General features: G+C 44.6%; 1 long non-coding RNA gene across 1 annotated transcript; it reads right to left on the bottom strand.

Moving 5' to 3' along the window:
• Positions 1-106,898: 106,898 nt before the first annotated feature.
• LOC134911277 (uncharacterized) lies at positions 106,899-222,259 on the bottom strand. Its single transcript, XR_010176440.1, has 4 exons — positions 222,065-222,259; positions 176,565-176,675; positions 154,093-154,202; positions 106,899-107,104 (listed from the first exon to the last, which is right to left on the bottom strand). It is a non-coding gene; the product is annotated as an uncharacterized LOC134911277 (long non-coding RNA).
• Between the last annotated feature and the right edge of the window lie 66,099 nt (positions 222,260-288,358).

The raw sequence follows: 288,358 nt of genomic DNA, 5'->3' as shown, positions 1-288,358 counted from the left end.
GGCAGTGTCTGAACTGACTTCACGTGTGGCAAGTTCAAAGGGCATCAGAACCTTGCACAACGTTGAAATCATTCTCCACTGCACTTGAGACAGGTGCATTCCACCTACTATATCGTGCTCAATTGTATAGGCTTGAATGGCCTTTTGCTGCTCCTCCAACCTCTGAAGCATATAGAGGGTTGAATTCCACCTCGTTACCACTTCTTGCTTCAGATGATGGCAGGGCAGGTTCAGTAGTTTTTGGTGGTGCTCCAGTTTTCTGTACGTGGTGCCTGTACGCCGAAAGTGTCCCGCAATTCTTCTGGCCACCGACAGCATCTCTTGCACGGCCCTGTCGTTTTTTAAAAAATTCTGCACCACCAAATTCAAGGTATGTGCAAAACATGGGACGTGCTGGAATTGGCCCAGATTTAATGCACACACAATATTGCTGGCGTTGTCCGATGCCACAAATCCACAGGAGAGTCCAATTGGGGTAAGCCATTCCGCGATGATCTTCCTCAGTTGCCGTAAGAGGTTTTCAGCTGTGTGCGTATTCTGGAAAGCGGTGATACAAAGCGTAGCCTGCCTAGGAAAGAGTTGGCGTTTGCGAGATGCTGCTACTGGTGCCGCCGCTGCTGTTCTTGCGGCGGGAGTCCATACATCTACCCAGTGGGCTGTCACAGTCATATAGTCCTGACCCTGCCCTGCTCCACTTGTCCACATGTCCGTGGTTAAGTGGACATTGGGTACAGCTGCATTTTTTAGGACACTGGTGACTCTTTTTCTGAGGTCTGTGTACATTTTCGGTATCGCCTGCCTAGAGAAATGGAACCTAGATGGTATTTGGTACCGGGGACACAGTACCTCCAACAAGTCTCTAGTTGGCTCTGCAGTAATGATGGATACCGGAACCACGTTTCTCACCACCCAGGATGCCAAGGCCTCAGTTATCCGCTTTGCAGTAGGATGACTGCTGTGATATTTCATCTTCCTCGCAAAGGACTGTTGAACAGTCAATTGCTTACTGGAAGTAGTACAAGTGGGCTTACGACTTCCCCTCTGGGATGACCATCGACTCCCAGCGGCAACAACAGCAGCGCCAGCAGCAGTAGGCGTTACACGCAAGGATGCATCGGAGGAATCCCAGGCAGGAGAGGACTCGTCAGACTTGCCAGTGACATGGCCTGCAGGACTATTGGCATTCCTGGGGAAGGAGGAAATTGACACTGAGGGAGTTGGTGGGGTGGTTTGCGTGAGCTTGGTTACAAGAGGAAGGGATTTACTGGTCAGTGGACTGCTTCCGCTGTCACCCAAAGTTTTTGAACTTGTCACTGACTTATTATGAATGCGCTGCAGGTGACGTATAAGGGAGGATGTTCCGAGGTGGTTAACGTCCTTACCCCTACTTATTACAGCTTGACAAAGGGAACACACGGCTTGACACCTGTTGTCCGCATTTGTGGTGAAATACCTCCACACCGAAGAGCTGATTTTTTTGGTATTTTCACCTGGCATGTCAACGGCCATATTCCTCCCACGGACAACAGGTGTCTCCCCGGGTGCCTGACTTAAACAAACCACCTCACCATCAGAATCCTCCTGGTCAATTTCCTCCCCAGCGCCAGCAACACCCATATCCTCCTCATCCTGGTGTACTTCAACACTGACATCTTCAATCTGACTATCAGGAACTGGACTGCGGGTGCTCCTTCCAGCACTTGCAGGGGGCATGCAAATAGTGGAAGGCGCATGCTCTTCACGTCCAGTGTTGGGAAGGTCAGGCATCGCAAACGACACAATTGGACTCTCCTTGTGGATTTGGGATTTCAAAGAACGCACAGTTCTTTGCGGTGCTTTTGCCAGCTTGAGTCTTTTCAGTTTTCTAGCGAGAGGCTGAGTGCTTCCATCCTCATGTGAAGCTGAACCACTAGCCATGAACATAGGCCAGGGCCTCAGCCGTTCCTTGCCACTCCGTGTGGTAAATGGCATATTGGCAAGTTTACGCTTCTCCTCCGACAATTTTATTTTAGGTTTTGGAGTCCTTTTTTTTCTGATATTTGGTGTTTTGGATTTGACATGCTCTGTACTATGACATTGGGCATCGGCCTTGGCAGACGACGTTGCTGGCATTTCATCGTCTCGGCCATGACTAGTGGCAGCAGCTTCAGCACGAGGTGGAAGTGGATCTTGATCTTTCCCTAATTTTGGAACCTCAACTTTTTTGTTCTCCATATTTTATAGGCAGAACTAAAAGGCACCTCAGGTAAACAATGGAGATGGATGGATTGGATACTAGTATACAATTATGGACGGACTGCCACGGTTAGGTGGTATAAAAAAACCACGGTTAGGTGGTATATATTATAATAATAATACAATTATGGATGGACGGACTGCCTGCCGACTGCCGACACAGAGGTAGCCACAGCCGTGAACTACCGCACTGTACACTGGTTGATAAAGAGATAGTAGTATACTCGTAACAATTAGGATGACACTATGACGGTATAAAGAATGAAAAAAAAACCACGGTTAGGTGGTAGGTATATAATAATAAATAATACAATTCTGGTCGGACGGACTGCCTGCCGTGTGCCGACACAGAGGTAGCCACAGCCGTGAACTACCGCACTGTACACTGGTTGATAAAGAGATAGTAGTATACTCGTAACAATTAGGATGACACTATGACGGTATAAAGAATGAAAAAAAAAACCACGGTTAGGTGGTAGGTATATAATAATAAATAATACAATTCTGGTCGGACGGACTGCCTGCCGTGTGCCGACACAGAGGTAGCCACAGCCGTGAACTACCGCACTGTACACTGGTTGATAAAGAGATAGTAGTATACTCGTAACAATTAGGATGACACTATGACGGTATAAAGAATGAAAAAAAAACCACGGTTAGGTGGTAGGTATATAATAATAAATAATACAATTCTGGTCGGACGGACTGCCTGCCGTGTGCCGACACAGAGGTAGCCACAGCCGTGAACTACCGCACTGTACACTGGTTGATAAAGAGATAGTAGTATACTCGTAACAATTAGGATGACACTATGACGGTATAAAGAATGAAAAAAAAACCACGGTTAGGTGGTAGGTATATAATAATAAATAATACAATTCTGGTCGGACGGACTGCCTGCCGTGTGCCGACACAGAGGTAGCCACAGCCGTGAACTACCGCACTGTACTGTGTCTGCTGCTAATATAGACTGGTTGATATTTAAAGAGATATTAGTAGTATACAACAATACTATACTGGTGGTCAGGCACTGGTCACCACTCCTGCAGCAAAAGTGTGCACTGTTAATTAATATAATTGTACTCCTGGCTCCTGCTAACAACCTGCAGTGCTCCCCAGTCTCCCCCACAATTAATTATAAGCTTTTAATTTATACATTGATGACTGTGCAGCACACTGGGCTGAGCTGAGTGCACACAGACTGAGTCACACTGTGTGACTGACTGTGCTGTGTATCGTTTTTTTTTTCAGGCAGAGAACGGATATAGCAGAGAGAAGTGAACGGATATATTATATTAAATAAAAGTTAACTAGCAACTGCACTGGTCACTGACTGTGGTAAACTAACTCTGTCTGCGACTCTGCACAATCTCTCTCTCTCTATCTAATCTATCTCTATTCTAATGGAGAGGACGCCAGACACGTCCTCTCCCTATCAATCTCAATGCACGAGTGAAAATGGCGGCGACGCGCGGCTCCTTATATAGAATCCGAGTCTCGCGATAGAATCCGAGCCTCGCGAGAATCCGACAGCGTCATGATGACGTTCGGGCGCGCTCGGGTTAACCGAGCAAGGCGGGAAGATCCGAGTCGCTCGGACCCGTGAAAAAAAACATGAAGTTCGGGCGGGTTCGGATTCCGAGGAACCGAACCCGCTCATCTCTAGTAGTCACTACACCTTACAAATCACACCCTCTTTATTATAGATACACTGGAAGCAGATACCTTACTGATGAAGCTATTTGCTCCTATAAAGGTAGCATGAGAATTCTAACTATATGAAGTTATTTCTCTGACAATTACATGTAACTTCATATAGTTAGAATTCTCATACTTCCTATGCAAGAGCAAATATCTCCATCAGTAAGATGCATCCTTCCAGTGTAATAGGTTGTGGGTTCTAATCCTGGATATGACACTTGCAAATTAATTGTCAAAGAAATAATCAGCATTGTGAGTGACTGAGCAGATCTATGTAGTGTGTGGCTGGACCCCTACAAAGATCTGCCCAGTTGCAACGATTTTGTAGTAGCTTCATAAAGTTAGAATCTGCAGGCTTGCTATATATACAGTATATATATATATATAGGGGGGTCACCAATATTTTTCTTGTCTCCGGGCAACTGGGACAAATTTACGCCACTGTGTGCTGCATTGTAGTATATAGTAGGAGGACAGTGCAGAATGTTGCTGTGACCACCAGTATATATATATAGCAGTACGGTACAGTAGTCCACTGCTCTACCTCTGTGTCGTCAAGTATACTATGCATCCATACCTGTGCGGCATTTTAGTTGTGCGCAGTATATAGTAGGAGGGGACAGTACCGAATGTTGCTGTGACCACCAGTATATATATAGCAGTAAGATACAGTAGTCCACTGCACTACCTCTGTGTCGTCAAGTATACTATGCATCCATACCTGTGCTGCATTTTAGTTGTGTGCAGTATATAGTAGGAGGGGACAGTGCAGAATGTTGCTGTGACCACCAGTATATATATAGCAGTACGGTACAGTAGTCCACTGCTCTACCTCTGTGTCGTCAAGTATACTATGCATCCATACCTGTGCTGCATTTTAGTTGTGCGCAGTATATAGTAGGAGGGGACAGTGCAGAATGTTGCTGTGACCACCAGTATATATATAGCAGTACGGTACAGTAGTCCACTGCTCTACCTCTGTGTCGTCAAGTATACTATGCATCCATACCTGTGCTGCATTTTAGTTGTGCGCAGTATATAGTAGGAGGGGACAGTGCAGAATGTTGCTGTGACCACCAGTATATATATAGCAGTACGGTACAGTAGTCCATTGCTCTACCTCTGTGTCGTCAAGTATACTACAAAAGTTCAGTAAAATGACCCAAAAATCTAAATTAAAAGTGTCTGATGAGAAGCGTAACCTTGCCAATATGCCATTTACGACACGGAGTGGCAAGGAACGGCTGAGGCCCTGGCCTATGTTCATGGCTAGTGGTTAAGATTCACATGAGGATGGAAGCACTCATCCTCTCACTAGAAAACTGCAGTGCCACTCCTTGATGGGCCAGGTGTTTGTGTCGGCCACTTGGCAGTGGCGGATTTAGCAGGGGGCGATTAGGGCGAACGCCCCCCCTACATATACCGGCACCGGGATGGAGGCCGGGTCCCGGCGCGGTATTGGGAACGGGGTGGAGAGCGGTTCAGCGCGGCGGGGTACGAGGAGAGAGAGGAGCGTCCTGACGCGCGTACAGCGACCTCTGTTCTGACCACGCCCCCTCCTTCCTGTACGCGCGTCAGGACGCTCTCTCTCTGTCTTCGTCCTCCGCCGCGCTGCACCGCTCTGCACCCCGTTCCCAATACCGCGGCGGGACCCGGCCTCCATCTATGAGGTGGGATTGTGTGTGAGTGTGAGTGTGTGAGTGTGAGTGTGTGTGTGTGTGTGTGTGTGAGTGTGTGTGTGTCTCCCATTTCTCTCCCCCCCCCCCTCTTCTCCCTGCATTATTTGGCTGAATTTTGCCTCATTCTGTGTTCTATGTCATTTTTGCCTCATACAGTGTGCTATAATGTGATTTTTCCCTCATTCTGCGTGCTATCATGTGAATTTTGTCTCATTCTGCGTGCTATAATGTCAATTTCGGCACATTCTGCGTGCTATCATGTGAATTTTGCCTCATTCTGCGTGCTATCATGTGAATTTTGCCTCATTCTGCGTGCTATCATGTGAATTTTGCCTCATTCTGCGTGCTATAATGTCAATTTCAGCTCATTCTGCGTGCTATCATGTGAATTTTGCCTCATTCTGCGTGCTATCATGTGAATTTTGCCTCATTCTGCGTGCTATCATGTGAATTTTGCCTCATTCTGCGTGCTGTAATGTCAATTTCGGCTCATTCTGCGTGCTATCATGTGAATTTTGCCTCATTCTGCGTGCTGTCATGTGAATTTTGCCTCATTCTGCGTGCTATCATGTGAATTTTGCCTCATTCTGCGTGCTATAATGTCAATTTCGGCTCATTCTGCGTGCTATCATGTGAATTTTACCTCATTCTGCGTGCTATCATGTGAATTTTGCCTCATTCTGCGTGCTATAATGTCAATTTCGGCTCATTCTGCGTGCTATCTTGTGAATTTTGCCTCATTCTGCGTGCTATCATGTAATTTTTGCCTCATACAGTGTGCTATAATGTGATTTTTTCCTCATTCTGCGTGCTATCATGTGAATTTTGCCTCATTCTGTGTGCTATAATGTCAATTTCGGCTCATTCTGCGTGCCATCATGTGAATTTTGCCTCATTCTGCGTGCTATAATGTCAATTTCGGCTCATTCTGCATGCTATCATGTGAATTTTGCCTCATTCTGCGTGCTATCATGTCATTTTTGCCTCATACAGTGTGCTATAATGTGATTTTTCCCTCATTCTGCGTGCTATCATGTGAATTTTGCCTCATTCTGCGTGCTATAATGTGAATTTTCCCTCATTCTGCGTGCTATCATGTGAATTTTCCCTCATTCTGCGTGCTATCATGTGAATTTTGGCTCATTCAGTGTGCTACAATGTGAATTTCGGCTCATTCAGTGTGCTATAATGTGAATTTCGGCTCATTCAGTGTGCTACAATGTAAACTTCGGCTCATTCAGTGTGCTATGATGTGAATTTCGGCTCATTCAGTGTGCTATAATGTGAATTTCGGATCATACTGTGTGCTATAATGTGAATTTTAGCTCATTCTGTGTGCTATAATGTGAATTTCGGCTCATAAAGTGTGCTACAATGTGAATTTCGGCTCATTCAGTGTGCTATAATGTGAATTTTGGATCATACTGTGTACTATAATGTGAATTTTAGCTCATTCTGTGTGCTATAATGTGAATTTCGGCTCATTCAGTGTGCTATGATGTGAATTTCAGCTCATACAGTGTGCTATAATGTGAATGTCGGCTCATTCAGTGTGCTATAATGTGAATTTCGGCTCATTCTGTGTGCTGTAGAAACAGAATTTGTCGGCAGATAAGACCCACTTGGCCCATCTAGTCTGCCCCTTTTTTTTTTACATTATTTTTATCTCTAACCTTATCTGATCCTTATTTCTTTGTAAGAATATCCTTATGTCTATCCCATGCATGTTTAAATTGCCCTACTGTCTTATCCTCTACCACCCCTGATGGAAGGAATGGCGATTCGCCAGTCTGTATCACCAGTGCGCAGGGTTCTCTCCACTAACTGGCAACATTTTATTAGTAATGGCAACAATAGGAAATTTTAGAAGCGAACGGGAAGGGCATTACTAAGTGGGAGGGGCTATGATTAGGGAGAGGAGTCATCATTCTTAAACCGCCCCCCCTAAAAGTTAAGTCTAGATCTGCCACTGCCACTTGGGTCGCTTAGCTTAGCCACACAGCTACCTCATTGCACCTCTTTTTTTCTTTGCATCATGTGCTGTTTGGGGACTATTTCTTAAATCTGCCATCCTGTCTGACACTGCAGTGCCACTCCTAGATGGGCCAGGTGTTTGTGTCGGCCACTTGGGTCGCTTAGCTTAGTCACATAGCTACCTCATTGCACCTCTTTTTTTCTTTGCATCATGTGCTGTTTGGGGACTATTTTTTTAATTGCCATCCTGTTTGATACTGCAGTGCCACTCCTAGATGGGCCAGGTGTTTATGTCGGCCACTTGGGTCGCTTAGCTTAGCCATCCAGCGACCTCGGTGCAAATTTTAGGACTAAAAATAATATTGTGAGGTGTGATGTGTTCAGAATAGACTGGAAATGAGTGGAAATTATGGTTATTGAGGTTAATAATACTATGGGATCAAAATGACCCCCAAATTCTATGATTTAAGCTGTTTTTGAGGGTTTTTTGTAAAAAAAAACACCCGAATCCAAAACACACCCGAATCCGACAAAAAATGTTCAGGGAGGTTTTGCCAAAACGCGTCCGAATCCAAAACACGGCCGTGGAACCGAATCCAAAGCCAAAACACAAAACACGAAAAATTTCTGGTGCACATCACTACTAGAAAGGCTTTTTATTATGCAATGAGGCTAAATGCAAGTGGAAACATCTGTGACTCTGTAGCGCCGTGTGTCTTTTCCTGCAACTTTTTCGTTTCATTGTGTACTGTATCACCCTGATGATAAGAAGATCGCTCGCTCAGGTTCCATACTTGGTTTGACTCTTTGTTTAAGCTGATTGATCTCCTAGAACAAATCCAGCATTTAAAAATAAAAAAAATGCACAAAACTAATGTACTTTTATCCAAAGTGTTGAACGGCTCCAGAAGCATTCTGCTTGTCGGGTGGCACACAGAGGTTTTACAAGGACTGCATGCCAGGGCTTCTCATTAGCTTAATGAGCTGCAAAGATTCCCACTTTCTGCAGGCAAATACAACAACGGTTTTGCTTTAGTTATCATTCATAAAAACCAGCAATGTGTCATTTCTCAAAAGACTTCAGATGTCATTGAATAAACAAATACACAAAGACCAAGTATGATGGCAGTAATCATGGCAAGTTTCTATATCCCTAACAAGCACAATTGTACAGTTGCTATCTCGTACGTATTTTGAGCCGGACAAAGTAATTAATATCGATTTAGACAATTAATCGGGATAACTTCAAAGTAGATGGGTCTTGTAATTAGTGCTGGATCGTTGCTCTTTACTGTGTATTAGCTTGTATGATGCCACAACATCTCTTGCATATTAAATAATCACCACTGCTCTAAGCACTTAAATTCAGGAAGAGACTATTAGTGAGATATAACAAAGATATGCTGTTTTTTCATGTGCAAATATTCAATTGGCAAAACCAGTCTGCTGTGTTGGTTTGAAGATATCATAGTTGCAAAAATGAAAACTTGATGAAAAAGTTATTTACTTTTCAGATTTGCTTTTTCTTTGGGGGGCTGGGGGGGGGGGGTTCCATACATTAGGAACTATATATTATTTTTGCATTCAAGACTTTTTTATATATATACAGGTTGAGTATCCCTTATCCAAAATGCTTGGGACCAGAGGTATTTTGGATATGGGATTTTTCCGTATTTTGGAATAATTGCATACCTTAATGAGATATCATGGTGATGGGACCTAAATCTAAGCACAGAATGCATTTATGTTACATATACACCTTATACACACAGCCTGAAGGTCATTTTTGCCAATTTTAGCCAATATTTTTTATAACTTTGTGCATTAAACAAAGTGTGTTTACATTCACACAATTAATTTATGTTTCATATACACACAGCCTGAAGGTCATTTAATACAATATTTTTAATAACTTTGTGTATTAAACAAAATTTGTGTACATTGAGCCATCAGAAAACAAAGGTTTCACTATCTCACTCTCACTCAAAAAAGTCAGTATTTCGGAATATTCCGTATTTCGGAATATTTGGATATGGGATACTCAACCTGTATGTATATATATATATATACTGTATATTTGTGGTTTTATATTTTTTGTGAATCACTTCACAGTTGTTAACATTATGAGCTGCAGTGAACTGGCTGGTTGAAATATCTTACACACAACCTAATATTTAATTGATTTATGTGACAAGTTTGGTAGTCTTTCTACGGACCTACTAGTTGTAAAATAAGAATCCTACAGACCGACTAATTGTAATTAGAGATGTGCACCGGGTTTTGTGTTTTGGTTTTGGATTCGGTTCCGCGGCCGTGTTTTGGATTCAGACACGTTTTGGCAAAACCTCCCTTAAAATGTTTTGTCGGATTCGGGTGTTCTGGATTCGGGTGGTTTTTTTTTCAAAAAACCCTCAAAAACAGCTTAAATCATAGAATTTATGGGTAATTTTGATCCTATAGTATTATTAACTAGAGATGAGCGGGTTCGGTTTCTTTGAATCCGAACCCGCACGAACTTCACTTTTTTTTCCACGGGTCCGAGCGACTCGGATCTTCCCGCCTTGCTCGGTTAACCCGAGCGCGCCCGAACGTCATCATGACGCTGTCGGATTCTCGCGAGGCTCGGATTCTATCGCGAGACTCGGATTCTATATAAGGAGCCGCGCGTCGCCGCCATTTTCACTCGTGCATTGAGATTGATAGGGAGAGGACGTGTCTGGCGTCCTCTCCATTAGAATAGAGATAGATAGATTAGATAGAGAGAGATTGTGCAGAGTCGCAGACAGAGTTAGTTTACCACAGTCAGTGACCAGTGCAGTTGCTAGTTAACTTTTATTTAATATAATATATCCGTTCAGTTCTCTCTGCTATATCCGTTCTCTGCCTGAAAAAAAAAACGATACACAGCACAGTCAGTCACACAGTGTGACTCAGTCTGTGTGCACTCAGCTCAGCCCAGTGTGCTGCACAGTCATCAATGTATAAATTAAAAGCTTATAATTAATTGTGGGGGAGACTGGGGAGCACTGCAGGTTGTTAGCAGGAGCCAGGAGTACAATTATATTAATTAACAGTGCACACTTTTGCTGCAGGAGTGGTGACCAGTGCCTGACCACCAGTATAGTATTGTTGTATACTACTAATATCTCTTTAAATATCAACCAGTCTATATTAGCAGCAGACACAGTACAGTGCGGTAGTTCACGGCTGTGGCTACCTCTGTGTCGGCACACGGCAGGCAGTCCGTCCGACCAGAATTGTATTATTTATTATTATATACCTACCACCTAACCGTGGTTTTTTTTTCATTCTTTATACCGTCATAGTGTCATCCTAATTGTTACGAGTATACTACTATCTCTTTATCAACCAGTGTACAGTGCGGTAGTTCACGGCTGTGGCTACCTCTGTGTCGGCACACGGCAGGCAGTCCGTCCGACCAGAATTGTATTATTTATTATTATATACCTACCACCTAACCGTGGTTTTTTTTTCATTCTTTATACCGTCATAGTGTCATCCTAATTGTTACGAGTATACTACTATCTCTTTATCAACCAGTGTACAGTGCGGTAGTTCACGGCTGTGGCTACCTCTGTGTCGGCACACGGCAGGCAGTCCGTCCGACCAGAATTGTATTATTTATTATTATATACCTACCACCTAACCGTGGTTTTTTTTTCATTCTTTATACCGTCATAGTGTCATCCTAATTGTTACGAGTATACTACTATCTCTTTATCAACCAGTGTACAGTGCGGTAGTTCACGGCTGTGGCTACCTCTTTGTCGGCACACGGCAGGCAGTCCGTCCGACCAGAATTGTATTATTTATTATTATATACCTACCACCTAACCGTGGTTTTTTTTTCATTCTTTATACCGTCATAGTGTCATCCTAATTGTTACGAGTATACTACTATCTCTTTATCAACCAGTGTACAGTGCGGTAGTTCACGGCTGTGGCTACCTCTGTGTCGGCACACGGCAGGCAGTCCGTCCGACCAGAATTGTATTATTTATTATTATATACCTACCACCTAACCGTGGTTTTTTTTTTCATTCTTTATACCGTCATAGTGTCATCCTAATTGTTACGAGTATACTACTATCTCTTTATCAACCAGTGTACAGTGCGGTAGTTCACGGCTGTGGCTACCTCTGTGTCGGCACACGGCAGGCAGTCCGTCCGACCAGAATTGTATTATTTATTATTATATACCTACCACCTAACCGTGGTTTTTTTTTCATTATTTATACCGTCATAGTGTCATCCTAATTGTTACGAGTATACTACTATCTCTTTATCAACCAGTGTACAGTGCGGTAGTTCACGGCTGTGGCTACCTCTGTGTCGGCACACGGCAGGCAGTCCGTCCGACCAGAATTGTATTATTTATTATTATATACCTACCACCTAACCGTGGTTTTTTTTTCATTCTTTATACCGTCATAGTGTCATCCTAATTGTTACGAGTATACTACTATCTCTTTATCAACCAGTGTACAGTGCGGTAGTTCACGGCTGTGGCTACCTCTGTGTCGGCAGTCGGCAGGCAGTCCGTCCATCCATAATTGTATTATTATTATAATATATACCACCTAACCGTGGTTTTTTTTTCATTCTTTATACCGTCGTCATAGTGTCATACTAGTTGTTACGAGTATACTACTATCTCTTTATCAACCAGTGTACAGTGCGGTAGTTCACGGCTGTGGCTACCTCTGTGTCGGCAGTCGGCAGGCAGTCCGTCCATCCATAATTGTATTATTATTATAATATATACCACCTAACCGTGGTTTTTTTTGCATTCTTTATACCGTCGTCATAGTGTCATACTAGTTGTTACGAGTATACTACTATCTCTTTATCAACCAGTGTACAGTGCGGTAGTTCACGGCTGTGGCTACCTCTGTGTCGGCAGTCGGCAGGCAGTCCGTCCATCCATAATTGTATTATTATTATAATATATACCACCTAACCGTGGTTTTTTTTTCATTCTTTATACCGTCGTCATAGTGTCATACTAGTTGTTACGAGTATACTACTATCTCTTTATCAACCAGTGTACAGTGCGGTAGTTCACGGCTGTGGCTACCTCTGTGTCGGCAGTCGGCAGGCAGTCCGTCCATCCATAATTGTATTATTATTATAATATATACCACCTAACCGTGGTTTTTTTTGCATTCTTTATACCGTCGTCATAGTGTCATACTAGTTGTTACGAGTATACTACTATCTCTTTATCAACCAGTGTACAGTGCGGTAGTTCATGGCTGTGGCTACCTCTGTGTCGGCAGTCGGCAGGCAGTCCGTCCATCCATAATTGTATTATTATTATAATATATACCACCTAACCGTGGTTTTTTTTCCATTCTTTATACCGTCGTCATAGTGTCATACTAGTTGTTACGAGTATACTACTATCTCTTTATCAACCAGTGTACAGTGCGGTAGTTCACGGCTGTGGCTACCTCTGTGTCGGCAGTCGGCAGGCAGTCCGTCCATCCATAATTGTATTATTATTATAATATATACCACCTAACCGTGGTTTTTTTATACCACCTAACCGTGGCAGTCCGTCCATAATTGTATACTAGTAAACTATCCAATCCATCCATCTCCATTGTTTACCTGAGGTGCCTTTTAGTTCTGCCTATAAAATATGGAGAACAAAAAAGTTGAGGTTCCAAAATTAGGGAAAGATCAAGATCCACTTCCACCTCGTGCTGAAGCTGCTGCCACTAGTCATGGCCGAGACGATGAAATGCCAGCAACGTCGTCTGCCAAGGCCGATGCCCAATGTCATAGTACAGAGCATGTCAAATCCAAAACACCAAATATCAGAAAAAAAAGGACTCCAAAACCTAAAATAAAATTGTCGGAGGAGAAGCGTAAACTTGCCAATATGCCATTTACCACACGGAGTGGCAAGGAACGGCTGAGGCCCTGGCCTATGTTCATGGCTAGTGGTTCAGCTTCACATGAGGATGGAAGCACTCAGCCTCTCGCTAGAAAACTGAAAAGACTCAAGCTGGCAAAAGCACCGCAAAGAACTGTGCGTTCTTTGAAATCCCAAATCCACAAGGAGAGTCCAATTGTGTCGTTTGCGATGCCTGACCTTCCCAACACTGGACGTGAAGAGCATGCGCCTTCCACTATTTTTCATGCCCCCTGCAAGTGCTGGAAGGAGCACCCGCAGTCCAGTTCCTGATAGTCAGATTGAAGATGTCAGTGTTGAAGTACACCAGGATGAGGAGGATATGGGTGTTGCTGGCGCTGGGGAGGAAATTGACCAGGAGGATTCTGATGGTGAGGTGGTTTGTTTAAGTCAGGCACCCGGGGAGACACCTGTTGTCCGTGGGAGGAATATGGCCGTTGACATGCCAGGTGAAAATACCAAAAAAATCAGCTCTTCGGTGTGGAGGTATTTCACCAGAAATGCGGACAACAGGTGTCAAGCCGTGTGTTCCCTTTGTCAAGCTGTAATAAGTAGGGGTAAGGACGTTAACCACCTCGGAACATCCTCCCTTATACGTCACCTGCAGCGCATTCATAATAAGTCAGTGACAAGTTCAAAAACTTTGGGTGACAGCGGAAGCAGTCCACTGACCAGTAAATCCCTTCCTCTTGTAACCAAGCTCACGCAAACCACCCCACCAACTCCCTCAGTGTCAATTTCCTCCTTCCCCAGGAATGCCAATAGTCCTGCAGGCCATGTCACTGGCAAGTCTGACGAGTCCTTTCCTGCCTGGGATTCCTCCGATGCATCCTTGCGTGTAACGCCTACTGCTGCTGGCGCTGCTGTTGTTGCCGCTGGGAGTCGATGGTCATCCCAGAGGGGAAGTCGTAAGCCCACTTGTACTACTTCCAGTAAGCAATTGACTGTTCAACAGTCCTTTGCGAGGAAGATGAAATATCACAGCAGTCATCCTACTGCAAAGCGGATAACTGAGTCCTTGACAACTATGTTGGTGTTAGACGTGCGTCCGGTATCCGCCGTTAGTTCACAGGGAACTAGACAATTTATTGAGGCAGTGTGCCCCCGTTACCAAATACCATCTAGGTTCCACTTCTCTAGGCAGGCGATACCGAGAATGTACACGGACGTCAGAAAAAGACTCACCAGTGTCCTAAAAAATGCAGTTGTACCCAATGTCCACTTAACCACGGACATGTGGACAAGTGGAGCAGGGCAGGGTCAGGACTATATGACTGTGACAGCCCACTGGGTAGATGTATGGACTCCCGCCGCAAGAACAGCAGCGGCGGCACCAGTAGCAGCATCTCGCAAACGCCAACTCTTTCCTAGGCAGGCTACGCTTTGTATCACTGCTTTCCAGAATACGCACACAGCTGAAAACCTCTTACGGCAACTGAGGAAGATCATCGCGGAATGGCTTACCCCAATTGGACTCTCCTGTGGATTTGTGGCATCGGACAACGCCAGCAATATTGTGTGTGCATTAAATATGGGCAAATTCCAGCACGTCCCATGTTTTGCACATACCTTGAATTTGGTGGTGCAGAATTTTTTAAAAAACGACAGGGGCGTGCAAGAGATGCTGTCGGTGGCCAGAAAAATTGCGGGACACTTTCGGCGTACAGGCACCACGTACAGAAGACTGGAGCACCACCAAAAACTACTGAACCTGCCCTGCCATCATCTGAAGCAAGAAGTGGTAACGAGGTGGAATTCAACCCTCTATATGCTTCAGAGGTTGGAGGAGCAGCAAAAGGCCATTCAAGCCTATACAATTGAGCACGATATAGGAGATGGAATGCACCTGTCTCAAGTGCAGTGGAGAATGATTTCAACGTTGTGCAAGGTTCTGATGCCCTTTGAACTTGCCACACGTGAAGTCAGTTCAGACACTGCCAGCCTGAGTCAGGTCATTCCCCTCATCAGGCTTTTGCAGAAGAAGCTGGAGGCATTGAAGAAGGAGCTAACATGGAGCGATTCCGCTAGGCATGTGGGACTTGTGGATGCAGCCCTTAATTCGCTTAACAAGGATTCACGGGTGGTCAATCTGTTGAAATCAGAGCACTACATTTTGGCCACCGTGCTCGATCCTAGATTTAAAGCCTACCTTGGATCTCTCTTTCCGGCAGACACAGGTCTGCTGGGGTTGAAAGACCTGCTGGTGACAAAATTGTCAAGTCAAGCGGAACGCGACCTGTCAACATCTCCTCCTTCACATTCTCCCGCAACTGGGGGTGCGAGGAAAAGGCTCAGAATTCCGAGCCCACCCGCTGGCGGTGATGCAGGGCAGTCTGGAGCGACTGCTGATGCTGACATCTGGTCCGGACTGAAGGACCTGACAACGATTACGGACATGTCGTCTACTGTCACTGCATATGATTCTCTCAACATTGATAGAATGGTGGAGGATTATATGAGTGACCGCATCCAAGTAGGCACGTCACACAGTCCGTACTTATACTGGCAGGAAAAAGAGGCAATTTGGAGGCCCTTGCACAAACTGGCTTTATTCTACCTAAGTTGCCCTCCCACAAGTGTGTACTCCGAAAGAGTGTTTAGTGCCGCCGCTCACCTTGTCAGCAATCGGCGTACGAGGTTACATCCAGAAAATGTGGAGAAGATGATGTTCATTAAAATGAATTATAATCAATTCCTCCGCGGAGACATTGACCAGCAGCAATTGCCTCCACAAAGTACACAGGGAGCTGAGATGGTGGATTCCAGTGGGGACGAATTGATAATCTGTGAGGAGGGGGATGTACACGGTGATATATCGGAGGGTGAAGATGAGGTGGACATCTTGCCTCTGTAGAGCCAGTTTGTGCAAGGAGAGATTAATTGCTTCTTTTTTGGGGGGGGTCCAAACCAACCCGTCATATCAGTCACAGTCGTGTGGCAGACCCTGTCACTGAAATGATGGGTTGGTTAAAGTGTGCATGTCCTGTTTTGTTTATACAACATAAGGGTGGGTGGGAGGGCCCAAGGATAATTCCATCTTGCACCTCTTTTTTCTTTTCTTTTTCTTTGCATCATGTGCTGATTGGGGAGGGTTTTTTGGAAGGGACATCCTGCGTGACACTGCAGTGCCACTCCTAGATGGGCCCGGTGTTTGTGTCGGCCACTAGGGTCGCTAATCTTACTCACACAGCTACCTCATTGCGCCTCTTTTTTTCTTTGCGTCATGTGCTGTTTGGGGAGGGTTTTTTGGAAGGGACATCCTGCGTGACACTGCAGTGCCACTCCTAGATGTGCCCGGTGTTTGTGTCGGCCACTAGGGTCGCTAATCTTACTCACACAGTCAGCTACCTCATTGCGCCTCTTTTTTTCTTTGCGTCATGTGCTGTTTGGGGAGGGTTTTTTGGAAGGGCCATCCTGCGTGACACTGCAGTGCCACTCCTAGATGGGCCCGGTGTTTGTGTCGGCCACTAGGGTCGCTAATCTTACTCACACAGCTACCTCATTGCGCCTCTTTTTTTCTTTGCGTCATGTGCTGTTTGGGGAGGGTTTTTTGGAAGGGCCATCCTGCGTGACACTGCAGTGCCACTCCTAGATGGGCCCGGTGTTTGTGTCGGCCACTAGGGTCGCTAATCTTACTCACACAGCTACCTCATTGCGCCTCTTTTTTTCTTTGCGTCATGTGCTGTTTGGGGAGGGTTTTTTGGAAGGGACATCCTGCGTGACACTGCAGTGCCACTCCTAGATGGGCCCGGTGTTTGTGTCGGCCACTAGGGTCGCTTATCTTACTCACACAGCGACCTCGGTGCAAATTTTAGGACTAAAAATAATATTGTGAGGTGTGATGTGTTCAGAATAGGCTGAAAATGAGTGTAAATTATGTTTTTTGAGGTTAATAATACTTTGGGATCAAAATTACCCCCAAATTCTATGATTTAAGCTGTTTTTTAGGGTTTTTTGAAAAAAACACCCGAATCCAAAACACACCCGAATCCGACAAAAATAATTCGGTGAGGTTTTGCCAAAACGCGTTCGAACCCAAAACACGGCCGCGGAACCGAACCCAAAACCAAAACACAAAACCCGAAAAATTTCAGGCGCTCATCTCTATTATTAACCTCAATAACCATAATTTCCACTAATTTCCAGTCTATTCTGAACACCTCACACCTCACAATATTATTTTTAGTCCTAAAATTTGCACCGAGGTCGCTGGATGACTAAGCTAAGCGACCCAAGAGGGCGGCACAAACACCTGGCCCATCTAGGAGTGGCACTGCAGTGTCAGACAGGATGGCACTTCAAAAAATAGTCCCCAAACATCACATGATGCAAAGAAAAATAAAAAAAGAGGTGCAAGATGGAATTGTCCTTGGGCCCTTCCACCCACTCTTACGTTGTATAAACAGGACATGCACACTTTAACAAACCCATCATTTCAGCCACAGGGTCTGCCACACGACTGTGGCTGAAATGACTGGTTGGTTTGGGTCCCCACCAAAAAAAAGAAGCAATCAATCTCTCCTTGCTCAAACTGGTTTTACAGAGGCAAGATGTCCACCTCATCATCATCCTCCGATTCCTCACCCCTTTCACTGTGTACATCCCCCTCTTCACAGAGTATTAATTCATCCCCACTGGAATCCACCATCTCAGGTCCCTGTGTACTTTCTGGAGGCAATTGCTGGTGAATGTCTCCACAAAGGAATTGATTATAATTTATTTTGATGAACATCATCTTCTCCACATTTTGTGGAAGTAACCTCGTACGCCGATCGCTGACAAGGTGACAAGCTGCATTAAACACTCTTTCGGAGTACACACTAGAGGGGGGGCAACTTAGATAAAATAAAGCCAGTTTGTGCAAGGGCCTCCAAATTGCCTCTTTTTCCTGCCAGTATACGTACGGACTGTCTGACGTGCCTACTTGGATGCTGTCACTCATATAATCCTCCACCATTCTTTCAATGGTGACAGAATCATATGCAGTGACAGTAGATGACATGTCAGTAATCGTTGGCAGGTCCTTCAGTCCGGACCAGATGTCAGTTTTCGCTCCTGACTGCCCTGCATCACCGCCAGTGAGTGGTTTGGGAAATCTGATCCTTTTCCTGGCAGCTCCAGTGGCGGTAGAAAATGAAGGAGGAGCTGTTCGCGGGTCACGTTCCGCTTGACTTGACAAGTGTCTCACCAGCAGGTCTTTGAACATGTGCAGACTTGTGTCTGCCAGAAAGAGAGATACAACGTAGGCTTTAAACCTAGAATCGAGCACGGTGGCCAAAATGTAGCGCTCTGATTTCAACAGTTTGACCACCCGTGAATCCTGGTTAAGCGAATGAAGGGCTCCATCCACAAGTCCCACATGCCTAGCAAAATAGCTCCGTTTTAGCTCCTCCTTCAATCTCTCCAGCTGCTTCTGCAAAAGCCTAATGATGGGAATGACCTGACTCAGGCTGGCAGTGTCTGAACTGACTTCACGTGTGGCAAGTTCAAAGGGTTGCAGAACCTTGCACAATGTTGAAATCATTCTCCACTGTGCTTGAGTCAGGTGCATTCCCCCTCCTTTGCCTATATTGTAGGCAGATTTATAGGCTTGAATGGCCTTTTGCTGCTCCTCCATCCTCTGAAACATATAGAGGGTTGAATTCCACCTCGTTACCACCTCTTGCTTCAGCTGATGGCTGGCAGGTTCAGGAGTGTTTTCTGGTGCTCCAGTCTTCGGCACGCGGTGGCTGAATGCCGTAAGTGGCCTGCAATTCTTCGGGCCACTGACAGCATCTCTTGCACGCCCCTGTCGTTTAAAAAAAAAATCTGCACCAAATTCAAAACATGGGACGTGCTGGAATTTGCCCACATGTAATGCACGCACAATATTGGTGGCGTTGTCCGATGTCACAAATCCCCAGGAGAGTCCAAATGGGGTAAGCCAATCTGCGATGATTTTCCTCAGTTTCCGTAAGAGGTTGTCAGCTGTGTGCCTCTTATGGAAAGCGGTGATACAAAGGGAATCCTGCCTAGGAATGAGTTGGCATTTGCGAGATGCTGCTACTGGTGCCGCTGCTGCTGCTGTTGTTGCTGCGGGAGGCAATACATGTACCCAGTGGGCTGTCACAGTCATATAGTCCTGAGTCTGCCCTGCTCCACTTGTCCACATGTCCGTGGTTAAGTGGACATTGGGTACAACTGCATTTTTTTGGACACTGGTGACTCTTTTTCTGACGTCTGTGTATATTCTCGGTATCGCCTGCCTAGAGAAGTGGAACCTAGATGGTATTTGGTATCGGGGACACACTACCTCAAGAAATTCTCTAAGTCCCTGTGAACTAACGCTGGATACCGGACGCACGTCTAACACCAACACAGCTGCCAAGGCCTGAGTTATCCACTTTGCAACAGGATGACTGCTGTGATATTTCATCTTCCTCGCAAAGGACTGTTGGACAGTACATTGCTTACTGGAAGTAGTATAAGTGGTCTTCCAATTTCCCCTCTGGGATGATGATCGACTCCCAGCAGCAACAACAGCAGCGCCAGCAGCAGTAGACATTACACTCAAGGATCCATCGTAGGAATCCCAGTCAGGAGAGGACTCGTCAGACTTGCCTGTGACATGGCCTGCAGGACTATTGGCTTTCCTGTCTAAGGAGGAAATTGACACTGAGGGAGTTGGTGGTGTGGTTTGCAGGAGCTTGGGTACAAGAGGAAGGGATTTAGTTGTCAGTGGACTGCTTCCACTGTCACCCAAAGTTTTTGAACTTGTCAATGACTTCTGATGAATGTTCTCCAGGTGACGTATAAGGGAGGATGTTCCTAGGTGGTTAACGTCCTTACCCCTACTTATTACAGCTTGACAAAGGCAACACACAGCTGACACCAGTTGTCCGCATTTCTGTTGAAATAATTCCACATCGAAGCGGTGATTTTTTTTTGTATTTTGACCAGGTATGTCAATGGCCTTAATCATCCCATGGACAACAGGTGTCTTCCCGGGTGCCTGACTTAAACAAACCACCTCACCATCAGAATCCTCCTTGTCAATTTCCTCCTCAGCGCCAGCAACACCCATGTCCTCATCCTGGTGTATTTCAACAGTGACATCTTCACTTTGACTATCAGGAACTGGACTGTTGGTGCTCCTTCCAGCACTTGCAGGGGGCGTGCAAATGGTGGAAGGAGCCATCTCTTCCCGTCCAGTGTTTTGGAAGGTCAGGCATCGCACCCAGCACAATAGGACTCTCCTTGGGGATTTGTGATTTAGAAGAACGCACAGTTCTTTGCTGTGATTTTGCCAGCTTAACTCTTTTCATTTTTCTAGCGGGATAAGTGCTTCCATTCTCATGTGAAGCTGAACCACTAGCCAAGAACGCAGGCCAGGGCCTCAGCCATTCCTTGTCACTCCGTGTCATAAATGGCACATTGGCAAGTTTACGCTTCTCCTCAGATGCTTTTAATTTAGATTTTTGGGTCATCATTTTACTGAACTTTTGCTTTTTGGATTTAACACGCTCTCAACTATGACATTGGGCATCGGCCTTGGCAGACGACGTTGATGGCATTTCATCGTCTCTGCCATGACTAGTGGCAGCAGCTTCAGCACTAGGTGGAAGTGGATCTTGATCTTTCCCTATTTTACCATCCACATTTTTGTTCTCCATTTTTTAATGTGTGGAATTATATGCCAGTAATATTATTATATCAATAGCAATGGCCTACTGTACTTTACTACTATATACTGCTCACAACAATGCAGCACAGATATGGACACTTGCAGTGACACAGGGCTGCAAGATACAGCACTGGCCTACTGTACTGTACAACTGTATACTGGTGGTCACCAAAATGCTGCACTGTACTACTATATATACTGCTCAAAACAATGCAGCACAGATATGGATACTTGCAGTGACACGGAGCTGCAAGATACAGCAATGGCCTACTGTACTGTACAACTATATACTGTTGGTCACCAAAATGCTGCACTGTACTACGATATATACTGCTCACAACAATGCAGCACAGATATGGATACTTGCAGTGACACAGAGCTGCAAGATACAGCAATGGCCTACTGTACTGTACAACTATATACTGGTGGTCACCAAAATGCTGCACTGTACTACTATATATACTGCTCAAAACAATGCAGCACAGATATGGATACTTGCAGTGACACGGAGCTGCAAGACACAGCAATGGCCTACTGTACTGTACAACTTTATACTGTTGGTCACCAAAATGCTGCACTGTACTACGATATATACTGCTCACAACAATGCAGCACAGACATGGATACTTGCAGTGACACGGAGCTGCAAGATACAGCAATGGCCTACTGTACTGTATAACTATGTACTGTTTTTTTTACCAAAATGCTGCACTGTACTACTATATATACTGCTCACAACAATGCAGCACAGATATGGATACTTGCAGTGACACAGAGCTGCAAGATACAGCAATGGCCTACTGTAGTATACAACTATATACTGTTGGCCACTAAAATGCTGCACTGTACTACTATATACTGCTCACAACAATGCAGCACAGATATGGATACTTTTAGTGACACAGAGCTGCAAGATACAGCAATGGCCTACTGTACTGTACAACTATATACTGTTGGTCACCAAAATCCTGCACTGTACTACTATATATACTGCTCACAATGCAGCACAGATATGGATACCTGCAGTGACACGGAGCTGTAAGATACAGCAATGGCCTCATGTAATATACAACTATATACTGTTGGTCACCAAAGTGCTGCACTGTACTACTATATACTGCTCACAACAATGCAGCACAGATATGGATACCTGCAGTGACACAGAGCTGCAAGATACAGCAATGGCCTACTGTACTGTACAACTATATACTGGTGGTCACCAAAATGCTGCACTGTACTACTACTTGTATATAGATATACACTGCTCACAACAATGTAGCACAGATATGGATACTTGAAGTGACACTGCGGAGCTGCAAGATACAGCAATGGCCTACTGTACTGTACAACTATATATTGTTGGTCACCAAAATGCTGCACTGTACTACTATATCTGATCAGGATACTGTCTAGAACTGTGTCTGACACGGAGCTGCAAGATACAGCAATGGCCTACTGTAGTATACAACTATATACTGTTGGCCACTAAAATGCTGCACTGTACTACTATATACTGCTCACAACAATGCAGCACAGATATGGATACTTTTAGTGACACAGAGCTGCAAGATACAGCAATGGCCTACTGTACTGTACAACTATATACTGTTGGTCACCAAAATCCTGCACTGTACTACTATATATACTGCTCACAATGCAGCACAGATATGGATACCTGCAGTGACACGGAGCTGTAAGATACAGCAATGGCCTCATGTAATATACAACTATATACTGTTGGTCACCAAAGTGCTGCACTGTACTACTATATACTGCTCACAACAATGCAGCACAGATATGGATACCTGCAGTGACACAGAGCTGCAAGATACAGCAATGGCCTACTGTACTGTACAACTATATACTGGTGGTCACCAAAATGCTGCACTGTACTACTACTTGTATATAGATATACACTGCTCACAACAATGTAGCACAGATATGGATACTTGAAGTGACACTGCGGAGCTGCAAGATACAGCAATGGCCTACTGTACTATACAACTATATATTGTTGGTCACCAAAATGCTGCACTGTACTACTATATCTGATCAGGATACTGTCTAGAACTGTGTCTGACACGGAGCTGCAAGATACAGCAATGGCCTACTGTACTGTACTAATATAATATACTGGTGGTCCCCACAATGCAGCACACTGAGCACAGATATTTGCAGCACACTGAGCAAAGATATGGAGCTTTTCAGGGAGAGAACGTAGCCACATCCTCTCCGTTCAATCTCCAATGCACGAGTGAAAATGGCGGCGACGCGCGGCTCTTTATCTGTAATATGAATCTCGCGAGAATCCGACAGCGGGATGATGACGTTCGGCATCGTTCGGGTTAACCAAGCAAGGCGGGAAGATCCGAGGCTGCCTCGGACCCATGTAAAATACGTGAAGTTAGGTTTGGGTGGGTTATTTTGTTTCTGTGCAGGGTAAATACTCAGAGCCGGCCATAGGCATAGGCAAACTAGGCAATTGCCTAGGGCATCTGGTATGCCTAGGGGCATCAGCAGCTTCTGCTGATTAAAATGATATACGGCATGCCTATATTCTGTGTGTAGCATTTCATATGCAGATACAGCCACAGTCTCACACAGTATATAGGCATGCCGCATATTATTTTAATCAGCAGAAGCTGCTTGTGCATCCTAGCCACATAGCAATGCAAATAAGATGCATTTTCATTTAAAAAAATGAGCCCGACGTTAGCATTGAGGCAAGATTTATGAGGACACATCTGTATTCAAGCAGAGGCAGAGGTCACAGTGTTAGTGGCAGTGTGAGTGCTGTGTGCATGTAAGTAGGTTGGTTGTGCAGTAGTGTTCGGAATATGTGTAAGGAGCATTATGTGTGTCATGTAAAAATGCATTAATAATGTGCAACATATGTGTAAGGGGCACTATGTGTGTCATTATGTGTATAAGGGCATTAATAATGTGCAGCATATGTGTAAGGGACATTACGTGTAAAAGGGCATTAATAAAGGTTGTCATAATGTGTAAGGCGCATTATGTTTATAAGGACATTAATAATGTGTCTCATATGTGTAAGGGGCATTACTGTGTGGCATTATGTGTATAAGGTGCTCTACTATGTGGCGTTGCGTATAGAAAGGGCACTACTGTGTCATCTAATGTGAATAAAGAGCAATAGGGTGTGGTGTAATGTGAATAAGGAGCAATTCAGTGTGATGTAATGTGAATAAGGGGCTCTACTGTGAGGAGTAACGTTTATAAGGTACAGTGATACTACTGTGGGATGTAATATGAATTATGGACACTATCGCATGATAAATTGTGAATAAAGTGCAGTACTGTGTGGCGTAATTGGAATTGGGGTTACTATTGTGTGGCCATGCTCCTTGCCAGCAAAAACACACCCCTTTTTGGGCTGTGCGAACTGTTCCTATTTAAAATATTGGGGGTACAAACATCAAAATAAAGACTGCTATGGGTTGATGGTGCTGGGAAAGAGGTGCAAGGTCAGAGGCGGAACCAGCGGTGGTGCTAGGGGGCACCAGGCAAAATCTTGCCTAGGGCATCATATTGGCTAGGGCCGGCTCTGTAAATACTGGCTGCTTTATTTTTACACTGCAAATTAAATTGTAGATTGAACACACCACACCCAAATCTAACTCTCTCTGCACATGTTAAATCTGCCTCCCCTGCAGTGCACATGGTTTTGCCCAACTGCTAACAAAATTCCTGCTGCGATCAACTTGGAATTACCCCCATTGTGCAATGTGAAAGCACCAGGTTGAAATAAGCCGGGTAGAGAGACCCGGCATTTAAAACCAGGTAGCGAGTAGGGTTTAATACAATTATTTTCAACCCAGCTCACATGCAGTGTGAGCAGGTAAGCTGGGTGGATGTAACCTGGTACCCGTTCACTGCATAGTAAGAGGCGGTACTTGGAGAACATATCCAAGCAGCTCCTTGGGATGCATCAGCAGTGACGTTACCAACCCACAATAATCCAATTCGGGCCGCCAGTCTGAAAGGGGTCTCAGCCAGGCAGCATAGCGGTATGAAAGGGGTATATTTCACAATAATAAACAAACTAAAGCCCTATCACACAGTGGGCGAGATGTACTAAACAGAAAATGTGGTAACCCCCCTGTTTACCGCATTTTCCTAATGTACTATCCCCCGGTCGCTGGGTCAGTGCCGCAGAGGGGATCGCCAGCTTTTGCTGGCAATACCCCATGGAAGACAATGGGCTTCTCTCCACAGCGCTGTGTGAGGAATCCAATTAGATCCCTCCCAGCATGCCTTGCGCCCGCCCCTGTCACCATGCGCATGTGCAGACTGACTCCCATGGTTGAATCCCAGAAGTCAGGCTGCTGCATCGTGGAGGACAGCTCTTACCGGAAGAGCTGTCCTCGGCAATGATGATCGCATATGTAAGTACATATGCGATAAGCATCGTGGCGCGGAGCGGCGATGTACTGTACATTAGTACATCCCGCCCTGTATAACTAAGATAGGATATAAGTTCAAACTGAAGTGACCAGGACACTCCTGTAAATTGTAAGCCTATAAAGGTGATTTGAATGTTGGTAACCCGGGTTGCATTAGGGGGATCTTTGTGTGCACAGTGGGAGCCATTCAGTAAGAAAGAGCACAAAATAAATAACATAACGTGGCAGTGCTGTTCTTCTGCTTTCTGAATAGCATAGGAAACCAGTGAACTTATAAATAACTGTATCTCACAGATTCTGAAGACATGCAGCTCCTTTTCACAACTTACCTAATTCAGGGCTGTCCATAAAACCTGATGTTTTTAGACCTGCACATTCACAGAAGCCACACTGTGCATGTGCAGATATGGGGCTGTGATGTCACTCGCAGTACCCCAAATGCCACAGTTTGAGTGACAAGCTGGTGTTTGGGGGCAGTTACAGACAGCATCACTAGCTTCAGCAATGTGTTTTAACTGGATATCCTGAGTATCCTGACATGCAGATGACCGATGTTCACATACGTGATCCAATGAAGTGACAGTGGGTGTCTTTTTAATTCATATTTTGGCACAGATGCTGCTTACAATTACAAATATGCAGTGGCTGTGCTACTATAACTGCTCCATCTCTGAATCAGGCCCTTGAGCCTACAGGTATAGAGGTACAGGAACTCTGAAATAATGTAACTCTGCAGCACTACAAATCCCAGACAAATGCCCTGCTGAGGAAGCTGCTGATTACAAATGGTGAGGCGGAGAAATGTATTAAGTATCAGTATCAGTATGTATTAAGTATCACTATGCATTGGTGCATTGATTCGAGGGGTGACTGCCAGCCGGGGATCCATTACTTACATACGGAACCTGCTGGTGACTATCATAGCACGAAACCTATTCCTCCTTAACCCTGCAGAACAGGGAATAGCAGCTGGGTGGTAAGGAACTCCAATTCATTCCACATTGTGAAGCTGGTCTGTCTAAAACACATACTGTACTATTGAACTAATTTAAATATGCATAGGATATATTGGAAATTATCATCTCAGCTTTTTACTTGGACATACTGTACTAACAACTTATTTATCTGGACAAACTAAAAATTGCTACCAGTGCCGTAACTTGGCATTTTAGCGCTGTGTGCAAGAATCGACATTGGCGCCCCCCCATGCAAGATAGGGGCAGTGCGCGCCGTAAACGAGCGAAAAATATATAGTGGTGTGGCTTCATGGGGAAGGGGCGTGGCCACAAAATAATAGCAATTCATACTACGGTGCACAGTAGTCTCCATTATTCAAATTACGCTGCACAGTAGCGCCACTACACCAGGTAGAGCCCCTTTTATACATTACAGCAGACAGCATCCCCCTTCTTACACATTACGGCAGCCAGACCCCCTTTTTACACATTGCGGCAGCCAGTCCCCCTTTTAATACATATTGCGGCAGCCAGTCCCCCTTTTTACACATTGCGGCAGCCAGGCCCCCTTTTTACACATTGCGGCAGCCAGTCCCCCTTTTTACACATTGCGGCAGCCAGTCCCCCTTTTTACACATTGCGGCAGCCAGTCCCCCTTTTTACACATTGGGGCAGCCAGGCCCCCTTTTTACACATTGCGGCAGCCAGTCCCCCTTTTTACACATTGCGGCAGCCAGTCCCCCTTTTTACACATTGCGGCAGCCAGTCCCCCTTTTTACACATTGCGGCAGCCAGTACCCCTTTTTACACATTGCGGCAGCCAGGCCCCCTTTTTACACATTGCTGCAGCCAAGCCCCCTTTTTACACATTGCGGCAGCCAGGCCCCCTTTTTACACATTGCGGCAGCCAGGACCCCTTTTTACACATTGCGGCAGCCAGTCCCCCTTTTTACACATTGCGGCAGCCAGGCCCCCTTTTTACACATTGCGGCAGCCAGGACCCCTTTTTACACATTGCAGCAGCCAGGCCCCCTTTTTACACATTGCGGCAGCCAGGACCCCTTTTTACACATTGCGGCAGCCAGGACCCCTTTTTACACAATGCGACAGCCAGTCCCCCTTTTTACACATTGCGGCAGCCAGGACCCCTTTTTACACATTGCGGCAGCCAGTCCCCCTTTTTACACATTGCGGCAGCCAGGCCCCCTTTTTACACATTGCGGCAGCCAGGCCCCCTTTTTACACATTGCGGCAGCCAGGACCCCTTTTTACACATTGCAGCAGCCAGACCCCCTTTTTACACATTGCGGCAGACGGTGTCCCCCAGAGAGAGAGAGAGAGAGAGATACTTACCTTCTCCCCGCTGACACGCTCTTCGTGCTGGCATCTCCCTCTGTGCAGGCATCGGACAAGGAGGAGGAGGGAGGGGGACTGGAGCCGCAGCAGCGCTATGTCATTGGTAGTAAGCGCCGCTGCAGCATCCCCCTCTCCTTCCGTATTGGTTGCCTGGCGCTGCTATGGATGCTGGGATGGAGGAACCGCATCCCAGCATCCACAGCAGCGCCGGGCAACCAATACGGAAGGAGAGTGGGCTGCTGCAGCGGCGCTTACCACCAATGACATAGCGCTGCTGCGGCTCCAGTCCCCCTCCCTCCTCCTCCTTCTCAGCTGCCTCCGGCGCTTCTCACTCCTCCAGCGCGGCTGCGGCGCACGGCGCAGACTTCTGAGGCGGCATGTAATGAGTCAATTTGACTCATTACATGCCGCTGGCCGTGCGCCCTCAGGGCAACTGCGCTGTGTGCCAAGCCCACTTGGCACACACGTAGTTACGGCCCTGATTGCTACATACCAGTGGTTCCCAAACGTTTTTGGATCACGGTGCCCTAGAGCAGGGGTGGGGAACCTCAGGCCCGAGGGCCGTATAAGGTCCTCAAAGCCACTTAATCCGGCCCGCCCAGGCTCACCTAAGCGAGAGGAGATGCCGAGCGCCCGCTGAGATTTTTCCACCAGATGGCGCCCATCTCCTCAGCAGCAGCCGGAGGCAGAAGCTCACTCCTGAGCTCCAGCTTCTGGCTCAGGCAGTGTACATGTGTGGCTGTGCGGCGCTATGGGAGAGACGTCATGACATCTCTCCCATAGTTTCGAGGAGAGGGAGGTGTTTTTTTTTCTTTCTTTTAATGTGTGTGTGTGTGTGTAAGCGGCACTACTAGGGGGCATATTTAATGGGGCATAACTACAGGGGGATATCTGTTATCTAATGGGGCATATTTAATGGGGCATAACAACTGACGGGGCATATCTAATGGGCCAAAACAATTGACAGTGGGCATATCTAATGGGTCATAACAACTGACTGGGGGCAAATCTAATCGGGCATAACAAGTGACTGGGGGCATAACTACTGACTGGAGGCAGGCTAATTTTTAAGTTGATAATTTTTGTATGGCCCCGAAGGATTTTATAAATATCCAAATGGCCCTTGGTAGAAAAAAGGTTCCCCACCCCTGCCCTAGAGTATCAGAATTTTATTCATGGCACCCCTAGACTTTAAAAAAAAAAAAAAATTAAGTAAATTGTGTTTTTACGTCATCATTAGGTTCAATTATATGGTGAGGGTAAGATTTGTTTCTGTTTGTTCCCCTTTTTTATGATTTGCAGCCACCAGTACTGTTTTTGCCTATTAGATTGACCATAAATAGCTTGAATTGGTCCTGGACCACCAAATCAAGGCACCCCTGTAAGTGCGTTGAGGCACCTCAGGGTGTCATGGCACACAGTTTGAGAACAACTGCTATATACTAAGGATTACCAGCATGCATAACATAATAATATACTTCGACAGTTAGCTGCTTAAACAAATTGGCTTGTAGAGTGGCCACTGTTAATAATATCAGATATGTGCTGTTTTATATATTTTTGGATTGTATGTCTTTTTTAATGTATGTCATAATATTTTTTAATATTATGTAATACATTTTATCTGGTCAAGCAGCTCTTCCTGCGGACATTTTTTCCCCCATCTTGTTTCCATCTTGTCTCTAAGCAGTTTGAATCCACAGACTATAACACTGTTGTATTTGCATAGTGGCTTGTCTCCATCTACCTCTGCGTGCTTTATTTCTATCTCTTTTTTTCCCTCCAGGTTCTCAGCAGCTTTATTTTCTTTGAAAGGGCAATTTCCTCCATTCTCTAATCACCAGCTCTCTCACTAATACCCCTTTCATGCCAAACTTATAACCTGGGTTATTGCTGGGACAACCTGGGTCAAAGTTTGGGGTGAAAAGGACCGGGTTGCCATGGCAATAACCCTGGGTTGTGTTACCTTGGAATCTGACCCTGGTAGCTACCAGGGTCGAACCTGGAAATGACCCGGGTAGCTAGCGGTGTGACCTGGATCATCCGACTTGGGTCATGCTAAAAGCATAGGGAGAGTCGGATCACCAGTGCTTGGAGATGATGTCAGCTGCACACAACTCCTCAGTCTAGTTTTCCCAGGTCCTGTTCTACCCACCTCTGTAATTTGCAGGCTTCAGACCCATATCCGTTGCCCAAGTGTCCACAGTGGAGACTGTAGTTCTTCTTCATGGCCACAGCTCCCTGTAGACACAACACCTATAACTGTACTGAACTGCTATTAAGTGATACTTTCTAAAAACACAGTACTCCTCTCATGAAATTTCAGCAAAACCCTTCTCCAGATGGTGCTCACGGGCTAATGTATGTAACGTCACAACTTGGATTCCAAAGTCACACAAATGTAGAAAGAATAGTCTGGGCATGCCGTTCTGCTTTAAATACAGTCAAGTCTTTGCCAATTTATATTCCGGCTGAATTAAGCAGCAGGTTCCACAAGCAGTTCTGGGGGTGCAACCACTTCATCAGATGTACAAATCCATGTGATCTTTGCAGATATGTATTATGTGATCTTTGCAGATATGTATTATACATACACTTGAAGGAGAATACAGTCTGAGTTGAATCAAATAATACAGTGCCAATATAAGAAGGAAATAAAAAACAACGACAGTCCAATTATGACACAAAGACTCAATAGCAATAAGTAGATTATAGTGATGCAGTGTGACTGGAATACTGCAATTAACCTATAGGCATGGTAATAATCGCCTCAGGAAATAGATGATGTAATAATATCATGTTACTTTCATTTAAGTTTTACACTCTGTAGTTATCTATAGATTTGCACTCTTTATCAAAGGATTAAATGCAAGCAACATTAGTGAGTTCTCAGGGATAATGGAAATGAGTAAATGTACATTATGTGCCACAAATGTGCTCCGATCTCAGGAAATGCAGTAACAGCAATCTCACAGCAGGTGTTAGGATAAATGTAATAGTACAGTGTAAATGGAAGTTTATGCAAAATTAATACCTTGCAAGATGTATAAAGCAATAATGAGGGTATTAGGCTAATGTGAGGACTGTTCCTATAGTATTGGCAACATGCTCCATTTGTTGAGCTATAAATGAGTGTACAGGAAGCAGTAATCCCTTAAATACTACTTGAGATATGGTAGAGATTGGATTAAGGCAAATGGGGCAGATGTGTTAAGCCTGGAGAAGTGATAAAGCAGTGATAAGTGGAAGGTGATAATGCAGCAGCCAATCAGCTCCTATCTGTCAATTTACATATGGGAGCTGATTGCCTGGTGCGTTATCACCTTGCACTTATCAATGCTTTTTCACTTCTCCAGCCTTAATACATCTGCCCCGTCCTAGCACTGTAGTCCATCACACAGGCAACTACTCCCAGCACTACTGTACAGCATGTTGAGCAAGCTGCTCACTCATGTAGAGGGCACAGACCATTTCTGAATACTAGGAATCTTCTCTGACCACAAAGCAAACACATGGTATGTCATCCAGTGACACTCCTCACCACACAGTAACGCAAAGGTAGCAACATCAATCTCGGCAGCATAAACCAGGAATAGCCACAAAGAGACATGACAAGCGGAAAACAACTGAGGAACTCTGGCACTCTTGCCAGAACTCTGGGACTATGCCTTACCTCTCCCTTGGGTATTAAGTAGCGATCACTATGAAAACAATTATGTATTTGGGAACCTCAGCTTAATGGATAGGTGGCATGTAAAAAAAACGCCTCAAACATTTCATCATCTCATGACATCTGTCTAATTTTAATTTTTCATATTTTAAATGTTGAACTTTTTGCACATTTCCCTAGTGGATTTTGGTCATGTGACCCAGTCCTGCCCTAACTACAGTAGATTCTACAGCAGATGGAATAGGTCTTGATCCTTGCTTTCATAGACTGCTAGTCCCTGGTGGACTGGTGGATGCTGGTGTCTCACAAGAAGGAAGAAGTCCCAGTACATGCCTCCCCAGGCTGCACTGGTGTCTCACATGGGCTGCACTTACTGTGGTATCATACTAGAGAATATACATTAAATGGTTCGGATTCATAGGGTCTATTTGTTCAGAAGATACAATTATGTAAAAGAAATTAAAAAAAATGTCACTTTCACTTTCAAAATGCTAGTGTTTATTCCAGAACTTGCATTTAGATTTAAATGATGCTGCCCATTGTACTTTTCATTTGTCTAGATTTGTATAGCAACCTACTTCCAAACTTGATTTACTGTAAGTAAATTAAGTGAACTTTTTAAGAGAAGGGTCATTGCATTTCAACAAAGTGCTCCACGACTCTGTAATGTAACTATTTAAATGCAGTTAAAATGGCTTTCTGATGCACACTGCTAATAATATTCATTTTTTACAACTTATTTAAAAACTTTTTTTCTGAGTAATAAACCAATTTCCGAGATATCATAAAACAAGCGAGAAATGGTTCCAGCTTCTATTTCTGGCTCAATTATGACACAGACGTTTATTGAGACATACTGGGACACCTAAATGTGATACTAGAAAAAACAAACATATTCTATCTATCTATCTATCTATCTATCTATCTATCTATCTATCTATCTATCTATCTATCTATCTATCTATCTATCTAATTTGGCATGGTGGTGTACAGTAGTATGACCAGGACTAGGTTTTTGGCTATGTTTCAACTTGTCAGGGCCATGGAGATCTACATGGTGGCCACCATCTGGGCTGTGGAGTCTTCGCTCAGGATGTCTCCCAGTGTTGAAAACTGCACTGATCTGAAGGCACAGGCTGACATGTACCAGTGGGGGCAGGCAGAGCTCCAACGGAGGAGCAGTGAGTTGGAGTATCCACTGTCACACTGCACCTGCACTGACAGTTACTGGTCATGGGGCCTAATTCAGAGTTGATCGTAGTCGTGCAAAATTTTGCACTGCCACGATCATTTACTCTGACATGCGGGGGGACGCCCCGCATGGCGGCGATGCTTTTGTACTTTACGAGTAGTTCCCTGCCAGCGCAGCTCCTACGTGCTGGCAGGGAGCTACTCATCGCTGTCCGGGTCGCAGCGGCTGCATGTGATGGCCAGACCGCGCCAGCGAACGCCTTTGCCTGTCAATCAGGCAGCATGCGCAGTTCAGACCTGATCAGCTGCTGTGTGAAAACGCACAGCAGCGATCAGGTCTGTATTAGGCCATTGGTCTCCAGTGTTGGTCTGCAGCAGAGATTTCTTATCAGCAATGGTTTCTGTTCTGCAATGATCTCTGAACCCGCAGTGATTTTGAAAGCTATACCGATTTCGGAAACATGACAGAAGCTGGTTGGCTGGTTCTTTTTCTCTGTCCACTTTATCTCCATCCAAGGCTTAGTAAATAGACCCCCTAGCCTGTAACATGGCAGTTAGGAGCTGGTTGGTTGGTACTTTGTCTCGCTCAGGGCTGCAAGTGGGCGGGTACGGGCGGGTACGGCGTACCCTTAAGAGTTTAGCCGCGGGTACGCCGCACCCACTCCGCCGGGCCGCCGCTTACAGCGTTGATGTGCGCAGCACTCACCAGTTGCTGTGGCCGGCCGGGTACTGCTACTGCCGCTGCTGCTCCTCCCCTTCCCAGTGTGCAGGGAACGTGATTGTGATGTCATCACGCTCCCGCAGCAGTGGGCGCAGAGTGGGGCTGGCTGCTGAGGCTGCTTGAGCCGCGCGCGTTAGGAGGAGGCGGAGCAGGGAGCACATCAGTTGAAGGGGACGTGGAGCAGCCTGAGTGAGGCAATGTATATCTAGCACTGTGGGCGCAATGTATATCTGGCACTGTGGGGGCATTGTAAATCTGGCACTGTGGGGGCATTGTATATCTAGCACTGTGGGGGCAATGTAAATCTGGCACTGTGGGGGCAATGTATATCTAGCACTGTAGGGGGCAATGTATATCGGGCACAGTGGGGCATTGTAAACCTGGCACTGTGGGGGCATTTTCTATCTAGCACTGTGGGGGCAATGTATATCTGGCACTGTGGGGCACTGTATATCTGGCACTGTGGGGCAACGTGTATCTGGCACTATTGGGGTCATACGTGTATTTGCCCCTCCTCCAAATGTGTATCACGCCCCCATTTTCATTGACCACGCCCCATGTGACATTTGGCCACACCCATTTCTTACCCGTAAGACATTTTTTCTACTTGCACCACTGGTCTCGCTTCACTTTATTTCTCTCCAACTCCTCGGCTTAGTAAACAGACCCCAAACTGCTTCAAACAATTCCAATAAGCATGTATGGGGATAAACTGCTGTCAGGTGGGGTTGCCTGGGAGCAGTGATGGACTAAAACATGAAGGGCCCACCAGGGGGATGCAGTGGTAGGGGCCCATGTTTACGTGTGTGGCCAGCCACCACATTGGTTTAGGGGTGTAGCCAGCCACCACATTAGAGAGTGCATGGGCTGACGCCCTTGATAAATATATATAGTTAGTGCTGCTAGTGCATGCATGATAATGTACCAGATTAATAACAGCAATGCACTGTAGAAAATACAGCACAGTCATGTGTAGAATAAGATAACATCTATATATAAGCTATAAGTCAAATGCCCAGTCTGGAACCTGATGCCTAAAAGAGGAGGTGCCAGAGCCGGCCCTAACCAATATGATGCCCTAGGCAAGATTTTGTCTGGTGCCCCCTAGCACCACCACCAGTTCTGCCTCTGACCCTTCGCCCCTTTCCCAGCACCATCACCCCTCACCCATAGCAGTCCTCATTTTGCTGCTCCTAACTCCTATATTTTAAATAGGAACAGTGAGCACATTCGGCACACAGCCCAATGTTACTCCTCGCAGTAGTTCCCCTTATTCACATTACATCACACTAAATTGCTCCTTATTCACATTACACCACACCATATTGATCTTTATTCACATTAGACCACACAGTAGTCCCTTTTTTATATGTTACGTAACACAGTAGAGCACCTTATACACATAATGCCATACTTTAGTAATGCATTTATACACTTAATACCACAGAGTAATGCCCCTTACATATATGGCACACATTATTAATGTCCACATAAACATAATGAGCTTTACACAATATGCCAACCTTTATTAATGCCCTTATACACATAATGTCCCTTACACATATGCCGAACACAATTGCTCAACCAACCCTCCCACACACAGCACTCAAACGGCTGCTAACACTGTTACCTCTGCCTCTGCTTAGATACAGATGTGTCTCGTACATCTTGCCTCAATACACCATGCAGCAGGAGATGCCTGGCGTGAGTCAGCTGGCAGCTCAGCTAATGCCGGGTGTCTTTTTTTGCCGAATAGCATCTTATTTGCATTGCTATGTGGCTAGGATGCACAAGCTGCTTCTGCTGATTAAAAGGATATGTGGCATGCCTATATTCTGTGTGCAACTGTGGCTGTATTTGCATACAAAATGCTACATTACAGTGATTTCCAGGAATACACTGTAACATAGCATTTCGTATGCAGATGCAGCCGCAGTCACACACAGAATATAGGCATGCCACATATCATTTTAATCAGCATAAGCTGCTTATTCCTCTAGGCATTCTAAATTCCCTAGGCATTTGCCTAGTTTGCCTATGCCTAAGGCCGGCTCTGGGTGGTGCGCCCTCGCGCAGTGGGGCCGACCAGGGATTTCCCCTGAACTCCCGTGAGCCAGTCCAACCCTGTCTGGGAGGTAAGCTGGCTCCTTCAGGGTGCCTCTTTCCATATTGCACTCTCAAGGAGTTCACTCACTTCCCAGACTACTGCACCACCCATCTAGTGGTCATACTGCATGTGTGAGGAGAAACACCCACTGCTTCATCATCAGGATTGTCACACCATAAGTGTTTAATGGAGATGTATGCACGTATAAAATCTCATTTTAATGTGTGTTTTCAAATGTGTTGCAATCCTGCACTTAGGACCTTATTATATGCTAATTTATCAAAACTGCAACTGCTAACACTCGCATGCTAGGGGCTGCCCAGCACAGGGCAAGGCTGCCAGGCATGCTAATGGCCACCAGCGATGCGATCGCAATTCAACTGGGATCGCATCACAGACCTGGCAAAATAAGGGAAGCCTCCTGCCTTTGCAGACTGACTGCGAAGGCAGGCGCAGCGCGGGCATTTTCCCATGGCAGTGGCCACGTGTGATGTCACGTCGCATGGCCTGGACCCGCCCGCATTTTTGTCGCTGCGTTGCTGCCCCCTAAAGCCCCGTGTATGCTTGTACCTGTCAATCAGACAGAGGCATTCGCATCACTGCGATGCGATCACATTTTCTGGGCTGCGCATGCATAGAGCAGGCCCTGCGTATGCGCACTGGGCCGAAAATCACCCAAATCCGATCGACTCACAGTAGCTATACTAGCTGCATAAGGCCCTTAGTCCACCTTCATAAAACAACACCCTAATAAATCCATCTCTGGGAGTTACATATTGCAACCTCATGTTCGCTGTCAATCTGACTTAGTAAACTACAAACTTCCTTATGCAAAAACCAAGCTTGCATTTTTGCAGCTTTGTAAATTACCTTTCATGTCTGAATTCAAAAGTGATTGCTTTGTAATAAAATGCAGAACTCTGCCTCTACATCACAATTTGGAAGGAAGATTGCACTATTCTATTGTTTTTCATGAAATTTCAATTAATCTTACAGAGCAAGCAATTTGACGGATGAAACTCACATTAATTTAATCTGATGCGCAGAGAAAATAGGTACTGTCTATATTCTAGATTGAAAAAAATGTAATTTAAATGAAATTTGCAAACAAAAAACAAAACTTTTTTCGTTGTCTGGGGCAAATTATTTTATAGCTTAGCTTAGCCCAATAAAGAGTATTTTCAACATCTTTAGATATAGTAAATGAAGCAATAGTGTTAACTGTAAAACAGATACTGTATATTTACTACTGTTGACATTATAAACTGAAGTAGAGTTTGAACTGACAAATTGTCACTCTTCATAAGTAAGGAAATCGGTTATTTTTAGCAGGTGGAAGATGTCTATTACGTTAGTCAAATTAAGCCTGTCAAAGATGCTTACCTGAAAATAGAGTTAAATCATTATATGTTCTGTCAGGTGACATATAGGAAGATATAGCTATGGACTATACATTATGCTAATGCAGGGATAGGGAATGATCGCTCGTTAAAACTGACATTTTCTATGTCATATTTGCAATAATTAGCTCTAGAACAAATTGTAAATTCATATGAATTCTACAGAATTATGTATTTTTTCTAACAACAATGAGGGATATTTAATGCAGAGTAGTGCAGTGTGTCTCTCATAGTTGTTGTGTTCCCTATCATACACAGCACAAACTTTGGTTGTGCAGCCCAATGTGCATACAATTTGCTCTGATTGCTATGGTATCGTATGAAATATGCTTAGATACAGAGATTTAAATTTTCAACTGTATTTTCTTTTAGTTACAGCTCAGTATTATTGGAATTTAGAAAAGTGTGTTGATGTGTTTATGCTTTTTTTCTTTTTAGTTTTTTAATTGGTTTTTCAGTTTCCTTTTGTAATTTTTTCATTAGCTGTTCATTAAAACTGTTTTTTTTTTTATACAGGTGTTTGCCCGCCACTTTGCTCATGTGGATGTCTTCCAATTTTTTTTTTCATTTCTATAGTTCATCATAAACAGTCCTTAGAAGAACATTTCTCCCCCAAAATTTATATTTATATACTTATAGTCATTTTGGACTTGAGGAACCTGCACATGCCGAGTGTCAAGCGTCTAGTTTTCATTTATTACTGGTCTCCCTGATGTCACATCGAGATAATACATACCTCAGTTTCTTTTTAGATCTCTAAGCTATCCAATAGTGAAAACAGCATTCAAATGAATCCAGTAATTTGTGCGTGATGTTTGTCTGTTCATTCCCGCATCATGCAAAAACTAGTGGATGAATTTGGATTGTGTTCTCACTTTTGTATAACTTAGGGACCTAGAAAGAAACTGAGGTCCGTAGGATCTCGATGTAACATCAGGGAGAGGAGCATTAAAGAAAATACCAGACACTTGACACTCATGTGTGCAGTGTGCAGGCTCAAGTACAAAATTACTATAAGTATATAAGGATAAAGCTGATTATCTTTACAGGAATGAAAGCTATACCTTAAACATACCTTAAATACACTTTAAACCTTTAGCCGCTGCGGCCGCTATACTTAATTCACACTCTACGCACCTTTTACGCTATTAGCGTACAGAGTCCCGTACAGTGTACGGACTTTGCGTACACATGCCGCGCTGACGGTACAAAGTACTCACAGTGCATACACACCCAGAGATACACTTTAAACCTTCTACAGCAATGCTATGCAATAATAATACACTTTAAACCTTAGCAGGGCAAACAGGACATGACACCAATTGTGATTTTACCGCTGGGTTCCGACACTACAGTGGATTATTTCTGAAAGGGGGTTTACAATACAAATTATACACTACAATACAAGTCAATATAACAGAATAATGGCTACAGTCAATGTACATACGCGATTGGAATCGCTTGCGCAACCCAGCCGGTCCCCGGTCATCTGATAGATAACTTTGTGAGTCTTGTGTGTGGCCAGGCTGCAGCAGGCTTTATTTATACAATTCTTCCAAAAGCAATACAATGGATACTGTAATCCCTTTGTCCATTAGACACAGGAATGCACTTTTACAGTACAGGAGAGGTCATAGGTTGATTTGAAAAGGTAGGCGATGTCTTTTCAACTGCTCTTGTGGGTGTTCTCCTCTGGATTCCCGCCGCATACATAATATACAGTAAATACAGTTTATATCTATATTCTGCTTCTGCACATAACTATCCGCAGGAACATGCGATCTTCCACAGACCAACACCGGAATGTTACCCTTAAAATACCCTACAGCTGGATACCAAATACCACCTTATAACCTTAGTCTGTCCCCTCTTATCCTGTAAAGGTGAATCCGTTTGTTCTGCAACCATTTAAACAGCTATAACTTTCTGATGTGGTGCAAGGAGACTATGTGTACATTGTGTACTATTTGGATTAAATATGTAATGTGTTTTGATGGCTCTCCATGCGTACACAAACTCTGCCGCGGGAGCGACCATACGCAAATTGCGGATATGTAAATGCACGGCAGAACAAGTGCACTCGCAGTGGGCATGTGTGTGCAGTTTTTATGTGATGTGTGTTCTGCAATATTTTTCAACTTTGACAATAAATATTAGAGCTGTGCGCCTGTCCATTTTTTGGGTGTTTTGGTTTTGTATTGATTTTGCTAAAAACTGCCCTTGTGTGTTTTGGTTCTAATTTAACAAAAAAAAAAAACCCATCAAAACTGCTAAAATCAGAATTTTGGGGGTGTTTTTGTTCCTGCAGTATTATTAACCTCAATAATATTCATTTCCACCAATTTCCAGTCTATTTTGAACACCTCACAGCTCAAAATATTGTTTTTATCCAGTTTAGGCAAAAAGGTAGCTGAATGACTAAGCTAAGTGACAGAAGTGGGTAGCACAAACACGTGGCACATCTAGGAGTGGCACTATAGTGGCAGACAGGATGGCAGTTTCATAAACTATACCCAAAGAATGCTCCAAAGAGCACATAAAGCAAAGAAATAAGGTGCAAGATTGAATTGTCCGTGGGTACTCCCACCTACCCTTATGTTGTATATATTAAACAGAACATGCACAATTTAACAAACCAATTATTTCAGTGACAGAGACCATAACTCGTGGTTGAAATGATTGGTTTATTTAGGCAACCACAAAACAATTTTTTAGAAGGACTTCCTCCGTTAAGTAATTACTCTGAGGATGTTGATGAGGAGGTGTTAATTACATTGTAATCTTGTACAATAAATTTCATGTCTTCGCCGCAAATGACGTAACATGGAGGAGGTGCCTAGATGGCTAACATTCCTATCTCTACATAATTTGGCCTCAAAAATGAAGCAGATGCTTTTAGAAACTTTGTCAGGATTGGGGTAAAAATAATTCCACACCCAAAAAAGTGGTGGCTTTTTTGGTCTTATGCCCAGGCATTGCAATATCTTTCTTTTTATCACGGTCATCAACTGCAGCGACTGGTGGCTGCCTTACACAAATAATATCATCATCAATATCCTCACTGTCAGATAGTATGCAGATATCCCCCTCATGCTGTCCCACTTCCACACACTAATCCTCAATTTGTATTATGTCCTCCTCATCAGATTCATCACCCTTCTCTTCAGATTCATCGCCATCTTTACTTGTACTGCTCCCCACAAGTGCAGATGATTCAGAAATGGTGGAAGGAGGTGAAAGAGGCTTCTCTATGAGGACATCGTGAGAAATGTCAGCTGACATGGACACCCCTAAATGTTCCTCAGGAATGTCTGATGGTTCTGATTTTGAACGCGCAGTTTGTCTTACTGCCTCTGCAGCTAACTTTCCTTTTGATTTTTTTTTCTTTACCACTCTAAAATTACATGATTTTACATACCCTGACTTAAGCCCTCTATGCCCCTGGGCATCTTCCTTAGCAGATTACATTGACGGATTTGCATTGTCAATGTCATGACTAGTGGCAGCAGCTTCAGCACTAGTAGTATCCTCCATTTCTATCAACACAAAGTGGTGTTGACCTTCACCGACAGCGTCGCACAAATGAGTCAGAAATGTATATAATAATAATTACACACTGCGGTTGACTTCACCGATAGCGTCACACAAATTAGTCAGAAATATATATATATAATAATTACGTACTGCGGTTGACTTCACCGACAGCATCGCACAATTGAGTCAGAAATATATATAATAATAATTACACACTGCAGTTGACTTCACCACCAGCATCGCACAATATGTGTATGAGTAGGAAATAATATACTGAGGTCTGACTGGCAGTATCACAGTACTTATGAAAAAATAAATTGTATAGTACACTGGGGTACAGCACAAACAAACAAAAATATAGATCATTTTTATTATTATAATTTTAGGCTTTTGTTTTTTAGCTTTTATTATTTTCATTTTACACTGAGGTAGAGCCCCTGGATGGATGGACAGATCAACCCCTTTTTCAGATGCAGCTGACAGAGAGAGCACCCTTTTTTCAGATACAGCTGACAGAGAGAGCACCCCTTTTTTAGATACCATAGACAGAGAAAGCATCCCTTTTTTAGAGAAAGCTGACAGAAAGAGCACCCCTTTTTTAAATACCTTAGACAGAGAGAGCACCCCTTTTTCAGATACAGCTGACAGAGAGAGCACTCCTTTTTCAGATATAGCAGACAGAGAGCACCCCTTTTTCAGATACAGCAGACAGAGAGATCACCCGTTTTTCAGATACAGCAGACAGAGAGCACCCCACTTTCAGATATAACACACAGGGCACCCCCACCTGCCACACACCATGCTATGCCACCCAGTACTGAAATGGACACATCTGTCCAGTACATGCTCCAATGCTGGAGTGAAAATGGAGCTGATGCACGGGGACTTATATAGAATCCAGAACCCATGAGAATCCGACAGCGGGATGATGACATTTTGCCTCAATGACGTAATCGAGGTGGGAAAACCTGAGCCAGGCTCGGATCCCGGTTTGGATCGCAAAGTTCTTGGGGGTTCGGTTAATGGGGAGCCGAACCCGCTCATCTCTAATAAATATACATTTTTGGTGAGAAATATAATAACTTTATACTCCTTAGGGGATTGTGTCGCCATACTTCAAGGGAGTGGGAGAATTTTCTTGTCACAGGAACTTAGAGCAGTTGCCTCCAGTGCGTGGGGCAATAAAATGGCAGTCTTATTTTTTCTAAAGCTCTCCATCCTGAATCCAAACTCTTGAATGTTGGGAGCTATGTATTCTGACAGTATTCAAGAGGACCAGTATAAGATTTCAGTACATTAGGGCATTTTATAATGCTTCCACTATTTCCTGTATATAAATTGCAAAACTGTATGTATTTCCATTCTGTTTTTCACCTAAAAAATGTGTGCATCATTGCAATCAATATAAATGTTTTGCATTGTTGTAGCTAGATTTTCTCCTGAGCCCTAAGAAGGCAAAAGCAAAGGTGATAGATGGGAAGTTGCAAATTATACAGAAACCCAAATATGAGCTTCTAGTGAAATGTGCGCATGACAAAATCTCTCAGCTTGGTAAATTGCAGCAATAGAAGGAATGCTGCTTTTTTCTGGATATTATATTATTTCCTTCTAGCAAGCCGACACTTTCTATGAAACAACTCGCTATCTATAAACTAAACTTAATGGTGTGATTCAGAAGAAAATATGGGCCTCGGTTTTAAGGGAAGGGCAGACTTATTACTGACAGTAATGAGTGCAGTCAGTAAATTGTAAAAACTGCCTCAGTAAGGATGCCAAAGTGTTGCCTGAGTATTTCTGCACATACATGTCTAATGCTGGCAATGACAAGTGGAGAGAAATATATTTTTCTCCAGTCAGTGTGTTAAACAAAATGCACAAATTGATAAATGTATTGTTAGGAAATTTGAATATCTATATGGAAAAACAGGTCTATAAAGTAGGGGTGTGCAAGCAGGGTGGCAGTCCACGGCACAAGACCCTGGGTGTGCCACCGTTGCTGCACCACGGCACCTGCATTGGCTTGCAATGTGTCTTAATTAGCAGTTTGCAGTCAGTAGAGCTGCTGCAGAGCTGCCCAAAGTATCCAATGGATGCTCTGGCCTCTGGACACACATCCTGCAGCCTGTAGAGCCACCCAGAACCTCATTATGATGCTCTAGGCAGTGCACCTCTTCCTAGCGCAAGAGGCCCCATCTAATTCATGTGATGTCACGTCTCCCTGCTAGGCTGCTGCTCAGAAACAATAGATTTGGGACTATCACATTACTGAATGACACATTAGCTAAATTTACAGGATTCCCCTGTAACCCTGAAGAAGGGATAACTGATGGCTGAAATAAGCCACTGTTCATCTGTGTACTTTGTTGGACTTCCGTCATCTTGCTTTGTGTGTTGTTGGAGCTATAAAGTGCAGCAAGCAGTGGTCATTATTTTTCATGTTTGATGGAGAGCACTTTGGAGTAGATAATTTTGGCAATATCATCTGCATGGGGTTTACGGATACCTCCGGAAAGGGGAATCCAAATTTGTAATCTGATGCGCAAGGGTGATTGTTATAAACCTGTTTCATTTGATGTTAGTTATTGAATCACATCATGGGCCTTTTCGCTGCTTGCTCATGCTTTGGTCTTCTACCAGTATTTTTGTTGAGCTGGTTCTCATCAGTCAATTGGGCATAATTACAGATGAAAGAAACTGTAATTATAAACAGCATTCCCAATTTTAATAACTGTTTAAAAAAAAAACTAAATTTCAATTTGCCATCTATACTTCTCCTGGTCTTTTTTTTTTACTATAATGATAAGTTATGTTTTGTGGTTGGTAAAGGTAAAATGCTGCTGGGGGTTATTAGGTGCCCTGCATATGTTCTATGCTCTTCCTCAGGCAGGTTTCTCTCCAGCGTGCACAGTAATAGACCTCTGATATACGGAGACACTAAACGTGTACTTTGTTTAGGGATTCTTTCTTTCCCACATTGATCTTGTGTCCCAAACTAGTTAAGTCCTTTGAGAATCACAGGTTATTATTAACAAATCTGCAATACATCTATTGATCTGTGCTGAAGATGCACTGTGGATGATGTAAATCAGATGTTACTTCTATAAACCATTGTGAAGAGGTGGTTATTCCAATTAGAGATGTGCAGCGGATACGTTTCAGGTTTTTTTTGTTTTTGTTTTGGATATGGACCCCTGTTCGTGTTTTGGATCTGGATTGGTTTTGCCAAAAACACCCTTTCGGGTTTTAGATCTGGATGATTTTTGAAAAAAAACAGAAAAACAGCTAAAATCACAGAATTTTGGGGTAATTTTGATCCTATAGTATTATTAACCTCAATAACATTCATTTCCACTCATTTCCAGTCTATTCTGAACACCTCATAATATTGTTTTTGTCCAGTTTAGGCAAAAAGGTAGCTGGATGACTAAGCTAAGCGACACAAGTGGGCGGCACAAACCCCTGGCCCATCTAGGAGTGGCACTGCAGTGGCAGACAGGATGGCAGTTTTAAAAACTAGGCCCCAAAGAGCACATAATTGAAAGAAAAATAGAGGTGCAACGAGGTAGCTGGATGACTAAGCTGAGCAACACAAGTGGGCGGCACAAACACCTGGCCCATCTAGGAGTGGCACTGCAGTGGCAGACAGGATGGCAGTTTTAAAAACTAGGCCCAAAAGAGCACATTATGCAAAGAAAAAAAAGAGGTGCAAGATGGAATTGTCTTGAGACCTCCCACCCACCCTTATGTTGTTTAAACAGGACATGCACAGTTTAATAAACCCATCATTTCAGCAGCAGGTGGTCACCCTGGAAAAAGCTTGCCAAGATCTCAGAATCATAGCTAGCTACAAACATACCACCTCCATATTTGATGACTTTTCACATTATGAGAAGAGGCAAGAGGAAGAGGACAGTGTAAAGAAGGTGATTAAAAATTAGGGAGGCACATGCAATCAGGAACAACTCATAGGCTTTCACCTCCACTCCTATATTGGTGTGGAACAGAAAGGACTTCAACCAAGCAAATATATAATTATTAATTATCACATTAGTGGACAAATTGAAAACTAAGGGCCAAAGTCTCCAAAATTGTACCCCCTTCTCCATTTTCAGGGATTAAGATAATTTCGGATTTAATGTTGGGATGCAAATAAACTGGTGTATACGACAGGATCAAGATTGGATATGTTACCCTCCGCGGAGTCTGGAGACTTATTTTGTGAAAATCTTGTGGGTTTATTTTTTTTCCATTTTTTTATTCCATTTTTATTTACATATTTTGTGGCAGATGCCTTATTTTTGTTTTTCACAGCTCTCAGTTACACGCATATGAGCATACCTGTGTGTCCCAGTTACACACATGTGAGCATACCTGTGTGTACTAAGCATGACTGTGCAGTAGAAATTTTTGTTATTGAGCCCCTGCCCTAGTGGAGCTTACCACTCTACAGTCCAAACTCATTTCATACTATAAGTAGGACTGTGGGAGAAAGCAAAGCTAAACTCTGTGCCCACAACATGCCTCAGCCTGGCAAGCCAGACATCTTCCTGGCTGTAAGCCACCATGAGACTCCATACTGGGCCTTTTTCAGAAACTGTTTGTGCCTCACAGGAGCTCCTGGCCCATCTAGTGCTGCAGTGCACTGGAAAGCTGATGTAATGCAAGATCACTGAAACTCTGTTCTTCTAACACCACAAAGTCTTTTGAAACCCTACGCAGTCCTTAGGAAAAGAAGTTCCCTGTACAACAAATGCTCATCTTCTAAATAAATAATCCCAAAATGTGGAACATCAATATTAAATCAAAATTAAGGTTGACTAATTGGAGCCATTCATTTGAGTGAGTACCTAACATGCAATAATTGAGAGCCTCTCTCTAATGCTCTGGCAGAAAATATCACTTTTACCCCTCCGGCAGTTGTGCTGGATTATGATTCAGTCTCTTCTAAGTCACAGTGACTTTGGCCACAAATGTGGTCTCTCCCCACTTTATTTAAAAATACTTTGGCAATTTCCATTTCCACCTTTGTGGCTAGTTTTCACAAATCTGTTTGTGATGTTGAAGCTTGTTTCATATCTGCAGTAGGCTTTCATTTAAACCTAGGATCAAATACAGCAGCACCCCTGGAATTATACGGCAGCACCCCTAAATTTATACAGCGCAGGAAGCACCCCTGGAGAATTATACAGCACAGCAGACAGGCAACAGCACCCCTGGACTTAAACGGCAGTGGGGCAGCACCCCTGAACTGTTAGGGCCTAGGGGCAGCACCCCATATAGGGCAGCACCCCTGGAATGATGTGGCAATGAAAAGATGTGCAAGATGAAAATGTCCTTGGGCCCTCCCACCCACCCTTATGTTGTATAAACAGGATATGCACACTTTAACAAACCAATCATTTCAGCGACTAGGTCTGCCACACGACTGTGGCTAAAATTATTAGTTGTTTGGGCCTCCACCGAAAAAGAAGAAATTAATCTCTCCTTGCACAAACTGGCTCTACAGTGGCAAGATATCATCCTCATCCTCAGACCCCCCCTTCAGTGTTTACATCATTATCCTCACAGAGAAATACTATTCAAACAGATCACACCATTTAGGTGTCAGTAGACTGCTTACGCTATTACCCAACGTTTCTGAACTTGACAATGACTTATGATGAATGCGCTGCAGGTGACGTATATGGGAGAATGTTGCTAGGTGGTTAACATCCTTACCACTGCTTATTATGACTTGACAAAGGCAACAGATGGCTTGACACCTGTTGTTCAGATTTGTGGATTCCACACCAAAGAGGTGGCTTTTTTGGTATTTTGCCCAGACATGATAATGGGATTTTTCATCCCATGGGCAACAGCTGTCTCCACTGGTGCCTTATTCAGAAAAAACCACATCACCATGAGAATCTTCATCATCAACTTCCTCCACAGCGCCAGCTTCAACCATATCCTCCTCATCCTGGTGTAGTTCTACAGTGACATCTTCAATCTCAATATCAGCAACTGGACTGGCAGTTCTCCCCGCAGCACTTGCAGGGGGCGTGCAAATGGTGCAGGAGCCTCCTTTTCCCATACAGTGTTGTGAAGGTCAGGCATAGACATCGCAACCGCAGACAGTGCCAGAACCCCTGTATTTTCACAACACCCCTGTAAGTTTATAGCATACAAGACAAGGCCAGTGTACATTTATTTTCACTGCACCCCTGTATATTTACAGCATACAGGACCAGTGTACTTTTATTTTAGCAACAGCACCCCTAAATTTTTACAGCATACAGGGACAGTGTACATTTATTTTCACTGCACCGCTGAATTTTTACAGAATACAAGACAGGGCCAGTGTACATTGATTTTCACTGCACCCTAGAATTATAGCAGCATACAAGACAGGGCCAGTGTACATTTTTTTCACTGTACCCCTGAATTTTTATAGCATACAGGGCCAGTGTACATTTATTTTCACTGCACCCCAGAATTTTTACAGCATACAAGACAGGCCAGTGTACATTGATTTTACTGCAACCCTGAATTTTTACAGCATATAGGGCCAGTTTAATGTAATTTTAACAGCAGAACCCCTATATTTTTACAGCATACAGGACCAGTGTGCTTTTAATTTTGAACAACTGCACCCCTAAATTTGTACAGCATACAGAGCATACAGAGCCAGTGTAATGTTATTTTAACAGCAGCACCCCTATATTTTTACAGCATATAGGACCAGTGTGCTTTTAATTTTTAACAACCGCACCCCTGAATTTTTACAGCATACAGGGCCAGTGCAATGTTATTTTAACAGCAGCACCCCTATACTTTTACAGCATACAGAACCCGGGTGCTTTTAATTTTTAACAACTGCACCCCTGATTTTTACAACATACAACATACAGGGCCAGTGTAATGTTATTTTAACAGCAGCACCCCTATATTTTTACAGCATACAGGACCAGTGTGCTTTTAATGTTTAACAACTGCACCCCTGATTTTTGCAAAATACAGGGCCAGTGTAATGTTATTTTAACAGCAGCACCCCTATATTTTACAGCATACAGGAGTAGTGTGCTTTTAATTTTTAACAACTGCACCCCTGATTTTTTACAGCATACAGGGCCAGTGTAATGTTATTTCTCTAACGTCCTAGTGGATGCTGGGACTCCGTCAGGACCATGGGGAATAGCGGGCTCCGCAGGAGACAGGGCACATCTAAAAAAGCTTTTAGGTCACATGGTGCGTACTGGCTCCTCCCCCTATGACCCTCCTCCAAGCCTCAGTTAGGTTTTTGTGCCCGTCCGAGAGGGTGCAATCTAGGTGGCTCTCCTAAAGAGCTGTTTAGAAAAGTTTTTTTTTAGGTTTCAATCTCAGTGATTCCTGCTGGCAACAGGATCACTGCATCGAGGGACTTAGGGGAGAGATTTCCAACTAACCTGCGTGCAGGATGGATTGGAGTCTTAGGCTACTGGACACTTAGCTCCAGAGGGAGTCGGAACACAGGTCAGCCTGGGGTTCGTCCCGGAGCCGCGCCGCCGATCCCCCTTACAGACGCTGAAGAGACGGCAGAACGGAGGTCCGGAAAGCAGGCGGCAGAAGACTCCTCAGTCTTCTTGAAGGTAGCGCACAGCACGGCAGCTGTGCGCCATTGTTGTCACACGGCTCACTGACTCAGTCACGGAGGGTGCAGGGCGCTGCTGGGGGCGCCCTGGGCAGCAATATAATTACCTTTAGTGGCAAAATAAATACATCACATATAGCCATTAAGGCTATATGTATGTATTTTAACCCAGGCCAGTTTCTTAAAAACCGGGGAAAAGCCCGCCGAAAAAGGGGCGGAGCTTATTCTCCTCAGCACTCAGCGCCATTTTCCTGCTCAGCTCCGCTGGTGAGGAAGGCTCCCAGGTCTCTCCCCTGCACTGCACTACAGAAACAGGGTAACAAAGAGAAGGGGGGCATAAATTGGCGATATTTATATATTAAGAGCGCATATATAGTAAACAACACCTTCTAGGGTTGTTTATATACATTTATAGCGCTTTTGGTGTGTGCTGGCAAACTCTCCCTCTGTCTCCCCAAAGGGCTAGGGGGTCCTGTCTTCGATTAGAGCATTCCCTGTGTGGCTGCTGTGTGTCGGTACGTGTGTGTCGACATGTATGAGGACGATGTTGGTGTGGAGGCAGAGCAATTGCCGATGATGGTAATGTCACCCCCTAGGGAGTCGACACCGGAATGGATGGCTTTAGTTATGGAATTACGTGATAATGTCAGCACATTACAAAAGTCAGTTGTCGAAATAAGACGCCCGGCAAACCAGTTAGTACCGGTTCAGGCGTCTCAGACACCGTCAGGGGCTGTAAAACGTCCTTTACCTCAGTCAGTCGACACGGGTACCGACACAGATGAATCTAGTGTCGACGGTGAAGAAACAAACGTATTTTCCAATAGGGCCACACGTTATATGATCACGGCAATGAAGGAGGCTTTGCAGATCTCTGATACTGCTGGTACCTCAAAAAGGGGTATTATGTGGGGGGTGAAAAAACTACCTGTATTTTTTCCAGAATCAGAGGAATTGAATGACGTGTGTGATGAAGCGTGGGTTAACCCCGATAGAAAACTGCTAATTTCCAAGAAGTTATTGGCATTATACCCTTTCCCACCAGAGGTTAGGGCGCGCTGGGAAACACCCCCTAGGGTGGATAAGGCGCTCACACGTTTATCAAAGCAAGTGGCGTTGCCGTCTCCTGATACGGCCGCCCTCAAGGATCCAGCAGATAGGAGGCTGGAAACTACACTGAAGAGTATATACACCCATACTGGTGTTATACTGCGACCGGCAATAGCCTCAGCCTGGATGTGCAGTGCTGGGGTAGTGTGGTTGGATTCTCTGACTGAAAATATTGATACCCTGGATAGGGACAGTATTTTATTGACTCTAGAGCAATTAAAGGATGCTTTCCTTTATATGCGAGATGCTCAGAGGGATGTTTGTACTCTAGCATCAAGAGTAAGCGCGATGTCCATATCTGCCAGAAGAAGTTTATGGACGCGACAGTGGTCAGGTGATGCGGATTCCAAGAGGCATATGGAAGTATTGCCATATAAAGGAGAGGAATTGTTTGGGGTCGGTCTTTCGGACCTGGTGGCCACGGCAACTGCCGGCAAATCCACTTTTTTACCTCAGACCCCCTCCCAACAGAAAAAGACACCGTCTTTTCAGCCGCAGTCCTTTCGCTCCTATAAAAAGCGACCAAAAGGACAGTCTTATCTGCCGCGAGGCAGAGGAAAGGGTAAGAAAGGGCAGCAAGCAGCCCCTGCCCAGGAACAGAAGCCCGCCCCGGCTTCTACAAAGCCATCAGCATGACGCTGGGGCTTTACAAGCGGACTCAGGAACGGTGGGGGGTCGACTCAAGATTTTCAGCAATCAATGGGTTCACTCACAAGTGGACCCGTGGGTCCTGCAGATAGTATCTCAGGGTTACATGCTGGAGTTCGAAAGGTCTCCCCCTCGCCGGTTCCTAAAGTCTGCTTTACCAACGTCTCCCTCAGAAAGGACGTCGGTTTTGGAAGCCATTCACAAGCTGTATTCTCAGCAGGTGATAGTCAAGGTACCCCTCCTACAACAGGGAAAGGGGTATTATTCCACACTATTTGTGGTACCGAAACCGGACGGTTCGGTAAGGCCTATTCTAAATCTGAAATCCTTGAACCTGTACATAAAGAAATTCAAAATATATACACAGAGGGCGAATGGCGCTCGTGTATCCGGATATTTTTAGTTGTTTGGGCTGCAACCTATGGTTGAAGTACCTCCAAAAATACTTCACTCAGGTAAGTTTAACAAAAGGTTTTCATAGGTGCGCCTGATGTGTGAAATGTATAACAATTGGTTAAATGCTTTATATAATAAGCAGTCAGAAAACTAGAACTAATAAATAAATAGCAATATAGAGAAATGGGATGAAAAAAGAAGAATATATCTTTATTTATAAAGAAATTTATGAAAAAAATATTAATAATAATAATAGAATATTCATGTAGAAAAAATGGGAGGAAAAAATCCCGGGGGAGGGGTCGGGGGATGAAACAAATGTAGTACTGATTAACTGGTGGTCAAGATATATGTTGTTTCACAGAATGCTGGTCACTCCAGAATGGTGGCGTCCCACCTCTGGGTGAATCATGAAGGTGTGCAAAAAATGAAAGTCCAGAGCTTTAAGTCAATTAATATAGAGTCAATTCTAATACTGAAAATTGTATTAAGATCCTAAAAAGGTGAAAAAAGCGAAAAAAATGAGAAAAATATTTTTGGGGTACCCCTGGATTGCCGCTGGCGATAGGGGTCGGGGTGTGGTGTGTGCTAGGTAATTAGGACTCCTGGACAGGCTGTGCCCCTCTAAGCCCGGTCCACCCCGCTGTCGCTCTAAGAGCGCAGCACGGTGCCCTGGTGAGAGGAGAACAGTCGTGAGTCTTGGAGAGGGAGGTAGGGGCTGCTTCTAGCACAGTTAGTGCTGTCCGCCGCGCCTTCTCTCCTCCTACAGGGTCCCTTACCTTAACGCTCCTGCTCCGTCTCCTCGTTCCCCCGCCAGCGGTCTCTTCCGTCTCGGCCGCGGCCCGGCGATCTCCTGCACTTCCGGGTTGGGTCACGTGACCGGTCTCGGATGCCTGTGGGTCCCGTCTATTTCTCGTCGTTCTTTCGTTCTCTCTTTCCTCCGTCCTTGGATTCACGCTCTGTCAGTTGAAATGATTGAATCAAGTAGTGTAAAAAAGCAGTGTGCGCTCCAACGCGTATCGGCCGGTATTGGCCTTCGTCAGGGACTCCCTGACGAAGGCCAATACCGGCCGATACGCGTTGGAGCGCACACTGCTTTTTTACACTACTTGATTCAATCATTTCAACTGACAGAGCGTGAATCCAAGGACGGAGGAAAGAGAGAACGAAAGAACGACGAGAAATAGACGGGACCCACAGGCATCCGAGACCGGTCACGTGACCCAACCCGGAAGTGCAGGAGATCGCCGGGCCGCGGCCGAGACGGAAGAGACCGCTGGCGGGGGAACGAGGAGACGGAGCAGGAGCGTTAAGGTAAGGGACCCTGTAGGAGGAGAGAAGGCGCGGCGGACAGCACTAACTGTGCTAGAAGCAGCCCCTACCTCCCTCTCCAAGACTCACGACTGTTCTCCTCTCACCAGGGCACCGTGCTGCGCTCTTAGAGCGACAGCGGGGTGGACCGGGCTTAGAGGGGCACAGCCTGTCCAGGAGTCCTAATTACCTAGCACACACCACACCCCGACCCCTATCGCCAGCGGCAATCCAGGGGTACCCCAAAAATATTTTTCTCATTTTTTTCGCTTTTTTCACCTTTTTAGGATCTTAATACAATTTTCAGTATTAGAATTGACTCTATATTAATTGACTTAAAGCTCTGGACTTTCATTTTTTGCACACCTTCATGATTCACCCAGAGGTGGGACGCCACCATTCTGGAGTGACCAGCATTCTGTGAAACAACATATATCTTGACCACCAGTTAATCAGTACTACATTTGTTTCATCCCCCGACCCCTCCCCCGGGATTTTTTCCTCCCATTTTTTCTACATGAATATTCTATTATTATTATTAATATTTTTTTCATAAATTTCTTTATAAATAAAGATATATTCTTCTTTTTTCATCCCATTTCTCTATATTGCTATAAAGAAATTCAAGTTCAAGATGGAGTCACTCAGAGCAGTGATAGCGAATCTGGAAGAAGGAGACTTCATGGTGTCCTTGGACATAAAAGATGCTTATCTACATGTCCCGATTTACCCCTCACACCAAGGGTATCTCAGGTTCGTGATACAAGACTGTCATTATCAGTTTCAAACGCTGCCGTTTGGGTTGTCCACGGCCCCTCGGGTCTTTACCAAGGTAATGACCGAAATGATGGTTCTTCTACGAAGAAAAGGCGTATTAATTATCCCTTACTTGGACGATCTCCTGATAAGGGCAAAGTCCAGAGAACAGCTGGAAGTCGGTGTAGCGCTAACACAAGTAGTGCTTCAGCAACACGGGTGGATTCTAAATCTTCCAAAATCTCAATTGACCCCGACAACACATCTGCTGTTCCTGGGCATGATTCTGGACACGGTTCAGAAAAAGGTATTTCTCCCGGAAGAGAAAGCAAGGGAGTTATCCGAACTTGTCAAGAACCTCCTAAAACCAGGAACTGTGTCAGTACATCAATGCACAAGAGTCCTGGGAAAGATGGTGGCTTCGTACGAAGCGATTCCATTCGGCAGATTCCATGCACGAACATTTCAGTGGGATCTGCTGGACAAATGGTCCGGATCGCATCTGCACATGCATCAGCGGATAACACTGTCACCGAGAACAAGGTTGTCTCTCCTGTGGTGGTTGCAGACTGCCCATCTGTTAGTGGGCCGCAGATTCGGCATACAGGACTGGGTCCTGGTGACTACGGATGCCAGCCTACGAGGTTGGGGAGCAGTCACAAAGGGAAGAAACTTCCAGGGCGTGTGGTCAAACCTGGAGACGTCTCTTCACATAAATATACTGGAGCTAACAGCGATCTACAATGCTCTAAGCCTGGCAAAATCGCTGCTTCAGGGTCAGCCGGTGTTGATCCAGTCCGACAACATCACGGCAGTCGCCCACGTAAACCGACAAGGCGGCACGAGAAGCAGGAGTGCAATGGCAGAAGCTGCAAGGATTCTGCGCTGGGCGGAGAATCATGTCGTAGCACTGTCAGCAGTGTTCATCCCGGGAGTGGACAACTGGGAAGCAGATTTCCTCAGCAGACACGACCTTCACCCGGGAGAGTGGGGACTTCATCCAGAAGTTTTCCACATGATTGTGAACCGTTGGGAAAAACCAAAGGTGGACATGATGGCGTCTCGCCTCAACAAAAAATTGGACAGGTATTGCGCCAGGTCAAGAGACCCTCAGGCAATAGCTGTGGACGCTCTGGTAACACCGTGGGTGTACCAGTCAGTGTATGTGTTCCCTCCTCTGCCTCTCATACCAAAGGTACTGAGAATTATACGGAAAAGAGGAGTAAGAACAATACTGGTAGCTCCGGACTGGCCAAGAAGAACTTGGTATCCGGAACTTCAAGAGATGCTCACGGAGGATCCGTGGCCTCTACCTCTAAGAAGGGATCTGCTTCAGCAGGGACCTTGTATGTTCCAAGACTTACCGCGGCTGCGTTTGACGGCATGGCGGTTGAACGCCGGATTCTAAAAGAGAAGGGCATTCCTGAGGAAGTTATTCCTACTTTAATTAAAGCCAGGAAAGAAGTGACCGCACAACATTATCACCGCATTTGGAGAAAATATGTTGCGTGGTGTGAGGCCAAGAAGGCTCCAACGGAAGAATTTCAATTGGGTCGATTCTTACATTTCCTGCAAGCAGGATTGTCTATGGGCCTCAAATTGGGGTCCATTAAAGTTCAAATTTCGGCCTTATCAATTTTCTTCCAGAAGGAATTGGCGTCAGTGCCTGAAGTACAAACTTTTGTCAAAGGTGTACTACATATACAACCCCCAATAGTGCCTCCAGTGGCACCGTGGGATTTGAACGTGGTTCTAAATTTTCTCAAATCTCATTGGTTTGAGCCTTTAAAATCGGTAGATTTAAAATACCTTACATGGAAGGTAACCATGCTGTTGGCCCTGGCTTCAGCCAGGAGAGTTTCGGAGTTGGCAGCTTTGTCATACAAAAGCCCATATCTGATATTCCATTCGGACAGGGCAGAATTGAGGACACGTCCTCAATTTCTCCCTAAGGTGGTTTCGGCATTTCACTTGAACCAGCCTATTGTGGTGCCTGCGGCTACTAGCGACTTGGAGGACTCCAAGTTACTGGACGTTGTCAGAGCATTAAAAATATATATTTCAAGGACAGCTGGAGTCAGAAAATCTGACTCGTTGTTTACATTGTATGCACCCAACAAGTTGGGTGCTCCTGCGTCTAAACAGACGATTGCACGTTGGATATGTAGTACAATCCAACTTGCACATTCTGTGGCAGGCCTGCCACAGCCTAAATCTGTAAAGGCCCATTCCACAAGGAAAGTGGGCTCATCCTGGGCGGCTGCCCGAGGAGTCTCGGCATTACAACTTTGCCGAGCAGCTACGTGGTCAGGGGAGAACACGTTTGTAAAATTTTACAAATTTGATACTCTGGCTAAAGAGGACCTGGAGTTCTCTCATTCGGTGCTGCAGAGTCATCCGCACTCTCCCGCCCGTTTGGGAGCTTTGGTATAATCCCCATGGTCCTGACGGAGTCCCAGCATCCACTAGGACGTTAGAGAAAATAAGAATTTACTTACCGATAATTCTATTTCTCATAGTCCGTAGTGGATGCTGGGCGCCCATCCCAAGTGCGGATTGTCTGCAATGCTTGTACATAGTTATTGTTACAAAAATCGGGTTATTACGGTTGTTGTGAGCCATCTGTTCAGAGGCTACTTCGTTTGTGTTATCATACTGTTAACTGGGTTCAGATCACAAGTTGTACGGTGTGATTGGTGTGGCTGGTATGAGTCTTACCCGGGATTCAAGATCCTTCCTTATTGTGTACGCTCGTCCGGGCACAGTACCTAACTGAGGCTTGGAGGAGGGTCATAGGGGGAGGAGCCAGTACGCACCATGTGACCTAAAAGCTTTTTTAGATGTGCCCTGTCTCCTGCGGAGCCCGCTATTCCCCATGGTCCTGACGGAGTCCCAGCATCCACTACGGACTATGAGAAATAGAATTATCGGTAAGTAAATTCTTATTTTTATCAGCAGCACCCCTATATTTTACAGCATACAGGAGCAATGTGCCCCTGCCTCCTGTACATCACAGTGACAGCCATGACAGCAACACCCATGTACAGCTTCAGCACCCGTAACAGCACATGAAACACCAGTGACAGCCAGGACAGCCAGAACAGCACCCCAATCACTATAATTTTCAAATTAAGAGAGCTTGGAGTAGGAAACACTATTTGTACTTGGTGAGTAATTGGCTGTACAATAGGAAACAGCAAGTGGGGATAAATGGGTTGTTCTCTGAATGGACCTCAGTGCTCAATGGCATACCGCAGGGTTCAGTACTCGGGCCATTGCTCTTTAACATATTCATTAATGACCTAGGAGAGGGACTAGAAAGCACAGTGTCAATTTTTGCAGATTATACTAAACTATGTAGAGTAATTAATTCAGACAAGGATGTGGAGTCTCTACAGAATGACTTATCTAGACTTGAGGTCTGGGCAGATAAATGGAGAATGAGGTTCAATATAGACAAATGTAAAGTTATGCACTTTGGGACTAAGAACAATCGGGCAGCATATAAACTAAATGGGAAAAATGTAGGGATTAACGGTAGTTGAAAAAGATTTGGGTGTGCTCATCGATAATAAACTTAGTAGCAGTACGCAATGTCAAAATGCAGCAACAAAAGCAAATAAGGTGTTAGCATGCATAAAATGGGGCATGGAGACAAGGGATAAGAGTGTAATCCGGCCACTGTATAAATCATTGCTAGGGCCACACCTGGAATATTGTGTACAGTTCTGGGCACCTCACTTTAAAAAAGATATCTTGGAAGTTGAAAGGGTTCAGAGGCGAGCCACCAAACTGGTTAAGGGGTTAGAGGATCGAATTATGAAGAAAGACTTAAAAGGTTAGATTTGTTTACACTGGAAAAGAGGCGATTGAGAGGGGACTTTATTAATATTTCTAAATACATAAAGGGACAATACAAGGATGTATCAAATGATTTGTTTATCAAAAACACACTACATAGGACACGAGGACACCCCGTGAGGTTAGAAATAAAAAAATTCCTACACAATGGAGAAAAGGGTTCTTCACAGTAAGAGCAGTAAGGATTTGGAATTCTCTGCCAGAGAAGGTAGTAATGGTGGATTCAATCAATAAGTTTAAAAATGGATTAGATAAATTCCTAGCTGAAAAAAATATCCAAGGATACAGCATTTAATTAATATAAAACTATAATACAGGTTGAACTCGATGGACATTTGTCTTTTTTCAACCTCAAGAACTATGTAACACAGCACAGGTACACTACGGTGACTGCAGCAGCCCCCCTACAGAGCACACACTAACTCCACCCAACGCCACCACCCACAGAGAGACAGAGGTCTGTCTCCCTCACTCTCCAAGCCTCGAGTGAAAATGGCGGCAACACGCAGCTGTTTATATGGAATCCAAAACCCACGAGAATTCGACAGCGGGATGATGACGTTTTGCCTCATTCTGGTTTCCGAGTCTGGCAGGAAGTCCCTAGCTGGGCTTGGATACCGGCTGTGAGCGTGAAGTTCGTGTGTGTTTGTGTGTGTGTGTGTGTGTGTGTGTGTGGGGGGGGGGGGGGGTTGGTTCTCAGGGAACCGAACCCGCTCATCTATAATTACAATTTCCTCAGAATTAAACGCAAATGAAAATGTTTGTGATTTTCAAAATATACAGTAGTGTTCAATGCACGTCAAGTATTGTGATGCTGGTTGTTCAGTGTAAATTTGGCTCTACAAGCTGACTTCCTCATGTAGTTCTGTGCCAGCATAACTGCTGAATCTCATGGAAAGTCTATGATTTATAGTAGACTACTACTCCATGACTTTGGGAGTCTGCATGGGTTTGGTGAATTTTGCATCCCAAGTACTGGGTCTTGTGTTTCTTGGCTCTCACGCTTCCCCAGCACAATCATTCATCTGATCATTCCTTATAGTTATTTAGATCATACCACAAATGATTCCTTGTTCTTGGAACACAACTCCGCTGCAGATTGTATGACAGCTATAAAACAAAGTTTCCATCTCATCTAAGATGTCACCATAAAACATAAGTACAGGTGTGCTCACCAGCAGCAGGAGCGTGTAACTTTCTTTCTCGCCTCCACTAGCATATTGCTTATTTGTTACACTTCTATTTGTGCTCTGGCTAACTGCACGGTATGTATGTAATTACAATAACACGAGAACCCTTTCACAAGTGCAAAACTACAGTATTTTTTTTTTATATGCACATTGTAAATGATACACCTTAGTTATTATATATAGTAATAGCTAAGTATGTGATTTATTTAAATCTGTCAGTGTAACACAATATAGACGTTTTTGAACTTGCATCTTTGTGAAAGTTGGAGCCTTGTGCAGTAAACAGGATGATTTAACCAGAGTTCCAGGATTAATAAAGGTGTCTGTGGCTACAGTGCCTATAAACAGCAATATGAGTGAATTGTGGATCAGAAAGTGTCAAAATCCTTATTTTACATGAACATTTGGTTTAAAAACAGCATAATTGGTTGCTAGAGTACAATACAGATTGCTTCTTTCATATCCAAAATGTTTGGGACCGTAAGTATTTTGGATTTTGGTTATTTCTAGAATTTTTTATATTTGCATACCATAATGAGACATCTTGGGGATGGGACCCAAGTCTAAACATGATTAAGCCTTGGGTGGGGGAGCCTGGGGCCCTTAAAACAGTGGGACCCGAGGAAGGGGGGTGTATATTAGATTGTGCATATATCCCAACATGACCCATTCCAGGAGGGAAAAATGCTATCTACTTGGACGTCCCTATTAATATGTGATTGGCGTCACCTGTGGCCATCACCTGTGTTGAACCACAGCATTTAATTGATAAGAAAGGTACAGTGTTTCAACACAGGTGATTGCAATCATAAATTAAGAGGGAAGTCCAGGCAGAGAGCATTTTGTCCCTCCTGGAATGGGCCATGTTGGGAGGGTTGGATTGTGTAAATTAAATTTAAACCAATGGTGTATATTGGATTTAAACTAATAGTTTAATAATGCCTAGGTACTGTTTATAGCTCCACCTAATTGAGCAACAACTATTTTCTAAAAAGTTTTCTTGTAGTGGAACAAAAAACTTAAAATACACATAGAAAAATAAAATCTATAATTTATCTTGTCACATGTAAGAATAGCAGCAGCCTCAGTACTACATACACACTGGGACAGGACTCAGGAGGACTCTCTGTGTGTCTCTCTCCAGACCTGAATGCTCTCATTAGGTAACAGGTTACGCAGGAGCAAGACACCCAGGCAGGGAGGAGGAGAAGCAGGGATCCCTGGGTCACTTACTGTACATCCTTGCCTCCCCGCTACTGGTCGATAGGCTCCGTCGGTAGCTCATGAAACCTGATACCCTTGTCTCTGTCCTGTAGCATTCTGAATGCCTGGTTCCGCCGCTGCACCAAAAGGATGAGCTAGTGATGTCAGTGTGCTCTGGACGGGGGGCGCCTGACAGAGGGAACTCGGGATACAGTATCAGTAAAGGTATCTCTATTCCAGTTGTGCTCAAAAAAGTTTAGATTGTGGAATATTTCAGATATCAAATTTTCGGATATGGGCTACTCAACCTTTAGTTATAATGTTTGAAAGTTTCCCTGATAAAAGTAATGTGTATTGATTACAAGGCTAATTTGTTTTCTAAATACCCGTTTTAATGCATACTGTATGTTAAATAGATCTACAATTTTGCCATTTGACATGCTGAATAAAAAGTGCATAATCCCTTCACACTTTCTTCACTGGTATTTCTAAAATGCAGAATTTAGACCAAAAATGTGTTTGCAATGAAAGTATGAAAGGGTCCTGAGAGACACAGGCTCGGATCTTATGACCCTATATAGGGGGTCATTCCGAGTTGATCGCTAGCTGCTGCTGTCTGCAGCGCGGCGATCAGACAAAAATCGGCACTTCTGCGCATGCGTGTGGTGCGTAGTGCGCACGCGTGAAGTACTTTCACAAAAGAGCCGATGCAGTTTCACACAAGGTCTAGCGACGCATTTCAGTCGCACTGCTGATCGGTGAGTGATTGACAGGAAAGGGGCATTTCTGGGAGATAACTGACCGTTTTCCGGGAGTGTGCTGAAAAACGCAGTCGTGTCTGGGGAAACGGGGGAGTGGCTGGCCAAACGCAGGGCGTGTTTGTGACGTCAAAACAGGAACTAAACAGACTGAAGTGATCGCAAGGTAAGAGTAGGTCTGCAGCTACTCTGAAACTGCTTGAAAAAAATGTGGCAGCTACTCAGAAACTGCTAAGAAATTTATTTTCGCTATTCTGCGAACCTTTCGTTCGCTATTCTGCTAAGCTAAGATACACTCCCAGAGGGCGGCGGCTTTGAGTTTGCACTGCTGCTAAAAGCAGCTAGCGAGCGATCAACTCGGAATGAGGGCCAAAGTCACTTGGTATCCAGTGGCGGATTTAGCGGGGGGCGATCAGGGCGAACGCCCCCCCTACATATACCGGCAGCGGGATGGAGGCCGGGTCCCGCTGCGGTATTGGGAACGGGTTGGAGAGCTCTGCAGCGCGGCGGGGGACGAGGAGAGAGAGGAGCGTCCTGACGCGCGTACAGTGACCTCTGATCTGAGCACGCCCCCTCCTTCCTGTACGTGCGTCAGGAGGACGCTCTCTCTCTGTCTTCGTCCTCCGCCTCGCTGCACCGCTCGGCACCCGTTCCCAATATCGCGGCGGGACCCGGCCTCCATCAATGATTAGGTGTGTGTGTGTCCCATTTCTCCCCCCTCCTCTCTTCTCCCGGCATTATGTCCCTGCATTCTGTTGCCTCATTCAGCGTGCTATAATGTGCACTTCGGCTCATACAGTGTGCTATAACGTGAATTTTGGCTCATACAGTGTGGTATAACGTGAATTTTGGCTCATACAGTGTGCTATAACGTGAATTTTGGCTCATACAGTGTGCTATAACGTGAATTTTGGCTCATACAGTGTGCTATAACATTGGCTCATACAGTGTGCTATAAAGTGAATTTTGGCTCATACAGTGTGCTATAATGTGCACTTCGGCTCATACAGTGTGCTATAACATTGGCTCATGCAGTGTGCTATAACGTTGGCTCATACAGTGTGCTATAACATTGGCTCATACAGTGTGCTATAACGTTGGCTCATACAGTGTGCTATAACATTGGCTCATACAGTGTGCTATAATGTGCACTTCGGCTCATACAGTGTGCTATAACATTGGCTCATACAGTGTGCTATAACATTGGCTCATACAGTGTGCTATAACGTTGGCTCATACAGTGTGCTATAAAGTGAATTTTGGCTCATACAATGTGCTATAAAGTGAATTTTGGCTCATACAGTGTGCTATAACGTTGGCTCATACAGTGTGCTATAACGTTGGCTCATACAGTGTGCTATAAAGTGAATTTTGGCTCATACAGTGTGCTATAAGGTTGGCTCATACAGTGTGCTATAAAGTGAATTTTGGCTCATACAGTGTGCTATAATGTTGGCTCATACAGTGTGCTATAACGTTGGCTCATACAGTGTGCTATAAAGTGAATTTTGGCTCATACAGTGTGCTATAAAGTGAATTTTGGCTCATACAGTGTGCTATAAAGTGAATTTTGGCTCATACAGTGTGCTATAAAGTGAATTTTGGCTCATACAGTGTGCTATAAAGTGAATTTTGGCTCATACAGTGTGCTATAAAGTGAATTTTGGCTCATACAGTGTGCTATAAAGTGAATTTTGGCTCATACAGTGTGCTATAAAGTGAATTTTGGCTTATACAGTGTTGTATAAAGTGAATTTTGGCTCATACAGTGTGCTATAAAGTGAATTTTGGCTCATACAGTGTGCTATAAAGTGAATTTTGGCTCATACAGTGTTGTATAAAGTGAATTTTGGCTCATACAGTGTTGTATAAAGTGAATTTTGGCTCATACGGTGTGCTATAACGTTGGCTCATACAGTGTGCTATAAAGTGAATTTTGGCTCATACAGTGTGCTATAACGTTGGCTCATACAGTGTGCTATAATGTGAATTTCAGCTCATACAGTGTGCTTCAATGTTGAATTTCTTTGTAAGAATATCCTTATGTCTATCCCATGCATGTTTAAATTGCCCTACTGTCTTATCCTCTACCACCCCTGATGGAAGGAATGGCGATTCGCCAGTCTGTATCACCAGTGCGCAGGGTTCTCTCCACTAACTGGCAACATTTTATTAGTAATGGCAACAATAGAAAATTTTAGAAGCGAACGGGAAGGGCATTACTAAGTGGGAGGGGCTATGATTAGGGGGAGGAGTCATAATTCTTAAACCGCCCCCCCTAAAAGTTAAGTCTAGATCCGCCACTGTTGGTATCCCTGTGTTTCAGGCACCAACAGTAGATTATGAGCAATATTCAATTGATGTTGGATCCTTTTCCGACTGAAAGGATCAGACAGTTCAGTATTCAATTTGAGGCTAAATCCGACAGGTTTTGGCCATTTTCGACAATGTCAGTCCGACTTTTTGTAAAGTTGGATTGACATGGTCGAGAACGGGACCAAAACCAGTCGGATTTGGCCACAAATCCGACAAAACACGTGGATCCGCAGCTAATCCGCCGCTCCAAGTGTTTTCTGACAAGTCTGAATTGCTGACAAGTCGGAAAAACGGCAGCCCCATTGAATAGGTCGAATCATGATTCGACCTAAAAAAGATGGAAACTGCCGTCTTTCCGAATAGACTTCAATTGAATACTGCCCTATAAAGTCAACTGGGAAGAGGAACAGAATCTGATGTATGTGTTTTTTTGGTATCAAGTTTGCGGTTAGAGGCAAGTAAAGGCCATAGAGAGTAACTTTTTGTTTTGTTTGTACTAAGTCCAAGTAATATCTATTTTATTGCTTTCAGGTCACACAGAGTTATCTTTTAGTATCATGGTTGAGTTTTCTTTTAAGGACTTTATAGAGGGGGAGAACATGCAAAATGTAGATGTATACTCTTTTACGGTTCTTCCTTTAGCTACTTTCAAGTCATTTTTTAAATATACTGTATAACATATACAGTATCAAACGTTTTCGCTTTTTATGGATACAACACATTTTACTTTGCTAGAGCTTCAGTCAATAATTTATACATATTTGTAAGTGCTTCAGTGTTTTTATTGTTTTACTTTTTACTTATTATCACCTAGGATTAACAATTGGTTTTTATTCTTACTTTTATTACAATACAATGTATAAGATTACTCTTCTACTAGTGTCTACTTTATTCTGTTTCCTACGCTCCCTGTCTAGTATTTATTGTCTCCTCTCACATAGAATAATTAGAATTATAGTTTCTTATTACCTCTATTTGCAGCAATAAGAATGTATACATTGCCCAGATATACAGTACTATACTTTACATGCAGGGACAGGGGCAGTCTACAGACCATTATGTACAGTACGGTGGCTATTGCAGGGTAGTTTCTGGAGGAACCATTTTCCATTAAGTTTTCTAAATTGTAGCATATAGGATACAGCAGCTGATGCCATCTGAAGATGTCATTAGCTGGCGCGGGGTTGGGGCTGCTGTCGAAAAAAGTATGGATCATGGCAGAGCAATGACATATCTGCTGTGCTCTTACCTTTATACTAGAGACAGGCCCGACAACAGGAGGGTACAAAGGGTACCTGCTCCGAGGCTTTGATGGGCCCCAAGGTGCGGAGGGTACCAGCATAATGCTTTTAATTATTGAAACTTTTATTTATTTTATGTAGGCTACCGCTGCGTTGCCCGGCCCGCATATAGAATAGTCCAGCGGCGGCATCCGGCGGCGATGGTAATGTAATTCCCAGCTCCCGGCAGACCTGCTCTGAGCCTCTGACCTCAACGTCACATGTCATGTGACGTCCGACGTTTCGCTATGCACCGCCCACCCGCCCTTTCCTGCCTACTGCTGCAGTGCTGTGGTGTCGCTGTCCGTCCTTTGAGGAACACAGGCTCAGACAGCAACTGTAGAGACGAGAGAGAGCAGCCCAGCAGCGTCCTGACAGACTGCCGGGGGGGGTGAACGGGCAGCACAAGAAAACCAGGATTGATTTGGTGGCGACTCTGGTGAGTCAGAGTCAGTTAGCAGAGCAGTGCCATGTTTTTTGTTTTTTTGTACACTTGTCTGATTAACCAGTCATTATTGTTAGTACCAATAAAGGCAAAAAGTATGTCTGAAAATATAGATGGTGTAATGGTTAGCATTACTGCTTCACAGCACTGAGGTCATAGATTTGATTCCCACCAATGCCCGAACTATGTGGAGTTTGTATATTCTCCCCGTGCTTGTGTGGATTTCTGCCTGGTGCGGTATCCTCCCAAACTCCAAAAATATAGTGTGTAAGTGATTGTTCATGTGGGTCATGTGGGAATGTATGATAGAGGCATTAAAGGGCATGTGTTAAAATTTGATGACATGGGAGTCAATTCAATTCGCCGACAGTTGAATAGCGCCGTCAATTTGGTGAGCAGGGATAGGCAGAAGAAAAGGTATGAGGGGCATGTTATTTATTTATAGGTTTATTTTTACCAACAGCGCCCTCAACATTATTTTGTGTTTGTCAGCAATCAAGCAGCCCTTTGTAACCTGTTTGTCAGTGAAGTGCTGTAATGATTTAATGATTATTAAAAGTTGATGCCCCGACACACTATGCAATCTGAAACACTATGAACGATAACGATCAGTGACTTCATTCTCCCTATCCTTGAACATGCATCCTGAACAATATAGCTGAAATTGGACTGCATGTTCAGTAGCTAAAGAGGAGCACTCATGGTGTTGGTCAGGGGGCAAGGGGGGTTTGGGCACTGGTGGAGGGTGGTATGGGGAGCCCGCAGAGATATCAGTGTACAAGGCACCAAGATTTCTGTTGCCGTCCCTGACTAGAGATGTGCGCCAACCCCCATGTTTTGGTTTTGGATCTGTTTCCCCTCCCCCCAAAAAAATCATAAAAACAGCTAAAATTACATTTGGGCCTGTTTTTGTTCCTATACTATTATTAACCTCAATATCATTAATTTCCTGTTTTTTCCATTAAAATTTTACCACCTCAAAGCTCACAATATTGTTTTCATCCAGCTTAGGCCTAAAGGTTGCACAGAGGTAGCTGGATGACTAGCAGTAGCAGACAGGGTGGCAGTTTAATAAACTCTGAAAATATTTATTGTTTGCATATGAAGACAGCAATGCTCCAGTCCAAACAGAGCATAATGCAAAGAAAAGAGGCTGAAATGATTGGTTTATTTGAGCCCCAACGCTGGCAAAGGGCTGTGGACATCCGATTCCTCACCCCCATCAGTGTGTACACTCATCTTCTTCACACAGTGGCCCTCATTCCGAGTTGTTCGCTCGCTAGCTACTTTTAGCAGAAATGCAAACACAAAGCCGCCGCCCTCTGGGAGTGTATTTTAGCATAGCAGAATTGCTAATGAAAGATTAGCAATTGTTAACGAAAGGGCCCTCATTCCGAGTCGTTCGCTCGGTAAATTTCATCGCATCGCAGTGATTTTCCGCTTAGTGCGCATGCGTAATGTCCGCACAGCGACTGCGCCAAGTAATTTTGCAATGAAGATAGTATTTTTACTCACGGCTTTTTCTTCGCTCCGGCGATCGTAATGTGATTGACAGGAAAATAAGATTTTACTTACCGATAAATCTATTTCTCGTAGTCCGTAGTGGATGCTGGGGACTCCGTCAGGACCATGCTGGGGACTCCGTCAGGACCATGCTGGGGACTCCGTCAGGACCATGGGGATATAGCGGCTCCGCAGGAGACAGGGCACAATAATAAAAGCTTTAGGATCAGGTGGTGTGCACTGGCTCCTCCCCCTATGACCCTCCTCCAAGCCTCAGTTAGGATACTGTGCCCGGACGAGCGTGCATAATAAGGAAGGATATTGAATCCCGGGTAAGACTCATACCAGCCACACCAATCACACCGTACAACCTGTGATCTGAACCCAGTTAACAGTATGATAACAACGAAGGAGCCTCTGAAAAGATGGCTCACAACAAGAATAACCCGATTTTTGTAACAATAACTATGTACAAGTATTGCAGACAATCCGCACTTGGGATGGGCGCCCAGCATCCACTACGGACTACGAGAAATAGATTTATCGGTAAGTAAAATCTTATTTTCTCTGACGTCCTAGTGGATGCTGGGGACTCCGTCAGGACCATGGGGATTATACCAAAGCTCCCAAACGGGCGGGAGAGTGCGGATGACCCTGCAGCACCGAATGAGAGAACTCCATGTCCTCCTCAGCCAGGGTATCAAATTTGTAGAATTTAGCAAACGTGTTTTTCCCTGACCAAGTAACTGCTCGGCAAAGTTGTAAAGCCGAGACCCCTCGGGCAGTCGCCCAAGATGAGCCCCCTTCCTTTTGGAATGGGCTTTTACCGATTTTGGCTGTGGCAGGCCTGCCACAGAATGTGTAAACTGAATTGTATTACAAATCCAGCGAGCAATCGTCTGCTTAGAAGCAGGAGCACCCATCTTGTTGGGTGCATACAGGCTAAACAGCGAGTCAGATTTTCTGACTCCAGCCTTCCTGGAAACATATTTTTCAGGGCCCTGACAACGTCAAGTAACTTGGAGTCCTCCAAGTCCCTAGTACCCGCAGGTACCACAATAGGTTGGTTCATGTGAAAAACAGAAAACACCTTAAGGAGAAATTGAGGACGAGTCCTCAATTCTGCCCTGTCAGAATGAAAAATTAAGTAAGGGCTTTATATATGATAAAGCCGCCAATTCTGACACACGCCTGGCTGAAGCCAGGGCTAATAGCATCGTCACCTTCCATGTGAGATATTTTAAGTCCACAGTGGTGAGTGGTTCAAACCAATGTGACTTTAGGAAACTCAAAACAACATTGAGATCCCAAGGTGCCACTGGGGCACAAAAGGAGGCTGTATATGCAGTACCCCTTTTACAAACATCTGAACGTCAGGCACTAAAGCCAGTTCTTTCTGGAAGAAATTCGACAGGGCCGAAATTTGAACCTTAATGGACCCTAATTTTAGGCCCATAGACAGTCCTGTTTTCAGGAAATGTAGGAAACGACCCAGTTGGAATTCCTCTGTAGGGGCCTTCTTGGCCTCACACCACGCAACATATCTTCGCCAAATGCGGTGAAAATGTTTTGCGGTTACATCCTTCCTGTCTTCGACCAGGGTAGGGATGACTTCATCTGGAATGCCCTTTCAGGATCCGGCGTTCAACCGCCATGCCGTCAAACGCGGCCGCGGTAAGTCTTGGAACAGACAAGGCCCCTGCTGGAGCAGGTCCTTTCTTAAAGGTAGAGGCCACGGGTCTTCCGTGAACATCTCTTGAAGTTTCGGGTACCAAGTCCTTCTTGGCCAATCCGGAACCACGAGTATCATTCTTACTCATCTCCCTCTTATGATTCTCAGTACTTTTTGTATGAGAGGCATAGGAGGGAACACATACTCTGACTGGTACATCCACAGTGTTACCAGAGCGTCCACCGCTATTGCCTGAGGGTCCCTTGACCTGGCGCAATATCTAGTTTTTTGTTCAGGCGGGACGCCATCATGTCCACCTTTGGTTTTTCACAACGGTTTACAATCATGTGGAAGACTTCCCGATGAAGTCCCCACTCTCCCGGGTGGAGGTCATGCCTGCTGAGGAAGTCTGCTTCCCAGTTTTCCACTCCCGGAATGAACACTGCTGAGAGTGTTATCACATGATTTTTCGCCCAGCGAAGAATCCTTGCAGTTTCTGCCATTTCCCTCCTGCTTCTTGTGCCGCCCTGTCTGTTTACGTGGGCGACTGCCGTGATGTTGTCCCACTGGATCAATACCGGCTGACCTTGAAGCAGAGGTCTTGCTAAGCTTAGAGCATTGTAAATTGCCCTTAGCTCCAGTATATTTATGTGGAGAGAAGTCTCCAGACTCGATCACACTCTCTGGAAATTTTTTCCTTGTGTGACTGCTCCCCAGCCACTCAGGCTGGCATCCGTGGTCACCAGGACCCAGTCCTGAATGCCGAATCTGCGGCCCTTTCATAGATGAGCACTCTGCAGCCACCGCAGAAGAAACACCCTTGTCCTTGGAGACAGGGTTATCCGCTGATGCATCTGAAGATGCGATCCGGACCATTTTTCCAGCAGATCCCACGTAAAGGTTCTTGCGTGAAATCTACCGAATGGGATCGCTTTGTAAGAAACCACCATTTTTCACAGGATCCTTGTGCAATGATGCACTGATACTTTTCCTGGTTTTAGGAGGTTCCTGACTAGCTCGGATAACTCCCTGGCTTTCTTCTCCGGGAGAAAACATCCTTTTCTGGACTGTGTCCAGAATCATCCCCGATTTTGGAATATTTAGAATCCACTCGTGCTGTCGTAGAACTACTTAAGATAGTGCTACTCCGACCTCCAACTGTTCTCTGGACCTTGCCCTTATCAGGAAAGCGTCCATATTTATTTTAAGAAGAATCATCATTTCGGCCATTACCTTGGTAAAGACCCGGGGTGCCGTGGACAATCCAAACGGCAGCGTCTGAACTGATAGTGACAGTTCTGTACCACGAACCTGAGGTACCCTTGGTGAGAAGGGCAAATTTGGACATGTAGGTAAGCGTCCCTGATATCCAGTGACACCATATCGTCCCCTTCTTCCTGGTTCGCTATCACTGCTCTGAGTGACTCCATCTTGATTTGAACGCTTGTATGTAAGTGTTCAAATATTTCAGATCTCACCTAGCCGTCTGGCTTCAGTACCACAATATAGTGTGGAATAATACCCCTTCCCTTGTTGTAGAAGGGGTACTTTGATTATCACCTGCTGGGAATACAGCCTGTGAATTGTTCCCAATACTGCCTCCCTGTCGGAGGGAGACGTTGGTAAAGCAGACTTCAGGAACTTGTGAGGGGGAGACGTCTCGAATTTCCAATGTACACCTGGGATACTACGTGTAGGATCCAGGAGTCCACTTGTGAGTGAGCCCACTGCGTGCTGAAACTCTTGAGATGACCCCCTACCGCACCTGAGTCCGCTTGTACGGCCCCAGCGTCATGCTGCGGACTTGGCAGAAGCTGTGGAGGGCTTCTGTTCCTGGGAATGGGCTGCCTGCTGCAGTCTTCTTCCCTTTCCTCTACCCCTGGGCAGATATGACTGGCCCTTTTGCCCGCCTGCCCTTATGGGGACGAAAGGACTGAGACTGAAAAGACTGTGTCCTTTTCTGCTGAGATGTGACTTGGGGTAACAAAAGGTGGATTTTTCAGCTGTTGCCATGGCCACCAGGTCCGATGGACCGCCCCTTTATACGGCAATACTTCCATGTGCCGTCTGGAATCTGCATCACCTGACCACTGTCGTCTGCCAGATATGGACATCACATTTACTCTTGATGCCAGAATGCAAATATCCCTCTGCGCATCTCGCATATATAGAAATGCATCCTTAAAATGCTCTATAGTCAATAAAATCTTGTCCCTGTCAAGGGTATCAATATTTTCAGTCAGGAAATCCGACCAAGCCCCCTCAGCGCTGCACATCCAGGCTGAGGCGATTGCTGGTCGTAGTATAACACCAGTATATGTGTATATACTTTTAGGATATTTTTCAGCTTCCTATCAGCTGGCTCCTTGAGGGCTGCCGTATCTGGAGACGGTAACGTTTTATAAGCGTGTGAGCGCCTTATTCACCCTAAGGTGTGTTTCCCAACTCGCCCTAACTTCTGGCGGGAAAGGGTATACCGCCAATAATTTTCTATCGGAGGAAACCCACGTATCATCACACACTTCATTTAATTTATCTGATTCAGGGAAAACTACAAGTAGTTTATTCACACCCTACATAATACCCTTATTTGTGGTACTTGTAGTATCAGAAATATGTAACACCTCCTTCATTGCCCTTAACATGAAACGTGTGGCCCTAAAGGAAAATACGTTTGTTTCTTCACCGTCGACACTGGAGTCAGTGTCCGTGTCTGTGTCGACCGACTGAGGTAAATGGGCGTTTTTACAAGCCCCTGATGGTGTCTGAGACGCCTGGACAGGTACTAATTTGTTTGCCGGCCGTCTCATGTCGTCAACCGACCTTACAGCGTGTTGACATTATCACGTAATTCCTAAATAAGCCATCCATTCCAGTGTCGAATCCCTAGAGAGTGACATCACCAATACAGGCAATTTGCTCCGCCTCCTCACCAACATCGTCCTCCTACATGTCGACACACACGTACCGACACACAGGGAATGCTCAGACAGAGGACAGGACCCCACTAGCCCTTTGGGGAGACAGAGGGAGAGTTTGCCAGCACACACCAAAAACGCTATAATTATACAGGGACAACCCCTTATACAAGTGTTTTCCCTTATAGCATTTTTATATATGTAATCATATCGCCAAATAAGTGCCCCCCCTCTCTGTTTTAACCCTGTTTCTGTAGTGCAGTGCAGGGGAGAGCCTGGGAGCCTTCCTCACAGCAGAGCTGAGCAGGAAAATGGCGCCGTGTGCTGAGGAGAATAGGCCCCGCCCCCTTTTCGGCGGGCTCTTCTCCCGGAGTTTGTGAGATCTGGCAGGGGTTAAATACATCCATATAGCCTCAAGGGCTATATGTGATGTATTTTAGCCATAAAAAGGTATTATACATTGCTGCCCAGGGCGCCCCCCCCAGCGCCCTGCACCCTCAGTGACAGTTGGTGACTGTTGGTGAAGTGTGCTGACAACAATGGCGCACAGCTGCAGTGCTGTGCGCTACCTTATGAAGACTGAAAGTCTTCTGCCGCCTGTTTCTGGACCTCTGGACCTCTTCAACTTCGGCATCTGCAAGGGGGGTCGGCGGCACGGCTCCGGGACGAACCCCAGGGTGAGACCTGTGTTCCGACTCCCTCTGGAGCTAATGGTGTCCAGTAGCCTAAGAAGCAAATCCATCCTGCACGCAGGTGAGTTTTCTTCTCTCCCCTAAGTCCCTCGTAGCAGTGAGCCTGTTGCCAGCAGGACTCACTGAAAATAAAAAACCTAACTTAAACTTTTATTCTAAGCAGCTCAGGAGAGCCACCTAGATTGCACCCTTCTCGTCGGGCACAAAAATCTAACTGAGGCTTGGAGGAGGGTCATAGGGGGAGGAGCCAGTGCACACCACCTGATCCTAAAGCTTTTATTATTGTGCCCTGTCTCCTGCGGAGCCGCTATATCCCCATGGTCCTGACGGAGTCCCCAGCATGGTCCTGACGGAGTCCCCAGCATGGTCCTGACGGAGTCCCCAGCATCCACTAGGACGTCAGAGAAATGGGTGTTACTGGGCGGAAACAGGCCGTTTTATGGGCGTGTGGGAAAAAACGCTACCGTTTCCGGAAAAAACGCAGGAGTGGCTGGAGAAACGGAGGAGTGTCTGGGCAAACGCTGGGAGTGTTTGTGACGTCAACCCAGGAACGACAAGCACTGAACTGATCGCAGATGCCGAGTAAGTCTGAAGCTACTCTGAAACTGCTAAGAAGTTTGTAATCGCAATATTGCGAATACATCGTTCGCAATTTTAAGAAGCTAAGATTCACTCCCAGTAGGCGGCGGCTTAGCGTGTGCAATACTGCTAAAATCGCCTTGCGAGCGAACAACTCGGAATGACCTCCAAGATTAGCAATTCTGCTAATATTAGCAGAATTGCTAACGAAAGCAATTTCCTTGCAGTTTCTGAGTAGCTCCAGACCTACTCCTAGATTGCGATCACCTCAGTCCGTTTAGCTCCTGGTTTGACGTCACAAACACGCCCAGCGTCCGAACAGCCACTTCTCCGTTTCTCAAGACACTCCTGCGTTTTTACCTGGCATGCCTGCGTTTTTTAGCACACTCCCTGAAAACGGCGAGTTTCCGCCCAGAAACTCCCACTTTCTGTCAATCAGCAGAGCGATTGAAAAGCTTTGTTTGCCTGTGAGTAAAATAGCATCGTTTTGTGTAGATTTGCTTAGCGCGTGCGCCCTGAGATGCATACGCATGTGCAGAACTGCCGGATTTTAGCCTATTAGCAATTCTGCTAAAATTAGCAGCGAGCGAACAACTCGGAATGAGGGCCAATATTAATTAGTCCCTGCTGGAATCCACCATTACAGGTGCCTCTGTATCTTCTTTTACGTAATTGACGGACTTAATTTGTAATTAATTTTGATGATCATCTTTTACATGTTTTGAGGAAGTAACCTCCTACGCCGATTGCTTACAAAGTTACTAGCTGCGCTGAAAACTCTTTCTAAGTACACACTGGATGGTGGGCAACGTAAGTAAAGCAAAGCCAGTTTGTGCAAGTACCTCCAAATTGCCTTTTTTCCTGCCAGTAGTGAAACAGACTGTCTGACATGCCTATTTGGATGATATCACTAAAATAATCAGTAACCATAAATACTACACTGCAGTACGGCCTGAAGTGTCACAGTAATTGTATGACTATTACACTGTGGCACGACCTACAGTGTCACAATACTTGTATATAAATTGGGGTACGACCTACAGCATCACAATACTTGTATTAATATTACACTGCGGTAAAACCTACAGTGTCACAATATTTTTATGAATAATACACTGTGGTCTGACCTGCAGTGTCACAATACGTGTATGAATATTATGCTGCGGTATGACCTGCAGCATCAAAATACTTGTATGAATTTGGGGATCCACCTAGAGCATCACAATACATGTATGAATATTACACTGTGGTATACCCTGCAACATCACAGTACGTGTATGAATATTACACATGGATAAAGCACAAAAAAATATATATTTATTTTTCTCATTTTGTTTACCTTATATTTGTAACTTTCTTTTACTTTTTTTTTTTACACTGGAGCAGAGATCCTGGACAGACACAGCAAAGCCCCTGGACAGACACAGCAGAACCCGTAGACAGACACAGCCAGCAGATCCTGGACAGAAACAGGCAAAAGCTCCTTGCAGTGCCGTAACTAGACATTTTAGCGCTGTGTGCAAGAAATGGCATCGGCGCCCCCCCCTTATCGAAATCGTGCAGTGCGTGCAATTTTTATAGGGGCGTGGCTTCATGGGAAGGGGTGTGGCCACACAATAATACCAGTTCATGTTACGGTGCACAGTAGTCTCCATTATTCAAATTACGTTGCACAGTAGTGCCACTACACCAGGTAGAGCCCCTTTTTACACATTACAGCAGACAGCGTCCCCCTTTTTACACATTACGGCAGACAGCGTCCCCTTTTTACACATTACAGCAGACAGCGTCCCCCTTTTTACACATTATGGCAGACAGCTTCCTCCTTTTTACACATTGCAGCAGACAGCGTCCCCCTTTTTACACATTACGGCAGACAGCATCCCCTTTTTACACATTACGGCAGACAGCGTCACTCTTTTCACACATTATGGCAGACAGCATCCCCTTTTTACACATTGCGGCAGACAGCATCCCCTTTTTACACATTGCGGCAGAAAGCGTCCCCTTTTTACACATTACGGCAGACAGCATCTCCCTTTTTACACATTACGCCAGACAGCATCCCCCTTTTTACACATTACGGCAGCTAGTCCCCCTTTTTACAGCACACAGCCACCCGTTTATCACACACACATAACCCCTGGCCTTATCCCCTAGAACCCCTGCCCCCCACATACACCATGTATTCTTCTAACCCCTCAAGCCCATTAGTCCTCCTGTCCCCCCCACATACATAGCCACGCACCTGTCTGGTGACCACCTCCAGTTTGGGCCAGAGCTCCCTCAGCAGCTGCGTGGCCCCCTCCAGCCTGGAGGCTTCAGGTAGCCCCTATGCAGCACGGTCATCTCCACACAGAAAGATCCGGGCAGGACATAGATGTAGCCATGGAGGGGAGCACATTGGAGCTGTGGCTGAGACAGCCACGGAGCAGGGAGCAAAGAAGCTCCCAGCTGGAGGTACTGCTGCTCACAGTGCCCGTCTTCCTTCTGCATGTATGAGGTACCGGAGATTAGTGTAAGGTACTGGAGGGGGGGGCGGCATTAATGCTGGCAGAGGCGCGCCGTGGCTCAGCCCATGAGGCGGCGGAGGCGGGGGGGATTCCTGCAGCTGCGCTATGAGCAGAGCCGGCCATAGGCATAGGCAAACTAGGCAATTGCCTAGGGCATTTGATATGCCTAGGGGCATCATCAGCTTCTGCTGATTAAAATGATATGCGACATGCCTATATTCTGTATGTAGCATTTCATATGCAGATACAGCCACAGTCTCACACAGTATATTGGCATGCTGCATATCAGTTTAATCAGCAGAAGCTGCTTTTGCATCCTAGCCACATAGCAATGCAAATAAGATGCATTTTCATTAAAAAAAAGTGCCCGACCTTAGCATTGATGCAAGATTTGTGAGGACACATCTGTATCCAAGCAGAGGCAGAGGTCACAGTGTTAGTGGAAGTGTGAGTGCTGTATGCATGTGAGTAGGTTGGTTGTGCAGTAGTGTTCAGAATATGTGTAAGGAGCATTATGAGTGTCATGTAAAAATGCATTAATAATGTGCAACATATGTGTAAAGGGCCACTATGTGTGTCATTATGTGTATAAGGGCATTAATAATGTGTGGCATATATGTAACAGGGTACTACTGTATGGCTGTCATTATGTGTATAGGGGCACTAATAATGTGCAGCAAATGTGTAGGGGGCACTATGTGTATCATTATGTGTATAAGGGCATTAATAATGTGCGGCATATGTGTAAGGGACATTATGTGTAAAAGGGCATTAATAAAGGTTGTCATAATGTGTAAGGTGCATTATGTTTATAAGGACATTAATGTGTCTCATATGTGTAAGGGGCATTACTGTGTGGAATTGTGTATAAATGCATTACTGTGTGGCATTATGTGTATAAGGTGCTCTACTATGTGGCATTGCAAATAGAAAGGGCACTACTGTGTCGTCTAATGTGAATAAAGAGCAATAAGGTGTGGTGTAATGTGAATAAGGGGCTCTACTGTGAGGAGTAACGTTTATAAGGTAAAGTGATACTACTGTGGGATGTAATATGAATTATGGACACTATCGCAAGATAAAATGTGAATAAAGTTGCAGCACTCTGTGGCGTAATTGGAATTGGGGTTACTATTGTGTGGCCATGTCCCTTCCCAGCAACAAGATGCCCCTTTTTGGGCTGTGCATCAAATGTGCGAACTGTTCCTATTTAAAATATAGGGGGTACAAGGACTGCTATGGGTGAGGGGTGATGGTGCTGGGAAAGAGGTGCAAGGTCAGAGGCAGAACCAGTGGTGGTGCTAGGGGGCACCAGCCAAAATCTTGCCTAGGGCATCATATTGGTTAGGGCCGGCTCTGGCTATGAGCTCCTGCTTGGGGAGGTGGAAGGCGGAGCTGACACTCAGGCACTGGCGCTGTCTAGTATAGATAGCTGCTTGTTGCGCCCCAGCTCATCCTGCGCTGTGTGCAAGGCACACAGCGCACACACCTATTTACAGCTCTGGCTCCTAGACAGACACAGCCAGCAGCGCCTGGATGAACACAGCAGCCCCTAAAGGAAAGAGGACACAGCAGCCTGGATGGACACTGCAGCCCCTAGACAGACACTGCACCCCTGGGTGGACACTGCACCCCTGGAAGAACACAGCAGTCACTTAAGAACAAAACAGCCACTGGATGGACAACACAGCACCCCTGTACAGACACAGTACCCCTGGATTGACACAACATCCCTGGGCATACTGCACTGTTGAAGCTCCACAATCGGAGTGAATTGCGTGCTGAAAACCGGGGACCTTTATGCAATACAAAACCCGCAAGAATCCAACAGCGGGAAAATGACATTTTGCCTCGTTTTGGGATCCAAATCAGGTGGGAAAACCCGAGCCGAATTCATAATGTTTGGGTGGGTCCAGTTCTCAGAGAACTGGACCCGCTCATCTCTATTTCATACATTGTGGGATCCTTGAGAACTGGTGTTTTTATATGTGAATATGATGCAAATATTCAATGATAAATAAGCCCCATAGTCACCAATATCCCTGGCTCACACCAGTTCCTTAGTGAAACAACAGAACAAAAGTGTACAATTACTGTGTGTACCACTTCCTGTGAAACGTTTGTAAATAGGTCTAGTAACTTAGACACTTCAATCACAATATAGGTTGAGTCTCCCATATCCAAATATTCCGAAATACAGAATTTTTTGAGTGAGAGTGAGATAGTGAAACCTTTGTTTTCTGATGGCTCAATGTACACAAACTTTGTTTAACACAAAAACTTATTAAAAATGTTGTATTAAATGACCTTTAGGCTATGTGTATTAGGTGGATATGAAACATATATGAATTGTGTGAATGTACACACACTTTGTTTAATGCACAAAGGCCCTCATTCCGAGTTGTTCGCTTGTTAGCTGCTTTTAGCAGCATTGCACACGCTAAGCTGCCGCCCTCTGGGAGTGTATCTTAGCTTAGCTGAATAGCGAACGAAAGGTTCGCAGAATAGCGAAAATAAATTTCTTTGCAGTTTCTGAGTAGCTCCAGACCTACTCACAAATAGCGATCAGTTCAGTCAGTTTCGTTCCTGGTTTGACGTCTCACACACACGCCCAGCGTTCGGCCAGCCACTCCCCCGTTTCTCCAGACACTCCCGCGTTTTTCCCTGAAACGCCTGCGTTTTTCCGCGTACTCCCAGAAAACGGACAGTTTCCGCCCAGAAACACCCACTTCCTGTCAATCACACTACGATCAGCAGAACAATTAAAACACTTTGTTACGCCGTGAGTAAAATACCAAACTTTTGTGCTAATTTACTTGGCGCAGGCGCGCTGCGTACATTGCGCATGCGCAGTTTGCGACTTATCGCTCGGTAGCGAAAAAAATAACGAGCGAACAACTCGGAATGACCCCCAAAGTTCTTAAAAATATTGGCTAAAATGACCTTTAGGTTGTGTGTATAAGGTGTATATGAAACATAAATGTATTCTGTGCTTAGATTTAGGTCCCATCGCCATGATATCTCATTATGGTATGCAATTATTCCAAAATACGGAAAAATCTGATATCTAAAATACCTCTGTTCCCAAGCATTTTGGGTATGAGATACTCAACCTGTACTTACGAACTTATATGATGGCATAAATTATTCTCATTACACAATAAGCTACATCTCATGCAGTCATAATTACACATATTCTAGGAGATATTTTAAGACATAGGATGAACAATCTTGAAAATAGTATAAAGTGGTAGTACTAAAGGGAAACCAACAGGCACACATGGGGGTATATTTACTAAGGTCCCGATTTTGACCGAGATGCCGTTTTTTCTTCAAAGTGTCATCTCGGTAATTTACTAAGCAAAAATCACGGCAGTGATGAGGGCATTCGTAATATTTTGGAAGTCCTTGGAAAAAATCACGAATCAATACACCATTGGTCAAATACGCCTGCAATTTAGTAGAAATCGGTCATGTACTAAAAAGTGCAAAACACAAACACTGCCGACAATAGCCAAACACTGCCGTGCTAAAATACAAATCGTGAAAAAGTGCTAAAACAAAACAGACCTGCTTTTTTATCCCGTGTTTGTATAGGCATGCACGGATCCATGAGATCCGTGCATGTTTTTCAGTGGGAAGGGGTGGGAAATGTTATAATTTTTCCGAAAAAAAATGCGTGGGGTCCCCCCTCCTAAACCAAACCAGCCTCGGGCTCTTTGAGCCGGCCCTGGTTGCAAAAATATGGGAAAAAAATTGACAGGGGTTCCCCCATATTTAAGCAACCAGCACCGGGCTCTGCGCCTGGTCCTGGTTCCAAAAATACGGGGGACAAAAAGCGTAGGGGTCCCCCGTATTTTTGAAACCAGCACCGGGCTCCACTAGCTGGACAGATAATGCCACAGCCGGGGGTCACTTTTATACAGTGCCTTGCGGCCGTGGCATCAAATATCCAACTAGTCACCCCTGGCCGGGGTACCCTGGGGGAGTGGGGACCCCTTCAATCAAGGGGTCCCCCCCCAGCCACCCAAGGGCCAGGGGTGAAGCCCGAGGCTGTCCCCCCCATCCAATGGGCTGCGGATGGGGGGCTGATAGCCTTTGTTCAAAGTGAATGATATTGTTTTTAGTAGCAGTACTACAAGGCCCAGCAAGCCTCCCCCGCAAGCTGGTACTTGGAGAACCACAAGTACCAGTATGCGGCGGAAAAACGGGCCCGCTGGTACCTGTAGTACTACTACTAAAAAAATACTCCAATAAAGACATCACACACACACCTTGACAGTATAACTTTAATACATACATGCACACCAACATACATACATACTTACCTATGTTCCCACGCAGGTCGGTCCTCTTCTCCAGTAGAATCCATGGTGTACCTGTAGAAAAAATTATACTCACATAATCCATGGTTGAAGGCTCCTCTGCTTGTAATCCTTTTGTAATCCACGTACTTGAAAAAATAAAAAAACGGATACCCGACCACGAACTGAAAGGGGACCCATGTTTTCACATGGGACCCCTTTCCCCGAATGCCAGAAACCCACTCTGACTGATGTCTAAGTGGGTTTCTTCAGCCAATCAGGGAGCGCCACGTTGTGGCACCCTCCTGATCGGCTGTGTGCTCCTGTACTGTCTGACAGGCGGCACACGGCAGTGTTACAATGTAGCGCCTATGCGCTCCATTGTAACCAATGGTGGGAACTTTCAGGTCAGCGGTGAGGTCACTTTCGGTCAACCGCTGACCTGAAAGTTCCCACCATTGGTTACAATGGAGCGCATAGGCGCTACATTGTAACACTGCCGTGTGCCGCCTGTCAGACAGTACAGGAGCACACAGCCGATCAGGAGGGTGCCACAACGTGGCGCTCCCTGATTGGCTGAAGAAACCCACTTAGACATCAGTCAGAGGGGGTTTCTGGCATTCGGGGAAAGGGGTCCCATGTGAAAACATGGGTCCCCTTTCAGTTCGTGGTCGGGTGTCCGTTTTTTTTATTTTTTCAAGTACGTGGATTACAAAAGGATTTACCGAGGAGCCTAACACACTGGATTATGTGAGTATAATTTTTTCTACAGGTACACCATGGATTCTACTGGAGAAGAGGACCGACCTGCGTGGGAACATAGGTAAGTATGTATGTATGTTGGTGTGCATGTATGTATTAAAGTTATACTTTCAAGGTGTGTGTGTGTGATGTCTTTATTGGGGTATTTTTTTAGTAGTAGTACTACAGGTACCAGCGGGCCCATTTTTCCGCCACATGCTGGTACTTGTGGTTCTCCAAGTACCAGCTTGCGGGGGAGGCTTGCTGGGCCTTGTAGTACTGCTACTAAAAACAATATCATTCACTTTGAACAAAGGCTATCAGCCCCCCATCCGCAGCCCATTGGATGGGGGGAGCAGCCTCGGGCTTCACCCCTGGCCCTTGGGTTGCTGGGGGGGGGACCCCTTGATTGAAGGGGTCCCCACTCCCCCAGGGTACCCCGGCCAGGGGTGACTAGTTGTATATTTGATGCCACGGCCGCAAGGCACTGTATAAAATTGACCCCTGGCTGTGGCATTATCTGTCCAGCTAGTGGAGCCCGGTGCTGGTTTCAAAAATACGGGGGACCCCTACGCTTTTTGTCCCCCGTATTTTTGGAACCAGGACCAGGTGCAGAGCCCGATGCTGGTTGTTTAAATATGGGGGAACCCCTGTCCATTTTTCCCCCATATTTCTGCAACCAGGATCGGCTCAAAGAGCCCGAGGCTGGTTTGCCTTAGGAGGGGGGACCCCACGCAATTTTTTTTATACATTTACATTTTTTTATATTTTTTTTACAAGGTGCACAATGAAGCCCAGCACGGATCTCTCAGATCCGGCCGAGATTCATTGTATTAAAGTCGGCAGTGTTTTACAAGTCACTCACGTAAAACACTGCCAAAAAAAACGAATGACATCGACATCGGAAAACCCGAAAATGCAGAATACGGCAGCTTAGTAAATTAGTCGTAATCAATTCAAAAAGTTGCATATTTACAATTTCGATGTCATTCGTGATTGAACTTTGACCTCAAACGGGAAAATACAATTCTTAGTAAATTTACCCCATGGCATCTACAAATGCAGTTGTACTATGCAGATGCCACTAAGATCATTATTCACTCACTGATTATTTCCAGACTGGACTACTGTAATCTCCTCTTAACTGGCCTCCCTGACAATCACCTCTCTCCACTCCAATCTATCCTCAATGCTGCTGCCCGGCTCATCTTCCTCACCAAACGCACTACGTCTACCTCCCCCCTCCTACAGGCCCTCCACTGGCTTCCCTTCCCTTTCAGAATCCAATTCAAACTTCTCACACTCACTTACAAAGCACTCACCCACTCCTCTCCCATCTACATCTCTGACCTTATCTCCCTTTACTCTCCCACCCGTCCTCTTCGCTCTGCTAATGCACGCCGTCTCTCCTGTCTTCTGATTACTTCCTCCCACTCCTATCTCCAAGATTTTTCACGTGCTGCTCCATTTCTCTGGAATTCTTTACCTCTCCCCCTCAGACTCTCCACCTCTCTACAAAACTTCAAACGGGCTCTTAAGACCCATTTCTTTACCAAACGTAGCCAAATCTCAACATAACCCTCTGTTCCACGCTCTCTATGTACCCCATCTGTGTCATCCCTGTCTGTCTACCCCTCCCCTTAGAATGTAAGCTCTCACGAGTAGGGCCCTCTTCCCTCATGTGCTTATACTTTTCTTACTTTAATAATCCTCAACCGCCCAGATCCCACAGTTTTTTGACCACCTGGAACTTATCTCTATGTTTACTGGTGTAGTTATGCTTAGCTGCCCTGTACTTGTCCTATATTGTATTCAACTGTAAGTCACTGTTTTCCTATTTTTTATGTGCATTTGTACTCTGTAATCGGGCGCTGCGGAACCCTTGTGGCGCCATATAAATAAAGGATAATAAATAAATAAATAAATACAATAAAATGAACCTACATTCTTGCATATGGTTACAAAACAGGAACATCTTTGTCAAAGACTGTACTGAGGTGAATATAGTGTATACCTTAGTGTATATATGGACACCACTTCTTGTTCATTTATACATCTGCCTCCTGGAGCATGTGCAGTAGGGGTATTGCCTATGACCATACAGTATATAGAGATCATTACATAGTAACATAGTATTTGAGGTTGAATAGAGGCAAATTGCTCATCGTGTTCAACCTGTTTTAAGTTGTGATGATTCTACATACTTGCTAAATAATGTTTTATGACTAGTTAGCTACTATAACTCATGTTACCCCCAGCTTAACCACGTTGATATTTTAAGTATTATAACCTTGGATAGCTTTTTCATTCAGAAAGTTATCCATTCCTTTTTTAAATCCAATTACAGAGTCCGCCATTACCACCTTCCCTGGCAGGGAATTCCACATCCTGATTGCCCTAACAGTGAAGAACCCTTTGCTCCGTTGCGTTCGGAACTTTCCTCCAGTCGCAGCGAGTGCCCACGTGTCCTAAACTGTGTTCTTTTAATAAATAATTCCTCTGATAACTCTTTGTGATGTCCCTTTACATATTTGAAGATATTAATAATATCTCCTCTTAGGCGCCTCTTTTCTAGGGTAGACATATTCAGCCTAGTAAGTCTTTCCTTATAGTCCAGTCCTTCTAGGCCTTTAATCAATTTAGTAGCTTGCCTTTGAACACTTTCGAGTTCACTGATGTCTTTTTTATACAATGGTGCCCAAAACTGAACACAATATTCCAGGTGCGGACCTACCAATGCCTTATACAACGTCATGATTACATCCGAGTCCCTTGTCTCAGTTTCCCTTTTTATGCACGCTAGCACCTTACTTGCCTTCTTTACTGCGTTTTGACATTGTGTACGGTTATTAAGCCTATTATCAATGAATACCCCCAAATATTTTTCCAACTCTGTTTCCCCTAGGCGTTCCCCATTTAATATGTAGGATGCAAGTTTGTTTTTAGTCCCAAAATGCATAACCTTTCATTTGTCTGTATTGAACCTCATTTTCCATTTAGACGCCCAGAGTTCAAGTTTAGATAGATCATTCTGTAAGGACTCCACATCCAATTCTGAACTAATTACCTTACACAGTTTAGTATCATCTGCAAAGATTGACACTGTGCTTTCCAGGCGTATTTCTAGGTCATTGATAAATATGTTGAACAGTAGTGGTCCGAGTACGGACCCTTGTGGTATTCCGCTGACTACTGGGGACCAGGTTGAGGACTTCCCGTTGACTACTACTCGCTGTACCCTGCTATCCAACCAGCTGCTTATCCATGTGCAAATAGTTTTTCCTAGGCCAATCTCCTTTAATTTGATCATCAGTCTCCTGTGAGGAACTGTATCGAAGGCCTTTGCAAAATCTAGGAAGACCACATCCACTGCTTTTCCTTGATCAAGATTATTGCTCACTTCCTCGTAGAAGCTAATTAAGTTAGTCTGACATGACCTGTCCCTCACAAACCCATGTTGGCTCTTGCTAATAATCCTAGCGGACTTTAGATACTCCTGTATGACGTCCCCTAGAATTCCTTCCAATATTTTCCCCACTATAGATGTTAAACTAACTGGTCTGTAGTTTCCAGGAAGATTTTTGGATCCCTTTTTAAATAATGGCACTACCTGTTAGGCGCCGTGGTCCGGGACTTCCTAGCAACTAGGGACGTTGAGCGCGCTGAGCCGCCGGCTCCCTAGCAACGCTAGGACTCCGGGCGCGCCGAGCCACCGGGACCCTAGCAACGGGGACGCCACGGACGGACCGCGTTCCCCGTTGCTGGGCTGATTATTTAACTGTGCACACATGTTTTCTGCTCGTGCAGCAATTCAGCTGCACGACATTCATTGTAATCAGGCTCTGGACTCTGATTGGAGGATTCCCTGCTAAATACCTTCTCAGTGCCTCACACAGACGCCGGTGATAGTTTCCTGCATGCTGCTCATGTTGGTGAACGTCTGTTCCTGGTCTGCTATGCCCGGTCATTCCAGTCCCCTGAGTTCCTGAGTCTTGGTGTTTGTCATCTCATCCCAAGGAGTTCTCCTGGTCCTCATTTACCTGTGACAGTCTTTAGAGGATCTCGTTTGGTTTCGTGAGTGGCGGCTCTGCCGCGTGCTGCGGCCTAGGCCGCTTTATATTGTGTTCTGGTTTTGGAGCATTTGCGGAGGTATCCGCTTCCACAGTCCTCTCCGGAACTCGGCGGTGCCGTGTAGGAGAGTGGACCAGTGGAGTATTTTGGTTGTTATTTTCCCTGGCGGTAATCCGTGCATACTTTAGTTTTAGGTTTGATAGTAGCCCCTGGCCTTGTTGTTTAGTTAGAGGGCCCCTTCTTATCACCCTGTCTCGGTTCACTCTTTGTCTCTCATTAAGACCTGAGGGGGCATCGGAGTTGGGCAGACGTAATCCGCCCTTCAAACGCGGCTGCCATGGGCCCAAGCAACCATAGTCTCGCAAGAGTGTACTGACAGCACGGGCGAGACAATGGAGATAGGTCGCCAGGGGCTATTCCCATTCCTTTCCCCTTTCCCAGCATTACGTTCTGGTATTCAGGTCCTTTCATAAAAGATCACCCCAGACCTGAGTATTAGAATCATGACATTATCACCGGCCCAAAAACTAAAAAAAAAAAAAAGGGGGGGTTTTAAATTTTTTCCCATTCAGTTTTGGTAAGAGTTAACCGGCTTCATGAATCCGGCAGGGTTAGGACCAAATCCCGGTCAGCTTTTAGTTAACCAAATTCAAGAACTTACTCAGATGGTTCAGGACCTTTCTCTTCGGGTGAGATCGCAGGAAGATCTTTTGCGAGCCTCACTGAGGGTGGTCCCAGAACCAAAGATGCATTTACCCGACCGTTTTTCGGGTAACCGAAAATATTATTTTAATTTTAAAGAAGCTTGTAAGCTATATTTTCGTTTAAGGCCTAGTTCCTCTGGTACTGAATCTCAGCGGGTTGGGATTATTATGTCGTTACTCCAGGGGGATCCACAGACCTGGGCGTTTGGGTTAAAAGCTGAAGATCCTGCTTTGTTATCTGTAGACGCCTTTTTTAAATCATTAGGTCTGTTGTATGATGACCCAGATAGAGAGGCGTCAGCTGAGAGTCACCTGCGTGCTCTCAAACAAGGTAAAAATCCAGCAGAGGTGTATTGTACCGAATTTCGCCGCTGGTCGAACGACTGTGGCTGGAATGACCCGGCCCTGCGCAGTCAGTTTCGCCTCGGTTTATCTGAATTTATTAAAGACAGTCTCCTCCAGTACCCCGCTCCTGAGACTCTCGATAAACTCATGGAGCTTGCTATAAAAATAGATCGTCGTCTCCGAGAGCGGAGGGCTGAAAGAGGAACAACTGTTAGGCCTAGTCCTTATGTTTATACCTTTCCAGGGGACGTCGAGGAGCCCATGCAGATGGGTCTCTCCCGGCTGTCCCCAGAGGAAAGAACCAGAAGATTAAGTTCTGGTCTTTGTTTGTACTGTGGTGGTAAGGGACATATTGCTCGCAACTGCCCGAACAAGTCGGGAAACGCTCTGACCAAGTGAATTGTGAGGGGGTTCACTTAGGTCTGCAGCTTATCTCCTCAAATGACTCTCTCTTAGTCCCTGTTAAGATTTCCTTTGGCAGCCTCAGTTCATTGGTGTCGGCCTTTGTCGACAGTGGAGCTGCAGGAAATTTTATGGATTTAACTTGGGCTAAAGCCTTAGGCATTCCACAGCTACCGTTGGATAAACGTATCACCATGCACGGGTTAGATGGGGGTCCGCTTTCCAATGGGATAATTACTCACCGCACACTTCCAGTATTACTTACAGTAGGAGCCTTACATTCTGAAGATATAGAATTCTACTTTACACATTGTCCGGCAGTTCCTGTAGTTTTGGGTCACCCTTGGCTTGCCTTTCATAATCCCACCATTGATTGGCGGTCCGGGGAGATTTCCCAATGGGGTCCTTTTTGTGTTAAGGAATGTATTTCTTATCCAGTCCGGGTTGCAGCAATTGTCCCAGAGCTTATTCCTGTGGAATATCAGGATTTTGCCGATGTGTTCTCCAAAGGCAATGCGGACATTCTGCCTCCCCATCGGTCCTACGATTGTGCAATTGAGTTAGTACCAGGTGCCACTTTGCCTAAGGGGAGATTATATGCCCTGTCCGGGCCAGAAACCACGGCCATGAATAATTACATTCAGGAAAGCCTTAAAAAAGGTTTTATTAGGCCTTCAAAATCTCAGTTGAGTGCGGGATTTTTCTTTGTGGAGAAAAAAGATGGGTCACTTAGACCATGTATTGATTTTAGGGCTCTGAATAAGATCTCTGTGAAAAACACCTATCCTTTGCCATTAAATTCAGTGCTTTTTGATCAGTTACGCTCCGCCGTGATCTTTTCGAAAATTGATCTTAGGGGAGCTTACAACCTCATCCGAATAAAATCTGGGGATGAGTGGAAGACGGCTTTCAGCACTCAGTCGGGTCACTATGAATACCTGGTGATGCCGTTCAGCCTGTCAAATGCTCCGGCGGTTTTTCAAGACCTCATTAACGATGTTCTCCGTTACTTCCTTGGGAAGTTCGTGGTTGTTTATCTTGACGACATTTTGATATACTCTGAGTCTATGGAACAACATGTTACCCAGGTGCGTCTGATTCTTCAAAAATTACGAGAGAATCATTTATATGCCAAGTTTGAGAAGTGTGATTTTCATATCACAGAGGTGTCTTTCTTGGGGTACATTATTGCTCCCCAGGGATTTTTCATGGAACTGAAAAAACTCCAGGCCATCCTTAATTGGGTGCAACCCACTAATTTAAAAGCAATTCAGCGCTTTTTAGGGTTTGCTAATTATTATAGGCGGTTCATTCATACTTTTTCTAACCTGGTCGCTCCCATAGTAGCTTTGACTAAAAAAGGAGCAGATCCCTCCAATTGGTCGCTTGAAGCTGAGTTAGCCTTCCGGGCCTTGAAGCAGGCCTTTGTCTCAGCTCCTGTTCTCAGACATCCTAATCCGGAGCTTCCCTTTATTGTGGAGGTTGATGCCTCAGAGGTTGGAGTGGGGGCTATCCTTTCTCAGGAAGATCCGGAGTCTCAGGAGTTACATCCTTGTGCCTTCGTGTCCAGGAAATTCTCCTCCGCTGAATCCAACTATGACGTTGGTAATCGGGAATTACTGGCAGTAAAATGGGCTTTCGAGGAATGGAGGCATTGGCTGGCGGGAGCTAGGCATACTATTACTGTTTTTACGGACCATAAGAACCTGCAATATATTGAATCAGCTAAACGGCTTAATGCTCGGCAGGCACGTTGGGCATTGTTTTTTACTCGTTTCAGGTTTATAATCACCTTCAGGCCTGGTTCCAAGAATACGAAAGCTGATGCCCTGTCACGTTGCTTTCTTCCGGTTCACAATAGCAATCCTGTTACTACCCCCATAGTTCCATCTTCAGTCATCCGGGCAGGCCTCACACAGGATTTATTTACTCAGTTAAACCAGCTTCAACACCAAGCTCCTAGACTTACTCCTGCTGGTCGTCTTTTTGTCCCTGAATTTTTGAGAAGCATTGTTTTAACTGAGTTTCATGACAACAAAGTCTCGGGACATCCGGGTATCACTAAGACCTTGGAGTTAGTCTCTCTCTCAGTGTGGTGGCCTAGTCTTTCTAAAGACGTTAAGGAATTCGTCCATTCCTGTCAGGTTTGTGCACAGCATAAGGTTCCTCGTTCGTTGCCTATCGGGCAACTTATGCCTTTAGCCGTTCCTCTCAGGCCATGGTCTCATATTTCCATGGATTTCGTGGTGGACCTTCCCCTTTCAGCCGGATTGCGAGTCATTTGGGTGGTAGTGGACCGTTTTAGCAAAATGGCTCATTTCATTGCTCTTCCCCGATTACCCTCTGCTCAAGGGTTGGCAGTTTTGTTCCTCCGCCATGTGTTCAGGCTCCATGGTTTGCCCACTGATGTTGTCTCTGATCGGGGTCCACAATTCATCGCACGATTCTGGAAACGTTTTTGTGCCTCTTTGAAGATGAAACTGTCTTTAACATCGGGTTACCATCCACAGTCTAACGGGCAAACCGAACGAGTCAACCAGTCATTAAAACAGTACTTACGCTTGTATTCGGCCAAACTCCAGAATGATTGGTCCGAGTTTCTTCCTTTGGCCGAATTTGCTTATAATAACTCTTGTCATTCCTCCACCAAGGAGTCCCCATTCTTTTCAGTCTTTGGTTTTCATCCTAGAGCCAACTCTTTTTTTCCATCATTCTCCAGTTTCCTCGTTGACCTTAACCTCCCATCTCAGAGCAATTTGGAGAAAAGTGCACCTTGCCCTCAGAAAAGCGGCCTTCCGAGAAAATAAATTTTCTGATAGGCTCCGACGTCCTTGCACTTTTAAGGTGGGAGATAAGGTATGGTTGTCAACTCGCAACATCAAGCTTCGACAACCCTCGGCTAGACTGGGACCCAAATTTATTGGACCGTTTCTTATCATTAAGAAGGTCAACCCAGTTGCTTTTCGGCTACGCTTGCCAAGATCTCTCAGAATTGGGAATACTTTCCATTGTTCCCTGTTGAAACAATATGTTTCTTCCAGCAGATTTCCTCGGAGGACCTCCCAGGGTAGATCTCCAGTGGATGTGCAGGGACAACAGGAGTTCTTGGTAGAGAAGGTGTTAGATTCAAAAGTTTCCTGGGGCCGGCTTTATTTTTTGGTTCACTGGAAAGGCTATGGTCCGGAGGAAAGGTCTTGGGTTTTGGATAAGGATCTATATGCCCCTAAACTCAAGAGATTATTCTTTCAGGAATTTCCTCAGAAACCTGGCTTTAGGGGTTCGTTGACCCCTCCTCAAGGGGGGGGTACTGTTAGGCGCCGCGGTCCGGGACTTCCTCCCGGCCCGGCGCCTAGCAACTAGGGACGCCGAGCGCGCTGAGCCGCCGGCTCCCTAGCAACGCTAGGACGCCGGGCGCGCCGAGCCGCCGGGACCCTAGCAACGGGGACGCCACGGACGGGCCGCGTTCCCCGTTGCTGGGTTGATTATTTAACTGTGCACTCATGTTTTCTGCTCGTGCAGCAAGGCAGCTGCACGACATTCATTGTAATCAGGCTCTGGACTCATATTGGAGGATTCCCTGCTAAATACCTTCTCAGTGCCTCACACAGACGCCGGTGATAGTTTCCTGCATGCTGCTCATGTTGGTGTACGTCTGTTCCTGGTCTGCTGTGCCCGGTCATTCCAGTCCTCTGAGTTCCTGAGTCTTGGTGTTTGTCATCTCATCCCAAGGAGTTCTCCTGGTCCTCATTTACCTGTGACAGTCTTTAGAGGATCTCGTTTGGTTTCGTGAGTGGCGGCTCTGCCGCGTGCTGCGGCCTAGGCCGCTTTATATTGTGTTCTGGTTTTGGAGCATTTGCGGAGGTATCCGCTTCCACAGTACTCTCCGGAACTCGGCGGTGCCGTGTAGGAGAGTGGAAAAGTGGAGTATTTTGGTTGTTCTTTTCCCTGGCGGTAATCCGCGCATACTTTAGTTTTAGGTTTGTTAGTAGCCCCTGGCCTTGTTGTTTAGTTAGAGGGCCCCTTGTTATCACCCTGTCTCGGTTCACTCTTTGTCTCTCATTAAGACCTGAGGGGGCATCGGAGTTGGGCAGACGTAATCCGCCCTTCAAACGCGGCTGCCATGGGCCCAAGCAACCATAGTCTCGCAAGAGTGTACTGACAGCACGGGCGAGACAACGGAGATAGGGCGCCAGGGGCTATTCCCATTCCTTTCCCCTTTCCCAGCATTACGTTCTGGTATTCAGGTCCTTTCATATAAGATCACCCCAGACCTGAGTATTAGAATCATAACACTACCTCAGCTATACGCCAATCCTTTGGTACCATGCCTGATCTAATCGAACTATTGAAAATCAAGTATAGGGGTCGAGCTAGTTGTGAACTAAGCTCCATAAGAACCCTCGGGTGAAGTCCATCAGGACCAGGTGATTTATTAATCTTAATTTTGCTTAGTCTCTCCCGGACTACTTCTTCACTTAAACAAGTATCTAACCATGAATCATTACTGTCACAATTGTTATGCTCTACTCCCACCATCAGTTCTTCACTGGTGAATACTGATGAAAAGAATTTGTTCTGAATTTTCGCTTTTATTTCGTCATCATTTATCAATTGTCCTAATTCATCTTTTAATGGACCTATATTCTCCTTTTTTAACCTTTTACCGTTTATTTATTTAAAAAACTTTTTAGGATTGGTTTTACTCTCTATAGCGATTTGCTTTTCATTTTCCATTTTACCTGCTCTTATTGCTTTTTTGCATTTCTTATCACACTCCTTGTAATACTTGAAAGACTCCTCCTTTCCATTAGATTTAAATGCTTTGAAAGCCCACTTTTTTTATCCATTTATGCCTTAACCTTCTTGTTAAGCCACATCGGTTTCAGTTTAATACTCCTGCGTTTACTTTATTGCTATCCAGCTTTCCACATTTCCGAAGTGTTCTTGTTATTAAACAGAACCTCCCACTCTATGTCGTTAAGTGCACATCTAAGCATACTGAAATTAGCCTTCCTAAAGTTAAATGTTTTGGTGGAACCCCTGTAGCTATATTTCCTGAAACTGATGTCGAATGTGATCATATAGTGATCACTGTTACCCAAAGTCTCCCCAACTTTAGTATTTGATATAATGTCCACATTATTAGTAATTACTAGATCCAGGGTAGTTTTACCTCTAGTTGGGTCCTCGACTAATTGAGACTAGTAGTGATCCCTAATCATATTTAAGAACCTGCTGCCCCTCATGTGCATTAGCACATGAACCGTTACTCCAGTTTATATCCTGGTAATTAAAATCCCCAATGACAAGGATGTCCCCCAATCCCGCAGCCGTTTTGATTTGTTGCAGTAGTTGTTCTTTCTCATGTATGCTGATATCCAGCTGTTTGTAGCACGTGCCTATGACTAGTTTTTTGCATCAATTCCCCCACTTGAGATTTCTACCCATAGTGACTCCACATTATCACCAGTCTCCTCATAGATAACCTCCTTTAGGTATGGTTTAAAAGTGATGGTTTAACATAAAGACATACACCTCCTCCTTTTTTGTTAGCCCTGTCCCTCCTAAAAAGAGAATACCCCTCCAAGTTAGCAACTTAGTCGTGAGAGTCGTCCCACCATGTTTCCGTAATACCTATAATGTCATACTCAGCCTTTGATGCTAACAATTCTAATTCCCCCATTTTACCTGCTAGACTTCTTGCATTTGCTAGCATACATTTTAGTTTATCGGTTCCTTTATTTGTTTGTTTTCCTAAAGAATTTCCATCCTGGTTAACTAGTGCATCTGTAGAGTTACTGATACAGACTGTCCTTCTCGCTCCCTCTCCAACCCCACCGTACTAAGTATTGCCCACCTTACTTTTCTCTTTGGTCAACCCAATGTTCCCATCTAAAATCACCGCCCTGACATAAGTATTTTCCCTTAAGTCCCGTACAACATTTTCTATAGGCTGTAATGATGAAACATAATTGTTATTATTTAATGCTTTAACAATACCTTTCTTATCACCCTTAATAGAACCCATGTAAATACTAGAGATGAGCGGGTTCGGTTTCTCTGAATCCGAACCCGCCAGAACTTCATGTTTTTTTTCACGGGTCCGAGCGACTCGGATCTTCCCGCCTTGCTCGGTTAACCCGAGCGCGCCCGAACGTCATCATGACGCTGTCGGATTCTCGCGAGGCTCGGATTCTATCGCGAGACTCGGATTCTATATAAGGAGCCGCGCGTCGCCGCCATTTTCACACGTGCATTGAGATTGATAGGGAGAGGACGTGGCTGGCGTCCTCTCCGTTTAGAATTAGAATAGATTAGAGAGACACTTGATTTACTAATTTTGGGGAGCATTAGGAGTACTCAGTAGTGTACAGTGCAGAGTTTTGCTGATAGTGACCAGTGACCACCACTTTTATTTATAATCCGTTCTCTGCCTGAAAAAAGCGATACACAGCACACAGTGACTCAGTCACATACCATATCTGTGTGCACTGCTCAGGCTCAGGCCAGTGTGCTGCATCATCTATATATATTATATATCTGTCTGACTGCTCAGCTCACACAGCTTATAATTGTGGGGGAGACTGGGGAGCACTACTGCAGTGCCAGTTATAGGTTATAGCAGGAGCCAGGAGTACATAATATTATATTAAAATTAAACAGTGCACACTTTTGCTGCAGGAGTGCCACTGCCAGTGTGACTAGTGACCAGTGACCTGACCACCAGTATATAATATTAGTAGTATACTATCTCTTTATCAACCAGTCTATATTAGCAGCAGACACAGTACAGTGCGGTAGTTCACGGCTGTGGCTACCTCTGTGTCGGCACTCGGCAGCCCGTCCATAATTGTATATACCAGTGACCTAACCGTGGTTTTTTTTTCTTTCTTTATACATACATACTAGTTACGAGTATACTATCTCTTTATCAACCAGTCTATATATTAGCAGCAGACACAGTACAGTGCGGTAGTTCACGGCTGTGGCTACCTCTGTGTCGGCACTCGGCAGCCCGTCCATAATTGTATATACCACCTAACCGTGGTTTTTTTTTCTTTCTTTATACATACATACTAGTTACGAGTATACTATCTCTTTATCAACCAGTCTATATATTAGCAGCAGACACAGTACAGTGCGGTAGTTCACGGCTGTGGCTACCTCTGTGTCGGCACTCGGCAGCCCGTCCATAATTGTATATACCACCTAACCGTGGTTTTTTTTTCTTTCTTTATACATACATACTAGTTACGAGTATACTATCTCTTTATCAACCAGTCTATATATTAGCAGCAGACACAGTACAGTGCGGTAGTTCACGGCTGTGGCTACCTCTGTGTCGGCACTCGGCAGCCCGTCCATAATTGTATATACCACCTAACCGTGGTTTTTTTTTTCTTTCTTTATACATACATACTAGTTACGAGTATACTATCTCTTTATCAACCAGTCTATATATTAGCAGCAGACACAGTACAGTGCGGTAGTTCACGGCTGTGGCTACCTCTGTGTCGGCACTCGGCAGCCCGTCCATAATTGTATACTAGTATCCAATCCATCCATCTCCATTGTTTACCTGAGGTGCCTTTTAGTTGTGCCTATTAAAATATGGAGAACAAAAATGTTGAGGTTCCAAAATTAGGGAAAGATCAAGATCCACTTCCACCTCGTGCTGAAGCTGCTGCCACTAGTCATGGCCGAGACGATGAAATGCCAGCAACGTCGTCTGCCAAGGCCGATGCCCAATGGCATAGTACAGAGCATGTCAAAACCAAAACACCAAATATCAGTAAAAAAAGGTCGCTAATCTTACTCACACAGCTACCTCATTGCGCCTCTTTTTTTCTTTGCGTCATGTGCTGTTTGGGGAGGGTTTTTTGGAAGGGCCATCCTGCGTGACACTGCAGTGCCACTCCTAGATGGGCCCGGTGTTTGTGTCGGCCACTAGGGTCGCTAATCTTACTCACACAGCTACCTCATAGCGCCTCTTTTTTTCTTTGCGTCATGTGCTGTTTGGGGAGGGTTTTTTGGAAGGGACATCCTGCGTGACACTGCAGTGCCACTCCTAGATGGGCCCGGTGTTTGTGTCGGCCACTAGGGTCGCTTATCTTACTCACACAGCGACCTCGGTGCAAATTTTAGGACTAAAAATAATATTGTGAGGTGTGAGGTATTCAGAATAGACTGAAAATGAGTGTAAATTATGGTTTTTGAGGTTAATAATACTTTGGGATCAAAATGACCCCCAAATTCTATGATTTAAGCTGTTTTTTAGTGTTTTTGGAAAAAAACACCCGAATCCAAAACACACCCGAATCCGACAAAAAAAATTCGGTGAGGTTTTGCCAAAACGCGTTCGAACCCAAAACACGGCCGCGGAACCGAACCCAAAACCAAAACACAAAACCCGAAAAATTTCAGGCGCTCATCTCTAGTAAATACCCGTACCGGCTGCACTTTCCCTCCCCCCTTCTCCACCCCCATTTATCTCACTACCACCATCCCTACTATACTCGCTGCATGACCCATAGTTTCTAGCTAAATCCTCCCCCCAGGCTCCTAGTTTAAAAGCTCCTCCAACCTACTAATCTGCCTGGAAGTCTGCATGTTAAATAATATTAACTTAACCACTTAACTGATGATTTTTTCCCCAAAAAACTGCTCAGAAATTGTCATTTTTTTATGAGTGAATTAGGTGAAGACTATGAATGATTTTAGATAAAAAAATAAATACATTTTATTTGGAAAAAAATATTTTTTAAATAAAATGTATTTATTTTTTTATCTAAAATCATTCATAGTCTTCACCTAATTCACTCATAAAAAAATTACAATTTCTGAGCAGTTTTTTTTTGGGGGAAAAAATTTAGATAAAAAAATAAATACATTTTATTTAAAAAAATATTTTTTTCCCCTCACACATCGGAACATCGACCTGGAAGATTGGTAACTTCGGAACATCGCGACGTTACTTTTTACACCCCAGACAGCTGCCAGGTACACAGCGGGAGCTGGGGGTGACTTGGGGGTGGGGTTGGTTTACACTTTCCCAGCGGCTGCTATTGTCTGCAGCTGCTGGGTGGGGGGTCCTGCCATGCTTCAATATAACCCACCCAAATATAATTATCTCTGCACATGTTATGTCTGCCCTCCTGCAGTGCACATGGTTTTGCCCATCTGCTAACAAATTTGCTGATATGATAAAAAAAAAAAAATGAGAATATGGTTGACTTTTATTGAGTGTGCATAATAAATTCTTCAATATTAGTGAGATTTAAAGCCTATGTTAGAGCTTATAAGCCAATGTTATAATAATACCAGCACTGTGGAATAGCTGATCTGTGTCCTACAAAGCCCTGTTTTGTCCTCCAATAGGGATACCTCATTGCTAATGTCATGGGGCCTGATTTAGAGATGTACACAAACCCAGTTGTTTACATACATCTCAGATGTTTCTGATCGGCTTATGTACAGACGCTATACTGTGCTTGTGCAGATCCAGGGCTGCAATGCTGCTCACAGTGCCCTAAATGCCGCAGCATGATTGACAAGCTACTGGCACTTGAGGGCAGTGACAGGGCAGCATCAGTCAGTGAAGCGGAATCCTTGGACCTAGCTTCATTGACTCCAGCAGCATGAATTTTCCAGCCATCCTCAGTAATCTGAAGGTTACTCAGATGGCCAATGCTCATGCCGCTGGTCTGCGGACGCAACAGCAGCATCTGTTTACTCAAGACGCCTCCTGTTTTATTAGCATATTATCACACCCCAGCTGTGCACAAAGACGCAACGGCTGAGAAATACCATCCATCTATGAATCAGGCCCATAGTCATCAATAGGGCTTCAATGGAAAGTAAGTCTTATAACAAAACGCACAGCAATTTCATAATAGATCCTCAAAGCTCACTGTAGCTCTTAATCACAGTCATTGACCATGAGAAAATCCACGGACTATAAAAATGCAGAAACTAGAGGCCTATTTATTTCAACAGCCCCTTTGTGATGACAAGTAATTTATATAAAAAAATCTAAGCATTGCAGAGGCATCTTAGCGATACTCAGCAGCCCTGTCAGATTTACTAAACATCTGTTTTCAATGCCAGCCATGATTGGCAGTTTTGATCAATGGATTTCAAATAGCAATAATAATGAATGCTATATCATCATGGTTTATCATTAAATACTATTGCCATCTAAAATTCCTCAGTCATAGCTACCGATCATAGGCAGCTTTAAAAACATAACATATAGGAAATCTACCCCCTGGAGTGTTAAAAGTTAACATTTGTGGCGAACCGTACCAAAGGTAGAGTTATTGTCTGCCCCTAAATCTATGTTTGGAGTCCAATAAATGTATTATTTCTCAAACTCCATAGGCATTACTAATAAAAATGGTTTCCTCTACTAGAAAATAACCTTATTCTATAGATTGAGATAAATGTAATTGTTATACAGTAATGTAAAAATCTATTCCTTATTTAATCACTTTAATTGGAATCCCATGCTGTATGAAATGAGAGACACAAACCAGGCTCCTTTGAGCTTTTTTCATCTTGTGGAAACATTGAATTTCCCATGATCTTCATTAATTAGAACAGTAGTTCTCACCCCCCTCCTTAGGGCCCGATCAATATCTCATTCAAGGAAAACAAGGTGCATTAGCTTGTGATTGTACATTCATAGGTTATCTCTAGCAGCAAACCTCGCATAGTGAGCTGTGTTAGTGTAGGGGGTTAGCTGCATTCGATAAATTGTAGCAACCTCTTAAAATGCAAGCACTACATATTAATCAACAGTGTAGTCATCAATATCCCCAGCATCTAATTAGAGCTGTGCGCCAGACAGAAAACTAAAGCAAGTACTTCATCATGAGCATTAGCAGTGAGCACTAGGGGCTGGTTCTGCTGTCTCCATGGCAATAGGAAACGGTCACTCATATATTCCATCACCAGAGTTGCCAGTCGCTTTCTCGTTTCCTATCAATAACTCCTGAAAAGTTGCCATAGACACTGGATGCCCAGTCAAAACAGAAATGACAGTATGCAAGGAAAGTCTTCTAACCAACTGTTCATGGGGAGCTCCACAGTTACAAAGTTGTTTATTTGTATCCCTCGTATTTGAATGCAAAACAATAAAACAGCAATATGTTGTCTGTAATTCATTGCAATGCATTGATAATTATTGCTTTAATATTTGTAGAGTTCTTTTTTTATCCAATTGTAATTGCTTATTTTTTGGTTTATTCCCATATAGAAATGATATACTGTACAGTACAACACCTGGGACCATGCTTATGCTGGGTACACACTATGCAATATTTGTTTATTATGTCGACAAACAATTTATCACAAGTACGTCGGTGTGTGTGCACCCCTGATATGATATCATTCACATGCACATCGCGTTGTCCCTGCTGCACAGCAGATGGCAATATATCTTGCAGATAATGTATAAAGGTACATCTGGCTGTGTGTATCGCTGACCTGTGAACCGACATGTTAAGCTGCTAACACTGACATCACAACTGGGCAGGCAAATTTAAATGCCCACCCAGTTGTGATGTCTGGCCAGACATATAGGAGGTCATTCCGAGTCGTTCGCTCGGAAAATTTCTTCGCATCGCAGCGTTTTTCCGCTTAGTGCGCATGCGCAATGTCCGCACTGCGGCTGCGCCAAGTAAATTTGCTATGAAGTTTGGATTTTTACTCACGGCTTTTTCTTCGCTCAGGCGATCGTAGTGTGATTGACAGGAAATGGGTGTTACTGGGCGGAAACAGGCCGTTTTATGGGCGTGTGGGAAAAAACGCTACCGTTTCCGGAAAAAACGCGGGAGTGGCTGGAGAAACGGAGGAGTGTCTGGGCGAACGCTGGGTGTGTTTGTGACGTCAAACCAGGAACGATAAGCACTGAACTGATCGCAGATGCCGAGTAAGTCTGAAGCTACTCTGAAACTGCTACGAGATGTGTAATCGCAATATTGCGAATACATCGTTCGCAATTTTAAGATGCTAAGATTCACTCCCAGTAGGCGGCGGCTTAGCGTGTGCAATACTGCTAAAATCGCCTTGCGAGCGAACAACTCGGAATGAGGGCCATTGACTGAAGAGGCGAGCGGATTATGATGTTATGTAACAATTTTCTTATTTTTTTATTTTTTTGGAAGATGCTATGAACTAGGGAACATATATTAGTAACAATGTTATTTTAAATGTTGGTAGTGTGTTTACTAATACAGTATCTTGTGAATAAAAGTTATATGTCCAATTCTTCAGTTCTAATAATTTATCTATAACTGTAAATATCCCAGTTTCTTATGATATAACATAACACCTTCATCCACTTACCTCTTCAACGGTGTATAGCTTACCAATTGGCCACTCAATCAGCAGATTAGTTGGTTGACGATTTTGTTATTTAAGTGTGTACCTAGCATTAGAAACCTTCAGCTGTCTACTTAGTGGTCCTTCTACCCTGGAAAACAAAAAAAAGTAAACTACCATTTTCACCTGTTGTAGCTAGGGTGGGGCAAATGGAGCATGTGACCTGAGTACCTGTACGGTGTTGGAGCTAGTGGCAGTGTGCCACACAAGTCCATACTCCTTCCTGTACAGGCCAGGTGGATGGCAACTCTCCATGCGCTGGTGGCATTAAAAAGGCACTGGGAAAACCAGATAAGACCTCTTCGCCTCCTCTGGCACCAGCAAAGAACAGCTGCACCCAGCTGGCTCCCTGTAAAATACGTACAGTTGACAGTCAGAGGATCCGGGCCCAGGAGTGAGGAGAACACAGGTAATGGAAGAAGGAGGCCTTTCTTGGTTATGTAAACTGTGGGAGAAGCACAATACAGAGTGTGGAATGGGGGTATAATCATAATGGGAGACCAGGGCCGTAACTAGGTGTGTGCCAGCGGTGCGTTGCACACAGCACATCTGCACTGAGGGCACATCCGCTGGCATACACATGGGGCCGGGCTGCACACTGGCCCGGTTCTCCCATTACACCAACTACGCAAGTACATGTACCGCAAGCTAACAGAACGTGCCAGGGTCCGGGAACTTCCTGCATCATCCCGACAGTGAAGGGGTCGCAGACGTAGTGTAGGTAGGACCCCAGGGCTGCCCTTCACTGTGCCTGGCATGCTGTGAGCAGGACAGCGCGTCTGTAAGAGGCGGCTGCATTGTCACAAAAACTGGTGCGCAGAGCCGGTGATTTGCGCGGTGTGTTGGAAGCGGTACAGCTCTTTTGGTGCCGGTGGACTAATTAGTGAAGAGGAACGGGGCACCTGCTCAGGAACGCTGCCAATGTCCAGGAGAGGGCCCGCATGGGAATGCAGCAGTGAGAGGTGAGTGTGATACAGGGAGGAGTAGGAGGACTGTGTTGCAATCAAGCTTTCCTGGGACTTCGGGCTGCATCAACCCCAGTATCCCATGCGCTTCCAGTGGTATCCCAGCCATGCTCCCCCAGGTACCAGCTGCAATGGATAGTAGATCAGTGATGATACCAGTGATTATGGAGTCCTCCAGAACCCTCTCTCTACTCATGGAGCCTACCCATGCTCCCCCCTGCCCCCGACTGCAGATATAGGTGGGTGGGTTATGTGTTCTGGATATCCCTTCTATGCACCAGTACAGAACTTGTCTGCACACCCTGTACTCTTACCTACAGGAGATGTGTAAAAGGGGGCTCTGCCTTCCGTACTGTGTAATAGGGGGCTCTACCTGCTGTACTGTGTAAAAGGGGGCTCTACCTGCTGTACTGTGTAAAAGGGGGCTCTACCTGCTGTACTGTGTAAAAGGGGACTCTGCCTGGTGTACTGTGTTAAAGTGGGGCTCTACCTGCCGTAATGTGTGATAGAGGCTCTAACTGGAGTAATGTGTAAAATGGGGCTCTACCTGCCGTAATGTGTGACAGAGGTTCTACCTGGTGTAATGTGTGTAAGTGACATTACTGTGTGGCATAATTTGAATAATGGAAACTACTGTGCAGCATAATATGAATTGGTATTATTTTGTGGCCACATCCATTCCCCATGACCCCACGCCCCTATATTTTTGACGGCCCTATTTTAAATATGGGGGGGCGCTGATGTTGTTTCTTGCACACAGCGCTAAAATGTCTAGTTACAGCACTGTGGGAGACAGAAAAGTGAGAATCATACACTCCATATTAGATTATTGTGTCTGCTGGTTTGGATTTGTCACTTAACACATAGCACTCTGCAGAAGATGGTGGCCATGATGATGTATCTGCTGGATAGGAAAGATATACAGTACCTATTTCTGCTGCTGAAACACATTGACAGTTCAAGTCAATCAGTGACATCCAGGTTACTGCTACAAAACCGGTTGTGCTATGTACAGTGATAGTACAGTCAGGGTTGATTACTGACAATAATTTAAGCCTGTTTGATTCTCACCTGTAAAAGCAAGAGTGGCCTAAGTACCAGGGAGGTGCATATTCTGTGTCATAATTACCTTCTTTATAATAATCTATTAATTTTAATGCATTAAATTAGTTTGGGAGGCACTGATAGCAGTGCCTCCCGTTGACAATAGGAGCGAGGATAAAGGGGGGGGGGGGGCGGAGCCAGCCAGTGGGCTGTAAAAGCCCTTTCAAAAAAGACGGCAAAGCAGCACTTATATAAGTGCCTCATTGACAGGCAAAGCACGCCCCTGTCAGCGAGGCAGTTGTGATTCGACAGGGGATCCGGCGTTGGATCAGCTGTCCAATCACTCATAAGGAGGGAATCGGCGGCGGGACCCGGCGGATGGCATGAATCACCTGATGGAGGGAGTCTGACAGGCAGCAGCAGCGGTGTCCCCAGTGGCGGCAGGAAGACTAGACCTGTACTGTGTGCGCCAGCCGGTGCTCTTCCATCTCCACTTTCCCAGCCAGCAGCAGTGGCAGCATCGCCGGTGCCTGTACTATCCCGGACCAGGGGGCCCTGCACAGGACCACCCAAGCAGTCCAACACTCTTTTCCCCAGTGGCAGTTCATACATTTCTGTGTGCACACCAGACTTCCCATGCTGCTGCAGTGGAAGGGTTTACAAGCCCTCATTGCACTGCATCATGCCCACATGTCTTGGTGCAGTGGTTCCTCCTCTGCAACTTATGTCTCCTAGGTGACACCAAAATATGAACTAGATGAATGTGGTTGCATTGGTTGGCTGGGTGGCTGTGGCTGACGGTGCTGCTGCCTGATCGGACCTGCTGGCTGTGTCCTCCTGCTGATTAGCGCTTCTGCCTTCTGTACAATCCAGGTATGCAAGCACCACAAGAAATTATATATATATATATATATATATATAAAATCCTCTGTTGTGTATCCAATGTCCCACACTCTGCACGTCACTCCAGGGTTTTAGAAAATAAATTGTTTAATGCATAAAAAAACAACATTCCATGTGGTAATATACTGTATCTGTACAGCATGCTCTAGTCAACGGCTTCAGCATCCCGATAATTCTAATCCCGACATCGAGAGGTCAGCCCCCGGAATGCCGTCAGCGGGGCAAGCGCAAAGAAGCCCCTTGCGGGCTCGGTGGCTCGCTTCACTCACCACACTTTTATATTCTCCCTCTATGGGTATGATGGACACCCACAGAGGGAGAATATGTAAGGATTGTGGCGGTCGGGATTGTCGTGGTCGGGATCCCGGCGTCGGTATTCCGAGCACCGGGATCCCAACCGCCAGGATATTAGCCAGATCCCATATATATATTTTATATATATATATATATATATATATATATATATATATACAGTATATATATATATATATATATATATATATGGTGCAGAAGGACAGGAGCCAGTGCCTCCCCAGCCAATGACCTCACTCCATGTCACTGCTAAGTAAAGCTGCTCCCTGAACTTCTTGCCATAATTCCCATGATGTACAAAAATGCGGGGCTACTCTCCAGTTTGATACTGGTCTTAGAGGCCTGTTCATTATAGATAAAATTGCCCCTTAGTGTTATTTGGATTTGGGGATGGATTTCTGAATTGAGTCAAAGTTTTATATAAGGCTCCTCCTGCATACGTTTCTTCATATGGGTATGGGTCATTAGGTCGACCACACTTAGGTCGACAGTCACTATTGGTCGACATGCATTAGGTCGACATGGTCACTAGGTCAAAATTGTTATTAGGTCAACATGAACAAGGTCAACGTGGGAAAATGCTGACATGAGGTTTTTTTACTTTTTTGGGGGTCGTTTTCTTCGTAAAGTGACGGGGAACCCCAATTAGTGCACCGTGTCCTCTTGCATGGCTCGCTTCGCTCACCATGCTTCGTTGCTATTCCCAATCGTAGTCCAAGTGGATCGTAAAGTATGAAAAAGTTCAAAAAATGTGAATAATGCATGTCAACCTTTTTCCATGTCGATCTAGTACATGTCGACCTAGTGACCATGTCGACCTAGTGACCATGTTGACTTAATGCATGTAGATCAATAGTGGTCGACCTAATGACTGTCGACCTAAGTGTGGTCAACCTACTGATCGTATCCCCTTCATATAGGGTGGTGTTCTTGCTAGATAGGGGTATAAGACAGCAAAGGAACACTTTAAAATGATTGTGGGTGCTAACCTTTCCATCTCATGAAATCACTTGAGTATATTATGCTTTGATATGGATAGTGACAACATCATCACAAAAACTGTGGGTGCACAAGGACCCACAAAGCTGGTTTCTATGTCAAACTGGACAGCGTGTGGCAGCTGATATTATTCACAGTGACGATGGTGTGCTCCAGAGAGACATAAAGGTATAGTGGAGGCAGAAAGTGTACAGAGTACACATGGCATCCTTTATTTTTCCCAGTCAAAATGTTCCTGCCCAACAAATTTGGTTTTTCAATACTTCAGTCTCAATTGGGGCTTAAGTTTACAGTTACGAAGGAATTATCAACATGGCCTCTACTTTGTATGGGAGGCAGTCAATTTACCAACTGCCGGGATCAAGGCTGTCAGGATACCGATGCCAGAATCCCGACACCCAGTAAAATACCGGTGGACTAAATCCCGATCGCCGGCTGGAATCCCCACTTGGGTGGTGGTCAACGCCACCACCTGAGGGGAATATAACCCTTTGTAAACTTGTGTCTTTGTTTATCAGTCCTTATTACAGCAAGCATTATAGAGCAAAGCACTTGTACCATCCCCAGTTTGGATGTAGAGATGTTACAGCACATACCTTCCTGTCGTTTTCAAGGGTGTGGATCGCTGGGTCGACAGTAATTAGGTTGACCACTATTGGTCAACAGTGACTAGGTCAACACCTGAAATAGGTCGACATGGTAATTAGGTCGACGTGGATAAGGTCGACATGGATAAAGGTCAACATGAGTTTTTTAAATAAAAAAAAATTGGTGTTGTCTTCTTTGTAAAGTGACCGGGAACCCCAATTAGTGCACTATGTCCCCTCGCCATGCTTCCGGCATGGCAAGGGGACAATCATAGTCCACGTGGATATTAAAGTATGAAAAAGTAAGGAAAAAAAATAGAAAAAAATCATGTCGACATTTTCATGTGTCGATCTTTGCCATGTCTATCTAGTGACCATGTTGTACTAATGACCATGTCGACCAATAGTGGTCGACCTAATGAGTGTTGACCTAAGTCAGTGGTTCCCAAACTTTTTTGAACCACGGCACCCTAGAGTATCAGAATTTTTTTCACGGCACCCCTAGGCCAAAAGTTTTTTATTGAGAGATTTAGAATAAATATTAAATGCAGTAAATTGTGTTTATATGTCATCCTTTGGTTCAATTGTGTGGTGTGGGAGAGGAATTGCTTCTGTTTGTCCACATACTTTATGACTGGCAGCCACCAGCACTGGTTTTGCCTATTACATTGATCATAAATAATTTGAATTGGTCCTGGACCACCAATCCACGGCACCCCTGCAAGTGCCCTGAGGCCCCCCAGCGTGCCTAGGCACACAGTTTGGGAACCACTGACCTAAGTGTTGTATATCTAAAGACTGGATACCCATTTTCAATGTAGTAAGTGCCAGGAACCTCTGATAAAAATGAAGTAGCTTCATGGATCTTATTATATACCAGCTGAAATTAAAGAAATAATGGTATTATCCACAGATTGGTGCAAGGCATAAGGTGTTGTTAATCAAAGCTTGGATATAGATAAAGTGGAGAGAGATAAAATACTGTACCTACCAATCTGTTCCTAATTATCATTTTTCAAACACAGCCTGCACCATGGCAGTTAGGAGCTGGTTAGTTGGTTGGTACTTTATCTTCTCCACTTTATCTCTCACCAAGCTTTGATAAATATCTCTCTTGTCTTTTTTTTTCATTCACATATTCTAGGAACACCATCCTATAAGTTTTATTGGTAGGAAAAGTTAAATTAAGATACACTGTCTGACAATGAAATTTATATCTAATAATATCATTATCAGAAGGAAAAGCAGGAACGGGATGAGGACATGAGCTCATGCAATTTTATTTATACTTCAAATAAGTCAATCCATTGCTTTTCTAGTACCGGTGTAATTTTGCCTCTTTATGGAAATGCTGAAGCAGGAATCTCCAGAATTCAAGTCATTTAGTACTTACTGCACTCCCGTACTTGCACCATTTCATATTAGACATCAAAGTTTTAAAATGAAGTGTCATTTCAGAGATGTAATAATTTACAGATTCATTGTTCCCAAATAAGTACTACAGCATGACCTTATTAAAATGAAAATCCTGTTACCAAGTCCTTAGTCTTCAGAACGGCTGAACTCCTGAAATAGATGCATAGAATTTATATTGCAAGCTGTGTACTCTCAGCTCCCTCTAATGCTTTGCAGGCCTGACTTGTGCTGATTGCATTTCTCCTGACGTGAACATACATACATCCATCCATACATAAACATCTTGTTGATTAAATTTCATGTCAAAGGACCCCCATCTTCTTCTGATTACCCATTTTACAATCAATCCAATTAATCTTAGGCTGAGGTTAGATTGCATTGTATTTATTTGTGCTTGTTTCATATCTGTTCTCAAGGTCCTGTGTCTCAAAGGCCTTGTTTGGCCAGATTTCCTGTGCTGCAGAGGAACCTAACAAAGGATTATCTGCGTTCATCTGTACCGTGATTGTTTTACTCATGTTCCGAACTTCCGATGCAGGTCTTTGTACTCAGAGATTTTTAATACAGTTCTTAGTGGTTATGCATATTAAATGAATAGTGTTTTTATCTGCTGTTCATTCTCACTTTGTGAGTCAATAATATCTGTTCCTGAATAACAGCTTTTACAGCAGTGATTCACACAGTTGTTGGTTTTGTGATTAAGGGGCCTATTTATTAAGTTTTATTTTTATGGCACCATAAAGTTTATCAAACCCTAGGCACTTTTCACTAAAATAGTTTGAAATATACCACTTATTTCACAGCATGTCTAAAAATTATTTTTGCAAAATATATATATATATGTATATATATATATATATATATATATATATATATATATATATTCGCTCGTGTTTTGGATCCAGATTGGTTTTGCCAAAACCACAATTTCGAATTTTGGTTTTGGATCTGGATGATTTTTGAAAAAAACATAAAAACAGCTAAAATCACAGAATTTGGGGGTAATTTTGATCCTACGGTATTATTAACCTCAATAACATTAATTTCCACTCATTTCCAGTCTATTCTGAACACCTCACACCTCACAATATTGTTTTTAGGCCAAAAGGTTGCACCAAGGTAGCTGGATGACTAAGCTAAGCGGCACAAGTGGGCGGCACAGAAACCTAGCCCATCTAGAAGTGATTCTGCAGTAGCAGACAGGATGGCAGATTTAAAAAATAGGCCCCAAACAGCACATCATGTAAAGAAGAAAAAGAGGTGCAATGAGGTAGCTGGATGGCTAAGCTAAGCGACACAAGTGTGTGGCACAAACACCTTGCCCATCTAGGAGTGGCACTGCAGTGGCAGACAGGATGGCAGTTTTAAAAAATAGGCCCCAAACAGCACATCATGCAAAGAAAAAAAAGAGGTGCAATGAGGTAGCTGGATGGCTAAGCTAAGCAACAATAGTGTGCGGCACAAACACCTAGGAGTAGCACTGCAGTGTCAGACAGGATGGCACTTAATAAAACTAGTCCCCAAACAGCACATGATGCAAAGAAGAAAAAGAGGTACACAGAGGTTGCTGGATGACTAAGCTAAGCGACACAAATGTGAGCCACAAACACCTGGCCCATCTAGGAGTGGCACTGCAGTGTCAGACAGGATGGCACTTAAACTAGTCCCCAAACAGCACATGCAAAGAAGAAAAAGAGGTGCACCGAGGTTGCTGTATGACTAAGCTAAGCGACACAAGTGTGCAGCACAAATACCTGGCCCATCTAGGAGTGGCACTGCAGTGGCTGAATGTCGAAAGTGGCCCGCAATTTTTCGGGCCACCAACAGCATCTCCTGCATGCCCCCGTCATTTCTCAAAAAATTCTGCACCACCAAATTAATTGTATGTGCAAAACATGGGATGTGCTGGAATTTGCCCAGATGTAATACACGCACAAAATTGGTGGCACATGAGAGTGTACCCCTAAACCACACACACGGCAAAGCCTGTAAAAATAATTTGGATAATAATAACCCTTTTATTTGGACGGAGTTATATAACAATATGCGGCACAGAAGAGTTTACCACTAAACCACACACACACGGCAAAGCCTGTAAAATAATTTGGATAATAATAACCCTTTTATTTGGACGGAGTTATATAACAATGGGGGTAATTCTGAGTTGATCGCAGCAGGAACTTTGTTAGCAGTTGGGCAAAACCATGTGCACTGCATGGGAGGCAGATATAACATGTGCAGAGAGAGTTAGATTTGGGTGGGTTATTTTGTTTCTGTGCAGGGTAAATACTGTCTGCTTTATTTTTACACTGCAATTTAGATTGCAGGTTGAACACACCACACCCAAATCTTACTCTCTCTGCACATGTTATATCTACCTCCCCTGCAGTGCACATGGTTTTGCCAAACTGCTATCAAAGTTCCTGCTGCGATCAACTCAGAATTACCCCCAATATGCGGCACAGAAGAGCATACCCCTAAACCACACACACACGGCAAAGCCTGTAAAAATAATTTGGATAAAAAGAACCCTTTTATTTGGACGGAGTTATTTAACAATATGCGGCATAGAAGAGCGCACCCCTAAACCACACAGGGCAAACCCTGTAAAAATTATTTGGATTACATATTAATAACACCTTTATTTGGATTAAATAATATACAGCACAGGACAGCACCACTGGACTTATACGGCAGTACCCCTAAACTTGTACAGCTGCACCACTGGACTGGACTTATACGGCAGTACCCCTGGATTTATATGGCTGCACCCCTGCACTTATACGGCAGTACCACTGGACTTATACGGCAGTACTCCTGAACTTATATGGCTGTAGCATTGGACTTATATGGCAGTATCACTGGACTTATACGGTAGTACCACTGGACTTATACGGCAGTACCACTGGACTTGTCTAATATGGCAGTACCACTGGACTTGACTTATATGGCAATACCACTGGACTTATATGGCAGTACCACTGGACTGGACTTATACAGCAGTACCCCTGGACATATACGGCTGCACCACTGGACTGTACTTGTACAGCAGTACCACTGGACATATACGGCTGCACCACTGGTCTGTACTTGTACAGCAGTACCACTGGACTTATACGGCAGTACCCCTGAACTCATATGGCTGCACCACTGGACTGGACTTATACAGCAGTACTGCTGAACTTATACGGCAGTCCCCCTGAACTTATACGGCAGTACCAATGGACTTATATGGCAGTATCACTGGACTTATATGGCAGTACCACTGGACTTATACGGCAATAGCACTGGACTTGACTTATATGGCAGTACCACTGGACTTATACGGCAGTACCACTCGACTGAACTTATATGGCAGTACCCCTGGACTTATACGGTAGCAGCACTGGACTTATGGCAGCACAGGACACCCCCACTGGACTGATGCAGCACAACAAAGCACCACTGCACTGGACTTATACAGCAGCAGCACTGGACTAATGGCAGCACAGGACACCGCCATTGGACTTATGGCAACACAGGACACCACCACTGGACTGATGCAGCACAACACAGCACCACTGCACTGGACTTATACAGCAGCAGCACTGGACTTATGGCAGCACAGGACACCACCACTGGACTTATGGCAGCACAGGACACCACCACTGTGACTGGACTGATGCAGCACAAGACATCACCACTGGACTGATGCAGCACAAGACAGCACTGGAATGATACATAAGAGCAGGTCGCCACACCACTTTTCCGCACAGACAGACACTGAGGAGACACGTCCTCTCGCTACACTTTCCAGGACTGGAGTGAAAATGGCGGCGATGCAATGCTCCTTATATGGAATCCAAAACCCGCGAGAATTCGACAGCGGGATGATGACGTTTTGCCTCATTCTGGTTTCCGAGTCTGGCGGGAAGTCGCAAGCCAGACTCGGATCCGGGCTCAGGACGTGAAGTTCCTGGGGTTTCGGTTCTTAGAGAACCAAACCCGCTCATCTCTAATATATACATATATATATATCAAAATACCTGATGAAAATGGCGATTCATTAAAGGGCATTGAAACGTTGCACTTTATCAATTGGTGTCAGTGTGCAAATCATTGGAGTGCCGCACCACCTCTATTTTGATAACTACTCTGCAGTGAGGGCACCCAGTGTACCATTCTATTATGTGGCCGTGCTGGACCCCTACCTCTGTCTATATATATATATATATATCTCAATATATATATATATATATATATATTTAAATACCCATGTAGTGGCCGGCACTCAGAAGGCCTCCGTGGGCTTTCTGGCTCAGGTGCCATCCTATGAGGTTTCCACCTCAATAAATAACCCATGTAAAGAAGGCGGCACTCAGAGGCTTGAAGGTGCAAAAAACTTTTAGTGAACAAACTGCAGCATTACATCAACGTTTCGGGGCCCGTAGCCCCTTCATCAGGATAACCCCCATTGCAAACAAAACAATATTTATAGGTGCACTCACCCCTCAAGACCATCCCCCGCTGGTTGCCGCTGCCGCCGTGTTTCGGTCCCGGCATCCATCTCCACGAGCAGGACACTTCCGCCGGAAGTGACGTCACAGGTCCCGGCCACGTTGCCGCGGCAACCCTGTAAAACAAACAAACCATGTAAAGGGGCTGAGCTGCCGGGAATCACGTACAGTATACTGAAAACGCGCTGTACTGAATCTCTGTTATATATCATCATAAGTAAAGTGCAAAGTGCATGCACATATAATTATAAGAAAAATTTAGTATACACTAAAAAAACTGATGTATACTGGAAAAACTAACAGTGACAAAACCATGACCCCACAAAATTTAAATGATCCACAAATACAAAAAACACATAGTGATGCAAAATCACACCAATTTACAATACTCATTTGTAAGACACCCCTAGTAAAGAATCACACACCAGTGTGTGTAGAGCCATTAAAAACTAACCCAGCTCGTTTTCAGCCATTCCATCCGTGAACCCTGTTACAAACCATTCCCTCCAAGAAACATTATGTCCAGCAACATTACCCATATACCATCACATTTAAATATATGAATGGATGTGCAAAAATAACATATATGTAAAAACATGAATTTAAAACCCATACATATATTCTCAAAGTACATATAAACTCCACACAGTTGTAAGCAGCATCCTTAAAATGAAACTCAAACAACATCATGAGACCTTTTATCAATGATAATACATAGCCGCTCAGTCTGCAACTATCAGTAAAGATCTCATTCAAATTGGCACCTCTCTCACAACTAAATCCGGACCCTTTAATAAACCACAACTTCTGGCTATCTGAAAAAAATGATTATTTTACAAAAATTACTCAGGCCCAAAGATTCATTCAGACCTCTGGGTCTAATAGTGTCGAGTCTAAAAATCCATCGGGTTTCCAACTAGAGCAGTTTTTGTGCTCTGTTGCCCCCCCTGATGGATTCGGGCACGTGATCAATGATGAGATACTTCAAAGTTGCCATCCCATGCTTCAGCTTAGCGAAATGTCGTGCCACCGGCTGGTCGCTATTACCTGAACCCAACGCTGCCCTAATGGCCTGTCTGTGTTGGGCCATCCTGGTTTTAAATAAACATTCCGTTTTGCCCACGTAATATAGGCCACAAGGGCACATAATTACGTATATGACAAATTTAGAATTACACAACAAGGGCCAATTGATGGTATACTTTTTTGCAGAGTGTGGATGTACAATACTCGTCCCAGCAGACATATAGCTGCAAGTGGTGCAGCCAATACACCTGTAACAGCCATTGGGTCTGCTCAAAAAATGTAGAGGAACTGTTTTTTTAAATTTACTCAGGTCTGTTTTAACCAAAAGATCTTTAATATTCCTACCCCTTTTCTAACTAGGCATAATCTCTGTGTTTTTTAATGCCTTGAGTTCAGGGTCTGTGGTAATAATCGGCCACAAGGCCTTAGCCTTTTTGTTAGTATGACGGCTGTTGGTGTCAAATGCATTGACCCACGGTAATTTATTTTGTTTCTTTTGAATCACTGTTTTGGTCAACAAATCTACTCTATTCTGAGCACATGCTTTGGTTCTAGCCTGTTTCAATAGGGGTACCGGGTACCCCTTCTCCACAAATCTATTTTCCATGATGTCAAGTTCTCTTTCCAGATCTGTAGCGGTATTTGTGATCCTACAGACCCGCAGAAATTGGGAGTAGGGCAAACCCTGTATAGCTGGGGCGGGATGAAAACTGTTGTATCTCAGAAGCATATTTCTGTTAGTAGGTTTGGAGAATAGATTGGTGACAATCCTCCCCTCATTAATCCAGATAGAAATGTCCAGAAAATCAACATGGGTATGGCTGCACTCCATGGTGAGTTTAATGGTTCTATCAGAGCTGTTATGATTAGCTATAATGTCACATAGAGACTGCTCACTTCCTGTCCAGAAGATGAGCAAGTCATCTATGTAACGATAATACAAGAAAATTTGCTCAGAAATACCGGAGTTTTCATAAAACAAACCCTTTTCAGTCTCCCACATAAATGTGTTCGCGAAGGCCGGAGCCACTGCTGTCCCCATCGCACAACCAGTTATCTGTCTGAAGAGCTTGTCCTCAAACAGAAAATAGTTGTGCGTAAGGGTAAACTCAAGTAATTCAATGAACAGATCCACATCTGGACCCATATATGCCGTGTTGCCTGTAATCAGCCTTCTTACTGCCTGTAAGCCTCCTGCATGCGGAATGCATGTGTAGAGGCTGATTACATCTATTGTGGCCATAAGCAGATTTTGGGGTACCTGTTCAAAATGTAAATTTTTTTCCAAGAGCACATTGGAATCTTTAAGGTGTGTGAAGGTTTGTTGAATACACGGCTGTAAGTAAGCGTCAAGAAAAATAGCCAGTGGTTCACACAGAGACCCCCGGGCTGACACAATGGGCCTCCCCGGAGGTCGCTTTGCGTGCTTGTGTATTTTGGGAAGTGTATAAAAAACCGGTACTACCGGATATGCGTTCAATAATTTTTGAACCATCACTTTGGACAACATCCCCTGTTCACATGCTCTATTCAAAATGCAAGATAATTCTTCTACATAGGTCCCTGTTGATAAAGCTAAATATTTATCTTATATAATACCCTTTATGAGGTCTAAGAACACTGTACGCTATTTACGTATGGAGTACCGTAAGGGTACGCACGTTGCGTAACAATCGCTTAGCCGTAGTCGAGACGCTCAAGCGTCACGTTCGCTCACGGCCAAGAGATCACAGGCAGGCACGCTATTGGCTGCCGACTAACGTAATGATTCGCTATAGCGTAGCGGACGCTCGGGACCACGAGGAGATCACCAGCGGCGCTGACGCTCACAATGTTAAACCTTTATATCTAAACCATAAACAGTGTATTATGCAGTAAGACATTAGTGTAGTGATAGAGTGTAAATGCAGCACAGTATAACCTTATTAACTTAAAAGCTGTTCGAGCGTCACCGACGCTCTGAGAATACTTAACACTATAAGAAATACACAGATACCGTGCTTAGGGTCCAACGCCTTATATATATATTATGAATGTTATACTTGCAAAAGAATGAATACAATACAAGTCATACACTACAATATAACATAGACTAACTAACCAGATAACTACACGGGAAATACAATACAATACAATTACGTTTTAAGGGAAAATAAGAGAGAAAGAGGAGAAGAGAGAGAGAGAGAAATGGCTCACAATAACAGTAAGATCAATATGATTGCGGAGAAAACTTACGCACAAAGGGGAACGATCGCATGCGCCTCTGGACATCCAGCTCCCGATTATCAGCAATGAGAACCGTTGAAGAGTGAGCTGGATGTGATCGGCTTGTCTATTTATGCCCCACACACAATACAATTCAATGGTCCCTACAATCTCATTGTTCATTGGACACAGGAATTCCTCCTCACATTATAACAAAAGGTCATAGGTTGATTCATACAGGTGGGCTGTGACAATTTCCAACTGCTCAGGTGGGTGGGAAACTAGGTTTCCCGCCGCATGGATAAGTAAGTGCAAATAATAGTAAATGGACATAAACTTCTTATGTCCATAACTATTCGCACGAGCGATTAATCCGCTCCAAACCAACACCGGAATATTGCTAATTAAATACTCTTCCGATGGATACTAAACATCACTGTATGACCCCTGTTGGACCCTTCGTACAATACAAAGAGGGATCTCTCTGTCCAGGAACATGCTACATTAACTAAACTTTCAGAATCTTATCAAAGGGACCATGATCTACAAAATACATTATATAGTGAAAATATGTAACGATTGAGTCGCACGCTACGATCACATAAACTCTACCGTAAATGCGCACATCGTGCGGGTGCACGCGACAGCGAGTATGCGCACGCACGGGAGCACGCACGCGCAGCAGGGACACATATGAGGTGCAAATATGGCAGTGTGCATCGTGATATTTTTCTGACTTTGACAGTCCACCCTTTGGCAGTCAACAATAACTGCCACTTCCTAAAACATTTCAAAAAGAGAAAAATATATGTCAAGTGTAAATACATTTCCATGGTTGGGTAGGGGAGGAGAGGAGAAGGTAGGAAAAAGGGTATGGCCTAGTGAGATAGCAGAAGCATGTGTGTATGAATCCGTGTTTGGGGGTCATGTATCATCATGCCGTACGTGTTTTAAATCAAGCTTCGAAGTATTGCAAAGTATACATTTGAATTCCTTCTTATCCCGTGGTACGGGTCTGTGGATGGGCTGTCAAACTTTACCGAGCTTTTTTCGGCTGTGGTTGTAACAAAATGGGGAGCACATTTTAGTTGATGATACATGAATGGGGGAATATGTGATTGCTGATATCTGTGCCTGTATTCCCTATCGACTATGTGTGTAATTACCTGAAGGTTGTAGAGATGAAGAAAAGACATAATTACGGTAAATGCAGTGGTATTCTATGTCAGGTTAATGTACATTTGTCGGTTGAGGTCTTGTTCGGTGTCTGTTGATTGCAGTCTTCTTTGTGCTTTTGCCCATAAGGTGCGAGCAAAAACTTTGTCAATGTCCATAGATTTACAAAAGTGTTGGGCTAGCGTAATTTTAAAATTTCTAGGGAAACTGGGGATCTATGGTATAGTTCATCAAAAATCTGTGTATAAGGTTGTCAAAACTTCTTCTTTAATCCATCTGTTGTCTGTATATCGGCTCATCAAATTCCTCGTCCAAGTGGGTCTTTTTACCTTGGAGGAAAACGGAAAAACAGGTGAAAGAAATGGACCGTAGAAATCGCATTTTCATCACATCATTGTTTCTACATTTGGGTCATAAATCAAATCCATTGGAATTACTATTTCCTCACTCCTTAAACTCATTACCCTGGTACGGCGTTTGCACTTCATTAAAGCCTGACCGCATCTAAATATCAAGCCAATCGTTATGACAACACCTAAGATACATAGAAGAAACTTCCCAACATCCATTATGACTCCTTGAGCCCATTCTCCTAAACCAGAGAACCAATTTCGCGGGTTCAACCATGACACCCAACCAGTCAGCTCATTACCTACAGCAGCAAGAGTGAGATTGTGTCTCCTGCGAAATTCCCACTTCAATTGGAGAATATCGTCCATCTTTTGGTCTATGACCTCGACCGGATCCTCGGTGCTATTAGTAATATATGTGCAACATTTCACGCCGTACTGCGTTGCTAGTGTGACACAATATCCACCTGCCACTGCTGTGAGGTAATTGAGAACCATTCTATGCTGTACCAGTTCTGTTTTATAAGCTTGAAGTTCTCTTCCGGTATACCTAAACGTGTCATCATACATTTCAGTGATATTATCTAACAAATTTGCGAGCGCAGATATGTATTTATAATTCAACACTCCTCTGGCGGTGCGAGTGAAATCTAACGCGATTAGAAACTGAATCCCGGTGGATTCATGGATCATGTCAGAGGCCGGATGCTCTGTTCTTTCTATCAGGTGCCGTTTAACTACGTGCTCGTAATGAGTGTGAGTATAAGGAGCTTGGGCAACACGGTGTATATCTTTCATTTTGGCATGTGATACAGTCATTACCTCAGGCAGTACTTTTCCAATATAACACAATCCTTCAGAGTTTGGGGCAAGCCACTTATACGCCTTCCTCCCGCATATGAAATATGCATCATCGGGGAGAACATATGGGACGGAGTAGGACATAACCATATTACACATCTTCCATGTGAAATCTCCTAACCCTAATTCTCCCATCTGTCTAGTACACGTATCAGCTTGTACGATATGTGCACAGTATCCTGGTGATACCTCTCCAACTCTCGTAGTCCTACTTCCTAGGGTATACCTATATCGGAAAGATTTTTCTCTACTGGCTATGTGGCGTATAAGTTCTGTATCTGTAGGCATTCTATCTGCTCTATATGAAAAGGTCATGGTTTGGTTGCTCCATGACACTTCCCAACTTCCCGGCTTTCGGGGATTGGTAATGTTAAAACATATTAGGGATCTATCCACATGATATTGGTGGAGCTTCAAACTAGGAGGACTGCAGATATTAAACCTCCTGTCCACCGGTCTCCCACCATTTAGCTCAAGTACCTCCCCTATCGTTAAAGGAAATGGTACTAGTCCTGATTTGCTATGACCTTGAGGTACTTGAGAGCATACCCAACAATCTGTTTGATTTAACACACACTACCCACTAAGGAGTGATAGTCACTCAATGGATGCCGGTCCATGTGGATATTAAAACTGGATTGACATTTCTTAATGCACCCATCCTCAACTACGTTGTCACAGAGCCTACAGATACAGTTTTCTTCAGCTAACAATCAAAAAAAAAAATGTTTACAAATAACATGGCTGTTAGATTGTTTCCGGTACTCGCCTTTGTTCGGTGCTTGTGTTGCTATTGGAAATTTACACCTCCGTCTTAGTCATTGGAACCTTTCTGGTGTCAAAACTTCTTTCTCGACCTCACTGGTACTCTCACCGAAACAGACTGCTCTGGTCAACATCAGGGTCAACAGGAAAATCCATATCACAGTCTCTTGTGGCAAGTCCATCTTACAGGAGGAGAAAAGAAGAAATTTGTAATGGGGTACAGAAAAACAGTTTGAGGGGGGAGAGAAACTTGTTATGATAATTAAGTTCTCTAGTCTTGTTGTTCTTCTTTTTCTGCTGTCATCTCAAAGGTGCTGTCTCTCAGTCTTCCAAACGAACATTCCGGTGATGCAATATTTCTTCCAAACCAGCGATCTTTCTGTAAGGAGCAAAAATCTTGCATTACCATTTGTCTAGCTGATGTATGACATACCATCTTTAAACCATGAAAACATGAGTGAGAAGAGAGGAAAATAAAAAAACAAAAGAGAGAGAGAACAATTCATATGCATATATATATTACATAAATCAACAATAACCAGCAATAGGAAAAGAGAAAAAAAACATTTTTCGAACATTTTTTTTTTAAACATTGTCAGATCATCAGGCTGTCATATCTACATGTCCAATGGTTTCCTTGCGCAGTCCCTCCCCACCAGCACCTGCATTACTCCACTGTCTGTATCTGGCCAGGATACATTGATGCGGATAGGTCATGCTGGGGTTTGGTAGACTTCTGCAAAGACCAAGCGGATATGCAATGTTTGAGTCCTTACTAATAATCGTCAGAGATGGGGAGAGAGAGAGAAAAAAAACATTTTTCACAAATACATTTACAACGTTTCACCTTGTCATTCCTGTGTCTTCAGTGAATGACCTCCCAATTTATTAACCGTTACCTCAGGCTTACCATGAGTCCTAATGATCACCTTTCCTGACTACATATCATGGGTGTGGCCCAAAATTCTTCCTAAAAGATCCCTGATTATAATTGTGTGTGTTATAATTTTGCTCATTTCTTGGTCTAGGGGGTCTGACTTTATGTGGGTTATTACAGTTGCTGGCATAATGCCCTTCTCTTCTACAATGATAACAAATCCTTGGCTTTCTCCATGTGCTAGGGGCCTGGGGTTCCGGTCGACTTGATGCCTCCTCTAGTGCTTGGATGCTCAGTACCATCAACCGCTCTCCCTGTGCTTCCCTGGTTCTTTGGATATTTTGGTCATGCTCGATAGCGGACTCTCTTAATGCAGCCACCGAGATACCTCTCCAATGAGGTATAGAGGTTTGTACCCTAATTTTTAGTGTGTCTTTTAAGCTGTCCATTAATACAGACACAGCTACCTCTCTGTGGTGTACGTTAGTTTCAATGTCATCTATACCAGTGTACCTAGCCATATCCTGCAGAGCCCGGTGAAAATACTCTGATGCGGATTCACCTTCTTTTTGTTTTATTGTAAAGATTTTATTCCACTTTACTACTGCAGGAAAATATTCTTTCAACTGTAGATTGATTCTTTTTACATTATCTTGGTTATACTTGTCTGTTAGTGGTACTTCCTCATCTAGCTTACAATCAGCGATACATTTCAATGAATCAACATCGGGGGGTAAACATGCCCTCAAAACTGTCCTCCAATCTTTGTTATTTGGCTCTGCAGTGTTTCCTAGCACTCTAATGTATTTTTGACAAGCAACTAAGTCTTTCCTGGGATCAGGAAATTCAGACAGAATTGTTCTTAATTCTGTTCGGGAAAAGGGGCAGTACATGGCGATGTTCCTGACAGGAGTGACTCCTGAAGAGTCAGTTTTCCCATTTGGTACTGCAATTACCCTGACAGGATTAAGTCCAGTAACGTCATTCTGAATTGATTCCACGATATGAGGTACATTTGTTTGTGCGTGATGTATAATACCATACGTACCTGTGGACACGACCTCACCTGACCCTCCGTTAGGGGGTTTGATTACAGTCTTTACCAATTTGGTCGCGTCCACCTGGATGTCTTGTGTGATGGCTGCTGGAAAAGGCTCTGACATTGTGCTGGGCTCACTTTCTTGTTGGTGTTCCTGAGGAAAGTTTAACAAGGGGTGCGACTTGCATGGGTTAATAGTTGTACATTTAACACTTTCATTTTTATAAACCTTATTACGTTTGTTACATTCATTCTTAATATAGTTACTAAGTGCACTTTTATCGCACCCCATTGTGCCTTTCTCCGCAACCATAATCCTCTCCATTGCCATGTCTCTCCTCTCAAGATGAAAGTTAGGTATGTAAGTTACATTTCTTTGCATGTCACTTTCCTGTAGCCATATCTGCAAACAATCATCATGTTTAACTCGTTGTTTCCAGGATTTTATGAGACAGATCCTTTGCCTTAAATTATGCAATACCTCTAAGTCAAAACTACCTATCCCGGGAAATGGTGCCTTATCCCCCGCAGTCATTCGTGTCCATTCATCACAAAAGGTCTCAGTGTGGGGACCATACCTCCTCCACATTACTAACCGAGCAGACCCTCGGGGTCTGCAAGCCTCTGCAGTCTGAACCCTGACTGCTGAACGTCCCTGTGTTGTGCACTTGGCTTCCATTGTGGACCTTACACAGAAAAACTTCCTAAAATGCACCAAACACAGTCTACGGTGGGAGTTTTCCAAGCTCTTCCACCAGCTTCTTCTGCTCCGGGTATCTCCGGTCCGCCTTCTAGCAGACACGTGTAACCGTTGCAGGCCCTATCTCTAGAGATTTTCCTGTGACCAGTGAAAATTCCCTTCCTTTTTCTTTACACAAATCACGCTTGCATGTGCTTCCCACAACACGTATGAGGGCAATTTACCTCGTATCACGTTGCGTTATTGGTCACACCTACAACCGTGCGGTCCAATCGTACCACTTATAAACACTTGTTGCCCATAAATGGTAGGATCATTGGAGTCTCCCTACTGTGCTCCAAAACAGCCAGAGCGTAATACAACGAAAACTTTATCACACTCTGTTGCACGTTTTCACTCAGACCGTGCTCATCACGTTCCACCAAAGATCACCCAGATCACTCAGTTCACAAAGCGGGATTCAATACACTCATACCGTTTTCAACCCACTATCATTCTTATAGTTTTCTGATCAGAAAAATCATTTCCCGTAGTCTGATAGCTGTCCCCAGAGGCATTACAGTAAAGTAAGGTATTTAAACTAAGTTTTGGAAAAACTGAAATCAATTTGTGCTATTATCACGTGGCTATGCTATACCGCCCCCACTAAAACAATGCTATTGTGCGATTTGAGTTTCGGTGGGCGTACCCAGACGCTCCGTTGCGTAATATACGCTGCGTGCGTCGGCCTTTGGGTTGTGTTCGCGAGTCTCAGCCTTTTGTTAGAGACATGTGTACGCTGGCCACAAAATACAATTAGCACGTTTATTAATGTAGATGATTCTTTTAACTGTAATCATCTACCAAGCCCCACACAGGTCTTTCTTGTATCTCAGGTAAAGCTGTGTGTGTATTTTACAAATTACCCCTTAGTGTATAACTTTTACACTTTAACTATTTAAATAGCGACAAATCTCTCTTAGCACGTTTATCAATTATACAATGGCAAACAGGAGAGTGATATGAATATACACGAAAAGGAATGCAGATATATGCGTGTGTATACAAAACAGAAATAAACAGTTTTAAAAGACACTAGTGTGTTGTTCTTACCTCCGGTTCCCGGATTCCTTCAGCACCCTTTACTAAGCGAAGCAGACGCTTATCCCGTCAGCACTGCGAAGAATATGATCTCCCACCCTTTGCTGATGGATAATGTCTGCTGAAATTACCTAGCAGAGATATGTGAAGGACTGGACGAGCTGCCAATTGATAAAGCTAAATATTTATCTTATATAATACCCTTTATGAGGTCTAAGAACACTGTACGCTATTTACGTATGGAGTACCGTAAGGGTACGCACGTTGCGTAACAATCGCTTAGCCGTAGTCGAGACGCTCAAGCGTCACGTTCGCTCACGGCCAAGAGATCACAGGCAGGCACGCTATTGGCTGCCGACTAACGTAATGATTCGCTATAGCGTAGCGGATGCTCGGGACCACGAGGAGATCACCAGCGGCGCTGACGCTCACAATGTTAAACCTTTATATCTAAACCATAAACAGTGTATTATGCAGTAAGACATTAGTGTAGTGATAGAGTGTAAATGCAGCACAGTATGACCTTATTAACTTAAAAGCTGTTCAAGCGTCACCGACGCTCTGAGAATACTTAACACTATAAGAAATACACAGATACCGTGCTTAGGGTCCAACGCCTTATATATATATTATGAATGTTATACTTGCAAAAGAATTAATACAATACAAGTCATACACTACAATATAACATAGACTAACTAACCAGATAACTACACGGGAAATACAATACAATACAATTACGTTTTAAGGGAAAATAAGAGAGAAAGAGGAGAAGAGAGAGAGAAATGGCTCACAATAACAGTAAGATCAATATGATTGCGGAGAAAACTTACGCACAAAGGGGAACGATCGCATGCGCCTCTGGACATCCAGCTCCCGATTATCAGCAATGAGAACCGTTGAAGAGTGAGCTGGATGTGATCGGCTTGTCTATTTATGCCCCACACACAATACAATTCAATGGTCCCTACAATCTCATTGTTCATTGGACACAGGAATTCCTCCTCGCATTATAACAAAAGGTCATAGGTTGATTCATACAGGTGGGCTGTGACAATTTCCAACTGCTCAGGTGGGTGGGAAACTAGGTTTCCCGCCGCATGGATAAGTAAGTGCAAATAATAGTAAATGGACATAAACTTCTTATGTCCATAACTATTCGCACGAGCGATTAATCCGCTCCAAACCAACACCGGAATATTGCTAATTAAATACTCTTCCGATGGATACTAAACATCACTGTATGACCCCTGTTGGACCCTTCGTACAATACAAAGAGTGATCTCTCTGTCCAGGAACATGCTACATTAACTAAACTTTCAGAATCTTATCAAAGGGACCATGATCTACAAAATACATTATATAGTGAAAATATGTAACGATTGAGTCGCACGCTACGATCACATAAACTCTACCGTAAATGCGCACATCGTGCGGGTGCACGCGACAGCGAGTATGCGCACGCACGGGAGCACGCACGCGCAGCAGGGACACATATGAGGTGCAAATATGGCAGTGTGCATCGTGATATTTTTCTGACTTTGACACTGTCGGGTCTCTTTCCATGGGGCAATAGGTTTCAGCATCACTAAGTAAACGATGACATTCATCAATATAGTCACTAGTATCAAGAATGACTATGGAGCCCCCTTTATCAGCCCCCCTTATGATAATATCCTGCCTTTTACGCAATGCCCTAAGGGCCACCTTTTCATCTTTAGACAAATTACCATACACAGGGGGACTAGGGCCAGTACCCGCTGCCTCCAATAACCTACTGAAGGTTTTCAGTGAAGGGTTATTTGATACCGGGTCAAACTTAGAAGGAGGACCCAATTTGTTCACTCTAGCCGAAACATCACTGACCACTGGTGAAGTAGAGTCTTTAGAAAAATGTTCTTTTAGCTTTAAAGTGCGGTGCAGTCTAAATGAGTCAAGTTTCCATTGAAACTAGTGATGTGCACCGGACATTTTTCGTGTTTTGTGTTTTGGTTTTGGATTCGGTTCCGCGGCCGTGTTTTGGATTCGGACGCGTTTTGGCAAAACCTCCCTGAAAAATTTTAGTCGGATTCGGGTGTGTTTTGGATTCGGTGTTTTTTTACAAAAACCCTAAAAAACAGCTTAAATCATAGAATTTGGGGGTCATTTTGATCCCATAGTATTATTAACCTCAATAACCATAATTTCCACTCATTTTCAGTCTATTCTGAACACCTCACACCTCACAATATTATTTTTAGACCTAAAATTTGCACCGAGGTCGCTGGATGACTAAGCTAAGCGACCCAAGTGGCCGACACAAACACCTGGCCAATCTAGGAGTGGCACTGCAGTGTCAGACAGGATGGCACTTCAAAAAAATAGTCCCCAAACAGCACATGATGCAAAGAAAAAAAGAGGTGCACCAAGGACGCTGGATGGCTAAGCTAAGCGACACAAGTGGCCGACACAAACACCTGGCCCATCTAGGAGTGGCACTGCAGTGTCAGACAGGATGGCACTTCAAAAAAATAGTCCCCAAACAGCACATGATGCAAAGAAAAAAAGAGGTGCACCAAGGTCGCTGGATAGCTAAGCTAAGAGACACAAGTGGCCGACACAAACACCTGGCCCATCTAGGAGTGGCACTGTAGTGTCAGGCAGGATGGCACTTCTAAAAAATAGTCCCCAAACAGCACATGATGCAAAGAAAAATGAAAGAAAAAAGAGGTGCAAGATGGAATTGTCCTTGGGCCCTCCCACCCACCCTTATGTTGTATAAACAGGACATGCACACTTTAACAAACCCATTATTTCAGCGACAGGGTCTGCCACACAACTGTGACTGAAATGACTGGTTGGTTTGGGCCCCCACCAAAAAAGAAGCAATCAATCTCTCCTTGCACAAACTGGCTCTACAGAGGCAAGATGTCCACCTCCTCCTCATCGTCCGATTCCTCACCCCTTTCACTGTGTACATCCCCCTCCTCACAGATTATTAATTCGTCCCCACTGGAATCCACCATCTCAGGTCCCTGTGTACTTTCTGGAGGCAATTGCTGGTGAATGTCTCCACAGAGGAATTGATTATAATTCATTTTGATGAACATCATCTTCTTCACATTTTCTGGAAGTAACCTTGTACGCCGATTGCTGACAAGGTGAGCGGCTGCACTAAACACTCTTTCGGAGTACACACTGGAGGGTGGGCAACTTAGGTAAAATAAAGCCAGTTTGTGCAAGGGCCTCCAAATTGCCTCTTTTTCCTGCCAGTCAGTGCCGTTTCTAGCGGCGGGCGAGCCGTGCAACCGCACGGGGCGCCCGCCGCGGCACTTTGTGACTACTCCTCTCCTCCCTCTCTCTCCCCCCGAGCGCTACTGCTCGGGGGGCGGGGCTTCGCGGAATGACGCGTATGCGTCGTGACGTCACGACGCAAACGCGTCATTCCGCGAAGCCCCGCCCCCCGAGCAGGAGCGCTCGGGTGGAAGAGAGAGGGAGGAGAGGACTGGAGATAACCATCGACGGAGGAGGCGGCCGGGGCGCGGGACCCGAAGAGCGGCAAGTTGTAAGTATTCTCTCTCTCTCTCCTCCCACTTGACACCTGCCGCACTGTGTAAAATGGGGATACCTGCCGCACTGTGTAAAATGGGGACACCTACCGCACTGTGTAAAATGGGGACACCTGCCGCACTGTGTAAAATGGGGATACCTGCCGCACTGTGTAAAATGGGGGCACCTGCCGCACTGTGTAAAATGGGGACACCTGCCGCACTGTGTAAAATGGGGACACCTGCCGCACTGTGTAAAATGGGGACACCTGCCGCACTGTGTAAAATGGGGATACCTGCCGCACTGTGTAAAATGGGGGCACCTGCCGCACTGTGTAAAATGGGGACACCTGCCGCACTGTGTAAAAATAAGAATTTACTTACCGATAATTCTATTTCTCGTAGTCCGTAGTGGATGCTGGGAACTCCGTAAGGACCATGGGGAATAGCGGCTCCGCAGGAGACTGGGCACAAAAGTAAAGCTTTAGGACTACCCGGTGTGCACTGGCTCCTCCCCCTATGACCCTCCTCCAAGCCTCAGTTAGGATACTGTGCCCGGACGAGCGTACACAATAAGGAAGGATTTATGAATCCCGGGTAAGACTCATACCAGCCACACCAATCACACCGTACAACTTGTGATCTGAACCCAGTTAACAGCATGATAACAGAGGAGGCTCTGGATAGATGGCTCACAACAATAACCCTTTAGTTAACAATAACTATGTACAAGTATTGCAGACAATCCGCACTTGGGATGGGCGCCCAGCATCCACTACGGACTACGAGAAATAGAATTATCGGTAAGTAAATTCTTATTTTCTCTGACGTCCTAGTGGATGCTGGGAACTCCGTAAGGACCATGGGGATTATACCAAAGCTCCCAAACGGGCGGGAGAGTGCGGATGACTCTGCAGCACCGAATGAGAGAACTCCAGGTCCTCCTCAGCCAGGGTATCAAATTTGTAGAATTTAGCAAACGTGTTTTCCCCTGACCAAGTAGCTGCTCGGCAAAGTTGTAAAGCCGAGACCCCTCGGGCAGCCGCCCAAGATGAGCCCACCTTCCTTGTGGAATGGGCTTTTACAGATTTTGGCTGTGGCAGGCCTGCCACAGAATGTGCAAGCTGAATTGTATTACAAATCCAACGAGCAATAGTCTGCTTAGAAGCAGGAGCACCCAGCTTGTTGGGTGCATACAGGATAAACAGCGAGTCAGATTTTCTGACTCCAGCCGTCCTGGAAACATATATTTTCAAGGCCCTGACTACGTCCAACAACTTGGAGTCCTCCAAGTCACTAGTAGCCGCAGGTACCACAATAGGTTGGTTCAGATGAAACACTGAAACCACCTTAGGGAGAAAATGAGGACGAGTCCTCAATTCCGCCCTGTCTGAATGGAAGATCAGATAAGGGCTTTTACAGGATAAAGCCCGCCAATTCTGACACGCGCCTGGCCGAGGCCAGGGCCAACAACATGACCACTTTCCATGTGAGATATTTTAACTCCACAGATTCAAGTGGTTCAAACCAATGTGACTTTAGGAACCCCAAAACTACATTGAGATCCCAAGGTGCCACTGGAGGCACAAAAGGAGGCTGTATATGCAGTACCCCTTTTACAAACGTCTGAACTTCAGGAACTGAAGCTAGTTCTTTCTGGAAGATAATTGACAGGGCCGAAATTTGAACCTTAATGGACCCCAATTTTAGGCCCATAGACACTCCTGTTTACAGGAAATGCAGGAATCGACCTAGTTGAAATTCCTCCATCGGGGCCTTACTGGCCTCGCACCACGCAACATATTTTCGCCAAATGCGGTGATAATGCTTTGCGGTTACATCCTTCCTGGCTTGATCAGGGTAGGGATGACTTCATCCGGAATGCCTTTTTCCTTCAGGATCCGGCGTTCAACCGCCCTGCCGTCAAACGCAGCCGCGGTAAGTCTTGGAATAGACAGGGTCCTTGCTGGAGCAGGTCCCTTCTTAGAGGTAGAGGCCACGGGTCCTCCGTGAGCATCTCTTGAAGTTCCGGGTACCAAGTCCTTCTTGGCCAATCCGGAGCCACGAGTATAGTTCTTACTCCCCTCCGTCTTATAATTCTCAGTACTTTTGGTATGAGAGGAAGAGGAGGGAACACATACACTGACTGGTACACCCACGGTGTTACCAGAGCGTCCACAGCTATTGCCTGAGGGTCCCTTGACCTGGCGCAATACCTGTCCAATTTTTTGTTTAGGCGGTACGCCATCATGTCCACCTTTGGTTTTTCCCAACGGTTTACAATCATGTGGAAGACTTCTGGGTGAAGTCCCCACTCTCCCGGGTGGAGGTCGTGCCTGCTGAGGAAGTCTGCTTCCCAGTTGTCCACTCCCGGAATGAACACTGCTGACAATGCTACCACATGATTTTCCGCCCAGCGAAAAATCCTTGCAGCTTCTGCCATTGCCCTCCTGCTTCTTGTGCCGCCCTGTCTGTTTACGTGGGCGACTGCCGTGATGTTGTCCGACTGGATCAGCACCGGCTGACCTTGAAGCAGAGGTCTTGCTTGGCTTAGGGCATTGTAAATGGCCCTTAGCTCCAAAATATTTATGTGAAGTGATGTCTCCAGGCTTGACCACAAGCCCTGGAAATTTCTTCCCTGTGTGACTGCTCCCCAGCCTCGCAGGCTGGCATCCGTGGTCACCAGGACCCAGTCCTGAATGCCGAATCTGCGGCCCTCTAGAAGATGAGCACTCTGCAACCACCACAGGAGAGACACCCTTGTCTTTGGTGACAGGGTTATCCGCTGATGCATCTGAAGATGCGATCCGGACCATTTGTCCAGCAGGTCCCACTGGAAAGTTCTTGCGTGGAATCTGCCGAATGGAATTGCTTCGTAGGAAGCCACCATTTTTCCCAGGACCCTTGTGCACTGATGCACTGACACTTGGCCTGGTTTTAGGAGGTTTCTGACTAGTTCGGATAACTCCCTGGCTTTCTCCTCCGGGAGAAACACCTTTTTCTGGACTGTGTCCAGGATCATCCCTAGGAATAGAAGACGTGTCGTCGGGATCAGCTGCGATTTTGGAATATTGAGAATCCAACCGTGCTGCCGCAACACTACTTGAGATAGTGCTACCCCGACTACCAACTGTTCCCTGGATCTTGCCCTTATCAGGAGATCGTCCAAGTAAGGGATAACTAAAACTCCCTTCCTTTGAAGGAGTATCATCATTTCGGCCATTACTTTGGTAAAGACCCGGGGTGCCGTGGACAAACCAAACGGCAGCGTCTGAAACGGACAGTGACAGTTCTGTACCACAAACCTGAGGTACCCTTGGTGAGAAGGGTAAATTGGGACATGGAGATAAGCATCCTTGATGTCCAGAGACACCATATAATCCCCTTCTTCCAGGTTCGCAATCACCGCTCTGAGTGACTCCATCTTGAATTTGAACCTTTGTATGTAAGTGTTCAAGGATTTCAGATTTAAAATAAGTCTCACCGAGCCGTCCGGCTTCGGTACCACAAACAGCGTGGAACAATACCCCTTTCCCTGTTGTAGGAGGGGTACCTTGATTATCACCTGCTGGGAATACAGCTTGTGAATGGCTTCTGCTGCAGCCTTTTTCCTCTCCCTCTGCCACGGGGCAGAAATGAGGAGTCTTTTGCCCGCTTGCCCTTATGGGGCCTAAAGGACTGCGCCTGATAATACGGCGTCTTCTTATGTTGAGAGGCTACCTGGGGTAAAAATGTGGATTTCCCAGCCGTTGCCATGGCCACCAGGTCTGTTAGACCTACCCCAAATAACTCCTCCCTTTTATAAGGCGATACTTCCATATGCCTTTTGGAATCAGCATCACCTGACCACTGTCTTGTCCATAACCCTCTTCTGGCAGAAATGGACAGCGCACTTACTCTTGATGCCAGTCGGCAAATATCCCTCTGTGCATCACGCATATATAGAAATGCATCTTTTAAATGCTCTATAGTCAGTAATATACTGTCCCTATCTAGGGTATCAATATTGTCAGTCATGGAATCCGACCAAGCCACCCCAGCACTGCACATCCAGGCTGAGGCGATTGCTGGTCGCAGTATCACACCCGTGTGAGTGTATATACATTTTTAGGATATTTTCCTGCTTTCTGTCAGCAGGTTCCTTAAGGGCGGCCGTATCCGGGGACGGTAGTGCCACCTGTTTAGACAAGCGTGTGAGCGCTTTATCCACCCTAGGGGGTGTTTCCCAACGTGCCCTATCCTCTGGCGGGAAGGGGTATGATGATAATAACTTTTTAGGAATTAACAGTTTTTATCGGGGGAAACCCACGCATCATCACACACTTCATTTAATTCCTCAGATGCAGGAAAAACTACAGGCAGTTTTTTTCTCACCCAACATAATACCCTTTTTAGTGGTACTGGTATTATCAGAAATATGTAAAACATTTTCCATAGCCTCAATCATGTAACGTGTGGCCCTACTGGAAGTCACATTCGTCTCTTAATCGTCGACACTGGAGTCAGTATCCGTGTCGGCGTCTGTATCTGCCATCTGAGGTAACGGGCGTTTTAGAGCCCCTGATGGCTTTTGAGACACCTGGACAGGCACAGGCTGAGTAGCCGGCTGTCTCATGTCATCAATCTTTTGTAAAGAGCTGACACTGTCACGTAATTCCTTCCATAAGCTCAGCCACTCAGGTGTCGACTCCCTAGGGGGTGACATCTCCATTACAGGCAATTGCTCCGCCTCCACACCATTTTCCTCCTCATACATGTCGACACAATCGTACCGACACACAGCACACACACAGGGAATGCTCTGATAGAGGACAGGACCCCACTAGCCCTTTGGGGAGACAGAGGGAGAGTATGCCAGCACACACCAGAGCGCTATATATATACACAGGGATAACCTTATAGAAGTGTTTTTCCCCTTATAGCTGCTGTTTTATTAATACTGCGCCTAATTAGTGCCCCCCTCTCTTTTTAACCCCTTTCTGTAGTGTAGTAACTGCAGGGGAGAGCCAGGGAGCTTCCCTCCAACGGAGCTGTGAGAGAAAATGGCGCCAGTGTGCTGAGGAGATAGGCTCCGCCCCTTTTTCGCGGACTTTTCTCCCGCATTTTTATGGATTCTGGCAGGGGTTAAAATACATCCATATAGCCCTGGGGGTTATATGTGATGTATGTTTGCCATCCAAGGTGTTTTTATTGCTGCTCAGGGCGCCCCCCCCCCCAGCGCCCTGCACCCTCAGTGACTGCAGTGTGAGGTGTGTATGAGGAGCAATGGCACACAGCTGCAGTGCTGTGCGCTACCTTGGTGAAGACTGATGTCTTCTGCCGCCGATTTTCCGGACCTCTTCTGGCTCTGTAAGGGGGCCGGCGGCGCGGCTCTGGGACCGGACTCCGAGGCTGGGCCTGTGTTCGGTCCCTCTGGAGCTAATGGTGTCCAGTAGCCAAGAAGCCCAAGCTGGCTGCAAGCAGGCAGGTTCGCTTCTTCTCCCCTTAGTCCCTCGATGCAGTGAGTCTGTTGCCAGCAGGTCTCACTGAAAATAAAAAACCTAAAACTAAACTTTCACTAAGAAGCTCAGGAGAGCCCCTAGTGTGCACCCTTCTCGGCCGGGCACAAAAATCTAACTGAGGCTTGGAGGAGGGTCATAGGGGGAGGAGCCAGTGCACACCGGGTAGTCCTAAAGCTTTACTTTTGTGCCCAGTCTCCTGCGGAGCCGCTATTCCCCATGGTCCTTACGGAGTTCCCAGCATCCACTAGGACGTCAGAGAAATGGGGATACCTGCCGCACTGTGTAAAATGGGGGCACCTGCCTGCGTACTGTGTAAAATGGGGACACCTGCCTGCGTACTGTGTAAAATGGGGACACCTGCCTGCCGCACTTTGTTAAATGGGGACACCTGCCTGCCGCACTTTGTTAAATGGGGACACCTGCCTACCGTACTGTGTAAAATGGGGACACCTGCCTACCGTACTGTGTAAAATGGGGACACCTGCCTGCCGCACTTTGTAAAATGGGGACACCTGCCTGCCGCACTTTGTAAATGGGGACACCTGCCTGCCGCGCTGTGTAATATGGGGACACTTGCCTGGTGTAATGTGTAAAAAGGGGACTTTTTTATTTTAATTTTTTCCCCCCGTGGTGGGTGTGATATCAGACGAGGCCACGCCCACTGTAATGAGACCACGCCCATTTTAATCAGGCCACACAGCCTTGTCGGGAGCGCGCGCGCCTTAGGCGCGCGCATGCATTTTTTCTGGCTATATGGGGGAGGCACGCAATTTTTTTTTATAGCAATGGGGGGGGGGGGCGCATTTTGAAATCTCGCACTGGGAGCCAAATTGTCTAGAAACGGCCCTGCTGCCAGTATACGTACAGACTGTCTGACATGCCTACTTGGATGCGGTCACTCATATAATCCTCCACCATTCTTTCAATGGTGAGAGAATCATATGCAGTGACAGTAGACGACATGTCAGTAATCGTTGGCAGGTCCTTCAGTCTGGACCAGATGTCAGCACTCGCTCTAGACTGCCCTGCATCACCGCCAGCGGGTGGGCTCGGAATTCTTAGCCTTTTCCTCGCATCCCCAGTTGCGGGAGAATGTGAAGGAGGAGCTGTTGACGGGTCACGTTCCACTTGACTTGACAATTTTCTCACCAGCAGGTCTTTGAACCTCTGCAGACTTGTGTCTGCCGGAAAGAGAGATACAACATAGGTTTTAAATCTAGGATCGAGCACGGTGGCCAAAATGTAGTGCTCTGATTTCAACAGATTGACCACCCGTGAATCCTGGTTAAGCGAATGAAGGGCTCCATCCACAAGTCCCACATGCCTAGCAGAATCGCTCTGATTTAGCTCCTCCTTCAGTGTCTCCAGCTTCTTCTGCAAAAGCCTGATGAGGGGAATGACCTGACTCAGGCTGGCAGTGTCTGAACTGACTTCACGTGTGGCAAGTTCAAAGGGTTGCAGAATCTTGCACAACGTTGAAATCATTCTCCACTGCGCTTGAGTCAGGTGCATTCCCCCTCCTTTGCCTATATCGTGGGCAGATGTATAGGATTGAATGGCCTTTTGCTGCTCCTCCATCCTCTGAAGCATATAGAGGGTTGAATTCCACCTCGTTACCACCTCTTGCTTCAGATGATGGCAGGGCAGGTTCAGGACTGTTTGCTGGTGCTCCAGTCTTCGGCACGCGGTGGCTGAATGCCGAAAGTGGCCTGTAATTCTTCGGGCCACCGACAGCATCTCTTGCACGCCCCTGTCGTTTTTTTAATAATTCTGCACCATCAAATTCAATGTATGTGCAAAACATGGGACGTGCTGGAATTTGCCCAGATGTAATGCACGCACAATATTGCAGGCGTTGTCCGATGTCACAAATCCCCAGGAGAGTCCATTTTTCGTAAGCCATTCTACGATGATGTTCCTCAGTTTCCGTAAGAGGTTGTCAGCTGTGTGCCTATTCTTGAAAGCAGTGATACAAAGCGTAGCCTGCCTAGGAACGAGTTGGCGTTTGCGAGATGCTGCTACTGGTGCCGCCACTGCTGTTCTTGCTGCGGGAGGCAATACATCTACCCAGTGGGCTGTCACAGTCATATAGTCCTGAGTCTGCCCTGCTCCACTTGTCCACATGTCCGTGGTTAAGTGGACATTGGGTACAACTGCATTTTTTAGGACACTGGTGACTCTTTTTCTGAGGTCTGTGTACATTTTCGGTATCGCCTGCCTAGAGAAATGGAACCTAGGTATTTGGTACTGGGGACACAGTATCTCAATCAAGTCTGTAGTTGCCTGTGAATTAACGGTGGATAACGGAAACACGTTTCTCACCGCCCAGGCTGCCAAGGCCTGAGTTATCCACTTTGCAGCAGGATGACTGCTGTGATATTTCATCTTCCTCGCAAAGGACTATTGGATAGTCAATTGCTTACTGGAAGTAGTACAAGTGGTTTTCCGACTTCCCCTCTGGGATGACGATCGACTCCCAGCAGCAACAACAGCAGCGCCAGCAGCAGTAGGCGTTACACTCAAGGATGCATCGGAGGAATCCCAGGCAGGAGAGGACTCGTCAGACTTGACAGTGACATGGCCTACAGGACTATTGGCTTTCCTGTGTAAGGAGGAAATTGACACTGAGGGAGTTGGTGGTGTGGTTTGCAGGAGCTTGGTTACAAGAGGAAGGGATTTAGTGGTCAGTGGACTGCTTCCGCTGTCATCCAAAGTTTTTGAACTTGTTACTGACTTATGATGAATGCACTGCAGGTGACGTATAAGGGAGGATGTTCCGAGGTGGTTAACGTCCTTACCCCTACTTATTACAGCTTGACAAAGGCAACACACGGCTTGACACCTGTTGTCCGCATTTGTGTTAAAATAATTCCACACCGAAGAGGTGATTTTTTTTTGTAATTTGACCAGGCATGTCAATGGCCATATTCGTCCCACGGACAACAGGTGTCTCCCCGGGTGCCTGACTTAAACAAACCACCTCACCATCAGAATCCTCCTTGTCAATTTCCTCCTCAGCGCCAGCAACACCCATATCCTCATCCTGGTGTACTTCAACAGTGACATCTTCAATTTGACTATCAAGAACTGGACTGCGGGTGCTCCTTCCAGCACTTGCAGGGGGCGTGCAAATGGTGGAAGGCGCCACCTCTTCCCGTCCAGTGTTGGGAAGGTCAGGCATCGCAGCCGACACAATTAGACTCTCCTTGGGGATTTGTGATTTAGAAGAACGCACAGTTCTTTGCTGTGCTTTTGCCAGCTTAAGTCTTTTTATTTTTCTAGCGAGAGGATGAGTGCTTCCATCCTCATGTGAAGCTGAACCACTAGCCATGAACATAGGCCAGGGCCTCAGCCGTTCCTTGCCACTCCGTGTCGTAAATGGCATATTGGCAAGTTTACGCTTCTCCTCAGACGCTTTTAATTTTGATTTTTGGGTCATTTTACTGAACTTTTGTGTTTTGGATTTTACATGCTCTCTACTATGACATTGGGCATCGGCCTTGGCAGATGACGTTGATGGCATTTCATCGTCTCGGCCATGACTAGTGGCAGCAGCTTCAGCACGAGGTGGAAGTGGATCTTGATCTTTCCCTATTTTACCCTCCACATTTTTGTTCTCCATTTTTTAATGTGTGGAATTATATGCCAGTATCAATAGCAATGGCCTACTACTATATATACTGCGCACAACTGAAATGCACCACAGGTATGGATGGATAGTTTACTTGACGACACAGAGGTAGGTAGAGCAGTGGCCTACTGTACCATACTGCTATATATTATATACTGGTGGTCAGCAATCTGTGCAAAACTGAAATGCACCACAGGTATGGATGGATAGTATACTTGACAACACAGAGGTAGGTAGAGCAGTGGCCTACTGTACCGTACTGCTATATATTATATACTGGTGGTCAGCAAACTGTGCAAAACTTAAATGCACCACAGGTATGGATGGATAGTATACTTGACGACACAGAGGTAGGTAGAGCAGTGGCCTACTGTACCGTACTGCTTTATATTATATACTGGTGGTCAGCAAACTGTGCAAAACTTAAATGCACCACAGGTATGGATGGATAGTATACTTGACGACACAGAGGTAGGTAGAGCAGTGGCCTTCTGTACCGTACTCCTATATATTATATACTGGTGGTCAGCAAAATTATGCACTGTACTCATACTATATATACTACAATGCAGCACAGATATGGAGCGTTTTTCAGGCAGAGAACGTATAATACTGGTGGTCACTGGTCCGCAAAACTCTGCACTGTACTCCTCCTATATAATATACTGGTGGTCCCCAGTACCCACAATAAAGCAGTGTGTGCGAGCACAGATATATGCAGCACACTGAGCACAGATATGGAGCGTTTTTCAGGCCGACAACGTATAATACTGGTGGTCACTGGTCTGCAAAACTCTGCACTGTACTCCTCCTATATAATATACTGGTGGTCCCCAGTACCCACAATAAAGCAGTGTGAGCACAGATATATGCAGCACACTGAGCACAGATATGGAGCATTTTTCAGGCAGACAACGTATAATACTGGTGGTCACTGGTCAGCAAAACTCTGCACTGTACTCCTCCTATATAATATACTGGTGGTCCCCAGTACCCACAATAAAGCAGTGTGAGCACCAGTGGCATGCGGTGAGGTCAGTGGCTGGTGAGGCACTGCAGCCAAAATGTCCGCCGAGTCCCGACGATGCCCGCTACCGCCTCCGAGCTGAAGCCCGCTACCGCCACTGACCCTGCATGCCTTGAAGGCAAACGCGCTCCCAGAAAACTGGTTGTGGTCTTGCAGTGAGAGTGTGGCCTCACAACAAGAGGCGTGGCCGTGTGGAAAGGCAGAGGGTGACAGGAGAGAGATAGTGATGGGGAGACAGTGATGCAGGGGAGATATAGTGAGTGACAGGGAGAGGGTGATGCCAGGGTGGTGACAGGGAGAGGGTGACAGGGAGAGGGTGATGTCAGGGAGCTGGTGACAAGAAGAAGGTAACAGTGAGAGGGTGCCAACAGTCGGTACTAACTGTGGGTGACAGGGAGGGTTATGCCAGGAAGCTGGTGACAGGAAGAGGGTGACAGCAGTGGGTGACAGGGACAGGGTGCCAGCGGTCGGTACCAGCTGTGGGTAACAGGGAGATGGTGACAACAGTTGGTGCCAGCTGTGGGTGACAGTAGAGGGTGACTGAGATACTGGGTCCCCAATACAGCATGGGTGAGCTTAGCCCATGTCAAAATAAAGTACCCGCATATCTCCCCCATAAATCACAGCTAGACGTGGCTCAAATTAAATTGAAATTAACATATCAGCTCTCTGTGGTGGGGCTGCTCGTCCTCCAGCTGTTCCACTTCTAGAGGGCTGCGCGGCCTGCGCTGGCCGGTGAGTGCACCGCAGGCTGCTGGAGCCGGAGCAAGAGAGGAGAGGAGATAGCTTCCGCAAGGCTGTATTCAACTTTCAGGGGCCTGGGACACTTCAGACAGGGGGCCCTGTACCTCATGTCAGCACCGTGCATCTGGATGTGCCCGCCGGGCCTCTGCCCCCTGTGCAAGTCATATATATATATATATATATATATATATGTTAGTGTATAAGTACTGATAAGGTGGTTACACCTTTAAACTTCTCAATGTTTCAATTTTATAAAAAAAAATCATCAAGATTAAAATAAGATAACTGTGGCCTACCTTAAATACCCTTCACCAAGCCCCATGTGCAGTTATGCTTCCTGCTGTCCCAAACTGCCACTGACGTCAGAATGGCGCCTATTCGCAGTGAACATGACGTCAGCTGAATATTTTTTCATAAAATTAAAACGTTGAGAAGTATACATATGTAACCTGTAACCGCCTTATAATTATTTATACTGTGACCATGAGTGACGCCAGATCTCTTTCTTTAACCCCTGCACTGGAGGGTACCAACCAGGATGCTGGATATGAGTGGCGAGTCAATGTATATATACACCCTCTCCCCTTATATATTTAGTGCCCCCCCTCAACCCCACCCCTTAAATATTTAAAGACCCTCCCACCCAATAAATATTTAGTAACCCCTCTCACTCCCACCATTTACATATTTAATTAACCTTTCACTCCCACCTCATCAAATATAAGTAATGATACCCCCAGTTTGACAAACGCCCCCCCCCCCCCCCTTTCTGCTCCTCTCCCTCCCCTCTGACTGACCTCAGTGCACTTTTTAAAGTCCAGCTCCGGAGTCCCGACTCCCGCAGGTGTGTCTAGGTCCTCTCTGCCTTCTCAGGGGATGAGACGTCATGAAGTCTCATCCCCCCAGTGTCGGCTACACAGCGCTGTCGCTGCGCCACCGGAGGAGAGGATCTTGAAAAGCCGCAGCCGCCGCTGGTTCAGCCTGCAGGAGTCGGGGATGGTTCTTCTCTCCAGACTCCGCCTCCAGCAGCAGCTCTCTCTCCTCTGTACAGCCGCTGCTGGGAGTGCTGCTGCTGGATCCTGTAATCATCCCTGCGCTGCAGAGCCGATCGGGGGCTCCTTTGATAGTGGGGCCAGGAGATACTTACCACCTGCACCTCCCCTCAATCCGACACTGCGCTTCCCTATTTCCCCATCCGTTTAGAGGACTGCCCTCTGCATCCCGTTGCTGTGCATTGCTGGGAGACGGGCTTGTGGGGGGGGAAAGGAGGCGGCTGCATATGCAAATAATAATAATGAAAAAAAATCTTAGATGACGGAGGTGGGGGCGCTGCCAATCATATATAACTTAGAGACAGGGGCGTATCAAAGCGGCACTTCCAGTAGGTGCCGCTAATAGGGATTTTTTTAATGGGCTTTTACTGCCCGATGCTCGGCCCCGCCCCCCGCTTCCGACTCTTTCACGTTGTTAGCAGGAGGCACCGAGCGCGGTGCCTCTGAAACACATTAAAAACCATTTTTTATAAGGTAGAAATGATTAAAATAATGTAAAGGCTACAGCAGATACTTGTGACACATAATTATGTGTCATAAGTATCTTCTTTGTATTATTTTAATCATTAATGATAGGGAAGGCACTGCCTCCCCTGCCTCCCCTGACTGCACGTCCCTGGTGAGCACAGATATATGCAGCACATTGAGCACAGATATGGAGCGTTTTTCAGGCAGACAACGTATACTGGTGGTCACTGGTCAGCAAAACTCTGCACTGTACTCCTCCTATATAAAACTGCTGGTCCCCAGTCCCCACAATAAAGCAGTGTGAGCACAGATATATGCAGCACACTGAGCACAGATATGGAGCGTTTTTCAGGCAGACAACGTATACTGGTGGTCACTGGTCAGCAAAACTCTGCACTGTACTCCTCCTATATAATACTGCTGGTCCCCAGTCCCCACAATAAAGCAGTGTGAGCACAGATATATGCAGCACACTGAGCACAGATATGGAGCGTTTTTCAGGCAGACAACGTATAATACTGTTGGTCACTGGTCAGCAAAACTCTGCACTGTACTCCTCCTTTAATACTGCTGGTCCCCAGAATAAAGATATGCAGCCCCCTGAAACAAAGTGAGAGGACGCCAGCCACGTCCTCTCACTATCATTTCCAATGCACGAGTGAAAAATGGCGGCGATGCGCGGCTCCTTATATAGAATCCGAATCTCGCGAGAATCCGACAGCGGGATGATGACGTTCGGGCGCGCTCGGGTTAACCGAGCCATACGGGAGAATCCGAGTATGCCTCGGACCCGTGTAAAATGGGTGAAGTTCGGGGGGGTTCGGTTTCCGAGGAACCGAACCCGCTCATCTCTAATTGAAACCTATTCGGTCTATTCGTCGGGACAAACGTTAAGCCTTTCTCCAACATGCTTACCTCAGACAGGGACAGCGGGCTTGAGGATAAATTGAAGATCACGTCCTTTTTGCCCAGGGCGGACGACCTATTCGCTTGCCTTCTTGTTTGCCCACCCCGTCTGGTAAGCCTGATTCTCAGGCCGCTAGAATTGCCCGAGTCTTTACCCCTAAAGGAGTCATCTGGGTAGGCCCATTTCTCCCCGATCTGACTTGATCATCTGAATCACTGGCTGAGGTGGTCCCACTGCGTGCCATCGGTGTTCTGCGTCGGAACCTGGGTACTTTGTTGGTAGAACTATTATTGCCGATATTACCCAGCCAGGGGTACACACGGTGTTGGGCGTAGTCCTGCTGCACCTTGAGTAGTTTCTCACGTTTAAATTTTAGCAAATCAATGCAGTATTTCTCCACCTGCTCCGCTAACGTGGAAAGCCTAGCTGCTTCCGCTGCAAAGAGGTCGTGGTGCTCCAATTCATAGTGGCTAATCTTCTCCTTAGTGACATTATGTTCCCGGGTTGTCTCCTCTATGACCAACAAGAGGAGATCCATGGAACATTTATTCAAAACTGCAATCCATCTCTTGCAGAAGTTGATGTTGAATCTCCCAATGGTGGGGGCATTATGAATGCGAAACCCCCTGAGAATTTGTTTCGCCCGGTAATAATCGGACAACGTCCGGCTATGGTATAGAAAGTCCACCGCTCTTTTCTTTAATTTAAACAATTCTTTGAATGCATCCTCATTCGTAGTGACAGGAGCATCCCCAAATGCAGATTCTTTGTGCAGGATGCCTTCGGCCTCCAAATCTGAGAAGCTAAGGGTATCATGAGTGTCACATTGTAAAAGGAATGAGGTGACCTCATCTTCCTTTCCTTGTGGAGTGGCCATTTAAAGTTGCTGCAAACCTATTTCCACAGGCCCAACTACATGGAGAAAAGTGCTGTGCATATGAAGTGCCACCCAGTGAGAAGCAATTGCTTGATATAAAAACAAAGACAGAAAATTCCTGAGGAAGTCCAGAGCACAAAGTAAAAGTTCTATCCGGTGCCTTGCCTCTGCTCACCTCTTTGCAGGTAAAGGCACAGCAGTAAATAAATACCCATGTAGTGGCCGGCACTCGGAAGGCCTCCGTGGGTTTCTGGCTCAGGTGCCATCCTATGAGGTTTCCACCTCAATAAATAACCCATGTAAAGAAGGCGGCACTCAGAGGCTTGAAGGTGCAAAAAACTTTTAGTGAACAAACTGCAGCATTACATCAACGTTTCGGGGCCCGTAGCCCCTTCATCAGGATAACCCCCATTGCAAACAAAACAACATTTATAGGTGCACTCACCCCTCAAGACCATCCCCCGCTGGTTGCCGCTGCCGCCGTGTCCCGGGCCCGGCGTCCGTCTCCACGAGCGGAAGTGACGTTGCGGGTCCCGGACACATTGCCGCGGCAACCCTGTAAAACAAACAAACCATGTAAAGGGGCTGAGCTGTCGGGAATCACGTACAGTACACTGAAAACGCGTTGTGCTGAATCTCTGTTATATATCATCATAAGTAAAGTGCAAAGTGCATGCACATATAATTTTAAGAAAAATTTAGTATACACTAAACTGGAAAAACTACTAACAGTGACAAAACCATTACCCCACAAAATTTAAATGATCCACAAATACAAAAAACACATAGTGATGCAAAATCACACCAATTTACAATACTCATTTGTAAGACACCCCTCGTAAAGAATCACACACCAGTGTGTGTAGAGCCATTAAAAACTAACCCAGCTCGTTTTCAGCCATTCCATCCGTGAACCCTGTTACAGACCATTCCCTCCAAGAAACATTATGCCCAGCAACATTACCCATATACCATCACATTTAAATATATGAATGGATGTGCAAAAATAACATATATGTGAAAACATGAATTTAAAACCCATACATATATTCTCAAAGTACATATAAACTCCACACAGTTGTAAGCAGCATCCTTAAAATGAAACTCAAATAACATCATGAGACCTTTTATCAATGATAATACATAGCCACTTTGGAGGCGGAGAAACGCGTCAGGTGACCTATCTACGACTGTGGAACGCAGGTGGAATGCAGACGGAAGCCGGAAGCCCCGAACCCGGAAGCCGCGGAAAGCGGCACTACAGCGTCCCCTGCCACCCTAGACTTGCGCCTTGGACTCTCTGTCTCCGTCCTTTCCCTGGCCTAGCGACGGTTGTCAGCTTACTGCATCACCAACAGCAGGACTTGTCTAAGGGAACCGCCGCCGAGTGGCCTGCTATTAAGGTAGCCAGTGGATCAAGTAAGCTCTATGGACACTAGACAGACGTGGACTTCGTCCATTTGATATCATCACCAGCCTTTATCACTGAACATTCTTCTTATCAGCTCTGCATTGGTGAAGTATTTACAGGCTCTACCAAGCACTAACCAGCTTTTTTCTTTTTAACTTGCAATTGAGCTCAATATGCTTTAACCCTCTGTAGCCATTAACAGCCGGCTTATGCATGCAAAAAACTAACATCTAACAGGCTTAGTGTATATTACCAGCAAGTTCAGAGTTTTAGGACACAGTCCTTTATTTTATTTACATGTTTTATTTTTATTTAATTGTGTATATGTAATGTTTAGGCATTTAGCCATTCAGTGTCTATTTTTAGAAAGAATCTTTTACCAATAAATTCATACATTTACAAAACCAGCAGCTGTTGCACTATTATCCCCTCCGAGCGCCCACATTATATCTTTTCCTCTTCTGCATTTTACGGTAGATACCCAGGTCTACCATTGTGGGCAGCCAGAAGTGTGGTTAGCAATTTAAAATTATTATCCTTGTTAATTTTGAACTAATCAGCGCCCACATCTGTCTTTGGACTTAATTAAGTGTGGGGTTCCTTGTAGCCTCACGCCATGTGCCACATTTCCAGCAGGTACGGTACATAGGGGGTCATTCCGAGTTGTTCGCTCGGTATTTTTGTCTCGCGACGGAGCGATTAGTCGCTAATGCGCATGCGCAATGTCCGCAGTGCGACTGCGCCAGGTAAATTTGCTATGCAGTTAGGTTTTTTACTCATGGCATTACGAGGTTTTTTCTTCGTTCTGGTGATCGTAATGTGATTGACAGGAAGTGGGTGTTTCTGGGCGGAAACTGGCCGTTTTATGGGTGTGTGTGAAAAAACGCTACCGTTTCTGGGAAAAACGCGGGAGTGGCTGGAGAAACGGAGGAGTGTCTGGGCGAACGCTGGGTGTGTTTGTGACGTCAAACCAGGAACGAAACTGACTGAACTGATCGCAGATGCCGAGTAAGTCTGGAGCTACTCAGAAACTGCTAAGAAGTGTCTATTCGCAATTCTGCTAATCTTTCGTTCGCAATTTTGATAAGCTAAGATTCACTCCCAGTAGGTGGCGGCTTAGCGTGTGCAAAGCTGCTAAAAGCAGCTTGCGAGCGAACAACTCGGAATGACCCCCATAAAGCAATGTTTAATTTCTTTATTTTGCTCGCTCCTGTATGTGGTCTAAGCAAAAAGGTGTAAAGTTTATAGTAATAAACTTCTTTCACAGATAACTTAAATGGGATCTCTTGCTTAATTGACTGTTTTCATTTCAAACTTACAGTAGCCTGCAGTTCATTTTTCTCACAGTAATTAGTATAAAGAAGAGTGATGGTGCCTGATCCAGGTCCCAACATAGCTGCGGGACATGCAGCACAGTACTGATGTTTGGTACTTTGCGCGTGCGTTTTACATGTACTGCGTATGTGCAGTACAGGTTTGCGGACTGTCTGCTGCTTGCCGTTTCCCAAAATGGAGGCACGTCCCCACCGTTCTGGGGTAGTGACGAGTCCAGGATCTTTGTCGGAAGACGAAGATTTCCTGGCATCTTTGCTGAATCTATGGCAGCCGACTTGTGGACTACCTGGGTCATGCAGTTGGCCGATGGTGTCGCAGGTGATCCAACGTTGCATCTTAGGATGCAGCTCAGATCTGTTATGCAGCAGGAAGCATGATACCTCCTGCTGCATTACCATATTAGTGCTATCGCTTCCATGTAAGCAGCTGCTATATCTGCTCCAACCACATCTGAATCAGGTCCATGCAGCGTAGATCATTTCAAACTGTTTCTCTACATTTTGTATTCTTTTACTTTTCCCTGCTGGACTCATCATCATTTTTCTGGAGGTAAACCTGTACATTACATTATTACTTCAATTTTTTTCTTTTTTCTAAAGCATGTCAAACCTCACTATTCAAAAGCATATCATCTGTACTCCTGTCTTATTTAATTATAATAAAATGTTGATGCAACTTACAAGCAGAACATTGTTCCATTTCAGATCTTAAAATGAACATTAAAAAACGGGATCATTCCACTTGAATAACACTATACAGAACGGCAGGTCAGCAGGGAATATAATCACATGAGTGCAGGTGCTGGGCTTAATGGTAACTATGAGCTGTGGCTGCGGTATGCTGTTGTTGGGTGTTTAAAATGGACTTTTTAAAGTGGCATGTCTGCTTCTATATCCATACGTATAGCATGCAGATGTTTTATAATTAGTTGACATAATTAAGTATGTGCTGGAAATTCTATACTATGTGTTTCGTTTGGAGGAAAATAAAACTCTACAAACTACAGTACATGCTTTCAATTCCATTCTTAGCACATTGCAACAAAACGCTAGGTGTGTGATAAAAGTAATAAAATACATATATTTTTAGAAATGCACACATGAAGAGCCATTTACGATGTGCAAGTGCAGAAAAAGCATGCATGTATCTTTTTTCACTTGCATCTGTGCTGTGCACATAAACGTTAGCAGAACTTAAATCTACATAATTTCTCTGGGATGGTCTGCAATCTAAAGCAGGGTACACAGCTGTCAATCTAGTGATGATCTGATATGATGTATCCATGTATAGGGTCTGCCTACACGGGATGCAGTCAGGATGCCGGCTGTCAGTAACCCTGCAGTCAGAATACTGACACCGGAATCCCGAAACCAGTCTGAATGCCGACACCGGCATCCAGAAAGGGAGCAAGATCCCAACGCCGGAATCCCAACGTCCAGGAAACCGAACGAGGAGACTCTGCGCCGCAGAGGTAGGCCGCGTGGGGGGGGGGGGGTAGGTTTAGGCTGTAGGGGAGAGGGTTAGGGTTATCTGTGTCCCGGGGGGTGGGGTGGGGGGTGGAGATAGGGTTAGGCTGCAGGGAGGAGCAGTTAAGGGTTAGACACCCCCCTCCGAGGGTTAGGGTTATGATACTGGGCAGGAGGGTTAGGTTTAGGCTGTGGGAAGGAGGGGTTAGGTTTAGGCACCTCCGGGGGCTGGTTAGGGGTAGTAACAAAGGGGGAAGGTTAGGGTTAGGCAGCGGGCAGAGAGGGTTAGGGTTAGGGGGTGGGGAGAGGGTAGAACGGGTTACATTTATGTGACCGGCGATCAGGAGACCGCTGGTAACAATATCGCCGCCGGGATCCAAGGATATGAAAATCTCTCGGAATGGATGGCATGCCGACCAACAGGGACTACTCCCACTCATGGGTGTCCAAGAGTGGGAATATAACCTGTGGCGAGCGCAGCAAACCCGCTGCATGGCGAGTGCAGTGAGCCCGCAAGAAGCTTTGCTTCACTCCCCCCCTACTGCCAATCGACGGGATCCCGCCGTCAGTATTGTGACAGGTGGTCTCCTGATATACCCTTGATATGCTCCTGGTTGGGGGCACAATGTTGCCCCCCTGTGTAGCGCTAAGTGACACAAATACTATTTCTTGTGGGGTTTATTTTTTTGGGGGGTGAGGTATGGCCATGCCCAAAGTATCTGCACCCCACCTCGCTCTCTGCAGCAATGGTTGCAATGCATTATGGATCACAAGACTGGCCTGTATTGCATAGTGTGTTCCCAGTCTAGCTCTGAGAGCCTTACCTGTGGAAAATTCATTATATGCATAAGCTCACACTCACAAGGTGTTCAGACTGTAAACTGTGGGTTTCCAATACATGGCAATTGTGCAGTTATATCAATGTAAGGGATGGGTTATGGATGTGCCAGCTGGGACAGAGCTCTCAGAATGTGAAAATAGAAAGTTTTTACTAGAGATTTGTTAGAAGTGTAGTGTACTACTGCGCAGGACCCAACAACATGGCACCTGTAGGGATGCTTGAAATCACTTACTAAGGTGGCTGCCAATACTACAACTGTGCGTGCATGGCACCATCTTGTTCACTGTGTATAAGTGATACAGTGGAGGATGGCTGCTCCTGAGATATTGAACCAATACCCACTTAAGACCACTGTTCAACTTCCTGCACCATTACCACAATACCTGAGAGAGTCTCCGGCTCATGAGCTGCCTAACCCCGCTCCACCACAAGCTACACTTCATGCTTTGGATGTAAAGTGTAACAGTGAGCATGCCTGTGTGCTATACAATCGCTTATTTAATAAACCACATAACCTGGTAAGGTTCCACTGAACTTGTGTTCTGAATTAATTACATGTCCTCTGGTGTGTACAGAACATAACACATTTCCAACATGTTATACTGTAGGCCCAGGACACTCAGCTTATAAAGGTCACACAGATTGTAAAACTGGCAAGACACACACAAGTGTATGCAGAAAGTGTTCAAGAGATACAGTGTACAGATATGTCCGGTTATGTTCACATCGCGGCATCATAGCATGGGATATCAAGTAGCACATGTACTCATGTTGCCGCTCTCCATTAACTTCTATGGGGAGCTGGCAGCTGCGAATAAGTGCAGCCACTCATGTCTAGGAAATGCTGCTATATGGTAAAACAACTTAACCAGCAGTTAACATCTGTTGGTATAAAAATTGATCATGAAGAAATAGCAACAGGCATGCTTCAAAATGGAACATCAGAGATTGATGTCTGGTTGTGGCATTAGAGGCAAACAAGGCAATGATGACAACAAACACACTGAGAGCTAAATTTTCCTGTTTCAGGAATGTGTACCCAGTGAAACTAAGGCTGACACAACTCCATTTAAAGCAAAAAGGGAGAAATTCAGAAAATTTAAATTCAAGTGAATCCTGTGCAGAGCCAGATATGCGATGACAGAGATTAGTCGGCCCTGAGTATTACGGATAACCACAGAAAGGTGCAACAAGACATTTCAGCTGCAATGAGGAGTGGTTCACCAAGATAAGGATGTTTGACCCTATCACAAACAAAGGAATTGGCAATCAAACATTGACAGCCACAAAAGTGGGACAGTTAAAGCTCACTTGAGAATTGTAACTAGACAGAAATCTGAAATGTGTTTTATGTGCCAGAGATGGAAACAAATCATATTCCCATCAGTGACATAGGACAGAAAGGCCACAAAGAGTCAGTTACTCAGGAAAGTATATTATGAGAAACCAAAGTGTGACAATTATGTCCTTGATACACTGCACTACTACGCAATATTGACAGCTGAGTCACAGTCATTGGAACTTGTGCATTGAAGTTTTGGTCATCTGGAGATGTTGGTGTTCAAAATCTGCAGAACAGGATGGTCACAGGAATGTTAGTGGCTAACACAGAGAATCCCATGTGTGAAAGCTGTATTTTTGGGAATCAAAGTTCCAAAGTTAACCAGTAGAGCTAAAGCACCACTTGAACTAGTACATTATGGTGTGTGGACCAACTGAAGTGAAATCTTTTGGTGGATACATGACATTTAAAGGCGTATAAAGTACTTCATAAAGGAGACATTTGAAGTAGCAAAGAAAATTGCAGATTACAAAAGTCTTATAGAAAACCAAACTGGCTGCAGATAACAGTGAGGAATATCATAACAGAGAGGTGGAACAAATCTGGAGACAATATAGAAAAAGCATTAGTTGACAATTGCATACAGTCTTGAGCAAAATGGTGTTAGTGAACGCGCACACTGTACACTAATGGAGAAAGTGAAATACAGGATACAGGATGCAAAACTAGAGAATCACTTCTTGACAAAAGCCGTGTCCACAGCAGTCTGCTTACAGAACCGGTCTCCAATAGTTGCCCTAAAATACATAACACCAATAAAGGCCTGGTGGAAAATAAAACCAAGTGTGAAACATCTAAGAACTTTTGGAAATTCTGCTTATGTCCATATACCAAAAGAGAGAAGATACTAGTTGAATTCCAAATAAATAAAGTGCCTAATTCTTGGATATTGCCATGAGAGTAACAGATTATGGAATCCAAGTATGTCAAAACTTGCCAAGTCAAAGGACATTGTATTTAAACTTTAAATACAACATGGCAATATCCAAGAATTAGGCACTTTATTTATTTGGCATTTCAGAATCTGACTTCTCTTCAATTTGTATTGTCTCTAAATTTTAAAGAGACAATACAAATTGAAGAGAAGTCAGATTCTGAAATGCAGAGCAAATACTGTATCCATGTATGCCAGCAAATGATGATAAATCCAAACAAAGATTATCAGCATGGAAATTCAACCACAACAAAGATCATCTGCTACATCAAATATTGGCAAGCAATCCAAAATATATGAAATAAGACTTTAAAAAAATTAGAAGTTAAGAACATAAAATGCATCAAGATTTGTGAGAGTGACAGCAATTACATGTCAAGATACTGTTCCTGAGGCTGTTTTTTGAGTGAGATGGACTTTACTAAAATTCAGGGCCAAACCAAGATTGATATGTTGATATTCTTTTATAGATCTAGCCTCACATTCTTTACAGATGGCTACGTAGAAGCTTCATGTCTAAGTTTGTGTAACATATAGAAGTTTGAAGCGAGGGGGGCATGCTAGAAGTGGAGTACGCTACTGTGCCATCTCCAACAACATGGCACCTCAAGGGATGCTTCAATTACTTCACCAAGATGGCGACCGATACTATAACTGCACATGCGTGGTGCCATCTTGTTCACTGTGTATGAGCAATACAGTGGAGGACGGCTGTCCTACACTTAGATCCTGAAACCAATACCCACTTCTGACCACTGTTGCAGCGCCTGCACTGTTACCCCGCTTCTCTACAAGCTCCACTTCATGCTTTGGACATCCAGTGTAATGGTGAGCATGGCTGTACAATCATCTGTTCAATAAACCACACAACCTAATTAAGTTTCACTGGACTTGAGCTCTGGATTAATTACATCTCTGCTGGTGTATACATAACTCTGATAAATTTGTTCACACAGGACCTTATTCAGGTTTGTTAGCAAACCAAAAAAAAGTTAGCAATTGGGCAAAACCATGTTGCACTGCAGTTGGGGCAGATGTAACATGTGCAGAGAAAGTTAGATTTGGGTGGGGTGTGTTCAAACTGAAATCTAAATTGCAATGTAGAAATTAAGCAGCCAGTATTTACCATGCACAGAAACAAAATAAACCCACCTTAATCTAACTCTCTTTGTTACATTTTGTTACATCTGCCACAGCTGCAGTACAACATGGTTTTGCCAAATTGCTAACTTTTTTGGTTTGTTAACAAACCTGTATAACCCCCACATTTCCAAAATGGTTATTATTTTTCAAACTAATTTTGTTTAAATGTTCATTTCCGCGTCATATCCAGATGAACAACTGAGAAATTAGCTGTTTTTAGACACCATGGGTCCCATGTAGTGATGGTCATAAATCCAACTGAGATGACCAACCTGTACTATTTTATATTGCACATGGTGTACACCCCTGTTGCGCCTCTCCATGCTAAGCAGTAGGAGATGGAAGGGGAAGGCTGGCATGGGAGGTGGTTGACAGACAGTCAAAAGGTCAACAGGGTCAAAAGGACAACAGTGTCAAAATGCCGATAGTCAAAAGGTCAACAGAGTCAAAAGACCGACAGTCAAAATGTCGACAGGGTCAAAAGGCCGACGCATGCTCAACATGGTTTTTACTTTAATTTTCTTCCATTTTTACAACTTTTGCTGCATTCTATGTCGCAAACTATTACATTTATTAACACTGTGGCGAGCAAGCCACCGAGCCCGTAGCTTAGCGTGCAAACTTAGCCCCCGAGGGGACACATTTAATCAAATTGACTATCCATGTCACAAACTACCACCATTAGTAACCTTGTGACGTGCGAAGCGGAGTGAGCCACCGCGCCTGAAGAGTGGCAAGCAAAGCAAGCTGCGAGGGGACGCATTTCAACAAATTGGAGAAAAAAATGTTTAAAACACAAAACAACACCCACAATTTTTTTGTGTCGACCTTTTGACCCTGTCGACCTATTACTGTCAACCTAATGATTGTCTATGTTTTTAATGTCTATCTTCTGTATCACACCCGGCTGGCATAGCAGGAGTACTGTAAGCAGTTTTGATGCCACTTCCATAGCATGTAGAGGGGAAGTGGCTGCTGGAAAGCCTCTTACAAGACATACTGTATCTCACCACTGGGGTGAGATCAGCGATGATGATGGCGATCGCCAACATGGACCTTGCTTTATCTGTAAAAAAAATCAAATAAACATTAATTTACTGTAATCAGGGGGATTAAGGGCCCTAGGTCCGTGTGCTGCCTGTTATGTGCGTGCCCACTTACAAAGATTGTACTGTACATACATTCATGCCCCCTTCTGCATTCAAGACATATTTTAAATCCAGTAGGAAGGCTCTACAAGCAAGTAAGCAACTAGAGGATCCTGCACCCCTGTGATGTACCCACTGCCAAGAAAGCCACAACATATGGAAACCCTATGGCGGTCTTGTTTATGTTTTAGGGTTTTAAAATGCAAGTTGCTACATTGCTTTCCAATGTACTGTATACAGTTGCACACCAACTGCTTGTCATTAGGATAGAGAACAGCTTTCCAGTGTAAATCCGTGTTTATAACATCTCTATGTAGGCATAACAATCCAGCCTGTTGTGTGTTCTGAAGAGTCTATAGCTTCTTTTGCTCATTACATATTCCACTTGTAACATTTTATACTTTCATGTTTGTGCTGGACTACTATAAATATTGCACCTACCTATGCAGGCCACCTGTCTGGTCAGCCTATACATCCTTTGCACACCGGTTAAGCATTCATACTCAGAATCAGCTTCAGTTAAATTTTACTAAATCAGATCACTACATTTATACTTTATTAATATCCACCATAATTTAGTATTTGGACTTTCATATGAAAGTCTAACCTACCACTTTAGGACCACTTCCTATATTTACATTTATACTTTTCTATCTTAAAGTATAAATTAGTGATGTGCACAGACTCTGTTGGTTTTGCAAAATCACCCTCAAGTAATTTGATTTGGAATTCAGGTGTGATATTTCTTCTCAGTAAACACTGTTGCTTTTCCTCTCTATTTTATATATTCACACAGTACATACTGTACTTATATATACTGTGTATATTATATATACTGTGCACACACACACACACACACACACACACACTCACACACACACACACACACACACACATATATATAGTTACTGTGCCTTCCTACCTCCATGACAGTCTGTTATTATTACCCATTATTTTTATCACTGTTGTTTCCAATTGTTTTGTTTTATTGTATCACTGCTGTTTCCAATTGTAAAGCGCAATGGAATTTGCTGCACTATATAAAAAAACATTAATAAATAAATTAAATAAAAAAATACTTGGTTTTCAAAGTTGGTAGGTTGTCTCCAATAACATTAAAGGCAAATATAATCTAATATACATGGCTTCATTGATACCTAAACGTTAAACACAAGTTAATTGTATCTCACTCATGTTTTATATATATATATATATATATATATATATATATATATATATATATATATATATATATTCTTAAATAAAGCAGAAGACTAGGAGTAAAAATAAATTGTCTGAAATGAAATCCTTTCTGCTGCAGAAGTAAAATTTCCATGCATGTCCACATTTGCTCATTCTCTTTTTTTTCTCTTCTAAGGAATCCTGAAATTAATTTCCTCATTTAAAACAGAAGGGGTTTACCACAAAGCCCCTACTCTCCCAGCAGTTCCAGCATAACTTCTGTATATTACTTCAACAACCGCCCTCTTTGTTTGGAAATGTCTGTAACAGGGACTGCCAGGCTGTCAACTTATAAGGGGATTTTGTGCTTGTGGATAAGAGCAAATCAAGGTGATAAGTTTAAACCACAAAACTCATTTTCACTTGTAACGTTCCTTGGCTCCCCCCCAAGATCCCTTAAAATGAAAGGCAGTGGGCATTAAATCACTTTAGCACCTTAGCGCCTGAATTTTCGATTAAAGGTGTAAACTCTTTTATTTTCGCTGATTTACTCTTTGATGTTAAATTAAAACCTAAATGTGCTTTCCAATTGGAAATGGGGACTACGCTATATGATTATCTACTCTCTCATTAAGCCTGAAACTCACAAATTATAGAGAGTTCTTCTCCACTACTGAGAGAGCAGACCACACTTCGGGATCCCACCTAGTTCTCCAGGGAAGTGGGCATTATGGGGACTTGATGACAGTGTTTCATCATTTTGGACCCAACCTCCACTGAACAATACAACAAAATGTGGTATCGCAGTGTGGGGCAATGACGTAATTGGCACCATATCCTCCCACCTCTCACTTGGACCCTTTCAGTGCCATCAAAAGTTCTACAAGTTTACTATTTTATATATTTTAATCTTTCAATTATTATGTTTTCTGCAATTCTACTTTCTTTTCTCCTTTTGGCTTTAAAAAGTGCATTTTGCCAAGGGACGAGATGAGTAAAACTATTATTTTATACTAAAGAATTAAAAAAATATTGCTCTTTAATAATTGGTTAACGTGAAAGATAACTTTTGGATTTTGTGAAAAATCCCAGCACTCGTATTGACACCATGGTCTAGAAAGGGGGCAAGGTCACTGGGAGAGGCATCTCCTTGCAGCCGTCCCTCATTTTCATTATTCTAAGCGCATGCCTAGTGCGTTCCAGCCAACTGGGCTGTCCCCAAGTTCTCCTTGCACTGTGCAGAGAAGTAATGATTAAAAGTTCCCCCAACCTTTACCCCTGGCTGCGAGACACTGTGGGCCGCAGATGGGACACTGGGACTGTTCTGCTGAAATTGGGAAGGCTGAGAAGTATGGACTGTGATAACAATAGGTTCCAGTGAAGAGCTGGAAGCAGAGTGATGCTGTACTCTGGCAGATGTATTCCCATTGTTTCCAACTGCCATTAGCTGTAATTCCCCAGAACTAAAAATCCTGACATACTGTAACCTGCATCCGGCTGTCCTTATCAGTGATTGGCTGCTGTGTGCTGAATTACTGAATTGTACAGTATTGCAATATTAGAGGGGCAGTTACTACAAAAGGTGCAGGACTGGGTATCATTGAGTAACATCAGAAACAAAGCACTGATATTATAGTTGCCAAAATTCCTGGCCATAAAATAAAGACCCACTTAATCCACAGCCAAATACATTCCCAACCATTCCCATACTTCATCACAACACTGCCCCTTGAAAACCGTGACTCTTATCTGTAAGCATGAAATATCCATGGCTACAGGTTCTGAAGGTTAAAGTATAACTCATAATGGAAAATCTTAAATGATCACATTAAATTATGACTGAGAAACAAATCTATTTTTGTAATTTTGTATAAAGTCCTTCGCAACCTTCTCTCCTTTTACAGTGATAATGTTTCTTGCCTTTATAAGTATGTTTCCAATTTATCTTCTGTTATGCCTCCCGTTTCACGTTAACATGATTTGTTTAACTGAAATGCATCATGAAATTAAAATTTGATATACTATATTGGTCAAACATAAATGGGCATAATCATCTTTCTTTTAGTTCAGATTGATTTATTTTTTTATAATACTTAATTATAAAAGTCCCCGATAACGCAACTCCTAGCGATGTTGCACAGCATGACCCCTGTTATATTATGCATCCCAAGAAAATTGAGTCATGGTAATGGCACGCACCCAGCTTTGGCTTGATGCAGCCTTTGCAGGAGGTGAAATAACTTTGTAATTAAAGGCAACAATGCTATACAGTAATCAGAACTCTTATGCTTCAACTTCTAAAGTGATGGACAAGTTGTTCAGTTGTTTGGTAGTGATTGATATCTTTTTGTGCTATAAATTAATTGTATTCATGAGAGAGAACAGAACCTTGCACAGTCCTACTGCATACATTTCACTGCAGCTCAGAACAAAACTGTCAGGATTTCTTTAATATGCTGTGTGTAGATACCGCTAAAATATGTTGTTCAATTTTAAATTATATATTGAGGTTCTGTAGATCATTGTAAGGTAACATATGGCATCACAGTGAAATATAATATTATCAGACTGGTTTTAAAATGATTTGCAGGCGGATGGGATTCAAGAGGTCAAAATACTGATGCCGGCATCCCAATAGCTGAAATCCCAACAGGGGGGAGGTAAGACTGTTCCACCCTTTCCCCTACCGCCTAACCCTCCCTTCCCGCAGCCTAACCCTAACCTTCCATCTTAGTGCCTGACCCTAACCTCCCCCTGTTGGTGCCTAAACCTAACCCGCCATGCCCTGCAGCCCAACCCTAACCCACCCCCCTTTTTGCTTAACCCTAACCCCCCCTCCCTGCAGCCTAACTCTAGCCGCCCCAGGCGGCGCCTAAACCTTCCACCACCCACTTCCCCGACCCTAATACTAACCCGGCTGCTATTCTTACGGTCAGGATGCCAGCTGTCGGGATTTTGGTATCGGTCGCCTGACCCTGTCGGAATTCCAGCGTTGGCATCTTATTGGCATCACAACAGACTATGCATATAAATGACATTTTGGCACAGATGGTCCACATACACGTAACAGCCCCATTTGATGCACCCTGAATACTGACACTGGCATTTCGTGTAGCTTCTGTGTGTTAATCATTCACTAATTACGGTAAAAAGATAAAACAAGGGATCCGTACCATGCCTTCCGCTGCATTTACTTAAACTTAATCTGCGACTATATACCAATTCCTTTGCAGCAAAAATGTTAATCCTAAACAGGTGTGTAGCCAGAATTTTGTGGGTCTATATTTAAATGTGCAGCGGACACTTTTCGGGTTTTGTGTTTTGGTTTTGGATCTGGATCCCTGCTTGTGTTTTGGATCTGGATTGGTTTTGCCAAAACCACCATTTTGGGTTTTAGTTTTGGATCTGTATGATTTAAAAAACAAAACAAAAAAACATCTAAAATCACAGAATTATGGGGTAATTATGATCCTACGGTATTATTAACCTCAATAACATTAATTTCCACTCATTTCCAGTCTATTATAAACACCTCACACCTCACAATATTGTTTTTAGGCCAAAAGGTTGCACCGAGGTAGCTGGATGACTAAGCAAAAAGACACAAGTGGGAGGCACAAACACCTGGCCCATCTAGGAGTGGCACTGCAGTGGCAGAAAGGATGGCAGATTTAAAAATTAGGCCCCAAAGAGCACATAATGCAGAGAAAAAAAGAGGTGCAAGATGGAATTGTTATTGCATTTGTATTTACATATTTTGTGGAAGATGCCTTATTTTTGTTTTTCACAGCTCCCAGTCACACGCATTTGAGCATACCTGTGTGTGTTGTTTATTTTATTCATATATTATTTTTAAATAAAGCAGCCTCTTAGATGTTTAGCAGACCCTCCTGAGCCCCCACAGCAGCCCTGGTGGGGCAGGTTGAGTTTGGGTGGGTTCAGTAAAGTACTAAGCACGACTGTGCAGTAAAATTTTTGTTATTGAGCCCATGTCCTAGTGGAGCTTACCACTCTACAGTCCAAACTCATTTCATACTATAAGTAGGACTGTGGGAGGAAGCAATGCTAACCTCTGTGCCCACAGCATGCCTCAGCCTCGAATCCAGACATCTTCCTGGCTGTCAGCCACCATGAGACTCCATACTGGGCCTTATTCAGTAACAGTTTGTGCCTCACAGGAGCTCCTGGTCCATCTAGTGCTGCAGTGCAATGGAAAGCTGATGCAATGCAAGATCACTGAAACCCTGTTCTTCTAACACCACAAGGTCTTGCGATAACCCTACGCAGCCCTTAGGAAAAGAAGATCCCTGTACAACAAATGCACATCTTCTAAATATACAATCCCAAAATGTGGAACATCAATAGTAAATCAAAATTAAGGTTGACTAATTGGAGCTATTCATCTGGGTGAGTCCCTAACATGAAATAATTGAGAAGAACCTCTCTCTAATGCTCCGGCAGAAAATATCACTTTTACCTCTACGGCAGTTGCACTGGATTATGATTCAGTCTCTTCTGAGCCACACTGACTTTGGTCACAAATGTGGTCTCTCCCCACTTTATTTAAAAACACTTTGGCAATTTCCATTTCCACCTTTGCGACTAGTTTTCACAAATCTGTTTGTGATGTTGAAGCTTGTTTCATATCTGCTCTAGGATTTCATTTAAACCTAGGATCAAGTACAGTAGCACCCTTGGAATTATACGCCAGCACCCCTGGAATTATACAGCATAGGCAGCACCCCTGGAGAATTACACAGGCAACAGCACCCTTGGACTTAAATGGCAGTGGGGCAGCACCCCTGGACTGATAGGGCAGAGGGGCAGCACCCCATATAGGGCAGCACCCCTGGAATAATGTGTCAAGGAAAAGACATGCAAGATGGAATTGTCTTTGGGCCCTCCCACCCACCCATATGTTGTATAAACAGGACATGCACACTTTAACAAACCAATCATTTCAGCTAAAGGGTCTGCCAGACGACTGTGGTTTAAATGAATGGTTTGTTTGGGTCCCCACCAAAAAAGAAGCAATTAATCTCTCTTTGCACAAACTGGCTCTACAGTGGCAAGATGTCGTCCTCATCCTCAGATCCCCATCTTCAGTGTTTACATCCTCACAGAGAAATAATATTCAAACAAAACCATATCATTTAGGTGTTAGGGGACTGCTTCCGCTATTACCCAAAGTTTCTGAACTTGACAATGAATTATGATGAATGCACTGCAGGTGACGTATAAGGGAGGATGATCCTAGTTGGTTAACATCCTTACCCCTACTTATTATGGATTGACAAAGGCAATTGACACCTGTCGTCTGGAGTTGTGGAGAAATAATTCCACACGAAGAGGTGGCTTTTTGGAATTTTGTCAAGGCATGACAATGTCTTTTTCATCCCATGGGCAACAACTGTCTCCACTGGTGCCTTATTCAAACATACCACATCACCATCAGAATCCTCATCGTCAACTTCCTCCGCTGCGCCAGCTACACCTATATCCTCCTCATCCTGGTGTACTTCTACAGTGACATCCTCAATCTCAAATATCAGCAACTGGACTGGCGGTGCTCCTCCCAGCACTTGCATGGGGCATGCAAATGGTGGTAGGAGCCTCCTCTTCCCATACAGTGTTGTGAAGGTCAGGCCTAGACATTGCACCCGCGGACAGTGCCAGCACCCCTGTATTTACACAACACCCCTATAATTTTACAGCATACAAGACAGGGCCAGTGTACATTTATTTTCAATGCACCCCTATATTTTTACAGCATACAGGACTAGTGTACTTTTATTTTAACAACAGCACCCCTAAATTTCTACAGCATACAGGACCAGTGTACATTTATTTTCACTGCACCTCTGAATTTTTACAGCATACTGTACAAGACAGGCCAGTGTAGATTGATTTTCAATGCACCATAGAATTATTACAATATATAAGACAGGGCCAGTGTACATTGATTTTCACTACACCGTAGAATTATTACAGCATACAAGACAGGGCCAGTGTACATTGATTTTCACTGCACCCTAGAATTATTACAGCATACAAGACAGGGACAGTGTACATTTAGTTTCACTGCACCCTTAAATTTTTACAGCATACAGGGCCAGTGTAATGTTATTTTAACAGCAGCACCCCTATATTTTACAGCATACAGGAGCAGTGTGCTTTTAATTTTTAACAACTTCACCCCTGTATTTTACAGCATACAGGAGCAGTGTGCTTTTAATTTTTAACAACTGCACCCCTGAATTTTTACAGCATACAGGGTCAGTGTAATGTTATTTAACAGCAGCACCCCTATATTTTACAGCATACAGGAGGACAGCTACACCCATGTACAGCTGCAGCACCCGTAACAGCACATGAAACACCAGTGACAGCCAGGACAGCACCCCTAACAGATCATAGGTACACCACAGTGACTGCTGCAGCACCCCTACAGAGTACACACTAACCCCACCTGACGCCACCACCCATAGAGAGACAGAGGTTTGTCTCCCTCACTCTCCAAGTCTGGAGTGAAAATGGCAGCAACACGTGGCTGTTTGTATGGAATCCAAAACCTGCAAGATTCCGACAGCAGGATGATGATGTTTTGCCCCATTCTGGTTTCCAAGATTGTCAGGAAGTCCCGAGCCGGACTTCTGAATCGGGCTCGGAACGGGATGTTCCGGAGGGTTCGGTTCTCTGAGAACCGAACCTGCTCATCTCTAGTCAATAGCAACTATTTGAAGGTCCCAAGGCTTCTAAAAAGACACATCTCTTCAGCAATTGTTATTTTATGCCCCATAATAGTGACCTAGTTCATAGGTTATCAAATTCGGTTCTGAGGACCCCGAACTCTTCATATTTTCCAGGTCTCCTCACAGAATCACAAGTGAAATAATTAGCTCCACCTGTGGACTCGTTAAAATGTGTCAGTGAGTAATGAATACACCTGTGCACCTGCTAGGTGACGTGGAAAACAAGAACTTTATGGGGTCCAGAGGACCGAGTTTGAGAACCTATGTTATGTTATGTCCCATAGTAGTTCCCTAGTTTATTTTAGGAAACATAGTTGAATCCTAGTTTACATTACAGTATGTTACATTGTAGGGCTGCAAGTACACATTATGTAACACAGTACCCCCAATACCCATTATGAGATACAGTGTCCCTAGTTAATATTATGAGTTCATATTATGGCATATTACAGTACCCCAGTTCATATTGTGCCATATTACAGTACCTCAGTTCATATTGTGTCACGTTACAGTACCCTAGTTTACATTATGCCACACTCTAATGCTTCCACTTCCTATTGTGCCTCATTACAGTGCTCCAGTTCATATTATGTAGCAATATAATGTTCTCCAGTTTGTTTTATGCCACATTACATTTTGCAGGTATAGAGGCATACCTAGATATATTGTAGGCCCCAAGGCAAACGTTTGTAAGGGCTACATATTTACCTCCCTATGGTGAAAAAAATGTGTATACTATAACTTTTACAGGGAAGTTGGGCCTATCTTAGCTCTGGGCCCCATAGCAACTGTACCCTCTGCAACTATGGTAGCTATGCCCTTGATCCTATGTACCTAGAATCTCCCGTAATTCATCTGGGGGTCGAGCTTTTAGTCATGCAGCTCCGACTCTATGGAACTCACTTCCCCGCACAGTGCGAGAGGACCCAACTATAGAATCCTACAAAAGTAGACTCAAGACTTTCCTGTTTACTCAAGCATTTCCATAATGTCCCTTTAGTATCTACATGCGTCTGTATTTTATGAAAAGCTTTTCTGTACTTCATTATTTTCTGTACTATATTATGCTATGTATCTGTTAAGCGCCTTAAATCCTATTGGAGAAAGAGCGCTATATAAATAAAATAATTATTAAATTATTATTATCTAGGTCACTCTAAGTGAATATGCATGTGGTTGCAATGTGCATAAGTAAAAAATAACGGGAATTGCTAACTATGGAGGAATGTCTATTTTGCGCTACATTGTGTACCTCACGCCATATGGCACAAAAAAAGTAAATGTATGAGGACACAAGAGTGAGTTATTTTACTATATAAAGTTTAATAATATGTAGATCTTCACAAGATCACCTACTATAAGGGCCCTAACGAAGTATGTGTAGCGTGTGCTCCGCACATAGCGCTGCAGGGTAGGGGGTGCTGTTGGAAGCATTTATCAATTATATAATCACTTTCTCATGCAGCTTCCCCCCTTTTTGAAGCCCAGCATCTCCTGACTGACGCTGTCTCCTACTCCCACCCCTTTTGTCACTGATACCTATACAGCATTCATGGACTCTACTTGATAGCTCTTTGTTGCTCAGTCACACTGTCCTTTATTACTTTTTTATACTGCTGTGCCCGGGATTCGTTGCCTATGACATTGCAGTCGGACACTCTATTCATTGAGCTATTTGCCCTTGCATAGAAAGCTAGAGAATTCCAAGCTGGAGAGTTTTAACTATTTAAAGCTCACCTTGTACTGTGTGAAGGGGCCAGCGTTGTGGCTGGGCAGATCTATGCTAGGGAATACTTTTCTTCTTTGGGTTTTTTTATGCATTTCACTCTATTCCAGGAGCACCTCCCCTATAAAGATATAATGCAATGTAAATAAAAGAAAGGGGAAAAGACATATGCATAATATAAATCAGATTATAACAAATTTATAGGTGTCTGAGCGAGCCTTCCTATTTTTGTAAACAGATCTATGTGGCTGCAAGAGATTGAATGACCTCTACAAATATGATATATCAATACCTAACATTAAATCAACAAGGAACAAAGACTTGAAATGTTTTGAATTGAAGCTTGTGTGATACTGTATATTGTATTGTGCTCTCTATAATCTGCACTACAATTGAAGCTGCTTCTTTTAATTTAATCAGTCATGGATATTCAATTAATCAGCCTCTTACATATTACTGTCATTAGTCTGAAGAGCCTGGATTCCTGGAAGCTCTGCGAGTTAAAACGCAGCCCTCTCTTTTTATTACATGGATTACCATAAGTGACTTTTTTTTTATTATTCCTTTACTTCAGTAAGATCAGCGTAAGACTTCTACAAAAATACTATTCTCTTATTATTTATAATACCACAAATCTGCTGCTCATTACTGTGCTAGAAAGACTGATTTTGATTTATACTGCAATACAATCCCCAATGCCAACTCACAATTCAAGGTGAGTGGAGGTCAGTGGTGTTACATAGAATGTTTTCATGCGTGGAGCACCTGTAGTAGAGTAATAATAGAGGCTATGAAGGTAACAGTATGCAATATAGTGATTGAGGTAATGTTACACTGCTTTCATGGTTTAATACCAGCTACAGGATTCTCTACATAGAGAAGGGAGCATCTTATAATAATTACACATAAAGGACTTCACAAGATACCGATTTGCTAGGCACGAGGAGCTTGACACTTTACAGCATTAGTGTGCTTTTAGCTGAAGGGCAGAGCAGATGAAAATTACAGAAAGAAAAGGCAGACTTTCAGATGCACTACCAAAGTCATTTTTTAAGTTCAGTACCACAGCCAAAGAAAGCAGTGAATATTTCTACATCTTAACGTAGTTTCCACGTGAGTGGGCCAGTTGCTAAATGTGGCTTTCCTTTTTACAACTTGACGTATGGAGATAATGGAGACTAAGTGGATGGGGCTCAGTTCTTGCTAAGTCTAGTCTTTGACAGACCTCCACCAGATAAGTCTTGAGGAATGTCTGGGCTCTCTACCAATGTATAGCACTAAGCACTATCAGGCATGCTTTCAGGTTGCATTGCCACACAGAGTGCAGTGGCTGTAGACCTTGCTGTTATATACTGTATACCTTTCACATTCTAATTCAGGTGGCCATGTCTTTGTAGGAAAGTCTTCTGCACTGAGCACCTTTTGTTAGCCGATGGCTGTGGTTCATATTTTATCATGTAAGCTATGACTAATAACAGATCATTCATATACCGTACTATAGAAAACTACATCTATATGATTACTGGGTCTGGGCAAGAAAATAGAGGTACAAAAAAATGGATTCAACATATTGTAGAGGAGGGTGAACTATTCCCTGATGCCAAAGGTATTCTGTGCAGGGGATCCAGCCATGTATATAGATTTAGATGATAGTATATATGCTGCACATAAGTGGTATTCTTATGTGAATGGTAACTGCTAAATATAAAAGGACACCAGTGGTAGGAAAGGGGAGAGAGGGACTAGGATATATGTAAATTGAAGATCCCTCTGATAAGCAGTATTGAAACATGTTTACATGACTAATATTATTAACTAATTGGGTATCTTCTTCTTTCTATTGTCTTCCATTGTAAAGGTATACATCTGTAAGGCTGACTCCAGGAACTCCAGGGTTTGAGACATAGGACAACAGAGTCCCTGGAGGGTAGGGAACACAATCTCTGAACATACATAATGAATAGGAAGGACAATTCAAGAATATAACACTATCAGTGGTATTCAAATGGTATATCACGCCCAATCTCCTTTCTAAAGTGATCCCAGTTATCGCACATATCGCGCCCATAGTATTCAGATTTAGCTACGTAACAGGTTGGGTGGCCTCCCTATCACGAGAGTAGCGAGCTGAAATTATTATACCACGTCCGTTGCAGAAATAGAATGGGTGTGGAAGGGGGTGAAAAGAATTTAATACCCCTATGAGACAAGCTCCTTCTTCAACTTAGGAGTACGTCAGCACTAGGGATGAGCGGGTTCGGTTCCCTGAGAACTAAACCCCCAGAACTTGGAGATCTGAGCCCGGAGTGAGGCTTGGTTTTGCGGACCTGACTCAGATCTGAAAACTAGGCAAAACGTCATCATCCCACTGTGGGATCTCGCAGGTTTTGGATTCTATATATAGTCCCGGTGATCGGTGCCATCTTCACTCCGGACTTGGAGTGTGCACAGTAAGGCTGTGTTCCTTCTGTGCTGTTAGGGAAGGAGCAAGCAAGGAGAGAGCAAAGGGGGGCAGGAGAGAGCAAAGGGGGAAAGAGAGTGCAGAGGCGTTGTTTTGCAGGAGAGTTGTGTTGGAAGCTTGGGTGTGCTGTCACTGTGTTAGGGCTCTGTATAGTAGCATACTGTGGCTGTGTATAGGACCAGGTTTTCTCTGTCTATAAGGGGCTGTGTACTGCTGTACACTACTGATATATATATCCTATGTCACGATCCGGGTATCTGGACGCCATTACTTACCCTTCAGATGCCTCCTAAGGCTGGCTCAGCGCTCCAGGACCGGATCCCATCTGTTATCCTGATGTTTACATTCCTGCATCCTCTCCTGTCTCTCTGAGACGCGGTCACAGTAAACGCCATATTACATCTGGCATGGCGTCTCCCGCGGCCTCCGCCGCCGTCCCTGAGTTTCTGCATGCAAAGTGTCAGAGTGGCGATTACGTCAGCCGCGGCCTCCGCTGTGCCCGCGTGGTTTGGATGTGCATTCATCAGTCTGGCGTCTCCTGTCTCCTGTGGCCGGCGCCGCCATTGCTGCTTCAATTCTCACATGGATTACAAACCAAACTTCCCTCCAAGTGTCTGCATGGGCGCAGCCATCTTGGATTTTGTCATCTGATCATTTCCACCAATCTGCTGTCTGTATTGTTGATTTGCATAATTGCCTAGCCAACCCCTTCCTTGCTGCAGGTATAAGTAAGCTGTGCCTGAGCAAGGAAGGCGTCAGTGCTTTGGTTGTCTAACCTAGTTCCAGTTTGTCTCTCTCCTGTGGTTGTCTTCCAGGTTCCAGCTCCTGTCTCCAGACTTCTGCTATAGAGACCCTCACCAGCATTCCATCTGCGGTGTAGCCTGACTCCCCGATCCATTCTGGACTCACTTGTTTCCAGCTACAACAATCACCTGCTTCCAGCCCAGCTTCCAGCAGTGTACAGCTTCTCTTAAAGGGCCGGTGTCCTTTCTGCAGTTTACCACTCTCCACCGGTATTATTATTTCACCGCTCTCAAACAATCACCTGCTTCCAGCCCAGCTTCCAGCAGTGTATAGCTTCTCTTAAAGGGCCGGTGTCCTTTTCTGCAGTTTACCACTCTCCACCGGTATTATTATTTCACCGCTCTCAAACTCCAAACTTCATTATTATTTCATCGCTCTCAAGTTCGTTTATTATTTAACTGGTTCCAGCCAGTATCCACTCCGTACCAACAACAGTCTGGTTCCAGCCAGTATCCACAGCAGCCGTTTTACCTTCAGCAGCCCAGCCTTTCCTGGAACATCAGCTGGTACGATCCTGGGTTCTCTCCATTGCTACAGTCAGGCCTGGTAAGGACTTTCCAACTAGAAGATTATAAGAACTGTCTCACACTACCAGTGCCTGTGGCCCTTGCCACCCTGTAGTACCCAGGAATTGTATTTATCCTCTGTTGACTTTTATGTTTCCTTTTACTGCTGCTGTGTTACGGAGTTTGTCATAATAAACATCATTGACTTTTATCCTAGTTGTCGTGGTCACGCCTTCGGGCAGTTATTCTACATGTTACTTACATGTCTAGGGGTCTGATACAACCTCCCAGGTTCCGTTACATCTCAGCCCCTACAACTGAGGCTGCCTCCCGTCAGCTCAGGCCCTCAGTTGTGACAGTAAGCACTGACCTAATGAATCCACCCGGAGACCAGGATCAAGCGGCCAGGCCGATGCAAGAACTGGCAGCCCGACTTGAACATCAGGAGGCTGCACAGGGCCACATCATCCGCTGTCTCCAGGATCTCTCTACACGGCTGGATGGGATTCAAACGACCCTCCGTGGACCTGGCACGTCCGGTGCGTCCACTACAGTGACACCAGCTGTAACCCCACCCACCTTACCCATTTCCAGTCCACATCTTCATCTTCCAACGCCAGCAAAATTTGATGGATCTCCAAGGTTCTGCAGGGGATTTCTCAATCAATGTGAAATCCACTTTGAGCTTCTACCTGGCAATTTCTTCAGTGACCGTACCAAAATTGCCTATATCATCTCCCTTCTCAGTGGCTCAGCCCTTGACTGGGCATCACCTTTATGGGAGAAGTCTGATCCCCTGCTATCCTCCTATACTGACTTTGTAGCTACATTCAGGCGCATCTTCGACGAGCCAGGCCGGATAACATCTGCTTCATCTGAGATTCTCCATTTACGCCAGGGAACACGTACTGTGGGACAGTATCTTATACAGTTTAAAATCCTGGCATCCGAACTGGCATGGAACGACGAGGCCCTGTATGCTGCATTCTGGCATGGCTTATCAGAACGCATCAAGGATGAGTTAGCTACCAGAGACTTGCCCTCTAAGTTGGATGAGCTAATTTCTCTTTGCACGAAGGTTGATCTACGTTTCAGAGAGAGAGCAACCGAGCGAGGAAGATCATCTACTCCTAAATCTTCTGCTCCTCCTCCTCGTCAACCATCTCCATCCAAGGATGAGCCTATGCAAATTAGTCGTTCCCGTCTATCTCCCGCTGAGCGCCGAAGACGTCTCTCTGAGTCTCTCTGTCTCTACTGTGCAGCTCCGTCGCACACTATCAATGCCTGTCCCAAACGTCCGGGAAACTCCAGATCCTAGCTCGCCAAGGAGAGGGCCGGCTAGGAGTACTGATCTCCTCTCCATCTCCTCATGACTGTAACCTCCCAGTGTCGCTCCAAATTGCTCAACGTTACAGGAACGTCATTGCCCTCCTTGATTCCGGAGCAGCTGGGAATTTCATAACCGAAGCTTATGTTAAACGGTGGTCCCTACCCACCGAGAGACTGTCCTCGTCCATCTCTTTGACTGCCGTGGATGGCAGCAAGATTTTTGACGCAGTCATTTCCTTAAGGACTCTTCCAGTTCGTCTGAGAGTGGGAGTTCTTCATTCTGAGTTTATTTCTTTTTTAGTGATTCCAAGAGCCACACATCCAGTGGTTTTAGGCCTTCCATGGCTCCGTCTCCACAACCCATCAATTGACTGGACGACTACGCAAATACTGGCATGGGGTCCCTCCTGTGCTGAGACTTGTTTAGCCAAAGTTCTTCCTGTTTGTTCTTCCTTCCCCAGGTCATCTGATGTTCCGCCTCCTCCATATCAAGACTTCACGGACGTGTTCAGTAAAGCCTCTGCTGACATCCTTCCTCCTCATAGAGAATGGGACTGCCCAATCGACCTCATTCCAGGGAAGGTTCAACCGCGAGGTCGAACTTATCCGTTGTCTCTGCCTGAGACACACTCCATGGAAGAGTACATCAAAGAGAACCTGGCGAAGGGTTTCATCCGACCATCTTCTTCTCCAGCCGGCGCAGACTTCTTCTTCGTTAAGAAGAAAGACGGTGGTCTGCGTCCGTGCATCGATTACAGAGGTCTGAACGACATTACCGTCAAGAACCGATACCCTTTACCCCTGATTACCGAGCTCTTTGATAGAGTTAGTGGTGCAACTATTTTCACAAAGCTGGACTTGAGGGGTGCCTACAATCTAATCCGAATCCGTGAGGGTGACGAGTTGAAGACCGCCTTTAACACCCGTGACGGACATTATGAGTACCTCGTCATGCCCTTCGGATTGAGCAACGCTCCAGCAGTCTTCCAGCACTTCGTGAATGAGATTTTCAGGGACATCTTGTACCGCCATGTCGTGGTTTATCTAGACGACATCCTCATCTTTGCTAATAATCTCGAAGATCATCGTTTCTGGGTAAAAGAGGTTCTTTCCCGTCTCCGTGTCAATCACCTCTATTGTAAATTGGAGAAGTGTGTGTTTGAAGTTAAAACCATTCCGTTTCTAGGTTACATTGTGTCCGGTTCCGGACTAGAGATGGATCCTGAGAAACTCCAAGCAATCCAGAATTGGCCTATACCCTTAAGCCTCAAAGGGGTCCAGAGGTTTTTAGGGTTCGCCAATTATTATAGAAAATTTATACGAGACTTTTCCACCATCGTGGCGCCTATCACTGCATTAACCAAGAAAGGTGCTAATCCGTCCAAGTGGTCCGAGGAAGCTACACAGGCCTTTCACCTTCTGAAGCAACGGTTCATCTCTGCACCAGTTCTGAAACAGCCCGACACCGACTCTCCTTTTATCTTAGAGGTAGATGCCTCCTCCGTTTGAGTAGGAGCGGTGTTATCCCAGAGGGCCAAAGATGGACATCTACATCCTTGCAGTTTCTTCTCCCGGAAGTTCTCCCCAGCTGAGCGCAACTATGCCATTGGCGATCAGGAGTTGCTAGCCATCAAGCTCGCTCTGGAGGAGTGGAGATACCTGTTGGAGGGAGCTTCCCACTCAATCACCATACTTACCGACCACAAAAATCTTTTATATCTCAAAGGCGCACAATGTCTGAATCCTCGTCAGGCCAGATGGGCACTTTTCTTTTCTAGGTTTGACTTTAAACTCCAGTTCTGTCCGGGTTCTCAGAATCGTAAGGCCGATGCCCTTTCCCGCTCATGGGAGCAAGAAAATGAGTCCGAGTCTGCAGACAAGCATCCTATTATTAATCCGTTGGCATTCTCCACGGTAGGGATGGACTCTATGCCTCCACCAGGGAAAAGTTTTGTTAAGCCAGTTCTAAGGAAGAAGCTCATGCATTGGGCCCATGCTTCCCGTTTTGCTGGACATACAGGCATTCAGAAAACCCTTGAATTTATTTCTAGGTCCTACTGGTGGCCAACTCTGAAGAAGGACGTTATGGAATTTATTGCCTCCTGCCCAAAGTGTGCCCAACACAAAGTCTCCCGCCAGTCGCCTGCGGGGCAACTGGTTCCATTATCTGTTCCCCGTCGACCTTGGACCCATTTGTCGATGGACTTTGTTTCCGATCTACCTATCAGCAACAAGTTTAATACCATCTGGGTGGTAGTTGACCGGTTCACCAAGATGGCACATTTCATCCCTCTCACCGGTCTTCCGTCAGCTTCCAAGTTGGCTCAAGTGTTTATACAAGAGATCTTCCGACTTCACGGTCTTCCTGAAGAGATCATCTCGGATCGTGGAGTACAATTTGTAGCCAAATTTTGGCGAAGTTTGTGTCAAGCCCTCCAAGTCAAGTTAAAGTTTTCCACGGCTTACCATCCTCAGACCAATGGTCAAACCGAGAGGGTGAATCAGGACTTGGAGGCCTTCCTCCGTATATATGTGTCTTCCTCTCAAGATGACTGGGTTCAACTCCTTCCTTGGGCCGAGTTCAGCCACAACAATCAATACCATTCCTCATCTTCTTCTACACCATTCTTCATTAATTATGGATTCCACCCTAAAGTCCCAGAATTCCAACCGCTTCCCGCAACTTCTGTTCCAGCAGTGGATGTCACCTTGCGTCAGTTTTCAAATAACTGGAGGAACGTCCGCGCAGCCCTGCTTAAAGCCTCATTCAGGTATAAGAAGTTTGCCGATAGGAAGCGTAGAGCGGTTCCTGCTCTCAAGGTGGGTGATCGTGTGTGGCTGTCCACGAAGAATTTGAGGTTGAGAGTTCCCAGCATGAAATTTGCACCTCGCTACATCGGACCCTTCAAGATTGAACAAGTCATCAATCCTGTTGCCTACAGGTTACAGTTACCATCCTTCTTGAAAATACCCAGGACATTTCATGTTTCTTTGTTGAAACCGCTGATCCTGAATCGGTTTCATTCCGCACTTCCTCCAGCTCCCAAAGTTCAGACTCAACGGGGAGTCGAGTACAAGGTAGCCAAGATTTTGGACTCACGTTTCCGTTACGGTCAGTTACAATACCTCATTGACTGGAAGGGCTATGGTCCTGAAGAACGCTCTTGGACCAATGCCTCAGACGTCCATGCTCCTGCCTTGGTCCGAAATTTCCACGCAAAGTTTCCTTTAAAGCCTAAGAAGTGTCCTGGGGCCACTCCTAAAGAAGGGGGTGCTGTCACGATCCGGGTATCTGGACGCCATTACTTACCCTTCAGATGCCTCCTAAGGCTGGCTCAGCGCTCCAGGACCGGATCCCATCTGTTATCCTGATGTTTACATTCCTGCATCCTCTCCTGTCTCTCTGAGACGCGGTCACAGTAAACGCCATATTACATCTGGCATGGCGTCTCCCGCGGCCTCCGCCGCCGTCCCTGAGTTTCTGCATGCAAAGTGTCAGAGTGGCGATTACGTCAGCCGCGGCCTCCGCTGTGCCCGCGTGGTTTGGATGTGCATTCATCAGTCTGGCGTCTCCTGTCTCCTGTGGCCGGCGCCGCCATTGCTGCTTCAATTCTCACATGGATTACAAACCAAACTTCCCTCCAAGTGTCTGCATGGGCGCAGCCATCTTGGATTTTGTCATCTGATCATTTCCACCAATCTGCTGTCTGTATTGTTGATTTGCATAATTGCCTAGCCAACCCCTTCCTTGCTGCAGGTATAAGTAAGCTGTGCCTGAGCTGTGCCTGAGCAAGGAAGGCGTCAGTGCTTTGGTTGTCTAACCTAGTTCCAGTTTGTCTCTCTCCTGTGGTTGTCTTCCAGGTTCCAGCTCCTGTCTCCAGACTTCTGCTATAGAGACCCTCACCAGCATTCCATTTGCGGTGTAGCCTGACTCCCCGATCCATTCTGGACTCACCTGTTTCCAGCTACAACAATCACCTGCTTCCAGCCCAGCTTCCAGCAGTGTACAGCTTCTCTTAAAGGGCCGGTGTCCTTTCTGCAGTTTACCACTCTCCACCGGTATTATTATTTCACCGCTCTCAAACAATCACCTGCTTCCAGCCCAGCTTCCAGCAGTGTATAGCTTCTCTTAAAGGGCCGGTGTCCTTTTCTGCAGTTTACCACTCTCCACCGGTATTATTATTTCACCGCTCTCAAACTCCAAACTTCATTATTATTTCATCGCTCTCAAGTTCGTTTATTATTTAACTGGTTCCAGCCAGTATCCACTCCGTACCAACAACAGTCTGGTTCCAGCCAGTATCCACAGCAGCCGTTTTACCTTCAGCAGCCCAGCCTTTCCTGGAACATCAGCTGGTACGATCCTGGGTTCTCTCCATTGCTACAGTCAGGCCTGGTAAGGACTTTCCAACTAGAAGATTATAAGAACTGTCTCACACTACCAGTGCCTGTGGCCCTTGCCACCCTGTAGTACCCAGGAATTGATTTATCCTCTGTTGACTTTTATGTTTCCTTTTACTGCTGCTGAGTTTGTCATAATAAACATCATTGACTTTTATCCTGGTTGTCGTGGTCACGCCTTCGGGCAGTTATTCTACATGTTACTTACATGTCTAGGGGTCTGATACAACCTCCCAGGTTCCGTTACATCTCAGCCCCTACAACTGAGGCTGCCTCCCGTCAGCTCAGGCCCTCAGTTGTGACATCCTATCTGTGTGATCCAAAGAAAAACATATATTTCTATTGGTGCGTCACTCTGACTACTGTGGTAGCCGTACACTACTGCTATATATCTTTGTGTGATCAAGAGCAAAAAATATATTTCTATCAGTGCTTCACTCATTGATGACTACCAGTACTATCGTACACTACTGCTATATATCTTCTCTGTGTGATCCAAAGCAAAACATATATTTCTATTGGTGCGTCACTCAGTGACTACTAGTACTGTGGCTGCCGTACACTACTGGTATTTATCAGTGTGTGATCCAAAGCAAAACATATATTGCTATTGGTGCGTCACTGACTACTAGTACTGTGGCAGCCGTACACTACTGCTATATATCTGTGTGTGATCCAAAGCCAAAAATATATTTTCATTGGTGCGTGACTCTGACTACTGGTACGGTGGCTACCGTACACTACTGCTATATATCTGTGTGTGACCCAGAGCAAAAAATATATTTCTATTGGTGCTTCACTCATTGATGACTACCAGTACTGCCGTACATTACTGCTATATATCTTCTCTGTGTGAGCCAAAGCAAAACATATATTTCTATTGGTGTTTCACTCTGACTACTAGTACTGTGGCTGCCGTACACTACTGCTATATATCTGTGTGTAATCCAGAGCAAAAAAATAAGATTTTACTCACCGGTAAATCTATTTCTCGTAGTCTGTAATGGATGCTGGGGACTCCGTAAGGACCATGGGGAATTGCGGCTCCGCAGGAGACTGGGCACAGCTAAGAAAGATTTAGGACTACCTGGTGTGCACTGGCTCCTCCCACTATGACCCTCCTCGAGACTTCAGTAAGGATACTGTGCCCGGAAGAGCTGACACAATAAGGAAGGATTTTGAATCCCGGGTAAGACTCATACCAGCCACACCAATCACACCGTATAACTCGTGATAATATACCCAGTTAACAGTATGAACATAACAGAGCCTCTCAAAAGATGGCTCAACAATAACCCTTTTAGTTAACAATAACTATATACAAGTATTGCAGACAGTCCGCACTTGGGACTGGCGCCCAGCATCCACTACGGACTACGAGAAATAGATTTACCGGTGAGTAAAATCTTATTTTCTCTGACGTCCTAGTGGATGCTGGGGACTCCATAAGGACCATGGGGATTATACCAAAGCTCCCAAATGGGCGGGAGAGTGCGGATGACTCTGCAGCACCGAATGAGAGAACTCAAGGTCCTCCTCAGCCAGGGTATCACATTTGTAGAATTTTGCAAACGTGTTTGCCCCTGACCAAGTAGCAGCTCGGCAAAGTTGTAAAGCCGAGACCCCTCGGGCAGCCGCCCAAGAAGAGCCCACTTTCCTCGTGGAATGGGCTTTTACAGATTTAGGCTGCGGCAGGCCAGCCACAGAATGCGCAAGCTGAATTGTGCTACAAATCCAGCGAGCAATAGTCTGCTTTGAAGCAGGAGCACCCAGCTTGTTGGGTGCATACAGGATAAATAGCGAGTCAGTCTTTCTGACTCTAGCCATCCTGGAAACATAAATTTTCAAGGCCCTGACTACGTCCAGTAACTTGGAATCCTCCAAGTCCCTAGTAGCCGCAGGCACCACGATAGGTTGGTTCAAGTGAAAAGCTGATACCACCTTAGGAAGAAACTGGGGACGAGTCCTCAATTCTGCCCTATCCATATGGAAAATCAAATAGGGGCTTTTACATGACAAAGCCGCCAATTCTGACACACGCCTTGCCGAAGCCAAGGCCAAAAGCATGACCACTTTCCACGTGAGATATTTTAAATCCACGGTTTTGAGTGTCTCAAACCAATGTGACTTTAGGAAACCCAACACCACGTTGAGGTCCCACGGTGCCACTGGAGGCACAAAAGGAGGCTGAATATGCAGCACTCCCTTGACAAATGTCTGAACTTCAGGCAGTGAAGCCAGTTCTTTTTGGAAGAAAATCGACAGAGCCGAAATCTGGACCTTAATGGAACCCAGTTTTAGGCCCATAGTCACCCCTGACTGTAGGAAGTGCAGAAATCGACCTAGCTGGAATTCCTCCGTTGGGGCCTTCCTGGCCTCACACCACGCAACATATTTTCGCCATATGCGGTGATAATGTTGTACGGTTACATCTTTTCTAACTTTAATGAGCCTAGGAATGACTTCCTCCGGAATACCCTTTTCTTTTAGGATCCAGTGTTCAACCGCCATGCCGTCAAACGCAGCCGCGGTAAGTCTTGGAACAGACAGTGCCCCTGCAGCAGCAGGTCCTGATTGAGCGGCAGAGGCCATGGGTCCTCTGAGATTAATTCTTGAAGTTCCGGGTACCAAGACCTTCTTGGCCAATCTGGAACAGTGAGAATAGTTCTTACTCCTCTTTTCCTTATTATCCTCAGTACCTTGGGTATGAGAGGAAGAGGAGGGAACACATAAACCAACCGGTACACCCACGGTGTCACTAGAGCGTCCACAGCTATCGCCTGAGGGTCTCTTGACCTGGCGCAATATTTTTCTAGCTTTTTGTTTAAGCGGAACGCCATCATGTCCACCTGTGGTCTTTCCCAACGGTTTACAATCAGTTGGAAGACTTCTGGATGAAGTCCCCACTCTCCCGGGTGGAGGTCGTGTCTGCTGAGGAAGTCTGCTTCCCAGTTGTCCACTCCCGGAATGAACACTGCTGACAGTGCTAACACGTGATTTTCCGCCCATCGGAGAATCCTTGTGGCTTCTGCCATCGCCGTCCTGCTTCTTGTGCCGCCCTGTCGATTTACATGGGCGACTGCCGTGATGTTGTCTGACTGGATCAGAACCGGCTGGTTTTGAAGCAGGGGCTTTGCCTGACTTAGGGCATTGTAAATGGCCCTCAGTTCCAGAACATTTATGTGTAGGGAAGTCTCCTGACTTGACCAAAGTCCTTGGAAGTTTCTTCCCCGTGTGACTGCTCCCCAGCCCCGAAGGCTGGCATCCGTGGTCACCAGGACCCAGACCTGTATGCCGAATCTGCGGCCCTCTCTGAGATGAGCACTCTGCAGCCACCACAGCAGAGACACCCTGGTCCTTGGAGACAGGGTTATCAACCGATGCATTTGAAGATGCGATCCGGACCATTGGTCCAACAGGTCCCACTGAAAGGTTCTGGCATGGAACCTGCCGAATGGAATTGCTTCGTAGGAAGCTACCATCTTTCCCAGGACTCGCGTGCAGTGATGCACCGACACCTGTTTTGGTTTCAGGAGGCCTCTGACTAGAGATGACAGCTCCTTGGCTTTCTCCTCTGGGAGAAACACTTTTTTCTGGACTGTGTCCAGAATCATCCCCAGTAACAGTAGACGTGTTGCCGGAACCAGCTGAGGCTTTGGAATATTCAGAATCCAACCGTGCTGGTGTAGCACCTCCTGAGATAATGCTATGCCGACCAACAACTGCTCTCTGGACCTCGCCCTTATCAGGAGATCGTCCAAGTATGGGATAATTAAAACTCCCTTTTTCCGAAGGAGTATCATAATTTCGGCCATTACCTTGGTAAATACCCTCGGTGCCGTGGACAGGCCGAACGGCAACGTCTGGAATTGGTAATGACAATCCTGTACCACAAATCTGAGGTACTCCTGGTGAGGAAGGTAAATTGGGACATGCAGGTAAGCATCCTTGATGTCCAGAGATACCATGTAATCCCCCTCTTCCAGGCTTGCAATAACCGCCCTGAGCTATTCCATCTTGAACTTGAATTTTCTTAAATATGTGTTCAAGGATTTCAAATTTAAAATGGGTCTCACCGAACCGTCCGGTTTCGGTACCACAAACATTGTGGAATAGTAACCCCGTCCTTGTTGAAGTAGGGGCACCTTGACTATCACCTGCTGGGAATACAGCTTGTGAATTGCCTCTAACACAGCCTCCCTTTCTGAGGGAGTCGTTGGTAAGGCAGATTTGAGGAAACGGCGGGGGGGATGTCTCGAATTCCAGCCTGTACCCCTGAGATAACACTTGAAGGATCCAGGGATCTACTTGTGAGCGAGCCCACTGATTGCTGAAGTTTTTGAGACGGGCCCCCACCGTACCTGGCTCCGCCTGTTGAGCCCCACCGTCATGCGGCGGACTTAGCAGAAGAAGCGGGGGAGGGCTTTTGTTCCTGGGAAGTGGCTGTATGCTGCAGCTTTTTTCCCCTACCTCTGCCTCTGGGCAGAAAGGACGCGCCACTACCCCGTCTGCTCTTTTGGGGGCGAAAGGACTGTACCTGATAATACGGTGCTCTCTTTGGTTGTGAGGGGACATGTGGCAAAAATGCTGACTTCCCAGCCGTTGCTGTGGACACTAGGTCCGAAAGACCATCCCCGAACAACTCCTCACCCTTATAAGGCAAAACTTCCATGTGCCTTTTAGAATCTGCATCACCTGTCCACTGCCGGGTCCATAACCCTCTCCTGGCAGAAATGGACAGTGCACTTATTTTAGATGCCAGCCGGCAAATATCCCTCTGTGCATCTCTTATGTAGAAGACAGCGTCTTTAATATGCTCTACGTTTAGCAATATAGTGTCCCTGTCTAGGGTGTCAATGTTTTCTGACAGGGAGTCTGACCATGCAGCTGCAGCACTGCACATCCATGCTGAGGCAATAGCTGGTCTCAGTATAATACCAGTGTGTGTATATATAGCTTTCAGGAGAGCCTCCTGCTTTCTGTCAGCAGGTTCCTTTAGGGCGGCCGTATCCTGGGACGGCAGTGCCACCTTTTTTGATAAGCGCGTAAGTGTTTTATCCACCCTAGGGGCAGAGGTGTCACCAGGTGTGGGTACACCCGGTGCGCACTCTGCATTACTACACCCCCCACCCCCCTCTTCCCACACTCACCCCGCTGGAGCCGCGGCCGGACAAAAAGGGGGTGTGGGGTCTAATGTAAAGGGGGCGTGGCCTCGCGGGTCACCTCTTCTTCACTCCGGGGGCTGTATCCAGCTTCCTCTGAAATGCTGGCTGCCCCCGGAGACTAGGCAGTGTGCAGTGCTGGCTCCTTTTCTGTGACAGGAGCCGAGTGCTGCAGAGGATTATCACACTGCAGCACTCGGCTCCTGACACTGCAGACGAGCCAGCACTTGGTGTCACCCCTTCCGTAGGTGATACCTGGGTGCGGGCCGCACCCCCCGCACCCGCCTTCTGACGCCACTGCCTAGGGGGTGTTTCCCAAAGTGACCTATCCTCTGGCGGGAAAGGGTACGCCATTAGTAATTTTTTTGAAATTACCAATTTCTTATCAGGGGAAGCCCACGCTACTTCACACACTTCATTTAATTCTTCAGAAGGGGGAAAAACTACTGGTAGTTTTTTCTCCCCAAACATAATACCCTTTTTTGTGGTACCTGGGGTCACCTCAGAAATGTGTAAAACATTTTTCATTGCCTCAATCATATAACGAGTGGCCCTATTGGACATTACATTAGTCTCTTCGTCGTCGACACTGGTATCAGTATCCGTGTCAACATCTGTGTCTGCCATCTGAGGTAGCGGGCGTTTTAGAGCCCCTGATGACCTTTGAGACGTTTGGGCAGGCACGGGCTGAGAAGCCGGCTGCCCCGCATTTGGCATGTCGTCAAATTTTTTATGTAAGGAGTCGACACTTTCGCGTAATTCCTTCCACAAGTCCATCCACTCCGGTGTCTGCCCCGCAGGGGGTGACAACACATTTATAGGCACCTGCTCCTCCTCCACATAAGTCTCCTCATCAAACATGTCGACACAGCCGTACCGACACACCGCACACACACAGGGAATGCTCTGACAGAAGACAGGATCCCACAAAGCCCTTTGGGGAGACAGAGAGAGAGTATGCCAGCACACACCAGAGCGCTATATAATACAGGGATTAACTAAATTATATCCCCTTATAGCTGCTATATGTATATTGCGCCTAAATTTAGTGCCCCCCCTCTCTTTTTTACCCTTTCTGTAGTGTAGACTGCCGGGGAGAGCCAGGGAGCTTCCTTCCAGCGTAGCTGTGAGGGAGAAATGGCGCCAGTGTGCTTAGGGAGATAGCTCCGCCCCTTTTTCGGCTGACTTTTCTCCCGCTTTTTTATGGATTCTGGCAGGGGTATTTATCACATATATAGCCTCTGGGGCTATATATTGTGATATATTTGCCAGCCAAGGTGTTTTTATTGCTTCTCAGGGCGCCCCCCCCAGCGCCCTGCACCCTCAGTGACCGAAGTGTGTATGAGGAGCAATGGCGCACAGCTGCAGTGCTGTGCGCTACCTTGTTGAAGACAGAAGTCTTCTGCCGCCGATTTTCCGGAACACTTCTTGCTTCTGGCTCTGTAAGGGGGCCGGCGGCGCGGCTCCGGGACCGAACATCGAGGTCGGGTCCTGTGGTCGATCCCTCTGGAGCTAATGGTGTCCAGTAGCCTAAGAAGCCCAAGCTACCACCAGTTAGGTAGGTTCGCTTCTTCTCCCCTTAGTCCCTCGCTGCAGTGAGTCTGTTGCCAGCAGATCTCACTGTAAAATAAAAAACCTAAAATATACTTTCTCTCTAGAAGCTCAGGAGAGCCCCTAGTGTGCATCCAGCTCAGCCGGGCACAGGATTCTAACTGAAGTCTGGAGGAGGGTCATAGTGGGAGGAGCCAGTGCACACCAGGTAGTCCTAAATCTTTCTTAGCTGTGCCCAGTCTCCTGCGGAGCTGCTATTCCCCATGGTCCTTACGGAGTCCCCAGCATCCACTAGGACGTCAGAGAAATATATTTCTATTGGTGCATCACTCATCGACGACTACCAGTACAGCCGTACACTACTGCTATATATATATATATATATATATATATATGTGTGTGATCCAAAGCAAAAAATATATTTCTATTGGTGTGTCACTCAGTGACTACTAGTACTGCGGCTGCCGTACACTACTGTTATATATCTGTGTGTGTGATCCAAAGCAAAAAATATATTTCTATTGGTGCGTCACTCAGTGACTACTAGTACTGCGGCTGCTGTACACTACTGTTATATATCTGTGTGTGATCCAAAGCAAAAAATATATTTCTATTGGTGCGTCACTCAGTGACTACTAGTACTGCGGCTGCTGTACACTACTGCTATATATCTGTGTGTGTGATCCAAAGCAAAAAATATATTTCTATTGGTGCGTCACTCAGTGACTACTAGTACTGCGGCTGCGAGGAAAAAAATAATTTCCTAAGAGACCCGCTGGCGGGGATGCAGATCAGTCAGGAACAAGTTTTAACATCTGGTCCGGACTGAAGGAACTGTCTACAATTACTGACATGTCTACTGTCATTGCATATGATGCTGTCACCATTAAAAGAATGGTTGATGACGATTTCAGTGATAGCATACAAATAGGCATATCAGACAGTCCGTTTCAAAACTGGCAGGAAAAAAAAAGGCAATTTGGAGGCCCTTGCACAAACCGGCTTTGTTTTACTTAAGTTGCCCACCCTCCAGTGTGAGTTTTTAGTGCAGCCGGGAACCTTGTCAGCGATCGGCGTAGGAGGTTACTACCCCAAAATGTGGAAAAGATGATGTTCATCAAAATTAATTACAAATTCCACGAGGAAGACCTTTACCAGCAATTACCTCCACAAAGTACAGAGAGACCTGTGATAGTGGATTCCAGCAGGGACGAATTAATAGTGTGTGAAGACAAGGATGTATACACTGATAGGGATAAGGAATCGGAGGATGATGACGACATCTTGCTTCTGTAGAGCCAGTTTGTGCAGGGAGAATCAATTGCTTCTCTTTTTGTGGGGGCTCAAGCAAACCAATGATTTCAGCCAGAGGTGTGGCAGTCCCTGTCACTGAAATGATGGGTTTGTTAAAGTGTGCATGTCCTGTTTACACAACATAAGGGTGGGTGGGGGGGCCCAAGGACAATTCCATCTTGCTCCTCTTCTCTTTGAATTTTGTGCTCTCTGGAGCATTTTTTTGGGAATAGTTTTTAAATCTGCCATCCTGTCTGCCACTGCAGTGACACTCCTAGATGTGCCACGTGTTTGTACTGCCCACTTCTGTCGCTTACCTAAGTCATCCAGCTACCTTGGTGCAATCTTTTGGCCTAAAAACAATATTGTGAGCTGTGAGGTGTTCAGAATAGACTGGAAATTAGTGAAAATGAATGTTATTGAGGTTAATAATATTGTAAGAACAAAAACACCCCCACATTCTGTTATTTTAGTTGTTTGCATGATTTTTTTCGGGGGAAAAAACAGATCAAAAACACAAAGGAGGTCCAGATCCAAAATCAAAACCGGAAAAATGGCCCGGTTCACACCCCTACTCAGCACTACAGTTGTATACCACAGCCGCCGTGCAGAATCCAGGACTTGGCAATAAACTTCCCTCTCCTAAGCCTACCTCCAGTCTCCTGTGAACTAGCAAATGAGAGCCTGGGGGCGGACTTAGGAGAGGGAATCCTAATGCAAAGTCCTGGGTTCTGCACAGCGGTTGTGGTATACAGTGCTGCTGCCAATCTTGGACACACGCCATCACATATATTACATACTGTACATCTACACATGTATGTTTATATGAGCTTAGCATTCCCTCCATGCACAAGGTAGTCAGCGCTACAGCCCAGGGGCTGCAGCCACCACTGGTAATAATTCACAGTGGGAACAAATCCAACAGTGTTATCCAAAGTACAGCGGTTTGCCTCTGGAGCAGTGAATAATTATAGATTACTGCTCCGCTCTCCAGTTTGCTTTGCTAGTTATGCCCCTATTTCTGATTTTCTGACCAAATGTATCTGAAGACCATATGCACAATGGGCCTGATGCTAAGCTGGACAGAAGTTGCACATATGTGCTTCCACATTACATACATGATGACACTCAAATCTACCTTTCCTCCCATGACCTCTCCCCCGCTCTCCTCACTCGTACCTCCAACTGTCTCTCTGCTATCTCTTCCTGGATGTCCCAGCTCTTTCTTAAACTCAACATGTATAAGACTGAGCTGATCATCTTCCCACCCTCCTGCACACCCTCACCTCCCACAATCTCATTATCCATTGATGGCACGACTATCTCCTCTAGCCCCCAAGTAAGCTGTCTTGGCGTAATCCTCTCCTTCAAACCACACATTCAGCACCTCTCACAAACCTGCCATTTTCATCTCAAAAAACATTTCCAGGATCAGACCCTTTCTCACCCAAAGACCATTATTCACTCACTGATTATTTCCAGACTGGATTACTGTAATCTCCTCCTAACTGGCCTCCCTGACAATTACCTCTCTCCACTCCAATCTATCCTCAATGCTGCAGCCCGGCTCAAATGCACTACATCCACTTCCCCTCTCGTACAAGCCCTTCACTGGCTTCCCTTCCCTTTCAGAATCCAATTCAAACCTCTCACACTCACTTACAAAGCACTCACCCACTCCTCTCCCATTTACATCTCTGACCTTATCTCCCTTTATTCTCCCATCCATCCTCTTCGCTCTGCTAATGCACGTCAACTCTCCTGTCTTCTGATTACTTCCTACCACTCCTATCTTAATAAAGATTTTTCATGTGCTACTCCCTTTCTCTGGAATTCTTTACCTCTCCCGGTCAGACTCTCCACCTCCCTACAGAACTTCAAATGGGCTCTTAAGACACACTTCTTTACCAAACCCAGCCAAATCTCATCCTAACCCTCTGTCCTATGCTCGTTCTACCCCATCTGTGTCACTCCTGTCTGTCTGCCCCTCCCCTTTAGAATGTAAGTTCTCACGAGTAGGGTCCTCTTCCCTCATGTGCTTATCCTTTTCTTACTTTAATAATCCTCAACTGCCCAAATCCCGCAGTTTTTTGGCCACCTTGATACTTATCTCAGCGTCGTCTACTGGTGTAGTTAATTATGCTTAATTACCCTGTGCTTGTCCTATATTGTCTACAGTTGTAAGTTGCTGTTTTCCTGTTTTGATTTTGTGCATATGTACTCTGTAATTGGGCGCTGCGGAACCCTTGTGGCACCATATAAATTAAGAATAATAATAATAATAATAATAATAATAATAATAAAATACATGATAAAGAGTGTGTACAGTATAGTCACACATACGGTATGGAGGGTTGTACCCACCCATTATCCATAAGCTTGGATTTGGTACTAGTCATCACCATTAGTGTGCAGTTGAACCAGCTCTATACTAGAGGGAAAAGGTACCCCTGTAACCAAGCATATTTACACCGATGTCCAATAAATAGCCAACTGTTACAGAGTTACACCCTCCAATTTGTCTACATGAGAATGCCACATTACTGCCTGTCACCTCATAGGTGTAGCTGCAACTGAAATGCGCGCAGAAGTAATTTTATGAGGAATACATTTCTTTTGTTCACACAAGGGGCGGGATGTGATGCCGCACAAGTACGGCATCCATGCGGGATGCCCGCTGAACTCTGAACTTTTTTATTAAAGGAACCTTGTAAGTGATGTGCTACGTAAGTGCCCCTTTAAAAAAACATCCGAGTTCGGCCGGCATCCTGCATGGCTGCCGAACTCAGGCCGCATTACATCCCGCGTAAGATGTCATTCTCTAATGAAATATTGGCATTCCCCAATACATTAAGTATACATGCTTAAAATAGATGCTATAGGCTGATGAGCGATGAATACAACCCTTAAATCTTAACAAAGTAGCATCTAAAAAATACTGGGTCATGACCGTTCCATGGAGCTTGTTGCAGTTACCACAGTCGCACAGCCCCATATAAGTGGTTAATGAGGGAGATAGGGAAATAGGGGGGGATGAGCAGTGTGACAGGGTCATATAAAATCAGAAGTCACGCTCCTCTTCCCCTGTCTTCCTGATTTTGTTTTCAGTTACCTAGCTAAGGGATATTTATTTATTTCCTCTGGATCAACACAGATAACAGAAAATGTAGCTTTCTATGACAAAGCAAAGTAAGTCAGTAAAATGTTATGAGTGATGAAAAGAAGATAGATCTAAGAACTGTCCTTACACAGATCATGCTGATATGCAAAGGTTATAATTATCTGATTAAGACAAACAAATATAAAGAAAACAGGACAAGATCCTCACCAATAGAAAGTAACCTCTATGTGTGCGCTTCATAACATATGCCTTAACACACATTTACTATGGGCTCACTCATATGAACCCCAAAAATAGTGTGTATATATATATATATATATATATATATATATATATATACATAATGCATTGATTTACTGCACTCACAACTCATATATCTGGGGCATGCTTGCTGATATTCGGGTTGCCCTATGCAGGAGGGGCAACCAGGTCAGCACAGGAAGGGGGGAGGGTGAATGATGCTGCATAGGGGTGGAACCAGGGTGTGGCCATGTGATCACGCCATCATTGCTCCGCCCTCTGCAACGCAATATAAAGATTACCGGCTTTGAGAGGCAGGTGGCAGGGCCACAATGATTAGAGTCCGCGTAAATCGCATCATCTGATCCCCCCCCTTCCTTCCCGGACTGTACACTTTAGACAGTGGCATGGGAGGTTTTTAAATTGTTTAAATAAATGTCATATCTGTAGTTCTGTACCACACATATACATATTCTGTTATTTGTGGTATATAGAGAGAGGGAGGAAGAGATTCTCTGCAGGGCTAGTATTGTAGTTTAACAGTATTGAGAAACCAATGATAACCGTTAAATAAAGTGATTAAATAATCGCAACATAACTATATTGGTGGTGCTCCACAGAGTCAAGAAATACAGTATTGTAAATGGGGTTGATTTCTGCATGATGCAGAAAAAAGAAGAGAAACTCCTTTGAGGGGGCACTCTTTATTTGAAATATTAATGAACTAAAAAATAACCTTTATTATTTCCTACTTTTAAAATAAGTTTATAGCATCTTAGAACATCCTTTCTACTTGAACATAAGTTGTAAAAAATAATTGTATAAACTAAAGAGTGCCAGTTTAGCAGCCCCATCTGTGCAGATCAGATACTGCTGACAGACGTGTGTTTCATCTACTCAGGGCTTGTTCACAATGTAGCCTGAGCTGTGAATAAGCCCTGAGCGGGTGACACATGCATCTGTCAGTGGTGCCATGTCTGCCCAGACCGGACCTCTCATAGGCGCCTCTCATAGGTTTTCCTTCTTAGAGAACAAACCCGTTCAGAATATTTGCAGCATATATAAAAAGCATGGGCTGATATACTGTAAGACTGGATGTAGACAATCAACATGATAACTATACAAATATAACAGACACTGAATATGTCGGGTCACCCCAGTCTCCACCCCCTGTTCAGCTTCGCTCCCTGTTCAGCTCCGCCCTCTTCTCTGACTGACCCTGCCCACCTCTGCCCCCCATCCCCACTGTCAGGGCTCTGTCCCCAAAGCTCCTCCCACTGCTATGTCCCTCCACTTTTACCCCAGCCACTCCTGCCAGCCTGTTAGCCCTCCATCTACCGGCTCCCATACTTACCCCATTCTCAGGGGACAGTCATCCTCTTCTAGGTTGTCCCATCTTCCTCGCAGTGGGAGGCACTTGGACATGCGCCCAGTCTTACAGTGCATGCGCACTGAAGAGGCGGGACTGACCTTCTACAACTATACATTTCCTAAACAGAACTTAAGTGTATTTAAATATATGTTAGTAAATACAGCATATATAAAGTTGTCATTAATATATTTTAGTATTTGTCTTTATGTATCATGCCAATCTGGAATGGAGTGTAATTCTTACCTTACTGCTTCTGTGAATGTCACATGCCTGGCAAGGAGAGGCGTCCCTTATACCCACATGAATGCCTTGTGGTTTGTACTCCACTGCAAATAGTGCATTACTTTCTTCCTGCTGTGAAATCATATATTGGTATTTGTTACCAGAACAGTAAATCTAATTAGGATACAGAGAAGTATGTCATGCAACCATACCGTATTGCGTAAACAAGTGATTTCAATTACACATCTCCACTACTGGAAAGCAGCTAATTTCACATATGACTTAATTTCTATACATAGTGGGCAAATTAATCTGGAACACCATGCTTTAAAATAAATATGGTAACACAATTATAAGGCACAAAACAGACATATACCATAAGGAGTACATTTATTACATACATTCCTTTCTGAGTTTAATACAGAAAATACAAAAATTGTAGTTTATTAGTTATGTTCTGGCATAAGACCCTACTGGGCTCATGTGATGTGTCTGTCGTTTGTATACAGTCACTGGTTGCGAGAGCACATCATTTGAAACTGTGAGATGACAGAATTCAAAATACTGGGGGTCATTCAGATCTGCTCGCTGGGTTGCTAATTTTGCTGTCCTGCGATCAGATACCCCGGGTAGTGTGTATTCGCCCAGCAAGTGTGCAATCGCATGTGTACGCCGAGCTGCAAAAATTCACTTTGTGCAGTTTGTGCGCAACCCAGGACTTACTCCTACAGTGCGATGAGAAAGGGCTTATCGGGGCCAGAGCTTACGTCAGACACTTTCCCTGAAAACGCTTGGGAACGCCTGCGTTTTCCTGACCACTCCCTGTAAACACTCAGTTGCCACCCACAAACAGCCTCTTCCTGTCAATTACCTTTCGAATGCCCGTGCGATCGGATTTATCACACCATCCCTTCAATGATCGGCAATGCTCGTTGTCATTGTCCGGAGTGCGTGGGCATTGCGGTGCATACGCATGCGCATTTAGGACCTGATCGCCCACTGTGCGAAAACACACAGCAGTGATCAGATTTGAATGACCCCCTGTACTTACAGATGTCATAATAAGCCATTACTACTCACCATTTACTTTTATTGGAAAAAGGCACTATTCAGGGACTTGGGGCCAGATGTACTTAGCCTTGGATGGAGAGGGATAAAGTGGAGAACAGTGCTTAAAGTGGTCCTAGAGAGGTGGTGAAACTCACCCCCCTCCACCAGGACCGTGAAATAAAGGGGTCACAAAAAGGGGTGTGGTCTCAAAAAGAAAGGGCGTGGTCACCCAATAGTATCCCCAATTCAAATTAAGCCGCATGGTAGCACAATCTAATTAACATAACATCACACATTAGTGCCCTTAATACACAGTAGTAGCACCTCAAATACACATAATGCCCACAGCAATAGTGCCCCTTATACAATGCCCTCAGTAGTAGTGCCCCTTATGTCCCCAGGAGTGATGCCCCTTATAAAGTGCCCCCTATGCAACGCCCTCATTAGTAGTGCCCCCTGTAGTAATGCCCCTGGTGGTAATGCCCTGTGTAGTGTTGCCCCCAGTAGTAATGCCCCCGTAGTTATGTCCCCAGTCAGTAGTTATGTCCCCTGTAGTTATGCTCCAGTAGATTTGCCCCCAGTATTTATGCCCCTAGTAGTTATGTCCCCCATAGTTATATCCCCTGTAGTTATGCCCCCAGCCAGTAGTTATGCTCCCACTCAGTAGATATGCCCCTAGTAGTAATGCACCCAGTAGATATGCCACCAGTCAGACGCTATGCCCCTTGTAGTTGTGCCCCAGTAGACGTGACCCAGTAGATGTGCCCCCAGCAGTTGTGCCCCAGCAGATATTACCCCAGTAGATGTGCCCCCAGCAGTTGTGCCCCAGCAGATATTACCCCAGTAGATGTGCCCCCAGCAGTTGTGCCCCCAGTAGATGTGCCCCCAGCCATTGAGCCCCTAGCAGATGTGCCCCCAGTAGATGTGCTCCCAGCCATTGTGCCCCCAGGAGATGTGCTCCCTAGTAGCGCTGCTTACACACATACAAAAATAACCCCAAAAAACAAACACAATACTCACCAGCCCCACTCCTGCTTCCGGACAGCTGCTGCCCTCCACCTGACCGCCCGCTCTTCAGATCTATGGGAGAGACGTCATGACGTCTCTCCCATAGCGCTGCACATGCACACTGCCTGAGCCAGAAGCCGGAGCTCACTGAGAGGAAGAAGTCGGGTGCCCGCTGGTAACAAAATCTCAGTGTGCGCCCGACTTCTCCCTAGGTTAGGTGAGCCGGAGGAGGCGGAACTGCGTATGCGGCTCCAAATGGAACTGACGGAAGGCAGTTCCGCCCTGTTCTGGCTCACTTTAACCACTGGTGGAGAGAGATAAAGTACAAACCACTCAGCTTCTTACTGTAATTTTTTAAACACAGCCAGTAACACGGCAGGTAGGAGTTAATTGTCTAGTTAGTAGTTTTTCTCTCTCCACTTTATCACTCTCTAATGCTTAGTACATCTGCCTTCAAGTTATCTAAATGTTGCGATAAAGATGGCCTCAGCAGCAGACGTGAGAATTGTTTCATATTATAACAGTTTATGGGCGGGGATGGCCAGCGTTCCTGAAAATGGGGGCATGGCGCTGATTTCCTGGCCTCGACTACAGAGCTGCGACAGCCAATCTGAACAGCCTCAGGCTCACTCAGATTGACAATATTTTTGCAGAGTAATCAACAGATCACAGAAGCTGGCAACAGAGGATCATGCTGGTAGAAGGCATCTATTTACACAAGATGCCTCCTACTGTATTAGCATAGATTCATATCGCTGCTGCTTCCAAAGACGAATCAGCAATGTGAACTGCGTCCATCTCTAAATCAGGCAATGTTGCTTATTCCAACACAATAGCTAACAAAGCAGATACATGGGGGTAAATTTACTAAAGTGCGGGTTTATAGAAGTGGAGGTGTTGTCAGTAGTAACCAGTCATATTCTAGCTATTATTTTCTTGAAGGTGCTAGATAAATAATAATAAGTAGAATCTGATTGGTTGTTATGGGCAACATCTCCACTTCTAAAAAACCACCCCTTAGTAAATGTAACCCTTAGGGGGTTATCCAATTATCCGCGGTAAATTACAGTGGGTAATTGTCTCACCAGTGCCTACCCAATTAGTCCTGATAAACCAGGTGTGGCCGCGGCTTATCTGGGATTTTATTTCACCTGTATCAGGCAGGCAAACCAAATCCCGGAAAACAGCCCATTGCAGCGGCAGGTGAAAACATAGAGGTTTCACTGAACCTGTGTGTTTTCGGGAGAAAATTTATTTTTCTTCATGCGACCTAATAGGATAGCACAAAATAAAAATATCGGAGAAACAGTGTGAAAAATCGCAAAAACAAACGTCCGTTTTTTGCTCCTGAAGTTCTTTGTAGCTAATTGGATACCCCTTTAAGGGGGTAATCAATTAGTGCCATTTTTTTGATCAGTCGAATAAATGCCACTTTTCACACATTTTTAGGTCAAATTTACATTACACTGTTTTTACTGTAGGTCGAAGTTACATTGCACTGTTCAAAAAATCTGTCACTGTGGAAAACCATGTGTATCGACAAATTCGCTGCTGAAACACGTGTTTTGGTGAATTTGCAGCTGTTTTTGCCCATTTTTGCCGCAATTTTCACCTATGCCGATTTGTCAAAAAAAAGTGAAAAGGCATTGCGAAAATGGATTAAAAAATGGGTGAAAATGCCCGCAATTGTATACCCTATGTCAAATTAGTGCCGTTTTTTTGGCCAGTCGAAAAAAAGTCACTTTATTGAATACCCCCTAAGTGAGTAATGCTAAAACATAAATTAAATATACCAAATCTTGAAGAAAATTCTAAAATTCAATCTTTCTGGTTGGGGAGTAGTTCTACATTGTATTGTCTAATGAACTTTTCACTTTATAGACTGTAAGAATCTATACCAGGCCTCTGTAAACAGACCCTTAAGAGTCATATAGACTTATGAGGAGAGAGCATTAAGTATCTCAGACTATGAAGCAGTGACTGTATTTATGAGCGAGAGGAAACAAATCCAATCAAGTCTTTTTCCCTAGTGAGAGAGAAAACCAGTCACAAATTTATTTTCATTTCCCAGTTTTCCCAGGAGAAGCCGACTTACTTCTATCTGGATTGGATGAGCGGAGTTGGGAAGCCTGCCTACGATGGACATAGTTGTGTAATAGCTCTTCCTTTTGTCTACAATTAATGACCATTTTCTTGTGAGAAAGCAGAAGCATCCACTCAGTCTATTTTGCATTGGTAACAGTAGATTCTGGTAATACTGGAGAAGGCAGGGGGCTATTATTTATATTCCCAGTGGTCCAATGAATGGGAACTTGGGTTGTGGATGACTGATTTGGCTAAGCTCTGGAAAAAGCGAAGCTTGCCTTGATAAGCTGTGAAAATAGGAGTATTATCAAATCAATTGCACTTGTGTTTTCCAAAGATTAATAACACCATAACACAGTGGGATTTGGGAACAGACAGAAAAAAGATATTTTAGTTTTGTCACAGACATTTGATTTCATGTTTCTGTTTTATTATTTTCTATGGGTGCTTAGAAATATATAAACCATAATTTAAAGTTTCAGTCAAGACACCCGACTGTGAAAATGAACATGCTGCAGTATAAATCGATACAGAGCATGACTAAGTGTTTCCAAAATGGTGATGTAAGAAAGCCTCTATTTTCAAACAGTACATGTCTGTATTAATCATTAACTCAATTGTTGTGGTGGCTTTATTTGATATCAAACTGTGACATGTTCTGAAATATTAAAGGTGAAGTGTATCCTATTTATAAACATAGTTTTTGTATTTTTATAATACGAAATGGAAACAATGCATACATTTATAGTTTATTCCCTTTTATACGTATATACTAAAAGCTGCAGCTGCTGAGATCTTTATTACAAACAAGCCAGGACATAGAATGCAAGGGTCGTAAGGAGCAGCACTTGACTTGTAGGGGTGGTATTAGAGGTGGGGAGTGACAGCAGCACTTTATATTTAATAGAGAGTAGAAGAGAACATACTGTATGAAACCTGGAAGAGCAGGACTTTTGGCTTCATGCATCTGCATAAGAAGTTTGGTAAATTATAATGAGAAGAAACTCTTGAGGAATATAGAAAATAGTTCTACATGCCAATTACCATTGGTTTCTATTTACTATTGGTGGGTGAGGGTAATATAAAGCCAATTGTTATGGGCACTTCTCTACTGGTGCACTTATCCACTTTTTTCACTGATACCGCTTTCACATCTCGAAAGGCAGGTTGCACCTGGGACTTCTACACGGATCCTTCTCAGGTGCGACCCGCTTGAGACCCCTTTCAGACTGGCGGCACCAACCCGACATATTGCTGTGTGCAGTGACGTGTGCGGAAGTGGCGCCTGAAGATCAGATAACCTCCAAGCGCCGCCTCTCTCTATAAAGTGAACCTGTTCACACTGCACTTCAATCTGGGGATAACCCTGTTTTATTCCTAGATTAAAATACCGGGTCAGTCAACCCGGAAATTGTAACATAGCCCTTCACACCGCTCCTCGACCCGCAACGATCTGGCAATATACCAGGTTATTTGTGTAACGTGAAAGGGGTTTGATTCATACAGCAAACCAGGGGCGTATCTAGAGAGGAAGGGACCCGTGTGCAGACTCCATGTGTGGGCCCCCTCATCTCCCGTAGACGCCGCGCCGCTGTAGACTCTGGCACAGTGCCAGAGTCTACAGCGCATGCGCAGGACTCCGAAAAATGGGCGCCTGCGCATGCGCTGTAGACTCTGGCACTGTGCCAGAGTCTCTAATGGTCAGTGCGCTAGCAGCGGCGCGACGGCAAGGAGGGGGCCCACACGCGGTCAGTGATGGACTCCGGAAAGGTAAGTATAGGAGAAATGGGTGCAGTGTGTGTGGTGTGGGCCCCCCCTGGACTCAGGGCCCATGTGCACCACACACACTGCTCCCATTATAGAAACGCCAATGCAGCAAACCTTATTATATAGGAGAGATGCATGCATTTTACAACTAAAAGATTGGGGAAAAGCATGTACAGTGGCACATTTTTTAAATAGACCTCTTAGAGCAGGGATATTCAACATATGGTCCTCCAGCTGCTGTGGAACTACATATCCCAGCATGCTCTGTCACAGTCGTAGCATTCCTGAATAGCAGATCATGCTGGGATGTGTAGTTCCACAGCAGCTGAAGGGCCACATATTATATACCTCTGTCATTGATTCATTTAGTGTGGAGACTTGAAGACATTGACTTGGGGTTTTATAGGAATCCTATTACGGAATCTGATGTAATACCAGGGGGAAAAATATGTATCACTTGTTTTCTAAATTAGAAATAAATTAAATTAATCTAAATTATAGAGCCAAACAGAAGTACCAAAGTACACCACACACAACATACTATCACATTTTTAATTTCATTCACTCAGTTCAGTCATTTTAGGTTTCACTCATGTTAAAAGCTGGAAACTGCATAGCGTCATTGGCTTTTATGACTGATGCTAGCCAATGGCAATGCTGCAAATAACAAGGCACTATGGGGGTCATTCCGGGTTGATCGTACCTGTGCTAAATTTAGCACAGCTACGATCAGGCATTCAGACATGCGGGGGGACGCCCAGCACAGGGCTAGTCTGCCCTGCATGTCAGTGCCAGTTCCCCCCACAGAAGTGCAAAAGCATCGCACAGTGGCGATGCTTTTGCATTTCAGGAGTACCTCCCGGCAAGTGCAGCTCCTGCGGCTGTGCCGGGAGAACCTCTTCGCTGCCTGGGTCACAGCGGCTGCGTGTGACACCTGCGTTGGCCGGACCGCACCCCCTCCCGCCCAGCGATTGCCTCTGCCTGTCAATCAGGCAGAGGCGATCGCTACGCAACGATGGACTTTGGCCATCTGGCATGCGCCGGCGCACAGCGGTGCCGGCAGAGGCAGAACTCTGGGAGGCAACGGAGTCATCTGCCGCCGGGCTCCTGCTCTGAAGGGGGGCACCTCTTCTCCCATTCTGTGACACCATTGAATTAAGTTAATTGATATCTGTCGCTGTCTTTTCAGTGGCCGACTTCCTCACTGGTCCCTGCACCTTACAAATCACACCCTCTTTATTATACTGAAATTACACATTTTACAAGTATCACACACAGGATTAGAAACCACGACCTATTACCCTGGAAGCGACACCTTACTGATGAAGCTGTTTACTCCTGTATAGGAAATATGAGAATTCTAACTATATGAAGAATACTTCTCTGACAATTACACGTAACTTCATATAGTTAGAAATCTAATGCTTCCCGTACAGGAGCAAATAGCTCCATCAGTAAAGTGTCTGCTGTCAGTGTAACAGGTCATTGGTTCTTATCCTGGGTATGACTGCTAAGAAATGTGTGATTTAAAATAAAAGACACTTAAATGTATAAATACAGTATATACATTTTTTTTCAGAACACCACACACACACACACACACACACACACACACACACACACACACACACACACACACACGCACACATGCACACATGCATACATTTATCTTAATATAGGAAATACGGGGGGGCACCAATATTTATCTTGCCTCCGGGCAACTGGGACGAACTTACGCCACTGGGTGCCGGCACATGCACAGTACGGACCCGATTGCACCACTGCGATAAAATGCAGCGTGCGATTGGGTCAGAATGACCCCCTATGTGTGAGGCAGCAACTTGCATGATACTTTACCTTTACCTACTGTCATCAACTCTATTAATTATCATAGTTAGGCAATGGTGTAATTTTCAGCATTACTGACTCACAGCACTAAGGTCATGGGTTTGATTCCCATGATGTCCCTAACTGTGTGGAGTTTGTATATTCTCCCTGTGCTTGCGTGGGTTGTAACCTCCACTGGGGCAGGGACTGATGCGAATAGCCAAATATTCTTTGTAAAGTGCTGCAGAATATGTGTGTGCTATATAAATAACTGGTAATAATAATAATATTGTATCCATTAATAACACCACACTACTTTTTTGAACTCTCTCTTTCCTCACTACCATCATATCATGGTATATCCTCATCATTCACCACCTCCTCACTTATATCCCATTTTTAAACCTCCATGAATGCTTCTACCTACATTGCCTACATGATGGGCAGTGTAGAGTTTGCATATTCTCCCCATGATTGCGTGGGTTTCCTCCAGGTACTCTGTTTTCCTTCCACACTCCAAAAATATACTGGTGGGTTAATTGGCTCCCGACAGAAAAATTAACCCTAGTGTGTAAGTGTGTGCATGTACATGTGTTTAGGGCAGACTGGATGGGCCAAGTGGTTCTTATCTGCTGTCAAATTCCATATTTCTATCCTTTTCCAAGCACCATCATCTCCATCAATCCATCCCCTTCTTTTTATAGCCACCACCCTGTACTCCCCGTGTCCTACAGCACCACCAGAGACAAGCTACTGCAGTGCCGGACTGGCCATTAGTTTTACCGGGGAAAGTCCCGGGGAGCCGATTGGTATGCGAGGCCGCTTGTCATATGAGGCTCCGCCCCCCGCACGTCACCAACGCTATGCGACAGTTTCTTAACTACTGTGCGTGCCGCGGCTACTGGCCGCTATTAGGAGAAGAGGCCCGCCCCCCACCACCACCTGAACCGGCTGTCCAGAAGAGGAGGTCTGCGCCCCAAGCGTCAATGACGTCATCGGCGCGCGGACCTTGGTGGAAGAGACAGTGCGGCTGCGGTGCGGAGGTTCCATCTCGGTGACGGTCGGTGAGTATGAGTCTCAGACTACTAACTCAGGCTGAGGTGAGCCCAATACATGTGCTGCTGTGCGGGCGCTTCTGTCACAAAGCGTGGCCGGCCCCATGCGCTCAGCACTCTGTTTCTAAAGTAAATCTGAATTAGTTGATGCCTATAAGCAGGTGATTCAGGGGAGGGGAGCTCCCCAGGGTCTAGGACTGACTGATATGTGCAAGGAGGGGATGATTGATAATATTACAGTGTCAGCTTCATTGGTGTATGTAATATATATATATATATATATTAGTGATGTGCACCGGCAATTTTTCGGGTTTTGTGTTTTGGTTTTGGGTTCGGTTCCGCGGCCGTGTTTTGGGTTCGAACGCGTTTTGGCAAAACCTCACCGAAATTTTTTTGTCGGATTCGGGTGTGTTTTGGATTCGGGTGTTTTTTTCAAAAAACCCTAAAAAACAGCCTAAATCATAGAATTTGGGGGTCATTTTGATCCCATAGTATTATTAACCTCAATAACCATAATTTCCACTCATTTTCAGTCTATTCTGAACACCTCACACCTCACAATATTATTTTTAGTCCTAAAATTTGCACCGAGGTCGCTGGATGACTAAGCTAAGCGACCCAAGTGGCCGACGCAAACACCTGGCCCATCTAGGAGTGGCACTGCAGTGTCACGCAGGATGGCCCTTCAAAAAAATACTCCCCAAACAGCACATGACGCAAAGAAAAAAGAGGCGCAATGAGGTAGCTGTGTGACTAAGCTAAGCGACCCTAGTGGCCGACACAAACACCTGGCCCATCTAGGAGTGGCACTGCAGTGTCACGCAGGATGGCCCTTTAAAAAAATACTCCCCAAACAGCACATGACGCAAAGAAAAAAAGAGGCGCAATGAGGTAGCTGTGTGACTAAGATTAGCGACCCAAGTGGCCGACACAAACACCTGGCCCATCTAGGAGTGGCACTGCAGTGTCACGCAGGATGGCCCTTCAAAAAAATACTCCCCAAACAGCACATGACGCAAAGAAAAAAAGAGGCGCAATGAGGTAGCTGTGTGACTAAGCTAAGCGACCCTAGTGGCCGACACAAACACCTGGCCCATCTAGGAGTGTCACTGCAGTGTCACGCAGGATGGCCCTTCAAAAAAATACTCCCCAAACAGCACATGACGCAAAGAAAAAAGAGGCGCATGAGGTAGCTGTGTGACTAAGCTAAGCGACCCTAGTGGCCGACACAAACACCTGGCCCATCTAGGAGTGGCACTGCAGTGTCACGCACGATGGCCCTTCAAAAAAATACTCCCCAAACAGCACATGACGCAAACAAAAATGAAAGAAAAAAGAGGTGCAAGATGGAATTGTCCTTGGGCCCTCCCACCCACCCTTATGTGGTATAAACAGGACATGCACACTTTAACGAACCCATCATTTCAGCGACAGGGTCTGCCACACGACAGTGACTGACATGACTGGTTGGTTGGGCCCCCACCACAAAAGAAGCAATCAATCTCTCCTTGCACAAACTGGCTCTACGGAGGCAAGATGTCCACCTTATCATCATCGTCCGATTCATTACCCCTTTCACTGTGTACATCCCCCTCCTCACAGATTATTAATTCGTCCCCACTGGAATCCACCATCTCAGGTCCCCGTGTACTTTCTGGAGGCAATTGCTGCTGGTGAATGTCTCCACGGAGGAATTGATTATAATTCATTTTAATGAACATCATCTTCTCCACATTTTCTGGAAGTAACCTCGTACGCCGATTGCTGACAAGGTGAGCGGCGGCACTAAACACTCTTTCGGAGTACACACTGGAGGGAGGGCAACTTAGGTAGAATAAAGCCAGTTTCTGCAAGGGCCTCCAAATTGCCTCTTTTTCCTGCCAGTATACGTACGGACTGTCTGACGTGCCTACTTGGATGCGGTCACTCATATAATCCTCCACCATTCATTCAATGGTGACAGAATCATATGCAGTGACAGTAGACGACATGTCAGTAATCGTTGGCAGGTCCTTCAGTCCGGACCAGATGTCAGCACTCGCTCCAGACTGCTCTGCATCACCGCCAGCGGGTGGGCTCGGAATTCTTAGCCTTTTCCTCGCACCCCCAGTTGCAGGAGAATGTGAAGGAGGAGCTGTTGACGGGTCGCGTTCCGCTTGACTTGACAATTTTCTCACCAGCAGGTCTTTGAACCTCTGAAGACTTGTGTCTGCCGGAAAGAGAGATACAACGTAGGTTTTAAATCTAGGATCGAGCACGGTGGCCAAAATGTAGTGCTTTGATTTCAACAGATTGACCACCCGTGAATCCTGGTTAAGCGAATTAAGGGCTCCATCCACAAGTCCCACATGCCTAGCGGAATCGCTCTGTTTTAGCTCCTCCTTCAATGCCTCCAGCTTCTTCTGCAAAAGCCTGATGAGGGGAATGACCTGACTCAGGCTGGCAGTGTCTGAACTGACTTCACGTGTGGCAAGTTCAAAAGGTTGCAGAACCTTGAACAACGTTGAAATCATTCTCCACTGCGCTTGAGACAGGTACATTCCACCTCCTTTGCCTATATCGTGGGCAGATGTATAGGCTTGAATGGCCTTTTGCTGCTCCTCCATCCTCTGAAGCATATAGAGGGTTGAATTCCACCTCGTTACCACCTCTTGCTTCAGATGATGGCAGGGCAGGTTCAGGTGTTTTTTGGTGGTGCTCCAGTCTTCTGTACGCGGTGCCTGTACGCCGAAAGTGGCCCGCAATTCTTCTGGCCACCGACAGCATCTCTTGCACGCCCCTGTCATTTTTTAAATAATTCTGCACCACCAAATTCAAGGTATGTGCAAAAAATGGGACGTGCTGGAATTTGCCCAGATGTAATGCACGCACAATATTGCTGGCGTTGTCCGATGCCACAAATCCCCAGGAGAGTCCAATTGGGGTAAGCCATTCTGCGATGATCTTCCTCAGTTGCCGTAAGAGGTTTTCAGCTGTGTGCGTATTCTGGAAAGCGGTGATACAAAGCGTAGCTTGCCTAGGAACGAGTTGGCGTTTGCGAGATGCTGCTACTGGTGCCGCCACTGCTGTTCTTGCAGCGGGAGGCAATACATCTACCCAGTGGGCTGTCACAGTCATGTAGTCCTGAGTCTGCCCTGCTCCACTTGTCCACATGTCCGTGGTTAAGTGGACATTGGGTACAACTGCATTTTTTAGGACACTGGTGACTCTTTTTCTGATATCTGTGTACATTCTCGGTATCGCCTGCCTAGAGAAATGGAACCTAGATGGTATTTGGTACCGGGGACACAGTACCTCAATCAAGTCTATAGTTGGCTCTGAAGTAAAGATGGATACCGGAACCACGTTTCTCACCGCCCAGGCTGCCAAGGCCTCAGTTATCCGCTTTGCAGCAGGATGACTGCTGTGATATTTCATCTTCCTCGCAAAGGACTGTTGGACAGTCAATTGCTTACTGGAAGTAGTACAAGTGGTCTTCCGACTTCCCCTCTGGGATGACCATCAACTCCCAGCAGCAACAACAGCAGCGCCAGCAGCAGTAGGCGTTACACTCAAGGATGCATCGGAGGAATCCCAGGCAGGAGAGGACTCGTCAGACTTGCCAGTGATATGGCCTACAGGACTATTGGCTTTCCTGGGTAAGGAGGAAATTGACAGTGAGGGAGTTGGTGGTGTGGTTTGCGTGAGCTTGGTTACAAGAGGAAGGGATTTACTGGTCAGTGGACTGCTTCCGCTGTCGCCCAAAGTTTTTGAACTTGTCACTGACTTATGATGAATGCGCTGCAGGTGACGTATAAGGGAGGATGTTCCGAGGTGGTTAACATCCTTACCCATACTTATTACAGCTTGACAAAGGCAACACACGGCTTGACACCTGTTGTCCGCATTTCTGTTGAAATAATTCCACACCGAAGAGCTGATTTTTTTTCGTATTTTGACCAGGCATGTCAATGGCCATATACCTCCCACGGACAACAGGTGTCTCCCCGGGTGCCTGACTTAAACAAACCACCTCACCATCAGAATCCTCCTTGTCAATTTCCTCCCTAGCGCCAGCAACACCCATATCCTCATCCTGGTGTACTTCAACAGTGACATCTTCAATTTGACTATCAGGAACTGGACTGCAGGTGCTCCTTCCAGCACTTGCAGGGGGCGTGCAAATGGTGGAAGGCGCAAGCTCTTCCCGTCCAGTGTTGGGAAGGTCAGGCATCGCAACCGACACAATTGGACTCTCCTTGGGGATTTGTGATTTCGAAGAACGCACAGTTCTTTGCTGTGCTTTTGCCAGCTTAAGTCTTTTCATTTTTCTATCGAGAGGCTGAGTGCTTCCATCCTCATGTGAAGCTGAACCACTAGCCATGAACATAGGCCAGGGCCTCAGCCGTTCCTTGCCACTCCGTGTGGTAAATGGCATATTGGCAAGTTTACGCTTCTCCTCAGACGCTTTTAATTTTGATTTTTGGGTCATTTTTTTACTGATCTTTTGTGTTTTGGATTTTACATGCTCTGTACTATTGTATAGATAATATACTCCACTTAGGCGCTCCCTGGATTTAACATGAAGATGGATCACACCTATATAATATATGTACTTAATGGCAACAGCCGTTCAGGTACATAAAAAGAAAAAAAGAAACAAAAAGGACACAATAGTGTAGAATGCTTTTGTCAGATGGCACTGAATTCTATTTTCAATACATCTCACTCACAAGACTCCAAATGGTTTAGGGCACATCTTGGTATCTTTAAAAATATCCAGCTCCACAGAATTCTGACAGCTCAATAACCAGCCTCTTCCAATGTACATATAACAAGAAGAGGAAGGAAAAATAGTGCAATACAATCTTGGATAAACGGATATTTATTTTTACACTGATGCACTCACATGTTAAACAAATAAAACAGGCATATCTCAAATCGATATCCTCCTTCCCAAATAACACCCCACTGGATTGCTGAGATGGTGTTAGCAGCAGGTATAGTCAGAGTCCCGGTAACTCACGGCTTTCCTTCCAGGAGGTGGATGAGGGATGTAGAGGAAATCGTCAGGAAATTTCAGGTGTAACAGTATCAATTATGTGATTCAAAGACGCCGCGCTCCCGCGGTCATCACTTCCGGTCACGTGACCGGAAGTGACGACCGCGGGAGCACGGCGTCTTTGAATCACATAATTGATACTGTTACACCTGAAATTTGTTTGCTATGATCATAAGGGTATATATAGGGGAGAGCTTTAGTAATGCACAATCCGCTTTTGAGAAAGGTTACATCCGAAACGCGTTAAGCGGGATTGTGCTGTGTATCCTGACGATTTCCTCTACATCCCTCATCCACCTCCTGGAAGGAAAGCCGTGAGTTACCGGGACTCTGACTATACCTGCTGCTAACACCATCTCAGCAATCCAGTGGGGTGCTATTTGGGAAGGAGGATATCGATTTGAGATATGCCTGTTTTATTTGTTTAACATGTGAGTGCATCAGTGTAAAAATAAATATCCGTTTATCCAAGATTGTATTGCACTATTTTTCCTTCCTCTTCTTGTTATATGTACATTGGAAGAGGCTGGTTATTGAGCTGTCGGAATTCTGTGGAGCTGGATATTTTTAAAGATACCAAGATGTGCCCTAAACCATTTGGAGTCTTGTGAGTGAGATGCATTGAAAATAGAATTCAGTGCCATCTGACAAAAGCATTCTACACTATTGTGTCCTTTTTGTTTCTTTTTTTCTTTTTATGTACCTGAACGGCTGTTGCCATTAAGGACATATATTATATAGGTGTGATCCATCTTCATGTTAAATCCAGGGAGCGCCTAAGTGGAGTATATTATCTATACAATACTATGAAAATTTTGTGAAGTAGGTGAAACTTCATTTATACTTTCACTGGGCTGACCTCTGGATCTTATTGCGCACTCTATAATCACCTACAATTCTTTCCCAATGCTCTGTACTATGACATTGGGCATCGGCCTTGGCAGACGACGTTGATGGCATTTCATAGTCTCGGCCATGACTAGTGGCAGCGGCTTCAGCACGAGGTGGAAGTGGATCTTGATCTTTCCCTATTTTTTTAACCTCCACATTTTTGTTCTCCATATTTTAATGCGCACAACTAAAAGACACCACAGGTATACAATGTAGATGGATGGATATACTACTAGTATACTTTATGTATGACGACGAGTGACGACACAGAGGTAGGTACAGCAGTGGCCTACCGTACTGCTATATACAGTATAATGGACCTGGTGGACACTGTCAGCAGACTGCGTTTATAGTATAAAGAAAAAAGACACCACAGGTATACAATGTAGATGGATGGATATACTACTAGTATACTTTATGTATGACGACAAGTGACGACACAGAGGTAGGTACAGCAGTGGCCTACCGTACTGCTATATACAGTATAATGGACCTGGTGGACACTGTCAGCAGACTGCGTTTATAGTATAAAGAAAAAAAGACACCACAGGTATACAATGTAGATGGATGGATATACTACTAGTATACTTTATGTATGACGACGAGTGACGACACAGAGGTAGGTACAGCAGTGGCCTACCGTACTGCTATATACAGTATAATGGACCTGGTGGACACTGTCAGCAGACTGCGTTTATAGTATAAAGAAAAAAAGACACCACAGGTATACAATGTAGATGGATGGATATACTACTAGTATACTTTATGTATGACGACGAGTGACGACACAGAGGTAGGTACAGCAGTGGCCTACCGTACTGCTATATACAGTATAATGGACCTGGTGGACACTGTCAGCAGACTGCGTTTATAGTATAAAGAAAAAAAGACACCACAGGTATACAATGTAGATGGATGGATATACTACTAGTATACTTTATGTATGACGACGAGTGACGACACAGAGGTAGGTACAGCAGTGGGCTACCGTACTGCTATATACAGTATAATGGACCTGGTGGACACTGTCAGCAGACTGCGTTTATAGTAAGAAAAAAAGACACCACAGGTATACAATGTAGATGGATGGATATACTACTAGTATACTTTATGTATGACGACGAGTGACGAAACAGAGGTAGGTACAGCAGTGGCCTACCGTACTGCTATATACAGTATAATGGACCTGGTGGACACTGTCAGCAGACTGCGTTTATAGTATTAAAAAAAAAGACACCACAGGTATACAATGTAGATGGATGGATATACTACTAGTATACTTTATGTATGACGACGAGTGACGACACAGAGGTAGGTACAGCAGTGGCCTACCGTACTGCTATATACAGTATAATGGACCTGGTGGACACTGTCAGCAGACTGCGTTTATAGTATAAAGAAAAAAAGACACCACAGGTATACAATGTAGATGGATGGATATACTACTAGTATACTTTATGTATGACGACGAGTGACAACACAGAGGTAGGTACAGCAGTGGCCTACCGTACTGCTATATACAGTATAATGGACCTGGTGGACACTGTCAGCAGACTGCGTTTATAGTATAAAGAAAAAAAGACACCACAGGTATACAATGTAGATGGATGGATATACTACTAGTATACTTTATGTAAGACGACGAGTGACGACACAGAGGTAGGTACAGCAGTGGGCTACCGTACTGCTATATACAGTATAATGGACCTGGTGGACACTGTCAGCAGACTGCGTTTATAGTAAGAAAAAAAGACACCACAGGTATACAATGTAGATGGATGGATATACTACTAGTATACTTTATGTATGACGACGAGTGACGAAACAGAGGTAGGTACAGCAGTGGCCTACCGTACTGCTATATACAGTATAATGGACCTGGTGGACACTGTCAGCAGACTGCGTTTATAGTATTAAAAAAAAAAGACACCACAGGTATACAATGTAGATGGATGGATATACTACTAGTATACTTTATGTATGACGACGAGTGACGACACAGAGGTAGGTACAGCAGTGGCCTACCGTACTGCTATATACAGTATAATGGACCTGGTGGACACTGTCAGCAGACTGCGTTTATAGTATAAAGAAAAAAAGACACCACAGGAGTGTTTTTCAGGCAGACAAACGTATACTGGTGGTCACTGTCAGCAAAACTCTGCACTGTACTCCTGCTATAGCTGCTCACCAGTCTCCCCCACAATGAAGCAGTGTGAGCACTCAGCACAGTCAGATATATCATGCAGCACACTAAGGCTGAGCACAGATATGGTATGGAGCGTTTTTTTCAGGCAGAGAACGGATAAAAAAAAACTCGCAAAACTCTGCACTGTACTCCTCCTGTCCTAACAGCTGCTCCCCAATCCTCCCCACAATAAGCTAAGTAGTAGCAATCAATCAGATCAACTAACTCTAAGGCTCTATAACTAAACGGAGAGGACACCAGCCACGTCCTCTCCCTATCAATCTCAATGCACGTGTGAAAATGGCGGCGACGCGCGGCTGCTTATATAGAATCCGAATCTCGCGAGAATCCGACAGCGGGATGATGACGTTCGGGCGCGCTCGGTTTACCCGAGCCACATGGGAGAATCCGAGTACGGCTCGGACCCGTGTAAAAAGGCTGAAGTTCGGGGGGGGTTCGGTTTCCGAGAAACCGAACCCGCTCATCACTAATATATATATATATATATATATATACACACATACACACATACACACACACACACAGTCCAGAATGAGCTGGCACTCTATATAAAGCAAATAATACCTGGGTGCCTGTTATAATAATAAAGTCTTCGGTATGGTTGATACAACAAGAAATCAACCAAACATGGCACTCCAGGGGGTAAATTTACTAATACCCCTTTTCCACTAGCTCTTAGAAACACGGGTAAATGTGCGGGGGCACGCATTTACCCGTGTTTTGCCCTAGTGGAAAAGGGTTCCCCGGCAAATTCCCGGATCAAGTGATCCGGGAATCCTACCCGGGTAGCTAGCCGGGTTGAACACATGTTCAACCCAGTAAGCTGTCTAGTGTGAACGGGTGCCGTGTCGAGGCGACACGGCACCCGTTCACAGTGTGATCTCCCAGCGCCGCCCCTGGCGCGTCAGTAGTAGCGTCACCAACCCGGCAATATGCCGGGTTGGTGAGCGTTTGTCAAAAGGGGCTGTAGCACGGGTCGCAGCCGTGTTAGGCGACACGGCTGCGACCTGTGCTTTAGTGGAAAAGGGTTATTAGATGGGAGTTCTATTTAAGATGGGATGTTGCCTATAGCAACCAATCAGATTGTACTTCTCATTTATCTGGCACCTTCTACAAGATAATACCTGAAATCTGATTGGTTGCTATGTGCAACATCCCATATTCAATAGAACTCCCAATTTAGTAAATTTACCCCCAGGATTTTAAACGAACAACATTTATGTGCAAAAAAGCATGTGACCAAAGACGTACATCACAGTGCAGGTCAATGCGGCATTTCGGAGCCACGCAGGGCTTCTTCCTCAGGACAAGTCAGTAATGTACAACAGCATGCTGATGCTGTTGTACACTACTGGCTCCGAAATGCAGCATTGACCTGCACTGTGATGTACGTCTTTTGTTGTCCCATGCTTTTTTGCACATAAATGTTGTTCGTTTAAAAATCCTTGAGTGCCATGTTTGGTTGATTTCTTGTTGTATCAACCATACCGAATACTATATATATATTTTATATATATATATATATATATATATATATATATATATAGCAGTTGTCAATAGCTGGTGGTGTATCTCATTGAACCGCTTCTGACTAATATAACATGCTCTGCCTTTTGTTGGTGTAACTCCATGTACATTACATTTTGAAGTATTAATCCCGCCTACTTTGGTATTAGCTCCACCTATAGTTGATTTGGTGCCGCCCACATGAGGCCACTTTTAGAAAATTTTCCAGGGCCACTTTTGTTTCCCAATCCGTCCCTGAGCTACTGTATTCATAAATGAGCTTAAAACTGTTTTCATCAGCCCTACTGTGCCACATCACAAATGTATCCTAGAGATTGAGTTGTAATACATTTGTTTAACTATGTGTTCTTGTATAGTATGTATACACAGCACAGCTCTTTTTTGCATGCTGTCTATGATGAAGATACACTACATTTTGGCTTTGCTCTTTTTTAAGTGGACAGCGATATCACTACTCCTCACTCATGGGGCGGGATTCAATTCTTTTCACCCCTTTCCACACCCATTCTGTTTCTGCCCTCAGGGGTGTGGTAGGCAAAAAACAGAATAAACACCATGCGCTGCCAATGATGTATATGCAGCCAACCACTAACACTGGAACCTTCACAAAAATTCCACAGAAACTGATACACATAGGATTGGAAAGTGATAGGCGCAAACACCATAGAAAAAGTCCTTACATCTGATATAGATAAATCAAAACAAAGGAATCCCCTTGCGATCCTTCACTGGAGTGTTTGTAGGTATCCTCTTATGACGCCCTCCAAAGTGTAGTCTCTTATCTCAAAAAAGAGATTTCTTTTTTGAGATAAGAGACTACACTTTGGAGGGCGTCATAAGAGGATACCTACAAACACTCCAGTGAAGGATCGCAAGGGGATTCCTTTGTTTTGATTTATCTATATCAGATGTAAGGACTTTCTCAGGGGCGCGGTATCATTATTTCAGCTCGCTACCTCCGGAGTACGGAGGCACCCAACCCTTTACACAGCTAAACCTGATCACTAATGGGCACAATATGCGCAATAACGGAGATCATTTTAGAAAGGAAATTGGGCGTGATATATCATTTGAATCCCACCCATAGAATGCAACTGCATTTTATGACACTAACGTAAGAGATTTGAGGGTCTATTTATCAAACTCATTCTCACCTTAAACCCAGTGGGCATGGCAGTTTCTGTACGCTTAAGACAGAATTAAGTTTTCACATATGTTTATTAAAGCTACCAAGCAGGAGATAGCACAACTGTGCTTGCCGCAGATGACACCATGGATTTCTGTGAGAAGGACATTTAAAAAGCTATTATACAGTAGCTTTTCAGAACTTGCAGTTAGTCCATGGTTCTCTATTGAGAATTGCTCTTCATTAGGCTGGAGTGACTGCAATGCTCATCGCAACTCCTCTGCTCTGCACATTTGTGGCAAGGTGAGTAAGTAAGGTGATAGTGTAAGCTTTCACTTTACTTTCTTCTAATCACCAGGACGGGAGTACGTATCTCAGCAACATCACATTGATAAATACCTCTAATATTCCATATAGCAGCAATATTCGATGGTCAGGATTGTTCATGTTTGAGGGCATATCAGATTTTTGGAATAAATAGGTATCTTTGTAATAGAGACCTGTTTACATCTTGTGAAAAGGTCAAACTTTGTGACTCAATTGCATTCATTTACAGCAAGGCAAGTCTACAACAGTGATTTCAGGCTGATTGTGATAAGTTTTTGTTTTTTTCTTTTCTTCAGAAACGTGTATGTTCTGTGGTCTGAACTTTCCTTGTATGTACACTGGACATAATATTCTCTGTCTCTGCTATTCTCATTCAGTACACTGACTGTAGAATTGGTGGACTGTTATAAAAATAAATAAAAATTAAGTACCAGATATGGAGGACCAGCAACCAATAGCATTACTAAGATTACTAAGTATGCAGATCATGCTCAATTTAATTTACATTTCTAAACGCAACTCATTCTTCCCTATTATGAGTTATGGGTGTCGTGTTTTATTTAAACCCAAAGAACGTCTTGCATTCAGTGCTTTAGGTGCACCCAAAATGTTGTTCCTTTCTGCAACTGCCTTAGATCTCCCAATGGTTTCACCAGTCATAGTGGGGGCTCCAATCACGTCTCTTCTAGTGTAAAACCAGCACTGCAGGGGATATGTTACAGTCATTTATATAAAAGAGTTTACAGACTGCATGAAGAGGCCTATGTAAATGTATTAAGAGATTAATCGTGCAAATACAATGGTTTCAGCTGGATTATGGCAAGTTTCAGTCCCATTTACTATATCACTAATATCACAGATATCATTGACTTTACTAAAGTACCTCAGAGTACCCTAGAAGAGATCATCCCCATAGTTCTATATCTGGGGACTGCAATATAAGTCTATCTATTATGGTCAGAAAAAATGTAGCTTTACAGAACTTGTCCCTGATAGCTAACACCATCCTCAGATGCCATGTTAGCTACTGTATATATACTGTATGCTAGCTTTTCACAAACTTTCCCCAAAAGAGTTCTTCAGAATCCGTCCAGACAATCTACCAGCACAAGTGCCTGCACATGTGTATAAGGTGAGCCAGCTACAAACCCGCCAGTAAAGTGATAACATAAAATATCACTTTCATTTTCATGTTTCACCAGGAAGGGATCATATCGTAACAGCTTTCTCAGCAACAGGATTTTACCAAATAGCGCTGAAATTAGAGATGTGCAGGTTTGGATTTACCCGGATTTACTCGGATTTACCCAGATGTCAAAACGGCATCTTATTGGCTCTCAGATGTCACATGTTTTGGATAGCCAATAAGGAAAATCCAAACTAGCATTAATTCTGGCGTTAAGAACTGAGTAAATCTGAACCCGCACATCTCTAGCTGAAATGACATTGCTTATGGACATACTATAGGTGTTGGAACATCGGGAACAAGGGGGTGACTCGCCTCCCCCCAAAAAATAAATAAATATATATATATTTTAAAGGCACCTGGGGCGCAGTGGGATGGAGATAATTCCCTTTCCGTCTGCTCCACCTCCCCCCCCCCCCCCCCTCGAAGCCCTTCTCTGTCCACTTCCAGGGCATTCCGAGCCATGATCCTGCTCGGGTTTTCCTGCCTGACTCGGATCCCAAAATGAAGCAATATGTCATCCTCCCGCTACTGGATTCTCGCAGGTTTGGGATTTTTTAAAGGTCCCCGGTGATCATGCTATCTTAAATCTGGCTGTGCAACTTGTATTGAGCAGACGTGTCCGTGCTGTGTCCATCCAGGGGTGCTGTGCTATATTGTCCATCAAGGGGCTACTTAGTCCATCCAGGGGTGCTCTGTCTGTCCATCAAGGGGCTGCTGTGTCCTCTAGGGGTGCTCTGCCCATCCAACAAGGGGCTGCTGTGTCCTCCAGGGGAGCTCTGTACGTCCATCAAAGGGCTCTACCCCAGTGTAAAAAAAAAGAAGCTAAAAATATAATTTTAAAAAATACATATTTTTGTGCTTTACCCCAGTGTACTACACTATTATTTTTCTGTGACACTGCTGGTCAGACTGCATTGTAAGGTTCATCCCCAGGGGTGTTTTCTTGTACATAAAGGGGTACTATGTCCGTCCCCAGGGGTGCTGTGTTGTCCATCAAGGGGCTGCTGTGTCCAAGAAGGGGCTGCTGTGTCTGTCCAGTGGTGCTCTGTCAATCTAAGGGTGCTATGTCGGTCCATCAAGTGGCTCTGCCCCAGTATAATTTTTTTCAATAATTTAAATATAGAAAGAGGTTTAAGCGCAGACGGGAACCTTGTCAGCGATCAGCGTAGGAGATTACTTCCCCAAAATGTAGAAAAGATTATGTTTATCAAAATTAATTACCAATTCCACAAGGAAGATTTTTACCGGCAATTATGTAAAAAATGTAATGGTCGATTCCAGTAGGGACGAATTACTACCGTGTGAAGAAGATGATGTTTACACTGATATGGGTGAGGAATTGGATGATGATGACAATGACGACATCTTGTCTATGTAGAGCCAGTTTGTGCCTGTAGATATCATTGCCAGCAATTTCCACTGCCCATTGACAGCTTGTTTTGTGTGGGCACAAACAAACCAATCATTTCAGCCACAAGTGGCAGTCCCTGTCGTCAAAGTGATTGGTTTGTTAAACTGCACATATCCTATTTAATATATTCAACATAAGGGTGGGCGGGAGGGCCCAAGGACAATTCGATCTTACACCTCTTTTCTTTGCATTATGTTCTGTATGGAGCATTGCTGACTGTCTTCTTGTGTAGACGACAAACATTTTCATAGTTTATTAAACTGGCACCGTCTGCTACTGCGGAGTCATTCTGTTTCCTAGATGTGCCATGTTGGAAGTTTAAGTGCCACATGTTTGTGCCGCCCACTACTGTCGTTTAGCTTAGTCATCCAGCTACTAGAGATGAGCGGGTTCGGTTTCTCTGAATCCGAACCCGCCCGAACTTCATGGTTTTTTTCACGGGTCCGAGCAGACTCGGATCCTCCCGCCTTGCTCGGTTAACCCGAGCGCGCCCGAACGTCATCATGACGCTGTCGGATTCTCGCGAGACTCGGATTCTATATAAGGAGCCGCGCGTCGCCGCCATTTTCACACGTGCATTGAGATTGATAGTGAGAGGACGTGGCTGGCGTCCTCTCCATTTAGATTATAAGAGAGAGAGATTTACTGGAGCTTAGGACTAGGAGGAGTACTGTAGAAGTGTAGAGAGTGCAGAGAGTTTACTAGTGAGTGACCACCAGACAGTGCAGTTTATTTAATATATCCGTTCTCTGCCTGAAAAAAGCGATACACACAGTGACTCAGTCACATACCATATCTGTGTGCACTGCTCAGGCTCAGCCCAGTGTGCTGCATCATCTATATATATTATATATCTGTCTGACTGCTCAGCTCACACAGCTTATAATTGTGGGGGAGACTGGGGAGCACTGCAGTGCCAGTTATAGGTTATAGCAGGAGCCAGGAGTACATAATATTATATAGTGAGTGACCACCAGACAGTGCAGTTTATTTAATATATCCGTTCTCTGCCTGAAAAAAGCGATACACACAGTGACTCAGTCACATACCATATCTGTGTGCACTGCTCAGGCTCAGCCCAGTGTGCTGCATCATCTATATATATTATATATCTGTCTGACTGCTCAGCTCACACAGCTTATAATTGTGGGGGAGACTGGGGAGCACTGCAGTGCCAGTTATAGGTTATAGCAGGAGCCAGGAGTACATAATATTATATTAAAATTAAACAGTACACACTTTTGCTGCAGGAGTGCCACTGCCAGTGTGACTGACCAGTGACCTGACCACACTGACCACCAGTATAGTAGTATACTTATATTGTGATTGCCTGAAAAAGTTAAACACTCGTCGTGTGACTTCACTTGTGTGTTGTTTTCTTTTTTATTCTATAAAAATAAAACTCATTCTGCTGACAGACAGTGTCCAGCAGGTCCGTCATTATATAATATATAATATATACCTGTCCGGCTGCAGTAGTGATATATATATATTTTTTATATCATTTATCATCCAGTCGCAGCAGACACAGTACGGTAGTTCACGGCTGTGGCTACCTCTGTGTCTGCACTCGGCAGGCAGTCCGTCCATAATTGTATACCACCTAACCGTGGTTTTTTTTTCTTCTTTATACATACATACTACTACGACATCTCTTTATCAACCAGTCTATATTAGCAGCAGACACAGTACAGTACGGTAGTTCACGGCTGTGGCTACCTCTGTGTCTGCACTCGGCAGGCAGTCCGTCCATAATTGTATACCACCTAACCTTTTTCTTTGCATCATGTGCTGATTGGGGAGGGTTTTTTGGAAGGGACATCCTGCGTGACACTGCAGTGCCACTCCTAAATGGGCCCGGTGTTTGTGTCGGCCATTAGGGTCGCTAATCTTACTCACACAGTCAGCTACCTCATTGCGCCTCTTTTTTTCTTTGCGTCATGTGCTGTTTGGGGAGGGTTTTTTGGAAGGGACATCCTGCGTGACACTGCAGTGCCACTCCTAGATGGGCCCGGTGTTTGTGTCGGCCACTAGGGTCGCTAATCTTACTCACACAGCTACCTCATTGCGCCTCTTTTTTTCTTTACGTCATGTGCTGTTTGGGGAGGGTTTTTTGGAAGGGACATCCTGCGTGACACTGCAGTGCCACTCCTAGATGGGCCCGGTGTTTGTGTCGGCCACTAGGGTCGCTAATCTTACTCACACAGCTACCTCATTGCGCCTCTTTTTTTCTTTGCGTCATGTGCTGTTTGGGGAGGGTTTTTTGGAAGGGCCATCCTGCGTGACACTGCAGTGCCACTCCTAGATGGGCCCGGTGTTTGTGTCGGCCACTAGGGTCGCTAATCTTACTCACACAGCTACCTCATTGCGCCTCTTTTTTTCTTTGCGTCATGTGCTGTTTGGGGAGGGTTTTTTGGAATGGACATCCTGCGTGACACTGCAGTGCCACTCCTAGATGGGCCCGGTGTTTGTGTCGGCCACTAGGGTCGCTTATCTTACTCACACAGCGACCTCGGTGCAAATTTTAGGACTAAAAATAATATTGTGAGGTGTGAGGTATTCAGAATAGACTGAAAATGAGTGTAAATTATGGTTTTTGAGGTTAATAATACTTTGGGATCAAAATGACCCCCAAATTCTATGATTTAAGCTGTTTTTTAGTGTTTTTTGAAAAAAACACCCGAATCCAAAACACACCCGAATCCGACAAAAAAAATTCGGTGAGGTTTTGCCAAAACGCGTTCGAACCCAAAACACGGCCGCGGAACCGAACCCAAAACCAAAACACAAAACCCGAAAAATTTCAGGCGCTCATCTCTACCAGCTACCTCTGTACAACCTTTTGGCCTAAATTGGATGAAAACAATATTGTGGGCTATGATGTGGTCAAAATTTACTGGAAATTAGTGGAAAGTAATGTTATTGATGTTAATAATACTGTAGGAACAGAAACACTCCCACATTCTGTGATTTTAGCTGTTTTTATGATTTTTGTTAAGAAAATACAGATCCAAAACCAAAACCCACTAGGGCGTTTTTTGCAAAACCGAACACAGATCCAAAACACAAAGGAGATATAGATCTAAAACCAAAACCCATGTTCCGCAATTGCCCTTGCTCTGTATGTCAATATAAAGTAGTGATGAGCACCGGAAATTTTTCGGGTTTTGTGTTTTGGTTTTGGGTTCGGTTCCGCTGCCGTGTTTTGGGTTCGAACGCGTTTTGGCAAAACCTCACCGAATTTTTTTTGTCGGATTCGGGTGTGTTTTGGATTCGGGTGTTTTTTTCAAAAAACCCTAAAAAACAGCTTAAATCATAGAATTTGGGGGTCATTTTGATCCCAAAGTATTATTAACCTCAATAACCATAATTTCCACTCATTTTCAGTCTATTCTGAACACCTCACACCTCACAATATTACTTTTAGTCCTAAAATTTGCACCGAGGTCGCTGGATGACTAAGCTCAGCGACCCAAGTGGCCGACACAAACACCTGGCCCATCTAGGAGTGGCACTGCAGTGTCACGCAGGATGGCCCTTCCAAAAAACACCCCCCAAACAGCACATGATGCAAAGAAAAAAAGAGGCGCAATGAGGTAGCTGTGTGAGTAAGCTAAGCGACCCTAGTGGCCGACACAAACACCTGGCCCATCTAGGAGTGGCACTGCAGTGTCACGCAGGATGGCCCTTCCAAAAAACACCCCCCAAACAGCACATGACGCAAAGAAAAAAAGAGGCGCAATGAGGTAGCTGTGTGACTAAGCTAAGCGACCCTAGTGGCCGACACAAACACCTGGCCCATCTAGGAGTGGCACTGCAGTGTCACGCAGGATGGCCCTTCAAAAAAATACTCCCCAAACAGCACATGACGCAAAGAAGAAAAAAAAGATGCGCAATGAGGTAGCTGTGTGACTAAGATAAGAGACCCTAGTGGCCGACACAAACACCTGGCCCATCTAGGAGTGGCACTGCAGTGTCACGCAGGATGGCCCTTCCAAAAAACACCCCCCAAACAGCACATGACGCAAAGAAAAAAAGAGGCGCAATGAGGTAGCTGTGTGACTAAGATAAGCGACCCAAGTGGCCGACACAAACACCTGGCCCATCTAGGAGTGGCACTGCAGTGTCACGCAGGATGGCCCTTCCAAAAAACACCCCCCAAACAGCACATGACGCAAAGAAAAAAAGAGGCGCAATGAGGTAGCTGTGTGACTAAGATAAGCGACCCAAGTGGCCGACACAAACACCTGGCCCATCTAGGAGTGGCACTGCAGTGTCACGCAGGATGGCCCTTCCAAAAACTACTCCCCAAACAGCACATGACGCAAAGAAAATGAAAGAAAAAAGAGGTGCAAGATGTAATTGTCCTTGGGCCCTCCCACCCACCCTTATGTTGTATAAACAGGACATGCACACTTTAACCAACCCATCATTTCAGTGACAGTGTCTGCCACACGACTGTGACTGAAATGACGGGTTGGTTTGGACCCCCACCAAAAAAGAAGCAATTAATCTCTCCTTGCACAAACTGGCTCTACAGAGGCAAGATGTCCACCTCATCATCATCCTCCGATATATCACCGTGTACATCCGCCTCCTCACAGATTATCAATTCGTCCCCACTGGAATCCACCATCTCAGCTCCCTGTGTACTTTGTGGAGGCATTTGCTGCTGGTGAATGTCTCCACGGAGGAATTGATTATAATTAATTTTAATGAACATCATCTTCTCCACATTTTCTGGATGTAACCTCGTAAGCCGATTGCTGACAAGGTGAGCGGCGGCACTAAACACTCTTTCGGAGTACACACTTGTGGGAGGGCAACTTAGGTAGAATAAAGCCAGTTTGTGCAAGGGCCTCCAAATTGCCTCTTTTTCCTGCCAGTATAAGTACGGACTGTCTAACGTGCCTACTTGGATGCGGTCACTCATATAATTCTCCACCATTCTTTCAATGGGGAGAGAATCATATGCAGTGACAGTAGACGACATGTCCGTAATCGTTGTCAGGTCCTTCAGTCCGGACCAGATGTCAGCATCAGCAGTCGCTCCAGACTGCCCTGCATCACCGCCAGCGGGTGGGCTTTGAATTCTGAGCCTTTTCCTCGCACCCCCAGTTGCGGGAGAATGTGAAGGAGGAGATGTTGACCGGTCGCGTTCCGCTTGACTTGACAATTTTGTCACCAGCAGTTCTTTGAACCCCAGCAGACTTGTGTCTGCCGGAAAGAGAGATCCAAGGTAGGTTTTAAATCTAGGATCGAGCACGGTGGCCAAAATGTAGTGCTCTGATTTCAACAGATTGACCACCCGTGAATCCTTGTTAAGCGAATGAAGGGCTCCATCCACAAGTCCCACATGCCTAGCGGAATCGCTCTGTGTTAGCTCCTCCTTCAATGTCTCCAGCATCTTCTGCAAAAGCCTGATGAGGGGAATGACCTGACTCAGGCTGGCAGTGTCTGAACTGACTTCACGTGTGGCAAGTTCAAAAGGTTGCAGAACCTTGCACAACGTTGAAATCATTCTCCACTGCGCTTGAGATGGGTGCATTCCACCTCCTATATCGTGCTCAGTTGTATAGGCTTGAATGGCCTTTTGCTGCTCCTCCAACCTCTGAAGCATATAGAGGGTTGAATTCCACCTCGTTACCACTTCTTGCTTCAGATGATGGCAGGGCAGGTTCAGGCGTGTTTGGTGGTGCTCCAGTCTTCTGTACGTGGTGCCTGTACGCCGAAAGTGTCCCGCAATTCTTCTGGCCACCGACAGCATCTCTTGCACGCCCCTGTCGTTTTTTAAATAATTCTGCACCACCAAATTCAAGGTATGTGCAAAACATGGGACGTGCTGGAATTTGCCCAGATTTAATGCACACACAATATTGCTGGCGTTGTCCGATGCCACAAATCCACAGGAGAGTCCAATTGGGGTAAGCCATTCCGCGATGATCTTCCTCAGTTGCCGTAAGAGGTTTTCAGCTGTGTGCGTATTCTGGAAAGCGGTGATACAAAGCGTAGCCTGCCTAGGAAAGAGTTGGCGTTTGCGAGATGCTGCTACTGGTGCCGCCGCTGCTGTTCTTGCGGCGGTAGTCCATACATCTACCCAGTGGGCTGTCACAGTCATATAGTCCTGAGCCTGCCCTGCTCCACTTGTCCACATGTCCGTGGTTAAGTGGACATTGGGTACAACTGCATTTTTTAGGACACTGGTGAGTCTTTTTCTGAGGTCTGTGTACATTTTCGGTATCGCCTGCCTAGAGAAATGGAACCTAGATGGTATTTGGTACCGGGGACACAGTACCTCCAAGAAGTCTCTAGTTTGCTCTGCAGTAATGATGGATACCGGAACCACGTTTCTCACCGCCCTGGATGCCAAGGCCTCAGTTATCCGCTTTGCAGCAGGATGACTGTGTGATATTTCATCTTCCTCGCAAAGGACTGTTGGACAGTCAATTGCTTGGTGGAAGTAGTAAAAGTGGTCTTACGACTTCCCCTCTGGGATGACCATCGACTCTCAGCAGCAACAACAGCAGCGCCAGCAGCAGTAGGCGTTACACGCAAGGATGCATCGGAGGAATCCCAGGCAGGAGAGGACTCGTCAGAATTGCCAGTGACATGGCCTGCAGGACTATTGGCATTCCTGGGGAAGGAGGAAATTGACACTGAGGGAGTGGGTGGGGTGGTTTGCGTGAGCTTGGTTACAAGAGGAAGGGATTTACTGGTCAGTGGACTGCTTCCGCTGTCGCCCAAAGTTTTTGAACTTGTCACTGACTTATGATGAATGCGCTGCAGGTGACGTATAAGGGAGGATGTTCCGAGGTGGTTAACGTTCTTACCCCTACTTATTACAGCTTGACAAAGGCAACACACGGCTTGACAAATGTTGTCCGCATTTCTGTTGAAATACTTCCACACCGAAGAGCTGATTTTTTGGGTATTTTCACCAGGCATGTCAATGGCCCTATTCCTCCCACGGACAACAGGTGTCTCCCCGGGTGCCTGACTTAAACAAACCACCTCACCATCAGAATCCTCCTTGTCAATTTCCTCCCCAGCGCCAGCAACACCCATATCCTCCTCATCCTGGTGTACTTCAACACTGACATCTTCAATCTGGCTATCAGGAACTGGACTGCGGGTGCTCCTTCCAGCACTTGCAGGAGGCGTGCAAATGGTGGAAGGCGCATGCTCTTCACGTCCAGTGTTGGGAAGGTCAGGCATCGCAAACGACACAATTGGACTCTCCTTGTGGATTTGTGATTTCGAAGAACGCACAGTTCTTTGCTGTGCTTTTGCCAGCTTGAGTCTTTTCATTTTTCTAGCGAGAGGCTGAGTGCTTCATTCCTCATGTGAAGCTGAACCACTAGCCATGAACATAGGCCAGGGCCTCAGCCGTTCCTTTGCACTCCGTGTGGTAAATGGCATATTGGCAAGTTTACGCTTCTCCTCCGACAATTTTATTTTAGATTTTTGAGTCCTTTTTTTACTGATATTTGGTGTTTTGGGTTTTACATGCTCTGTACTATGACATTGGGCATCGGCCTTGGCAGACGACGTTGATGGCATTTCATCGTCTCGGCCATGACTAGTGGCAGCAGCTTCAGCACGAGGTGGAAGTCGATCTTGATCTTTCCCTATTTTTGGAACCTCAACATTTTTGTTCTCAATATTTTAATAGGCACAACTAAAAGGCACCTCAGGTAAACAATGGAGATGGATGGATACTAGTATACAATTATGGATGGACGAGCGACTGCCGACACAGAGGTAGCTACAGCCGTGGACTACCGTACTGCGTCTGCTGCTAATATAGACTGGATGATAATGATATAAAAAATATATATATATATATCACTACTGCAGCCGGACAGGTATATATTATATAATGACGGACCTGCTGGACACTGTCAGCACTGCAGACTCCTAAAGTAAGCTACTAGTATCAAGAAGATAGAAAAAAAAAAACACCACAGGTAGGTGGTATACAATTATGGATGGACGAGCGACTGCCGACACAGAGGTAGCTACAGCCGTGGACTACCATACTGCGTCTGCTGCTAATATAGACTGGATGATAATGATATAAAAAATATATATATATCACTACTGCAGGACAGGTATATATTATATAATGACGGACCAGCTGGACACTGTCAGCAGAATGCGTTTATAGAATAAAAACACCACACAACGAGTGTTTAACTTTTTCAGGCAGACAATCACAATATACTGGTGGTCAGTGGTCACTGGTCAGTCACACTGGCAGTGGCACTCTGGCAGTAAAAGTGTGCACTGTTAATGTACTCCTGCTATAACTGCTCCCCAGTCTCCCCCACAATTAAGCTGTGTGAGCAGTGAGCACTCAGCACAGTCAGATATACATAGATGATGCAGCACACTGAGGCTGAGCACAGATATGGTATACTGTGTCACTGTGTATCGTTTTTTTTCAGGCAGAGAACGGATTATATTAAATAATAATAAAACTGCACTGGTGGTCACTGGTCAGTCACTAGTAAACTCTGCACTCTCTGAGTACTCCTAAGCTCCAGTAAATCAAGTGTCTCACTCTCACTCTCTATCTATTTCTATTCTAAACGGAGAGGACGCCAGCCACGTCCTCTCCCTATCAATCTCAATGCACGTGTTAAAATGGCGGCGACGCGCGGCTCCTTATATAGAATCCGAGTCTCGCGATAGAATCCGAGCCTCGCGAGAATCCGACAGTGGGATGATGACGTTCGGGCGCGCTCGGGTTAACCGAGCAAGGCGGGAAGATCCGAGTCTGCCTCGGACCCGTGTAAAAAGGCTGAAGTTCGGGGGGGTTCGGATTCCGAGGAACCGAACCCGCTCATCACTAATATAAAGTCCAAATTGTTTTACTCACTAGGAAACTGCTAGGCATATGAAATTTCTCACATCACTGTACAAATTAAATTATGCACAACAAGAACCCCACACTTTGCTTTCAACTTGTGTCAGTTCTTGTATATATTATACTGCTTGATGTCTAATTCAGAAGCTGAAAGAAAGACAGCTGTATGTGCAGTGTTACCCTGCAGGCCTCCTAGAGTTGTTGTATTTTTTTTTATTTATACTAATCCAATTGTTTTCTACAAACACATTACACGACATTGTGCTTCAAGCCATTTCAGCAGTGCAGAGATTTTGTTTCCCCTGTGTTAAATCTCATCTATTATATCTCCAAGCCATATTCACATTACATATATTTTCTTTAGCAAGCTGGTGTAGACTTGAGAAAGCAAAGCATTAGCCTCTGTTTCATTCAGTGACAGTTATATGTTGGCCCAATAGAAACGACATTACTATTACCTCTTGTGGTACAATTAGTAAACTGATAATAATGAGCTGTTGCAACCCTCGCCTTACTGCAATAATGACCTTTCACTAGTACAAATGATCTGTGTACACTTTTAACATAGTAACATTTGCTTTTTTCCTAACAGTAGAAATGTATTGGGCATAGCAGTTACAAAACAGGTTATAGAGTTGTAGGTGTTATGACAAAGGGGCAGTTACATTAATGCCAGCTTGTGTTGCAAATGTTACGTGGATTCGCTCAGAAAATGAGTGCATGCAAATGCAGACAGTAATGCAGATTGAACATATCTACACTTCCGATCACAGTGCATCGGGGCTCTGTGGTGCCCCGTGCCACCCCTGCACCCAAAACATGCCAAGTGGGCTCTACACTTGTGTGCACCTACTGTATATCAAACAGTTACAATAGGTAAAGACTGCATCTGCTGTCAGCTAGGATTAATTGAACCTAAACAAATTAAATTGTATCCTGTTTAAATTGATGAGAGTCCAGAACTATGAAGTGAGAAGGAAGATACCTGTAAAGGTGCATACACACTGGGCGTTTTTGCCCAGCGTGTATGCACAGCGATGATTGTGAACATCGCTGGCAGGAAAATAGCTCAGTGCATACACACTAAGCTATTTTCCCTGTGCCAGCGATGTTCATGGGGTAGAAAGTGCTCCACTCGGCTGTACAAACAACCCAATGGACGATGGCGGCCAGCGATGATGCGGGAGCACACATCAGAGCTCACCGCTCATCACCTGGCCATACACACTGGCCAAATTTGAGCTCAAAGTAGCTCAAGACGCCAAAAGTGAGCTACTTTGAGCTCAAAATTGCCCAGAGTGTATGGGCCTTAAGTCAGTGGAGTCACTTCAGCTAGTGCTGTGGTATCAGAGGAATTAGAGTGTGCACTATGGGGTCTCCTGTGGAGCGCCTGACTTGCATACTATTTATTTTATATAGGTGCACATGAGTGTCCTCATTCCCTGTTCACTGCTGAGTTGGCACACGGGGTATGTAGAAACTCTGCACCTATAGCATGGAAATTTTATACACTGCTACTTATCTTTACATATACAATAATATCTGGAAGAATAATCACTGTTTAAGAATCACATTATCGGACTTCCGGTTCCGGGACCCATGGAGTGAGTCGCTCATCGCCGGAGCTCCGTCCTACAGCCCGCCGCACTGAACCTTTTCAAGGCTGCTACAGCCTCCACACCGCCCAGATTACCCCTGGTGAGACCCGTGATCACGATGGATCGTTTTGTGACACCCGTAACCGCGGCTACACAGGCCCCCGCTGGCGCACCCACGAGACTGGAGAAGCGCCGCGCGGGAAGCAATATGGCGCCTGGCGCCGGACCTGAAGTCACCTCTCCTGCCTCTAAGAAAGCCGCGGCGGAGGGGACTGAATATGCAGGCTCACAGGTATGCAGAGATCCGGAGGCTCCGGTAACATATGGAGACGTTGTGGCAGCAATAAAAGCCACTATGGCCCCCCTGCTTTCACAGGCTGTCAGTGATATAACAACACAGCTGCAGCACTTACAGCAGAGGGTCACACACACTGAATCTCAACTGCATGCTGCCACACATGACATAGAAGGGCTGCACCACTCAGTGAAATCTCTAACTACAGAGAACTATCAGATATGGAATAAATTAGATGATATGGAAAATCGCGCAAGAAGAAATAATATCAGAATTGTGGGACTGCCGGAATCACTTAAAGGCACGGCACTGGCTCATTTTGCCCGAGTCACCCTTCCCGCAATTTTGAATATAGAACGGGAATGCCATAATTTTTTCCAAGGCCCTCCAAGTATCTAATGTCTCGGTCCATAAACTTGTCCCAGGGAGGTTGCTAGTAGTCCAGTGCACTATATTTTCCCAAGCATACACTCTCATATCCCTCTACGCGCCAAATCAAGGCCAAGTACCCTTTTTTCGATCCTTCCTTCCCAGACTTGAAGCACTTACAATAGGTATAATGGTGTTAGGGGGTGACTTAAATTGGTCCATGGATCCTTCCGTAGACACTTCTCCCCCAGCCCCGAGATTCTCTGAACACAAACATAGACAGGTTAGGAAGATCTTCCATGAATCTCAACTGGCTGATTCCTGGCGGGTCACACATCCCACCGATAGGGACTTCTCTTTTTTCTCTCACCCACATCAGGTTTACTCACGCCTTGATTATTTATTCTTGGGCCATAGACACCTCCCCCTAATTGTAGAAGCCTCTATAGGCTCCATCACGTGGTCTGACCATGCCCCAGTATTTTTATCCTTATCGACCCCCTCCCGAACCCCCGGTCCTTGGACCTGGCGCCTCAATGAATCACTCTTATACGATACGTACTGCAAATCAGAACTGGATAAGGCATTGTCTGACTACTTTGATATCAACGATGCAGGAGAGGTGTCTAAAATTACGATTTGGGAGGCCCATAAATGTGTTATACGGGGTAAACTAATCCAATTAGGCTCATTTGTGAAGAAAAATAGTCAGGCCTTGATCACTACATTATTACATAAAATTCACGCCTTAGAAACCCGCCACAAATCCTCCCTGACTCCATCAGATTTGGTGGAGTTGTCTGCGGCCCGAACACAACTCCGAATGACCCTTAATAACAAAACTCAAGCCACTCTACGCAGATGTAATAGTAAATACTATAAGTGGGGGAACAAACCAGGTAGACTGTTGGCCCAAGCACTTAGATCTCAGAGACTGGCCTCCTTCATTTCTTCAATGAAAAACAACACGGGCTCCACATGCTTTAAATCTCCGGAGATAGCAACATGCTTTAAAAACTATTATAATTCCCTATATAACCTAGGTAACCCTTCCCAGACCCACGATCCCCTCTCCAATATGTTGAGAGCCAGGAAATATTTAGCCGATGTAGCATTTCCTCAACTATCACAACCCGCTCGGGAATCTTTAGAAATACCTTTCACTTTGAATGAGGTGGAACATGTCATTTCTATCGCCCCCTTACGTAAAAGTCCAGGCCCAGACGGTTTTACAGCCACCTATTATAAGATGTTTAAAGAAGTTCTTGCTCCCAAACTACTGCAGGCTTTCAACTCCATATCTGCCGATACCCACTTTTCTAGACAATCACTTGAAGCACATATCACAGTAATTCCCAAACAAGGGAAGGACCCCCTCAGTATGCTCCAGTTACAGGCCAATCTCCTTACTTAATCTAGATCTCAAATTTTTCGCGAAGCTGATGGCTCTTAGACTAAATGACTTCCTCCCGTCGCTCGTCCATAACGACCAAGTGGGCTTTGTACCCGGTCGTGAAGCTAAAGATAATACGACTAAACTCCTCAATCTAATCCATTTGGCCTCTAGCAGTAAAACATCCACTGTATTACTGTCCACAGATGCCGAAAAGGCCTTCGACAGGGTAAGTTGGGACTTCATGAGAGCGGTGCTGGAGCATATTGGGGTGGGCCCTCGAGCCCTCCATAGAATATTATCTCTGTATACACAACCATCAGCTAAGGTACGGGTTAACGGGACCCTCTATGATAACTTTTCTATCAGTAATGGAACGAGACAGGGCTGCCCCTTGTCCCCCCTGATTTTCGTCCTTTGTATTGAAGCCCTAGCCAGGGCGATCAGGGCTAATGACAAGATTAAAGGACTACAAGTAGGAGATATAGATTATAAACTGGCTCTATTTGCAGATGACCTGCTAACAACGGTCACAGACCCGGCACTTTCGCTTCCCAATCTGATGAGCGAGCTGGACACCTTTAGCTCCATGTCGGGTTTTAAAATCAACACATCCAAATCCTACGCCCTTCATATCTCCGTCCCCCATTCGGTCTTAACCGATTTGAAAGCTACATTTCCCTTTCAGTGGAGAGATTCCCACATCACTTACCTGGGGGTTCAACTATCCAGCGACCCCTCACGTCTACTGTCACTGAACTTCCACCCTATTCTCCAAGCCATCAGAAACGACTATTGCAGATGGCAATATCATAACCTCTCTTGGCTAGGAAGAATTAACGTTGTAAAGATGAATACGTTACCCAAACTGCTTTATCTCCTTCAGACCTTACCAATCCAGATCCCCGACTCCTGGTTCCGGACTGTGAGATCTTTGATTCAGCAATTCATTTGGCGTCGTAAGAGACCCAGGATTGGTGGATCTATCCTGACTCGACCACCTCAAAAAGGGGGGTTCTCGCTCCCAGATATTAAAATTTACTACCAAGCAATCCTCTTAAACAGAGTCTTGGACTGGACCAGGAGTCGAGAGATTAAACAATGGGTGGTCTTAGAGAGTTTATGCATACAATTGTTCCCAGAAATATTCCCGTGGCTCCCGATCTTGCCCAAATTACAACGCCCTCACCCGACCATTACTCCTACACTTTCTTTTTGGAAGGGGATACGACGAAGATCATATATCTCATCTGTCTTTGGCCCCCTCACCTCCTTTCTTAGCAACCCAAACTTTCCACCCGGCCTCTCACTGGGATATTATCAAAATTGGGCGCTAGAGGGACTTTTTAGAGTGGGGCAGTTGGTCCACCCATCTGGGATTAAACAGTTCTCGAAGATACGGGAGAAATGGGAGATCCCACAGACAGATTTCTGGAAGTTCCTACAGGTCCGACACTTCCTATACACAGATAATGTATATCGTGAGGCTTCAAGGGAGCTGACCGCGTTTGAAAAAATGTGTGTGGCTCCTATGACTCCCGTACACACTGTCTCCACCCTGTACAAACTCCTAAGTGCATCTGACTCCCTGACACCTCCCCATTTTATTCAAAAGTGGGAGAGGGATCTAAACATCTCACTCTCAGACAAGGAATGGAACTCTATCTTTCTTAAAACACATAAGAGCTCCATCTGTATCCAGGTTAGAGAAACGCAATATAAGATCCTGATGAGGTGGTATAGACACCCCACTCTCTTACACGTCATTTCCCCATCCATATCACCTACCTGTTGGAGATGTCATGGGGACCTAGGCTCTCTACTACACATCTGGTGGACCTGCCCCCTTATAAAAAACTACTGGGATGACGTAATTTCTATCTCTGGTGCTGTTTTACATACTCCCGTCCCATCTGACCCGGCCTTTTGGTTACTAAATCATTCCATCACCCCAATCTCTACCTACAAGTCATCACTATTAAGACACCTAGGCAATGCCGCACGAGCAGTGATCCCCACAATGTGGAAATCTCCCAGTCCCCCCACAAGACATACTTGGTTTTCTAGACTAGATTATTACATGAACATGGAAGATGTCTTAATGAGCGCGGAAGACAGGCGCTCGGAATTTACTGCTCTGTGGTGGCCCTGGATAGATTATAAAACATCGGACTCATATAAGACTTACATTTCCTCTGTAAAATAGAGCAGAAGACGGAAATACCTCCCTGACTCAACCTGTATAGGGTCCTAGACGAATAAACTTAATCATTAAAACATTGCACATATCCTACTCTCCTCACCACAACATACTTGGTTCAGTCACCTCACCTCTGTGATGTTTTCTTTCTCTTTCCTCATATTATACACCTATTCTTTATTTTACTTCTTCAACCCAAAATGTTAATGCAGACTACAACTGTATAGAATATGCGATTATCAATATGTATATGCTCATGTTGACACATTATCTCGCTTTGATTGTTACCCAGAAATGTTTACAACCTGTTGTAAGTCTGTATTGTTACAATAAAAACAGATTATACAAAAAAAAAAAAGAACGGGAATGCAATGATTTAGTAATTGAAAGAATTCACCGTGTGGGTCCTATGCCCACCCCCAATAAACCGCGCCCACGTGTAACTCTGTTCCGCTGTCTGAACTACCTTCATAAAGTAGCATTCTGGTCCGCGTCTCGCAAAATGAGGGATATCCAGTGGGAGGGTAACAAGCTCTTCATATTCCAGGACTATTCAGTGGAACTGACCCGGGCCCGCAAAGCTTTTTCCCCTATTTGCACTCAACTTGTCTCAGAGGGCCGCAAGTTTGGCCTGTTATATCCCGCTTGCCTGCGCATTTACGAAGGTACCTCCCACAAAGATTTCTTAACACCTGCTGACGCAGCGGCCTACCTCCGTAATATATCCAGAGAAGACAGCGCGGACATTTCTGATCTCCCTTCAGCGACAAATTGATCATTTCCTGCTGAATGTTCACCTGCAGTTTAGTAGCTCATTAGGCATAGACTGCCTTGATCTATTTTGTTAGAGCAACAATGACTCACAGGCACTATGGTAGCTATCGCTACTCCACAATTACTTTAACTGCTCTTAGATGTTGTTTTGACCGATTCTCTGCTTTTTTCTTTTGAAATATTCTAACCTAAGCGCATACTTTACAGATACAAATTGAAAAAGCGCTATGTTGGTCGGGACATATCCCATTATGCTGCATTTTCATGTTATACAGCTGTCTCCACTACATTAGCCACAGGTTGTATACTATATACCGCTCACTGCATATTGCATATATTATATCATAATATTATATTGCTTCTTGGAGCATTTGGTTATATAGCTCAGTTACTAGGGGTCTCTGGGTGGGATTTGTTTATGTATATCACGGTGGGGAGGGGCTCCTCCTTTCCTGCTGGTACACACCGCTTAATGCCGGGGTTCGAGATTGCCACCACTGGTAGTCGCCCATGCTCGTTGACCGGAGGTCACTGGTCACAGAAATATTGGCTATTTATCACAGTATCCTCTTTTCAATTGTATGGCCTGTTATATAATACTACTTTCTATTTCTATCTCCTCTTTTCCCCACCTGTTTTGTCTCTTCCCTCCCCCCTCCTCCCCACCCCCCGTCCTCAGGCAGGTGATGATGCTCATTCCCCTTATGTGAATGGTTTACAGGTCCTCTGTTTTGCCCTTTCCTCTGAATTATGCCTAACCTGATAGTGGGATCTTGGAATGTCGGGGGCTTTAACTCCCCAGCAAAGAGACGGAAAATACTCCTATTTTTAGGTAAACAGCACATAGACATGGCATTCCTACAAGAAACGCACCTAACTCCGGAGGAAACGGCAAAATTGAATGCCCTGAACTGGCGGGTTTTAGGTTTCAGCTCTTACAATTCCAAAGCCAGAGGGGTTGTCATATTGGCGAAACGTTCTGTGACCACTGAAATCCTGACCACAGTCACTGATCCTGAAGGTCGTTATGTGATACTGTCTGTTAAGCTTAATGGTAGAGTTTACACACTATGTAACGTATATGCACCCAACATTTATTCCAAAAATTTCTTTCAGTCTTTACTCGCCAAACTAACCCCCCTTCTCACAGACCCCTTAATACTCTGTGGCGATTTGAACCTTATCTCTTCCCCCTATTTGGACCGATCCCACACACCAACAAAACCTCTTTCACTACCCAAACTCGGGGTCCCTCTATTAGCCGACAGCCTACAGACGGTAGATATCTGGAGAGCTTTACATCCCACAGAGAAGGAATACACATGTCTCTCAGCGGCCCATCACACGCTATCTAGGATAGACTATATTTTACTGTCCCATGCTCTACTACCGAACGTATCAGATTCACAAATTGAGACAATCTCCTTATCGGACCATGCCCTAGTCACTGCAACGCTCCACTTCCCAGACATACCGCACTCTCCCAGATTGTGGAGATTCCCCTCCTATCTCGCTCACTCCCTGAAATTCCAGCAAAGGTTGGAATCCTCTTGGGAGGCCTTTAAAACTAACAACGCGTCACATTTAGAGGAAAATCCAATTCTATTTTGGATGACTGCAAAATCAGTTCTCCGGGGAGACATTATATCCTATGTCTCAGCTACCAATAAAAAATATGCCTCTCAATATTTGGAGTTCCAGAGACCCTTGTCGACAGCCTATCAGCAATACAAATCCTTTCCGACCCCTCAAAATCGCCTTATATACATCGAAGCCAAAGCCCACTTTGATGAATTCATGTCCTCCATGGGTAATAGGTATTCATTCTCGGTGAACTATCGGTTCTACAAATTTGGTAATAAAACGGGCAAATTGCTTACGACACTCCTCATGGGCTCCCGCCCTCCCATGGTCACTCACCCTTTGTATACCCCTGCTGGCACATTAACTACTAATAATCAGGAGATTTCTGATGTTATGAAAACATTTTACGAGGATCTATATTCCTCTTCCTCAAACTCCACCCCTTCTACTCCTCCCACCCAGTCACCATGGCCCAAGAACTTTTTGGATAACCTTTCTGCTCCCCAGCTTCAGGCTTCCATGACATCACCATTGCTGGCGCCCATCTCATTGGAAGAAGTCCGGAGTGTCATTGGACAGTTTGGCAGAGATAAGGCACCGGGCCCTGATGGCTTTAGTGCCGACTTTTATAAAATTCTTTTACCCCGAATAGGAGACACACTGGTGTCCGTCCTCAATGCGATTCTGTCTTCTGATACTCTTCCTAAACACTTTAACACTGCCATCCTCAAAGTCCTCCCTAAACCTGGTAGAGACTTATCCCAACCAGGGTCATATCGCCCAATTTCACTCTTAAATCTTGATTACAAACTACTTACTAAAATCTTAGCTAACCGGATTAAATTATTACTCCCTCATATCATACATAAAGATCAAACTGGGTTTATTTGGGGCAGACACTCGGAGATCAATGTAAGGAGAGTTCTTTCTGCCATTTATGTCTCCTCCTCCTCTTCAAATACCCCTTCCTCCCTTCCAGTTATTCTATCACTCGACGCGGAAAAAGCGTTTGATATGGTGAACTGGGATCATCTTTTTTCCACACTCCTACAATTTGGCTTCCCAGTAGATTTTGTAAATCTTCTAAAACTTCTCTACACGGCCCCACAAACACAAATATCCTGCAATGGAGTTCTCTCTTCTCCCTTTGAGATTCAGAGAGGTACCAGGCAGGGGTGCCCACTGTCACCCTTACTGTTTGCAGTAGCATTGGAACCCCTGGCGATTGCCCTACGCCAATCGAGTGTAATTAAAGGAATTCAAATAGGAGATATTGACCTTCGCCTTGCCCTCTTTGCCGATGATATGCTACTATTTGTTTCAGATCCATCGACCTCTATCCCAGAGATCCTTGGAATGATACAGGCATTCGGAGTTAGGGCGGGGTATAGGGTCAATGTGGCCAAATCAGAACTTTTACCATTAGGTCCCTCCTCACGTACTATTTCCACACTACTCCCAGATCTCTCATTCAAAATAGCCCTCACTAAGATCACATACCTAGGGATTCAAATCCCAGCAAACCTCTCCAGGCTTTATGAAGAAAATTTTACCCCTGTTCTTGCACGTATTACCGCACTACTGGATGGTTGGAAATTGTTACCTCTATCCTTGATAGGGAGAATAGCTGTGTTACAAAGTATTGTTTTCCCAAAGATATTTTACCTCATGCAGATGCTCCCAGTCCGCCTTACTAAACATGATATTCAATATCTACGGAAAATTATGTCAAGGTTTTTATGGAAAGGCAAGAAGGCGTTCATTGCTTTGGATAAACTGATGGCACCCAAGTCCGCAGGCGGATTTGGTGTTCCAGATTACGCATCCTACTCAATGACATCCCTATTTAGATGTGCTGCTGACTGGCTGTTTGACAGGGAACTCTATACAGACTCCGCTCTAGATGAGGCACTATTCACTCCTTACTCCCCGGGGGCATTACTCCTATCTAAACCCTCACTGATCCCGACCCACATCCTTGCTAACCCCCTTTTTAGGGATATCTATTATAACTGGCGTGCTTTACACAAGAAATTTAAATGCAATCCTGAGGAATCTATATGCATCCCGCTATGGGGTAATCCAGCTTTCCCCCCGTCCCTCCTTAACTCAAATTACCGACTCTGGAAAGAGAAAGGACTCTCAAACTCTTCCAAAGTATTTGACCCGGGAGGATCCATGTACTCCTTCACATCGCTCCAAGAGAAATATAGCCTACCCCACTCTCATTTTTTCATGTATCTACAGACACGACACTATCAAGGCTTGGCTACCCACAGGAGTACTACCTCACAAGAAACTCCCTTATCTACTAACCCACTACAGCTTTCGCTTAAAACACATAGAATAGGCCCGACACGCATTAGACAAATATACTCTATTCTGACATCTAGCACAACAGACTGTAGATGGGAAAGACTACTTCACCAATGGAGTAAAGATATACCTACTCTGACTGCCCATCACCAACTCAGTGATCATTATGTTTCTAGCTTGAAAGCCCTGGCCTCACCTTACTTACAGGAGGTCCACCTCCGTACGTTACAGAGAGCCTATATTTCCCCGAGCCAACATGCTAAGTTTCACCCCACGGAAACTGGGGAATGTCCCAAATGTCATATACGTACGGCTTCCTTCTATCATATGTTCTGGGAATGTGGTCGGATTAAACGTTTCTAGAACAAACTTCTGGCTTACATTAATAAGCTTTTGAATATTCATGTAACAGCAACACCCCTATCTTGTTTGTGTGCAAATTTCTCCGAATGGCATTTAGGACCTGAGAAACGGCGAACTATACCATTTCTCACAATTTTGGTAACAGTCTCAAAGAAAATTATTTTATCACACTGGTTGTCCCCCTCTCCCCCTACACTCGGGGAAGTTCATGGTAAACTTCTACAGATACTATACTATGATAGGAAATCGGTCCAAGCCAATATAGAGGTGGGGGTTAAAACTTTTTACAAAAAGTGGGGTCTTTATATAGAGTCACGAGATCAGTCCACACAAGCCCAGATATTTAAAGTCTTTGAACAAACTGAATGGTTTCTCCATAGGAAACTATTAGAAGAATCTACCTCATAACCATCCATGCCGTTTAGGCTACTCAGTCCTAGGGTTGACCTCCTCCAGACCCTGCCAGGAGATTGATATATTCACTGCTATTTTTCCTCGATTCAATTGTCAGGAGCATCTTTCCCTCCTTCCCCATTTACCCTAATGTATTTCCCTACCCCATCTTCTTTCTTCTCTCTCTGTACTTTTTTCTCATCTTCATGTGAAAACAAATTGATTTTTGAATGATGTTTTAATGGTTAGCTTTAAGGAACATCTTCCTGAGGGTTTTATGGTACAAATAGTGCATACCTGAAACACGGGAACATATGCCTTTTTCACTACTTTTATTCCCATGCTCAGATAAGATTGTATGTTTTCTTTTCGATACAGTTTGATGTACCTACCTACATGATATAATTGTTTACTTCATCAAATGCTACCGATTTGTTCCTGTTTGACCTTATACTCTATGAAAATCAAAATAAACAGATTTATAAAAAAAAAAAGAATCACATTATCCACAACATTGACATGTATAAATAAGTACTTGATGTTATTCATTTAAATGATACTATTTGTGGTCTATAGAATCAGTTGTAACTATTTGTTTACACATTGTTTGATTTTTATCAGCCTTGCAACAAATTTCCCCATATCAATATTTAATTCATGTGCAGGATTAAAGTGTTTCACATACTGTATAGGTGATATTTCATATTATCATGAGATACCTGTAATCTGTATCCTAATATCACCTGAGATGTTTATATAGAATGTTACCACTTTATGCATGATTACTGTTTTCACCTGTTGCAGCACATTTTGCAATGTTAATATTTATGCTGCATGTATATGAATCAAGTAGTTGCTCTACATATAGGTGATTATCATCTCTATCCCCTGAGACAATGTGGTGTTTGGTGAAATACTGTATCATGGGGGTAATTCCAAGTTGATCGCAGCAGGAAATGTTTTAGCAGTTGGGCAAAACCATGTGCAGTGCAGGGGGGGCAGATATAACATGTGCAGAGAGAGTAAGATTTGGGTGGGTTATTTTGTTTCTGTGCAGGGTAAATACTGGCTGCTTTATTTTTACACTGCAATTTAGATTGCAGATTGAACTCACCACACCCAAATCTAACTCTCTCTGCACATGTTAAATCTGCCTCCCCTGCAGTGCACATGGTTTTGCCCAATTGCTAACAAAATTCCTGCTGCGATCAACTTGGAATTACCCCCAATGTTCTGTTAGATACAGTACACATATCTTGTATCATAAAAAGCAAATATGCAATTGATAACTGAATGCTGCCATTCTTGTGGCATTTTTTTTTATATGTATGTGTCTCAGTGTGTTTATGTTTCTTTATGTGGCTCTAACTAGTTTTATATGTGTAACCCCCGGTTCTCGTACAGACTATTCTGGTAAGTATCCTGCAATGGTTACTTAACTACATAAACTCAAATGCACCCACCTAGGGCTGTTTTAGCCAATTTGGCTCCCAGTGCGAGATTTAAAAATGCGCCCCCCCCCATGACATAAAAAAATGTGCCCCCCCCCCCACCTAGATAAAAAGAAAAAACTTGTGCGCGCACCCGACAAGGGGGCGTGGCCTCATCCAAATAGGTGTGGCCTCATTTAAATGGGCATGGCCTCGTCTGAAAAGACTACCTCACAATCCAGTTTTTGACCATGCTCCAACAGATCACGACCACCACAGGAAAAAAAATTCTACCATATTAAGCCCCACACAGTAATGCCCCCTGCACCATATTATGCCACACACCGCAATGCCCTTAATACATTAAATCCCCACAGTACGGCAGGCAACAGTCCCCATTTCACACATTACTGCAGGTGTCCCCATTTTACACATTGAGAGAGAGAGAGAGAGAGAGAATACTTACAGAGGTGATTACTGCTCTTCGGCCTGCCTCACCAGTCGCTCCTCGCGCTGGCCTTTCCCTCTTCCTAACTTGGATCCCCCTCTGTACTCCACTCGGGGGAGGGGGGGGAGTTTCGCGGAGTGACGGGGGTTGCGTCGTGACGTAACGACGCAACCGCGTCATTCCGTGAAACTCCGCCCCCCGAGCGGGTTACTCGGGGAGAAATAGGAGGGGGAAGCAGGGAGTCACAGTTAGTGCCGCGGCGGGCGCCCAGTGCGGTTGCACTGCTCGCCTGCCCCAAGAAACGGCCCTGCACCCACCCAAGCTTTATAAGTTGTTAATGTAATCCACCAGAGGTTGGCTTGGGACAACCTTAGCCCTTACAATAAAAGGACCAATTAGATTGTTCCTTCTCTGTAATATACAGTATGGAAGCGCAGTTGCAGCGGCATATCATGCAGGCAGAGAGGAGACTGCTCAACGGCAGCTTCCTCCGCAACCCTCCGCAGTCCTGCACTCTCCTCTCTCCTTGTATGATATCCTGCTGCTGCTGCTGCTGCTGTTCTGCTATATATTACAGCACTGCAGCCAGTGTCAGTGGACAGGTAGTGGTGCCAACAACAAAGAGGGTGAAGGCCAGAGGCTTGAGGGTGCACTCCCCCTGTCTTAAATGCTCTGTGCCACCCAAAGTGTTAATCCAGCCCTGTGTCTTTATTGTATGACTTGTCATATCATACCACAAAGTGATGATTCCAGCAGATATCAATAAGTAGAGAAAATACTGTTCCCAATGTGGGTACCTAAGGGAATAATTTTAAAATAAAGTAGTAGACACCTACTGTAGATACTTGGTGAATGTATTCAATGTACTGCGCATTAAATACTTGTTATGATTGTGGTAGTGATGGCCGGAATTTATTGGCTAACCAGGGCTAGTAGAGCTAAGATTATTCTACAGGCTATGGTGTACAGCACTTACCCCTCTCTCTATGTAAGGGGCACTCTATAAGTAATGCGTGCGGTGCATTGCAGACCTGTCTCTGGCTGCTGCTCTGCTGACAGCACCTGGTTTTTGGAACAGCTCAGATAAAGCGCCCTCCTCCTCACAGTGCTCTGCCACACTGCTCCCTGGTGCTACTTCTTGCACCCATTGCATCACTCACTTCTCCTTGGGTGAGGCGGCAAACTGCCAACTGCCACTGCAGCTCCTCTCTTTAGTCACAAGCCGGCCAGTTCCCGCTCCTGGTTGGCACAGTATAGGGCTAGCCTTATTTCCATCCTTCTAGGTCCTTCCATGCAACAAGCCACTACAGCCAAATGTCCTACTTGCCTACACCTGAATTACTATAGATATAGATATAATTAATCAAAGGAATAGACAGCACTCGAGATTCGCCGGGGTAAATTTACTAAGATGGGAGTTCTACTTAACATGGGATGTTGCCCATAGCAACCAATCATACTTTCCAGGGGAAGATTACTGATTTTCCTGTAACTGTGAGCGCCAGTGCGTCAATAACAGATAATATTATTTCTTTCCTTGTGCTCCCAGTTCATATTGCCATATTCCAGGGGTGAACCACCAGTTTTCTCAAATTCACCAGAAACCGTACAGAGTCATTACTTGAGTTGTTTCAGGTGGAAAAAACATTCATAATGGATGTTTCATTATCGTAATGGAGACAATGAGACATTGCGCATTATCCTGTGTGTTCCACATGTGGGTTTTACCTAGGCTGATTTACCAACAGAAATACTTACAATTAGTAGTCCAGTCCCTGTGACACTTTAATTGCCTCTCTCACTCTCCCAGGCCCATTATTTAATGTTAATATATGGCAATATGGTAGTTTTTTCTGTTACCACTTTTGGAAGCAATAGAAACCCACAAATCCCCATAATTTATCAATACAATCTCCAGGGCCGGCAACAGACATCTTGGGGCCCGGTACAGTGATATCTCTGGGGCCCCCTCAGAGCGACGGAATTTGCTGCGCTATATAATAAACTGTTATTAAATAAGTATATCTATTTTTATTTATCTACAGTATACAGAGATATAAATATGTATATCTCTCCTTCCTCCCCCACACACACCACGGTCTGTCTCTCCCCAATAACTCCATGATGATTCCCTGCTGGACACTAAGTGGCATATACTTGGGGCCCCTCTGATCCTTGGGGCCCGGTACAGGTGTCCCCTTTGACCCCCCCTGTCGCCGGCCCTGACAATCTCCTATAGGCAGATGAGCCATGTGTTGGGAGTAGGCTGTGCAAGGCGACCCCATGCAAGGGCCAGGCGGGCCATCTGATACTTCTGGCTAATGCTAGAAGGGCCAGTGGCCTGATGAGCGGTCTGGCCACACAGAGAGATGGGCTGGCCGAGCAGTCCCACCTCCTCGTGTTCTGCCTGGCTGCCTAACATACAGAGACGTGGGGGCGTGCTGTGTGACCACGCCCACTCAAACTGTGACCACACCCACTTTTCACACGTGCGCGTGCGGACATTACAATGCCATGCCTCTTATATAGCCCCAGTCTGTCCCTGCCCCATGCTGTTCATATAATAATTAGAGATGAGCGGGTTCGGTTTCTCTGAATCCGAACCCGCACGAACTTCATGTTTTTTTCACGGGTCCGAGCAGACTCGGATCCTCCCGCCTTGCTCGGTTAACCCGAGCGCGCCCGAACGTCATCATGACGCTGTCGGATTCTCGCGAGACTCGGATTCTATATAAGGAGCCGCGCGTCGCCGCCATTTTCACACGTGCATTGAGATTGATAGGGAGAGGACGTGGCTGGCGTCCTCTCCATTTAGATTAGGGTTGAGAGAGAGAGAGAGAGATTGACCTGAGGCTGTGATACTGTAGAAGAGAGTGCAGAGTTTAGTGACTGACGACCACAGTGACCACCAGACAGTGCAGTTGTTTGTTTTATTTAATATATCCGTTCTCTGCCTGAAAAAAACGATACACACAGTGACTCAGTCACATACCATATCTGTGTGCACTGCTCAGCCCAGTGTGCTGCATCAATGTATATATATATCTGACTGTGCTCAGCTCACACAGCTTATAATTGTGGGGGAGACTGGGGAGTACTGCAGTGCCAGTTATAGGTTATAGCAGGAGCCAGGAGTACATAATATTATATTAAAATTAAACAGTGCACACTTTTGCTGCAGGAGTGCCACTGCCAGTGTGACTAGTGACCAGTGACCTGACCACCAGTATATATAATATTAGTAGTATACTATCTCTTTATCAACCAGTCTATATTAGCAGCAGACACAGTACAGTGCGGTAGTTCACGGCTGTGGCTACCTCTGTGTCGGCACTCGGCAGCCCGTCCATAATTGTATATACCACCTAACCGTGGGTTTTTTTTCTTTCTTTATAGTCATACTAGTTACGAGTATACTATCTCTTTATCAACCAGTCTATATTAGCAGCAGACACAGTACAGTGCGGTAGTTCACGGCTGTGGCTACCTCTGTGTCGGCACTCGGCAGCCCGTCCATAATTGTATATACCACCTAACCGTGGTTTTTTTTTCTTTCTTTATACATACATACTAGTTACGAGTATACTATCTCTTTATCAACCAGTCTATATTAGCAGCAGACACAGTACAGTGCGGTAGTTCACGGCTGTGGCTACCTCTGTGTCGGCACTCGGCAGCCCGTCCATAATTGTATATACCACCTAACCGTGGTTTTTTTTTCTTTCTTTATACATAATACTAGTTACGAGTATACTATCTCTTTATCAACCAGTCTATATATTAGCAGCAGACACAGTACAGTGCGGTAGTTCACGGCTGTGGCTACCTCTGTGTCGGCACTCGGCAGCCCGTCCATAATTGTATATACCACCTAACCGTGTTTTTTTTTTCTTTCTTTATACATACATACTAGTTACGAGTATACTATCTCTTTATCAACCAGTCTATATATTAGCAGCAGACACAGTACAGTGCGGTAGTTCACGGCTGTGGCTACCTCTGTGTCGGCACTCGGCAGCCCGTCCATAATTGTATATACCACCTAACCGTGGTTTTTTTTTCTTTCTTTATACATACATACTAGTTACGAGTATACTATCTCTTTATCAACCAGTCTATATTAGCAGCAGACACAGTACAGTGCGGTAGTTCACGGCTGTGGCTACCTCTGTGTCGGCACTCGGCAGCCCGTCCATAATTGTATATACCACCTAACCGTGGTTTTTTTTTCTTTCTTTATAGTCATACTAGTTACGAGTATACTATCTCTTTATCAACCAGTCTATATTAGCAGCAGACACAGTACAGTGCGGTAGTTCACGGCTGTGGCTACCTCTGTGTCGGCACTCGGCAGCCCGTCCATAATTGTATATACCACCTAACCGTGGTTTTTTTTTCTTTCTTTATACATACATACTAGTTACGAGTATACTATCTCTTTATCAACCAGTCTATATTAGCAGCAGACACAGTACAGTGCGGTAGTTCACGGCTGTGGCTACCTCTGTGTCGGCACTCGGCAGCCCGTCCATAATTGTATATACCACCTAACCGTGGGTTTTTTTTCTTTCTTTATACATACATACTAGTTACGAGTATGCTATCTCTTTATCAACCAGTCTATATATTAGCAGCAGACACAGTACAGTGCGGTAGTTCACGGCTGTGGCTACCTCTGTGTCGGCACTCGGCAGCCCGTCCATAATTGTATATACCACCTAACCGTGGTTTTTTTTTCTTTCTTTATACATACATACTAGTTACGAGTATACTATCTCTTTATCAACCAGTCTATATATTAGCAGCAGACACAGTACAGTGCGGTAGTTCACGGCTGTGGCTACCTCTGTGTCGGCACTCGGCAGCCCGTCCATAATTGTATATACCACCTAACCGTGGTTTTTTTTTCTTTCTTTATACATACATACTAGTTACGAGTAAACTATCTCTTTATCAACCAGTCTATATTAGCAGCAGACACAGTACAGTGCGGTAGTTCACGGCTGTGGCTACCTCTGTGTCGGCACTCGGCAGCCCGTCCATAATTGTATATACCACCTAACCGTGGTTTTTTTTTACTTTCTTTATAGTCATACTAGTTACGAGTATACTATCTCTTTATCAACCAGTCTATATTAGCAGCAGACACAGTACAGTGCGGTAGTTCACGGCTGTGGCTACCTCTGTGTCGGCACTCGGCAGCCCGTCCATAATTGTATATACCACCTAACCGTGGTTTTTTTTTCTTTCTTTATACATACATACTAGTTACGAGTATACTATCTCTTTATCAACCAGTCTATATTAGCAGCAGACACAGTACAGTGCGGTAGTTCACGGCTGTGGCTACCTCTGTGTCGGCACTCGGCAGCCCGTCCATAATTGTATATACCACCTAACCGTGGTTTTTTTTTCTTTCTTTATACATACATACTAGTTACGAGTATACTATCTCTTTATCAACCAGTCTATATATTAGCAGCAGACACAGTACAGTGCGGTAGTTCACGGCTGTGGCTACCTCTGTGTCGGCACTCGGCAGCCCGTCCATAATTGTATATACCACCTAACCGTGGTTTTTTTTTCTTTCTTTATACATACATACTAGTTACGAGTATACTATCTCTTTATCAACCAGTCTATATATTAGCAGCAGACACAGTACAGTGCGGTAGTTCACGGCTGTGGCTACCTCTGTGTCGGCACTCGGCAGCCCGTCCATATTTGTATATACCACCTAACCGTGGTTTTTTTTTCTTTCTTTATACATACATACTAGTTACGAGTATACTATCTCTTTATCAACCAGTCTATATTAGCAGCAGACACAGTACAGTGCGGTAGTTCACGGCTGTGGCTACCTCTGTGTCGGCACTCGGCAGCCCGTCCATAATTGTATATACCACCTAACCGTGGTTTTTTTTTCTTTCTTTATAGTCATACTAGTTACGAGTATACTATCTCTTTATCAACAAGTCTATATTAGCAGCAGACACAGTACAGTGCGGTAGTTCACGGCTGTGGCTACCTCTGTGTCGGCACTCGGCAGCCCGTCCATAATTGTATATACCACCTAACCGTGGTTTTTTTTTCTTTCTTTATACATACATACTAGTTACGAGTATACTATCTCTTTATAAACCAGTCTATATTAGCAGCAGACACAGTACAGTGCGGTAGTTCACGGCTGTGGCTACCTCTGTGTCGGCACTCGGCAGCCCGTCCATAATTGTATATACCACCTAACCATGGTTTTTTTTTCTTTCTTTATACATACATACTAGTTACGAGTATACTATCTCTTTATCAACCAGTCTATATATTAGCAGCAGACACAGTACAGTGCGGTAGTTCACGGCTGTGGCTACCTCTGTGTCGGCACTCGGCAGCCCGTCCATAATTGTATATACCACCTAACCGTGGTTTTTTTTTCTTTCTTTATACATACATACTAGTTACGAGTATACTATCTCTTTATCAACCAGTCTATATATTAGCAGCAGACACAGTACAGTGCGGTAGTTCACGGCTGTGGCTACCTCTGTGTCGGCACTCGGCAGCCCGTCCATAATTGTATATACCACCTAACCGTGGTTTTTTTTTCTTTCTTTATACATACATGCTAGTTACGAGTATACTATCTCTTTATCAACCAGTCTATATTAGCAGCAGACACAGTACAGTGCGGTAGTTCACGGCTGTGGCTACCTCTGTGTCGGCACTCGGCAGCCCGTCCATAATTGTATATACCACCTAACCGTGGTTTTTTTTTCTTTCTTTATACATACATACTAGTTACGAGTATACTATCTCTTTATCAACCAGTCTATATATTAGCAGCAGACACAGTACAGTGCGGTAGTTCACGGCTGTGGCTACCTCTGTGTCGGCACTCGGCAGCCCGTCCATAATTGTATGTACCACCTAACCGTGTTTTTTTTCTTTCTTTATAGTCATACTAGTTACGAGTATACTATCTCTTTATCAACCAGTCTATATTAGCAGCAGACACAGTACAGTGCGGTAGTTCACGGCTGTGGCTACCTCTGTGTCGGCACTCGGCAGCCCGTCCATAATTGTATATACCACCTAACCATGGTTTTTTTTTCTTTCTTTATACATACATACTAGTTACGAGTATACTATCTCTTTATCAACCAGTCTATATTAGCAGCAGACACAGTACAGTGCGGTAGTTCACGGCTGTGGCTACCTCTGTGTCGGCACTCGGCAGCCCGTCCATAATTGTATATACCACCTAACCGTGGTTTTTTTTTCTTTCTTTATACATACATACTAGTTACGAGTATACTATCTCTTTATCAACCAGTCTATATATTAGCAGCAGACACAGTACAGTGCGGTAGTTCACGGCTGTGGCTACCTCTGTGTCGGCACTCGGCAGCCCGTCCATAATTGTATATACCACCTAACCGTGGTTTTTTTTTCTTTCTTTATACATACATACTAGTTACGAGTATACTATCTCTTTATCAACCAGTTTATATTAGCAGCAGACACAGTACAGTGCGGTAGTTCACGGCTGTGGCTACCTCTGTGTCGGCACTCGGCAGCCCGTCCATAATTGTATATACCACCTAACCGTGGTTTTTTTTTCTTTCTTTATACATACATACTAGTTACGAGTATACTATCTCTTTATCAACCAGTCTATATATTAGCAGCAGACACAGTACAGTGCGGTAGTTCACGGCTGTGGCTACCTCTGTGTCGGCACTCGGCAGCCCGTCCATAATTGTATACTAGTATCCAATCCATCCATCTCCATTGTTTACCTGAGGTGCCTTTTAGTTGTGCCTATTAAAATATAGAGAACAAAAATGTTGAGGTTCCAAAATTAGGGAAAGATCAAGATCCACTTCCACCTCGTGCTGAAGCTGCTGCCACTAGTCATGGCCGAGACGATGAAATGCCAGCAACGTCATCTGCCAAGGCCGATGCCCAATGTCATAGTACAGAGCATGTCAAATCCAAAACACCAAATATCAGTAAAAAAAGGACTCCAAAACCTAAAATAAAATTGTCGGAGGAGAAGCGTAAACTTGCCATTATGCCATTTACCACACGGAGTGGCAAGGAACGGCTGAGGCCCTGGCCTATGTTCATGGCTAGTGGTTCAGCTTCACATGAGTATGGAAGCACTCAGCCTCTTGCTAGAAAAATGAAAAGACTAAAGCTGGCAAAAGCAGTAGCACCGCAAAGAACTGTGCGTTCTTCGAAATCCCAAATCCACAAGGAGAGTCCGACTCCAATTGTGTCGGTTGCGATGCCTGACCTTCCCAACACTGGACGTGAAGAGCATGCGCCTTCCACCATTTGCACGCCCCCTGCAAGTGATGGAAGGAGCACCCGCAGTCCAGTTCCTGATAGTCAGATTGAAGATGTCAGTGTTGAAGTACACCAGGATGAGGAGGATATGGGTGTTGCTGGCGCTGGGGAGGAAATTGACCAGGAGGATTCTGATGGTGAGGTGGTTTGTTTAAGTCAGGCACCCGGGGAGACACCTGTTGTCCGTGGTAGGAATATGGCCGTTGACATGCCTGGTGAAAATACCAAAAAAATCAGCTCTTCGGTGTGGAAGTATTTCACCAGAAATGCGGACAACAGGTGTCAAGCCGTGTGTTCCCTTTGTCAAGCTGTAATAAGTAGGGGTAAGGACGTTAACCACCTCGGAACATCCTCCCTTATACGTCACCTGCAGCGCATTCATAATAAGTCAGTGACAAGTTCAAAAACTTGGGCCGACAGCGGAAGCAGTCCACTGACCAGTAAATCCCTTCCTCTTGTAACCAAGCTCACGCAAACCACCCCACCAACTCCCTCAGTGTCAATTTCCTCCTTCCCCAGGAATGCCAATAGTCCTGCAGGCCATGTCACTGGCAATTCTGACGAGTCCTCTCCTGCCTGGGATTCCTCCGATGCATCCTTGCGTGTAACGCCTACTGCTGCTGGCGCTGCTGTTGTTGCTGCTGGGAGTCGATGGTCATCCCAGAGGGGAAGTCGTAAGACCACTTTTACTACTTCCACCAAGCAATTGACTGTCCAACAGTCCTTTGCGAGGAAGATGAAATATCACAGCAGTCATCCTACTGCAAAGCGGATAACTGAGGCCTTGACATCCTGGGTGGTGAGAAACGTGGTTCCGGTATCCATCATTACTGCAGAGCCAACTAGAGATTTGTTGGAGGTACTGTGTCCCCGGTACCAAATACCATCTAGGTTCCATTTCTCTAGGCAGGCGATACCGAAAATGTACACAGACCTCAGAAAAAGAGTCACCAGTGTCCTAAAAAATGCAGCTGTACCCAATGTCCACTTAACCACGGACATGTGGACAAGTGGAGCAGGGCAGGGTCAGGACTATATGACTGTGACAGCCCACTGGGTAGATGTATGGACTCCCGCCGCAAGAACAGCAGCGGCGGCACCAGTAGCAGCATCTCGCAAACGCCAACTCTTTCCTAGGCAGGCTACGCTTTGTATCACCGGTTTCCAGAATACGCACACAGCTGAAAACCTCTTACGGCAACTGAGGAAGATCATCGCGGAATGGCTTACCCCAATTGGACTCTCCTGTGGATTTGTGGCATCGGACAACGCCAGCAATATTGTGTGTGCATTAAATCTGGGCCAATTCCAGCACGTCCCATGTTTTGCACATACCTTGAATTTGGTGGTGCAGAATTTTTAAAAAAACGACAGGGGCGTGCAAGAGATGCTGTCGGTGGCCAGAAGAATTGCGGGACACTTTCGGCGTACAGGCACCACGTACAGAAAACTGGAGCACCACCAAAAACTACTGAACCTGCCCTGCCATCATCTGAAGCAAGAAGTGGTAACGAGGTGGAATTCAACCCTGTATATGCTTCAGAGGTTGGAGGAGCAGCAAAAGGCCATTCAAGCCTATACAATTGAGCACGATATAGGAGGTGGGATGCACCTGTCTCAAGCGCAGTGGAGAATGATTTCAACGTTGTGCAAGGTTCTGATGCCCTTTGAACTTGCCACACGTGAAGTCAGTTCAGACACTGCCAGCCTGAGTCAGGTCATTCCCCTCATCAGGCTTTTGCAGAAGAAGCTGGAGACATTGAAGGAGGAGCTAACACGGAGCGATTCCGCTAGGCATGTGAGACTTGTGGATGGAGCCCTTAATTCGCTTAGCAAGGATTCACGGGTGGTCAATCTGTTGAAATCAGAGCACTACATTTTGGCCACCGTGCTCGATCCTAGATTTAAAGCCTACCTTGGATCTCTCTTTCCGGCAGACACAAGTCTGCTGGGGTTCAAACACCTGCTGGTGAGTAAATTGTCAAGTCAAGCGGAACGCGACCTGTCAACAACATCTCCTCCTTCACATTCTCCCGCAACTGGGGGTGCGAGGAAAAGGCTCAGAATTCCGAGCCCACCCGCTGGCGGTGATGCAGGGCAGTCTGCAGCGACTGCTGATGCTGACATCTGGTCCGGACTGAAGGACCTGACAACGATTACGGACATGTCGTCTACTGTCACTGCATATGATTCTCTCCCCATTGAAAGAATGGTGGAGGATTATATGAGTGACCGCATCCAAGTAGGCACGTCACACAGTCCGTACTTATACTGGCAGGAAAAAGAGGCAATTTGGAGGCCCTTGCACAAACTGGCTTTATTCTACCTAAGTTGCCCTCCCACAAGTGTGTACTCCGAAAGAGTGTTTAGTGCCGCCGCTCACCTTGTCAGCAATCGGCGTACGAGGTTACATCCAGAAAATGTGGAGAAGATGATGTTCATTAAAATGAATTATAATCAATTCCTCCGTGGAGACATTGACCAGCAGCAATTGCCTCCACAAAGTACACAGGGAGCTGAGATGGTGGATTCCAGTGGGGACGAATTGATAATCTGTGAGGAGGGGGATGTACACGGTGATATATCGGAGGATGATGATGAGGTGGACATCTTGCCTCTGTAGAGCCAGTTTGTGCAAGGAGAGATTAATTGCTTCTTTTTTGGTGGGGGTCCAAACCAACCCGTCATATCAGTCACAGTCGTGTGGCAGACCCTGTCACTGAAATGATGGGTTGGTTAAAGTGTGCATGTCCTGTTTATACAACATAAGGGTGGGTGGGAGGGCCCAAGGACAATTCCATCTTGCACCTCTTTTTTCTTTTCTTTTTCTTTGCGTCATGTGCTGTTTGGGGAGGGTTTTTTGGAAGGGACATCCTGCGTGACACTGCAGTGCCACTCCTAGATGGGCCCGGTGTTTGTGTCGGCCACTAGGGTCGCTTATCTTACTCACACAGCTACCTCATTGCGCCTCTTTTTTTCTTTGCGTCATGTGCTGTTTGGGGAGGGTTTTTTGGAAGGGACATCCTGCGTGACACTGCAGTGACACTCCTAGATGGGCCCGGTGTTTGTGTCGGCCACTAGGGTCGCTTATCTTACTCACACAGCTACCTCATTGTGCCTCTTTTTTTCTTTGCGTCATGTGCTGTTTGGGGAGGGTTTTTTGGAAGGGACATCCTGCGTGACACTGCAGTGCCACTCCTAGATGGGTCCGGTGTTTGTGTCGGCCACTAGGGTCGCTAATCTTACTCACACAGCTACCTCATTGCGCCTCTTTTTTTCTTTGCGTCATGTGCTGTTTGGGGAGGGTTTTTTGGAAGGGCCATCCTGCGTGACACTGCAGTGCCACTCCTAGATGGGCCCGGTGTTTGTGTCGGCCACTAGGGTCGCTTATCTTACTCACACAGCGACCTCGGTGCAAATTTTAGGACTAAAAATAATATTGTGAGGTGTGAGGTATTCAGAATAGACTGAAAATGAGTGGAAATTATGGTTTTTGAGGTTAATAATACTTTGGGATCAAAATGACCGCCAAATTCTATGATTTAAGCTGTTTTTTAGGTTTTTTGGAAAAAAACACCCGAATCCAAAACACACCCGAATCCGACAAAAAAAATTCGGTGAGGTTTTGCCAAAACGCGGTCGAACCCAAAACACGGCCGCGGAACCGAACCCAAAACCAAAACACAAAACCCGAAAAATTTCCGGCGCTCATCTCTAATAATAATATACTTTTGTGCTGCAGATGTATTGTAATTGAAAAACTTTTGAATGCATTGTACTTCTGTGTTTCTTACGTACATGAGGATGTTTGAGTCTTTCTGTGATATACTGTATTTATTTTAGGCATCTTTGCAGAATCGCATCTCCACCTGCTCTTTGTAGAATAACATGTATTATATACAGTAGTTGCTGAATGTATCTGTTACTCACATATTTGTTCCTTTCTGGACACAGTAAGAGAAGCTGTGATCCAATGAAACTTGCTACTACTCTATGGGAACAAAAAGTAATAGGACTGGTTCTATTAGTTATATGAACTGAGAATTGCATCTGAGTGATAATCCTTCATAAGCAACATAAAATGATCAGGGTGCAAAATAATATGTGTGTGAAAGCAAGATATTTCTTAAGCATTGTTATTGTTAATCCTGTGTTGAAATAAGAATGAGTGGGATTAGGCTTGCGTACGCTCCCATGGGACACTGTAACATAAGGCATCATGGAGGTGTGTCCTTCTGAGAAACTTCCAGTGACATCATCAAATCTCCATCTTTCAGTGTATTGGTAATCACATGAGATTAGTGACAAAGGGCCCTTGGCTCACACCAAGAGTCCCAATAAACTTGCAGGAAATAAAATGTGCAAAACCATAGGTTTTTGTTAATGTTTTCTAATAAATATACAATATAAAACACAAAAGAATAATCAATGCTAGTTAAATGATAATATATATATATATATATATATATATATATATATATATATACAGAAATATCAGACACCGTGCTGGTTTTCCTGATGCAGTTTCTTAGTTAGACACACACATATATGGGATTGGAATCACTGCACGTGAATCCGTACTTAAATAAATACCACTAGATCCTCTTAAAATATTTTTGGGACCGCTGCTCCCCTTCACAATCCAAATTCTGTCAAAAAGGCATATATAGGGGGTGCCCCATAGTGCATAAAAGTCTTTAATTAAAATACAATAAATATAAACAAATGGTAAAATTTGGCTCCTACCAACAGGTAACCAGTGTGGGCTGGTTACCACATGATTCCATATATTAGGTAGTATCAAATACGTCATCAGCCGCACAATCAGCAACTCCGTTGTTCCGTCACATCAGCAGGCTCCGCCTAAATGCATTTTGTCATCAACTATGTCACAGGGCCAAGTTGATGACGAAACGCATTAGAGCAGAGTCTGCTGACATGATGGACCACCGGAATTGCTGATTGTGAGGCGACGGCATATGTGATCCTACCAGTGGCCACACTGGTTACCTGTTGGTACGAGCAACATTTTACCATTTGTTTTTATTTATTGTATTTTAATTAAAAGACTTTTATGCACTATAGAGCACCCAATATATGCTTTAATGGATGTATATATATATATATATATATATATATATACTCCCTGAGTTTTATGTCATTTATAATTACTGTATTCTAATATCATCTCTACAGTGTTCACAACAGCTTTATGTTATAAGGGATAATGCACCCATCTGCAACCATTATGGACATTAGAAGTCAGCTCTGTATCTGGATAAAACAGCTTGGCTTACAGTGCTTGCTCCCATATATAACTGGTTATGACAACACCTGTCACAAATGTCAAATGTCGAAATTTGGTAGTAATGTTGATCAGCCAGCAAGTGTTGTTGGCTGATGATGGGACAAACATAACAATCTCAGGGCTAGATGTTCTATAGCAGCACTACAGATGAGATGTGTAAATGTCTCGGACACAGGAGTGGGGAAGTGAACCCCTGTCAGACCGCACAGCACATCAGCCTAGTGTGTCTTACCTCCCAGCCGGCTGCACTTCGAATGAGCGAGATCTTGCAACCATCGCAAGATCTCTAGTAAAGAGCGGGTTCGGTTACTCGGAATCCGAACCCCCCCGAACTTCACCCATTTTACACGGGTCCGAGGCATACTCGGATTCTCCCGTATGGCTCGGTTAACCCGAGCGCGCCCGAACGTCATCATCCCGCTGTCGGATTCTCGCGAGATTCGGATTCTATATAAGGAGCCGCGCGTCGCCGCCATTTTTCACTCGTGCATTGGAAATGATAGTGAGAGGACGTGGCTGGCGTCCTCTCACTTTGTTTCAGGGGGCTGCATATCTTTATTCTGGGGACCAGCAGTATTATAGGAGGAGTACAGTGCAGAGTTTTGCTGACCAGTGACCACCAGTATATGTTGTCTGCCTGAAAAACGCTCCATATCTGTGCTCAGTGTGCTGCATATATCTGTGCTCACACTGCTTTATTGTGGGGACTGGGGACCAGCAGTATTATATAGGAGGAGTACAGTGCAGAGTTTTGCTGACCAGTGACCACCAGTATTATACGTTGTCTGCCTGAAAAACGCTCCATATCTGTGCTCAGTGTGCTGCATATATCTGTGCTCACACTGCTTTATTGTGGGGACTGGGGACCAGCAGTATTATATAGGAGGAGTACAGTGCAGAGTTTTGCTGACCAGTGACCACCAGTATTATACGTTGTCTGCCTGAAAAACGCTCCATATCTGTGCTCAGTGTGCTGCATATATCTGTGCTCACACTGCTTTATTGTGGGGACTGGGGACCAGCAGTATTATATAGGAGGAGTACAGTGCAGAGTTTTGCTGACCAGTGACCACCAGTATACGTTGTCTGCCTGAAAAACGCTCCATATCTGTGCTCAGTGTGCTGCATATATCTGTGCTCACACTGCTTTATTGGGGTTCACTACGGCTGGCCGGCGGTCGGGCTCCCGGCGACCAGCATACCGGCGCCGGGAGCCCGACCGCCGGCTTACTGACAGCGTGGCGAGTGCAAATGAGCCCCTTGCGGGCTCGCTGCGCTCGCCACGCTACGCGCGCCACACTATTTTATTCTCCCTCTATGGGGGTCGTGGACCCCCACAAGGGAAAATAAGTGTCGGTATGCCAGCTCTCGGGCTCCCGGCGCTGGTATACTGAGCGCCGGGAGCCCGACCGCCGGCATACAGAAGACCACCCCTTTATTGTGGGGACTGGGTACCAGCAGTATTATATAGGAGGAGTACAGTGCAGAGTTTTGCTGACCAGTGACCACCAGTATTATACGTTCTCTGCCTGAAAAACGCTCCATATCTGTGCTGCATTGCAGTATATAGTAGTAGTACAGTGCATAATTTTGCTGACCACCAGTATATAATATATAGGAGTACGGTACAGAAGGCCACTGCTCTACCTACCTCTGTGTCGTCAAGTATACTATCCATCCATACCTGTGGTGCATTTCAGTTTTGCACAGTTTGCTGACCACCAGTATATAATATATAGCAGTACGGTACAGTAGGCCACTGCTCTACCTACCTCTGTGTCGTCAAGTATACTATCCATCCATACCTGTGGTGCATTTAAGTTTTGCACAGTTTGCTGACCACCAGTATATAATATATAGCAGTACGGTACAGTAGGTCACTGCTCTACCTACCTCTGTGTCGTCAAGTATACTATCCATCCATACCTGTGGTGCATTACAGTTGTGCGCAGTATATATATTAGTAAGCCATTGCTATTGATACTGGCATATAATTCCACACATTAAAAAATGGAGAACAAAAATGTGGAAGGTTAAATAGGGAAAGATCAAGATCCACTTCCACCTCGTGCTGAAGCTGCTGCCACTAGTCATGGCCGAGACGATGAAATGCCATCAACGTCGTCTGCCAAGGCCGATGCCCAATGTCATAGTAGAGAGAATGTCAAATCCAAAACACAAAAGTTCAGTAAAATGACCCAAAAAATCAAAATTAAAAGCGTCTGAGGAGAAGCGTAAACTTGCCAATATGCCATTTACGACACGGAGTGGCAAGGAACGGCTGAGGCCCTGGCCTATGTTCATGGCTAGTGGTTCAGCTTCACATGAGGATGGAAGCACTCATCCTCTCGCTAGAAAACTGCAGTGCCACTCCTAGATGGGCCAGGTGTTTGTGTCGGCCACTTGGGTTGCTTAGCTTAGTCACACAGCTACCTCATTGCGCCTCTTTTTTTCTTTGCTTCATGTGCTGTTTGGGGACTATTTTTTTGAAGTGCCATCCTGTCTGACACTGCAGTGCCACTCCTAGATGGGTCAGGTGTTTGTGTCGGCCACTTGGGTCGCTTAGCTTAGTCACACAGCTACCTCATTGCGCCTCTTTTTTTCTTTGCATCATGTGCTGTTTGGGGACTATTTTTTTGAAGTGCAATCCTGTCTGACACTGCAGTGCCACTCCTAGATGGGCCAGGTGTTTGTGTCGGCCACTTGGGTCGCTTAGCTTAGTCACACAGCTACCTCATTGCGCCTCTTTTTTTCTTTGCTTCATGTGCTGTTTGGGGACTATTTTTTTTGAAGTGCCATCCTGTCTGACACTGCAGTGCCACTCCTAGATGGGCGAGGTGTTTGTGTCGGCCACTTGGGTCGCTTAGCTTAGTCACACAGCTACCTCATTGCGCCTCTTTTTTTCTTTGCTTCATGTGCTGTTTGGGGACTATTTTTTTTTAAGTGCCATCCTGTCTGACACTGCAGTGCCACTACTAGATAGGCCAGGTGTTTGTGTCGGCCACTTGGGTCGCTTAGCTTAGTCATCCAGAGACCTCGGTGCAAATTTTAGGACTAAAAATAATATTGTGAGGTATGAGGTGTTCAGAATAGACTGGAAATGAGTGGAAATTATGGTTATTGAGGTTAATAATTCTATGGGATCAAAATGACCCCTAAATTCTATGATTTAAGCTGTTTTTGTAAAAAAACACCCGAATCCAAAACACACCCGAATCCGACAAAAATTTTCAGGGTGGCATTGCCAAAACGCGTCCGAATCCAAAACATGGCCGCGGAACCGAATTCAACACCAAAACACAAAACCCGAAAAATGTCCGGTGCACATCACTAAAGATCTCCAGCAGCCATCACAGGTTAGCACGTGTGCCTGCCGATATGTGGAAGAACGATAAGCAGCAAAAGTGCACATATGCTTTTTCAATACATCTGAATTATTTTCCGTCATTCGATGTTTGCAGATGCCGTAAATAAAAGTGATTTTTCTCTACATTATCTGCAGTGATACATAACGAGGCTCATTGTAAGTGTCAAATAGCCTTGGTTATAGCGCATTTAAAATCTACACCTCTTCTTACATCTCCCCCCAGTCACCCAAAACATATGTGCTTTATAACAGGCCTCTATACCAGTGGTGGATTTGCCTATGGGCTGCAGGACTCCAGCCCCTCCAAGTAAAATCCGCTACCTCAGCCAGTCCATAGAAGCTGGTGTTTCGCACATGTGCTTTCGGGTTGCCGCATGTGCAGTCCTGGCAAGTGCCAGGACTCAGCTCTCCTTTTCTCCTCTCCAGGCAGCAGCATCCCCTCTACCCCAGGCAGGTAGGAGCCGCTGCTGCTCTATATCTAATACGTCTTACCGGTGAAGTGTTAGTAATTAAGACAGATCCCCTTTCTTATTTAAATAAAAAAATGCAATTTGTTTTTGAAATGCCATGTTAGCAGAGAAAGCACTGCGTTACTGACCAATTATTTAGTTGGAATAGAACACATTACAAATCATACAATCAGCAATGAAAATGTCATTTCATTCAATTTACTGGAGGATGACTGAGGGTATCACAGTACGTCTGTACCATGACCGAATTAAGGTTTTGGAGGGGAACTAACTTGTGGGAGCCCCTAATGTGTTCATATGATATGCTGAGGATTTTATTAAAAAGTATAATGTGGAAATACTTTAAGCACCAAAAAATTTATAAAACACACTGTAGTGCCCTCAGTTCATATATGCCACACGGAACCCTCAGTTCATAAATGCCACAATGCCCGGATACTGGTGATGTAGCTACAATTTATACATAGGGGGACCCCAGTGTGCGTGTGTGTGGGACCGGATCTGATCTGTGCAGTAGCTAACCTATTATTGTTTGTCTGATAATATACACCTTTACATTGTCTGATACTACTTAGCCCATAGTATAATATATTTTGAATGTTATCTTTTTACTCCTGTCCTCACCCTTCTAAGGATGCATAACACGTGACTACATGATTTGGAATGTAGTACACAAACCACAGTGATTTCATATACATAAATTATTAGATACTAGTGGTAAGGGATCCAGTCATGTGACTGGCACTCAGGATCCCGGCGGTCACCATGCCGATGCCGGGATCCCACCCGCTAACCTGCCCAACAGTCGGCATGCCGACTGACATGGATTATTCCCACTCATTGGTGTCCACGACACCTGTAGAGTGGGAATAGAACCTATGGCGAGTGCAGCGAGCCACTGAGCCTGCTGCGTGGTGAGTGCAGCAGTTGCTTTGTTACGCTCGCCAGCCCCCCCCCCCCCCCCCCCATCCCCCCGCCATCATTCTGCTGCCGGGATCCCAGGGTCAATATGCTGACCACCAGTCTCCCAGCCCCAACCCAGTTGCCCATGGCAACCAATCAGCACTGAAGTAACATCTACATGATACAGGGCTGCTGATTGGTTGATGGGGCAACATCTCCACTGGCTCACTTCTCCGCTCTTATCACTGCTTAGTAAGTACCCTAGTATTAACTTATATATACCCACTCCTGCTATAAACAACAATACTAGTGGATATATTTATTATACTATTTGTGATAAAAGTAAGTTATCGCCACAAATAAAATCACTCCAGGGCAGCATAATGGCTGCAGTAGTAAGAGGAGCGTTACCTCCTAAGCATTTTGCATGAATAGGAACATACATTTACTCTGCCCCCACAATACCTTATTCATATAAAATCTTCTGGGATTTTTCTTATCTGTACCAGTCACTCTAATGATCTGAGCTTTGGCCAATGTACCTTACTGGCTGGCAGTGGCCTCATTAGCCCGATTTTTTTTTATTTTCTTGCTAGAAACCTCTTTGTCAGGTTGGGCTTTGGAAAAAAAAAAGAAAGAACATTTGCTTACTTACATGGCAATAAATGATGCTTATAAAAAAGTGCATGGAAATGTAGGGATCCTTTTTGATTAACAACTCATGTGAAGCGTAATAAAATGTATGTCCCGAAGGCTAAAGAACAATTTTTCGTTTGGGTACGTCTGAAGCCCAAGGCTATTCCAACTACCAATATCTTTCTTTATTATCGAACTAATGTCCCTTTCTGTCTGCATTTTTGGCAAGGTAGCGCAACTGAATTGCCTTTTATAAATGTAAAAAGAAAAGTAATATATGTTTAATGGGAGGATTCTTTTATGTGCTGCATATTAAAACACTTTATGTAAGAAAGCAGCATATAATAAAAAACAACATATTTCGCTATAAAATGTTTGTGACTCATAAAGAAGGTGTGGCAAGATGGGTCGCTCAACTTCATCCAGTAGATATAGTTCCTTTTAGCATGTTGACTTTTGCGTTTAGATAAAAATTAGTCCTCATTATTATGATTCATTTATGATAACTAGTGGAAAGGATAAACATGGCATTTCCAATTTCAACTATTAATGTTTGTTTTATTTTATAACCTGAGCTAGATGCATTCTTCTGTTGCTAGGGAGTGGGACAAGTTCTCAAGAAGCACAGGAGAGAAAAGTTTGCAAGAGGGAAAACCTTCCAGTGGTCAAATCTGAAGGTAATTAATATTTTCATTTTATTTGGTTACAATTTAGGGCTCGGGAGTGCATTAAGAGCCTGATTCAGAGATGGACGCAGTTGTAGTCGCTACTGTGATATTGTTCAGGATTCGGGACTGCAGTAATTTGCAAATGCTAATTTCAGCCACCCCCTTGTGTTATTACGTGTGACAAGATGTGTAAGCCTTGACACACCAACTTTAATGGCCATGGACGATGTCAATCCACCAGTGGTTTTAAACAATGCATATCAGGAATACTTGCACAAGCCTATGGGTGACATGGGAGGCAGTCATTTGACAGCAGGTCGGGATCCCGGCGGTCAGGATATTGATGCCGGAATACCGACACCAGCTGAAATACCAGCGGGGTTTCCCCACTTAGTCCTGAAGCATGGCGAGCGGAAACACTGCGTTCGCCACCGGGATCCCGGCATCGGTCTCCTAACCGCCGGGATCCCGACCACCAGGATCTCTTACTGATCCCGGCGACACAGTGTCCCCTTCTCACTTCTGGCTAAACATTACCTCTGTGGGCCAGGTTTAGCCAGAGTTGAGAACCCCCTAGCTATACTCCCATAATACTCCCATGAGACGGCCTTTTTTTGTGTTAATTTCAGGCCACCTCCCAGTCATCATCGTTTTGCTTAGTCATTCCTAATGCCAGCAATACCAAACGCAACAGCATACGTCACACGGTCAGAGAAATTAATGTGCCGTAGCATGGGCGTAACTATAGCAAGGTGTGCCATTGCTATGGGGCCCAGAGACTTAGGGGGTCCTGCACCCAGGTTACAAGAGTAGCATACCAATTTCCCAGATTTGCTGCTAAGCAATTCTTAGATTCTGATCCGTTGCCCAGCCTAAATTGTGTGACATTACATTATCAGTGAGAGGAGTGCATAGTGGATGTTATAATGGTAAGAGGGAACTGTAATGTGGCATCATTTGACCTGGAAGCTACTGTAATGTGGCATCATTTGACCTGGAAGCTACTGTAATGTGGCATCATATGAACTGGAGGTCCCTGTAATATGTCATAATCTGATCTTCTCATTGTTATGTGGAAGGCAGTATAATGTTCATTAATAGGAACTGGGGCACGGTAATGTGGCACAATATGAAATGGGGGCACTATAATGTGGCATAATATGAACTAGGGCACTGTAACATGGCATAATTTAAACTGGAGGGCACTTAATGTGACACAGTATAAACAGTGGACATGTGGCATAATATGAACTGAACACACCTTATGTCATAATAATACAGGTTGAGTATCCCATATCCAAATATCCAAAATACGGAATATTCCGAAATACGGACTTTTTTGAGCGAGAGTGAGATAGTGAAACTTTTGTTTTCTGATGGCTCAATGTACACAAACTTTGTTTAATACACAAAGTTATTAAAAATATTGTATTAAATGACCTTCAGACTGTGTATATAAGGTGTATATGAAACATAAATGAATTGTGTGAATATAGACACACTTTGTTTAATGCACAAAGTTATAAAAAATATTGGCTAAAATTACATTCAGGCTGTGTGTATAAGGTGCATATAAAACCTAAATTCATTCTGTGCTTAGATTTAGGTCCCATCACCATGATATCTCATTATGGGATGCAATTATTCCAAAATACGGAAAAATCCGATATCCAAAATACCTCTGGTCCCAAGCATTTTGGATAAGGGATACTCAACCTGTAATAATAATAATAATTTTATTTATATAGCGCTCTTTCTCCAACAGGACTCAAGGCGCGTCATAATGTGAATTGGAGATATTGTGTGACATAATGAGTACTGGCAGTCTTACAATGTGACCTAATTTATACTAAGGTTCTATGATGGTTCATAAAATAAACTAGGGCACTACTATAGTTCAGAAAATAACCTAGGGCACTATTATGGTGTATAAATGGAATAACGGCTGCTGAGAGGTCTCTCTCAAGATGCATTGGAACATGGACCTTTTACCATGTTGCTATTGGGCCCACAAAGTTCTGGTTACACCATGGAGGTTTTCAGGCAAAGATCTGCATTACTTCCACATCTGAATCAGGCCCTTCATGTTCTTTCATGCACTGGGCACTAAAATTGCTATTTACAGCTCGGGGTCCGTGTTCTCATGAATGGATTGTACATTGCAACCTGGCATCATTCACCTTTTATACTATTCATCTTATTAAGCATAGCCATCAACAGTTCTCATATTTTGTGGCTTAAACGGCTTAGTTTACTAGTCTGTGCACTGTCATTTTGGTTAAATATGGTTAAATTATTGTTTGGCAAGATTTTATCCCCTATTAAAAGATATGTTATAGGTTCATGATAATAGTAGATTGCCAACATTTGAAAAAGTTTATGGGTGGGAGACTTTATTCTTCTGCAACTAACATACCCAACTTGATCTTCAGTCCCAAATCGATAAAGTAGGCATGTGATATTAAACTGTGTTTCATCTGGATTATCTATCTGTTATTCTGCCATCTCTATAGTATCCTTTGTTCCAGGATAGGTTTTACAAGATAAATAACTCTGGAGCTTTTGGCTTTAGTAGAAGTTAGTTTTTGTAGTACAATGTCTGGACTGAACTTGGGCCAGTATAATGCGTAAACATGAAAACAGCCAAAATATTTGTTTGTCAACATCTGAATACAATTTCCAGGGACACTGTGTTGTTGTAGCTAAATTTGATGCATATGGCAAATGATAGCAATTATAGCTATTCCATCAACAGAACACACGATCTTGTAAAAACTCAACACCAAAACATCTTTATTCCTACATCACTAATATGAGCACAGGTTGTGGGGACCTAATCTATACTGAACATACAGTAGGAAGCTGTATTGTTTAGCTGGTCACTGGAATGTACAGGCACAAACCCCAAAGTGTAAACAAGCAATGGGGATAAGTGGCATCGTTATGTATGGAACATGATGCCATCAGTAATAATTTATCTATTTTAATATATTATAATTTTGGCACAATGTTGTCACTACACAAGAACAAGGCAATAATCAAAGACGAAATGGGTTTAGACGAAACGCGTTAAAAAATTTCTAACGTCGCCAATATTCTGCTACTGATTAACTGGTTGGAGTGTTTGTATTTTCACAACAAACTTGTGTCCCTGTGTATTCATTTCTGGAACTATCTTCTTCATCTGATCAGATAAGATGACTTTAATACTTTTTATGCATGTGCATTATTTACTGTATAAAACATAAATATTTTAAGAATATATTACACTATATGTGTCCTCTTACAATATCTATTTGGATAGAAACGTCAACCACCAATGAAGGCTCACTGGGAGTATTTCCTGTTAAAGCTTTACATATTTTTCTCAGTGGTTATGGAACCGGCCACTATATTAATCACTCCTCATTATGTAGCACATGTTTGTGCATAAGATCTGACCCTCTATTTTTTCTTTGTCACTGTAGATACTTTGCTCAGGTTCACAGTGGGACTGCCCAGAAGCTTGACATCAGCAGCAGGAAAAACGAAGAGACTTCGGGGATTATGACATTTCCAACCCTATACCACTTAAGGAATATGAGATTTTCAACCCTATACCACATAAGGAATATGAGATTTCCAACCCTATACAACATAAGGAATATGAGATTTCCAATTCTATGGGCGGAATGTACTAATCTCTCCCGCCGTGTTAACTGATTTTCTCTGCGCTCCCTTGACATATTCTCCACGGTAACCTGTCTCTTCCCCCTCCCGGCGCTGCTATTTGCTCCTTGATTACACATACCTCTTCACCGCCGTGGCCACTTCGGGTTTCAGCTTTGTTGATGCCACAATCCCCCTTTGCTCGGGATGCTGTGGCATGTGCACATGTGCAAGAGAATAGCAAATGGGGAGCGCGGCATCAACAAAGCTTAGACCTGAGTGGCCGCGGTGGTGAAGAGGCGGTGCATGTGTAAACAAGGAGAAAATTTACAGTGCCAGGAGGGGAGGAGACAGGTTACCATGGAGAATATGTCAGGGGAGAGCAGAGAAAAGCAGTTAATGCGACAGGAGAGGTTAGTACATCCCACCCTATATCACCTGAGGAATAAGAGGGTTCCAACCATTTGCCACATAAGGAATATGAGATTTCCAACCCTATACCACCTGAGGAATATGAGATTTCCAACCTTATATCACCTGCGGAAAATGAGATTTCCAACTCTATTTCACATAAGGAATACGCGATTTCCAACCCTACACCACTTAAGGAATATGAGATTTCCAACCCTATACAACTTAATGAATATGCTTTTCGTATTAAATGTTGAATAGCCAAATCCAAAATGTGGTGGTCGAACCAGCTCATGCCATAGTAACCTGGCTTCTCCATAGTATTTAAATAGGTGTGGTTAAGGACACACAGGACAATCTGTACACCTTGCATCAAACACTTCTGTTTCATCTATATTTCAGATTCGTTGATTTGACCAGTCAACATTATGTGTATTATGGTTGTTTCTGTAAGGAGCCTAGATATTACTAATCTTAGTAAATTGTTTGATATTTGTAAGCAATGTTCCCTGAGCATTAGCATGAAGATGTTGCTGGATATTTTTTAAATAAATAATTAGATTGAATCTAACTGTGATGAAATAGGAGTGGTAAACACATACTGAAGGAGTCCTGAAGGAGCCGTCCTACCACAATGCAGGAAGATGGCTGTTTTGTGAAGTCCCAGCACTTATGTCGGCATAGAGACCAAAAAATGTGGGGTAATTAAAGGAAAAACAGCATTAGTGAATGGGTAATAAAAAAATTAAAAAAACAAGCCTTCATTAACTGGGCATAAAAGTCAGTGCAGACAGGTGCCACTGACTATAAAAAGAGAAATTCACCATGAAGAGAAAGTGCTAAGTATTCAGGTTTCTGCAGAATCAGCACACGGAGCGCACTGCCAAGCTGCAAGCCTTTATGGAAGTGTTTTAACGCTGTCGACCAAGGAAACCCTTGCGTGTCTTAATGAATATAAAATCAGTGTGCTTCTTTGAATACAGACGCAGTAAAACATCTGGGAGCCTAAATGTTGTTCTAATTTTGACTGTAAAATTTTAATGATGGAAAAGCAGCGTTTATTTTGCATTCACGGCTGCAGAGAATGAATGGTAGGATTTTTTTAAGAGTGCTTTTATGTTTTGTGTGCAGTGTTTTAGAGGTACATTGTCCTCAGTCCCCTAAGTGAATAGGGAAACATTTAGTGGTTGCATCACTTTGCAGTATTACTGTTCTGTCTCTCAGTTCCTTCTACAAGATTACACTTCCTTATTTTCACCCTCTAGTGCATGGATTGTGAGGTTTTACTTCTACGGTCTGTGTCTAGTCATAATTGTGATATAAATATAATAGAACAACACAGCAATCTTACATAACTACAGCTATACTCATTGTCAAAGTCGAAAAATATTGTAATACATATGCCTTGTACTAACCCCATGCACATGCCCGCTGCTCGTGCACTCAGTCCTCCGTGCGTGCACATATCCGCAATTTGCGTAGGATCGCTCCGGCGATCATGCACGTGATATGGGTATTTACGGCGGAGTTTGTGAGCGCGTAGAGGGTTATTAGAACATTACATATTTAACCCAAATAGTGCACATTGTACACATAGCCCCCTGCACCACATCAGAAAGAAATAGCTGTTTAAAATGGTAACAGAACAAGGGGATTCACCTTTACAGGATAGGAGGGGACAGAACAAGGTTACAAGGTGGTGTTTGCTATCCAGCTGTAGAGTATTTTAAGGGAAACATTCTGGTGTTGGTTTGAGGAAGATCACATGTTCCTGAGGATAGTTAGATGCAGAAGCAGAAAATAGGTTTAAACTTTATTTACTGTATATTATGTATGCGGGGGGAATCCAGAGGAGACCACCCACAAGAGCAGTTGAGAAAGACATAGCCCACCTTTTCAAATCAACCTATGACTTCTCCTGTAATGTAAAGATACATCTCTGTGTAAAATAGACAAAGGGATTACAGTGACCATTGTATTGTATATGGAAGTAGTGTATAAAAAAAGCCTGTTGCTGCCTGGCTGGTCAGAAGACTCTGAACGCTATCTGTATGACCAGCGGAGGACCGGCCGGGTTGCGCTTGCGAACATTCTCACGTATGTACATTCTCTGTAGCCATTATTCTGTTTAGACTTATCTTGTTAGCCTGTAGTGTATAAATTGTACTGTTTACCTTTTTGAATAATCCACTGTGGCCTTAGAAACCCTGTGGTTAAACTACAAAACTGTGCTGTGTCTTCACTTTCCTGCAAGGGTCTTAGAGTGTATTTATCTGTATAAGGTGTATAGGCATTGATAAGGTGTACGCACTGCGGGTACTTTATACCGTCAGCGCTACTTCAGGTTTAAGGTATAACATCGTTGCAGTACTTTGCTGCTAAGGGTTTAAAGTGTAATCATATCATTGCATTATATCATTAACAAGGTTTAAAGGTTATCAATTGTGTGTGCGCACGCTGTGTGTGCTTTGTACCCACAGTGCGGCGTTTGTACGCTGAGTGCGTACACGGTACGGGACTCTGTGCGCAAATAGCGCGCGAAGTACGTAGCGTGAGCTAGCGACCGCAGCAGCTCCATGGTAAAGGTGTGTTTAAAGGTATAGCTTTACTGTTTAAGATAATATCGACATTATCAATTGGGGGCAACGTCCGGTTTTTCCTCATACCCACAGCCTAGCAGGGTAGAGCAGACTTTATCTATCATCAAAGGGTGGACAGGTATCCATGTAAGCCTTCTCCTGGTTGGTGGATACTCTGGTAAACTCTTTCTCAAGTGCTGATAAGATAAGCGTCTGCTCTGCATGGTTTGTTGGGATGCTGGTGGAATCCGTAAGGTAAGAATGCAAAGCTACTTATAAAGTCTGTGAATTTCTGTTTGGCGCCAAATGCGCACACAATACAAGCATACACCTGTACTCTTTATATCTGATCATATTGTTGCAAAACAAGGTTCAAATGAGTCATATTGTGTTTGATTCAGTTTGGATTGCTTATCTGTTAAGTAGGGTAAAAGTACATTTAAAAGTTGCTGCAATAGCCTTGATATAGTGTTTTTTTTTTTAACTCAGGCTTAAAATAACTTCAGGGGCTTGCATGGTGTATGATTTCTTTGTGACAAAGGAAGCCGCATGGTCTGTCCTCCATTTTGTGTAACACTCATGGATTTGGAAGGGGGAGGAGCAGCGGCCATGTTGGGAAGGTCATTTTTCTAAATGGCTGATTTTCACTGCCAAGAATAATCAGCCCTCCCTGGTCAAAAATAAATCACCATTTATGAGTTACCAATGCATTTATTTAACCCATGCCATAGTCAATTACAAATAGTTTCAGATGGGGCATAGTGAAAGTTAATAGTGAGATGGATACGTGTAAGAAGTACACACAGATAAAAACAAAGTTTTTTTTTCCTTCTACCTCTAGGATTCAGTTAACTCTGCTTGCTGTAAGATAGCCATTGAAATGCAAGTTAACCTGTGTAACTGCTTTTTCCTAACAGTGAAAAAAACCACCTTTACAGGCAACCAATAGCACATAGCATTCATATGCAAATTAGAAGCACTTAATGGGTAAATGAGTCTCAGGAGACCAGTGAATGGTACATATATATAATATTATAATTATGTGTATATTTATATCAGTGTATGTTCTGCAAGATAGCTATCCAATCTGAATCATACCATTTGAATTATTGAGGATTATTAGATTCATTTTGACCTGTACTGAAAAAAATGTGTTGCTATTTAGTTTAAATATAGAGTTAATATTTAAGAAATAAGTGTAAGACGCACATCCAGCCTGGCCTAGTTGTAAAGGTTTATACAGAAGAAACTGTGTGTGTGTTAAGTAAGTGATTATAGTTAAATATCGCTTACATTTATAGAAGTGTGGGATTTGTAGTACTGCGGACGTACGGCCTTCGTACACGTGTCTCGGGCAGCGTGCAGGACTGCGTACGCAACGTAAAGGCATACACACGTGGCGGGTTTACGCAACGTGCGTACAGGTACGCCCACTAAGTACAAATCACACAATAGCATTGTTTTAGTTTAGGCGCGAAACGGTAGCCACGCGATAATAGCACAAATTGATCAGTGTCCAATATTTTGTTTAAATACCTTTTTTACTGTATCACCTCTGGAATTAAGGCTGTTTTCCTGAATGAAAGTTAATTTTCTGTACAGAAAAACCAAAGTGTATATGAGTGAACGAGCGTGAGTGTGCAAACAATAAAGGTTTTGTGGACCGAGGGAATTAGGTATCCCGTAGGAGACCACACCAGGTGAGTGGACACTTGGTGGCTTGAGAGTGGCTTGCTCACGTTAACATTGATTAAGGTATAAAGGAGCAATTAGTATAACAGCAGACCAAGAGGTCAGCGAAGTCAGAAAACCGCTGACAAACTCAAGCGAAGCTCTGAATACCTCGGCATAAAAGGTCAGCGAGGTTTTGTGTAGAGAGCGCTGCCCAGGGGGTTGGCGTAGTACCCATATAGGCCCATTCAGATACGCTCCGGCTGAGGTTTCGCAGCCTGAAAAACGATTCCATTGGTCGTACAGCGGATAAGTAACAGTTACCTATACGCTGGGCGATTGTACCGCGCGTTCGTGAGTACAATACTTAGCCCACCGCGATACCCTTTTACGAGTTGTGTGTAAAAATTGCGGGATCATTGGCGCTAGGTGTAGTACACGCAACGTGATTTGTGTAACAATTTTTTTGTTTTAAGGGAGTTTCGCTGGTCACTCAGGAAATCTCCAACGACCAATATTTACTGGGAAGGGTAAGTCACTCGCACACACTCTCAGTAATTAAAGGTTATACAGGGGCCCTAGGTTGGGTACGACCGGCGCTGACGACAATGTTTAGGTGTATTGGCCAACGTGGGCGTGAGTGGGTGAGAGCCGAGGTACATAATGTGTGAGAAATATGGCTCACACGCAGAGGTTTTATGCAATGAATGGGAACGTATGACTGCGGAAGATAGGGAACCATTCCCTAAGGTAGGCAGTTTTAATCCAGAAGTGTTGCAGAATTTAAGGATTAGGATATGTCTGTTAAAATCCCGAAAAGAAAGGATCAGACACTCAAACTGTTTACATTTATGGCAACGAGAGAGTGATACGCAGAGGGAACTAGCTCATGCAGCCGGTTCCAACCCTAGCAGGAAACTGATTGCAACTGCACCACCACCACCGTATATTACAGGGGAGAAAGTGGCTACAGACAATGACATACTGATATATGCTAAGAGTAAAATTGATAAATGTAGTAATGATAATAAGAATGAACTTGATAAACATATTAATGCTAACCTGTGCAAGTTGTATCCCATCTTAAACTTCCCTCAGGAATACGAGCAAGAAGATGAACCCAGCATGATATCGGCACTTTCTCCAGCATCCACCATACAGGACACCCAGGTGGGAACGGCCCAACTGGTAAGAGCAGTAGTAAAGCCCCCTAGCGGAGGGATAAGTGAGGTCGTGTCCACAGGTAAGTATGGTATAGTACATTATGCAGAGACAATTGCACCTCACATTGTAAAAGCAACCCAGAACAATGTAATTTAACTAAATCCTGTCAGGGTGATCGCAGTCCCCAATGGGAAGACTGACGCTCAGGGAATCACTCCCGTCAGGAACATTGCTATGCATTGTCCTTGGTCCCGGACAGAATTGAGGACAATTATGTCTGAATTTCCCGATCCCAGAAAAGATCTAGCCGCATGTCAGAGGTTTATTAGAGAACTAGGTAACGCCACCGAACCCACAAAAAAAAGATTGGCGGACAGTGCTACGGGCATGTTTGTCCTCCAATATTGACCCTGTGAAATTCATTGCTGATTGTAAATTAGATGCAGAGGTACCTCTCACTGATAAGTACACTCAGGAGAATGTACGACAGATCAATCTGCAGTTAGGAGTATATTTCCCTACTGTTGTCAAGTGGAATAAAATCTTTTCCATAAGACAAAAAGAAGGTGAAGCTGCTTCTGAATATTTCCATCGAGCACTGCAGGAAATGGCTAGATACACTGGGGTTGAGGACATTAAGGAAAATGTACATCATAGAGAGGTAGCTGTGTCCGTATTAATGGATGGCTTGAAAGAAACGTTGAGAACAAGGGTACAAGCCACTCAACCTAACTGGAGAGGTATTTCGGTGGCTGCATTAAGAGAGTCCGCTATCGAGCACGATCGGAACATCATTAAGCACAAGGAGTCACAGGGGGATAAGCTGATGACCGTAAGTATGAAAGCCCTGACAACGAAGCCATATCAGCCAAAACCCCAGACCCCTGATGGTAAGTCGTATGTAGTAAAATGTTATAACTGTCAAAGGGAAGGACATTACGCACGAAACTGTAATTATAAAAGCAACTTATATAGACCCCCTAGACAAGAACACGAGCAAGTTATGATACACGTAATTGGGATCAGGGATCACATAGGAAAAATTTTGGGCCACACCTGTAGTCTGCAGCCAGTGAAGTTGATTGCTAGCCTTGGTAGTAAACCTGAGGTCACAGTTCATGTAGCCGGTAGATCATTCCTTGTAGATGCAGGGACGGCCAGGTAAACTCTGTGATTTATCTTTAAAGTTTCCTCTTCATCTCTGACGTTCACCGACAGATTTACAGCTCAAACGTCACATATCTACTCGGTCTTTTCAGAGGTCTGTCCAACCCCAGTATATCTCACCAGCATCATTGTGCCTGGCCATGCACAGAGGGTGGAGAGTGGAAATACTGGTGGAGGGAGAATGTGCAGAGATACCGATAGACATGTTGGTGTGACAGCCTGATGTGAACGCAAATCTGACAAATTTTCTTTTTTATTATTTTCTCTCTCTCTTTTTTTCATTTTCCACGGATGGTTTATATTCACACAACAGTTAAACACATTGTAATATAGGATTTATGTTCCCTACAGAAAGGTCGCTGACTCGGAAAGAATAGCGTATCATTGGAATGTCTGTTCCGGGAAGACTGAGAGGCAGCACTGTTGAGACGGCACCTGAGCACAGAGAACTACAAGACCAGAGGCGGTTGTCGTACCAAATTTCTTTTTCCTTTTTATTATTTTCTCAATCTCCCATTACCCTCCTTTCCCCCCCTTCCTTGCTCCTTTTTCTCTCCCCTTAACAAGATGGACTTACCCCAAGAGACTGCATTCCGGGTTTTCCTGTTGACCCTGTTGTTGACCAGAGCAGTCTGTTTCGGTGAGAGTACCAGAGAGGTCGAGAAAGGATCTGGAATGGGTTCTGATGGCAAGGACGGATTTGTAGAATTCCAAGAGCAACACATCCACCGAGCAAAGGCGAGTATCAGAAAACGATCTGGTAGTCAAGAAACTAGGAGGCACTGTGAAGGGTTATTGGTTGAGGAAAATTGTATTTGTAGAAACTGTGAAAACATAGTTGAGGACGGGTGCATCCAGAGATGTCAGTCCAGCCTTAATATCAACATGGACCGTCATCCATTGAGTGATTATCACTCATTAGTGGGTGTGGTTTTAAACCAAACAGAATGCTGGGTGTGCTCACAAGTACCTCAAGGTCAGAGCAAGTCAGGACTAGTACCGTATCCTTTAACAATAGATGAGGTACTTGAATTAAGGGGTGGGAGACCGGTGGACAAGAAATTTAATATTTCTAAGCCCCCTAGTTTGAAGCTCCACCAATATCATGTAGACAGATCGGTGGAAGGTATTTTTGGTATAGGTATACTTCAGGAAGTAGGACCATGCGGGTTGGAGAAGTATCACCAGGGTACTGTGCGCATATCATACAGCCTGATACGTGTACTGAACAGATGAGAGAGTTAGGGATAGGATTTTTCACTTGGAAGGTTTGCAATATGGTAATGTCATATTCTGTCCCATATGTTCTCCCCGATGATGCTTATTTCATATGTGGGAGGAAGGCTTATAAGTGGCTTACCCCAAACTCAGAGGGATTGTGTTACATTAGAAGAGTGTTGCCAGAAGTAATGACCATAACCCATGATAAGATGAAAGACGTTCACCGCAATGCTCAAGCTACTTACACTCATACTCACTATGAACACATCGTTAAGAGACACCTTATAGATAGGACAGAGCACACAGCCTCTGATTTGATCCACGAATCCACCGGGATTCAATTCCTACTCGCATTAGATATCACCCATACCGCCAGAGGAATTATAAATTATAGGTATTTTCATGCGCTAGCGAACCTGATAGATAATATCACCGAGATGTATGATGACACCTTCAGGTATACAGGGAGGGAGTTGCAAGCTTACAAAATGGAACTGATCCAGCACAGGATGGTTCTAAATTATATCACAGCGGTGACAGGCAGGTACTGTGTCACCTTAGCAACTCAGTATGGTGTGAAGCGCTGCACGTACATCACAAACAGCACTGATGACCCAACCGAGGTCATAGATCAAAAGATGGACGATATCTTACAGTTGAAGTGGGAGTTTCGGAGGAGACACAACCTTACCCTTACTGCTGTGAGTAATGAACTGACCGGCTGGGTCTCATGGTTGAACCCACGAAATTGGTTCTCAGGTTTAGGAGAATGTGCTCAAAATGTTATCATGAGTGTAGGAAAGTTCCTCCTTTGCATCCTGGGAGTTGTCATAATGATTGGTTTGATATTTAGGTGTGTTCGAATTTTAACGCGGCGCAAGCGCGGTACCAAAGTGATGAGTTTGAGGAGCGGGGGCATTGTTACAACAACTGATTTAATTTATGACCCATCAATCGAGACAATGTTGCGATAAGACGTGATTCAACGGTCTGTTTCTTTCACCCGTTTCTCCTTTGTTTTCCCTCAAGCAAAAATACATCCATTCGGAAAAGACTTTTGATGAAAAATACATCCATTCGGAAAAGACTTTGATGAACAATACATCCATTCGGAAAAGACTTTGATGAACACTACATCCATCCAGAAAAGACTTTGATTGACACTTTCAGCAAAGATACACCCATCCAGACAAGACTTCAACCAACACCCAAGAATGATTGCACAAATGTTATGTGAATGTATTTGTGATACGTGTCTTATCTTCATCTCTACAACCTTCAGGTGGTGTCACACATAGTCGATAGGTAATACCCATATATTAGCATTCACATATGTTCTCCCTCCATGTATCATCATCTAAATGTGCACCCCATTTGTTGGAACAAGAAGCCGAAAAGAGCTCGGTAGTGTTTGTTGGCCCACTTACAGACCCTTAATACGGGATAAGAAGGATTTAATGTATACTTCGCAATACCTTGAAGCTTATCTAGAACATATACGGCACGATGATACATGCCCCTCAGACATGGATTTCATACATACATGCTTTTACTATCCCACTAGGTCATACATTTGCCGCCTACACCTCTCCTCCTACCATCCAATTATTTTATGGATAATGTATTGTATATTTTTATCCAACCATCTGTAGATATTGTATTGTATATTTTTCTGTTTAATGTTTAGATAGTGGCAGTTGTTGTTGACTGCCAAAGGGTGGACTGTCAAAGTCGAAAAATATTGTAATACATATGCCTTGTACTAACCCCATGCACATGCCCGCTGCTCGTGCACTCAGTCCTCCGTGCATGCACATATCCGCAATTTGCGTAGGATCGCTCCGGCGATCATGCGCGTGATATGGGTATTTACGGCAGAGTTTGTGAGCACGTAGAGGGTTATTAGAACATTACATATTTAGCCCAAATAGTGCACATTGTACACATAGCCCCCTGCACCACATCAGAAAGAAATAGCTGTTTAAAATGGTAACAGAACAAGGGGATTCACCTTTACAGGATAGGAGGGGACAGAATAAGGTTACAAGGTGGTGTTTGCTATCCAGCTGTAGGGTATTTTAAGGGAAACATTCTGGTGTTGGTTTGAGGAAGATCGCATGTTCCTGAGGATAGTTAGATGCAGAAGCAGAAAATAGGTTTAAACTTTATTTACTGTATATTATGTATGCGGGGGGAATCCAGAGGAGACCACCCACAAGAGCAGTTGAGAATGACATAGCCCACCTTTTCAAATCAACCTATGACTTCTCCTGTAATGTAAAGATACATCTCTGTGTCCAATAGACAAAGGGATTACAGTGACCATTGTATTGTATATGGAAGTAGTGTATAAAAAAAGCCTGTTGCTGCCTGGCTGGTCAGAAGACTCTGAACGCTATCTGTATGACCAGCGGAGGACCGGCCGGGTTGCGCTTGCGAACATTCTCACGTATGTACATTCTCTGTAGCCATTATTCTGTTTAGACTTATCTTGTTAGCCTGTAGTGTATAAATTGTACTTTTTACCTTTTTGAATAATCCACTGTGGCCTTAGAAACCCTGTGGTTAAACTACAAAACTGTGCTGTGTCTTCACTTTCCTGCAAGGGTCTTAGAGTGTATTTATCTGTATAAGGAGTATAGGCATTGATAAGGTGTACGCACTGCGTGTACTTTATACCATCAGCGCTACTTAAGGTTTAAGGTATAACATCGTTGCAGTACTTTGCTGCTAAGGGTTTAAAGTGTAATCATATCATTGCATTATATCATTAACAAGGTTAAAGGTTATAACCCTCATTGCACTATATTTGTGTTGATGTTTTTTTGCATATCACGTTTTTATTGTTTGGTTTGTGCTTCATGCCGCTCTGTTTACAGTTCCCCTTAGTTACCGCACGGCGCTTCCCTGACTACTGGAGAGCGGAACAGGCGCTGCATTCCACCCGCCGGCGTGTAACGTAACGTGACTTCGTTGCTCGAGTATCACGTGACCGGAGATGCTGGGACGGAGTATGGGCGCGCGCTAGGTGACGTCATCCGGTGAGGACAGGCGGCGCCCGGAAGCGAAAACGGGGGCACTGCACGGAGCACACTATTTAAGGTATGTTTTATCACTGTACACATGTTCTTGATAAAAGTCTCACGACTGAAACGTTGAACACAGGGACGCAGTTCGTCTGTCTATTCTTTAACATCAAGTCTTGTGAGTGCCGCCAGTTGGAGTGTGTATAAGCTGAGCCTTTCAAGTCTCATGGATGGCACCCGAGCAGCATGTGTTCTTGGTCAGTAAAGAGAGTGCCGGCATAACGTTTTATATATATATATATATATATATACATACAGTATATATATATATATATATATATATATATATGTATATATATATATATATATCAAAACAAATACTCTCCTCCTGCGCTTTCACACAAACAAATGTATATGAACTGAGTTAGGCTGCCAAATTCCACTAAGTTCCTTGTTAGGAGGAACTGAAAATGTAGAATATATAACAATAGAGGAATGGGCGCCCTTGGGCCGTGCTCTTACCCAAAAATTAAACCGGACTCTAAAGAGAGCTCCCAGATATGTCTATTAAAGATATTTTTAAAAGATCATGATAACATGTTTCATATAAAATTTATTAAAACATAAAAGCACAATTAATAGTACAGCGATGATAAAGTATCCTTTCTTGACAATTGACACCAATCAGTTGTACAGAGGACATGTAGAATTATCTTTACAGACTCCTCCCTCTCCTTATTGAACATACGGAGAGTGATAATATAGAAAAGGGTTGTCTTTTTCTATAATATCACTCTCCGTATGTTCAATAAGGATAAGGAGGAGTCTGTAAAGATAATTCTACATGTCCTCTGTACAACTGATTGGTGTCAATTGTCAAGAAAGGATACTTTATCATCGCTGTACTATTAATTGTGCTTTTATGTTTTAATAAATTTTATATGAAACATGTTATCATGATCTTTTAAAAATATCTTTAATAGACATATCTGGGAGCTCTCTTTAGAGTCCATTTTAATTTTTGGGTAAGAGCACGGCCCAAGGGCTCCCATTCCTCTATTGTTTTTTTATATATATATATATATATATATATATAAATATAGCAGGCGAATCGGCACTCACTTCATGAATTGTATAGTGCTCTGGTGCCCTCAGGTAAATTCCATACAATCATAAATCCCAGCAAGTGACGGCACTCAGAGACTGATATCAGCAGTTAAGCAGGGAAGGTGCAAAAAATGTATTTATGCCATCACTCTTTCGCAACATTTCGGGGCCGTGACGCCCCTTTATAACACTTGCTGGGATTTATGCTTATATATACATATATATATATATATATATATAATACTCCCGTGAAGGCGGCACTCGAATAATAACGTGATGTACACAGGTCATGTTTCAACGTTTTGAAGTTCTTTATTACTTTGTCATCAGGATGTACAAGCATTGAAAAACATGTATTTTATAAGGTCCAACAACACACACGTGAACGTTGCAGCTGGTCAGTCTGGTACGTGAATGCAATCAAGTTACGTCACATCCCACACCTATAGCCGGAGGTAGCTCATTAACAATACTAAAATATAATCATATAGCACAAGGATGCTATATTATGATGGGCAGATAGAAAGTTGCGTGCTACCGGCTGATCGCTCAGACTCGAAGACAGGGCAGCTCTAATAGAAGACGTGTGGTTTGCAATTTGCTCTCTAAGGGTCCGGTCCATCTTAGCAATATAGTTTAAACCACATGAGCTATAGATCATGTAGATGATGTACTTTGTAGTACACGTGACCCTATGTTTAATAAAGTATTTCTTGCCACTATGTGGATGGCGGAAAGGATCATCCCACTATGAGTGCCCTGCATGTAATGCAATTCAAACATTTATAACATCCCCATTGTGGGGTAAGAAAGTGTCCCTGTTCGCTCTGATTGGATTGTAAGTTAGTGCGCATGACCCAATCTCAAATATTTTTGCCCTGAATATTTTTTGGTAGAGAAATATGATCTAATACCTGTCCCTATAGCTACTGAAGCCTGTTAGAGATCCTACCATATTAAATAGTGTAGTAGTGGAATTACTGAACATGGTACTCACATGTAATTATTTTCTATATGATGGCAAGTTTTATTTGCAGGTGTCTGGTTGTGCAATGGGCTCCAATGTGGCCCCATCATACGCAAATGCTTATATGTTCTATACAGGACAGGGTATATTCTTTGATAACCCTTTGTTTGCTGATAACACCTATTTATTTGTGAGATATATAGATGACTTGTTTGTCATCTGGACCAACACTGCTCAGTTCTTTGTATCTTTGATTGAACACCACAATACTTCAGGGCATCCTAAAAAGCTTGTGGCCACAGTTAATAAGAGTTAACCATAAATTAACCCTGTAATATACAAACAGATAAAAAACACAGCACTCGTCACTCCAGAAGTGGGGTACATGACTGAACTTACCCCTCATAGGGTGGAGTGCCTTTAGCCCATTGATGTGGTAAGTGCAGTCATGTACCCCGCTTCTGGAGTGGCGAGTGCTGTGGTTTTATATCTGTTTGTATATTGCAGGGTTAATCTGTGGTTAACTCTTATTAATTGTGACCACAAGCTTTTTCATGCACCCCTATGTAGACTCAATTGTCCTAAACCTGTGTCAGCTGATCCTTAGTAATTTATCAGCCAGTGTCAGGTGACTAATGTACCTCTAAAAGCCATAAGGTATTTGGCAGGTACACATCAAACCAAGTAGGCATATTTGCAGTTACATTATATTATGTGTGTAACAGTTGCCAGGTTTTACGACTCTGTGATAGTGTAGGACCTGCATGAAGGTGGGTTAACTTGGCGATCGGTTTGCAGGCTTCTGTGCATTGGCCAATTCACTAACTAAACCCCCATCATTTATTTATTGATGTGGTGAGGATAAGTGAGCTTGCTATGGTGAGTGCTGAATTTTCTGTTTGTATTTATTTAAGTATGTGGTCATGGGCTATATCCACCCCACCCTATGAGTGGTATGTGCAGTCATGTACCCTGCTTCTGGGGTGGTGAGTGCTGTGGTTTTATATCTATTTGTATGTATGTATATATATATATATATATATATATACACACACACACACACACACTCACTCACACACACACAGACACACACACACACACACACACACACACACACACACGCACCTGCAAGTCAGCGGCAGTAGGGTAAATTCAGTCTCAAAATGCAGGTAGGATAGCAATGTTTCAATGCTTTAATTACATGTCATCTATTCTTCAGGCATAGAACAGATAACATAAAAAGCTCACATTATAACCCCACCATGTGCGTCCCTGCCGGCAGCATTCCAGAACCTGGAAGACTGACGCCCACCAATGACGTCATCTCCACTTTTCCATAACCCAGACAACCGGCATACATATAAACCAAGTGACAGAATAATAGTAAAACTTGGATGCTACACATAATGTCAGAAATAACCGATCCATACTATCATATACAATAAATAGGACCCTAAAACAAGAACCTCAGTCAACAACATACTAATACTTATTAATAGTTTCATTAAATGAATGCATGTAAACCTAGGCTGCCATTCAGCCCCCTGGGCACTAATGTATTAAGTCTATAGATCCATGCTGATTCTCACTTTAACAATTTCAAAGATCTATTACCCCCACGTATATTATCAGGCACATGATCAATGATCATGTAGCACAAATTAGACACATTGTGGCCAGCCACTGCATAATGGTGTGCTACCGGTTGATCACTATGACCATTTTCAATCACTGCCCGGATAGTAGAGCGGTGAGCAGGCATCTGCTCCCTAAGATTTCTATCAGTTTTGTCCACATAGTAAATGCCTCAAGAGCATGTGATAAAATATACAATATACCTAGAGGTGCAAGTTACCTTGTGATGAATGTAAAATCCTTTTCCACTATAGGTGTGGCAAAAGATGTCTCCTGCAATCAAATAATGGCATGTCTAGCAGATGATGCATCTGCAAAGCCCAGTCTTACGATTTAAAAAGTGGGAAGAATGGGCTAATTGTAGTCATGTAAGTAATGCCAGTTTTCTTGACCCAATCACGAATGTTGCGCCCACTTGTATAACATGGCATCACATTCACCTCCTTAAGCTTTAAATCATCATCAGATTTTACAATGGGCCATAACCGTCTGCAGACACCCTTGATTTCACCACTTACTGTACTGAAGTGATTTACCCAGGGCATACTTTTGCCAGGATCTCTCTCCTTTCTTCTCCGCAAAAGATCTTTCCTAAGCATTGCCAATGATCTCTATTTGGCCACTAACAAATCAGATAATTGATAATTTCTTAATCATGTTGTCAATATGTGCATCAACCTTAATGTGATTACTTCCTGATAAACTGGGAGTATGGAAGACCATACTTAGAATCCTTAGGATGAAAGCTGCTAGAATGTAGCAATGTGTTCCTGTCAGTAGTTTTCTGATACAAATTAGTCTCAAGCTTACCCGCATGTATGGAGATCTCAACGTCAAAGAAATTAACAATATTTTGGTCTATAATGTATGTGAATTTGATGGGGCTGTTATAGGCATTGTGATCATCAATGAATGATACAAAATGTTCTCATTGTAAAAACGGGCCCTTGCGGCTGCTTTGGATGACTACTGGTTAATCAGTAGTGCAGGACTGGGGACACAGGCATGTGCTAGAGCCAGCGCCCACTAGCTGTCTAATTACTGACAGCCTGCTGGGAGTATTCAGCTGCCCAGCTCTCAGGCAAGTTGAGCTCATGGTCTGACAGAAATGCCCTTTATACAGCCTTGTTGGCGGGCCCCCTGGGACCAGCAGGGCCCTCTGAGACCGACAGGGCTCTAAGCAGCTGCTTTGGTTGCCTTGTGGTAAATCCTTCCCTGCTTCTGCATAGCTACGTCAGTCACCTCAATATCTGAGTGCTCTAGTTAAAGATGCAAATTGGGTATACTGTAGCTGTATAAAAGAAAACCACGGGCCAAATGTAATAGTGAAAGTTTCAGAAAGTGAGAGATTTGGTAAGGTTTTGCAGTTTGTTTTTAAAGTGGCAATCATTTACACTGCAAAAACAGGTTGATCTTGCTGTATAAATGATTGCCACTTTTAAAAAAAACTGCAAAACCTTACCAAATCTCTCACTTTTTGAAGCTCTCACTCTATTACATTTGGCCCCATATTTTAGTTTAAATGAAAAAAAAAAAAAAAATTCATTAAATTCATTCATTGAGGGTATTTAAAAAATCTAGTGAAAATAATAAAAATGGTGTTTCCCAGAATACCCAATAACATGTGTGTTTTTATATTGTAATCTGCCCTTGATAAATTACAGAATCTGGTTGGCTGCTACAGTCAACGCTACCTATAACCTCTACACCAGTTCTCATAAATGTCCTGTATTCTTTTGCAGAAGAGGAGGCTTATACACCAATTATTAAGGATTTCTTTACTTCCATTACACACTGTCAAAAACATTTCCTTTTATGTGCAGACACCATGTAATGTAGACAAAGTGATATGCTTCATGGCTTTTAATAACACGTGTTGGGAATGTGACAGTAAGCAGTGATTATGTTAGGTACCACATTTCACTATTTAATTGGGAGGTAAGATTATACTGAAATAGTAATTGAAGGCAGACGCAGGTGAACCCATTAGTAACCCGCATTAGTCTGTCCATCTATCTATTTAACCTATTGTATCCACAAACATAATATTTTCTTCACTTGTGCATTATGGATCACATTGTATATTATGGAGAATGAAATCATGCACAACACTGGATATTGGAAAGAATGAATATATAAGATAGTAATATGAGCTGAGATGATCTTCTTATCTAGCTGTCTTCAACGTCTAATATGTACACCAGTATATACAGAACAGCTCCCAAATCATTTATTTTATTTGTTGAGTGCATATAAACAGACGTGTGGGTGAAACGGGTAATTGGTAACTCTTGCTTATCCGCCTTTGGAATAAATACAGACTAAATACTGTATAATGCACAAACAATATATATTTATGCATTTTTTGTAATATGCCCTTGCATTCAAGTACAACCTGAAAGTTACAATATACTTAAAAAACCAAAAATCATGTTATCACATACTACTAGTAAATGAGAATACATTGTACAGTTTGCCTGCTTGTCAGTACAGAACTTCAGTTAGTCGTAAGTCTGTGTGAGATCATTGTAAAAACAAGCCTGCTTTTTATGACACAGTAATGTGCTGCAAGTGATACTCGACAGGGGCCTTACCAGTTGTCTTACTTCTCCAAGCGGTGTACAGTATTTCCTATGGAAAAATAGACTCACTGTCGTCCGCACCACAACCATGCTAGTGTGAGGCCTGCTTACCTTTCCATAGTTCTGCTTGAGGAGATGATTGGAGTATTTAATGGTAATGTAAGATAATAGAAATCCTGGGCGGCATTCTTGAGATTTACTTTCGTTACTAACCTTTAACGTTTTTTGTCAGGAGGCAAAAAAGAAAAAATTTTGAAATTTGCTTTCCCAAAGACTCTTTTCTTCTTGAAAATGGAAATTTTAGAATGCCCTGCAAAAATTTTTATATAAAAGAATAAAATAATTTAAAGTAAATTACACCAAAGACGTTAATTGCCTCATGTCTGGCTTAGTCTGTCAGAATTCTTTTTGATGACCAGGGCAGAAAGAACAACTTGAAGTATTTAGTACTGTTAGGAAAATAAAGCTGTCGGGTGGAATCATCGTACATGATGACCAGACCTCAGCTGAGGTAAGCTGTATTGATTTTATGAGCCCAAGAGTCCTTTTTTGGGAAGTTAAGGGGAAATGATTTTCAAAAAGGCAGCTGAATCCAAGATGAGCGAACAATTTGCATAATCAATTATTTGGAGGTGCTGAATGAAGTTTCACCAATACAAGCCTTGATTTTTTTTCATTTGAATTGTCAATCTGAAAAATATTCAGCTCCATGTGTGTAAATTCTGGAAATCTGTAGTCTGTAGTAGGAAGAGAACTGAAATAACTAATTCTAGCGTGTGGTATAATAAGGGAGGACTGGGGGTAATCAAGGCCACATTCCACTGGTAAAACATATAATGTTTTTCATTCAAATGGGGAATGTGGCAAATATTGTACTTAAGAGTTGGAAAATTGATCTCATCCCTAAAGGCCATACTGTGCAAATATATATAAGTTTAGTTACACTATGACCACTGTTCCTTGCTCACACAACTATGAGAAGAGAAGATACCCAGTCTGGCTTTTGTTATACTGGTTTAAGAACACAATTTTTCTATTTTAAAACATCAGAAATTGTTATTTGGATTCTTCGTCATGTTTACTCCAACTGTGGTCATAGAATTTTATTCAGGGTTAGAAACAGCCATAGTTTGTGCCCTTTTTAATGCAACTAGATATTTTTATTGTGTGTGTGCATGTATGGTATTCTGTATTACACATCTTTTGTTCCAGGCAACTTGGACGTTGCGACTCATTTACAACAAGCGGGCCAGGATGAAGGTTGGAGGGGGTGTGTAGATACCATCAGTGTACAATAAGGGCATATTGAAGATGAAAAGTGGCAAGTGAGCCTGTTTGGAGAGACCTGACATGCAGGTACTCAAACCCTGGTGCAATTTGTAATTGTGAGCAGATGATTATGATGATAACTGTTGGATACCTCTGATTGGTTGAATGTATCTAAAACACGCCCATTAATGCAAAACAGGTTAAACTGCTGAGACTATGTTTTAAAACCAAGATTGCAGTGTATTGAACACTTTCTTTAAAAAAAAAAATAAGTGTGTTTCTACTCTGTTTGGGAAGAGGAAGGCTGTTTACTAGTGTTGTTTGATTAGCATTTCACATGCCAAAACCAATATAGGTATTTATTTCCTACCATCTCCGGCCTTAATCTGTAATGCATATGCATTATGTACTACCACACATTAGGGCAGCTGTATAAAGCCTGGAGAAGAGATAAAGTGGAAGGTGATAACGCACCAGCCAATCAGCTCCTAACTGTCAAGTTACAGATTGAAAAATGTTAGTTAGGAGCTGACTAGCTCCTAAGTTATCAGCTTCCACTTTATCACTCCTCCAGGCAGGAACGGACTGGGGTCCAAATTAGGCCCTGGCATGTGCGTGTGCGCGCTCCCGAAAAGGGGGCGCAAGCGCACTAGCGATGGGGGTGTGCCACGAGTCAAGGGGGCGTGAAGTTGAGGCACCCCCCCATTTCCATGGAATGGTTGGGAGCATGCCGCGAGTCAGGGGGTGTGGACTCGCGGCACGCCTCCAGTCCCATGGAGACAGGCAGGTGGGCGTCTACAACAGAGAGCCAGGGGCCAGAAGTGCCAGATGGGCAGTCCAGACCTGCCTCCAGGCTTTATACATCTACCATATAGCATCATATTCCCAGGCATCTGATCCAGCAACTTGCAAGGGGGGAACTGCATTATATTTCCTATAGAGAATGGCACCTCACATTTGCTGCCAACTCACAATATGAGGTGCGGCTATTAAATTACGAGATTGTACTTGTGAAGAATAAACCATACTGTGTGAGATAAAAGGGAGTGGTAGAACATTGACCTTGGATTATCCAAAAACAATTTTGCACGTTTCACGCCTCTTGCACAGATTGTTTGCAGTTACACAGCATTTGAAGTAGTTGTGTTTTTCCTGTGCATCGTAAAAATTCTTAGTTCAAAAGTAAAGTAATGCGTTAACTTAATTTTTTTGGTTAAATTGAACAAAACGCTCACTGAATCTTTCCATATGCTAACCAAGGCTTACGGGCCAGATTGTACATCAGATGTACGCGTAAATATTTAGTGATGGTCTTGAGGATGTCAAAGGTGATGAGTATTGTGGGACGCCTTGCACATCAAAAAAAAAAAGTGTAAAAAATGTCAGAAAAATGTTTGAATTGACCATCGAATGATAGCAGAAATGATAAACAGTGAAAAAGAAACTGTTAAGCAAGTTTTATATCAAGCTTGTGCTAAGATTGTTCCAAGGCTTCTCACTGCCGGGCAGAGAGAAAATTGAAAGCAAATTTACAGTATACAGGCATTTTAGAACAAATTCAAGTGGATTCACATTTTTTTAGATAAAGTTATTAGCTGTGATGAAACCTGGATCTTTCAGTACGGTACTGAGACAAAACGACAGTCCATGCAGTGGAAAAACCATCATCACCAGGTATGAAGTAAAGCATGTCAAACCAAATCAAAATTCAAAGCCATGTTAATTATTTTATTTTAAGAATGTTATTTTGGCAGACAGGGTACCAGGAGACGCTACAATGAATCAACATTACAAAAATGTTCTAGCAACTTTTCGGGAAAGAATCAGAAGAAAAAGCATAGCAGAGCAGCGTGTAAGTAGCGGGTGAGCCTGGCATCTATTCACAATGTAGGGGGAGCCTGGTGCAGCCCAGCATCTCAGAGAGTGCTGTTGGGAGTTCAGTGAGGCTCTGTCCCCTTTCCACAGTGGTACGACCCCCTTTTCAGGAGTGCACACCTTTTGTCCATGGAAAGTTTTGATTTACTTGAAAGAAAAGTTGGGTTGTATGGAATACACTGCAGGCAACTTACAGTATGTGACTGACAACCATTGACCGACAATCAAAATCCCGACAGTCAAAATACCGACAACAACTGACCGACTGTCAAAATCCCGATACCGTCAAAATACGGAGAAGGTCTTTTGACTGTCGGGATTTTGATTGTAGGTGTTTCATACTGAACCCGAATTTACCACCTTCAGAGTATTCCCTAGCGCAGTGGAAGTATATACCAGATTGTGTTAAGCAGAAAAGTAAAGAAACATAATGTACTGTATGATGAGTAGAAGGGACGTGCAGTCAGGGGAGGCAGAGCCTCCCCTGTCATTAATGATTAAAATAATATAAAGAAGATATATATGATACATATTCTGTGTCATTATTAAAAAAAAGTATAACATTTGTTTCGGAGACACAAAGAGCAGTGCCTTCCACTGCCAATGGTAAAGGGATGGAAGCGGAGGGCGGGGTGAAGCCGCAGACAGGAAAAGCCTATATGAAATATAAAACATAAGTCCCATTATATAAAACTGTAAAAAGCAAACATATATTTTATAATAGATTTAGTTGAAATAAAACATTGACTGAAACCTATCACTCTATATAGATTATCAAAATGTATAATCTATAAGTAAAATGTATCAAAGTTATTTCTTTTAATCCAATTAGAAAAGTAAAAATAAAATCCACAATATGTGACGCTTGACTGCTTGCTGAACAAGTGTATCCGGCATTAGCCAGTATCATTAGCCACTAAGCCAATCATAAGTCATTTCCTATAAGCCAGTTAATCACATTACAGCTAGTGCGGGAAACTGCTTGTAGTAATTAGCCAAGCTGCTAATGACACTGCTGGTCAACTCAGGACCAACTCATTCAGCAGTGGGACTCATAATGAGTTGTAAGACCAACATGTGAAGGTCGATAACATCCCCAAAGTGTGCAGAAAAATAATAAAAAGCACTATAAATGCTGAACTGAAGCAAATTCTCTTACATTTAAACATGCAATTTATAGCTGGTGGTTTAGCAAAACAAACAAAGTAGTCAATTTATAATAAGGAGAAAAGCTTTTATTATATTTAAGAATCCCCCAGGCCTGCGACTGCTACTGTATTGCTGTTTATTGCTTATTTAGGTTAGATTCTTTTTTCGCTATTGGCCCCTCTTGATGGTGAATGCAGGGGTTGGACTCGATAAGTAGAAAAAAATGCACATTTAATGAAATAAAGTTTTTCTTGTAACTAATTACAGACAGTTTCATTTTTTAACTACTTTTAAAAAACTTTATTTAGGCCATATTTTTGAGCAAATGTGCATCCATTTAAAAAATTTTGCATACAAGGCCAAGCTTAAAGGCAACTGCAATACAACTTATCTCAGTCAATATATGATAGTCAATACCATTTCTGCCCATTTTCAGAAGTTGTATATAGGTATAATAATGTAATTTAAGCTATCATTTATAACAATTGCGAACCAATACTGTATGTGCAGATTTTATTCTACGAACTGACAATGGCACTTCGTGGAACATGGAACATACTGTTACACTGCTCAGCCTGTCAGTCATCATTTAGCCCACCCCTAGACTCCTGTGAAACCAGCCAATGGGAGTCTGGGGGCGGGCTAAATGAATATTGACAGGCTGAGCAGTGTGTTCCATGCTGCGGCAGCTGCTGATTCCCAGGGAAGGAAGTCAGGACATATGTTACATACAACTTCACATGTATGTTCATATGTCCAGGCCAGCTCTTTCCTGCACACTTTGGACGTTGCTGTAGCCCAGGGCAGCAGCCGCCGATGCTCAGAGAATAGAACAAGTTGTAAGTGCTGCGCTCGGCCCTTTAATGGGCAGGGCCGGCCCAAGCTTATTTTTTTTAGTAAGCAAAAATCTATTTTGGCACCCCTTGATGGGATAAAAGGGGTGTGGTCTTACAAGAAAGGGGTGTGGCTACACAATTGTACTCCCCGTGGTACAGGGTGATAGTGGGTGACAGGGAGATAATAGGTTACTGGTGAGGCAGGGGTGACAGGGAGATAATGGGAGACTGAGGCAGGGTGACATTGAGATAGTGGATGACTGATGTCCCCAGTGCCAGATACACATGTCTCCACAGCGGCAGATATACCCCAGTGCAGATACACATGACCCCAAAGCGCCAGATATGCCCCCAGTGCAGATACACACATCCCCACAGTGCCAGATATGCCCCCAGTGCAGATACACATATCCCCACAGCGCCAGCTATGCCCCCAGTGCAGAGACACATGTCGCCACAGTGCCAGATATGCCCCCAGTGCAGATACACATATCCCCACAGTGCCAGATATGCACCCAGTGCTGCTACACATGCCCCCACAGTGCCAGATATGCCCCCAGTGCTGATACACATGCCCCCGCAGTGCCAGATATGCCCCCAGTGCTGCTACACATGCTCCCACAGAGCCAGATATGCTCCCAGTGCTGCTACACATGCCCCCACAGTGCTAGATATGCCCCCAGTGCAGATACACATGCCCCCACAGTGCCAGATATGCCCCCAGTGCAGATACACATGCCCCCACAGTGCCAGATATGCCCCCAGTGCTGCTAGACATGCCCCCACAGTGCTGATACACATGCCCCCACAGTGCCAGATATGCCCCCAGTGCTGATACACATGCCCCCACAGTGCCAGATATGCCCCCAGTGCTGATACACATGCCCCCACAGTGCCTCCCACAGTGCCAGATATACCCACAGTGCTGATACACATGTCCCCACAGTGCCTCCCACAGCGCCAGATATGCCCCCAGTGCTGATACATGTCCCCACAGTGCCTCCCACAGCGCCAGATATGCCCCCAGTGCTGATACATGTCCCCACAGTGCCTCCCACAGCGCCAGATATGCCCTCAGTATGATACATGTCCCCACAGTGCCTCCCACAGTGGCAGATATGCCCTCAGTATGATACATGTCCCCACAGTGCCTCCCACAGTGGCAGATATGCCCCCAGTGAAGATACACATGCCCCCACAGTGCCTCCCACAGTGCCAGATATGCCCCCAGTCCTGCTACACATACCCCCACAGTGCCAGATATCCCCCCAGTGCTGCTACACATGCCCCCACAGTGCCTCCTACAGTGCCAGATATGCCCCCAGTGCTGTTACACATGCCCCCACACAGTGGCAGATTTAGCGGGGACAATTAGGGCGAACGCCCCCCGTACACATACCGGCACCGGGATGGAGGCCGGGTCCCGCCGCAGTGTTGGGAACGGGGTGGAGAGAGAGCGGTGCAGTGCGGCGGGGGAAGGGGAGAGAGAGAGCATCCTGATGAGCGTACAGGGAGGAGGGGGCGTGGTCAGAACAGAGGCCGGCGGGGACAGGCTACAGTGACTGTGTACACTGCTGCCTCTGCAGTCCCTTCTCTGTCTCCTCATGCTGCTGCGGACTCCAAAATACAGTAAGTGTCAGTGTATGCCATGTCTCCTCCCCCTCCCCTCCAAGGTAATGTGTGTGTGTGTGTGTGTGCCATATCTTCCACCCCCCCTTCTCCTCCTAGCTAAAGTGTGTGTGCCATGTCTCCCCTTCTAGCTAAAGCATCTGTGTTCCATGTTTCCCCCTCCCCTCCTAGTTAAAGTGTCTGTGTGCCATTTCTCCCCCCTCTTCTCCTAACTAAAATGTATGTTATGTCCCCCCTCCTAGCTAAAGTGTGTGTGTGCCACGTCTCCCCCTTCCTCCTAGCCAAAGTGTGTGTGTGCCACGTCTCCCCCCTCCCCTCCTAGCTAAAGTGTCTGTGTGCCATATCTCCCCCCCTCTTCTCCTAACTAAAGTGTGTGTGTGTCACGTTCCTCCTCCCCTCCTCCTAGCAAAAGTGTGTGTGTGCCACGTCTCCCCCTCCCCTCCTAGCTAAAGTATCTGTGTGCCATGTCTCTCCCCTGTTCTCCTAGCTAAAGTGTGTGTCTCCTCTTGCACCGTCCCAGTGCCCCCCCCCCCCCCCGCAGCTAAAGTGTGTGTCTGCTTTTGTACTGTCCCAGGCCCCAGTGTGTATGTCACCATGCCCCTCCTCCCCCAGTATGTTTGTCACCAAATCCCTCTCCTTGCCCGCGTATTTGTCACTATGTCCCTCAAAGCCCCAGTGTGTATGTCACCATGTCCCTCCAAGACAGGGACAGCTCGATGGCCATTTGAGTTGAGTGGCGGGACACATGACTGATCTGGCAGAGGACCTCCAGTCCAGAAGCGGACCTCGGACAGCGAGACCTGGGACAAAGAGTGGCAGGTCCGCAGCTCGGGGTGAGATACTGTTTAAGCCCTTACGCTGCAATACTCGGAGTAAAGAAGGGGGCAGGCTCCCCTGTGGTTTTTTTTCTCACTGCCCTAGTGTAAGTTAATAAGGGGGTAGGATTCCTCTTGTCCCCAGTTCCTGCATTATTTTGGCTCATTCTGTGTACTGTAATGTGAATTTTGGCTCATTCAGTGTGCTATAATGTGAATTTCGGCTCATACAGTGTGCTATAATGTGAATTTCGACTCATTCAGTGTGCTACAATGTGAATTTTGGCTCATTCTGCGTGTTATAATGGGAATTACGGCTCATACAGTGTGCTATAATGTGAATTTCGGCTCATTCTGTGTGCTATAATCTGAATTTCGACTCATTCAGTGTGCTACAATGTGAATTTCAGCTCATACAGTGTGCTACAATGTGAATTTCGGCTCATTCAGTGTGCTACAAGGTGAATTTCAGCTCATACAGTGTGCTATAATGTGAATTTCGGCTCATTCAGTGTGCTATAATGTAAATTTCGGCTCATTCAGTGTGCTATAATGTAAATTTCGGCTCATTCAGTGTGCTATAATGTAAATTTCGGCTCATTCAGTGTGCTATAAAGTGAATTTCTGCTCATTCTGTTTGCTAAAGAAACATAGAATTTGTCGGCAGATAAGAACCACTTGGCCCATCTAGTCTGCCCCCTTTTTTTTTTTACATTATTTTTATCTCTAACCTTATTTGATCCTTATTTCTTTGTAAGGAGATCCTTATGTCTATCCCATGCATGTTTAAATCACCCTACTGTCTTAGCCTCTACCACCCCTGATGGAAGGAATGGCGATTCGCCAGTCTGTATCACCAGTGCGCAGGGTTCTCTCCACTAACTGGCAACATTTTATTAGTAATGGCAACAATAGGAAATTTTAGAAGCAAACGGGAAGGGCATTACTAAGTGGGAGGGGCTATGATTAGGGGGAGGAGTCATCATTCTTAAACCGCCCCCCCTAAAAGTTAAGTCTAGATCCGCCACTTCCCCCACAGTGCCTCCTACAGTGCCAGATATGCCCCCAGTGCTGCTACACATGCCCCCACAGTGCCAGATATGCCCCCCAGTGCCGATACACATGCCCCCACAGTGCCAGATATGCCCCCAGTGCTGATACACATGCCCCCACAGTGCCTCCCACAGTGCCGGATATGCCCCCAGTGCTGATACATGTCCCCACAGTGCCTCCCACCGCTCCAGATATGCCCCCAGTGCTGATACATGTCCCCACAGTGCCTCCCCCCCTGAAAAAAAAAGTGCTGCTCACCTGCTGCTGTGAGGGGAGGAGAGTGCAGCGTGCGCCTCTCCTACCCCACCATCTCCTGCGGCGGTGTCTATCTTCGGCCCATGAGCCAATCAGAGCTCGCGGTCCGGCAGCCAATCAGGAGCCTCAGCTGCCGGTCCGTGAGCTCTGATTGGCTCACGTCCGGAGCCGAATTTCAGATAGACACCGGCGCTGGAGATGTCAGTGCATGCCGGGCAGCGGTGGCTGGGAGCGGATTGAGCCGCTTGCTAGCCACTGCTGCTGTAGAGAGTGAGTCATTGTGACTCACTCTCTGCAGCAGCGCCCTCTACTGCCCGGCGCTCAACGCGGCTGCGTAGCCCGAGTATGCGTTGGGCCGGCACTGTTAATGGGATGTATTGTAGTTGCCCCCCTGAGTAAATTGTAGTTGGTGTTTGGTGAAAAAGAACAATATGGATGTCTACTCATATGTTTAAGGTAATATATTTAGAATTCGGTAATAGAAAAACAACCTGTGTTACAGGCATGATGGAGTCGTATGTTCCAAACACATAAGCATAAAGGATTAATACATCAGAAAAACAGAAGCGGTACCAATCCACAATATCCACAAAAACACACACACAAAAAAAACGCATAAAAGTCAAAAGAAGACATTTTTTGACAGTTCAAAGTCTGCTCTGAACCAGCTGTTAATTGATAAAGGTCTGCTGTTAATCAGCTAAGGTCAGAAAGATTAGCAGAACTGCTACGAAATAATTCCTTGCAGTTTCTGAGTAGCTCCAGACCTACTCCTAGACTGCGATCACCACAGTCCGTTTAGTTCCTGGTTTGACGTCACAAACACGCCCTGCGTTCGGCCAGCCACTCCCCTGTTTCCACAGCCACTCCTGCGTTTTTACCTAGCACGCCTGCGTTTTTTAGCACACTCACTGAAAACAGACAGTTTCCGCCCAGAAACACCCACTACCTGTCAATCACACTACGATCGCTCGAGCGATGAAAAAAACGTTGCTTGAGCTTGTGTAAATCTGCAAAGTTTTGTGTGAAAGTACTTTGCGCATGTGCGCTGTGTACCATGCGCATGCGCATTTTTGCCATTTTTTTACTTAATCTCTGCACTGCAAAAATCAGCAGCGAGCGAACAACTCGGAATGACCACCATAGTATCTAAGGTTTATAATAACTATAGTGCGTGACTATGTACCATAACCCTGGATATGCTTATCCATTAGGAATTTATCTAATCCATTCTTAAAGGTGTTGACTGAGTCCGCCATTACAACTCCCTCAGGCAGGGAATTCCAAACACGTATCGTCCTTACAGTGAAAAAGCCTTTACGCCGTATTGTGTGGCATCTCCTCTCCTCTAACCTGAGCGAGTGTCCACGAGTTCTCTGTGTTGATCTAACCAAAAACAGGTCCTGAGCAAGATCTGTGTATCAAAAAGAAAGGGGCGTGGTCACGCAATACTATCCCCAATTCAAATTATGCCGCACCATAGCACAGTCTTATTCACAGTACAACACATAGTAGTGTCCCTTACTCATGTTATGATGCACATTAGTGCCACTTATACACAAAGCCCACAGTAGTAGCACCCCTAATGCACATAATGCCCACAGCAGTAGCGCCCCTTATAGAATGCCCACAGTAGTAGTTCCCCTTATGTAATGTCCACTGTAGTGGTAGTGCCCACAGTGGTAGTACCCCTTATGTAAAACCCTCAGTAGTAGTGCCCCTTATGTCCCCAGGAGTGATGCCCCTTATGAAGTGTCCCCTATACAATGCCCTCAATAGTAGTGCCCACACGTAGTAATTCCCCTAGTGGTAATGCCCCTATGTAGTATTGCCCCCAGTAGTAATGCCCCCTGTAATAGTACCCCCTGAAGTATTCCCCTGTGTAGTAGTGCCCTGTAGTTATGCCCCATGTAGTATTTCCCCAAGTAGTTATGCTCCCAGTAGTTTAGCCCATGTAGTTATGCCCCCTGTTTAGCCCCATGCTGTTATACCATCTGTAGTTATGCCCCCTGTTGTTTAGCCCCCTGTAGTTATGCCCCAATAGTTTAGCCTCCTGTAGTTTAGCTCCCATGTAGTTATGCCCCCATGTAGTTATGCCCCCTGTAGTTTAGCCACCATGTAGTTATGCCCCCTTTAGTTTAGCCCCCATGTAGTTATGCCCCCTGTAGTTTAGCTCCCATGTAGTTATGCACCCTTTAGTTTAGAGCCAGTGTAAAGGGCAGAGAAACGCGTTAAGGGAAACCGACTGAGTGCATCCTCTATTAACCACTGTGCTCCTGCCTGTTCAACTACTGGAACCTGGTGCAGAGAACAGACGACAGTGTACAAGTCGTGGAGACTGATCAAAGTACACAAGCCGTGGTCTCCCTCCCGCCGCTCATCCCATAACTTGCATTATCAACTATTCACCTTCGGGCAAGTAAGACTGTATGCAATAAAGGGAAGTGCATATTCCCGAAGTGTATACTCCTGATGGCTAAATACAGTTGGTGAGACTGTTACATATGTGCAGGAGGTAGTAGCATACCAAAGGCTGATTAACTGTCCTATAATTTATTGACTGCTCAGATAAGGATCCGATATACAAGGTCAATTGACCCACTAAGTAATTGGATCTTACTAATTTTATACAGTGGAAATAAGAGGATTAACCCTATAACTCAAACATCTGTTTTTTTTTTATTTTTAATTTATGTTTTAATCGTGTCATAATGTTGACTTATTAATATTTATTTATTTATCAATAGCTTCTTATATAGCACAGCAAATTCTGTTGCACTTTACAATTGGACACAATGGGGTATATTTACTAAGGTCCCGATTTTGACCGAGATGCCGTTTTTTCTTCAAAGTGTCATCTCGGTAATTTACTAAGCAAAAATCACGGCAGTGATGAGGGCATTCGTAATATTTTGGAAGTCCTTGGAAAAAATCACGAATCAATACACCATCGGTCAAATACGCCTGCAATTTGGTAGAAATCAGTCATTTACTAAAAAGTGCAAAACGCAAACACTGCCGACAATAGCCAAACACTGCCGTGCTAAAATACAAATCGTGAAAAAGTGCTAAAAAAAAACAGACCTACTTTTTTATCCCGTGTTTGTATAGGCATGCACGGATCCATGAGATCCGTGCATGTTTATCAGTGGGAAGGGGTGGGAAATGTTATAATTTTTCAAAAAAAAAAATGCGTGGGGTCCCCCCTCCTAAACCAAACCAGCCTCGGGCTCTTTGAGCCGGCCCTGGTTGCAAAAATATGGGTAAAAAATTGACAGGGGTTCCCCCATATTTAAGCAACCAGCACCGGGCTCTGCGCCTGGTCCTGGTTCCAAAAATACGGGGGACAAAAAGCGTAGGGGTCCCCCGTATTTTTTAAACCAGCACCGGGCTCCACTAGCTGGACAGATAATGCCACAGCCGGGGGTCACTTTTATACAGTGCCTTGCGGCCGTGGCATCAAATATCCAACTAGTCACCCCTGGCCGGGGTACCCTGGGGGAGTGGGGACCCCTTCAATCAAGGGGTCCCCCCCAGCCACCCAAGGGCCAGGGGTGAAGCCCGAGGCTGTCCCCCCCATCCAATGGGCTGCGGATGGGGGGCTGATAGCCTTTGTTGAAAGTAATGAATATTGTTTTTAGTAGCAGTACTACAAGTCCCAGCAAGCCTCCCCCGCAAGCTGGTACTTTGAGAACCACAAGTACCAGCATGCGGCGGAAAACCGGGCCCGCTGGTACCTGTAGTACTACTACTAAAAAAATACCCCAATAAAGACAATACACACACACCTTGAAAGTATAACTTTAATACATACATACACACCACCATATACACATACTTACCTTATGTTCACACGAGGGTAGGTCCTCTTCTACAGTAGAATCCAAGGTGTACCTGTTGAAAAAATCCTACTCACCAAATCCAGTGTAGAGGGCTCCTCGGATAATCCATTTGTAATCCACGTACTTGTAAAAATAAAAAAACGGGACACCCGACCACGAACTGAAAGGGGACCCATGTTTTCACATGGGACCCCTTTCCCCGAATGCCAGAAACCCCCTCTGACTGATGTCTAAGTGGGTTTCTTCAGCCAATCAGGGAGCGCCACGTTGTGGCACCCTCCTGATCGGCTGTGTGTTCCTGTACTGTCTGACAGGCGGCACACGGCAGTGTTACAATGTAGCGCCTATGCGCTCCATTGTAACCAATGGTGGGAACTTTCAGGTCAGCGGTTGACCGAAAGTGACCTCACCGCTGACCTGAAAGTTCCCACCATTGGTTACAATGGAGCGCATAGGCGCTACATTGTAACACTGCCATGTGCCGCCTGTCAGACAGTACAGGAGCACACAGCCGATCAGGAGGGTGCCACAACGTGGCGCTCCCTGATTGGCTGAAGAAACCCACTTAGACATCAGTCAGAGGGGGTTTCTGGCATTCGGGGAAAGGGGTCCCATGTGAAAACATGGGTCCCCTTTCAGTTCGTGGTCGGGTGTCCCGTTTTTTTATTTTTACAAGTACGTGGATTACAAATGGATTATCCGAGGAGCCCTCTACACTGGATTTGGTGAGTAGGATTTTTTCAACAGGTACACCTTGGATTCTACTGGAGAAGAGGACCGACCCTCGTGTGAACATAAGGTAAGTATGTGTATATGGTGGTGTGTATGTATGTATTAAAGTTATACTTTCAAGGTGTGTGTGTATTGTCTTTATTGGGGTATTTTTTTAGTAGTAGTACTACTACAGGTACCAGTGGGCCCGGTTTTCCGCCGCATGCTGGTACTTGTGGTTCTCCAAGTACCAGCTTGCGGGGGAGGCTTGCTGGGACTTGTAGTACTGCTACTAAAAACAATATTCATTACTTTCAACAAAGGCTATCAGCCCCCCATCCGCAGCCCATTGGATGGGGGGGACAGCCTCGGGCTTCACCCCTGGCCCTTGGGTGGCTGGGGGGGGACCCCTTGATTGAAGGGGTCCCCACTCCCCCAGGGTACCCCGGCCAGGGGTGACTAGTTGGATATTTGATGCCACGGCCGCAAGGCACTGTATAAAAGTGACCCCCGGCTGTGGCATTATCTGTCCAGCTAGTGGAGCCCGGTGCTGGTTTCAAAAATACGGGGGACCCCTACGCTTTTTGTCCCCGTATTTTTGGAACCAGGACCAGGCGCAGAGCCCGGTGCTGGTTGCTTAAATATGGGGGAACCCCTGTCAATTTTTTCCCCATATTTTTGCAACCAGGGCCGGCTCAAAGAGCCCGAGGCTGGTTTGGTTTAGGAGGGGGGACCCCACGCATTTTTTTTTTCAAGTTTAAACATTATTTTTTTTTTTTTTAACAAGGTGCACAATGAAGCCATGCACGGATCTCTCAGATCCGGCCGAGATTCATTGTATTAAAGTCGGCAGTGTTTTACAAGTCACTCACGTAAAACACTGCCTAAAAAAACGAATGACATCGACATCGGAAAAAACGAAAATGCAGAATACGGCAGCTTAGTAAATTAGTCGTAATCAATTCAAAAAGTTGCATATTTACACTTTCGATGTCATTCGTGATTGAACTTTGACCTCAAACGGGAAAATACGATTCTTAGTAAATTTACCCCAATGATGCAACAAAACTGGGTAATAAACAAATAGTCAGAGGTAGGAAGGCCCTGCTCGCAAGCTTACAATCTATAGGGAAATAGGCATTGATACACAAGGAAAGGCATTATCTATTGCATATTTGTCCACCGGATTGCAAAGGTTCTAGGTGGGTTGCATGATATCCCATCACAGCAATGATGAATCCTGGTCAGAAAGAAGGTAAAGTGAAGAAAGAGAAAATATGTGGAGGATATGTGCGGACTGTACAGTGGGGATATAATCGGATAGGAAAGCTTATAAAGGTTCAGTGAGCGGTTCTGGAATGTGATAAGCTAGCCTGAAGAGGTGAGTTTTCAGGGAACGTTTGAAGGTTTGGAGACTAGGGGAGAGTCTTATTGTGCATGGTAGGGCATTCCACAGAGTGGGTGCAGCCAGGAGGAAGTCCTGCAATAGTGCTTGGGAGCAAGTAATGAGTGTGGATGAAAGACGTAGATCTTGTGAAGTTTGGAGAGGTCGGGTTGGGAGATATTTTCAGATGAGCGAAGAGATGTACATTGGTGTAGTATGGTTAATGGCCTTGTGTGTGAGTAAAAGTATTTTATATTAAATACGGTAGAATACAGGTAACCAGTGGAGGGACTGACAGAGTGGATCTGCAGACAATGAACATCTAGCAAGGAAGATTAGCCTCACAGCTGCATTCAGAATTGATTGTAGTGGTGAGAGTCTCTTTTTGGTAAGACCAGTAAGAAAACTATTGCAATAATCAATGCGGGAGATAATGAGAGCATGGATTAGAGTTTTTGCAGTGTCTTGTGTAAGGTACGGTCGTATTTTGGATATGTTTTTTAGATGCATGTAACATGATCTTGAGACAGATTGAATGTGGGGAGCAAAGGACAGTTCTGAGTCAAGTATAACACCTAGGCAGTGAGCTTATAGGGTAGGATTGATTGTTCAGTTCTCAACAGTGATAGAGATACAGTGTCGGACTGGGGCATGTAGGACCCACCGGGGGAATACAGTGGTAGATGCCCATGTTTAGGGGTGTGGCCAGTCTCTAGAGGGGGTGTGCCCAGCCGCCACATTGGTTTGCCTAACCATTTTGCAAGTGTTCGTCCCCTAGATAAATATATGCAGTAAATACTGTAGTGTATGCATGATAATGTACTAGATTAGTAACAGCACAGTCTGGTACCTGATGCCTAGAGGAGGGGGTGGGGCCCCAGGCAATAGGGCCCACTGGTGGTTTCTCCTGTACCCCTGTGAGCCAGTCCGACCCTGTAGAGATATCAGGTTGGTAACTACTATTGGCCAGTGGAAATATAAGTAGCTCTGTTTTGGAAATATTAAGTTTGAGGTGGCGAGATGACATCCAAGATGAAACAGCAGAAAGGCATATGTATGTTTAATAATTTTTTTAATTATCGCTCTTTAGATTGAGTACGTTTATTACTCAGGATTTTTTATATTGTGTATGTGATTTGCTATATTAGCATTTGGGAGCTGCTTGTTAGTCACTATCTATGTGGAGTTATTAATTAAGTTATTCTTTTTGCACCTGATTACCGGTATGTGTTAGGTATAATCACTCTTTGTCCATTGATGCTCAGAGAATATTTACTGATTGACATAGAGTGAAGGATTACATACATCCACTTTGAATGGTCATTTCCCATTGTATTTAAAAATTTGCATCTTCTTGAAATTATAGTGTATAAACAGATCTGAGACAATGATCATTAATTCATTAGTTTTCGGTAGGACTCAGAATACCTAAGGCCAAATACCATTAGCATATGTGCAAATTTAATTGTCAAAATACGTAATGAAACAACAATTTCTAAGGAATGTGGCACACCACACCCTCAGAGATATACCATGATGAGGATAAACATTTATATATTGTGTTATGGTGGATACACACCTGACTGACATCGGGATGATTTGATGTTTCCAAGCTAACTGGAATGACAAATTGCCTGGATCATTCCATGTGTACCAGCGATTTCATGCTCCCACAGGTAGTTAATGATATCTACTGGTTGGCCATGCTGCACGGTCAAGCAGAAGATATCATTATTTATACAATGCTACTAAATGTAGCATGGCATGTTAGATTTTGCCATTGTACCACTGCATCGTGCAGTGTGTATGGGTGGCACAATATGTCATCCTGTCGGCTGGCATATTGGCCAGGTAAACATTGATTCAATGCGTACCCAGCCTTAGAGCTGTTATTTATGCAAAAAAGTGATATCTTTCCATCACAATAATTCTATGTCATGAGCCACTACTGTTGCTCATTCCTGTTAACATTCTGTTTATGTTTTTATGTTGTATTTCTGTTAGCATTCCAGGTTTTCTCATGTACTTGTTTAGAGTACTGTTGCGAGCCGCCTTTGGTGAGTCTGTGTAACTGCAGCCTGTCTCCTGTATGTGTGGCCTGTGCAGCCTCACCTGTCAGATAATTAGGTCATTATGTGGTGAGTCTGTGTAACTGCAGCCTGTCTCCTGTATGTGTGGCCTGTGCAGTCTCACCTGTCAGGTAATTAGGCCATTACCTTGTGTCTGGCCTCTAGCCATCCTGATTGGAATGTGCTTCCTTTATTACCCAGCTTTCCCTGACGCCGCTGAAAGCCACATGTTCCTGTTGGTACCCGTGTCCGGGTCCTGTCCTATGGTGGAATATAAAACCTGTGCAATTGGTGCTATTGTTCTACTTGTGATGTCCAGTTGGAATCCTGTGTACCCTGTCCTTACTGAATTCAGAATTCATATCCCATCACCTGAGTTCCTACTTCAGTGAGAACCTGTCAGCTTGTATGAGATCCTGTCTGCTTGTGTTGAACCCGTGACCCAGAGACCTTGCCACATTTATTACCTGACTAGAACCAGCTAGCCTTGAATTCGGGTTTTTGTGCAGTTTTGTGCACACAGGCACTGCTTGCCTGCATTTCTGTATTATAATTTATAACACCTTTGAGCACTGTTGTTTTCACAGTTTATTAATTTGCTTATTACATCTTATGCATTGTTGCATTCACAATCACTCGTATATTCAGTGTCATAGTTTTCAACACTCTGTGCCTTGGTTCCTATGTTGGGATTGAGGCGGACGCACCGCACATAATCTGTTCGTGGTCTTTTCTGTATTGTCTCCCATTGGTAGTCACGCTAGTCTTAGTTAGCTTTCTCCTTATTTACCCTCAGTCTCAGTTGGTGCCTTGTTACCTTGTAAGACCTGGGAGCATCGGAGTCTGGATGGACCTAATTTGCCCATTCAAATGCGGCTGCTATAGGACAAGACTAGCTCTGCAGGCACCAACCGACCACTGGGAGGAATAACGGAGTCAGTGGTTAGGGTAGGTTAACTGCGGTTATCTTTATCTATCCGCTGCTTCACTTGTGAGTACTAGAACTCCCCAGTGGCCACCCAGTCCCCAGAGTTCCAGATACTAAGTTCATAACATTTTATATGTGATGTCCTGTTACAAGGGCCAGTTTAACAATGGTGCTCTAGCTCTAGACCTACACAGAAAAATAGGCCCATCATCATGGAAGCATGATGATTAAAAGCCACCAGCTCTGGCCACATGGTCAGCCATAAATCATAACTATTAAGATTGCATTTATATTTTTCTCACAAAATATGCAATATGATACATTTTTACTAGTGATGAGCGGGTTCGGTTCCTCGGAAACCGAACCCCCCCGAACTTCACCCATTTTACACGGGTCCGAGGCATACTCGGATTCTCCCGTATGGTTCGGTTAACCCGAGCGTCATTATCCCGCTGTCGGATTCTCGCGAGATTCGGATTCTATATAAGGAGCCGCACGTTGCTGCCATTTTCACTTGTGCATTGGAAATGTTAGGGAGAGGACGTGGCTGGCGTCCTCTCCGTTTATTAATGTTGCTGCAAATATTTGTGCTTATTGCTTAATTGTGGGGACTGGGGAGCAGCTGTATATTAATATAGGAGGAGTACAGTGCAGAGTTTTGCTGATCAGTGACCACCAGTTTTATCCGTTCTCTGCCTGAAAAACGCTCCATATCTGGGCTCAGTGTGCTGCATATATCTGTGCTAACACTGCTTTATTGTGGGGACTGGGGACCAGCAGTATTATATAGGAGGAGTACAGTGCAGAGTTTTGCTGACAGTGACCACCAGTATATATAGCAGTACGGTACGGAAGGCCACTGCTCTACCTACCTCTGTGTCGTCAAGTATACTATCCATCTAGATTCTATACCTCTGGTGTATTTTAGTTTTGCAGTTTGCTGACAGTGACCACCAGTATATATAGCAGTATGGTACGGAAGGCCACTGCTCTTCCTACCTCTGTGTCGTCAAGTATACTATCCATCTAGATTCTATACCTGTGGTGCATTTTAGTTTTGCAGTTTGCTGACAGTGACCACCAGTATATATAGCAGTACGGTACGGAAGGCCACTGCTCTACCTACCTCTGTGTCGTCAAGTATACTATCCATCTAGATTCTATACCTGTGGTGCATTTTAGTTTTGCAGTTTGCTGACAGTGACCACCAGTATATATCGCAGTACTGTACGGAAGGCCACTGCTCTACCTACCTCTGTGTCATCAAGTATACTATCCATCGATACCTGTGGTGCATTTCAGTTGTGCGCAGTATATATAGTAGTAGGCCATTGCTATTGATACTGGCATATAATTCCACACATTAAAAAATGGAGAACAAAAATGAGGTCAAAATAGGGAAAGATCAAGATCCACTTCCACCTCGTGCTGAAGCTACTGCCACTAGTCATGGCCGAGACGATGAAATGCCATCAACGTCGTCTGCCAAGGCCGATGCCCAATGTCATAGTAGAGAGCATGTAAAATCAAAAAAACAAAAGTTCAGTAAAATGACCCAAAAATCAAAATTGAAAGCGTCTGATGAGAAGCGTAAACTTGCCAATATGCCATTTACGACACGAAGTGGCAAGGAACGGCTGAGGCCCTGGCCTATGTTCATGGCTAGTGGTTCAGATTCACATGAGGATGGAAGCACTCATCCTCTCGCTAGAAAAATGAAAAGACTTAAGCTGGCAAAAGCACAGCAAAGAACTGTGCATTCTTCTAAATCACAAATCCCCAAGGAGAGTCCAATTGTGTCGGTTGCGATGCCTGACCTTCCCAACACTGGACGGGAAGAGCTTGCGCCTTCCACCATTTGCACGCCCCCTGCAAGTGCTGGAAGGAGCACCCGCAGTCCAGTTCCTGATAGTCAAATTGAAGATGTCACTGTTGAAGTACACCAGGATGAGGATATGGGTGTTGCTGGCGCTGGGGAGAAAATTGACAAGGAGGATTCTGATGGTGAGGTGGTTTGTTTAAGTCAGGCACCCGGGGAGACACCTGTTGTCCGTGGGACGAATATGGCCATTAACATGAAGAAACCTTTTGCTGCGCCTGTGTTTATCAATTAACTAATCAATCTCAAATGGAATGAACCTGGAACTGATAGTGTGGAAATACGTCCGCCGCTATAGGGAGATATGCGATACTCCTATGGATTTAGACAAGTATAAAAATTAATAGAGGCGCTCATATAATCCACACACCATGTTTTCACAGGTTCAAAAAACAACCAAAGAATCAATTAAATTAAAAAAATGTATATATTTATTGTTCACAATAATCTGATAAAAAATACCCTCTAATATAAATCATTCATGAAAGTTGTTATTCATAACTATCCGAATTGCCACATGCATATGTTTCAAATTGTGTAAAAATACATAAATAATCTAGGCTATAACATTACTATATGTAGCATAAAAAATTCCCACTGAACTGATGGAGTAAAAGTTCAAAGTGTAACAATATGTTACAATCCTTTTGGAAACACTATTGCTGAAAGTTTCTGAATGTAGTTCCAGGATAAGACACAGTAACTGTAAGTTTCAAGATTGAGCTTCAATAAAGATTGATGGCATGAAATAACTGTATATAGAGAAAGGTTACCTCTCCAGAAAGGGCTGGTGAACCCGAGCGTCCCCGGGTAAGTCCAAAGTTTTGCCCCGTTTGTTTGTGCAGCTGGAGGGTACGTACCGTGTATAATATATCCGCTGGCCACTAATTATTCCTCACTTGACCTCCTGTTTGGCACCCGATGTATGCCGTGCAGACAGGAACGGGCAGCGAACGTGATGCTGCTAAATGAACCGCTATCCGCAGAGATCAGGCTGCACTGTGAAATTCCTCCCAGACTACCTGGACATGCACCGTCCGCCGGGAGTCAACGGGCTGGAGGATGATGAAGCCGGTAATTACCGTCGCACAGATCCCACGGTTAGGTTATAGGTCAGTAGAGGTCGCCCATCATTGCCGCAGATGAATTCGGGCAGGAAAACTGTGTCCTGGAAGCAACCTGGAGCAAGTGTTCAGTGGAGAAGAAAGTAGGGGAGGAGTCCTGACGCGTTTCGTCACGTGACCCGTGACTTTTTCAAAGATGACTCCTGTTTCCAAAGTGCATGTTATTTAAAGGGCTCTTAATTGAGCCTACACATATGGAATTAATCAGCTTAATAATATACCAATGGTTACACATATGTTTATAATCAACTTCTTTGGTTGTTTAAATAATACTGATGTCTAAAGTTGTATAAGGACATTAATAAAGAAAGGTAGACTTATCCTTCTACACATACATAAAAAGAATCCTTAGATAAAAATAAATTATAATAAAAAACAATAAACAATAATGGCGGAGCTAACTAAAAAATACTGAGTTGGAATAATTTGTCATAAACACACAAAAAAAATTTGAAGCTCAATCTTGAAACTTACAGTTACTGTGTCTTATCCTGGAACTACATTCAGAAACTTTCAGCAATAGTGTTTCCAAAAGGATTGTAACATATTGTTACACTTTGAACTTTTACTCCATCAGTTCAGTGGGAATTTTTTATGCTACATATAGTAATGTTATAGCCTAGATTATTTATGTATTTTTACACAATTTGAAACATATGCATGTGGCAATTCGGATAGTTATGAATAACAACTTTCATGAATGATTTATATTAGAGGGTATTTTTTATCAGATTATTGTGAACAATAAATATATACATTTTTTTAATTTAATTGATTCTTTGGTTGTTTTTTGAACCTGTGAAAACATGGTGTGTGGATTATATGAGCGCCTCTATTAATTTTTATACATGGCCATTAACATGCCTGGTCAAAATACAAAAAAAATCACCTCTTCGGTGTGGAGTTATTTCAACACAAATGCGGACAACAGGTGTCAAGCCGTGTGTTGCCTTTGTAAAGCTGTAATAAGTAGGGGTAAGGACATTAACCACCTAGGAACATCCTCCCTTATACGTCACCTGGACCGCATTCATCAAAAGTCAGTGACAAGTTCAAAAACTTTGGATGACAGCGGAAGCAGTCCACTGACCACTAAATCCCTTCCTCTTGTAACCAAGCTCCTGCAAACCACACCACCAACTCCCTCAGTGTCAATTTCCACCTTACACAGGAAAGCCAATAGTCCTGCAGGCCATGTCACTGGCAAGTCTGACGAGTCCTCTCCTGCCTGGGATTCCTCTGATGCATCCTTGAGTGTAACGCCTACTGCTGCTGGCGCTGCTGTTGTTGCTGCTGGGAGTCGATCGTCATCCCAGAGGGGAAGTCGGAAGACCACTTGTACTACTTCCAGTAAGCAATTGATTGTCCAACAGTCCTTTGCGAGGAAGATGAAATATCACAGCAGTCATCCTGCTGCAAAGCAGATAACTCAGGTCTTGTCAGCCTGGGTGGTGAGAAACGTGTGTCCGGTATCCACCGTTAACTCACAGGCAACTAGAGACTTGATTGACTTGTGTCCCCGGTACCAAATACCATCTAGGTTCCATTTCTCTAGGCAGGCGATACCGAAAATGTACACAGATGTCAGAAAAAGAGTCACCAGTGTCCTAAAAAATGCAGTTGTACCCAATGTCCACTTAACCACGAACATGTGGACAAGTGGAGCAGGGCAGACTCAGGACTATATGACTGTGACAGCCCACTGGGTAGATGTATTGCCTCCCGCAGCAAGAACAGCAGCGGCAGCACCAGTAGCAGCATCTCGCAAACGCCAACTCGTTCCTAAGCAGGCTACGCTTTGTATCACCGCTTTCCATAAGAGGCACACAGCTGACAACCTCTTACGGAAACTGAGGAACATCATCGTAGAATGGCTTACCCCAATTGGACTCTCCTGGGGATTTGTGACATCGGACAACGCCACCAATATTGTGCGTGCATTACATCTGGGCAAATTCCAGCACATCCCATGTTTTGCACATACATTGAATTTGGTGGTGCAGAATTATAAAAAAAAAACGACAGGGGCGTGCAAGAGATGCTGTTGGTGGCCCGAAGAATTGCGGGCCACTTTCGGCATTCAGCCACCGCGTGCCGAAGACTGGAGCACCAGCAAACAGTCCTGAACCTGCCCTGCCATCATCTGAAGCAAGAGGTGGTAACGAGGTGGAATTCAACCCTCTATATGCTTCAGAGGATGGAGGAGCAGCAATAGGCCATTCAAGCCTATACATCTGCCCACGATATAGGCAAAGGAGGGGGAATGCACCTGACTCAAGCGCAGTGGAGAATGATTTCAACGTTGTGCAAGGTTCTGCAACCCTTTGAACTTGCCACACGTGATGTCAGTTCAGACACTGCCAGCCTGAGTCAGGTCATTCCCCTCATCAGGCTTTTGCAGAAGAAGCTGGAGACATTGAAGGAGGAGCTTAAACAGAGCGATTCCGCTAGGCATGTGGGACTTGTGGATGGAGCCCTTAATTCGCTTAACCAGGATTCAAGGGTGGTCAATCTGTTGAAATCAGAGCACTACATTTTGGCCACCGTGCTTGATCCTAGATTTAAAACCTACGTTGTATCTCTCTTTCCAGCAGACACAAGTCTGCAGAGGTTCAAAGACCTGCTGGTGAGAAAATTGTCAAGTCAAGCGGAACGTGACCAGTCAACCGCTCCTCCTTCACATTCTCCCGCAACTGGGGGTGCGAGGAAAAGGCTAAGAATTCCGAGCCCACCCGCTGGCGGTGATGCTGAGCAGTCTGGAGCGAGTGCTGACATCTGGTCCGGACTGAAGGACCTGCCAACGATTACTGACATCTCGTCTACTGTCACTGCATATGATTCTGTCACCATTGAAAGAATGGTGGAGGATTATATGAGTGACCGCATCCAAGTAGGCACGTCAGACAGTCCGTACGTATACTGGCAGGAAAAAGAGGCAATTTGGAGGCCCTTGCACAAACTGGCTTTATTCTACCTAAGTTGCCCTCCCTGCAGTGTGTACTCCGAAAGAGTGTTTAGTGCAGCCGCTCACCTTGTCAGCAATCTCTATGGCATGTCACCCCTGTGTGGTGGCACTGGTTGAAGGGGCCTTGAGCCAGCTCTGCCATCAAAAATGTGTTAAAATCAGTTGCTTGCCCAAAAGGGAAGGATGCTCTAAGCACCCGCTGGGTCAATTAGTTATGACAGCATGAACGACATCCAGGGGGCAGGTGAAGCACAAGGTGCATTGGTGCCATTACTGGACTGCATTATGCCACAATGCTCTTTGCATAATTAGGCCTGACCCCATCCCCATCAATTACCTCCTGCGGAATGTTACCTCCCAAAGTACAAGTGCACGTGTTATATATATATATATAAATGTATGTATGTATGTATGTATGTATGTATGTATGTATATATATATATATATATATATATATATCAATACAAACAGCCCGGCACTCCCACAAGTAGCAGCATGCCCCGGTGCCCTCAGAGATGCATTAACATAAACCAGAAGAAACCGCGGCACTCAGGGACTCGTGAAAAGTTAATGTATTAAACAATACATGAATTCCATCGACGTTTCGGGGATTTTAACCCCTTTCTCAAGATGTACAAGTGTCTGAAAGGAGAAGAAAAAACCCACTCACCTTTAAAGGAAGAGAGAGAGCCCGCCACGACACCCGTGCACGTGAATCCCGAGCCTCCAGGTCTAGCGTGGGGGAAGGCGCCAGGAGATGATGCAGCATGACGTCCACGCTAAGCCCGGCCGTCTGTTGCCCGGCAACGCCTGACGCTAGGCCCGCAGACCGGAGGCTGGGCGAGGAGAAAAAGAAGAAACAGCGCTTTGAATGAAAGGCAAATGGGATGTATACATATACAAGAAATTGTTGGAAAACAGCAGTCTGACCCTGTATGTTAATCACAGCCCACTAATCGACACCAGAGGGGTAAAGGGGCCATTAGTACCCGCAAAAAAAAAAAAAGGGGGGGGGGCGAGGAGAGAAGCTGTACAGATAAGCAGCTACACCAGTGTGACCCATGGCGATAATCCATAAAGCAAATCAGTACAGATACAGAGGGGCAATATAGAATAACTAAATAGGGTCAAGTCCCAGGGTGTCTGCACATCCCTTAGTCCCGCTCAGTATGGAGCCAATCTCATGGCAACCTATAACAAACGTGGACTGATGTCGTCTTCAGTGATTATCCAAAGATGCTCCACACAATTCTTTCGTTAAGGCCCGCTGGATGGATGGTGTTGAGCACGTAGATCCAGGACGCTTCTTTGCGAAGTAGTATGCCATCACGGTCACCCCCTCGAGCAGACTTGGGGACATGATCGATAATTACATGCTTGAGATCTCCCAAAGTGTGTTTGGCCTCCTGGAAAAGCCTGGCTACTGGTTGGTCAGAAGGGGACCCTGCGATGGCGGCCTTAATTGCCGATGGGTGGAGGGCCATACGTTCCCTCAAAGTCCTCATCATCTTCCCTACATAACAAAGTTTGCAGGGACATATAATAAGGTAAATGATAGCTTAGTCACACAGCGACCTTGGGGCGCCTCTTTTTTTCTTTGCATCATGTGCTGTTTGGGGACAATTTTTTTGAAGTGCCATTCTGTCCGACACTGCAGTGCCACTCCTAGATGGGCCAGGTGTTTGTGTCGGCCACTTGTGTCGCATAGCTTAGTCACACAGCGACTTTGGTGCGCCTCTTTTTTTCTTTGCATCATGTGCTGTTTGGGGACTATTTTTTTGAAGTGCCATCCTGCCTGACACTGCAGTGCCACTCCTAGATGGGCCAGGTGTTTGTGTCGGCCACTTGTGTCGCTTAGCTTAGCCATTCAGCGACCTCGATGCAAATTTTAGGACTAAAAATAATATTGTGAGGTGTGAGGTTTTCAGAATAGACTGAAAAAGAGTGTTAATTATGGTTATTGGGGTTACTAATACTATGGGATCAAAATGACCCCCGAATTCTATGATTTAAGCTGTTTTTGAGGGTTTTTTGTAAAAAAACACCTGAATCCAAAACACACCCGAATCCGACAAAAAATTTTCAGGGAGGTTTTGGCAAAACGCGTCCGAATCCAAAACACGGCCGTGGAACCGAATCAAAAACCAAAACACAAAACCCGAAACCCGAAAAATTTCCGGTGCACATCTCTAATTTTTACATATTTAGGGAGACATTGGAGCTGATAGTGTAGGGGTGTATATGCCCACATGGCTCTGGCCCCAACCACACAGCCCTGATCACTCCTCCTCCATTTATCACAATAGTCCCTTGATGTTAGGTTCCTGGTGCTCAGAACAAGGGAGATGTTATGAAGCGAGTCCAGAGCACCAGGACGGAATGCTGGGAAAGGGGAATGGAAAGGGAATAGCCCCTGGCGCCCTATCTCCGTTGTCTCACCCGTGCTGTCAGTACACTCTTGCGAGATTATGGTTGCTTGAGCCCATGGCAGCCGCGTTTGAAGGGCGGATTACGTCTGCCCAACTTCGATGCCCCCTCAGGTCTTAATGAGAGACAAAGAGTGAACCGAGACAGGGTGATAACAAGGGGCCCTCTGACTAAACAACAA

The sequence above is a fragment of the Pseudophryne corroboree genome, chromosome 4, assembly GCF_028390025.1.
Source record: "Pseudophryne corroboree isolate aPseCor3 chromosome 4, aPseCor3.hap2, whole genome shotgun sequence".
NCBI lineage: Eukaryota > Metazoa > Chordata > Amphibia > Anura > Myobatrachidae > Pseudophryne > Pseudophryne corroboree.
The sequence above is the reverse complement of the archived record's forward strand: the minus strand, read 5'-3'. Positions and strand labels throughout refer to the sequence as shown.